Source organism: Sebastes fasciatus, chromosome 23, assembly GCF_043250625.1.
Source record: "Sebastes fasciatus isolate fSebFas1 chromosome 23, fSebFas1.pri, whole genome shotgun sequence".
NCBI lineage: Eukaryota > Metazoa > Chordata > Actinopteri > Perciformes > Sebastidae > Sebastes > Sebastes fasciatus.
Window position 1 is genome coordinate 2,506,259 of NC_133817.1, and position 288,358 is coordinate 2,794,616.

The window sequence follows — 288,358 nt, forward strand, 5'->3', positions numbered from 1 at the left end:
TGCTGAATCTGCATTAGGCCTTTCAAGCAGAAATAGATGGCAAACAAACAGACAGACAGACAGAAGGCCGAGCTGTTAGGGAGTGAAACACAGCAGAGCAGAGGGGAGTCAGATGTGTACAGATGTTGGAGTGTATTCTACATACTGATGAATTAATAGCAGTGAACAGCAGTCGTGATCAGTCAAGCAAATGTGTTGCCACATTATAACAGTAATCCACTATTTTACTAGCTCATCTGCAACGATAACAACTGTTGTTTTAACGCATAAGAAGAAAGATGAAGAAAATGAAAATGCCGTCGCAGGGCAGAATAAAACCCAATTTCTTTTTGTGGCAAACAAATGTTGAAAAGAGCTTTGAGATTAAACCGAACCAGACCAGGATAAAGTTGCTGACCAGAAAATCGAAACAATGAGCAGGTGAAGTGAATAACATGGATTATCTGGTTACCATGGCACCTGGCAGTGGGGGGGGATATATTAGACAGCAAGTGAACATTTTGAACTTTGTGTTGGAAGCAGAAGAAATGGGCCAGCGTAAGGATGAGAGCGACTTTGACGAGGGCCAGATAGTGACGGCTAGACGACCGGGTCAGAGCATCTCCAGAACTGCAGCTCTTGTGGGATGTTCTCGGTCTGCAGTGGTCAGGACCTACCAAAAGTAGTCCAAGGAAGGAAAACCGGTGAACCGGCGACAGGGTCAGACCCGAGGCTCATTGATGCACATGGGGAGTGAAGGCTGGCCCGTGTTGTCTGATCCAATAGAAGAGCTACTGGAGCTCAAACTGCTGAAAAAAAGTTAATGCTGGTTCTGATAAAAAGGTGTCAGAACACACAGTGAGGAGCAGTTTGTTGCGTAGACCGGTCAGGGTGCCCCGTTCTGACCCGTGTCCACCACCAAAAGCGCCTACAATTGGCATCAGAACTGGACCACGGAGCGATGGAAGAAGGTGGCCCGGTCTGATGAATCACGTTTTCTTTTACATCATGTGGATGGCGATGAGTTGGAGGTGTTGACTCAGCCTCCAGATTCTCCAGATCTCAATCCGATGGAGCATCTGTGGGATGTGCTGGACAAACAAGTCCGATCCACGGAGGCCCCACTTCGCAACTTATACAGGACTTAAAGGATCTGCTACTGACGGCTTGGTGAAAGATACCACGGCAGACCTTCAGAGGTCTAGTGGAGTCCATGCCTCGACGGGTCAGGGCTGTTTTGGCGGCAAAAAAGCAGGACCTACTGAATATTAGGCAGGTGGTCATAATGTTATGGCTGATCGGTGTAAAGGTACATTCTGCAGAAAACTGCAGTGCACAAAAAAATGCCTTTTACTATTTTAAAACTCGTCTGGTCTCCCATTTTTGTTGCAACCTTTGAGCCGGGTTGTAACAATTGGGGGCTCGTCCGGGATTTGAACCTCATTTGGATCTCTCGCAACAACAAAGCAGAGACAAGAAACTATAAAACACTTGAATCTTGAGTACTCTCGGGCATCTTATAACTGGTTTCATTCCCGTGTGATGAACTAGCTTTGACAGAAACATAAAGGTACATTCTGCAGAAAACTGCAGCGTACAAGGGTCATAGTTTATCACCGGCTAAATGTGGCGTCAGTAAAAAACTATCCAGTTTAAAAACAGACAAGGGACAGATGGCGAGCGGCCAGTCGTTGACATCATCAGCATTCATCAGGAGCCCACGTCGCTCGTCGCTGAAAGTTGCAGCTTAATCTTCATCCACATTATCCTGGAGGCGACGTCGCCGTCACGCCAAACGTGGAAGTGGAGCAGACAGGATGAAAGAGACAGAGATGGAGTGTAGGAGAGAGACAGAGAGGAGAGAGACCACCTACGAGGCCGCTTGATGATGCGCCGTATCTGTCTTTGTCACTGCTTCTGTGTGTGTGCGTCTTAATGTGTGTGTGTGTGTGTGTAATGCATTATGTTCAGCGAGGACATTGTGAAGTGTTAGGAGGTGCTGCTGTACTCCGATAAAATGTGTGTTTTGGATGCGTGGCTCAGTAGGTGGTGTTTGTGTACGCCGTCTCATAATTGCTGGCTGTCTTTGTTTTGCGTCTGCTCGTGTGATTGCGTGTGTGTGTGTGTGTGTGTGTGTGTGTGTGTGTGTGTGTGTGTCGAGACGCAGCAGTGTGTGTGGGTGGCGAGATAAATGAAACGAGTATTAAGTTTAAGCTGAGGTGAGAAGGCAGAAGCCTCGCTGCTTCTCTTCCTCCATCATCCATCTGTACCTTGTTGCACGTCTATCCCTTACTCACCCCTCTCTCTCTCCTCCTCCTCCCTCCTTCATGTGACATATTACTTTCTTCTTCTTCTCACATCCAGTCTTCCCCCTCTCCGTCGGTGACAAGTACACCCGCACACACGCACATACACATGCTGTAAAGGAATTACGACTGATCCGAGCTGAGTCTTTAGCTTGACTGTCTTTGAACATCAGTGCCGTCGCTTTTGAAGCCCCCCCCCCACACACCTCTTTGAATTATTGCATTTCTGTTTATGCACGCACAGATAAAGGCCGACTAATGCCGCACTGTTTGGCTGTAATCTCACTACGTTCTATACATGAAGACATACGTAAACTGTGGGGTGTAGACGCACAAATACGCGCTCGGCATTAATGTGCATGCAATAAAGTAAAAGCAGAGACAGAGTGCGGTGTTAAAGAGTTCTGGCCATCCTTCCATTACCACAACAAAGTCCCACAAACAGGAGAGCAGGCAGCTGATCAGACAGGTTGTAAAGAAGCCGACAGTTTATCCAGATTATCTAACCCACAAGAGCATCTTAAACACACGCTTTGAATGAGCATATTTGCCCACTCACATGTGCAACCCTGATGCAAGTGGGTTGGGTTTCTGTCCACCTGACGAATGTTAGTCCAATAAAAAGGTCTGCTTCTTTAGCTGCTAAATGCTAAATTTATGGATCAGAAGAAAAAGAAAACAATCAGCTGTACGATGCTAAAAAGTCCGTCTAATTCTCTGTGATTGGGTCACAATGAACGACGCTTTTCACATTACGCTTTTGTTAATATAAAAATATTAATAGTGCAGTTTTAAATTGGACTTAACTTGCATTAATCACACATATCAGGCTGTTCATATCCAGGCTCTTTGCTTGTACAAATCTTGTTTAATTGCGTCTCATATAGGCTACACATTCATCAGGACAACACGTATTTCCTCTGCAGCCTTAATGACGACTGTGATAGTTTCTGAAAAAAAAAAAAAAAAAGCAGCTCTCCAGGAAAGCAGCCAAGTAGCTGCATGGGAGCGCAGCGTCTACCTGGAGACGTGTTCAGCTTGTTGTCTCCGTCTTTGAAGACCGGAGCAGCTTGAGTGTGAAGTGATGGATGAAAACTGGACCGACCTGCAGACTGAAAGGCAAAGCATTTTATGTACTCCGGGTCGGGTCGGGGGATATCATCTCACGGGGTGGCTCATTTACATCCAACAGTACGACCTTCGTCTAATGATTCAAAGACAAGCTGAGGAAGAATGAAAAGATCATCAGCTAAATGCATACATCAAAAATAAGTGTGTGCATGTGTGTCCGTGCGTGCGTGTGACAGTGAGGCGACGCGGCGCTCATAAATTTTTTGACAAATAAACACTATCTGTGTCTCCTCAGAAATTCTGCAACGTGAGCAGTTTTTCACCCATGAAGTTTGACGGCCAACTGTAAACTGAGAGGAATAAATCACAGGGAGGAATATAAAACTCCACCAGCTGGACACAAATACCCCCCCCATCCTCCTCCACACACACACACACACACACACACACACACGCACACGCACACACACACGCTCTTACTTAGCAGAATTAAATTTCAATTTCATGGATGAATTTTTCGAAAGTTTCCTCCAGTAAAATGACAAGGTGTGAATACCAACTAGCTGAACTTTTACACGGCAGTGACTCCGACTAAAAGCATGTGTTTATTGTAGGAATTCAGCTGCTGTCAATATGAAAATAATAATAGAAAGAGATTCAACAATACGTCTCTTATTGTGCGCGTCCACAAAGAAAAAAAAAAATCAATCCCAGGAAGACAATTTCTGCATCAAATGAGGATGAATGTGTTGCTTCTGTGACAAAAGACAGAGAAGAAAAGGGAAGAGGATGTGGGTGGAAGTGTGCAGGGTGGTGGTGGTGGGGGGGGCATCTAAACATTTGGGTTCGACATTCCCCCACAACACGCCGGCCGCTCTTTGTCGCCCCGCCATCTTTTGTCTTTGAATTCAAAAGGCTGCTTTTAAGCAACAAATAGTTTTAATTTGTCTGTGAGTGAAGCGGCGGCGGCGGCGGGGAGGACGGCGTGTTGTGCAGCGTCAAGAAAATAACAAAAGAAGAAGAAGAAAAAAGTGAGCAAAGGAAAGGGGGGTGGGGGGGATGCAAAGATTCGAGGAAAACACACACAGGACAGCGAAAAGCGAGGCTGCGTCCAGGAGTGGAAACAGCTGGACTTCAGTCTCTCCTTCTGCCCCTTCATCCCTTTTTATTCCTCTCTGGTTCTGTTTCAATCCCTCCTCGCTCGGCGCCTTTTGCTCTTTTGTCAAGTAGTCCGCCCGCCTCCAGTCAATCCCAGATCGCCTCCAGTCAATCCCAGATCTGCAGTCTGTCTGTTTGTCCGCCGTCCTCCCACGAGCTCCGCTAGGCGGCCTGTATGTGTGTGAATGTGTCACATGCAGGTATATACATGACCCCTGAGGGTCTGTGCATATTGTTTGTGTATCTTGACATATGATTGTGTGTGTGTGTCTATACTTAACTGTGTGTGTTTGTGTGTGTGTGTGTGTGTGTGTGTGTGTGTGTGTGTGGACTCCCACCCGCGCCACAGGAAATCTTCCGGAGTTCGGCCACCATTGTTCCGAGGCTGCGATGGGTGGTCTGCTCTTTGAAGAGGAAAATCCCTGCTCTGCCCAAAAGCTCTGGCATGTAAAGGGGGATTACTGCCCATTGTGTGTGTGTGTGTGTGTGTGTGTGTGTGTGTGTGCTCTTATATTTGTGTACATGCAGAAAAAAAAGCCCGAAACGTCCTGCCTGCCAAGACAAAGTTAATTCCTAAGTGTGTGTGTGTCTGCATAGATACCAAATACTAGACGCCAAAACGTCCTGCCAAATAACTTAATACCAAAGTGTGTGTGTGTGTGTCTGTGTGTGTGTGTGTGTGTGTGTGTGTTCGACGTCAATGAGTGTGTGTGTGCAGTTGCAGGAAACAGGGGCCAAATACACCCTGCCAACCCAAAATGATTAAATTAATACCAGTGTGTGTGTGTGTGTGTGTGTGTGTGTGTGTGTGTGTGTGTGTGTGTTTGTGTGTGTGTGTGTGTCAGTATGAGTGAATGCATGCGTTTACAGGAAGCCGGAGCCAAAACCTTCAGCTAAAATTAAATGAAAGGAGACGTCCAGTTTATTACAGCTTGGATCTGATTTCTCCTATAAGAGCGTTTATTTAGTGTGGAGTTAAAGATAAAATACTAAGTGTTGTTTTCCTTTTTTTAAATGACCGTATCAGACCACATCTGGAGCTGAAGTTCATCAACACAGATGTGTGTGAGGAAACATTACTGAACATTTTTCAGCTGCTTTTAAAATGTTTTACGGGACAAATTTTGAAAACACATGTGAGAAATATACAATAAATGACGTGATAACATGTACAAGAGTATTGTAGGCTATTACGTAAATGTATTTAGTTACTTTCCATCACTGCCGAAGGTTAAATAATTACAGTATACAGATCAACTTCTTTGTTCAACTTTGACCTTCCAGCATTTAAGGCACTCATTTATAATGTTATCAGCCCATTAAAGCTGCAGTAGGCAGAATGTTTTTGGCATCATTGGTCAAAAATCCCATAATAACCTTTCAGCATATTGTAATTCAAGTGTTCTGAGAGAAGAGACTTTTGCACCTCCTCATGGCTCTGTTTTCAGGCTTTAAAACATCTAGCCCGTTACGGGAGACTTTGACCAATCACAGGTCATTTCAGAGAGAGAGAGCGTTCCTATTGGCTGTGCTCCGGCTGGTGGGCGGTGCTTGGTATTTCCTCAACTTGATCTCAACATGGCTGCGGGCGTCACAAACTTTCTCATTTTACAGCTAAACCGTGCACTACAAGATGATTCTGAGAACATCTGAGGAGAGAAATAGACATTACAGTAACAGAATATTGATTCATATTTGATCAGCGCTGTCTAGTTTGACCGTTTGATCGGAGTTTGTGAGTGATTGACAGCTGCTCTGAGACGGCAAGGCTCCAGCTCGGCTCTGATTGGTTGTTGTGCTTCCTGGTATTTTGTGCATTCCAAATTTATGCAGCCAATAAAAATGCACCGTGGGTCCAAAAGTGTTTGTATATCTATATGAATTTTATGCATTTTTGGTCAAGACGACAGCTCCGTTACCTTAAATAGTTTGCGTGAGATAGAAAAACAGGCGCTCAGTCGTCCTGCGAGCTTTAATGGGGATTTGATCGAAGATAATGATTGAATTTTTATATTTTGGAGTGAATTCCTTCAGCCTGGGTTTATCCAGGCACGACTGAGCGTTGAGCGTTACTTCAAAGTCTGACGAAAAGCATCGAAAACATCTTTTTGATTGTGTGCTGGTGTGTGTGTGTGTGTGTGTGTGTGTGTGCCTTTTGTGGAGGTGCGGCCCCTCATTTACGGGCCCTTTTCTGGTGTCTGCTTGACAACTAAACACAAACCCTTCTGCCAAACAAATGGGAGCTGTGTTGGGGGGAGAGGGGGCGGCCCCCCGGCCCAAACGGAGAGACGGGCACTCTCTGACAGCTGCTTTCATCTTGTTATTATTCCTCCTTCACACTCAAGGATTTTTGGGCTTCCTAAAGTATTTCTGTCGCTCTCTCCTCCCTCCACCCCCCCGCTCTGTCTCTCTTTCTGTCAGCAGGGCTGTGATTGGCTGTTATGACAGAGCCGTCGCCGGGCTGTCAGCCTTCTTCTAAAGCTCAGTTTAATTACTCCTTTTCACCAACATGACACGTTTCATGCACAGATGCACGCAAAAAACCCGCACGCATGCACGAGAGGGAAAGTCGCTCTCAAAAAAACACACAAACCCGATGTGCTCAGCTGCACGCCACGCCGCGCCGTCCTAGCAGTAATAATAATAAAAAAAATGGTGATTGAACTCGCCGTCAGACGCTCTCTACCTGACAAAGCAGACCCCCAGATGTTTGTCTCCTCTGTTTCCTCCGCGGAGCTTTGAAAACACGGTGTAGATGTTGTGAAGGGGCCGGCCGCCGCTGGGTTTGATGGGCGCCGATCGATCGCGCGCCCTGCTGTGCCAGGCTTTGAATAGCCAATTAAAGCCATTGAGACAGAGGAGAAAATGTGTGGGGGGGTGATGTGACGGAGTGGGTGTTTGATTACAGGAGGATGATGAGAGGGAAAGATGCAGCAGCGGTTGCTGGTAAATGTTTAATATTCTGCGCCGTAAACTTCACAGTGATCACTCTTCCTGCTCTCCCTCCTCATCGTTCCTCCAGATAAAGACTCCCTGACGGATGCGTTCAGCTCTGCTTCCATAAACAGAAGACAGCAGTGCACTGGGTTGAGACCTTGACTGATGGAGGGGAGCTAAGACAGATGTACAGATTTGCTAGAAATGGAAGGGGGAAACGATGAGGGAAGCCGTGTCGCGTGCGAATGCCAAACCGTCTGGGTTTCATATCGGCCTCAAGTTTCCCAGCCCTCCTTCCTCCTTCATTTCCTTTCTCTAACCCCCCTCTCCTACTCTCCTACATCTCCTGTCTCTCCATCCATGTCCTGATGTCTCCTTCCATATTCTATTTCCGCCTCCACCTGTCCTGCATCTTCTGTCCTTGTCTCCTTTCCACCTCTCAACTTCCTCCCCTCTTGTCTTTTCCTCTGTAGCCTCAAAGAGTTTAGAAGCAAAGAGGCGAATCTCTGGTGCCAAAATGGCTCGGCTTCCTCCTGGAAAAGTAGCCGGATCTTCTGGCATTCTTCCACATCCATTTGGGCCCATAGAGCAGGCGCAGTAGCGTCCGCTCGGTCACATAACTCGGTCCCAACGTCACACTGTCGTCACGGTCTGGGTCTCAATCACATGAACGGAGGAAGGGAAATAACACTGGATTCAGCTTCTAGTTCGTTTTAAATAAAGGCTATTAGAGTGTTCGTACTGGGGAGTTGACTCTTAGTACTCTCCATCTCTCGCTCTCCTTCTCTCACTCAGTGAAAGTCCTTTCAGACACAACGTGACAACGGCACCACTCCGCTCTGAAACCAATTTATTGCCAATGACTTGCGCCGCCGCCACGACAGCTTCGCTGCGATGCTGTGATGTGCGGCGAATGCAACTCAAACCGTGCCGCGGTGTTGCGAGCAGCTCTCCTCCGCCGAGAAAGACATTAGGTGTAGCTCTATTGCCTTTCAGGTGGAAACAGTAGGGAGTATACATGCTGGACAGCGCCAGAGAGAGGTTGAGATAACGAAAAGGAAAAAAAGGTGTGAAGAATTGCCATAAATCGGGAGGGTTGACACGTATAACTTCTCTCTCCTCCCCCCCGCCAGGTACCCTGCCCTACGACATCAAGATAGTGATCGCCGGCAACCACGAGCTGACCTTCGACCAGGAGTTTATGGCGGACCTGATCAAGCAGGACTTCTACTACTTCCCTTCCGCCTCCAAGTTGAAGCCGGAGAACTACGAGAACGTCCAGTCGCTGCTCACCAACTGCATCTACCTGCAGGACTCCGAGGTCACCGTGCGGGGCTTCAAGATCCACGGCTCGCCCTGGTGAGTAACGCCTGCCGCCGCTTCGCTGAGGTTTCACTTTCATGTGACACCAGCTCCTGTAAAATCAAATCTCATATGATGAATTCTGCGCAATAGTTTGGTCCCAGGTTTCAAGGTTGCACTTGAAGAGGATAATCACAGAAGTATCTTCTAATCACTGAATCGTCAGACCTTTATTTACTTCCGATAGTGGGACGAATGGTCAATGAAACATTTTGGTAGCTATTGTTGATGAATCTAAATGTCCATGTCTGGAGTGCTCTCTGATGCTGCTGCTGCTGCTGCTTAGATACGAGATAAGTGATTTTGCTTTTAGGATTTTCTTGCCTTGCGTGTGCAGGAAACATTTACCACAGGTGAAAACAACCAACTCCTGAAATCCCTCTAAAGGTCAGCACGTACTGATTGTGTCTTACAGCGCTGCATCGTTTGACGTGCATCATTTGATGCTCATGTAGCACACACCAGAAATGCCACACAGACAGATGAGCTTCCAACCTGAGAAAGAAGACGATGGTGTATCCCGATGCGTCGTTCTATACGTGGAAAACTATACCTACGATCTTTTGGTGCATGTTGTCCTTTTTGAGGCTACTAATATCGTCACTCTTCACTTCCTGCTGAACTGAGCTTAGCTGCTTCCTTCTGGGGCAACCGAGTCTCCTGAACATGATGTTCCCATACAACGAAACTGCATTCTCAAGTATGTCGCAAAGGAAATTGTATTTTCTCCCAGACGGTTAGGTTTAATAAAAGTTTGTCTATTACGTAACTTCAACTACGTACACGGTACACTAACACGAGCTCCGTCTAAACGTTCTTTTGTAGGAGACAAGGTTGCATTATTACGATATTGGGGTGGCCCAACAGCTCATTTTTGCCCCGGGCCCCCGTAGCAGGTTGATCCGGCCGTGACTCGGTGACTCTGTGCGTCTTTCTATCATTAAATTCAATCATTTATTTGCTTCTTTATTTAGCTTCGACTTACATTTATTCTACTGCAACTCCTGCTGGACAGGCTGCTTCCTCTTGGGTGTGCGAGTGAACACGTGTGTGTGTGTGTGTGTGTGTGTGTGTGTGTGTGTGTGTGCGTGCGTGCGCGTGTGTGTGTGTGCGTGTGTGTGAGGGTGAGTGTGTAAGTGGTTAGGTGGCGGTCCATGATCTTCTTTGTGTGTGTGTTTTAGTGACAGGCTCCTGAGGGTAGTGTTTGAATGTGTGTGTGTGTGTGTGTGTGTGTGTGTGTGTGTGTGTGTGCGTGCGTGCGCGTGTGTGTGTGTGTGTGTGTGTGTGTGAGGGTGAGTGTGTGTGTGTGTGTGTGTGTGTGAGGGTGAGTGTGTGTGTGTGTGTGTGTGTGTGTGTGTGAGGGTGAGTGTAAGTGGTTAGGTGGCGGTCCATGATCTTCTTTGTGTGTGTGTTTTAGTGACAGGCTCCCGAGGGTAGTGTTTGAATGTGTGTGTGTGTGTGTGTGTGTGTGTGTGTGTGTGTGTGTGTGTGTGTGTGTGTGTGTGTGCCCCCAGTGCTGGGTAAATTGGTTTGCTGTGATAGCAGCGTCCCCTGAGTTTATTGCTCGAGCCACTGCAGAGAGCTGCCTGAGGTGGACCGAGAGGAGGATGAAGATGGGAAGAGGAGGAGAGGAGAGGGAGAGGGAGAGGAGACAAAGGAGAGATGTAGGAAAGAAGGAAGAAGGTGGTGATGGATGGAGAGAAAGAGACAGACAGAGGGAGGGAGGGAGGGATGGAGATTTAGGAAGAGATGATTTTATTCAGATTCACCGGCTGGCCCTGGCTGGTGTAACAGGCACATGAGGTGACGAGTGTGTGTGTGTGTGTGTGTGTGTTCATGTCAGAATATCTCTGTCTGAATGTGTGAATGTGTGCTGTGGGTGTGTGTGTGTGTGTGTGTGCACCAGTGTGTGCTCTCACTTGCCTTGGACTGTGTGTGTGTGTGTGTGTGTGTGTGTGTGTGTGTGTGTGTGTGTGTGTGTGTGTGAGCCTCGGGGTGTGTTCCTGCAGCACGGAGGGGCTCCAGCTGGAGGCTCCGTGTGTCCCCCCCTCCTCTTCCCTCCTTCCTTACCTCCTCCATCTATCCTTCTTGCATCCTTCAAGTATCCCTTCTTCCACCCTTTACACCTCTTTCTTCTTCCATCCCTCCATCAACTCTTTCCTTCCTCCATCAGCTCCCTCTTTTTCTTCATCTGTGCACCTTCCTCCTCTCCTCCATCAGTCATGTGACCCAAACAGCAGCCACATCCTCCACACGCTCCGCTCTCTGGCTGGCAGGAGTGGCGGGACGGTGCCTGTTCCGGTTCCCCTCCGTCGCCATGGCGATGCCAGGCTGGCGCTGCTTTATGGCCTGTGGATTACCACACACCTCCCTCACCCACTACATCACCATCACCTCCACCACCCCGAGGTGCTAGACCCGACTGTCTGACTATCTGACCGCCTGAGTATCTGAGTGCTTATCAGTCTGTGAGTCTGGACCGAACAGGAAATATATCCAATATCCAATATTACTCATATATGAACCAAAAATTGTGAACTTTAAAAGATTCTCGGGAGTTTTGAGAGGCGGCGAGTTGCGTTAGGACGCCCGTGATCTACATAAAGTAGCCTAGACCTCAACTTTATGCAATTGAGGAACGGCCATCATGACGCTCCGTCTCTCGAATCGCGCCGCCACGCTACCAGAATGCATTGCACGGCTGCTTTACATAGACAATGAATGGGAAGCGTGGAAAGGAGAGATCCTGTGGACACGTACCAGGACTGCAGCCCTACACCTCATGCACTCTATAATGTTGTTTGTGAGTGCAGCAGGTTCTCTGCAGTGCCAGAGGCGGTGAGCTCTCTCTGTGAGCTCTGTACATATAGGATCACAGTAGTTAATACTCATGCTTCCTACAATCCTACTTCCTTCCCTCACAGACTGAAACATGCATGTGAGATCCCCCTCCCTGTCCCTTTAGCTCTCAGACAGAGGGTGACTGTACGATACGTCCGTGACAAATGACTTGTAAACTCACATTAGCGTCAGGAGGAAGGAGCGGAACACGCCATCCCTTCGCTCCGCCGATGCATGCCGCAGTGACAAATTTGGGGAGAATGGAGCAGGAGCGATCTAATTTAGGTCGGGATGGTCCGGGGTTAGGACGGGGATATCAGTGTGTGTGTGTGTGTGTGTGTGTGTGGGTGAGAGTGATCCAGGCGTGGGATGGACTGGAAGGACTACCTCTGGAGGAGGAGAGAGGATGAAGTAGGAGTGAGGGATGGCAGAGGGAACGAGTAAACGGCCCGTGGAGCCAGATGGATGGAGGGATGGAAGAAGGAGAGACAGGAAGTGATAAAGACAGTGGCAGACAACGGGATGGAGAACGAGAGGAGGCAACAGACAGAAATGAAGAAACACATGAACCAATCAGAACTCAGGAAATGGGAAAAGAGAGGATAGATAGATAGATAGATAGATAGATAGATAGATAGATAGATAGATAGATAGATAGATAGATAGATGTGCTTCAAACTATGATGCTCTTGGTACCCCTCTAACGTCAAACCAACGTAGGTTTACTTAGTTTTTAGGTTTACTTACGCAAAAAAACGTGTTGCTTTGGCTTCGTAACAGGTTGTGTTTTGGGTTGAAATAAGTACGTGTGTTATGTAACTGACGTTAATTAAGTACGGAAGTTACGTAGGATAACAAAACTACGGTAAAATAGTGTTTCACATGGGACACGAACTGGGTGAAAACCCTTGGACCACCTCCAACACTGTACAGGAAGATTACGTTCCCATTTTTAATCCGGCCTCAACCAGAAGATCTGATTGGTCAGTTATTCTTCAGAAACAGACGTCAAAGAGTACCAGACTAAACCTACTAGTCTAGTCTCTGCTAGACTAGACCTTGAACTGCTTTCCCTGATATAATAGTAACATCTGCATGGCATTATTACGTTGGTTTACTGATGGAAACATATCTATGAAATGAACATTAAGCTGAATTTGCCATAACAACCGTTACAGTAAAGGTGCTTTAATCCTTCCCCAACTTGTATTTATGTGAGCCCATCCATCTTTTTGAAGAACATTTGTTTTTATTTGAGGATTGTGAGTCTGTAACGTCGGCACACTGCAGCTGTCGTCATGGTTTTTGACTTTGTTATACATGCTAATTGTTTTTAGAACTACGGCACACCAGCGAGTCTGATGCAAAATTAGCGTTATTAGTGAAATAAATAAAAGCGCCGTTGGATGCATCATCATTTAGAAATGGGTGTGTGTCAGGGTGTGCAGAAGATTTGATTTATTTGCTAAACAAATACAATACAGCAAAGTCAGAATGTTTTCCAGAAATAACAATAAACAACAGGAGCTACATGAGAAATGTCCCGTAGCTATATTTAGCGTACCATTTTTATGGAATGTCAACTTAAAGAAAATGTCTTCCATTTACTCTCGCAGTGAGACTTTAAGACCTATTTTTCTTACGCTAAGTACGAATAATGATGCCAGTGGGGTGAGATATTTCCAGGATATTATTCATCATTTCAGTCGAGTGCAAAAACATCATCTGCTGCAGATTCTAGGACGTCACGGGATGACTGCATATGAAAAGTTTAGATGGAGATTTTTTGCACAAAATACAATCCAGATGAGATTGAATGCTGCGCTCCAGGACTTTAATACCATTTTATAATCAAGGAATTATAAGGTATTATCTGTCTTTCATGTATTAATTAAAATTGAGCTCCATCTTTCTATCACTGGACTGAATAGTGCTTTTAAAAAAGCAACTTTTGAAATTAAATATTCACACAGAAAGTACATAATAGTTTCACCAGCTGGTATCACAGATCTTGGATGCTCCAGGATCTCAGAATTACTCTCTACTCATAATTTAGCAACTAAGATTCTCGGCGGCAGAAACCAATCTGGCAACCTCGGCAGATTACATCTGAGTCATTATTAATAATGAGCTGCATGGCCGGGACGCGCGGATCCATGCACATTCATGGATCTGCTCCTCTACGAGCACAAACACAGCCATGAGGATGAGCGTCTCGCTCTCTGCAAATTTTTTCATCAGCGGCCAATTAAGAACAAACTCATGTCTGATAGGAAGAGTTAAACCATCTTCTTCTCTTTATTACACTGATTCATTCTTCTTTGAATTTACTTTATATATCACATTGGAGTTGAAGGCGTTGTCCCGTCCTGGATAGAATTATTAAGGTAGAAGATAATCTTCACACTTGCCAAGACGTTTTTTGGGCTCTCTGCACTGCTTTTTGCAACTGGCAATTCAATGTGCAAAGTGGCAATGCAATTTGAAAATGCATTTTGCAACTGGCAATTCAATGTTCAAAGTGGCGATGCAATTTGAATATGCATTTTGCAACTGGCAATTCAATGTTCAAAGTGGCAATGCAATTTGAAAATGCATTTTGCAACTGGCAATTCAATGTTCAAAGTGGCAATGCAATTTGAATATGCATTTTGCAACTGGCAATTCAATGTGCAAAGTGGCAATGCAATTTGAAAATGCATTTTGCAACAGGCAATTAAATATGCTAAGTGGCAATGCAATCCTCAATTACACTAATGGCCAATCTGTCTGGCAACAATGTGTTTCCTTACCCTACTGACCCCCGCTGTACTAAAATAGTAAATGGACTGCATTTGTAAACCTTACCGGATACAGCGCTTTACAGTTTGGCCTCTCATTCACACACTGATGGTGGCAGAGCTGCCATGCAAGGTGCTGGACGACCCGCTATACCTCCTGAGCCACAGCCACCCTGGCAGTTACATGGCAGGTTCATTATTTCACTAGACGCTCCATCACTGATTAGTCGATCAATAGAAATTTAACCAGCAACAACTTTGATGACAAAGTAAGTAAAGTGAGCAACTTGGGCTTTGGGATTTCTGACAATCAATCCATTTATCATAGAAAATAGTTGTCAGATGTGATGATAATGAAAAATAATGGTTGCAGTCTTTTGATAAAACACAAAAAAATGAACTAAAATAATTAACATGACAGATCTGGGCTGCAGGTTTCTCTGAGTCTTGCTCATCAGGAGTCATTGGAGTCACCTGCTGATAATCAGCCTGGCTGGGAGGCTCTATATCAGCAGGTTGGCTGCTCAGTTGGTTGTGTGTCTGCAGAGAGTCAACACCTTCAGTTGGCTCTCTGGGTTTGTGTGTTTTGTGGGGTTTTGATTTTGAGTGTGCACATCTTTAGCCAGTCTCTACTTCTCTTTCGTGTCCCCCCCCCCCTCAGTGACTCCCAACTTACATTTCATGTTGGTCCTCTTTGGTGGGGGTATATGGTCAGATTGGGTAACAACCCACGCGTAGCGACACAAACAGCCGTCTTCATTTCCATTTTTTATAAATCCACAGCGATCCACTGGAGAGGAGCTGAAGAGACGCAGGTTTCTGACCTCTGTCCTAAAGGTTTTCTTTTCTTTTTCTTACATATATAGTTTCATTCTTTGAAAGTGCTCAGCGATTTCCTGAAACAGCTGGTCACTGTAGTTTTTATCAAACAAACAGGAAAGAGGAAATGGTGCATTTGTTTGGGACTATTTTCAGCGGCGGATTAATCCACATTCGGTGCTCTGGTGAGCATTTGGGGCAGCAGGACGGTGGATGTGGGACTGAGTCTAAATAAACTACAGTGTGTGTGCTGTGGATCATTGATGTGTTTTTAATAGTTTTTGGACAACAAAGGAGATTTACTGTATATCATTCTTTGATACACACACGATACTTGTTAGTAGGATAAACTCACTGGTTTGGGTCTTTTCATGGGTGAAAATATAGAATACATCCTTTTAAAAACTGTAGCCTATTTTCCAGGCGACGGCAGACGTGTGAAACCTTGACAAGAGACTATTTAGCTTGAGGGGTCTTTGACAGATGCTTCGAATAATTGAATTTTAGGGGGCAGCCCTAATAGCTTTGAAACTAATAGGGTGAGAGACTTGATTCCAAATCCTCAGGGGGGGGATGTTCTGCAGGGTCAAGTCTTAACTCTGGAAGTACTGTTCATTGGTTGAGAGTTGTTGTTTTCAAGCACCGTCTCGTCTTTGAGTACTTTTTCACTGTTGAATTCGACATGAAGTGTGTTGAGAGAAGAGACAGCGAGTGAGTGAGGACGGGCAGGGGGCAGATGAGGAGAGACGTCTTCTATGCGTCGGTACTAATGGGTTAAATCTCTTTAAATGTTTATAAAGACGGTCTCTGAGGAATGTAAGACAGGCAGGGGGAGACGGACAGCTTGTTCACAGACACAAACAGAGACGGGGGGGATGAGAGAGACAAAGTCGTCTGTTTGTTGACGGGGGATTTGCACGGAGCGACGGGGGAGAGAGAAAGCGAGAGAGAGAGAGACCCTTTTTTCTTCTTCTTTAAATGAAAAACGGCAGAAATGTATCGCTCCCCACTGCTCCGCGTGGAATAATTAAGGACGGAGATGCAAAAGACTCCTTAATTAGATTTTTTAATTATTGAGGATTCACTTCTCCTTCTATAGTGGCCCAATTAAGAAAGCTCATCAAAAACTAAAGAGATGAAGAGAGGAGGCCTCCTCCTCCTCCTCCCCGACTCCATCTCGTCTTCCTCCTCCCTCTCTTAACTCCATTCTCTTCATTTGACAGAAATGGACTACCTGCGCTCCGTTTGATGGCTTGTCCTCGCTGATGAGCGAGAAATGGAAGGTTCTCTCGCCGACTTTAATTAACTTGCTTGTTTTCAGCGGCCTCGGTGAAAGTGAAAGAGGGAGAGAGGAGAGGTGGAAAAAGGAGAGGTAAAAATGCAGCGGTGGCTCCTTTTAATGATAATGAGTCTAATGATGGCGGAGATGGCATGAAGGCAATTTGACCGTCATTCTGTGAGCGCTTGGAGTCGCCTTTGTTCTCCCCCTCTGATGAAGAGACACTTCAAAGGAAGACAAAGTTTGAATGATGGAGAGAAAAAAGAATGAATGAGTGACAAATCCAGCTCCTCTCTAACACCGGTGGTGTCGCATGTTTTAGATCATTAACTACAAATTGTGTTTTAGTTTACATTACTGCCAACCGTTTACTGAAGCATTCTATCAGTTTCAGACTGATTCCTTCCTTCCAGGCAGCCGTTGGTTTCACTTCATTTCAGGGAAGCTATGAAAATCAACTTGCAGAAACTCGGGTAGCTAATCCATCAGAGGGAACATTTAGTGGCCTTTGTTTTACACCGGCGTCGTGCGGTAATGTGGCTGCAAACGGGGAACCATTTTGTAAGAACGGTCTCTGTCGGAGCGTGCGAGGACAGTCTCAGACTTCCATGGTCCGCTAAAAAGCTGGAAGTTAAATCCTGGAGACACGCAATAAGCAAATATAGATGCTGTGAAAATGAAGTGATTATGGACATTTCTCGCATTGAAGTTTCGCTACCAACTCTCAGATCTTGGGTGTTGGAGTTTCATTTAAATGCTCACCAGCAAAACAGGCTAAATGCTTCAAATAAGAAGTTCCTGAGGAGCAACCTCTCGTGGTTGTGGGAATAATGACTGTCCTCCCTCATAGGTAGTGTCATATTATACAGCCATAAAAGCCCGTACACCGTGTTCACACAGACTGACCTTTGATTGGACGTGTTTGTGTTGAGCGCGCGATTATCTCCGCCAGACGTAAACCTAGGGAGAGATCATGCGTTCAGTCGTGTGTGTGTGTGTGTGTGTGTCTGTCTGTCTGTCTGTCTGTCTGTCTGTCTGTCTGTCTGTCTGTCTGTCTGTCCACGACTAATCTTGCATACTGCTGGACCCACAAGCCTGATTTTTCTGCTTCAGTAGCAAAAAAGGCATTTTCGTCAACCGATTAGGCTAAAAACAAGCCTTACCTAGTCCGCTGCAGGCCACAATCTGGCCTTTGCCGTGGCTGAAAAATTTACATCCATAGAAAAGTTAGATCTCATTGTGAACCGGCAACCTGTTCTCACTCCCAACTCATCAAATACCGCCATTTGGTAAGTGCCTCGCGGCATCGGAAACCAACGAACGGATGCACCCTTGAGCAAAAGTATGTGACGAATGGGGCTTTCAACTAACACCAGTGTCAATCCACCCGAGTTGGAGCAAGTGATGTATTATTAACGTAATGTACTTATTTTATGAGTTGTTTCCTAAACTTAACGAAGTGGTTTAGGTGGCTAGACGTTGACGTTTTACGTTAACAATGTGGCATTAAATGACGTGTGAATAGCGCTTCACAACGTTAACCCTGTGGTGTGAAATGAAACACAAAAAGCTTTAAATATGTTATCATGACACATGGAATGTCCTTGAAAGTGAAGTACTATTTATACGCCTTCCCATGAGATCATGTTGACTGGAGCGTTAGTGGTATGTATGTTTGATTCAACAATGACTGGCATACTTTCATTCTCCAGTCTTCAAATCAGTATTTGGTTGTGGCATGAAGGAGGAGGTTGTGGTGGTTGGTTGGGCATACAAAGACTTGGCACCAGAGACTATAGTAAACACACGACATTCAAAGTTGGCCATTCCTCCTCGGCGCAATGAGCAAGCGAGGAAGAGAGAGCAGCGATGTTGAGGCGAGCGGTAGAGTGAGTGAAGAGAGGGAGCGGCGTTAGTGAGAACTAAGCAGTGAATCAGAGAAATAAAACGTTATTTCTGATTTTTTTTTTTCACAGCGGTTACGTTCTAAAGCCCAAATAAACACACAACAACATCTCCGCACAACCCCGCAGGAAGGTGCCGCATTGCCGGATTTTAATGAACGAAACCGACGGGCCGGCTTCATCTGTTCCACTCTGGCTCAACGCTGCTATTGGATAAACTCACACTGAGCAGAGGAGAGACAAAGGAGCAGGGGGAACTCACAGTGATGTAACAACCCATTCTCATTCGTCGAAAACGGACGCTTTGTATCAGACAGAACTAATGGGGGACTTGTGTCTTGGTATCAGACGTCGAGGGGCGTAACAAAGCGACGGTATTTGACGACCTGAACGAGCTGCACACCCTGTGCGCTGTTATTGGCTTGTACGTGGCGTCCAAAGGCTCTTTGCAGACCCCCAGAAACGTCTCGAACACAGCAAAATAAGAAGAAAAGTGACAATCCAGTAGAGTCTCTGTAGATACAGACTCTTCTAGGGGGTCAGAAGGCATGATTGAGATATTTTTATATCAGTCTGTACGATCGGGGAAATGTGGCGTACAGAAGACCGCTTGCCCGGTGTCGCTCGGGGACCTGATCGAGGCTCAGCCCGTGGACGGTGTGAGGCCGGTAACGGCCCCCGTCGCGCCGGGGTCCTGTCTTTCCGGAGTCGGGTTGTTAGGGAATGCCGGCACGAGACCGATAGTCTACAAGTACCTTCAGGGAAAGTTGAAGAGAGAGTTTGAGAGAGTGTGAAACTGTTTGTGATCCTGGTACTCTCTGACACTTTCCTGAGCTTCTCGTTTGCCTTTCAAAAACCAGGTTTCTGAAGACAGGTGGGGTCATGTTAAGGACGGCTCCACGGCCTTTAAGTTTTTCCAAGTTGATTTCCGTAGTCTCCTGAAATAAACTGAAACCAACAGCTGACTGGAAGTTAGGAAGGAAATGAATGTAATAATACCGTCGGAAGTGCTGTAATGTATGCACGGCTTGTAGTCAATGGGGTAGAACATGCAGCACCACCGGTGTGCTCCTCCTTTTTAAAGATGTAAAGAGACAGAGAGAGACGTACAGTTGGGAGTTCAGGCTTTTCTGGGCCTCCTCACCAGAGCCCACTAAATTAACATCCGATTCACTTTGAGACTCCCAAACCCCCCCGCCGCACCCCTGGGCCCTGTCCTCTCCTCTCCTCTTCTCGCCTCTTCCTCCTCCATCCCTTCATTCCTCCATCTCCCACCTCCATCCCCGTAGCACTGACATTCCCACAGGACCCAAATAAAGTAGCCTACGAACACTGAACATTAATAAACGGGTACTTAAGGGGGGGTTGGTGGAGGAAAGAAAAAAAAAAAAATTGGCCTACTTTAACACTTGTCACTTTCCCACCCTCTCACGCACCCACCCATTTTTATTTTTTTCCTTCTACTCTTCTCCAATTTCATCTTTTCCTCCCTCCTAAGTGTCTGCCAGTCTGCAGCCCCGTAGCTGAATAAACAGTTACGGAGGGAGGAAGAACAGACGAGAGGACATTTACTGTGTCGTTTCCCTGGAGGGATTTCTCTTTAAATTACCTGTTAAATGGCCTCCAGGGGCAGGACTTCACCGTGCACGGGTGGGTGTGTGCATGTGTGTGTGTGCGTATCAGCATTTTGTGTGTTATGGCACGCTACGGGGCATTCTCCTCCATTTCACACATGCCTTCCCTCCCCAAGGCATGTGGCATTGTCGAGGAGAAAAACTGAATTAAAGTGATTCTGTCCTTATGTTCCTCCTCGCCTCAGTGTCTCTCTTCTTGCCTCGACACACACACTCCCACCGCTTCTTCTTCTTCTTCTTCTTCTTCTTTCCGTCTCGCCAGTTCATCAGCGAGCGGTTATGTTCGGTGTTTGACCGCAGAGTCGGGGGAGTTGGGATGCCACGGACACTGCAAAAAGTGTCCGCGCTGCGAAGAGTCATATTGTCGTTTCTTTTCATCGTGCTTGAAACCGGTAAAATGAGATGATTCCGCCTCCCTCCTTTAAATACAGTTTCATTTATATCGCAGCAATTTCTCTTTTTTTTTGCCGCAAACAAAATGTGTTCGCTGTGAAACGAGGCAGATTAACTCAGATTGATCCACTCGCATTAAAATGAGCCTTTCAAGCAAAGATAAACATGTTGATGTGCTGAAATTAAGGGACATTGTCTCACTGCTTTTTCTTTTTAGAAAGTACTGACAAACACACATTTGCATACTCTGACAGTGTTAGGTTTATTTTGTCGTAATTCCCAGGTGCTATTTCGTGGTGAAGTGCTGCAATTTACTCTTTTGTGTTCGTGTATCCGCGCTGTTATATAAGTGTTGACTTCAGTCCTACATATACCTGAAGGCCTGTCGGACTAAACTCGTTGCTTTCTATTGTTGGTTATGCAGATCACAAAGCGTTAGCTGGAAACTCTAAACCTTCATAATGAGGTTCATTTGTTTGCTGGTTAGCTGTCTGTACTCGTTAACCGTTAACCGTGTGGTCTGAAATGTGAAACCTGTTTTATTATTAAGGTTGTCAAAGTTACTGTTTTAATGTCACTAATTTCTTTAACGCATTAACGCTTTTTAGATTTTTTGGAGGTTGTAGCGGCTCAGTTTTAAAGCTAGAGTGAAGATACTGGTATCATCTGAAACTACAACACCGGACGAATCCATCGGTACCAACCATGTCATACTAGCTTGTCACGAAGGAGGTTAAATAACGCTCTGAACTTGGAGAACCTGTCATGGTCATTTTCAAAGGGGTCCCTTGACCTCTGACCTCCAGATGTGTGAATGTAAATGGGTTCTATGGGTACCCACGAGTCTCCCCTTTACAGACATGCCCACTTTATGATAATCACATGCAGTTTGGGGCAAGTCATAGTCAATTTGGATCAAACATAACTTAGGTTACGTACTGTATGTAACTTAAGTAGCCCACATTACGTACGTGAGGCAAATGAACTGACTGGTTTCACACAGTGGGCAACTGAGTCTGAGAAGTGAAGCCAATGCTGAAGTGTCTTAAACCTGCTGAACCTGCTGTCGATCATGGCGACAGAAGCGTTGTGTGTGATGCTGGCGATCTGGTGTTGCGAAAAGAAAAAGAAAAGAAAGAGAAAAGTGTTGTGGATGCGCTCCTGGGTGGCACAGAGAGGACGGTACGGGCGGTTGTCCCACCTGACGGCAGCAAACTCGCCATCCCTCCTCCTCTTCGTCATGTTTGTTTATTACCAAGTGACCTGACTGCGACTGCGCGCTGGAGAGAGCACCTGATTGGTCGACGCAAAGGAACACGTCGTTGGAGATGTGTGATTAGGCGTGTCAAGACGAAAACTTCTGACAGGCTAGACTTTTCCTCGGGGTGTCGCGGGGCGTCCCAGACGTGGCGTCGGTTGTCGTGTACTATGACACACTACACGAGATAAGACGATCGATTTCTGCACACGACACTCATTTATCGTTCCCGATCCCCTACGACGGCCGTGTCGGGCTATAATCGGGCTGATATCGTGGAGTCTGAACCGGGCATTAAAGGCTCGGTGAAAGGAGCCATTTAAATATGGGGGTATCTGTGCACAGTCTTTCCTCACGGTGTTGCACCAGTTGTACACGTGAAACTCGTTCGAGCAGCCAGCTCCTCTCGATGTTTGCAGTCCAGGTTTTATTCTATGAGTAACCTGCCCAAATCAAACAAGTCACCCTGTTGGTGATATCCATCTTCTGTGCTGCCTAAACAGGAAACATTCCTTGGCCTGGAGAGAGATCCAACCTGTCTCGATGCTGCATCGTATACTCTGCTCTATCCAGTCTGCCGTCTGTGTGAGTCTGCACTGATGGATTTCTCCCCGTTGATTGCTGAATGTCAACGCTCCAGTATTTCTAGTGCGGTGGCTCTGCTGGAAGCGTCTCAGAAGAACGCCGCGTTGTTTCCATTTTGCCAGTTCATCACTCGTAGCCAGCCAGTTTCTTTTATTTTTTCATAAAGTGTTTTTGGGCGGATGTTTCCTTTTAAAATCTGATCAAATAGAAATGGGGATTTTTCCAAGAACTGATTTGCATTTCAAACGAATTTGAGTCGGTTGAATAAAATTATTTATTCTTTAATTCTGACTCTTGCACAAGATTAATTGCGTTGAAAACAAGGAAGGAAATAGTTAACAGGTTAAAGGTTCAGCTCTCTGTGTAAATGAGGTTTGTACTGTGAGGGGGATATTTTTTGCAGCGTGCAGGGACCACAGGACGGGCTCCATCCGTCCCTCGAGGGCAGCTCGGTGCTCCGCAGCGTGTCCCTTCTGCCACGTTGGCACCGGGCGAACAGTTCTTGCCACTTGCCCCCCCCCAACCCGGATGCAGGAGAGGGGAGCCACCCGCAACACCTCCTCCACTCCCCCCCCGAACAAGCCACCAGCTCTGGGTGATCTGGCTTAATCTCCACGATTCACACGCTGAAGCGCAGAAGAAGACCGGAGGAGGAGAGCAAAAGAAGACGACTCCCTCCCTCCCTTTTCTTTTTTTTTTCTCTATTGTCTTTCTGTTCCTTTCTTCTCCTCTCCTCTCCTCTCCTCTCCTCTCCTCTCCTCTCCCCCCCGCCCCTCGTTTCCTTCTCTCCACCGGAGAACTTTGAAATAATTTGCGTCTCGTGTTTTTTTTTTACACATTCTAATTTCCAACTAAATGGGACATCTGTTTGAGAAAAGGAAGATTTGCCACGGTTGCCAAGGCAACTATCACTCTGAAAGGAAGAGAGGAGGAGGAGGGGGGGGCAGGTTTGCGGGAGGAAAAAAAAAAAAAAAAGAAGTCCAACAGCTTTTATGGACCGAATTAGACTTTGGTGGAATATTATCCCTGCAAGACAAACAGCAGCGGGGCCGGTTTCTCTCTTCCTCTCCTCTTCATGACATCCTCCCCTCTCTCCGTCTCTTTATCATCTCTCATTCTCCCACTCTCTGTCTGTCTCTCTTTATCTCTTTTCTTGCTCATATCTCCCTCCCGTTTCCTCTTCCTTCCTCCTCTCTTTCTCTATCCCTCATGCTGCAGCATCATCAGAAATATCATTGTGAAATCTGCCTCCAATTAGAGGCCTAAACCCCCCCGTGTCCAACCCCCCCCACAATCCGCCCACCCATGACAGCTTTTCCGCCGTCTGAAAACCGTCTCATCCGCGGTGTGCTGAAGCCCACCTCACACTCTCTGGTAATTGGTCATTATTTAGAACAGGAGGGGGACAAATGTGCTTCCCCCAGCACTTCTAAATGCAAGTTAAACGGCCCTTCATTACGGCTGCGCTAACAGTGAGGATCGGTGGTGGAGGGGGGGGGGTAAAATGTCACATGCTGCAGTCCAGACACGACAAGGCAAGGTGGGGAAGGATTTCCTCCTCTTTCCCTCCCGTGACATTTCATGGAGGTTTTGTTTGAAGGCAGAAAGTTTGAAAACAGGTGAAGCGGCGCTGAGACTGTTTGTATTACGTTGAAATCCGCGGTGTGTCTACCCTGAGAGGCGAGACGAAGGGAAGGAATCAGGTTTAGAGAGAAAGGGTTGTTTTCTGTTAACAGCAGTAGAGCAGAACTTCGTCATTATCACTGTCGATATTGTTAAAAACAATCGATCAGCGGCTGCAGCGGTCCGATCCGTCGGTCGCCGTGCATCACTCAGAACACTCTGACAGGTTTCTGCAGTGAAATGAAGCTCCGTTCCTTTTCTCTGCTCCCACACAAACCCAGAACCGGTGGAAGAAAACAAGGTGGCAGGACTCAGAACTAGCTGCAGAGCAGAACCTGCAGAAACAATTCATGCACATTGAGGTGAAAAATAGTAATAGTTTAAATCTTTCCTAAAGCATTTTCTTCTTATTCTACCCAGATCCGGTCTTATTCTACCCAGATCTGGTCTTCTTCTACCCAGATCCGGTCTTATTCTACCCAGATCTGGTCTTCTTCTACCCAGATCTGGTCTACTTCTACCCAGATCTGGTCTTCTTCTACCCAGATCTGGTCTTATTCTACCCAGATCTGGTCTTCTTCTACCCAGATCTGGTCTTATTCTACCCAGATCTGGTCTTCTTCTACCCAGATCTGGTCTTATTTTACCCAGATCCGATTGTCTTCTACCCATATCCAGTCTTATTCTATGCAGATCCGGTCTTATTCTACTTAGATCCGGAGGTCTTCTACTTAGATCCGGTCTTATTCTATGCAGATCTAGTTGTCTTCTACTCAGATCTGATCAACATCTAACCAGCTCCGATTGTCTTCTCTCCAGATCCAGCTCTTTGAGTCAGCATCGGCCCGATATCTGATCCGGTGTTGGTATCTCTATTTTTAACCCAAACCATGATCTTTCCCTAAACCTAACCAAACCTCAACCATAGCGCTCTTTGTCATTTGGAGAACTTGTTGGTTTCACCCAAGAGAGTCGACACTGAGTTGAAGTTAGTAATAACCAGCTGGACGTCGTGTATCTGTGAGCCTTGTCACCTGTACCTTCAGTCATTAGAGAGTAGTAGTACTAAGCAGTAAGTATGCCGTGACGGTACTCAGCGGTGAGTACAGGCCCGACTCAAGCACCGCCCCAACCCACACAGCTCTTCCTACCAACCCCCCCAGCTCCCACACGCAGGCTTGAATTAGGCCTCATTTTGTCGCCTTGTGCAGCTCCTGCAGGCGTCTCCAAATGACACAGCAACTCACCCACCTGCTCTGCAAGCACACACACACACACTCTCATGCACACACACACACACACACACACTCTCATGCACACATACTCCTGCAGCCTCCACCTGCTGCACCGAGGGAGGCTTAACGCCGGGCTGAAACCATGTGCTCTGATCCAGCCCGTCCTCCTCATCACTCCCTGCGCATCCAGCACACATTCCGAGCCTCCGCGGAGACTTCCCCGCGCTCATCCCCTCTTCCTGGTTCTGTTTGTCCACCCATCTGCCTGTTTTACCATCCCTCCTCCTCCTCCTCCTCTTCCTCCTCCTCCTCGTTCCACCCCTCCCATCCTCACATTTTCACACTCTCCTCCCCTGATTTTTTTTTTGTTCCTTTTTAAAAGATTCTTTACACACTCCACTTGGGCCGATTAGCGCGTCGTTAACGTTGTTTCCACGTCGCCGTTCCCTCCCAGTGAGAGTCGTATCCGGCGGGAGCTCATTATCGCTGGGCATGAAGTTGAGTACCGGGGTCCCGGCTGATTTGTCACATCCCAGTTCCCTCCCGCCGTCGAGCACCGGCAGATTGGGGGTGTTGTTGGGGGGGAGGTGTGGAGAGGATTTGTCTAGAACTGCCTGCTCTGGGGAGCGTAACAAAGTGTTTTTCTACGGCCCCGCGCTTGTTACTGTCTTGTTTCTTGACAGTAACTCTTGTCGGCAGGGAGGGACGGCGGCGAGCGAGTCACGTGGCGCGTCGTTGAGAACATTTCCATGTGCCGTTTGTCATGTCGCTGGTATTGTTTACAGTGATTCATGCAGTTTTTGTTTATGGCTTTTGTATTGTACTGTGAAATGGAAATGGCGCCCCGGCATCCACTTACAAGATGCATGAGATGGGCTGGAAGCCGGCGTTCGGAGAGGCAACGATTTATGACTCAAACAGACATTTTTCTTTCAGCGTGTTAGCTTCATCAGAGGGTGTACATCAATTCATCCAGAAGCCTGACAATGGGTTTTAACTAAAGTATTCTGTGTCAGCACGGTGTTGTACGTAGAGAAAAGTTAACACGGCATTGAATGTAACCACATGTGATGGTTCTGGATGAGTTCTGTATTGTGCGGCTCCTTGCAGGTCTTCAGCATCCTTGAAAAAGTTGCTGGTTTTTTGACAAATTAAATGAAGTTGTAAAGTTTTTAAACGAATAGATGAATAAAAAGGTTTGGCCTTCGAAGTGCTTGATTAAAAGGCATTGAGGGGTAATTCATCATTTCACCTCACCGGTCCAAACATAAAGGCCTCACTTCTTCTACACCCTCTGATGGGAGGTTTGCTTTCATGCAGCTGAACCAAAACACGACAATTTAAAACCTTAGATTTCACCAAATATTGAAAAGTCTGGTGGAAAGTAGATTCTCAAGGCATGATTAAACCTAATCAAATATTAGTGGTCCTCAAAGTGGACCCAATGAAACGAGGGCTACATTAATTTAAATGACCAGTTGATCCCAATTAGAGGATTATTAGAATCACTCTGCCACTATCTCCTTTTGCTGACTGGTAGAATATAAATTAGAGACTCAGTCAGCGATAGATAAACCGTGGTGATAAAGGAGAAGGTGGGGAAGCAGCTGGATTACCAACCGCCTCAGAACTCAAGGGCCCCTGAGGGCCTCATTGGGTGTCAAATGGTTTGTGCTAATGTCATTGAAACTTTGTTTGGCAATAGGACCAAGGACCTTAGTTAGGCTGACTTGCCTCTAATGTCAAAATCTAGTTTTTAAGACGATGTTTATTTTAATAAATGAGGAGCCACTTCTTAGAGGTTTAACACATTTCAGTAGTTGTGAGTTTTTTTAAGATTATAGTCAACTAGTTTTGCATGATCTTCATTACAGTACAAGGTTGAGGTTTGCCTCAACTTTAAAATGCTTCATCCCATATCTAACCTCTTCAGTTGGGTGTCTCTTTGGTCACAACAGGCCAAAACTTAACTGCTTAACTATAAAAGCTCTGATGGAGGTTTTCCAGCACAAACGTTTGTTGTCTGGTCTACACTACTTCTTCAAGCTTTATCAGAGAGGTGATAACGATCCTAACAAGAAAAAATGTTTTAATCCAAACATTTCCAATAACTCCAAAGTCCAAAAGTCAAAATTTATTGGAAAAAGAGTTTTTAATTTAACGAAACATCAATATTTGTTGGCGTTTAGCTGACGAGTTATATTCATTAAAGAAAGCTGATTTAATCAAAAAAAGCTCATTTAAAGGTCCCATATTGTAAAAAGTTAGATTTTCATGTCTTTTATATGATAAAGCAGGTTTAAGTGCTTTAATAAATACTGTTAAACTATCAAAACACTCAATATACAGAGAAATACACACAGCCCGTATTCAGAAATTGTGCGTTTTAAACAACCCGTCAGGATTTCTGTTCATTTGTGATGTCACAAATATACAATATATAGATCATTACACGGTTTTAAACATTCTAAATGTGTCCCAGTTTATTTCCTGTTGCAGTGTATGTAAATAACATCAGCTGACAGGAAGTAAACATGGACCCAAACTGTTGCCTAGCAACGCAATTTTGTTTCAATTCTATTGAAATGCACTAAAAACGGAGCGTTTCCGACAGAGGGTGAATACAGGTCTATTCAGACAGACAGTATGAGGAAAATAATGTGTTTTTTTAACATTACAGAATGTAAACATGTTCTAGTAGAAACACAAAATACAAGTATGAACCTGAAAATGGGCACGATATGGGACCTTTAATACACTGAAGCACCTTATTCACATTGAGGGTTTTGTTCGAGGATTTCGGGCTTCGAGGAAAATAGGTTGGGAACCACTGGGCTGTCCCACAGGACCGGTAGAGGTGGAGTGTCCTGCCGGTCTCTCAATGGTCTCTAAATTTGGTTGACTAGTCGAGTAGTTTTGGAGAGCCCTACATGGTATTCCAGCACTGAGGCCCATCAGCTCATGTTTGACCCAGGACTCCCTAGCAGGTTAAACCGACCATGAATGACCTCCGTACGAGATCGTTTTGAGGCACTGAAACCATCAAAATGAACAAAAGTCAGCTAAGAAAATTATTCTTACTTTAAACAACCTTTGTAAACCCGACAGAGCTTTTGACAGATCCATCACTGCAAATGGAGCATCGTGCGATCCAGAAACCTGCAGAACTTTATTTTGAGTTCTAGTCGAGTTTCCAAAGATTATAGACGGAAATACACTCGTGAATTCAACGTGTCTGAAACGGTGCGTCTAGAATCTCCTGTCTGACGTGATGCTGAATATCGTTCCCTGAAGGACGGCTCTGTCACCGCGTACAGTTCAAATCAACAGGTAGTTTGATCACAGCGAACTGAGGGTGTGTGTGACATGAAACCCTCGTTCCCTGGAGGGCTGGAATCAGTTCAGACTCTCCTGACATCAGACTCCACTAGAGAGCGAAAGCGGCCGATGAAAGAGAAAGATGGAGAGGAAGATGGAGAGGGAGAGCGAGTGTCATAAAAGCAGAGGAGAGCAGGAACAGGGGACTCGACTATTCATCTGTCACTAATCCTGCGTATTATTCCTTCCCTCTGCTTGTCCGCCACTATCCCACTTTCCCCTCTCCTCTCCTCTGTGTCTGTCTTTGCTTTCACTCTTCGTGTCTCTCTTTGTTTGCCGACGTTGTATCTCCTTTCATGTCAGGTTTTTTTTTTTTTTTCCCATCTTTCCTTTTCCTCCACTGCGTCTTTCTCTTTGTCTGTCTCTCCATCGTTCCTCATCCCTCTCTACCCAACCCCTCCCACCCCTTTATATACGACGGCAGACTTTCTTTTATTAAAAGCAGGAAGCGTCATCCAGGCGACTGAGACCTGCCAGGTGTGTGTGTGTAATTGACGGAGGCCTTGAGGTGTGATATTTCAACGTTTTCAGCAAACAAGCAGATTTTTACAGCCTTGGGGATGGATGGATGGATGGATGGATGGATGGATGGATGGATGGATGGATGGATGGATGGATGTACAGTATATAGATGGATGGATGGATGTACAGTATATAGATGGATGGACAGACTGGGTAAATGAGAGGAAGTTGGTGTGATGGCGGTGCAGTTTTTTGGAGGGAGGCAGCTGCCAGTGACAGCAATCACTCGGGGGGATGGATGGGGAATAGGATCTACGCTGTTTGAGGAGAAGGCGGCCGATTATTCACAAATGTTTTCAGCTGGAGAGTTTTTAAAAGTGCCCGGCTCTGGTTGGACAAACTTTTCCTGCTGGCAGAATATTTCATGATTTTATAGTGAAAACCGCTTCTAGTGATCACGTCTGTCCGGGTCAAATTGATCACGGATGATGCCTTGCAAGGTGGCTGCGTGATTCGCGTGCGGATGTTCAGACCAGCTACATTTCTGCGTTTCTGCAGCTGCTGCTGTCAGCAATTTCTTTCCACAGTTTTCCTTTCATAATGGCCATTTCATTTCATTACAAATATCATTTATATTTATTTTAGACAGAGAAAGGTTAAGAAACGTGTGGTAATTTGTAAATAATATTCATAATCCACAATTAAAACCCTGTACTATATTCATTCAAGGAGCTCTGCAAGTCACTGCATGTTCTACATCACTGTCCTGCAAATATTTCAGAATAAAAGCCTTGTGTTAACAAATGAAGGAATTCTGTCAACAGAAAAAAACGCTTGGGGGCTTTTATTTTGAAATGAAAGCAGGAAGTGTTGATTTAAAAAATAAGTCTTTACTTTTTTTCATCTCTGTAACATTTTCTACAGATACAGACATCGAAACTGTAGTAACTTTGCTGATATGATGTTACTATACAGTCATTAGATCACCTTCACTGTCTGTTGCTGCTGTGGAACGCTCGCGACTCGCGTCAAAAATAGGCGAGACCTCGAATCTCTAGAAGAGACGAAGCCGAGCCGAGCGTCTCACTCGGGCAGTGTGGCTGCTCTAACCTGTTAACACGGACGCCAAAATAAAAAACACAACAGGTTTGGGACCAATGAAAGAATGCCAAATTAGCAGTTCTTGTTTGCAATGTACCCATGAATGTACAGCCTCCATGAGCTGTGTCACAACCTCTGCTGCTGACCGTGTTGGTAAGGCGGCCAAATCAGCTGAAGTGTATTTGTTTGATGAGATGTACTGTATCCTGCAGCATCTGCCTGTGTGATATACAGTACACCTACTCTACTACAGCACACACACATATGCACACATATACATATGCACGAGTGAGTGGTGAGCATGCAACACACTCAGGGAATGTCGACATCATCAGAAGTGTGTGTGTGTGTGTGTGTGTGTGAAAGCTGTACATGAGCTGTGAGCAGACAGGCTAGTGCAGAGCATTCACTCCAGACCTCACACACACACACACACACACACACACACACACTCACAGAGCAGTCAGACACGTTCCTCTGTGTCCTCTCACTGTTTCTATGATGAAGCTCGCTCACTCTGTGTGTGTGTGTGTGTGTGTGTGTGTGTGTGTGTGTGTGTGTGTGTGTGTGTGTGTGTGAGAGAGTGTGTCATATGGACAGATGTCCCCACTCTCTGTCCCACAGATGGGCTCTGTGATGCCACAGTGTCCTTGTCCAGGATTCACAGGATGCTTGGACACACACAAGCAAACTAAACCCAACTGGGCCCTCGACTGAGCTTCTGAGTGTGTGTGTGTGTGTGTGTGTGTGTGTGTGTTAGTGTGTGTGTGTGTGTGTGTGTGTGTGTGTGTGTGTGTTAGTGTGTGTGTGTTGCTAGTGTATCTGCGGAGAGAAGACTGTGTCTACTATAACACTGTGTGTAGATCAGAGCTCATGGCAATCTTCTAATCCCTCCGCTACTTTCTGCTGAGATCTCCGCTGCACTCACTGCTGACCTGCAATTACACCAATCACACACTCCTCTACTTCTATCTTTGTGAGGACACTCATTGACATAATGCATTCCCTAGTCCCTTAACCTTAACCTGAACCATCACAACTAAAGGCCTAACCCCAACCCAACCTTTACTAAACCCTAACCTGAACCTAATTCTAACCCAAATCTTAACCCCTTTAAAGTCCCACGGCCCGCCGACGAGCCCGGACGCTCTTACTTGAGGTAAAATAATAACATAATACCGACTATCTCTGAGGATCATTTTGCAAAACCAGTCCTGAGTGTGTGTGTACATCTGTGTGTGTGTGAGAGTGTGTGTGTGTGTGTGTGTGTGTGTGTGTGTGTGTGTGTGTGTGTGTGTGTGTGTGTGTGTGTGTGTGTGTGTGTGTGTGTGTGTGTGTGTGTGTGTGTGTGTGTGTGTGTGTCCTGGGACCTGCTGTGAGTTACATAAATCACGCTGAGGGCCAACATGTCTCCAATCTGCCTCTCTGCAGAGAGGTGTGGGGGGGTGAAGACAGTCACCGCCACACAGGTGGAACCAAGGTCACAGGAAGGGCAGATTAAAGGAGCAGTGCACCTCCAGATCCTGCTCTCTCTCTCTCTTTACTCTCCTCCTCTATTTCCACTTCATCTGCTGAGTCCTGACTTGTTAAGTCACCTTTATGTTGCAATGTAACATATTTTAAAGAAGCTTCGTTGGTGGTGCATTCAGGTGCTTTGGTTGGAATTTGTTTTCTGCATGATCGTTCCTATTGGTCATGATAACATTGTACAGTAGTCACATGTTAATTGCTGCAAAGTGATCTCATCCCCACTCGCCATATCTTGACGCTGAAGCCCAGATGGGTCGAGCGTGGTGAATGTCGTGAAACGGTCTCAGTTTAACGTTGTAACGTGTGGTTGTGAAACGAATGGTGTGAAACTGTGGCGGTTAGGTTTAGGCAACAAAACCACTCGGTATACGTAATAGGTTGGCTTAAAATAAGTATGCTTGTAACAAAACGTAACCTACGGACGTAATGTCATGACATGAACGTCAAGTGACATAACGTCATCAGTAGAATCACTCAACATTTGGTTTCACACGGGAAACGAACGTCCGTCCCCTGTGTTTGTTTGATCCACCACCATCCCTCACACGTCTGTTGCTCTGGCTGTCTAACAATAACGCGGATGGGTTTACATTGGAGTTAGTTGAAAGCCCGGTGCATCTCAAACAGACGCTAAAGGGTGCCTTGTGTTTTGGTATCAAGCGTCGGTATCTGACACGCGGCCGATTGCTGAGACATCACCGAAAATAGATCCAAGAAACACGAGCGGTCAGAAACTTATTTGGTGAAATGATTTACTATAAACTGTCTGTTGTCAACATCTACCACAGTTCAGAGACCCACTTCTTGTTTCAACAGTGATCTCCTGTACTTACAGGGCGTTGTCACTAACAACGCGTCAAATACAGGAGCGTGGTCAGTGGCCCTTCACGTTCTACGTAGCCCTCTAGTGTCTGTTTTGCACGTGCAGCGATTTCGGTGTAACATCGGCACCACGGAAACAATGCCAATAGAACGTCAATAAAGATCCTTGTCGTCTCGGTGGACACAAGAAGACACGGTGTTCATGTCCCGTGTGAAATGACAAGTCAACGTTGAGTTATTTTAAATTACAGAAGCTAGGCCTACGTAATTTAAAGTTTAAAGTTACGTAACAAACGTAGTTCTTTAACCCAAACAATGTTTTTAACGTCATTTGAATACATTCCCTGCCGCCACCACCACGTAACGCGCTGTTAAGACGGCGCGGTCATTTCACGCATTTCTGTGAGATCAGGCTGTTCTCAACACAACGTCCATTAAGTAGCTGTTGTAAAAGTTTTCAATCACACCCACATGATCTTCATCAACAGATGGAGTTTGCCTCGTTGTCACAAAACGCTAGATGTTAAAATTTCACTTCATCAGCTTGTTGAATATCGTCAAATAAATTGGAGAATTTGGCAGTAAATGTGGCGAGTACAATCCCTCTAAACAATAAAGAGAACATGTTGTGTGACCCAAGGTGTTTGGTAATGTCTGTGTGTAGAGGAGAGTAAAATAAGCGGTGATTTAGGGATGGATGGAGTGAAGTGATGTTAGGACAACACACACACACACACATACACACACATAGTGACAGTGAGCGTGGTGCTGCAGGCGAGTCCCTGTCACATCTCTAATCCTCCTTATTGTCAGAGTCAGATATCCTCTGCCTTCCAGCTCTGTCTGTCTTCCTCCCCTTCCTTCCTCCCTCCTCCCGTTCCTCTCCCTCTTTCTTCATCCCTCATCAGAACCATTCCACTTATTCTCTCCTTCCTGTCTTATTTGCTGTTTAAAATGTGTCTTTTGCATCCTCTCCCCTCCTTCTTACCGTCTGTCTCTCCCCGTCTCTGTATTCCTGCTGTGAGGATCAGCCCGCCGTGGCAGGCAGGCCGACTCGCATGTGTGTGTGTGTGTGTGTGTGAGTGTGTGTGTGTGTGTGTGTGTGTGTGTGTGTGTGCCGGCCCACGATTAAACATCAAAGTCTGTACGCGAACGGGGAATCAAATGGCATGTGTCTGCAGTGGTTTTGAGCCACGATAAATAATTAAATTGAAGAACTGTCTCTCTGCAACATATAAAACAACTTGTTCCCTCTCCGCGTCTCCCTAACTCGGCGCCCCGCTGTGCTGAGTGGGCCGACCGAGTAAAAACTCTCACACGCTTGCCATGTACCACCACGGAGCTATGTGAGCGCACATTTTGCCTCTTTATATACGCACACAACGCCTGTTTGTGACCACCACCACCGCCACGAGTGTCCATTGAGTTATAACTGTCGAATTTGCTGAGAAGGAGCGCCGCTAATCCCATGGCGTGGGAGGGAAGCGAGGCCATCACAGAGACTCTGCTTTATCAAACGTCTGTGGAAACCGCTGTTGTTGTTGTGAACCCCAGCTGGGAAGAGGAACTTTTTTAATTTCGTCTCTTGTTGTTTTGATTCCTTGACTTTGCTTTTGAATTGTCTTTTTCTTTCAGATCAGAGGAGTGTTTTTAGGGAACAATGGCTCCAGCGTTCTTCATACAGCTGTTGCACGTCTCGGCATTCAAGGCTAGACTTTTTAGACTTTTCTGTTGTTCGATTCCGTGTCGAGCAGCTCTGGTTAGGATTCACAATGTAACTCCTGAACACCTGCGGCTGTCAGGAAGTTTAAACAAAGACTGCTGGAGGGAACTTTTTGGAACTGTAAATACTTTTATAATTTTATGTAACTTGTTTTTGGATCTATCCAGCAGCCTCGTAGCTGTACTTACTCAGTTGGAGTTGTTAAGTCGTTGGATATACGTAGCAGTCAGAGAGGATAATGAAATGTTTGTGGAACCGACCCGAGCCTCATATTCCACCGACATGGCAGCAGAATCAGAGAGAAGCAGTGATGGTGAACCTGGCTCCTGACTGTAGAGGCTGAGTCATCCCAGTCGCAAAGCAAAGTGACGTAAATATATCTAGCGACCGTTATTGAAAGTTATGTGGTGTAATAAAGTCCAAAGGTCCAGGTGGACAGGTCCAACAAACACAGGGCTTTCCCCCAGGAGACCGCTGTCTGTGTCTCATGTGAAACCAAAACTAAACGTTGACTTAACGCTTATTACAAAATGTTGTAGTCCGCTAAGGATGGTTATTTATTTGCGCTAGTAATATTGTTACGGTTGTTGCATTACATTGTTACTGTACGTTGCTACGTTGCTACGATACGTTGTTACGTTACATTGCTACATTACATTGTTACATTGGTACGTTACATTGTTATGTAATGTTGTTATGTTGTTACATTATTGTTTTAACTCAAACCATGATATTTTTTTCTGCTTATTACATTATAACGTACAAAAGTCAGCTAAAGCCGGTTGTTATTTATTTTCGCTAGGAACGTTGTTATGGTTGTTACGTTACGTTGTTACGTTACATTATTCCGTTACGTTGTTCTGTTACGCTGTTGAGTTGTGTTGTTACATTATATTTTAACACAAACCATGATCTTTTTTCTGACCTTAACTAAGTAGTTTTGTGGCCTTTACCTAACTAATTGTTTCACGTTAACCACGTGGCATTGTGAGTTTCTGCATACGTGCTACAAGGCTAATATGAAACGTATTTTTGATTCAGAAATGTCGACATTCAACATATCCCAGTGGTTTGCAGCAACTTACAATGCAAACATGTTGTCTGGTAACTGGATTGGCTGAGGCGGCTTCTGAGGCGGACCGGCAGGCGGTCTCACCTGCTGGATGATCTTGCAGAGGCTTCAGAGTCGACCTCCGTCGGAGCGGGGTAGTCCCAGAGGAACAGCAGCCTCCCCTCCGCTTAGTTTTAATTGAAACAGTTCCCCATTGATGTCTCCTAATGAGGAAGGGCAAAGAGGTCCAAGGATGTAAAGACATAGATGTCAGGCAGAGGAAGTTTGCTGTGGGGAAAAAACACTCAGATAAATATGAACGTATTTGCAAAGAAGCATCTTCACGTACAGTATGTGCTGAAACAGAAGAAACATCACTTCACAAATGTGTGTGTGTGTGTAAGCAGACCGCCGCGCTCCGCTCCCCCAACCTGCCTCCCAGGCTGTTATTAGGGTCGTTAAGTCATCAGCAGTTAATTAAATCTAGCAGAGGTGATCACGGTTGGGTGTTTTCACTGCGTCGGTGCATGTAGTGATTAGCAGGCGGCCCGTGTTACACATTAAGACGGACCTCGTTACAGTAATCCTCTTTAATTTCTCACCCTACAACCGCCGCGCTCCTCCTCATCCATCTCTGTTTGTGTGTGTGTGTGTTTGCTGTATTTTTCTCTCCCTCCAACAGTATGCCTGGATCTCACTGAAGTGTTGGTATTGGTGCCAATATACCACACCTGAGGTTCAGTACTGATACCAGAATCATATTTATATTTTCCTGATGTTATTCTTTAAAAAGCTCATAAACAACTTGTTTTAAAGGCTCTATAATTTCCTAAAACAACAGTAAATCGTGCATTTGTTGGGGACTATTTTCAGCGGCGGATTAATCCACATTTGGTGCTCTAGTGAGTATTTGTGGCAGCAGGACGGTGGATGTGGGATTGAGTCTAAATAAACTACAGTGTGTGTGTGTGTTCATGGTGATGAAGGAGCCAACATGCAACAGTGAGGCTCAGTGATGTGTTTTTAATAGTTTTTGGACAACGATGGAGCTCTACGGCTCAGAGGAAGAACATATATCAGGCTTTGATACACACACAATGCTTATTAGTTAACATAATGTGTTTAAATACAGGAATATACCAAAATGTGACTGTGTGTAATGTGAAAGGTTTCACTCAGTAAGAAATCCACAGAGAATTATGACCCAACTACCGTTCCCCTCAGCTCTATATGTAATATGACCTGTAAATGTCTTTCAACAAAAAAAAAAAAAACTCACCATTGTACTCTACCTGTCCAGCAACAAACAGCAGACAGTTAGGCTGCTTTCACACCTAATCAGGTGGTAAGGCAGTAAGAATGAATGCTGGTTTAACCGAGGAAATATGTTATAAAAGAATAAACTGTGCCAGCTTTTAGTACTTGAAATAATAATAACGCATTTACGCAAATTAGTTTTAAAGCCACTAATTTCTTTAACGCATTAATGCAACTTGCTGGCTCAGTTTTTAAAGCTAGAGTGAAGATACTGGCATCATATGAAACTAGAAAACCTAATGAATCCATCAGTACCATCCATGTCATACTAGCTTGTTGCGAAGGAGTTTAAATAATGCTCCGAACTTATGCTACATTTTGGCGAGGAAAAACTAGTGTGGCCATTTTCAAAGGGGTCCCTTGACCTCTGACCTCCAGATGTGTGAATGTAAATGGGTTCTATGGGTACCCACGAGTCTCCCCTTTACAGACATGCCCACTTTATGATAATCACATGCAGTTTGGGGCAAGTCATAGTCAAGTCAGCACACTGACACACTGACAGCTGTTGTTGCCTGTTGGGCTGCAGTTTGCCATGTTATGATTGGAGCATATTGTTTTATGCTAAATGCAGTACCTGTGAGGGTTTCTGGATCAATATCTGTCATTGTTTTGTGTTTTTAATTGATTTACAATAATAAATATATACATACATTTGCATAAAGCAGCATATTAGTCCACTCCCATGTTGATAAGAGGATTAAATACTTGACATATCTACATGGTGCTATGAACACATTTTGGTAGTTATTTAAAAAGTACTATAGTTTGATACCCGGTCCTTCCTCTTCCCCGTCTCCAAACTCTGCCTCTCTCTCTCCTCCCTGCTGGACCTCAGAATAGCTTCACTGTGGATGTGGTGTTTTTAAAAATTCCCTCTCAAACGCAGACGGCAGCCTCTCAGAGAGCCGGCTGCTCTCCTGGCAGCAGGTCGTTTCTCCCACTAACGAGGAGAGCGAGGGGAGAAGTGAAGAGGCAGAGGAGAGAAGGGAGTAATATGTCAAGAGGAGACGGACAGGGAAGGAGGAGGAGGAGGAGAGGGGGAAATGGACAGAGAGATGTGATGAGGGGGAAGAAGAGAGAGAATGAGAAAGAGAGAGAGAGAGGCAGGCATGGGTGCTTGGCAGCCCTCGGCAGAGGCATTCAATGATTCATGGACTTACTCCAGTGATACGGGCCTCCGTTAGTAACACACACACACACACACACACACACACACACACACACACACACACACACACACACACACACAGTGATACATGCACACTCAAAAACTTAAGCCGAGCTGTGCATTGCCCTGTTTGTGTTAAATCTTTAAATGCATTTTAGATCAAGTGTTAAGTTTGACTTTTCCACTCGTCCTTAAGAGAGGTGAAGCCAGGAACTCCAGAGTGTGTGTGCGTGTGTGCGTGTGTGTGTGTGTGTGTAATGAAAACTGTGACTAAATATGTTTGTCAAAGACCTTTTATTCCGTGACTAAGCCGTTTCACAATAAGCACGGATTTTAGTCCGAAAAATTTGCACGGAATTTTATAAAAACTGATTTTGTGGGTTCTTATGAACGCTTCCACAGCCCTGTTCCCTGTGGAACATTCCTGCGGGGAAAAAATATTCAGACAGACCTCGATTTCAGTGGATTTCCGCCTGCGAAAATATATGTTTGGCCTGCCTGCCTTCACTCACACACCGCGCTCGTTCTCGCTCTTTCGCTCCACCTCTCACGTGCATGCTGCTCACTCCACACTGCAGAAGAGTTAGTTTAGCTCTGAGAATATCTAGTGAATGTTCAGTGGACGTTTGTGCAGAAATAACTGCTGCAGCTCCTCCAGACCAACAGAGGTTTCCCGTGTCTTGTGAAGTGACGGGGCTCCGCAGAGAGAAACGTTATCGTCTCCGAACAAAACTCCGGCGTCTCCCCCGTTCCCTCCGGCCGCGGTCGGGAGGCTGAGGCGGGAAAAGCCAACACTAGGATCAGCATTGATTCATGGAGAGACCGTGGTCTGGTCAGCTAACATTACTGCCAAGCAGCTGAAATATAGAGTGATATTGTGCTTTTAGCTGACGTGTGTCTCCTCACTGTGTTGATCGATGCTCCTTCATGTCTATGTAGAGCGAGCACAAGCGCCAGCAACAGGACGCTGACTTTAGTTGACTTAACGGACACAGGTGAAGCTGTTAACAAGACATTTCTGATTCTTACAAACAGTCCCTTTAAGACGACAGTAAAGTTACGATAAAGTCAAAACGATGAGACTAAAATGTCCAGACTTATAGTCACCTAAAACTTGGAGAAGATGAGGTTGACTAAATATGATAATAACTGACAAAATGAGCACTGGAGTGTGTGTGGGCGGGCGGGTGGGTGTGTGAAATGAAAGTAATGGTTTGAACGCCGTTGTTTTTCTTGTTGTGTGTTGCCTGAAGATGTGCCGGGGGGGATTGAGCGCTCTAACACAAACATCTGTTTTCTCCTTTTTTTTAAAACCCAGAACAAATATACCAGCCCGGCACATTGGCAGAATCTTTAATATGCTCCACGCTTCGCCCCGCTTCTCCTCCTCGACGTTAACACAAATCACTTGTACCATTGTAATCCCTTATACCTGATGAAAAAACACATCCTAATTCTGAAGCAGGGATATCATCCGTGGTATTACATTCAGTTAGTCTCGGGGGTTTGCTCGGCAAACACAGGAGTGGGTCTCCTCGCGGAGAGACGCTATACGGTCAATTCCTTTGCGAGAGATAATCTCTTTTGAGCAACTGTGATGGAGACGCCCACAGTCGGCACGGTAGACATTTTCCTGGCACGGCGGACGCCGTTGAAGAGGCTCGCTGCAAAATGAGATACAAACCGTTTGACAAAGAGTGACGCCTTCTCTTTACAGAATGATTGATGTTAGAAAATTAAAAGAAGCTGCGGTACTTTCTAAAGGATACCGTAATCCTCGGCTGACAGAGTGATAGACCGGATCGTCGCTGTGTTTTAGGTGTACCGGATGACAAACAGGTTTACAGAATTAGATCCACAGCCTCTTAAAAGATTAAAAAGAAAGTTTCTTTAATTTGAAAGTATATTTTCATGAAGTTCTGACAGGAACTCCAAATCACAGATTGCGTGCATTAAAGGACGGCGACTGTTATATCCCGTTAACTACAAACACGGTATCCTACGTTATTGCCAACCGTTTTCTAAAGCATACCATCAGCTGTTAGATGGAGTTCCAACCTGCCTGGCAGCCGCCGTTTCCATTCATTTAAGCACATTTTGAAAATCAACTTTCAGAGTCTGAAACGTGAAGCAGATAGTTAATTCATCAACATACAGTACAGTCGTTCTGTTTTCTGCTGTTCTGCTGTTATCATTGCCTGGTAATGCACTGAAGCACTGTGTGACGGTGTGTTCAAGAATACTCTGACACTCAAGTTCACATTATCACGTGACCCTTTTCACATTATCCTTTAGACAGCTTCAGTGTTTTCTTCTTCTAGGGTTAATTTTCTGACAAAGTTTTAGCTCAACAGGCTCAGTTTTAAAACTAGAGTGAAGATCATGTGAAACTATAAAACCTGATGAATCCATCGGTACCAACCATGTCAGACTAGCTGGTCATGAAGGAGGTTAAATAACACTCCAAACTTACACTAAATTTTGGAGAGGAAAAACGGTCATGTCCATGTTCAAAGGGGTCCCTTGACCTCTGACCTCCAGATCAGTGAATGTAAATGGGTTCTATGGGTACCCACAAGTCTCCCCTTTACAGACATGCCCACTTTATGATAATCACATGCAGTTTGGGGTCAAGTCATAGTCAAGTCAGCACACTGACACACTGACAGCTGTTGTTGCCTGTTGGGCTGCAGTTTGCCATGTTATGATTGGAGCATATTGTTTTATGCTAAATGCAGTACCTGTGAGGGTTTCTGGACAATATCTGTCATTGATTTGTGTTGTTAACTGATTTAAAAAATAATAAATATAAACATACATTTTTATAAAGCAGCATATTTTGTCCACTCCCTTTAAGGTTAATTTTGAACAGATAAAAAATGTGTGATTAATTTGTGATTAATAGCGATTCAATATTATAATATTATTAATATTATATTCTGCCTATAGATCCCTGTAAATCCTACACACTGGTCCTTTACTTGAACTGCTCTCTCCATCCTCATGAATCTTTCTCTTTGCTGGATACGACTCCGTTAAATGTTATATATGATATATGTATCATCACCGTCCGTCGGTCGTTATCAGAGGAAAACGCCTCTCCTCTCCGTCTTCTGCTCTCTCTCTTCATCCCTCCGTTCAACGCCGAGAGAATCAGAGAGCATCAAGCGCACCGCCGAGCTCATTTCAGTTTAATTGAGACGTCCGCGTGAAGACGGACATGAATATTACATTCCACGGGCCCTATTAATATGCTGAGGCCGGTCTAAATGTTTTAATATTCCCACTGTAAATTATTGAGATTGTGTTCATGGGCAGCGTCAGATCATTCGTCAGAAATGTTTAGTCTCTGATGTTCAGGAAGTGGTGGAATTTTAATCGCCAGCTGAAATAGGACGTGATTTCCCATGATGCACTGGCACATGTGCTTGACCGACCCCCTCCCTGCGCAAGTGACCTGGAGTCCCTGTTTTTAGCTTTCTTAATTAGAGAGAAGGGCGAGGAGACAGTGTGTGTGTGTGTGCGTGTGTGTGTGTGACAGGTATTTCTTTTCTATCTTCAGGCCTCGTCTTTCCGTCTCCCCATCTGTCTCCGGCGTCCCCGAGCATGTCAGACACACAGACGCACTCCGGAAATTATTCTAAAAAGTCCTCATCTGATGTTCCACTGAGCACAGATGCGTCGGGCAGCGGCCGCAGCGATAAAAGTTGGCGTTTCGAGTGACTGCACTCGGCAATTTAAAAAAAAAAAAAGCCGGTTGTGCGGCGGACGTCGTCGCCTACGGTTACACACTCACACACACTCACACACACACATGTGCAGCGTGTCGGAGAGGAAGATGGATCGGAGTACAGATTGTAAGTGACATGTTAATTTCTTCTCCGTCACTCACGACCGAGGCGTCCGTTATCAAAGTAAAGGGACGCGAGCCCCCGCCATCAAGCCTCTCCTGTTCTTCTTCTTCTTTTTCTCATTTCTCCCCTCCTCCTCGTCTTCTTCCTGTCGTGGAGCGTTCCGGGGCTCGACTGTGATCAAGGAGATGTTTAATGTAACTCTCACTGCTCAGCCCTGCCGGGGATCTGTTTGATTCCTCCACTAGATGACTGCTCTTCATAAGGCAGCTCCTCATCTTCAAGGTCAAACCACATGTTTTAGACACTAAAAGGAAGAAGACTGACAGGTGCAAAAAGAGGAGTGAGAGGTCGTGCTGGAGTTATGATCTTTGCTCTCCGTCTTGTGATCCACTTCAGGAGGTTCCAGTTAGAAAAGAACAATCAAGACCTGTTGAGAAAAAAGGAAAAGAGGGTGAGATCTGAGGAGTTTTTAAGGCAACAGAAGAGCTACAAGGAGGACACATATGTGCTGCCGGTGCCGAAACGTTGCATCTGCTAAACAGGAAAAGTCATGATATTCAACCTGATCTCATAAATAGCACGACATTTTAAAGCTTTTTCTGTCATTTCATGCCACAACGTTACCGGTGGTGGTTATGTTTAGCCAACAAAACTACGGTAATGGCCACACAACCACTTAGTTAGGTTTAGGAAAAACATCGTGGTCGGGCTTAAAATAAGTACATAATCTAACGCACACATGACCGTAGCCAGCTGTGAGGTCACGGTGATTTTGTCCTATATAACTCCATAATCAGGAGTTGAAAACATCTGGGGCCAGATGTATAAAACTCTGCGTAGATTCATGACTAAAAAGCCCTAATCTCTACTGGCTAAATTCTTGGCCCTCACTCAAACGTGTCATTGTTTTGTGTTGTTCATTGATTTACAATAATAAATATATACATACATTTGCATAAAGCAGCATATTTGTCCACTCCCATGTTGATAAGAGGATTAAATACTTGAAAAATCTCCCTTTAAGGTACATTTAGACCAGATAAATGTGTGATTAATTAACTATTTTAATTGATTGACACCTAGTTTTATTATAATGTAAAGGTTAACAGACAGGAGAGGAGAGAGAGTGGGATGATATCTGATTCAAATCCCACATCATGTTGTCTGTGCTTGTAAAAGTGAGCGTGCTAACCAAACTATCTGTTCTTCTTCCTGTGTGTGTGTGTGTGTGTGTGTGTGTGTGTGTGTGTGTGTGTGTGTGTGTGTGTGTGTGTGTGCAGGCAGCCCTGGTACTACGGCTGGGGCTTCAACCTGCCGCGGGGTCAGGCTCTGCTGGACAAGTGGAACCAGATCCCCGACAACACCGACATCCTGGTCACACACTGCCCCCCACTGGGTGAGACACACATTACAGCACACACACACACACACACACACACACACACACACACACACACACACACACACGTTACAGTTGACAGATATTGAGCGTCATGCAAGAAGTGATAAAAGAACAAATTTCCTCTTATTTGTGTTCATTATTTTGTTCGTATTGATTTCTGGGATTCAACATTTTTTTCCTATTTTTTCTCTTAACAGAAAAATAAGAGAAATTTGAGAGATTATTTCTGCATGAGGCTCGTTATATTTAATGCTCAACGCTTCTTTTCATCACGTCAACCTTCCTGTAACATCTGTGCTATAGTGAACGCCGGGTTTTGACCTCAGTAAATCTAGCAGAACACATCATCAACCTCTGCTAACATGTCTCCTACTATTATTATTTGTGCGATCCTCCCTTAAATATATATATATGCAAAAGACGCGCCCTGCGAACACCTGAACAAATGAAACACAAACTGCGACTCCATCTGTTTGATAAAGACTCTGTTTGGGGCAGAATGCGTCACATCTGTGCCTGAAGAACAGGCCCAAAGGCAGCAGTCAATCTGGCCCTCAGTGCTTTATTTATTTATTCATTCATTTATTTATTAATTTATTCTGACGTTGAATATCTTTAATAAATTAATGCAGTTTTTTTTTATTGTTTTTTTATTTAAAAACTCGCCAACTCCGACCAAACGGTCAAAATAGGCAGCGCTGATCAAATATTCTGTTACGTTAATGCCTATTTCTCTCCTCAAATGTTCTCAGAATCATCTTGTAGTGTACGGTTTAGCTGTAAAATGAGAAAGTTTGTGACTTGTGAAATCTTTTGAAGGAACGCATGACCGGAGCACAGCCAATGGGAACGCTCTCTCTCTCTGAAATGACCTGTGATTGGTCAAAGTCTCCCGTCACAGGCTAGATGATCTACAGCCGGAAAACAGAGCCATGAGGAGGAGCAGAAGTCTAGTTATCTCTCAGAACACTTGATTTACAATATGCTGAAAGGTTATTATGGATTTTTTGCACAATGATGCCAAAAATATTCTGCCTACTGCAGCTTTAACTAGTAAGTAGTCCGAGCAGTGCTGTTTGTTATTGTTTCTGGCGCATACTCATTACACAAAGCAACAAAGGGCACGCGCCAGATGAGGAGAGGACGTCATCGTTTCCCAAACCTGAGAGGCGTTTTCAAAAATATCCGTTTTTGTGACCCAAAACTCTGTTTGCATGTGGACGAGGAGCCAAAACTGAAAATATCTGTTTTTAAAAATGTCTGTATACGTGTAGACGGGGCCTGAATGGCTTGTTGGATCACAAAGCTCACAAACAGACTTGGTTGTCTGAGGTTTCGGGGGTCGGTCAGCTCAGCCTGAAAGAAACACACCCTTTACCTTTCGAGGAGCTTCTCTGTGATCACCTTTCAGCTTCTACACCCTCCTCTCTCACACAAACATCGCAAGACTCTGAGCAAACACAGATGCTGCCTCACAAGCTAACTGACATCCTGCACACACACACACACACACACTCCTCTCTCTCACTCTCACTCTCCCACGCACACACACACACACTTTCACACCTCATCTCCCGCTGCAGCTGTGGTGCTCAGACGAGTGTGTGTGATTGATTTCTGTGTCTGCGTCTCGGCTGCGAACACGGCCGTTTATTTTCCATTCAGCTTAGCGAAGTGTCTCCAGCTATCTGCCTCGTAAGCCACCGGCATATGGAGCAGCTACAGCAGGCTACTAATGCATGAGACACTCACACACACACATAGACTCAGAGCAACACTGGAGGCAACGGCATGAGAAAGAGAAAGAAGGATGATTGGGAAAAAAAGGGGAGATGGAGGACAAAAGTGTGGCTGATAAAGTGGATTCTTTTAAAGGGCTAAAGGGTCGAGTAAAGACATCCTCTTTTAAAATATTTTTTAAGAAGAGTGCGAAACGAACGATGGCCGAGGAGGTGACGGAAAAAGTGAAGACGTTGTTTCGCACTGCAGCAAAAAAAAAAAGCTTCCCGTCTTTTATGAGGCGCGATAAAACGGCAGATCGGCAGCTAGAGAGGAGAAAAATATGGCCTCTTTATCTGGCTGCGAGGAAGAACTTAACAGCAGAGAGAGAGAGAGAGAGAGAGAGGAAGAGAGAAAGTGAGACAAAAAGAGGGAAACAGGCTCGGTGCCCAAAGCAGCAGCTGCTTTGAAACAAGCAGCACATTAGAGCAAAATACCCTGAGACACAAAAAGCCCTCGTAACTTCTCACTTCACTTCCACCGACGCTCTCTCCCAACGCTTGTAAAGAATACACTTACTGTTTTAAGATGTTTCATACCTAAACTCTACCTAGATCCATTTAGAGGACAAAGAAGTCAGACTGTATTACTTCACCGGCATGACTGATTCACTGCCAGCTGAGAAGTCTTTATGTCGGGGTAGAGTAGGAGAGGGTCCATTACCTTTGCCTTGAGTGAGATCTTTAGCGCCGTGTTTGGTAGTAAAATATAAAAATGTATCTTAAAGCCATCCCTTGAGAGTCTTTTCCTCTTTCTTCTGCCCCAGTGAAGACTCGCTGAAAGCCACCAAATCCATGAGGCGTGCTACTGCTCACGGTCGGCGTGTCAACGCTCACAAGATATACAATTATATGGCCACAATCTCTAGTATAGTTTTGGTCTGAGGCTACTGTAGGTCTGTAGGTTAGGGGCTAATTGGACTTGAGTTGCAAAAATGAGTGCTCAACTTGGACCCGTCCGCTTTGAGACTTACTTGAAAATTAGCTTCCTGAAGACTTGACTTGAAACTAAAAGGCGAAGAGCTGAGAAGATCTGACCTGTGATGAAGTATCACTCACTTTCACTCAAATAGAGTTGCTTTGATTCAAGACCTGCAGCTCGGTGTTCAACGAACCGTCTCCATTCGAAAAACATGGTTTTGTCCATTTTAAATATCAAAGACTTGACTTGGACTTGTCCTTAAATACTTGAGACTTAACCTTAAAGACTTGACTTGGACGTGTCCTTAAAGACTTGAGACTTAGCTTTAACTTGTTGTTAAAGACCTGAGACTTGACCTTAAAGACTTGACTTGAACTTGTCCTAAAAGACATGAGACTTGACTTGAGCTTGCTCTTAAAGACCGGAGACTTGACCTTAAAGACTTGACTTGGACGTGTCCTTAAAGACTTGAGACTTGACCTTAAAGACTTGACTTGAACTTGTCCTTAAATACTTGAGACTTGACCTTAAAGACTTGACCTTAAAGACTTGACTTGAACTTGTCCTAAAAGACATGAGACTTGACTTGAACTTGCTCTTAAAGACCGGAGACATGACCTTAAAGAGTTGACTTGATCTTGTCCTTAAAGACTTGAGACTAGGCTTGAACTTTCCCTCTAATACTTGAGACTTGACCTTAAAGACTTGACTTGGACTTGTCTTTAAAGACCGGAACTTGTCTTTAAGGACCTGAGACTTGGCTTGAACCTGTCCTTAAATATTTGAGACTTGTCTTTGAAGACTTGAGACTTGACTTGGACTACAACCCCACTTCAAAACACCCGAACTGTCCCTTTAAGCTTCTTCTCTCATTTGATAATTCGTTCTTTTGTTCCCTTCTCTTTATTCCTCTTTGTTTACTCTCTTACTTCCTGTCTGGGCCGAGCGACAGACGGCGGAGAAGACGGATCCACGAGCTCCTCACTCATTTTATTCCTCCGACTTGATGCTTTTATTGACTCAGCATCAGCAGCATCCCTCCTCGCGGAGCAGCCACTAAATCATATCCACTCCATGCTTCATCCTTGTCACACACACTGTGAAGGCTGCATCTGTGTGTGGCTGTGATTGATCTTTATTTTCTGTGGCTCCTTTCTAAGAGTCTTTTTTTTCATTATTTGTGCTGCGATGTGCAGTTTGCCATTAGACAAGGACTCTGAAATGGAGATCTTCCTTCTAAAATGCGATGCGTCGCCTTTTGAAGGGACATTTATAACCTTCGTGGAGACACATTCAGCCATGTAAACACAGAGAATCAACCCAACGGGATCATCACACTGCTGCACATTAAATGGATTACTGAAGTACAGATTCATCTCACTTTTATCTTATGGTAACACTTTACTCTGAACTCTGCGTGTCCTACAGGAGATGACGTTTCCTGTGCTCAGCACGGCACACTTTAAGACTGCATGTCATGCCTTTGGTCATGAGAATGAAGCCAATAGTCACCTTTAATACAGCGATACGGGACGCACACTGTTTTTGTGGTATTCTTTTGCTTTATGTTTCCACATTTTAGGGCATTAATGTAAACAGTTTTGAGTTTGAGTGGTAAAATTAAAGTGAGGAATGAGTTTATGTTAAAGGGACTATTTGTAACTTTCAGAATTGCTTGTTAGCAGCGACACCAGTGGCCTTGAAATCAACGAAAGTCAGCGTCCTGTTGCTCGCGCTTGCTCGCTCTAAATAGACATGAACGAGCATCACTCAAAACAGTGAGGCGACACACGTCAGCTAAAAGCACAATATCACTCTATATTTCAGCTGCTTGGCAGTAATGTTAGCTGACCAGACGAAGGTGTCTCCATGAATCAATGCTGATCCTAGTGTTGGCTTTTCCTCAACGAGTTACGTTATCGCCTCCCGACCGCAGCCGGCAGCCGAAGACACTGGCACCCGGTCGGTAACGAGACGATAACGTAACTCGTTGAGGAGCTCCGTCACTTCCCAAGACACGGGAAACCTCTGTTGGTCTGGAGGAGCTGCAGCAGTTATTTCTGCACAAACGTCCACTGTACATTCACTAGATATTCTCAGAACTAAACTAACTCTTCTGCAGTGTGGAGTGAGCGCGCGTTCACGTCTAGAGGTGGAGCGAGTACGCGAGAACGCGCGCGCTGTCTGAGTGAAGGCAAGCAGGCAGCGGAGACGAGGCTGCGGCCACACGCGAGCGCGCATGTGTCCCGACCCGCTACATTTATACACTTAAAAAGATACAAACAGTCCCTTTAATTATACAGCATATTTTCCACAATGCAATGCAGTATTTAGAGGACCTGGTCACTACAACGTGACATTGTTCTATAGGGATGTCACGAGAACCGATACCTCGATGCCACAATTCGGAAAACGTGGTGGTACTCGTCAGGAATGTTGAGAGAATAAAGACAAAATGTTCAAAGAATAAAGTCGAAATTTTGAGAATAAATCAGAAATGTTGAGAATAAACATTGAACTTTTAAGAATAAATAAAACTACTAACGTTCGCTGTTAGCAGCCATTGGACAGCACAGTCCTGCTTGGCTAATTAACGGAGCTAACAGCTGTTGGGGACCATTTCAATATCAAACCCTTGAGGTCTCAACTGCTCGAGGGTTTGATATTGAAATGGTCTCAACATTTAAGTATTTAAGTATCATTATTGATCAGAAATTGTCTTTCAAATCACACATTGAAAACCTGGTTTCCAAACTGAAAATTAAATCGGGGTTCTTTTTTAGAAACAAATCCTGTTTCTCTTTCCAGAAGAGGAAACATTTGATTTCAGCAACTTTCTTTTTTTTACCTTTATTGGATTACAGTGCTCTGCTCTATATGAATGCATCTGACCAGAGCCTAAAGAAGCTGGATACTGGTCACCATTGCGCAATCAATATGGCCTAAAGGATGAAGAAAGTGTGAGTTATCTGCAGGCTCTGTGTTTAGTGTGTGAGGTGTGATTGATTTGGGTGCCACATGTGTGCAGGTTTCCTGGACTGGGTCCCGAAAAAGATGCAGCGTGTCGGGTGCATGGAGCTGCTGAACACAGTCCAGAGGAGAGTCCAGCCCAAGTTACACGTGTTCGGACACATTCATGAAGGTACGTGCATGGGCTTGGAAAAAACACCTTCTACAGAAGGCTACAAAAGACACGCGAAAAGGCTAAAATGCTACTCATGACACGCTGAATGTCCGTGTAATGTCGTGGTATTTATACACCTTCCTATGAAACCAACTGTGGTTGGCGAGAAAGAGAAAATACTGTCTGCCCCCTCCGACCCCAGTGGAGATTACGCCCTTTACTGATGTATTTGTATTCAGTTACATCCAGATATCCAGATATACTGTATGTACACACATATTTGCATTGTGATGTTTTATAATCAGGGATGTACTCAGTAATTTCCCTTATTTTTATTTACAGAATACAGTTTACACATTTTAAGGCTCGTATAAATCCGTATGATCAGGATAATATCATATTTAGCATCAAACAGTAGAAGCACCTCCACAGCAGTTAGTTTAAACACATCTCCACCTTCCGCTACGTCACCGTGTCACATATCTGAACACCTAAACGTTAACCTTATTATATAAACCAGCCAGTAGCTCAAATAGACGGAGAGCCGTGCATCTAGATCACAGTATTATCTTTTCCCTTAAACTGAATATTTCTAAGTTAATTAAATTGACTGAATTCAATTCCAGCTGTGTAACCTCAGAGAATATGGAGATACTGTACGATTGAAGAAAAATGATTAAAATGTATATTAGAGAAAAGCTGAGCTGACAAATCCGCCTATCAGCATTTCATCCAGGCCAGCGAGGGCAGAGAGGCCGTCTCCCCGGACTGACGATTGCTTTTTCGGGGTTATTAGGTCAGCGCTGAGCCCCCTGGAGCGCCGGTCCCTCCATCAGAGAGAACCAGATTAGAAACTAGATCAGATTTTACAACGGGGAGAAATAGGCTGAGAGCAGCGCTCTTCATTAATGCGAGGACTCCGAGAGACAGAAAGACAGAAATGATCCTCGGTGTGTTTTTGTATTCATGTATTCCAAATCTGAAAGGACCAACATGGACATCTGTTCGCTTCCAAGAGACGGTGAAAGTGACACCAAAAGAGCCCTGATAGAGCAAAGCGAAACTCTTTCTGAGAGATGCTAGTGAACTTATGCTTGACTAAATGGTAACACTTTTACATCTGCCATTTGGAAGCAACGTTGATCCAAAGTGCCTTTTGAATCTGATATGTTTTAACTGTAGTGGCGTTAGTGTCACACTCTCGTGCATACATTTGCTCAAACTGGATTCTCGCCATTTTGGAAACGATGAAGACGAGCTGTGATACTAAAGCGCTGAAAACTCTTTATTATGATCACCATCAGATGCATCCCAGCTGCTATTCGTCCCGGGGTCCGCTGTGATTGACAGGAAGTCCTCTGACTTAAATCTATAATTTAATCATGTATTGAATGGAGAATATTTACTGAAGATGTGTGGCCCTCTTTGGGAAGGCGAACTTTTAAACAGTAAGGGTAGCAACAATTCAATCTCAAGCTGCGTTGAAGTTTTGCACTAGTATAATAGTATAGTAGTAGAAGTAGTAGAAGTAGTAGTAGTAGTAGTGGTAGTAGTAATAGTAGTAGAAGTAGAAGAAGTAGAAGTAGTAGAAGTAGTAGTAGTAGTAGTAGTAGAAGTAGAAGTAGTAGTAGTAATATAGTAGTAGTAGTAGAATAAGTAGCAGTAGTAGTAGTAGTAGAAGTAGTAGTGGTAGTAGAAGAAGTAGCAGTAGTAGTAGTAGTAGTAGAAGTAGAAGTAGTAGTGGTAATAGTAGTAGTAGTAGTAGTAGTGGTAGTAGTAGTAGTAGAAGTAGAAGTAGTAGTGGTAGTAGTAGTAGTAGAAGTAGAAGTAGTAGTGGTAATAGTAGTAGTAGTAGTAGTAGTGGTAGTAGTAGTAGTAGAAGTAGAAGTAGTAGTGGTAGTAGTAGTAGTAGAAGTAGAAGTAGTAGTGGTAATAGTAGTAGTAGTAGTAGTAGTGGTAGTAGTAGAAGTAGTAGTAGTATAATAGAAAAACGGCACTGCTGAAAAATCGGTGTTTGAATTGTATTTCAAGGTATAAAGTGGAACTTTCAGCATTAGCGCCGGCATAAGAAGAAAAAAAAATCAGAAGAGGAAGATTTTTTTCTTTTTTTGCATTTTGAGAATAAAGTTGAAATGTTGAAAATAAGGTTGAAATGTTAAGAATGAGGTTGAAATACCATTTTGTAAATAAAGTCAAAATGTTGCAAATAAAGTTGAAATGTTGAGAGTGAAGTTCAAATGTTAAGAATTAAGATGAAATACCATTTCAAAAATAAAGTCAAAATGTTGAGAATAAAGTTTAATGTTAAGAAAAAAGTTATTATACAATTTCGAAAATAAAGTCAAAATGAAGACAATAAAGTTGAGATGTTGAGAATAAACATTGAACTTTTGAGAATAACTCAAACTACTATACTGAAATTTTGACTTTATTTTCGAAATGCAAAATAATTAAAAAAAATATTCTTCCCCTCATTTTTTTCCACCTTATGCCTGCACTATTAGTCCTCCTTACAAATCTGTGGTAAACACCGAGGAGGAGAGACGATGGTCGAAACAACGAGTGTTAAAACAACGTTGGTCTATTTTCAGTAATAGTTGAGACAATAAAGAACGTTGCAGTAAATTAAAACCTTGCCTATAATACCGAGCTAAATAGAAAAAGTGTGATGAGAATCAGAACTTGGTGTGTTCCCGTTAACCTTTGCACACCTGTAAGACAGGTCTAAAGATGATCACCTGTTCACCTGTTCTGCTGCTCCCCAGGTTACGGCATGATGACCGATGGCACCACGACGTTCGTCAACGCCTCGGCCTGCACCGTCAACTTCCTGCCCATGAACGCGCCCATCGTCTTCGACCTTCCCAACCCGAACCCGAGGGCCACAACATGACTAGAGGAGGCCCGCCCCAAAACACCCGCCGCCCCTCTGGAGAAAGGAGCCAGGAGAGGCAGGTGAGGTCGGAGGGCGGGCGGAGCGGAGCCGAGCCGAGCAGAGTCTGTAAATATGAGGCGACACACGCAGTCGGTAACACGCCGGGAGACGGAGCGGGACCGAGCGACGGGGAGGACGCCTCCTCGCGCTGTTAATGTTATTTTATGTGCCATCATTTCTTCATCTCAAGTCCAAACGGACGAGCGGAGAGACGCTGGACAAAATGGACATTTCTCTGTCCTCTTTTACTGCACTGACAATCTGATGATGTGGCTCTCAGAGAGACGAGAGAGACACCCCGACGTCCCCGACGTCCCCGTTCTCACTTCATCTAAATGAACTTAAAGTGAGACAACCCAGCACCTCGTCTATATTTTGTTTAAACCGCGACTCAACGGCAGCAACGGAACAATGAGCCCCGAGGAGGAGGGGATTTTAACAGAACTTTTCTCCCATTTTTAAAAGATATTTCCTCATTTCCTCCCCCTGTTATCTCCCTCCTCCTGTTTCTCTCTCCCCTCCTCGGGCCCGGAGCATGATGGGAGTGTTTTTTTGCCAGTGTGTGTGAGATCAGAGCGAGTGTGTGAGGGCAGCGAGAGGTCTCTGCCGGGGGCTGTGTGAGAGTCGGGGTGTCAGACATGTTGACACGGCTCCCCTGGGCCTCATTACAGCCCTCTTAACCGGGCGATGAGGACGGAGGACGCAGAGGAAACCACACGCAACACTTCCCTTCTTTTCCTCCCCTCTCCTCCTCTTCTTCATTTCTCCCTCCCTCTCTCTCCTTCATGCTGTGAATAACTAGCACAGCTCTTTAGCTACGACTCGGACGAGACAGCACATACGACGTAAAGGTGCTACTAACGCTACTTCTGGACAGTGGTTGATTCAAGGACCCTCCGTCGTGTCGGGAGAGACGGAACTTTTTATCCTTTTTTCCAAGAGGAGTAAAGCTGTAACTACATGTACTGTAACTGGTCTTTGTAAATGTTCTCTGTCGATGTAAAGAAGAAGAAGAAGAGGAAGAAAAAAAAAGGTTTTCTTGAAGATTTCCAAGATGCTTTTTAAAAAAACATGTTAATATTCGTGGTTGTTCCATTTCCTTTGGTCCTATTTCTTAGTAATGTAAATGCTTATTATTGTATTTTCTTCTCTTGTGAAGCTGCTCGGCCCATTTGGTGATTATTAACTCTTTCATGTCTCTCAGCAGTTTGTCTTTTTTTTTGTTTTGCTCTATTTTCTGAATTTCTCGGTAAGAGTCTGAATGTGCTTCGCATAACAAGACCACGTCACACTTTGATCTTCCTGCTCTCCGACGTTCTGTACGAACGCTCCCCCGGGGGCTGCAGTTTACTCCCGCTTCGCTCCTCTTCGCCTCCTCAGCACATCAGCATTCATCGTGCCGGCTGACGTCTTAATGTTTTCCAAAATAGGCAAAACGAGGAAGGGAGCAGAGGAGGAATCGCTCACCAAGAAACCAAAACGTGTGTGGATGATGGTGGGAGGTGTTGCACTTGTTAGAGCATGAACATCGACGCCCGAGTGTCTGGACGTGTTATGCTAATGTTGTGTGGAGCAGTTTGAGTTTTAGGCCCTGAAACTGAGGACATTTTGGCTGATCGTCACTTCTTCAAGTAACTTATCTACTTTACTAACTCCAGTTACTTAACAAACATACTTATTTTAACCTAAACCACCATCTTTTCCTAAACCTAACCAAGTAGTTTTGTTGCCTAAACCGAGTAACAACAAACTAAGTAAACCTACTTCGGAAGTTTATTTTGAAACGAGACTGTACGCATGTAATGATTGAAAGCTGTGAACACGGAAGTTTATTTTGAAAAGACACTACACATGCACAATGCATTTGTGTGTTTTCCTACGAATGTCTAGCGTCAATTTCCTGCTCCAGTCTTTTCAAAATAAACTTCCGTCTTCACTTAGAAAAAAAGATCGACTTGGTTGAGGCAAGAAAACTACTTAGTTAGGATAAGGAAAGATCGTAGTTAAGTTAGTGGCGTAACTTAAGTTAAAGTTACGTGACAAAAACAACTTAGTTAGTTTAAGGAAAAGATGTTTTGGGTTAAAATAAGACAGAAAGTGTAAGTGTAAACTTAAGTACGGAAGTTACGTGACAAATAAATCAATGTTGACTTGGCCTACTGGACGAAAGTTCAGTGTTTTTTGACCCACCCATCCACCCCGACTTCTTTCCTACGCAGCGCTTGTTGCTCTTTATACTTCCTGGTTCACAATTACATAGATTACATACAAATTGTTTGATATATACTCACCGGCCACTTTATTAGGTACACCTTGCTAGTACCGGGTGGTCTTCATCTGCTTCATGGTTGGACGTGTTGTGCGTTCAGAGATGGTATTCTGCATACCTTGGTTGTAACGAGTGGTTATTTGAGTTACTGTTGCCTTTCTATCATCTCCAACCACTCTGCCCATTCTCCTCTGACCTCTGACATCAACAAGGCATTTCCGTCCACACAACTGCCGCTCACTGGATCTGTTCTCTTGTTGGGACCATTCTCTGTAAACCCTAGAGATGGTTGTGCGTGAAAATCCCAGTAGATCAGCAGTTTAATACTCAGACCAGCCCGTCTGGCACCAACAACCATGCCACGTTCAAAGTCACTTAAATCCCCTTTCTTCCCCATTCTGATGCTCGGTTTGAACTTCAGCAAGTCGTCTTCACCACGTCTAGATGACGTAATGCATTGAGTTGCTGCCATGTGATTGGCTGATTAGCTATTTGTGTTAACAAGCAATTGAACAGGTGTGCCTAATAAAGTGGCCGGTGAGTGTATATGAATTACAGTGCATTTATTTTTCAGAGGAATAGCTACGAATGGTGTGTGAGAAGCTGACACGTCGTCCCTGACAAGTCCAAATTTGATGCTAGAGCGCCACAGTTTGAAGAGTAGTGCCACCGAGTGTCGGTATTTGACCAGTTGGGAGAGAGAATGTGTCGTATAAAACAGAATCATTAATCATTAATTCATTCTGATAGTTACTACTTTGCCTTTTTTTTTCTATCGCTATTAAGCTAATGTACTTCCTGCAGATGTTTCACATTAAAAGCCGACTAGGAAAGGTAAATATATTCTCTTGTCAAGCAGATAAAAAACATCTCTGCTAAACACCTTCATTGTTTATAAGAAACACCATTTCCTCAGTAGCGAGTCCCACTTCACTAATTAACTAAAGAACAGGCACAATCTGTCATTACGACCCAGGAGTTTAGAAGACTTTAGATCAGGGTTAGCGGTAATAGTTTGAATGTAGCCAGCGGATGGTGAACAAGCACAGCGTTTGGTATATGTGAGTGTCTGTGTGAGAGTAAAAGGAGGGGGGAGCGCTCAGCCTCATCATTTAAAACACAAACTTAATTAATGTCTACGAAAGGAAAACGTTCCAAGAAAGGAATAAAAGGGAAACTATTAAAAACCAAAAAGACGGGAAGAACTTTCATCTCTCAGCTTCATGAAAAGCTGTCTCGTTTGGTCCGACTCTCCAACATCCCGTCCTCATTTAGATGTCTCCGTTTGATGCTCTTCTGCTTCGGTAAAGCCGTGTTAAATGTGTTTCCTGGGTTTTTTTCCGAGGGAAAAAAAAAAAAAAAGTGACTGTACTTCTTTCTTGATTTCTTTCTTTCTTTCTTGAGGCATGCTTAAAGGAGTTAATGACTTCTGCTACTCAGACAATCTGCATATGAAGAGTTTTGTTCCAAAATGAGATATGTACCGTTTGAAAAAAAAAAAAAGGGGACGCCTAACGCGAATGATTGACGGCTGAAACTTGAAAGCAGATTTCCGGTGGTGACTTTTTAAAAGCATCGTTAGTAACTTGTGTCCTTGGTAACATTTTTACTGGCTTCTATACTTCAACAGAACTTTTTAAATGGATGTATAGCATTTTGGAATGAAAGGGTTCATATGGTTGTTGTTGTTGGGGACATTTTTTTAAACTGTAAAAAAAAATGAAGCCCCAACAGCTGCAAAATATTACTCTCAGAGACAACTCTAAAAATGTACCTCTCTTTCTTAAAACCTGAAGGATTCTGCTGGTTCTGAGAGATTATTGAATAAAAACCTTATCTGTGACCGCTGGATCATGCTTCCTTACTTCCATCCTTTGTCTCCCCCCCTTCCCTCCTCCTTTATTTATTCTTCTATCTAGAGAGAGAAATTAGAGGTGGTGAGGAAACTTTTCCCCCGTCCCGGTTCTTCCCTTTTGTTCCAATCAAAGGTATCTGTGTCTCGTATCAATTATAGAGCGCAGAGCAGCGAGTTAATTTTCCAGCAGCTAAACCCTCGCCGCTCCGTCTCTGTCTCCCGTTTTGTTCCGCAGGTCTTCCACACCTCTGCACATTCTAATGAGAACCCCTCGTTCAAATAATTACGTTAGTAATCCCAGGGGGGGAGCGGGTAATTTATTCGCGGATGGCTTTTTACTTTGCCATTAATACAACTAGCTTTCATATACTCTTGTCTTCCTCCCTCCCTCCCTTTCTCACTCTGCCTCTCCAACCACAATGCTGAGCTCTTTCTCTCAGTTCTGATCGTCCTTTTTTCCATTTCCATCTGCTCGTCCCTCTCTCTCTCTCTCTCTCCTCAGATAATGACTCCCAGCTCTTCTCCTCTCTCAGAGAACTACTGTACGTCTCACTGCGGTATAGCGTTTCCCTTTGAATGAGTGACAGACAGACGTCCCCTCTATCTCCTCGTCATCCATCTCACTTCACACTTCTCCCATCCGAACAAAAGATGCACACCCCGGTTCTCCCCGTCCTCCTCCCCGCCCGTCTGCATCATTAAAAAAGGCACTTTATGTGATTGGCTTTGGAACACAAATCAGTGTCAAACAGTCAGAGACGGAGACAGAAGGTGGAGAACGCTGTGAAAAAAACCGCTCAAATCGTTTATCAATCTCTCCTTGTTCGTCGTTTACATGTTTTTCAGACATTAAATCCCGTGATGGATCTGTTTGTCGTAGCGGTGGCAGATCGGATTTTAAATTCTAAAGTCGCTGTCAGGGCCAGAAAAACGCACCAAGTGGCAAAAATGAGCACACTTCCCGTATTAGTTTGTGATCATTTCGCACGCTTTTAGTGGAAGTTCTTCAGCGTGAGTGAAGGAGACGTGAAGCTCGCAATAACCGCAATTCAAGCCGTGGAGGAACCTTAAAATCATTTGTAAAAAATAATTCATTCCCATGATGCTGCTCGGGGTGATCACAGCGACGATTTACGGAGGTTCCATTCAGTTACATTACGATGCATTCAAGCTCTGCTCAGTAAAAATGAATCGATTGATTTTCGCAAATTAATCACACATTAAAATATTTAATACTCTTATCAATATTGGAGTGGGCAAATATGCTGCTTTATGCATATTATGTATGTATATATTTATTATTGGAAATCAATTAACAACACAAAACAATGACTCGTTTGAGTGAGTGCCAAGAATTTAGCCAGTAGAGATTAGGGCTTTATGCAAATATATGAATATCTTTATTATTGGAAATCAATTAACAACACAAATCAATGACAGATATTGATCCAGAAACCCTCACAGGTACTGCATTTAGCATAAAACAATATGCTCAAATCATAACATGGCAAACTGCAGCCCAACAGGCAACAACAGCTGTCAGTGTGTCAGTGTGCTGACTTGACTATGACTTGACCCAAACTGCATGTGATTATCATAAAGTGGGCATGTCTGTAAAGGGGAGACTCGTGGGTACCCAGAGAACCCATTTACATTCACTGATCTGGAGGTCAGAGGTCAAGGGACCCCTTTGGAAATGGCCATGACAGTTTTTCCCTCGCCAAGATTTAGCGTAAGTTTGGAGCGTTATTTAACCTCCTTCCTAACAAGCTAGTAAGACATGGTTGGTACCGATGGATTCATCATGTTTCTAGCTTCAAAACCCTGCGGGGACCTTAGAAAAAGAGCCCGCTAAGATTTCAAATTTGAAAGTTGCGTTTGCGTTATCACTTCATTATCACGTTAACGTTGACAGCCCTACATATAACACATTTTCTATGAATCAAATTACCACTAAGTTATTGCCAAACACTAAACTCAGGGCCCCTGAGTGTCTGGGGGCCTCGGGGCAGTTGGTAGACATCTGAATGAAGGTCAGTGAAGGAACGCCCAGAGGAAGTTGTTGTAGCAGATCCTCCCTGTGGTGTTGGCGTCAAAATAAGAGCTGAGGTGGAAGAACTCCTCCGACGACAGCGTGACGCTGAAGTGGCGCAGCACCTGCAGGGCGACAACGGCAGAAGTTGGAGTGCGTATGTGTGTGTGTGTGTGTGTCTCCGTCCTAGTGCATTAGGTTGGGGGTTTAGGAGATGTCATCCCCTAACCAGGCTGCTAATTGTTTCTATCGATTAGCTCAGGGAGCGTCGTCGTCAGTGAGTTGTACAGCAGGTAAATGGCAGGGACAATAAAACGGGAGTGTCAGCTGCTGCTCTCCTGGGCCGAAATGTCAGCGTGGTCGTGTTTCAACCTTCAGCTTAATTGAACAATTAAAATTACTGATTGGCTGTCAAGTGAACAGGTGTGTGTGTGTGTGTGTGTGTGTGTGTGTGTGTGTGTGTGTGTGTGTGTGTGTGTGTGTGTGTGTGTGTGTGTGTGTTTGTGCGTGTGTGTGTGTGTGTGTGTGTGTGTGTGTGTGTGTGTGTGTGTGTGTGTGTGTGTGTGTGTGAGTGAGGGCTTTGCAAGCTTGCAAGTTTGAGCTTCATGGATTTCCAGTCACTCTCCATCATCCCTCCTTCAGACATTTTGATAGAAGAGACACAAGCGGAGCTCAAACGATCGCATCAATAATTCATAAAGAGCCAGTTTGTGTCCGAGTGTTTGACACGGCTCGGACGCAGCAGAGCAAGGCGGAGCGAGCGCTGCAGGGCGGAGCGAGCGCTGCAGGGCGGAGCGCCGTAGCTGTAGCTGACCTCACCTTCCTGAAGTCCTGCACCGAGACACTCCCCGCGTGGCTGCGGTCGCACGTCAGGAAGCAGCGTCTGATGGAGGCCCAGGAGGAGCGAACCACGTCGTGGATCCTCAGCATGACCTCCACGCCGTCTTTGCTCAGAACACCCTGGCCCGTCTGAACCGCACCGGACCACGCAGGATCGCCATCAGAGTTACGGAACAGAAAGAACACGGAACAATGAGAAAGAAAACAACACATAAAGGTGAGAGCCCCTCCACATTATCGGTAATGTTTCACTTCTTCACGAGCTGAGAACAAAGTGTTTTTCTGTGATCAGATAAAAAAGGTTTTGTCTCGTAAACTCGCGTGCAGACACACCATCGAATCAGATGAGATGCAGGGGGTCTCTGCAGTTCTACACAGATGGTTGGTTTTCGGTCGAGACAATGCAGGTCTTTGTGATTCCAAAAGTTGGTTTGGAAGGTTGCAGCTCACGGGTTGCCAGATTAGGGCCCTCACCCACACGCTCCACTGAAGCTTGGGTCTCGGCTTAGTCGCTCAGCGGGAGTCCTTTTTAGAGCGTGCCCACCCGTGTGTCATTGTTCAAAGCTTCATATACACCTCGCCGTGCCAGGAAAAAAAAAAGCACGGAAACTCACCAAACTTTGCCCAGTTTGCTTGTCATCGGAGGCGAGAGTCGAGAGCCTGAGGGTGGGAGGTCCCCGCTGAGTTTACACAATCTGGCAACCCGCCGTCGCCCATCGACACCCCCTCACATTCCACAGCCACCCCCCCCACACACACACACACACTTTACTGTAACCCAATTTAAACTTGCAGCCAATAAAACTACAATAGATCAGACGTTAAACGGAGGAAAAGGAGAGGGACGACTGAGTTAATTTGAAATGTGCTAATGTGCCGCTCAGCATGGGGATGTGTAGCTGAGAGTACAAACTCTGTGTCCCAATTTCACATTAACTCCAACTGTGATGACTGGATACGTGAGGGGAAAGTAGACTTTAGAATGCTTACATGCGTACTGAAGTCTCAAGCTGGGACGATGCACCTATCTCCTGATCACGATACGATCACGATACGATCACGATACGATCACGATACTTAGGTGGCCGTTCGATATTACAACTTTTTTGTTGGGAGAAAGTTGAATCAAACACTTCTAGGGACTTTTACTAGCTCTGCCTTTCCTGTCAATGTGTAGTTACTTGGATGTATAGTGTTTAAAACGTTGGATTTATCATGTGAAGGTGCAGGTCGTATCCACGCGGAGCCTCCGCCGTTAACTGCTTTCTTGTTTCGGCTCGTTGCGGTTTGTTTTGGTTGATGGATACGGAAAGGATATGACGTCACGTTACTCAGACTACAACAATAAAAGCGGTAACTTCCTTCTACCTCCACATAGACTCACATGAAGCAGTATTGCACCTTGTAAACACAGAGGAGGAGAAACACATGAATAACAAATGTTCTTTTTACCGGTGTGATAGGAAGAGGGAGTTTACGCCGTGTCGTCTTGGCCTCCGCTGGTTTTAGGTTCAGGAGGAAGTGACGGAGGAAGTTGTGATATGAAACACAGCCATTACTGATGATGTCACACTTCACAGCCAGATGTTCAAACTGCTCCCGGGTCATACTGATGCCGAGAGATCGGAGGATCTCTGTAACACACAGTCAGTCGTTATAGCTTACAGCAGGTAGAAGAGATAACTCATATGATCGTCTGTGGCTCGCCGCTCACCCAGGAAGGAGGTAGCGCCGACGCGTCCCTCTCGGTGAGGATCTCCCTCGGCACACTTCCTCTGGATCTCCTTCCAGCGGCGCTGCACCGCCCCGCGCAGCCTCCTCTCGGCGCTGCCCGGCGGGCTTCCTGTTCCCGGCGCCCCCGCTGAGGCGGGACGCCTGGGGGTGCACCAGGGGGCTGACTGGGAGAGGAATGAGGGATGAGGGAGGTCAGGAGAAGGGCTGCACAACTACACCGAATGAAAGTGGCATCTTAAGTTATTTAGGAGTGGTTTGCCCACAAGCAGCTGATTCTAACGATTCTTACCTCCAATAAAGTTACTAATATATTGTAAATGGATTATTTATTATCTGGTTTGATTATACCTGCTCTTAGTATTTTAAACTATTGTCTTTCATTACTTTTTATTATTTTAAAGATCTACTGTTTCACACTCAACATGTGAATTTAAGCACGCTCATGCATGAGTGTATGTATGATCCATGTTTTATGCGTGTACGTACATTGTGACTTTGGTTTGTTGTGTGATGCAGCGGCCTGGAGCCCAAGACAAATTTCCCTGTGGGACAATAAAGTATATCTTATGTTGTCTTATCTTAATTCAGCTTTACGGTTTGAAAAAACAGTCATCACTTGGAAACAAGGCCAGTAAGTTAGATGTGTTCTGGTCAGACGGATCATGCCAGATCTGGTTCTGCAGGTTTCTCTGAGTCTCGCTCATCAGGAGTCATTGGAGTCACCTGTGATCCCCTTCAGCTGCTGATAATCAGCCTGGCTGGGAGGCTCTATATCAGCAGGTTGGCTGCTCAGTTGGTTGTGTGTCTGCAGAGGGTCAACACCTTCAGTTGGTTCTCTGGGTTTGTGTGTTTCGTGGGGTTTTGAGTGTGCACATCTTTAGCCAGCCTCTGTGCAGTTTATTTCTGTTAGTTTCTCAGTAGCAACTCCTGTCGTTCAGGGTTTTGTTTCATTTTGGTGGGGAATAATTGACTCCAGATGAGTTTTTAGAATCACCATCAAACATGAAAACTCTACATTCATTTACATATATTGGCCACAGACAGCCGTCTTTACAGGCGTATCAGGTTCTGAGTTTGGAAGCTGGGAACGTGCTGCGCCTTCAGCCTCCATCAGCCACGAATTTTAAATTTTTTGCTGCTTGAGAAGTCTGATGAGACTGAACAGGCGTCAGCTTCACATGATTTCAAGCAGGCCATGTACAGTGAAAGACGTTTAACTAAACACCAACTCTTTGTACACCTCACTGGATGAAAGGTGTCGACAGAGCACGTGTTTCTGTTTGCTCTTAGTGTGTATACCGTCTCACAGACGCCGGCTAACAACCCGCTCAACTGTAATCGGTCTTTGTTTTCAATTTTCAAGCTATTAAAACAAGGCGGCCATTATTTAAAGCTGCGAAAAGACAAAATTAAACACTGAATGGTTCATATCTGGAGGTCAGAGGTCAAGGGACCCATTTGAAAATGGCCATGACAGTTTTTCCTCGCCAAAATTTAGCATAACTTTGGAGCGTTATTTAACCTCCTTCAGGACAAGCTAGTATGACATGGTTGGTACCGATGGATTCATCAGGTTTTTTAGTTTCATATGATACCAGTATCTCCACTCTAGCTTTAAAACTGAGCCCGGTATAACCTCTGAAAGATCGATTGTGTTAATGCATTAAAGAAATGATTGTCATTAACACGAATTGGCGTTAATGCGTCAACTTTGACAGATATATATATTAGGGCTGTCAAAGTTAATGAGACACTGGTAACATATGAAACTAGAAAAACCTAAGGAATCAGTTGGTACCAACCATATATGACACGCCAATACTTTCTTTAATATATAAAGATTAAATATTTGAATCGATTGACAGCATTAAATAAATATATTAAATAAACAGGGCGACCCTTCTGGAAATGATTTGGAGTTAAAGTTAAAGTTCCTGAATGAGATGTGAGACGGCAATGCAGTGACTGGATCTCGTCTCTATTTGTATAAATATATAAAGCAAATTTCCACCTCATGTTATTTGCATGATTTGACAGCTGGAGAGTTTTTGTGCAGTCTGTGTTTATTCTCCCCAAACAGCAAAACGTAGTGACTGTACAACAGACGGCTAGCAACATACACACAGAGAGTGTGTCTGTGTGATTGGTGTGACACGGCCTCCATTCATTTATGCATTTTTTTTGCCACGGCATTATATTCACTTCTGAACATTTTGAGCATCGGAAAAAAAAACTTATTATATTTCGTAGGGAAATTTAGTTTGAGTGAGCAAAAATCTATTCTCTGCTCGATACGTGTATTTCTGTGTTTGCTATTATCCACATAAAGTGCACTATAATAACCTCTCATTCAGTTTTTACTCATTTTCCAACTCTTGCATTTTCGTGCTCTGTCGGCTCTTCTAGCTGAAATTGTGGCACAAGTATATGTGAAGAGTGCACGGAGCAGAAACGAGGAGGACAGACGCTGTGATTAAGTGTCCGAGGGTATGTAAGTGCTCAGAGCGGGACATTTGACGGGGTAAAACTGAGTGAGAGAGGTTATTATGGAGCAGTCTTCTGGATATCAACAAACGCAGAGAATAGTAGTTGCTTGCTCAAGCTAAATTGTTCTTTATCTGATAATAATGTCTCCGTATTTCTCTATTTATGCTTTTGCAACAAATATTTTTCTGCGCACTCAGAAATTAATTTTTCCAGACGTCTCGTAGTAACGTACAGAGTAGCTGGTGTCTTTATGCATCATGCATCATACAGCAGCATTCAGCAAAAATTGTAAAAAGAAAATTTAAATTGTTGTGCAGCTCAACTCAGTCTGACATTCATAACTGAGCTTTTAATTGTTATTTTTAAAGGTCCCATATTATTAAAAAATGAGATTTTCATGTGTTTTATATTATAAAGCAGGCTTAAGTCCAATATAAATACTGTGAAAGTATCGAAACGCTCAATCCACAGAGAAATACACACAGCCCGTATTCACAAACTCTGCATTTGAAACAAGCTGTCTGGATTTCTGTCCATTTGTGATGTCACAAATTTGCAATATTTAGACCCTTTACATAGATTTAAATGTAAACATTCTAAATGTGTTTATTCATGGTTGCAGTGTATGTAAATAACATCAGCTGACAGGAAGTACACACGGACCCAAGTTGTTGCCTAGCAACGCAATTCTGTTGCCATTCAGTCGAAATGCGCTAAAACGGAGCGTTTCAGACAGAGGGTAAATATGGGTATATTCAGGCCGACAGTACGAGGAAAATAAAGTTGTTTTTTTTAACATTACAGCATGTAAACATGTTCTAGTAGAAACCCAAAATACAAGTATGATCCTGATTAGATTAGCATAATATGGGACCTTTAAACAAAATTACACACTTTTTTTTTATCTGTTCAAAATGTACCTTTTTAAAGGGAGATTTGATTTGTATTTATTACTCTTATCAACAATCATGCTTGCTTTATGCATATGTATGTATGTATGTATGTATGTATGTATATACTGTATATTAATTGTTTGAAATCATGACAAAAGGTCATGTGTGTTTTACCTTAATGCGTTGCAGAATTGCACCTGCAGTCTCTGGGCGACAAGATTTTGTTGCTGAGGCTGTTTCTCTGAGCTCAGAGGAAGGCGATGGGACATCGTTGGAGGGACCACCTGCTTCTCTCCCGCCCAGCGCACCAGAACGCTTCAGAAACTCTCCGTACTGCAGCTTCTTCTGCTCATCCACAGGCATCTGACTCCACACACACTCAAACTGAGAAGGAAACACACACATACTGTAACTCAGTACAGATCTCCTCCAGGTGTTTCTCCCTCTCCCCTCCCAAACAAAGAGTTGAATCTCACTCAGTTGTCTCTCTGGGCTCCTTTACAGTCAAGATGGTGGACAAAAACAGGGATTTATTAATCTCATATCGTGCCTAACTTTAGTGGATAATAACATCTCAGGTATGGAATTAATCTGCAGATGCTCCGGTTCAATATGGGGCCAGAATGTGGCCTAGAACAGACGAGGTAAGGCTTGTTTTTTAGCTTAGTTGTTTGCCAAAAATGCCCTTTACTACTGAAGCAAGTTGATCACTTGCGGCATGTCTGTAAAGGGGAGACTGAGGCCGATGGGTCCGGTAGAATGCGATATTAGCCGTGGACGGACAGACACACGACCAAACGCATGATCTCCCCACAGGCTCACGCCTCCATGGCGGAGATGATAATCATCCACTCTGGGGGGAGCTCTGCAGTAAATTGGCTTTACAGATGACTAACTTTCTCACACAGTTAATAATTATCAGCAAAGATAAATTTGATTTTGATTAGAATAATTAAAGAAAACATATCTGACTAAAGAGAGAATGGAAACTGGCAAACGCACTGAAATACAGACGCACTCCTCATTTGTAACCATGGACTGATGCCAGTTGTTTCAGCTTGAAAGCTCTGGGAGAGTTGTTGGAAATGTGCTTGTTCTCTTCAACGTCTCCTCTTTTGAATTCTCTTGAATTATAATGCGCTGGAATATATTGAAAGCATTTTACCTGATCATTCGTGAGTCTGAGGCAGCGGTGATCACACAGCTGTCTGAACTGCTCTTTAGAGATCGCCGTGCTGTCGGAGGAGGGGTCCAGATCCGTCGGCTCTTTGGTGATTTCGTACAGGCGACCTGAGACGACATCCTGGATCCGCGTTGGGATTTCAGAGGTCTTGGTCTGGATGGGGGATCTGGTCTTACTCGGGCACCTCTCTGATATCTACAGCATTATGAACAGGAGCACACAAACATGCTCTATATCAGTGGTTCCCATCCTAATTTCCTTCTCCTTGCCCCTTCCACTTGTATCTAAAGAAAACACCATATTTTCTGATGTCATCACCCAAAAAAAATACAAATTCTCGAACAAAATCCTCAATTTGAATAAAGTGATTCAGTGTATTGAATTATTTTTTTTAATAAATCAACTTTCTTCAATGGATATATAACTTCGTCAGTGCGCAAATGGGAGACTTTAAAGATTGTTTTTGAAAGGCTAAACGCCAACAAATATGGATTGAAGCAGAATATTTGGTTAGATAAAAACGTGTTGTGAATTTCGTTAATGATTACATCTTTTTTTTTTTTACAAGAAATGTTGACTTTTGGACAAAGCACTCTGGAGTTATTGGAAATGTTCGGATCACACGAGTTGGAAACAATCCGACGCAGCCGCCACAGGAAGATAATTCTACAGTATAGTATAATATTAGGGATGCACCGATACCACTTTTTTTCAGACTGAGTACAAGTACTTACATTTGGGTACTCTCCGATACCAAGTACCGATACGAGTCCTTCTTTGTGCCAAAAGACCCTCGTTAACAGCCAGCTGGAGGGTGTGAGCTACACACGGCAGGCTGGGGAGTCCCACATACGAGGCGGTGCGCCGCGAACAGCTCTAGGTTGGCTTGGAAAGGCTCAGGGCGAAGGCGGCTCGCTGCCACAGCTTTACAGCGCTCCCCATCGCACCGTTACGGGGCGCCCTGCCCCCGGTGCGACTGTCGACCGGGTCGGACTGTCCTCAGTGCGCCCAAACCGCGTTGTGCTGCGGCCCACGTAAAAGGGGCCAGGGGTCTGCAGCGATATCGGCAAGGAGACCAAGGAGTCTAACGCACGCGCGAGTCAGAGGGTGCAAGCAAAACCCTGTGGTGCAATGAAAGTGAGGGCCGGCGCGCGCCGTCTTAGCTGGGATCCCAGCGCAGAAGGTCGGGCGCACCGTCAGGGGGGTTGGAGCGTGGGCGCATGCGATAGGACCCGAAAGGTTAACGTGACCATTCTCTAGTGCTTGCTGTCGTTTCCCAAATGTTTTTATTTGGTTGAGTTACTGAGTGATTGGAGAGTTATTCAGGTCACCTGTTGCATGGTGTGTTGGACTGGCTCTTAAATGCTGGTTGAGAGCAGCTTGGTGCATTCTCCTCTTAAGTATCTTTTGCTTCTCTTACCGGCGGGCTCTGTGATTGAAACTTGTTGAGGAAGTCCTTCCAGTTAACGGTGCATTTATCCCGGTCCAGCTGCAGTTTGGTCAGCATGTGTCCGTACTGTTTGTCTGACAGACGGGCACAAAAATTCTCCAGCACCTGACGAAACTCCAGAGCTTTGACCGTCCCCGTCCCGCTCTGATCAAAGGCCGAGAACGCCTGGAGGACAGAAAGAGACAGACAAGTGATCAGCTGAGGAAGTGATGACGAAGAAAAAGAAAATGAGGCGTGTTGTTAAGCTTCACCTTATACAGAAGAGGTGCTGATGCTGTGACTAGTTCTCGCAGCCTAACCAGAGCCACGCCCGGACCGAGGCTGCTCAAGGACTCTATCTGGTGCACAGCATCAGGAGACGCAGGAGAACGCTCACACTTCTTCTTCTCTGCTTTAGGGTCAAACGCAGACAGGAAATCCATGTATGCTAACCTCTTGCAGTTTTCATCCATGGAAACCTCCAGCCTGGAGAGAGAGGAGGGAGGAAGTGCAACATAAACATAATAAATATATATATATATGAATAAATACACAATCTATTTTTTTCATCGTGGTCTTTGGTAAGATTGTCTGCACGTCTCTACAGAGGAAGTAAAAGATGGAGTTCACCTGCGCAGGTGATTTACAAGCTGCTCTCTCTGGACGGAGCAGCTGTAGGTCTGCAACAGGCTCAGCAGCTCCTCCACCGTCACCGTGCCGTCTCTCCTCGTGTCCAGGTGAGTCAGCGAGTCGCTCAAACCCTCGTAGTTCTCTGTCAGAATCTGTCTACGGACGGCACAGCGAGAGCTCGTGATACATACAGAAACAGGAGACTTGTGAAGTATTTCTGTTCAGACGGACAGACTAATTAAAATATATTTTTGGCTTCTACTTTTCACAAATATGAGAAAATAAACATTTGAAAACTTTGAATGCAGATTGTGAAAGAGGCTTCTCCTCTCCACGAGTCAAGCCATTGATCACATCTGAAGAAAAAATGTTTTTCTGCTCTCAGAAATCAAAACACATTCACACAGCTAATAAATTGCCGTACCTATTATTGTACGGCTACACTTGGAAAACGAGTGGAATTTAATAAGCCCCGTTGCATTCACAATATTTATCAAGAAAAATATTTGATTATGATGGCTTAATAATAATCACAGCAGGTGCAAAATGTTTCTATACCAGGCTTAAATGTTTGTTTATCCGAAACCCCCCGGGGTGAGGAGCTCATTCAGGAGAGTAGCCACGCTAACATTACAGCATATATATATATATATATAATACTGACACGCCAGAGCTTTTTCAGTCAATATCAATCTATAAATATGTTGTTGTTCAATATTCAGGGCATATTTATATCCTGCCTGAGACATTGAGGAAAGTTTAAATTATCATATCAAGCTTTTGCACCTTCAACACCTCCAACATCACACGTCCACGCACTGTATATTCACTGCTGATCTACCCACTCCACTGTTTCTGTTGTTTGTAACCTCAGTTTAATAAACTGTTGGTTTCAAGTAACTCTCTTGTGTGGACTCCCTCCTTGTCAATGGCGCCTTAATGCACGGTCTTAACTGGGGCTGAAGCCCCGAGAAGAACATCTGGGCTACCTTACTAACCTCTGCTGACCAGGATAAATGGTGGAGAATGGATGGATGGATAATCTAGTACCCTTCTTCGCTTACTCTAAACACTCCAGTGATGCAGCATCAGAGGACGCTGGTCCGTCAGCGTTCTGCCGGGTAACAGCTCCGTTCAGCTTCTGGCTCCGAGCTCCGAGTTCCTCTTCGTGATGAAACCCCAGCTTTTCCAGGAAGTCACAAACTTCCACACGGCCCCGCCTCTCCGGGTCATACCTATCGAAATGAAGTAAAGAATTGACTAGAGCACTTCACTATATAATGTAGTGATCGTGATGCCTCAGCTGGGTATCTCTTACCTCGACCAAAGCTGGTCGAACTCGTCAGACCTCATGGGGAGAGCGTAGGTGAAGAGGAGTTCCCTCAAGCTCTTTTTATGGATCCAACCCCGGCCGTCTGCGTCAGGCTGGCACAGCACCTGATGGGAGAGAGAGGAGCAGGTATTCAGATCTTTGCATCGTGCAAAGAATCATTTTAAATGAAAGTTTTGCTGACCTTAGACATGTCTGCCCACTTGTGGCGGGCTTCAGAGGCCAGGAGGTCATGGAGCTGCTCTCGTCTGTGAAGGACAGACAGAAAAACTAACATAGAAGCACACCAGAGACAACTTTCCTCCGAATGTCCAAGCATCAGTAATGAGACTCACATGCACGCTGTTTGCGTCCCCTTTTTGCCGTTATTTTCAACGACGTCGACAAATTCTGCGTAGTTAAGGTTGCCCCCGGGATGCAGGCCGATGAGATCCAGCAGCCGCTCGTACTCTGCCTCCCTGCAGAAGATCCCCAGGCTGCCGTAGAGCTCTTTGAAATCGTGGCAGTCGACCACGCCTTTACGCTTCCTGTCCATCAGTCGGAACGCTGTCAGGTTGTCCTGATGGGAAGAGGTTGGGTTATCAGAACAGACGTTCATTGGTTGGATAGTTAGTGTGTACTGTTGGTGATTGTTTGCAATCACACTCTGGTACTGTAGATCCTGAAAATTAATTTCCGGCTGAGTGTTTTCACATTCCTAGAAACTAATCAGAAAGAGAGAGAGAGAGAGAGAGAGAGAGAGAGCATGTGTGACTGTGAGTATTTGTGATTAAATGCTACAACTCCTCAAGACCCAAGCCAAGTTCCCGTGTCTTGTTTGCCACCTGCTGATTAAAGTTACCGATAGTAACTGAAGCCGTTATATCGCGCTCTTCAAAGCCGCCAGACTCCATTCACAAATTAGTGATTTTACCTCTCAGAACACGAGTATACATACAACCCCACTTCAAAAAATCCAAATAGAAAGACAGCTCCATAGCCGACGTGATCTCGTGGGCAGGCGTATAAATAGCACGGCACTTTTAAGGACATTTTGCGGGTCATGTCTACGCATTTTAAGCTTTATGCATGTCATTTAACGCTGTTCTCATTCCCAACTCATCGCATACAGACGCATGGTCGCAGTTTTAAACACTTGGTTAACGTTGTCAATTCAAACAAACCTACTTGGTTAGGTTTAGGAAAAGATCATGGTTTGGGTTAAATAAAGGATGTTCGTTACGTAAATTAAGTTGCGTGCTTAAGTCAATGTAAAGAAGTCAACGGTTGACTTTTGATTTCACACAGGACATGAACGGCGGTCTCCTCCCCATCCTCCTCCCTACGTGGACTTTCTCACTCTTTATACGACCTCACCTGAGTTCCGGCGCTCTTGCTCTGAGCGTCTGTTGCCGTGGCGTGAAATGATGTGACATGTAAAAAATGCGTAGTGATAACACGCAAAATGACTTTAGAAATTGCTGCGTTATTCATTCGCCATTTGGTGAGACCTGGTTGCCAAGCGCTACTCCACAGGGAACCTTTATGATTTTAGTCCTGGTTGATTTGGTGACGTCTGTGGTTACCGGTGGTCCCGACAAATGGACTGTTACTAATACAGGTTCCAGGGTTTCATTTGAACAGAGCAGCTCATGAATCTGATTGCAGTGTAAATCTGCACGCCATCCCCTCTGCTGCCTTTACATCCCAGCGGCCTCATCTTTGAGGGAGTCTCTTTGTGATACAACGGTCGCTGCTGCTGTGGACACATCTACAGCAAAGCTTCGTATAGCGCTGTCCCTACTGTTCATCATTACTGTTGTTGTTCAGCTTCGTCTTGCTTCCTCCTTTCTTGTTGGCCGTATATGGGTTTTTTTAAGGAGGCAGAAAAAGATTGGCTTTACGAGTCCCAATTAATTTTTTAATTTGAGATTTTGTAAATATTCAAAACACTTTGTGAAAGAATTTCATGTTTGGACTTATTTCCTTTTCACACAGCTCCATGGTCAAATCTTGAGCACATTGGTACGTACATCAGCATCCTCCTTCATCTCCTGTCATGTCTCTTATAAAAGCATAAAATGCCTACGAAAATACCAGGCATAAGAAATGCCAAAATGTTGTTGGGTGTTATTAAAATCTTAAAAGAGGAGAATTCACATCATTCTTTTTTAAGATACCCTACTTTTTTTTAAATTAAAATAGCAGCATGGCTGATTAGCAGCCGGTCTGAAAGATTTAACATCTTGCTCACCCCGTGGACGATCTTGATCCTGGTCTTCAGGACTGCCAGGCACTGCTCAGCAGAAGTGAGCCGGGGCTCGACCTCGTCCTCATTCTGCCCGTCTCTGGATGTGACCTCTATGGACACCATGAGGGGAAAGACATGTTAACCCTCAGAGATGGATCGGTACCCATAGAACCCATTTACATTCACTGATCTGGAGGTCAGAGGTCAAGGGACCCCTTTTGAAAATGGACATGCCGTTTTTTCCTCGCTAACATTTAGCGTAACTTTGGAGCGTTATTTAGCCTCCTTCCCGACACGGTAGCATGACATGGTTGGTACCGATGGATTCATTAGGTTTCCTAATATGATATGTGATATCTGTATCTTCACTCTAGCTTTAAAACTGAACCTGCCAGAGCCTCTGAAAGACGGTAAAGTCAGTCGGGCTCATAATGAACTATATCCTCTGCCTTCGTGAGGGAATTTTACCCAACAAATTGGGATTTTTGTTCCATTTTGTGACTCATTTGTGTCGGAGAATGCCCTTCATGTCTCCGAGCACACCGGGCATTTAACAGCCTGACCTAATTTACATTTAATTAGAAGCACACTTGTATTCTAAATCTAGGAAACTTGATTTCTATTTATGACTAAACTTTACGTCCTGGCTTTTGTTTGATGATTCTTCTCTTCTTTTTTTTGTAATTCTTTCTACTGTGTTTCTTTTTATTATTTTTTTTTTAGAGGATACAAATTAGAGCGATGCCCTGCTGCTCTGTTTTCTGCTTCCAAAGCATATAATTAGCCCAAACAAGCAGAAATGAATCTGAATCTGTGCTTCTTCTCCGGCTCCGCTAATGAGAGACGAAGAAGGCTCACTCTTACTCTATTTATAATCCGGGATGATTTCTCCAACGGCTCGTGTGCTAAGAAAGACATCATTTTACAGGAAGCAGGGGGGCTTATGTCTGATCACCGTGGGTGGGGTAGGAGTTTGGATGCAAAGGCAAGATGGAGTGAGGGGGGGGGGGGGGAGCCTGCTGGGGAGAGTAGGAAGGGATTTTAAAAATCTCTTATTTAAGCGTAGAGAACCCCGCCATGCAGAACTGATGGGATTGCTGACGCCGCCGGTCAAGATGTTTGAGGCTGCCGTTCTTCTCGTCTCACCCTCGTGGTACTTCGCCAGGAACGCCGAGCGCTCGATGCGTCCGTCCCTGAAGCCCAGCAGTTCGGCGAACTCGCGGAAGTTGTTATCGTCCAAGATGACCCAGCTGTCCTCGAGTATCTGGAGGGTCAGAAGAAGAAGAAGAGACACGTTGGCAGTTTGCTGCACTGAGCTGAGCTGCAGGCCAGGTCGCATTGACTTTTCAGAGTCAGAGCTCATTACAACCAAGTACCGCAGGTACACGAACAACTTTAACCTGCATGTTTTACTGACCAGCTATGGAAGATTTATAACGCCTTAATAAAAACAAAAGTTGCACACTGTTACATGAATTTGTTTTTTATGTTTACTTACTGAATGAATTGTATTTTTAATTGTGCCACAATAAAAATAAATAAAACACATTTGAATGATTTCCAACATTAAAATGAAATCACAAAACATAAAAACAAACTCCGACCGGCTAGCTCAAAGGAAGCTGTTTATGTGAAAAATCGTCCATCAACAGCAACAATAAGCTCCGCCCACGGTTCCACCCCAACGCCGTGATTAGATTATTAGGCTCGTTGGAGATGAACTGCGCCTCGCCTGGAAGTCACAGGAAAATCTCGATCTCTCGTTGCCCACGTGTGCATGACGTCAGAGCGAGTTCGACACAAATCCAACCGGCATGCTTTGTGCGGCGATCGCCGGTGATCAATTCTGATCTCGAACAAGCCTAATATTTTTCATTTTGATATGGACAATGTGTCTCCAACTCAACAAATGAAAAGCTCCCCTCCATATCCTCATGAAAACAGTGCTTTGTGTTTAGTGTCGGCAGGTCGATGCTGCTCTCTGCTGGACAACACTGAAGTGTAATCCACCTTTTTGTTTTGTTTTTTATTTTAATGTGGCATGGAAAATTCATGTCACAATGAAACACTCAGTTATTAAAGTCACTAGAAGGAACTTTCATTCTGTGTTGATTCTGGCGGCCCCTGTGGACAACAGCGGTAGTGTTTCCATGAGCGCCGCCGATAAATGTCGTAAAGATCTGCAGCTGCCAGACTCCCTTCAGAGAAGCTCTGATTTGACTGCAGCAGGGTCTGGTACTCTGCCTCGCTCTTATTGTTTGGTTTATTTATTTGCCAATATTTCTGTATTCTTTGCCTGATTGGATTCTCTATCATCTAAACTTAATAAATAATTGTCCGACTTTTTCTTTTTTTTTGTAATTTGTCGCTGTGCCATCTATAATCAAGGAAAGGAATGATGGCCACAACTATAAAAAATAAAAACCAAGTTGTAATAAAAGCAGTGGGAGTTATCTTCTCATAAAAGCTAAACAAATGACTGAGCCTTCCTTTAAAAATAAAACTATATATTTGTATTGATTTTTAATAAGGCTGTCAATCGATTAAAATATTGAATCGCAAATTATTTGCAAATTTTTTTCTGTTCAAATGTACCTTAAAGGGAGAGATTAACATGGGAGTGGACAAATATGCTGCTTTATGAAAAATGTATGTATATATGTATTACTGGAAATCAATGAACAACACAGATCAATGACAGATATTGTCCAGAAACCCTCACAGGTACTGCATTTAGCATAAAACAATATGCTCCAATCATAACATGGCAAACTGCAGCCCAACAGGCAACAACAGCTGTCAGTGTGTCAGTGTGCTGACTTGACTATGACTTGCCCCCAAACTGCATGTGATTATCATAAAGTGGGCATGTCTGTAAAGGGGAGACTCGTGGGTACCCATAGAACCTATTTACATTCACACATCTGGAGGTCAGAGGTCAAGAGACCCCTTTGAACATGGCCATGATAGTTTTTCCTCACCAAAATTTAGCACATTTAGAATATTATAATTAGTACAAATACAAAACATAACTACTATGTACAGATCCATGTGGAGATTGTCTGCTTTGATGCCGAGACGGCCATGTAGCTGTTATTTGCGCCCGACTCACCTTCCGTACGTCCGTCTCTGACAGCGTCCCGTCTCGGCTGTGGCTGACGGCCCGGATGCGGTCGCTCAGGCTGCTGTGGCGTTGCTCTAATCTTGATCTCATCCTCTGGAAAACAATGTCCAGGATGTTGCAGGTGTCTGAACCGACCTGAGGGCCGGAGGGAGGCCGTCGTCCCCTGGACTGTGGTGACGTGCACGGCCTGTAGGGCAGAAGGGGGCTCATAATAAAAGATAGTGTAGCCAGGGCTGCAGTCAGAGTCTGCTTGTGACCAATAAAGTTGGAGTTAAAACCAGTTAAAAGTGGAGTGAAACCAGAGCAAATCAGGCTGTAATCCAACCTGAAACCAAAATAGTTTGATGGATTAGGGGGCTCAGGTTGTCTGAGTGGAAGACGAGATTTAAAATTCTTGGCACTAACGTGTCCTGATGCCGAGCAAATCGGGTCTTTTTTTCAGGTGGAAACAACACCTGATATCTCCCGATATCTAAAGACGGATAGACGGGGGGACGTGCACTGAATCAGATCTTTGTAAATGACCATTAATGTCAGGCGACGTATGTCAAACTGGAATAATTAAACACGATCTAAAGCACTACAGAGAACCAGAGAATATGAAGTGAAGGGTGCCAGTATTCATGTGGGAAGGTGAGGATGTATGTACAGTTACAGCATAGATCTGAGCTGTATGTCTCTCCATGCTCACCTCGGGTAACTCTTCTCTTGGGATGAGGATGTATCTGTTAGTGGTACTCCCAGGTTTCTGAGAAAGCCGGTGTAGTAAACCAGCTTAGAAGAACTGCTGGGTCTGGAGCTGGAGGTCTCACACAGCCTGGAAACATGAAGTGAAAGTGAAAGTGAGCTGATTTTTTATTATGTGTATGACTGCACTGGTTGTGTTTCTTACTTGTTGAAGAGTGTGTCTGAGACGGGCGCGCCGCAGCAGCTCAAGACCTTCTTCAGGTCGTCCTGTGTGACGTATCCAGTGAGCCGACGGTCACACAGCCTCAGAGCAGCCAGCACTGAACTGAGCTGCTCACACAGCCGGTCCAGCAGTAAACGCTCCGCCTTAATATATCAGTGTACACACACACACACACACACACACACACACACACACAAATCAAACTGTGTGTTAATAATTAACCCCTTTTTTTTCTTTTGATCTCATCTTCTGTTTTCCGTCTCTGTTTGATCTCATGGTGTATGCTACGCGTGATATCTGATCTCATGGTGTATGCTACGTGTGATATCTGATCTCAGGATGTTGTTAACACACTCACTCTCGTCCGTGAAGCAGATGCCAGAGACAGTTTATCAGCGCGCTGCGTGGTCTGCCTCTCAGACGCTGGTTTTTGCTCCTCCTCCTCCTGAGGAAAAAAAAATTAAAAACAATATTATACACGTGTTGGAATTAGTGCACACACACACACACACACCGTCAAATGGTTAAACAAACATACAGCAGTGTGTTCAGTGTCCTCAGGGCCATCCAGGGGCTCAGTGGCGTTAGCAGACGAGGCTGGTGGTGGTGGTGGTGGTGGGTTGAGTCTCTCCAGGCCGGCCGGCTGGATGACTCCGGTGTGTTCTGGGTCCAGTGCGTTGAGCAGCTCTGTGATCTGTGACCGTCCAGTTCGGGGCCGGGTCCCACCGGATCTCTCCAGTAAATGTCTCAGGTCTGCTCTAGTGATCCGACCGGCCTCCTCCGTCTGGAGAGAAAACGTGAAAATGTGAGCATCCTTCTTTAAATTGTATCCACCTTATTCTGTAGAAATGCGTAACTTCCAGCGAGGTAGCGGAAGAAGATTTGATATAGATAACTTATTTAGAGAAAGGTGTTTTAAACCCAATTCCTCCTCTCCCTCATCTTCAACCTCTTATATTGGGTCGCGGGGCCAACAGCTCCAGCAGGGGACCCCAAACTTCCCTTTCCCGGGCCACATTAACCAGCTCTGACTGGGGGATCCCGAGGCGTTCCCAGGCCAGCATGGAGATATAATCTCTCCAGCTAGTCCTGGGTCTTCCCCGTGGCCTCCTCCCAGCTGGTCGTACCTGGAACACCTCAGCTGGCTCCTTTCAACGCAAAGGAGCAGCGGCTCTACTCCGAGTCCCTGACTGAGCTTCTCATCCTATCTCTAACGGAGACGCCAGCCACCCTCCTGAGGAAACCCATTTCGGCCGCTTGTACCCGCGATCTCGTTCTTTGGGTCATGACCCAACCCTCATGACCAGAGGTGAGAGTAGGAACGAAGACTGACCGGTACATCGAGAGCTTTGCCTTCTGGCAAATTATTGTACATAAATATTTCTTCTTTCCTTTTTCCTCGACCTTAAGGTAACATCTTTGAACGTGATGGAGACATGTGATGATGAATAAAATAAAGTGTATATTTAGAAGTCAGGCTTTTGTATTACTGTTTTTATTTACTTCTGAATTGTTAGTGGATGAACTACACCTCCCTTCACAGAGCTTGTTGGCCTCTTGGTGTGCTTTATGTATAAATACGGGTGTGGTTTCCACTTTTTCAAACACTTTGACCTGATGAAGATCCAAACATAGTCAATAAAATCCCGTTGCATGGAGTCGTGTGCCGGCGTTTTTCTTTACTGAGGTTATGATACACAATATCTCAGCGCTTTATTTGACAATGCACTGAGATATTATGACGGTACTGGATGGCACAATAGCGCGTCTATCTGACGTGGATGTTACATTGTGAATTCCACACAAACAATGTGAGTCTTCGTCGCTGCTGAACGCTTCCCCCAGAGAGAGTCTAAAAACCATAGTTGGCTCAGAACCTGCCTGAGTGGAAAACCTCATTATTGGCTGGCGGTGTGAGGACACTCTTGTTTGATCTCCCACCCGCTGAATAGATTATTAAAACAGTTGATGGATGGATTTTTTTTTTTCCTCCCATGCCATTAAAAGGAGGAGATTTTGGCAGATAGATATGTGTGATTCATATCTGGGAGAGGCTTCACACACACGTGCACACACACACACTTCCTCAAACTTGGAAGCCGACTGTTGTTTTGTGAGTGGCGGCAGCAACATCAAACACAACCGTGAATTAATGGAAAATTCAACCCCCCCTCTTTCCCTTTCCCCCAAAGTTTAGTCAAACTTCCAAAGTTTCATCCAGCTGAAGGAGACTGATTTGAAATTAAAGAGGCAGAACTGGATGCGGAGGCGTGTTGAAGGGGACGGCTGTCAGGCGAACATATGGCTAGTGACTGAGTGGCTAACCAGTGGCCATATGCAATCATCTAATCATGTTTATGGCCATCAAAAAAGCTGCGGATGATGATTGGCTCATCTGTAAAGCTGTCTGGCATTTATATTTAAAGCACACACCTGAGCATGTGCCTTTGTCTCCTTTAGCAATCTGCTGAGATTACTCCCCTGTGTCCTGTCTGATCACAATCTAAACCACTTCGGTCTTGTCTGTTACTACAGTTTTTGTAAAGGCTGTGCTAATAAGGATGGGAGGGGGGTTTGAAAGCATTTCAGTGAGTCTCTTGAACAAGTAGGAGCTCCACTTTATTTACTTCCTGACTCCTACCGTGTCCAGCAGGTGGAAAATCTCTTTCAGTCGAGGGTAAAAGTCCCGGAGATGCAAGTTGTCTTCTTCTGGGACGGGCTGCTCCGAGGCCCTGAGAGAGGAGATGAAAAGGAAAGATGACAAATCAGAATATATATATTGTATGTATGGCCGTGAATTCCTCATAATTCTAAACACCTCTTCCTGACCAGTAACCAGCGCTTCACCTCGTCGTCACCTCAAGTTCAGTTTGTGTGTAAAATGATCTGTAATGATCTGCCAGCTCAAGACCTTGAAAGGTCGCTATACTGTCTTTAACTTCACTAATTTCTTTAACGTATTAACGCAACTTGTGATTTTAAGGTTGTAGCGGCTCAGTTTTAGAGCTAGAGTGAAGATACTGGCATCACATGAAACTAGAAAACCTGATGAATCCATCGGTACCAACCATGTCATACTAGCTGGTCACGAAGGAGGTTAAATAACGCTCCAAACTTGCTGCTAAATTTTGTCGAGGAAAAACTGTCATGTCCATTTTCAAAGGGGTCCCTTGACCTCTGACCTCCAGATGTGTGAATGTAAATGGGTTCTATGGGTACCCACGAGTCTCCCCTTTACAGACATGCCCACTTTATGATAATCACATGCAGTTTGGGGCAAGTCATAGTCAAGTCAGCACACTGACACACTGACAGCTGTTGCTGCCTGTTGGGCTGCAGTTTGCCATGTTATGATGTGAGCATATTGTTTTATGCTAAATGCAGTACCTGTGAGGGTTTCTGGATCAATATCTGTCATTGTTTTGTGTTGTTCATTGATTTACAATAATAAATATATACATACATTTGCAATAAAGCAGCATATTCGTCCACTCCCATGTTGATGAGAGGATTAAATACTTGACAAATCTCCCTTTAAGGTTCATTTTGAACAGATAAATGATTGATTTGCGATTAAATATTTGAATAGATTGACAGCCCTAACACAATATTATTAAAACTGCCTTTACAGTGGAGATAACATTACATTTTCATACATATACACGGTTGGTTTTGTTAATTCCAGTAAAGTTGATCCAGACAAGATGACTACATCCTCAACCATGTTGACAAAAAGAGAGAACGGCTGCTTTACTTTCTGCAATTCTATGAACAGAAAGTAAGAAGAGTAATATGGAGCCGCAGATGGCTGGAAAATGCAGACAATATGGTCGGTCTGTTCTGCAGCGAAGTTCAGTTTTATATCACAGCAGACTCATGAACAATGTGAAAATGGCTAAAAGACGTCGTCTCAAACCGACCCGCTGTCGGTGTGAAGGTTTGCGTCGCCCTCGTCTTTGACCTCACGGCTCAGGAAGTGGCCCAAGAAGTGTTTCCACCTCACCGGCCCCGTTGCTCTCACACCGTAACTGCAAACACACACAAAAATCCATACGCATGCATGAAAAATACATTACACAGAATAGATGATGGCGAGATTTCAAGAGTGAAAGGGGTGGAGAGGAGAGGAGAGGGGTGAGGCAGAGCAGGTTGGTCGAAAGAGGGAAGAAGAAAAGATAAATAAAATATATCTTCCCCTACCAGCTGGTCAGCTTCTGGAAGGAGTGAGGGTTCATGGGAAATATAAAGCTGCTGAGAACGGCCCTGAGGACTTCCTGTTTCACCAGGCCAGAGCGGGTGGTGTCAAAGGCCTGCAGCGCTTGCCACACCGGGGTCGAGTTCACGCACATCTGACGGATGGAAGATGTACAAACATTCATATTTTAGAGACTTATTTCTCTCCTCGATAAAGACAGGAAGTGAGTCATCTCCGGCTACGGTTGCCATGGAGAACATCCCAGAGGATGCTGAGAGAGAAGAGCCGTCCCCGACTCTCCGCCGCCTTTCCCGCAAATTAGTCGTGATTAACACAATAACTCGGGAGCTGATTTTTCCGGGCAAACATTTTAATTAGAAGTGTTCCTTTGCCGTTTGCATCCTGACGCGCCACTTAGAGCCAATTTAGCCCCTCCGTCTTCAAAAGAGGATAATGCAGGGAGAGAAGGCCAGATGGTGACATGCAAACAGGAGGGGGGGGGGGGATAAAACACACACAGAGTCATTCAGACAAGTCCGTACCTTGTCGTAGAAGAGAGTCTGCAGCTTCCTGTGAGGCAGGACGGACGGGGCGTCGTCAGATCTCTGCTTCCTCCGTCTGACTCCCTCGGGTGGAGTCGTCCCTCGGCTGGACACTTCTACACAACGACAACGATCTTTAGAATAACTCCTGATTCTAGTATCTACTTTACAAATATGGTCAAAAGAGTTTGAGACTAGATTTCATCAAAAAAGATTTTGTATCTGACAGGCTGAGACCCAGAGAAGAAAAAAATATCCAAAAAACTCTGAAAAATGTCTGAAAAATGTCCAAAGCCATCCATCCTCTGAATGCTCTAGGTCTCTAGTTTGATCCATCCATCCTCTGAGTGCTCTAGGTCTCTAGTTTGATCCATCCATCCTCTGAATGCTCTAGGTCTGTAGTCTGATCCGTCCATCCTCTGAATGCTCTAGGTCTCTAGTCTGATCCATCCATCCTCTGAATGCTCTAGGTCTCTAGTCTGATCCATCCATCCTCTGAATGCTCTAGGTCTCTAGTCTGATCCATCCATCCTCTGAATGCTCTAGGTCTCTAGTTTGATCCATCCATCCTCTGAATGCTCTAGGTCTCTAGTCTGATCCATCCATCCTCTGAATGCTCTAGGTCTCTAGTCTGATCCATCCATCCTCTGAATGCTCTAGGTCTCTAGTTTGATCCATCCATCCTCTGAATGCTCTAGGTCTCTAGTTTGTGACTGTAAAGTTTCATGAGGCTGTGATTATCCTAGAGGTCACCACAGGTCATTTCATACAGTGAGGTCACGTTCACGCTCACTACAATGAAATGGCTACTGGTGGTTATCCTCCTTGTGTTTCCTGCTGGTTCCTCTCCATCATTATCCTCTAAACATTTTGAATCCATACCTATCTTAGTGCAGACTGGAGCAATCTTGAAGTTATGGCTGTCACCAAAGCCCAGCTTGTCCAGGAACAGTTGGTAGGAGATGTTGGATGTGTTATTGGGACTGTAGTGATTCCACAGCCTAGAGGAACAAGCAAGCAGACGCTGGACGTTAAATAAATGGTTCAGTTTCACAGGTGAGCATCCATGTCGATAACGAGATGAGAAAAGAGGTCATGCTTTATCTGTTCTAACACACAGAGAGTGTGTGTGTGTGTGAGAGAGAGAGAGAAAGAGAGAGAGAGAGTCCTGAGCGCTAAAACCAATTAAAGCCATTGAAAATGAACCTGTCACACACAATCCTCTAGAGCCGCGTCAAAATAAAGTTGAGGAGCGTTTCTGGAGTGGATTTGACTGCAGGGCCTCGAAGTTTTAAAAGTCAATTAGCTGCGTCTGAGCATCCCGAGACAAAGGCTGACCACAAAGTTAGCGCCGTAGTGATCTCGTCCTACAGCCGACAAACGACTCCCCACCGCTGGGAATACCGGAAATAGTCGGGACTGTGTCGGCTGCATGTGCACACACGTTAAAAAAAGACAATTTGAATTTGATTATATTCATGCGTACTTTTTTAAGTGTTCAGATATTGGGCTCAGACGTATTGAAACGTGTGAGAGAGAGAGATAGTCTGTGTACATGATATAATACAAAAAAAAACAGTTTAGTTAAAGGTCCCATATCGTGCTCATTTTCAGGTTCATACTTGTATTTTGTGTTTCTACTAGAACATGTGTACATGCTGTGATGTAAAAAAGCCTTTTATTTTCCTCATACTGTCTTCCTGAATAAACCTGTATTCACCCTCCGTCTGAAACGCTCCGTTTTTAGTGCATTTCAACGTGTGTGTAATTCTCCGTATATTGAGCGTTGTCCGGTCTGGGTCTTCTCCGTGTTTTCATCTCAGAATTTTAACCCTTTCACAGTGAGTTTTCAGTTCATGAAAGTTAATTATAACCTTTTTGGTTGCCTTAAAAATGTCTTTATTCTACTCCAACCTCTCGTTTCACTTCTGGTTGCAAAAAAAAAACAAGATGGCGACGGCCAAAATGCCATACTTGGAGCTTCAAAACGTCAGTCCACGAACCAACGGGTGACGTCACGGTGACTACGTCCACTTCTTACACACCGTCTATGGCTTAGATCCTTAAATACACCTCAGCTCACTTTTAAAGGTCCCATGAAATCGATCTGAGGTAGATGTTGGGAAGAAATACTTGGTTATTAGTTAAACTAGGGATTAATACGGGCTGGAGGTGTTCATTAAAGGAATACATTTGTTTGTACGCTTACTTATTGCTAACTACCTGATTGTTGTTCACTAAGCAGTCAACCAGTCCATGTGGGATGTGTTTTTGGACCTTTTTGCATGGCGGCTGCACAGATCTGATGTGCGATCATTGTGTCAAACTGTGTCAGATGTTGTGTACCACAGACCCCCCCGAACCTCTGAAACTCCTTGTCTGTCAGCTGGTTGCAGTAGTTGTCCAGGATGCGGCGGAACTCGTGCCGTTGGATGTGTCCTTCTCGGTTGTAGTCAAACAGGCCGAACACTCTGATCACGGTCCTCAGGCTGCCTCCAATCTGCAGAGGGGGGTTCACACACAGTGATTGACAGCAGCAGCAACACTATACACCTCGGCGGCGCCGGTGAACTCCTGAACCCGAGCGACTTGTGAGGCTCGGCTCGCCGGGAGCTTTTCATCTCGTGGTGAACATGGTTATTGACACGCCTGCCTTGATCTGTGGAAGCCCCGGTCTGTTCCCAGAAGTGCCGACAACTGACGAGGGAGCAAAGAGGAGATGCAAAGACGGCTCGTAGACAGATGAAATAGAGAGAGGAGACGGAGGAGGGAGGGCGCTGAGAGGGGGATTATGGGTCAGCGAAGCACAGACGGAGAGGTTTATGGTTTAGAACGGCAGCGTGAAATGGATGTGCTCCTGTGTTTCAGGACTGAACTTTGGGAAATGTACTTACAGGATATCTTCTCATTACTACACTGAAGTAGCCAATAGATGTTTTCATTTACAAAGCTTAAATTAGCAGTTGTTCCAGCTGCAGTGAGGATATTTCTGGGACCATCACTTTGGTCCAGACTGAAATATCTCAAAAACTATTGGATGGATTGATGTTAAATTTGGTACAGATATCCACCTGTGACCAGAGGATGAATTCTAGTGAGTTTGGTGACTTTTCCTCTAGCACCAACGTGAGGTTGAAATTAAGTGATTTGGGGTAAAATGTCTCAACAACTACCGGATAAATTGCCACATTCAGACATGTATGTTCTCCTCAGGCTGAAATGTAATTGGTGATCCCCTGAGCTTTCATCTAGTGTCATCATCAAGTCAATATTTCTATTCGTCCAATACTTTGGTTTATTTCCCATCAGCCTCAGCTACTTTATTTTCTGGGGATATTTCTGGGATACACATATAACTTTAATGTTAAAGGTTTGAAGTACATCACCGTTTCTATAGACACCATTTTATCTACAGTATGCTGATGAAAATAGATTACAAAAGTATGTCACGATCAAATTCACATGACAACTTGACAGCTCGTTAATTGCTGGGCTAATGAGAATTTAGTCTAAAAACAAGGTCAAAAAGTGCTGAAAAACAACTTTCATAGATCATCATGTGACACTGAAACCCGGGTATATCAGCTCCTTAAGGTGGGGAGGCCTTACTTACAGCCACGGTATCAGCCGTGTCGTATTAAAGACTTTATATTTTACTCAGGATTCAGAGTGAGTTTTTTTCTTGTTTGCCTTTTAAAAGCAGAATCTGTTTACATTAATTAATCCCATGTGCAAAATACAAAACAATTATATTCCACCTCATGTTTCCAGCCCCGTCTCCTAAAAATGTTGGCTCTTCAAGGCCACCATACTCCATTGACGAAAACAGTAATTTTACCTCTCAGAACACACCAGCAACATTACTACAGTTTCGATGTCTATCTGTAGAAAATGTTACGGAGATGAAAAAAAAAAGTAAAGACTCATTTTTAAATCAACACTTCCTGCTTTCATTTCAAAATAAAAGCCCTCGAGCATTTTTTTCTGTGGATAGAAATCCTTCATTTGTTAACATACGGCTTTTATTCTGAAATATGTGCCGGACAGTGTTGTAGAACATGCAGTGACTTGGAGAGCTCCATGAATGAATATAGTACGGAGTTTTAATTATGGATTATTACTATTATTTACAAATTTCCACACGTTTCTTAACCTTTCTCTGTCTAAAATAAATATAAATGATATTTATAATTAAATGAAATGCCCATTAAAAGGCAAACTCTATGTAGAAAGAAAGGGCTGACAGCAGCAGCAGGAACGCAGCAGACACGCAGCTGGTGTGAAAACCCGACGCGTGAATCACGCAGCTGGTGTGAACACCCGACGCGTGAATCACGCAGCCACCACGCCACGCAGCCGCCACGCGCTCCTGACGTTCCTGGTGTGTTCCAGGCTTAAGAGTAGAGTGCTGTAGTCTTTGCTTTCTGTTCGAGTGCAACTTGTTGGCATAGACAAAAGTGACGTGAGGCGACGTAACAGTCGTCCTTCATCGCAGCTAGTTCTTTGATGTCGGCTCGGTGTGTCTGGGCCTTTAGAGGCAAACCAATATACGAGTCTAACTGTGACTGACACAGTGAGCAGTCCAGGATCAGAGCTACAGGCACAAAGAGATTACATACATGTGTAATTTGGAACACCCTCACTCTCTGGGAAGCTGCTTGATGAGGGTTTGGATCAGGTTAACATTGTTGGAGCTCAGTCGCAGTCAGTCGGAGTGAGCGAGCGAGCGCCCCAGCCAAGTCCAGCTCCGTCCCGCCTTCCAATGTCTCCACCAGCTTCGCTCCGTAGCTCCGGGGCGCCGCCGCGCTAACCACGGAGGAACAAGAGCAGAGAGATACTAAATATACCCCCGGTGACTCTTGGGTAATCAGAGTCTTCTGTCGCCCAGAGAAGTCTCCGTCTAATTGCACTCTGATTAGACGAGCTGCCAAGTCTCTCAGTGAGAGGCGTGGAGGGAGCCCTCCCTCTCATGTGCACGTTGCGCTGACATTGTCTCCACAAAGACACGAAATAGAGCAGATGGAGTAAAGTCGAGCAAATAATACACAAGATGCTGACCTCTGGAACGGTTACGCTTCACTCTCTCCTGCACCAGACTAGGTTGTGTTTCTGTAAATCCAGATTTGCACGTCTCTTTTGAATCACAAGGGGCTTTTTTTTTGTACACCGCAGTACAACTTTGAAGATCTCCACTTTTTGTAATCCTTAACAACTTCAGCTACCGTTCAAGCTTTCCTTACAAGCATAACAATTAGCCCCGCATTTACACCACCTTTCATTCTGCCAGAGTCAGGGGGGGAAAGAGAAGAGGCGCTCCACAGCAGCCCGTGCGTTTAAAAAAAGATCAAATGAAAGTGAATTTATTAAAGACAGATATAAATATGATTCTCTCGCTCCCTCCCTCCCTCCCTCCCTCGCGCTCCAACTTAGAGGATTCTGTGCTAATTAGAAATGTGTTAAAATCACAAAGGAGATAGAGAGGAGATCATACGGTATTAATGAACAGAGACAGAGGGATATCATCCAATCTCCATCTCTATCTCCATCTCATCTCTCCCTCTGCACACACTCCCCCCTCTCTCCTTTTATCTGCCTTTGTTTCCTCCTCTTCTCAATTCCCCTCGCAAACTTTGTTTCCCTTTTCTTTCTTCCCCTTTTGTCTTTGCCTCCCTCTGCCTTTTTTTCTCCTACAAATTCCTTGATAATCTATTTTTTTTATCTCCAATTTCCCCCCCTTTTCTTTCTTCTCTTTTTCCCCCCTCTCTCTCTCCGCTCCCCCCATCCTTCGGCGGTGCCAGCGCTCCATTAGGCAGCTGTGTTCTGGTTGGCGTGGTTGGAGGCCTGGCGCTGTGCCGCTCTCGGAGTGTCTCAGCAGCCCTCGCCCATCCGTCTGCCCACCCAGCCCCATGGTCCTTAATTAATGAAAGCTCTGTTGTTTTTGTTTACCGGCCTGTTATATGCTAATCCAGCGAGCCCTGCGTGTGCACGCCCGTCCTTCCTTCCATGTCTGCTTGTTACCCTCTCAGCTGATTAGCATGAACAGCCGTGACCCGATGTCGGGTCTGATAGCCATTTGATCACTGTGTGTATTCTGTTGCCTTTTAAAGGGTCAGTTCACACAAATGGCCAAAGAACATATTTTCTCCCTCATCTCTAGTAGGGCTGCACAATCAATCGTATATTAATCGCGATCACGATTTTGGCTTCCCACAATTAAATGAACATGATCATCTGCGATATTGACGCACATTTTCACACCTGCCGCCGCTACATGATAGTTTTACCTCGGCATACAGCAGCACAGAGAGCGACGTAACAGCCAGACTGAGGGTTTGGGGGTTTTTGTTCTGTTCTTTATATGCTGTGCGTCACAAATTAATTTCCATTCAGCTCCATTGTATAGAGTGGCAAAGTGGGAGGGTTATTTCAGGCATTCAGGGTTCTGAAAGTAAAAGTCTTGTTCATTTCCTGCGTGTTATAGGTGACATTTGGAGCAATCCAAGCCTAGCTGAGTCATCAAAGATAAACAACTGACTCTTTCAGTCAAGGTACAAGACTGTGTACAAACTAGAATTACTGCCTCCATGTCTGTCCCAAACGTCATCACTTCGTAATTTTATCCTGTTAGACATTTGTATGAAATTGTCATAATTAGCATACGAATTCTTGGGTTTTGGCCAAAAATGTGTTTTGTGAGGTCACAATGACCTTTGACCACCAAATTCCAAGTGGATGCCAGATATAATACAATTCCCTCCAGACATTCCTGCGATATTGCTTTCACAAAAATGGGATGGACGTGTGGTCAAGGACATGAAAACAAATTCAGATTTATTTTTAAATCAACACTTCCCGCTTTTATTTCAAAATAAAAGCCCCCAAGCGTTTTGTTTTTTCTGTGGACAGAATTCCTGCATTTGTTAACACGAGGCTTTGTAATATATGTAAGGACAGTGATGTAGAACATGCAGTGACTTGCAGGGCTCCATGAATGAATATAGTACAAATGAGCACACGTTTATTAACATTTTTCTGTCTAAAATAAATATAAATGACATTAATAATGAAATGAAATGGCCCTTATGAAATGCAAACTCTATGTAGAAAGAAAGAGGTGACCGCAGCAGAAACGCTGCTGGTGTGGACGACACACGCGTGAGACACGCAGCAGTTCAGCGAAGCAGCCGTCACGCACTGCTCACGCGGGCAATCTGGCCCAAGCTTTGGAAACTGGAAGTTAAGAGACAAACCGGAAACCGAACAACAAAAGAAATGGGCAGGGTTGACTGGACTGGACTGGGTTGATATTGAAATGTCCAGAAAATGTTGCCTTTGTATTTTTGCCTCTGAATTAAAGTACATAAATTAATAAAAAAGATTGTTTAGACACGGCTGAGTTCATGTGACACTATCAGATCTCTAAACTGGTTTGCTTAATTCAGCCGACCTGTTTAAATACAGGAAAACGTCTTCAATAATTCATTAAGCATGAAACCTTCTCAGCTGGGCGTCATTAGAGGGATGATTAATGACTAATGTGATGTGTTTGCACTTACAGCCTCCCGCCTCACCTGCATGTTTGTGTTAGCAAAAAGTGTTTGACTCGGCAGCAGGTACGGAAGGTTAAAGGGGTCAACTTTTTTTCATTCAGACAAAACGAAACCTAAACTTGTGGATGCTAAAGCCACCAAATAAAACTCTGATGAAAGAGGAAACCTGCATCGTAGAACATGACAGGATATCCGGGTTATAATAACTAACTAATCGTCTTGTGTCGGCACATAATTCTGACATTATTTAGTGTCACACACGAAGCTGGATTTCAGTATTTCCAGTCAAACCGTGCCGACTTGTAAACAGTGTGTAACGACACGGCTTTAAAAAGACACTCGACTCTCCTCTCTCTGTCAGCCGGAGCTGCTTGCTCTAACCTTTCCTGTCACTATGAATTATGGGAAGGAGACGAACAGAGGGATGGGACGGCTCTCTGAAGAGGAGGGATGAAAGAGGGAGAGAAAGAGACGGAGAGTTGGAGGGGAATGAAGGGAGACAGTCGGATCACAAACGGGAGCGGAAGAGGAGAAAACGCTAAGTGACAGAGGGAGCGTGAGGAGAGGAGAGGAGGAAAGAGAGAGAAAAGCGAGAGAGGAGATCAGACGGCGATCATAAGAGAGCGCCAGAGATGAACTTTCTTTTGTCTGTCAATTAGAGGGCTAATTTCTCTCTGGTTGGGCTCCAGAGTGCCAGAGACGGGCGGCATTAAAGTGGAGCTCAGAGGGATAATAAGCGGCTCTGGGACCGTTCTGCTGCTGTCGCTCACTATCCAAACATTAGTATTACAAAGGCGCCGCATAACCTCAACAACACGGAGGGTCTACGAGAGGGCTTCCCAGGAATACTGGGCTCCTGAAATAGATGCAGATAAAGACCACACCCCCCCCCCCATTAGATGAAGATGTACTCCTGGGAATCCCCACATGGGAGGCTTCCTGCTGTCGTGGTGGTGTGTTCAGGAACTGCTCATGAAAGGGACAACTAGTAAGAGACATTTTTATGGGCCAGACACATGCCGCGTCTTTTGCACGCTCAAATCCATTGTTGTCAACGTAGACGTGCGGCAGGCGCGCTCAAACGTGGGAGTGACGGCATGACGACTGCGCTCCGAGATAAAAATAGTTCAACGTTTGGAACGCTGCAGCGCGCACCGCATGTCATGTGACGAGGAACAACCAATCACAGCCGTCAGGTATCTTTTTCTTCCTTCTTCCTGCAAGTTAATCATTTTAGTGCAGGGCTACCCAGAGCTTTACGATCCGCCCCACCGACTACTTTACTTGTCTCTCCCTTTCTGTCCGAGGACGTCACGACATGCCGTTGAAAGGTCAGACACACGGACACAGAGAAATCAAGTGTAAAGTTACTGTGAGGGATTTACGGTGCTGGACATGCATTTAACTTTGTTTTGATTGTGTTTAGTTTAGTCGGTGAAGCTTTTACTGCTAAATTACCGCAACTCCATCATCATCGTCATTAGAGCACGCAGGTTTTGGTTGCTCAGTAACGGCAGGCGCAACCTGCCAAGCACATTTGAAAGAGAAAAAAAGAGGCACAGCTGGCGTTTTCTGCGTCTTTTTAGACGTGGCATGTGTACGGCCCCTAACACATTCCCTTAACTCATATATTCGTTGAAAATATAGATTGTTATTGTAGTTACACACACTTGGCGGGTGTATTTCTGGGGACCAGAGGGACGTGTGGCTTGGAAGTTGGTGCAACGTGGACATGTGACACGTTCAATATGAATAAACTTTGAATAAACAAGCTTTATTATTTTATGTGACTTTGGTTAGGTTTAGTGAAAGATCATGGTTTAGGATAAGATAAGATGTTAAAATAAGGCTCTTAGTTAAGGTTAGGGAAACACCGTTGTTCAGGTTACAGGTACTACTTTGTTGAGGTTCATCGTCAAAGTTCCAGTTGTTGTTTTAAAAACAATTGTTGACTCATCCATAAACAACCTTCTCCTTACGAGGACTACGCTCTATATTAACGTCACCTGACTTCCTCCTTTGTTCCCGTCATAATTACCACGCCCACTAGAGTTCTTAGAGGACTGACGCTGTAGTTTTTCTCGGACAGTCTCCTTGCATTACATGCTCAGGAGCTCAGGCACCCATGGATAATGTTGAGCATCCAGGGGGAAATGTGGATTGGCCATATCAGGAGAAAACGTAACGCTGTCCAATTAAGGTAAATAGAAGATTACACACAGTTTTATCTACGGGCTTAACCTGCATCCATCCCTATATTAAAATCTCTTGGTTGTAGTCATACAGAACAGTTTTTAATAGCATGTAATGCGGAGACGTTTAAGATCGACAGCTAGTCAAAGAGCTCATAAAGTATGTATTTCTCAAAGTGGCAGATTCAGACAGACAAAGATTAGTTACAACTTCCCAAAAGAAAATGGGATTAAAATGACAGAAGAAACATCAAGTCATCCGTCACAGAAGAGACAGAAATGTGATTGAATGTCGGTCCGGCCTTCGTTGTCTTTAACACCGTTCAGCTGCTGCTTGACTGTTTCAGCTGAACACAAAAAGATCCCACCTGTCTGAAAAGTTCTGGTCTGTTTCACAGTGTTCCAACTTTACAAAGCTTTTATTCCATCAGAATAGAGCGTTCATTTAGACGTTCATTTAGATGCATCGTGATAGAAGGACTCTCTATTGAATAAAGTGGAGTGATTAGAGTTTATTTTTGGGGGGATTTTTACAGAGAGAGAGATACAACAAGGCTGCCTGGCTGAACTCCAACAGGTGATGTTACGGTTCATGGTCAGCATCCTAACCTCTAAGTTAAAGGGGAGATTTTCTGACTTTGCCATTTTTTCATGCACACTTAAAGCTCATTTTTAAATTCAACATGCATCAGTTTCTTATTATCATGTAGCCCTTAAAGGACCAGTGTGGGAACAATTATCTATAATCTATTGGCAGAAATGGAATATAATATTAATACGTATGTTTTCTTTAGTGTATAATCACCTGATAATAAGAATCGTTGTTTTTCCGTTAGCTTAGAATGAGTCGTTTATATCTATATAGGGATCAGGTCCTCTTAGCGGAGTCTGCCGTGTTGCACTACTATGTTTCTACAGTAGCCCAGAACGGACAAACCAAACTCTGTCAGCTTTTCCTGCTTGGGCCGGAGTCGATAACGTTACTCGCTCTCGTCACCGCCGCTCTCTCTCTCTCTTGCTTCACCACTCACTTAGAACACTAACACTCCAGAGAGGGACGTTCGCGTTTTCGCGTCGGCCACCGTAGCTCTCCAACACGCTTGGCACGCGGGAGAGGCTTCAGTTGGTTGCAATCTCCTCACCTCACCTCACCGCTAGATACCGCAAGATGATGGTATCGGATTGGTACATAGACTAGAGCGTACTCGCCAATAACGGATCCAAAATTTTGGGCAGTATCGGACACATTTCCGATACTGGTATCGGTGTCAGAACAACTCTAGATTGTGATCTAGGTAGATAAACGATAGCTTCTTGCTAATGTCATTCATTCATTCATTAGCCCTGTTTGAGACCAGCGCTATCCATCGCACCCACATAATTCATTTCGTTTTGTTTCATATTGCGAATTTTTGCAATGAATAGAATAATAGAACGTGACAAGTGTGCAAGGTTTCTGTGCGTAACAATCCCAATCAATCAGGATGTTGTTTTAAGATATTGATGATGATCAGTGTGTGTGGATGCATTGTACAGCATCCTGTCAGATTTAACTCTGCACTAAGATAACACAAGTAATGAACAAAGCCCAGACGCCCAGAGGAGGAGATGAAGACGCAGATGGAGTTAATAAACAGTTGAGCAACATCCTTCATTCCACCCTTGGATGGCTACTTCAGTGTGTGTGTGTGTGTGTGTGTGTGTGTGTGTGTGTTTGTGTGTTGCAGTGATCTTAATTGAATATTGATAAGTGAGGCAAGCACACGGGGTAAACAGCTGTGACTGGTACTTCATCATATGTGTGTGCATCACTCATTATCAGGCCCAGCTGGTCCTCCGAGACGAGTCATCAGACAGTGACCGCACACACACACACACACACACTTTCCTACACTCTCACACTTATTACAGTAATTGACAAACAATTCTGACAGAGATCAAAGTCACCAAAAACTGTGTAGACTGCAGAGAGGGATTCCCCGGTGGCTTTGTTGTTTGTTCAGTAAACAGGCCTCCGAATCTCACATTTATTCATCACAACTTTCCCTCGTCTCGTCCCTCGGAGGGGTCCCTCCCTACCTGGGTGGGCCAGCATCTTCATCCTGTTGCCGTGACAACAGAAGCCATTGTCTTAGTAACGCAAGTCGGACGCAGAGCGTTTAATGGAGACGGATTTAGAAATGACTGGCATTTGTTTGAGTGGAAGGGAAGTGGCGTAGGTAGCGGCTTTACGGTTGCGTCACAGGTCTCCTAGCAACCACAGTTTGGTGCCATGCATGATGGAGGTCCATTGGAGAATTTGGTCTGTGTGTGTATGAATAACGGCTGAATATACTGATGGAAGAAAGACCGGGACGGTGTTATCACTTGTAACCGCCATATGAGAGCAGTGCAGTGCGGCAGCCATGAGCGAATACTTACATGCACTCACATGCACTAAAAGCATGCGCGGCCGGCCCGGCGATGTTAAAGGTCCCATATCGTGCTAATTTTCAGGTTCATACTTGTATTTTGTGTTTCTACTAGAACATATTTACATGCTGTAATGTTAAAAAAAAACTTTATTTTCCTCGTACTGTCTGCCTGAATATACCTGTATTTACCCTCTGTCTGAAATGCTCCGTTTTAGTGCATTTCAACTGAATTGCAATGAAATTGCGTTGCTAGGCAACAGTTGGGGGTCCATGTTTACTTCCTGTCTGCTGATGTTATTCACATACACTGCAACAGGAAATAAACTGGGACACATTTAGAATGTTTACGTTTAAAACCGCGTAATGGTCTAAATATTGTATATTTGTGACATCACAAATCGACAGAAATCCTAACGACTTGTTTCAAACTTGCAGTTTCTGAATACGGGGGCTGTGTGTATTCCTCCGTATGTTGAGCGTTTTGATAGTTTAACAGTATTTATAAAGCACTTAAACCTCCTTTTATAATATGAAAGACATGAAAATCTCACTTTTTATAATATGGGACCTTTAACAAATGAGGAGAAGCTCGGATTACAACACACGCAGTTGGAAAGAGACTTCATTCTCTGCTCAGGTAGACATTACTCTATATCTTTACATAGCGAATCATTGTTTGATGTTATATTAGTGCTCTGGATATCGTATAGAGAACCTTTTAAAGAAAAAACATATGAAACATTGAAGAAATAGAAACTACTTCCACTACTACTACCAAATACTTACAAATAACTATTCTGCACTCAGCAGCAGACGGACCTTCAGCTAGCGAGCGGTTAGCTAGAAAAACTGGACCATAAAAGACAGAATATCTAGGACATACTGTATAAATGTGGTTTGACTATAACTCCAATGATTTTTGTTTATTAAATGAAACGCCCCGACGAGGTTGACTTGTTTCAGTGTGGGTTACTGTGACACCGTCCTGTCTTGTTTCATCGCCCTGTCTCGGTTGTTATCATATTATTGCTTCTAACAGTCCGTCTCTTTGGACACATCTGGACACATCAGGCCGGCTGGTAAGACGAGTAGCAAAAAAAAAACATATGCACAGAAAGAATGTCATGATGAAGAGAGAGGAGGATACGGATGGACTACAGATAAACGTGTATTGTGTCGACAGAAGGATGTGGGCTGAGAGAGCTAGTAACATACAGTTAAACACACTCACACACATATGTATGTCTGCCGTTAGGATTAGGAATGCTCTGATAGCCCCTCGGGCCTCCGTTCATCCACAGATGGGATTTGGTAAATTTTCTGCGTTTCACAACAACATCCACATCCTGGTTTTAATATGTGGAACACAAGCAGCACAAATCCAGACTCAATTCTGTCATGCTTCCTACGTAGAGCCTGAATCCTGAATCCTGCCAGAGCCAGCCACACAAACACATGAATCACCCCCTCACACACGCACACACACACACGCACACACACACACACACACACTCTGAGGAGGCTGTGAGTCATGTTAGTGTTTTAGGTTTCATTCATTTGTCTGTGGCAGAGTGACTTTGCAGCATTGATGGATGTTAAATCAAGAATTCACCCTCACACACTCTCACGCCATCACTCAGGAAGTGATGCATGCGTGTCACGAGTAGGGATGTTACGAGAACCGATACGAGAAGTCGATGTCAAAATTCTAAAAACGTGACGGTACTCGTTTTCTACAGTACCGCCGGTACCGTACGATGCCTGCAGGGTCAGAAATTAACACCCGCCAAGCGCCAAATGCGACTGCTTCTGTCCTCTGCTCTCTGTCGGAGTTTGACACAAACACAACAGCGCCATGCAGCAGCGAGATCCAGAGATGCAAAGATGCTCTATGTTTGAGAAGAGGATTCACTCCAGTGAATGTTATTGGGACTTGCATTTGATTATCTTACACGTAACTCCCCAGATCCACTTTGTTTGAACCAATCCAACAGCATCCATTCAAGTTTCAGGAGAAAACCATGAAGAACTGACGTTATGTGGACAATAAGTACCTCATACAATCCCTATACTGCCAGCAGACTCACTGCTCTTGGGTTAAACAGAGACTCACTGCTCCTGAGTCAAACAGAGAGTACACACCTTCTCTTTGAGATGCTTCTGTATCTCAGACAGGGACCTGGGAGTGTTCTGTGGACCACGCCTGAGAGAAACAAACAGACAATTCAGTTAATTCACGTGCAGCTGCTGCCACCAAACGCCTAGAAACGCAGCGTGGTATTCCTTTGTTTAGAGAGCGTTGTGCTGTGTGGTGCTGGGAAGAAGAGGAGAGCGTGTACCTCACGCTGCTGCTGCTGCTGCAGGCTCTGCGGGCCGGGGGAGCTCGGGGGCTGAACCGCCTCAGAAACTGCATGTAGTCCACCGTTTCACCGCTGCCCTCACACACCTGTACGGCAGCGAGAAACAGAGAGACGTGTGAACAAGAAGCGGAGCCACATACAGGACACAAGATGATGGTGTGGAGCAAGGGTCAGCAACCTTTACTATCAAAACTATAACTAACCTTTACCATCAAAAGAACTGTTTTAGGCAAAAAAGAAATCTGTCTGGAGCCGCAAAACATTTGAGCATTGTGAAGAAGGTAACGCAGTTTATAATCTACAGTGTGTGTATATATATATATACATATATATAGTATATAAGTCTAATGCAGTGAGGGCCAAACAGAGTATTAGGGCCACATTGAGGGAAACAAATTAGAGATTTTCAGAATAAAGTCATAATATTAAGAGAATAAAGTCATAACTTTACGAGAAAAAAGGAAAATAACACGTAAAATTACTACTATATAATATTATTACTTTATTCTCAAAATCTCAGATGTATTTTTTTCCCTGAATGTGGCCCTAATACTCCGTTGTACCGTCGTACCATAGACCTACAACAATGATAAATAAAAATGTAAACAAAAAGCAGTTATTCATTTCCATGTTTAAACCTCCACAGGGAGCCTCTGGAGAGGAGCTGAAGAGACTCAGGTTGCTGACCCCTCATCTGGGGGGGAAACATTACTCCACAGCCAACCTGCACTCAAGCCCAAACTTTCCAAACATTCCAGCACCAGCTTCTGCGATAATGGCACATATTATGGTGTGGTCTCCGTGGAGACGGGAGGTAGCAGCGTGGCGATGTGGCTGGCTGGCGTCAGGTGGGTTGAGCAGTAATTTTCAGGACGAGGCTGTTTGGGGAATACACTAGGTGCCGTTCTCTGGAACGGGACACACCTGGGAAATGCAGCCGCATGCTTTTGTTCTGACCTTGTGCTGTTTTACTACACACACACACACACACACACACACAAACACACCGACACACACACACACACACACATGCACACGCACACACACACACATGGACACACACACACACTTAACAGAAAACTGGTGAAGAGTTGGCACATACCCAAACACACAAAATCAGGGAACTAGTTTCCACAAAAACACACACACACACACACACACACATTCAATCAAGCAGACAAATACTTGGCACACACACACACACACACACACACACACACGTACACCTATTTTGGTGGCTCATAATCAAAGTACAGTCCCTGCTGCCCTGCCCTACATCCTTCCATGGTGTAATCCAGTGCAGCGGTCCCCAGCGGAGCTCCTGGCATTGAGTCTTATTATAGACACCACACCGTCCAATTATCACTGCTATCAGCGGCCACGGAGCGTAACACACAGGTTGGAGGGGGGTGCTCTCCGTGCTCTATATACCTGGGACGGCGTTGTTACACCTGCAGTTCAGTTTGAGGCTGAAGGTGACATGGAGGGCGGAGGCCATAGGACATGTTTTGATGTCTGGACAAAGTCATCATCTATAGGTTAAAGACATAGCTGCTGGTCTTCAGGGCGCGCTCTGCTGCTACGTCACAGGTGGTGTGTGTATATCCAGCCGATCAGACTGTTATCAGGCCATTAAATGGGCGTTATCAGCCTCATAGATGTGGGCCTGCTACACCCACTAGTAGGTCCTTAAAGGGGACATATCGTGCTCATTTTCATGTTCATATTTGTATTTTGGGTTTCTACTAAAACATGTTTTCATGCTTTAATGATCAAAAAACACATTATGTTTCTCATCCTGTCCGTCTGAATATACCTGTATTCACCTTCTGTCTGAAACGCTCCGTTTTAGCTCCTGTCTCTTTAAGAGAAGTCTGCTCTGATTGGCTTGTGAAAAAAATAGGGTGCACCTTTGCCAAAGAACGTATATCGCCAAGAAGTGAAAGTGAAAGTCAATTGTTCGTTCCATTGCAGCAGAGCTACGCTTCCACCATTTTGGACTGAAAGCGACTAACGGACGCCAATAAAACGTCCGTCGTACAAAAGTGAAACAACATTATTTCTATTCTATTGTCGTATTCTACCCAAATGGCCTGTGTTGCACAATAAAATATTATAAATATAATAAGCGTGTTCAGTCCAAAGCAGCAGCTGAAACACCAGAGTTCCATCTCTTTGCTTCTAAACTCTTTGTCCTTTGCAAAGGTAGTTATCAAGCTGTGGTTGATATATTCTAATGAGTCTGCATGTGACATAGGAAGGGGAGCCACATCTGAATGGCTTGTTGAATCACATGTTTTCTGATCTAGACAGCCCACAAAAAAAACTGACTGGGTTGTTTTAATTCACAGTTTGTGGGTTGGGAGGAACTCCAGATACCCAAACGGAGCACAAGCACTGAGAAAGTGAGTTTTTCATGATATGTCCCCTTTAAGATACCGAGTACCGATCTGATACCAGTATTTAATTAATAAGCTGTATGCCTCACTGTGTGGAAGTGACTGGGATCATTCTTGACTTAAACAAAAGATCGGATCGGCCCCATTGTCACTGATATCCGAGCTATTTGAGTCAGTATCGGCACGATATCCGATCCGGTATCGGTGCATCCTTAAACATGTGGGTTTAAATTTAGGCTTTAAATTGCAGAGTGTGTTCCCAAATAGAAAAGGTAGGATGCTGCAACGTTAAAGTTCTAATCACTCTGAATAAACACAGAATAAAAAGATATTCATGGAGGGAGGAGACGGAGCTTGAGCTCTCGTGATGCGGTGGATTTTCTCTGTCTTGTTTCCCTGCATGAGTCTGTCTGTCTGTCTGTCTGTCACTCCGGCTTCTTCTCCTTCATCCGATTTGTCGGCTGTGATTGTCTTTTTGTCATCGACCCTCCTCCCTCCCTCCTTCCTCCTTCTCCCCCCCTCCCCGTTAAGCTCTAATTATTCAGTCGACTTTTACTTCCACAGGCCCAGATAATGCACCTTTAATAACTGATCAATATTTAACGCTAAAAGATCTTGATGCATGAGACCACATAGATACATAAAGAAGAAGAGTGTGGGGGGTTGTCGGGCTGCTCGTGGCATCTCGCTCCCCCGAGCACGAAGCAACTTCCACATCAGAATGTCACCAGAACAGCAGCTGCTCCTCCGCTGATAGTCCTTTAAAGTAAACTTTCCACAACTCTCCAGAAAGCACACTCACCCACACACACACAGTGTCTTTAATGAATAAGACGGTGAGTGGGAGGGGGGGGTTGGGTTGTGTATTGGGAGGGTGGTGGTGGAGGTGGTGGTGGTGGAGGTGGTGGAGGTGGGGGGGGGTGGAAGACACAAAGTGCTGATATTATGGGAGGAAATCTGTGTGGGAAAGACAGGCAGTCAAACTGTCAGGCGTGAGCGCCGAGACGGAACAAAGAGGAACAGTGGAGACGATTACGGTGGCGTAGCAGAGTGACACACAGATGAAGATGAAGGGAGAGAGGGGGGGGGGATTACGCCGACATGCACGGACCCCAAACACACACACACACACACGTGCACGCTCGATTGATCAATGCCAGAGAGGATGGTGATACGAGGCTCTCATTAGGCCTTCGTTGATGCAGAGTGACGACTTCCAGTGTCCTACATCATCACCTCAGCTTTCACAGCCCGGACGAAAAAAAATATGTATTCCTTCATTTTCTGGCATGCTGAGGAAATGTATGGAATAAAACATATAAAGAATAAGTCAGTGGGCTGGATCAGAGGGAGAAAGTGATGCCAGCGAACGCAACAGAGGTGCAAACAAATAGCGTCTGCTTCAACAGCTGCTGGATTCACTTCTCCTCTGACCAGTCTCCACAGCGTCTCCACGGCCGAGCAGCATCGTTTGTCAATGTCAGCCGCCTGGAAGAGATTTTAATGTATCTTCTACCGCCATCTTGTGGAGGATGCCTCTCATGACAACACATCATTTTGGAGGGAAATGTAAGACACATTTCATTCACATCTTATAACCAAGTGATGCCCAGATACCATCCGCTCAAACTGGAAGTGGTTTTACTTTGGGAGGTCAGAGTAGAAGAGTCAGACATCAGGGTCAGACCTTTTGAAAGGTCAGTCCTTTAACCCACTGAGACCCACGGGGAGCTGTGCTAGCTCGTCGGGAAGGAGGCTAAATGACGTCCCTTGACCTCTGACCTCAAGATATGTGAATGAAAACGTTTTGATAATCACATGCTGTATAAAAGTGTTATTTTCGCCTATTCTAAAATAATGTATTTTGAATATTTCTGCACACTGGGGTCCCTAAACAGTCTTTGAATTACATGAATTGGGTATCACTGTAAAGCTGAGACTCTTGTGGATCCAATGAGTCCAACTGTATTCATGTGTGATGATGTTAATCCCCATAGGAGACATTTCATTGTAGTGAGACCATTGTTTTTTTTTAAACGTAACCTCAGTCTATGTGACTCTAAATGGGACCATCATTTACTAAATGAACATCATGCTGTATTGAAGAAGACTTGAAACCAGCGATTGAGACCATAAACTCATGTTTACAATGTTTACTGAGGTAATGAATGAAATGAGAAGTAGGCTCATTTTCTCATAGACTTCTATACAATCAGAGTTCTTTTAGCAACCAGAGGAGTCGCCCCCTGCTGGCTGTTAGAGAGAATGCAGGTTTAAGGTCCCTTGGTGTGCACACACATTGCTTAGGGAGTGTGTTGTTGTAGTGCTGGTCAGTGTTTGAAGCAGCAGTCTTTACACTACAGAAAAGTCAACTATCTGCCAGAAGCTTGGTCAGATCCAGCTTTGGTTAGTTTCAGATTACTGCTGTTTAACGCTGTTTACAATAAGGACCTCACAGAAGGAGATGAGTGAACCTAACTGAAGCAGCCACCTTTTGCTGAAGACCTCTGACCTCAGTGTGGTGGACAGAGAGGAAAGTTAGTGTCCCCACTCTCTCACCTCGTCGAGGACGGCGTCCAGCTGGTTCTGGCCGACAGTCAGCAGGTTCTTCAGGACTTGTCTGAACTCCTCTCTGCTCACCAGCCCCGTACCGCCGGGGTCCAACGCCACGAGGGCCGACCTGATGCTCGCCAGTCTGCCGTGGATCAGAGGCTCCGCCTGCTCCAGGGTGAGCTGCCGGCCCGGCTGGACTGAGGATGAAACATTAAATGCCACTTTGAAGCTACTTTAGAGAAAGTTTCACAGGAGGTGGTCATATATATACACCTTCCTGCATCGCCACATCATCCTGCAGACCCAACTGAGTAAAGTTCTGCGTACAAAATAGGCAAATGCAGCAGAGGAAACTGGAAAAACTACTTACATCTGCCTGTGTGGATCCATCCTGAGTGTGTGGTGATCGTGGCCGGAGCAGTGTGGGGCCGCCGGCCGATGACCAGTCGTCCCAGTCTGGGCTGGAGAGGCAGCAGCTTGGCCATACAGGGAGAAACTGGTGTGTGTGTGTGGAGAGAGAGAGAGGCAGGAGGCTGATAAACGACACGGGGTAGTGACTGTGGTTGCTAGTTAACACATGAACATGATCTCTCTCTCTCTCTCTCACTCTCTCTCTCAGATTGTATTCAACCTCTCAGTCTGGTTTTGTTGCCTCAGCTCGCTATTATCAAACCAAGTAATCCGTCACCATGGACGCAAAGAAACAATGAATACTTTCCTCCTAAATGTTCAAGACAGATATTTAATGAAGGCAACTAAAAAAAAACACAGTGGTGGAAAGTACATTAACTGAAACACAATTACTTTAACTGAGTATTTAGTTACTTATTATTACGACTTTTGAGGGAAAAAAAATAATCTGAGATTTTTTGAATAAAGTCATATTATAATAAAATATAATAAAAATATTCTACGTGTCATTTTCTTTTTTTCTCGTAAGGTTATGACTTTATTCTTGTAATATTACGACTTTTTTTCTCTTAAAGTTGCGACTTTATTCTCGTAATATTCTGACTTTATTCTGTAAATCTCAGATGTGTTTTCCCTCAATGTGGCCCTAATACTCCGTCGTACATTGTCTCTTTGGCCCTCACTGCATTAGACTTATATACTATATACTTAGACTATAAACTGTGTTACCTTCATCACAATGATCACATGTTTTGCGGATCCAGACAGATTTATTTATTTTTATTTTTTGCATAAAATGGCTCTTTTGATAGTAAAGGTTGCTGACCCTTGATACCAGTCTACCAATAAGGATTACTTCTTTTCAGGGTAGCCTATTGTTTATACCAGACCAAATGTGTTGGGTGTGTTAAATCCTGTCCTTGTGGAATAAACAAAGTGGGGACGAAACTGCAGTGTGCGAGTCATTTTTTTTGTCTTAAAAATGATGTCTGTTCATGTGCCACCTGATGAGTGTCTACAGACAGATGTTAAGAACAAAGAACTTCAGACACTGAAGAGTTAAAAGAAAGAAAACAAGAGTCATCAAATATTGCCTGAAGACACGACTTTATTAATAAACCAGCAAGCAAAGCATGTAAAATACAACGCAAGACACGCCCAGGAAACAGAGACAGAGGCATGTACTGTATAAAAACAACCCAAACAAACCATAAACGTGGAGATGGGCAGCTGAAGCCTTGCCAACGGCTGTAAACAGAGTGACGGAGAGAAAGAAAGGACAATGAGAGGAGGAGGAGAGAACGGGCGGCCGTAAAAAAGAGGCGGCGTGACGAGTGTGTGCCGAGGTTTTACATCCACACAATAAAAGACATTCACGAGTGTCTGGTAGAGCGCAGGGACGGGAAACTACTGTGGCAACATGGGGGGGAGGTGCTGGACTGGTTAGAGGTGATGCCTCAGGTTAATAGTCGATGACTAGTAGGTGATGCCTCAGGTTAATAGTCGATGGCTAGTAGGTGATGCCTCAGGTTAATAGTCGATGACTAGTAGGTGATGCCTCAGGTTAATAGTCGATGACTAGTAGGTGATGCCTCAGGTTAATAGTCGATGACTAGTAGGTGATGCCTCAGGTTAATAGTCGATGACTAGTAGGTGATGCCTCAGGTTAATAGTCGATGACTAGTAGGTGATGCCTCAGGTTAATAGTCGATGGCTAGTAGGTGATGCCTCAGGTTAATAGTCGATGACTAGTAGGTGATGCCTCAGGTTAATAGTCGATGGCTAGTAGGTGATGCCTCAGGTTAATAGTCGATGACTAGTAGGTGATGCCTCAGGTTAATAGTCGATGGCTAGTAGGTGATGCCTCAGGTTAATAGTCGATGACTAGTAGGTGATGCCTCAGGTTAATAGTCGATGGCTAGTAGGTGATGCCTCAGGTTAATAGTCGATGACTAGTAGGTGATGCCTCAGGTTAATAGTCGATGACTAGTAGGTGATGCCTCAGGTTAATAGTCGATGGCTAGTAGGTGATGCCTCAGGTTAATAGTCGATGGCTAGTAGGTGATGCCTCAGGTTAATAGTCGATGGCTAGTAGGTGATGCCTCAGGTTAATAGTCGATGACTAGTAGGTGATGCCTCAGGTTAATAGTCGATGGCTAGTAGGTGATGCCTCAGGTTAATAGTCGATGACTAGTAGGTGATGCCTCAGGTTAATAGTCGATGGCTAGTAGGTGATGCCTCAGGTTAATAGTCGATGACTAGTAGGTGATGCCTCAGGTTAATAGTCGATGGCTAGTAGGTGATGCCTCAGGTTAATAGTCGATGACTAGTAGGTGATGCCTCAGGTTAATAGTCGATGGCTAGTAGGTGATGCCTCAGGTTAATAGTCGATGGCTAGTAGGTGATGCCTCAGGTTAATAGTCGATGGCTAGTAGGTGATGCCTCAGGTTAATAGTCGATGACTAGTAGGTGATGCCTCAGGTTAATAGTCGATGACTAGTAGGTGATGCCTCAGGTTAATAGTCGATGACTAGTAGGTGATGCCTCAGGTTAATAGTCGATGACTAGTAGGTGATGCCTCAGGTTAATAGTCGATGACTAGTAGGTGATGCCTCAGGTTAATAGTCGATGACTAGTAGGTGATGCCTCAGGTTAATAGTCGATGACTAGTAGGTGATGCCTCAGGTTAATAGTCGATGGCTAGTAGGTGATGCCTCAGGTTAATAGTCGATGACTAGTAGGTGATGCCTCAGGTTAATAGTCGATGACTAGTAGGTGAAGCCTCAGGTTAATAGTCGATGACTAGTAGGTGATGCCTCAGGTTAATAGTCGATGGCTAGTAGGTGATGCCTCAGGTTAATAGTCGATGACTAGAAGGTGATGCCTCAGGTTAATAGTCGATGACTAGTAGGTGATGCCTCAGGTTAATAGTCGATGGCTAGTAGGTGATGCCTCAGGTTAATAGTCGATGACTAGAAGGTGACGCCTCAGGTTAATAGTCGATGACTAGTAGGTGATGTCTCAGGTTAATAGTCGATGACTAGTAGGTGATGCCTCAGGTTAATAGTCGATGACTAGTCGTGACACTACAGTGAGTAGCAGAATACAGAACATAGTTAATGCTGGTTTAGGGGTTAATAATACTCTGCTCTCTCTCCTCTCCTGCAGCCAAAAACCTGACATGTCTGAGAAAACAGAGAGGAAGAGAGGAATGTCTCTGTTCGCCCATCAGTGGTAATATGAAGTCTGGTTGGTTTGAGATGTTTTAATAGCTGTGAATACATCCGTCTCTCCTAGACGAATGTGACGGGAAGAAAATGTCTCCTCTTCTGGTGTTTTTCAGCTGGTAAGAGTTCAGGTGCATCACCACCACCTCTCTGGACTGAGTAGAGCCGACCCTGATTTGCATGTAGCCGGGAAACTGGAGACGGATTGTAATCAGATCTGTGATCTGGCTAACGGAGATGCATGTATGTGGCAACAAAACTGTATTAAAGACGACCTATTATGCTTTTTTAAGGTGCATACTGGGGTTTCTACTAGAAGATGTTTTAGTGGAAATTGGTGGAGTTAAAATTAATTTCATTAGTCTCAAATGCTGAAAATGTAACCGTAATGTTTGTATACAAAAATAGCAGTTAAAATCTCAAGCAAGGTAGAATTTGTATGTGATTTAGAGCATCTTTCTAATTATCCTGGTGGCATAAACCTTTTGTTTTAGATTAAGGAGAAAACTCCAGTGACTATCGGTGTCTTCTGTCTTTGATATTACCACTGAGGGGCGCCAAAGTTACACATCCTTGAATTTAATGTCAAAGTCAGTCTGGAAACTGACGAGACAGATCTCTCTCTCTCTCTCTCAAACACACACTCGTGCATCCACACACACATAAAGCTCAGACGGTCAAAGTGATGGAGGCTGAAACCTCTGCAGCACTTTGAGCAAATAAAGGACAATGATCATCTCACACAACGATCTCCACAGCTGTGACGCCGAGCTGCTGGACCGATTTAGGCGTGATCGGCTTCTTCTTCTTCTTCTTCTCTGCAGGTTTGGCTTCACCTCCTACGGGTTCCTCTTCCATGCGTCTACCTGGCTTTGAGCCACCGCTGCATCGAGACAACTGCTAATGCACTCAGTTTCAGGGTTGGACCGATACGTCGGGGGTGACATTGATTAAAGGGCAGATATTAGAGTTGTAATATAATCACCATAACAGGAGACTGTATGAGTCTTTCCAACAGCTGAGTTAATTCCTCTCTTACAGGCAGTGATGTATTCCAGTCTCCTCACCAATAAACAGGTGTGTGTGTGGTCTGACCTATAGAGCTACTAGCCTCTAATAAAACTGCTTCATTAGCCTCTCTGTGGAGGTTTAGTGTCTCGTGATGGTGTCAATGTTTCAGAGGGCTTATCCTCCTGACGACCAGAAACATCAGAGAGAATCACTCAGGCTACGTAACAGATATTTGTGGCTGATCAACACCGCAAAAAACAAGTCAAAGTGAAGCTTTCGCACCGGAGCACCAACGTGATCACCAACGTGATCGACGCATATGCCATAGCCTGACTTGCAGCTCCCCAGAAATGTAACTACACATCACGGTGACGCAGACTGTGATTGGTCCATTTGGTGACATCACATTTCTTCCTACGCATTTGCCGGACAAGCACATTAAAATCCACCCTCCTTCTGCCTCAATCGGTTCAACGGTCGTACACACCGTCTCCTCCGATGTCTTTTCTGCATTGCAGTAATTTCAGTAACTGTTGTTCAACATAATATTGGCATAGAAACTCCACCGCCAACTAGCGTTTTGGCAGTGTAATTGCAGAGCGACACAGACACCAGCACACAAGTCTAAATGCTCAGAAGAGGCCGCCTGCGTCTTCTACAGCGTCGGCTCTGCGCTACGTACAACTATAAAATAAGTTTCACACCAAGCATGGATTTTCATCCCAAAAATTTGCACAGAAATTTATATAAACTGATTTTGTGGGTTCTTATGAATGCTTGCATAGTAATGCATATTAATTATCCATATACTTCTGTTTTTATTGCACGGAGAGTGTGTATTTTCTGGGGCCTTGGAACAATCGCTGTATGTTTTCAGTTGAACGGACAAACGGGCTTTTTTCGGTGCGATGGGACATTTTTCGGACTATCCCTTCTCAACACCCGACAATGTACGACAGACATCGCGACGACTACCTCGACAACCAAGTAAAAAAAAAATATATGAGATCGCCCAGCAGCTTTTTCACCACTCCTCAGTACACATCTCTCCGTGGCTACTTCCTCCAGCTTCTCCGAGGGGTTTCTCAATGTGTTCCCAGGCCAGATAGGAGTTATAACCCTCCAGCATGTCCTGGGTCTGATCCCAGGGTGGGGCGAATGAGCGCAACACAATGAATGCCGTTATCCCCATTTGAACAACGTTCGCGTCTCAACTCTATGACGGCAGGCTTTTTGATTTTTCGTGTATTTCAGCCACAAATATCTGCACGTGACTTGAATCCCTGTTTTGTGAGATTTGGAATATAAATATTGACCAGTACTTCAGCTCAGTGTTGTCATTATCGGCCTTTAAAAACCCATATCGGTCGAACCCTGGTTAGTATATATACACATATACACACACAGCAGTGGGAACACACTGTGGAGGTAGGGGGTTTCAGGGAGGTTTGGTTCACTATTGATTCCTAATAAATCTGGATTTGATCAGTCCACAAGGGGCGGGATGTTTTGTTGACTTGAGACTTGAGACAGAGTGCATTCTGGGAAAAGTCTTGCAGTGTAATCCGAGAATGAATGGAGACGTAGGAGTGTTTACTGGAGTAGATCAGTGGGGTGGGGGGAGTACAGAGGAGGGTCTGTGCTCCTCACAGGCAGAAGTCAAAGGTCAGGTCGGACTTGCCCATCTTCTGTCTGTACACCGCGTCGAACTTTTCATTCATGGACACCGTGAAGACGTCCTTCCACAGACCCGCACGACCTGCAGGCGGGATGCACAGGGACAGGGAGGAATGTCAGATATTAGTAACACGAAAGAGTATCTGATGTACCTGACACTGATTCAACAGCCAAAACGTGCTGACACATCAGGTTAATTCTTCATTTACAGGCGGAGTCCCGTCCGGATTTCCTGTTTCTAACTCAGTAAATAAATCAAAATAAGGGCGCAGGATCCCCTCAAACTGCTTCCGTAGCGCCGGTCTTTATGTAGCCCCGCTCAGGAGTTACGACGCCGTTACTCTTCGGCGTGAATGTAAAATAAAACCTGCGTGAGTTCTGATGATTTATCTGACAGTTTGAGCTGCCCTGCCGCGGCTCCGACTCCGACTCACCTGCTGAGGCGTGTGTGTGAGACAGATCACACTGAGAGCTGTGTGTTAAGCCTATAGCACAGCAGACAGCAGACTTCCATGCACTAAAAGAAAAAAGAATAAGATGGGAAACTGAAAAAACAAACAGAAAACAGATGACAGAAATCATAAACATCAAAATCAAAATAGGAATGGTGACATAAACATAACTTATAGATATAAAATTATGACAAATTAGGGAATAAACATGAAAGACGTCTCCATGAGGGTTAAGACAGACAGACTGGGCCTGCAGGTTGATATCAGACTATACAGCTGGAGTGTAATCTGTGGTGTAGATGCAACCTGCAGCCACATGGTGGTGCTATAATCATCTCAAACTGAGTGTGACGAAACCTTCATGGACAGAATTTGAAGATCCCATAACTGATGTAGATAATTATTGAAGCCTAAAGTGTAATATATTGAATAAATTATTTAGAGGATGTTTTGAAATAATGAATCATATAAATAAATAGTGTTTTTTTTTATTTTATTGGATATAATTTTTATTTCATTTTAATGCCCCTTTTAATTGGTTGAATCACTGAGTGATTGGAGGCTGATTCAGTTCACCTGTTGGATCTTAAATGCTAGTTGAGAGCAGCTTGGTGGATCCCCTCTCGGCCAATCAGGGTGTGACGACGCCCCCTTTCTGTTGGGCTTAAAGAGAGGAGGGAAACTGCACCCCCAGTGTCTGATTCTGATCCCTCCTTCACTAACTGCAACATCTATTATCAGATGAGCCAGAAACTCTGGTCTATTTTAGGCCCTTTGGAGGTTCCTGTGCTCTTTTTGTGTGTTTTGCTGATTGAGAGAGTGTCGACCAAAATAAACTCCCTTCAGTCAGGTTACCTGCATCGGGACGGTTAGGTGCAGGCCTTACTTTGTTATGTTGATTTTCCCTGAAACCCCTTTATACCCGTTTCTTTTGGTCTATTTCATTTGGGGAAACTTTAAAGGAAAAATAAAAAACAATATTTGTTCATAATAATTATTATTGAGGAGGCATTTTTTTGTATTTTTATGTGGATGATCAGCTGAGGTCTGGGGAATCAGTACCGCCACACTCTAGCTGGTTTCTCAAGATCACTGACCCCGCCACCTGCCTTTAATGACGTGAACTGAAGAGGCATTTTAGATAAAACGTCTTAAAAAATCTGAAGCTTTAACTCCAGTTGACTTTGCACTTTTAGATATAATGACAGACACATGTGAAAAAGACTAAAGTGTCGACACACAGAAAGAACATGAAAGAATTAAGTGTATATGCATCTTTCAGGACCTTCGCCTCACTAAGAGGCCATCTTTACCATAATAACTCTACTTTAATCGCAGAAGGGTTTTTTTCTCGTAAATTTAGGACTTTAATCTCAGAAATTCAGAGTTGAATTGGCTCTGTAAAAAAAGTGTTTTGACCTACAATGACCCTAACACGCCATCATATCAAGATAACTTCTCATCCACAGCATCTCATCGATCCCTACAGCTTTACAGCCGATTCCAAAGCAAAAGATGACTTGTATTATATGTGATTAATTCTTTCTCTAGCTCTCTATCTGGACTTTAAATAGCTTTGTAAGAGGAGCTCTGGTAGCTCAGTCGATACCATGACATCATCATCATCACGGCTCTGAGAGAGGAACTACATCGAGCTTTCTCTCCTCTCAGCGTCCTCCTCTCTCCTCTGAGTGTATAGTTCATTTACTTCTGTATGTCTTACTTGTTTGTGTTATCTATGCAGCTACTGTGGAACAGAATCTCCTCCTTGAGGACAGATATTAAACTCTATGCACTCTTTATATCCCGTCTTCCAGCAAATTGCATTTGTTGCACTTTTACAGTATTCATGGAAATCTGAACTCTGACTTAAGTTTCCCTTGTTCTGTTTCTTGTTCTGTTTCTTGTTTGCTGTATTTGTACACCGACTACAATATATTTCACTGTATGCAAGTCGAGAGTTGTCGACTTGTTTTTAAACTTATATTATAACCTACATTTTCTCCGCACCTTCACAATGCTGTTATACCACTTAATTGAAGATGACATTTTTATTACGGCCATTAAATGGGATAAAAAGGGAGTTTTTCATGATAAGTCTATCATCAAAACTCCCTTTTTATCTCGGTATCTGGAGTTCCTACCAACCCACAACTGTGCAATAAGACAACCCAGGCTATCGCTAAGAAGTGAAAGTAAATTATTCGTTCCATTGCAACGTCAGCGCCCAGCAGCAGAGCTACGCCTCCGCCATTTTGGACTGAAAGCGACTACCAGCGACGCCAGTAAAACGTCCGCCTACAAAGTGACGTACAAAAGTAAAACTAAATTATTTCTATTCTATTGTCATATTTAATGTCTCTACTGAAATGGCCTGTGTTGAACAATGAATATATTATAAATATGCATACTATTATAACTATTTACTTATTTATTTATTAAACTTTTAGCTGCATAATATCCATTATTACAACTAGCAGGAAGCTGGCAGAGCGTGCAGCGTCTGATGCACGTTCGTTATGACGAGGAAAATAACTCTGGATTCAGATATTAGCTAATTTTACTTTCAGGACATCATGGTTTAAATGAGGGATATTTAAGTGTTCCTAATGGGAAGTTGATTTACCTTAAAAAAAATATGATCCTCTGATTTACAGACGTCTCTTTATACATCCACACCCACAGACTCATTGGCGTTTTCAGTCCAAAATGGCGGCAGCGCTACTGCAGCGCCATCTAGCAAATGTTGTCAAAAAGGCATCAGAGTTTCACCTCTTTGCTTCTGTAGTCTTTGATTCAGATGTGTCTCCCCTTCCTACGTCACATACAGGCTCATTAGAATATACAGCTGACAGCTTGAGAACTACCTTTGTAAAGGTGCACCATATATTATTTTTTTGGTGTTTTTGCTACGATACTTCGGGAACTTGAAAAGAATTAAGAAACTGATTGACTTAGATGGTCAGTGGGTCAGTCTGCACGGCCTTACAGAATGCAGTTTTGATAATTAACCCATTGATATTAGGACAAACATCAAACAGCGTCAACAAGCTTTACAAAGATCATGGGACACCAACTGTGAAATCATAAACTGAAGGAACTGAAGTAGAAGAACATGAGATGCAGAGAAAGTGTTTTATAAAAGTGGTTTGATGTGAATCGAATGCTTTAGAGATGCTACTCGGTGTCAGCTACGACAAACGTTCACCCAGGGAGACAGAGACTGTGCCTGGTTAGCAGACGAGAGGATTTGTGTTTCTCCTCCTCCCCCCCACTCACCCCTGCAGATGGACAGCGCCTCTGAGTTGGAGCACTGCTCGATGAGCTGGTTGCAGCTCTCCACCATGCCCTCCAGCTGGGCCTTGTCACAGGAAACCCCCAGGAACCGGGCTAACTGTTCCACCAACATCGCCGGATCCTGGAGAGGAGGAGAGAGGAGGGCAAGGGAGGAGAGGAGAGGAGTGGAGGGCAAGGAGGGTAAGGGAGGAGAGGAGTGGAGTGGAGGGTAAGGGAGGAGAGGAGGAGAGAGGAGGGTAAGGGAGGAGAGGAGTGGAGTGGGGAGTTATAAAGAATGTCATTTATGAAATCAATAATTCCACACAAATACCGAGAAAACATCCCCCCCTCCCTCTTGAATTCTTAAGTAAGACCCAGGCAGTGATTGTCCACCCACAGCTGATGAGAACACACAGTTCAGTTCCCTCCGCTTACACAACCTACTGTATGTAGCATAAAGGTGAGACCCGCTGGCTGTGAACATACGACAGCTGTAAGGACAAAATGTACAGCTCTGTGTGAACAACACATCCTCTAGGGGACAGTTAAATATATATATATATATATGTAGGCTATCAGTTTACAACCCTGGGTTATATACACATGCCTGTTTGTGTGTTCAAGAAAGGTTCAGTTAGAGATTACTGACCTAAAACTCTCTTTCTCCCTTTAAAGGGACTGTTTGTAACTTTTTACAGGTATAAATCTACCGGGTCGGGATCACATGCACGCTCGCGTGTGGCCGGTGTCTCTCCTCCTCTGCCTGCTTGTCTTCACTCTCACAGCGCGCGCGTTCTCGCTGTCTCGCTCCACCTCTACTAGACGTGCATGCTGCTCACTCCACACTGCAGAAGAGTTAGTTTAGCTCTGAGAATATCTAGTGAATGTTCAGTGGACGTTTGTGAAGAAATAACTGCTGCAGCTCCTCCAGACCAACAGAGGTTTCCCGTGTCTTGTGAAGTGACGGGGCTCCGCAGAGAGAAACGTTATCATCTCCGACCGGGTGCCTGTGTCTCCCTGCGGGCGCAGTCGGGAGGCAATAACGTTTCTCTTCCTGCTTCAGCCTCCGAAAAGCCAACACTAGGATCAGCATTGATTCATGGAGAGACCTTCGTCTGGTCGGCTAACATTACTGCCAAGCAGCTGAAATATAGAGTGATATTGTGGTTTTATATGTTTATAATGACATACATTAAAGAGTGGATTGTTTCTTTATTCATCTATAAAATGAAGTTGTGTTTTTTAACAACAAAAGCAAAGTGAAATGTTTGTCTTCTTCCTTCAGTTCTAAGAAATCTATTCTAAGAAAAAGCTCTTATCTGTGAAAACAGAGGAGAGTTTTGAGTCTTGGCCTCGTAAATGTGATAACTCCAGATAATGTAAAAGGGGGACTTTTGACAAAGCAAAGGGCAAATATTGATTTCTGTTCTTTGACTGGAGAAACTGTTGTGTACAGAAGACAGATTAGGATGCATGTGTTTGCCACATTGTGTGAAAAAGAGGTTTTAGAGGATCGAAGTGAAGGTTAAAATAGGTCACGGCTGTAGGAAGAGGAGTTAGTTCGAGTGTGTTGACTTGTATGGGTGGTACATGTCTCTACCGATGTCAAGGCAGTGACCAAAGGTTGCATTCAGGGCCCCTCAGCTTGGGAACTCCTTGTCTGAGGATCTTTGCCAGCTTGCAGAATCAGCAACATCTTTAAACTAACTTCTTATTTTAAGGATTTTACTGAAGTTTTCCATTTCATTTTCCCCACTTCTAATATTAGTATTATACTTCACTGTATAAATACAGGTTAACCTCAGAGGAGACCCAATTTAAACTAGAAAAGCTGATGAATCCATCGGTAACAACTACGTCATACTAGGTTTTTAACCACAGTGAAAATGTTGTTTTTGAAAGGCTAAACGCCAACAAATATGGATTGAACACGAATATTTAGTTCGATTTTGCTACTAGGTATTAAAAATATAAATCTTTTTAAATAGCTTATGAATAGCATATGAAACTAGGAAAGCTGATGAATCCATCGGTACCAACCATGTCATACTAGCGTGTCCTGAAGGAGGTTAAATGACGCTCCAAAGGGCTAAATTTTGGCGAGGAAAAACTGTCATGGCCATTTCCAAAGGGGTCCCTTGACCATCATATACTTCTATCATAATGTTCTTCTAAGCCCTGATACACTTGATCCACAGTGCTGAGCTGTATCTCAAATTAATCTTCAGGTTCTCAGCTTTCAGATGATGTTCACCACTTCTATGTGACATCTACTGTTGACCTGCTATCTCCCCCTAAAGACCCCCTGGACCCCCCTAAATACCAGCACAAGAGGCAGTGATGATGTTACCTTGTACATGTCTTCATATTTCAAGAAGAGGACATTCGAGTCCATACGATGTTCCCAAAACTCCTGAACGTGTTCAAACCAGGAACCATATCCCACTTTGAGAGAGAGAGAGAGAGAGAGAGAGAGAGAGAGACAGCTGGATGAACTGACAGTAGTCTGGAGACAGAACAGTGCAGGAGGTCACTGACTTCAGACCAGATGGAAGTGTCCCAGTGTCCCAGTCCTCCAGTAACCTACTGTACATACTTACGCTTGTCATTCATGAAGCGCCGGCAGAACTCCTGGAAGGTTCCCCGGTAGCTCATGGTCCTGAGAGAGCGGTGGAACTGGTAGTAGGACACCACCAGGTCCTTAGGGTTACGAGCCATGTAGATCACCTGGAGGAGGAGGAGGAGGAGGAGGAGGAGGAGGAGGAGGAGGAGGAGGAGGAGGAGGAGGAGGAGGACCACAACAGTTCTCATTACAGTCAGAATTTCTGAATTAGCATGTTAATGCGATGATGGCTACTGTACATGTACTGTCCAGACTCGGCGGACTGACCTTGGCCTCTCCGTTGTGCATGGCTGTGGGGAGGAATCGATAGGGAAGATGGCTTTTGATCAGACGAGGGGAGGTCAGCTCCTGTGGAAACACAAAGGAAGTTATTACTTTATTTGTTTACAGCTTTTGATTCCTTCAAAACATCACATCCTGGACGATGGTTGATGGCGAGGTTAAGAGTTTAAGAACTTCCAGATAAACACTACATCCAGAAGACAAATCCAAAGATATAAATATCCAGCAGAGGCTCGGTATGTGATCAGCCTTCAAATCAACCTTGTTGTTTGGACAGACAGTCCTTGTGATTGCAAAGCAAGGCTAGTCTTGTTTTCATTGTGTCGGTGTCAGATTGAGGCCTCTCATGTTTCACATCTAGACAAGTGTGTTGTAATGTTGCTGCACCCAGCGAAAGGCAAACCCACGACAATGCAGAGTCATTCATTATTTTGCCAGATGCCCCACAGACCCAGAACTCCTGCAGTCCTACAACATTACCTGTATGATATCCAGGCCGGGTTGGGGGTACTCTAAGACCGGCAGCTGTTCATCGATGTTCATAAGGCCGATCTCGTCCGGGTCGGCTCCCTGACTCACCAGATACACGATCTCCTGAAGTAGACTGGTGCCTATAAGAGAGGAGACAGCCAGAGGACAGGAAGAGGACAAGGTTGGACACAGGGGATGAACTTAAAGATGCAGCAGACTGTCACTGTATCCTGACTGTAGTGCATCAGACAGATAATCTGTGGAAAAATCTGCCTCCTCCTAGTGCTCCTAATGGCATTTTAATTTCGTTAACTGAAACCATGACGAAATATGTTCGTCAACTCAACAACCTTTTTTTACACGACTAAGACGAGACCATGACGAGATGGCACCGCCGGCATTAAACACTTAACAGTTTCGATATCAAACATGCTGAATCGTTGACGACTAAAATGTAGTTTAAAAACATAAAAACTTTTCCAAAGTCTCTCTTTATTTATTTTATAAACGCACATCGACACAATCCGTCTCTTTCCTGACTCGTACTTCGATAATGCATAAAGTTGGCGGTTAATAGATCCACAGATTATCTGTCTCATGCACTACTGTCAGGATGTCGTGACAGTTTGAGCAAATATGATAAAAAAAAGTATTTTTTCTAAAAGTTACCAACTGCAGCTTTAATAAAAATATGTACAAGACAAACTAACTGTTGCAAAGTTTGCTGAAAGAATGTTTCAACATCTTGGCATCACACAAGGGCCAAACATACTTCTGGTGGTTCTTTGTATGTGAAAGTGGAAAGTCTGGCTGCATAGTTCACCACCCCTCATGTACTGTCCAATAAAAAGAGCTAAAAGGAGAGTGGACTTCTTCCAGGTCCCAAGAAATACATGCAAAAAACAAAAGACTCAAAATCAATGCAGCAGAGCCAGATTTATCATCTTTCTTATTTCAAAACTGGCTGCCTACATTACCCACAATGCAACTAAACCCACTGTTTCAGTCAGTATTGTGATTCAATCCTAAACCTGCTGCTCTTATGCAGAGTCTTTCTCACCATAACACTGTTTTACTCGTTGCCATGCCGATCTGTGGTGTCCCTGCAGTGATTCATTGTGGTGTGCAGATGTTCTCTAATGTCCGATCTGACATCCCACACGCTATTTATTTGGAAAAATGCTGCACAAAATGAAGGCTGGAGGCCGATCACGCACCGTGTGCAACCTGAAGAACGCTGCTACGTTAAGCAGAGAGAAAGGTACGATCCACTCATCGCTAGTGTCTTAATCAGCTATCAACCTGAGATCATGCCAGCATGTTCAGCAGAGAAGAGCTACGAGAACAGGACTGGATGTTATAAGAGGACGATGATGTGTCTCTGTGTGGCCTCAGGCCGGCCACATGCCGGCTGTGAAACACACCATGTCACCGAGATCGATGTCAGTTCCCTGATACAGCTCTCCGGCTCTAAAAGAAAACTCTTTATTTCTCATTTGTACCAGTTAATTGATGAACTTTTGCGTAGCATGAAAGGGTCCGGTTGTATTTTCTTTGAGATGAGAAGAAAAAAAAAGAGATTTACTGAAATTATTCGAAATTCTTGGTAATGTTCGGAACCGCATGTCCTCGATCTCAGACAGACAAAATCAGCTTCTCATGTCGAACCAGTTACACAATTTTGTCAACAACAACAACTGTTGCTTCCACATTTGATCGGCTATACCTGGCAGGGTAATTCCTTTGTCCCCAGATTTATATGGCACATAATGGGAACATGACAACGGGTCCTATGCATGGGTGTATAAAGAGAACTGGATACAGCGTTGGAGGCGGGCTTCCGTTCATTCCTATGAGGTTGCTCAATGGCGCATGAAGCCAAAATGGCTAGACTGCCAAGTGATAAAGTACCTGGATCATCTTCTGCATCCATTGGGCTAGGGATGCACCGATACCGATACCAGTGTCGGGTATCGGGTCCGATACTGCTAAGTACAGCTGAACGCTGAATTTCTGGTGTGACCAGGCCTTTAGTTTAAGTATATGTTGAGACAAAACCAGAAGCCTAAAAATAAAGAGATTTAAAAACTAGACCAAAAAGTGGAGGGGTCATCGGGTTTAATGAGTGACAGCATGCAGCGTAAACGAAGAGGGTTTAATTGCATGAATGCATCGTATATTTGTATTCAGATGTTAGAGGATGTTGTTGCATCGTACTGCTGTACTCGTTCTGTTACATGATACTGTGAGAGAAAGCAGCATAGAGCCAAACTCTCCCGTGAGTAACACACCGTGCTGCTTCCTGTTTAGGTTTTTGCCCTGCAAGCACAGATTTGTGCTGCAACCTCCCGTTCCACCCAGAGAGGCCTCGCTCGCACTAACTGCACACACACAGTCATGATTAATTTAGACTCTCACTACCTCTCATGTTGACCGTGGAAAATAAAAATGCAATTCTCTAAATATATATCAAATACTTCTAAAGAATCTATAAAGAAAAATCGAATATTACTGCCGTTCCTTCTACGTAATATCGAGGGATACCGGGCCGGGTTGAGATCACATTAACAAATGTTTATTTTCCTGAATCATTTTATGTTTCAATAAGGTTTTAATCATGGTTTTGCTCATTTAATATTATAAACAGTCCAGCTGATGCATGAATTATACTCGCAAAGACGCACATAAATGTCTTCGTGAATCCACACGAGCTGACATGCAGTATTAAAGGTCCCATATCGTGCTCATTTTCAGGTTCATACTTTTATTTTATGTTTCTACTAGAACATGTTTACATGCTGTAATGTTAAAAAAAACACCTTTATTTTCCTCATACTGTCTGCCTGAATATACCTGTATTCACCCTCTGTCTGAAACGCTCCGTTTTAGTGCATTTCAACGGAATTGCAACATAATTCTGTTGCTAGGCAACAGCTTTAGGTCCATGTTTACTTCCTGTCAGCTGATGTTATTCACATACACTGCAACAGGAAATAAACTGGGACACATTTAGAATGTTTATGTTTAAAACCGTGTAATGGACTAAATATTGTATATTTGTGACATCACAAATGGACAGAAATCCTAACGGCTTGTTTCAAACGCACAATTTCTGAATACGGGCTGTGTGTATTTCTCCGTATATTGAGCGTTTTGATAGTTTCACAGTATTTATATAAAGCACTTAAACCTGCTTTATAATATAAAAGACATGAAAATCAATTTTTTTACAATATGGGACCTTTAAGACTTCAGTTTGGGAAACATATTAGATGTGTGTTTTGAAATGGAAACGGATGGAGATGCATTCATTTTTGTAACACTGGTGCAAAGATGTAGGCTATATAAATGTATATATCATATATTAAGATGTATGTAAAATGACTTAATTAAATCAATTAATCATAACAATCATTGTCCTGCTGATGATCACTAACTGTGCATTGACTTTCTTCCATTATGTAGCCTACAGGTGCTACTGAGATGCTAAAAACAGAGCAAGATATATAATCAAACTCCCCTCTGCCCTTCTGCATGCACTGACTCCGGCCGTCACATGACCGGACCCACCCCAGCTGCACAGCTGCACAGCAAGGCAGCCTGCACAGCGAGCCGGCCTTGCAGCTGCAGCTGCAGCGCTGCGCAACGACACCTCCATCCATTCAAGCTGGATGTAAACACCAACTTCCATCTGGGCTCTGATAGCGCGCGTGTTTTTATGATGGCTGATGCAGGAAGGCCTGCAGCTCTGACGTGTGTGCATGCTTTAACCTGATGCACTGAATATATATATCAGGCACTCTGACTCCATTTGTTGGCACAGATCTGGGATAGTATAAAAGCTTGATAGAGGCCTATAATAATAACATGCAGATCTACTGCACTATAACCAGAGATGTTAGATAACTCCCAGTGCTAATTATTAACTTTAATGATGTGTGTTGTGTAAGATGAACCCTGTGACTGATAACAGGTTGTAAACGTGCCTTAATGTTACTGTAAAATTAACATTATTATACTGTCGCTGACATTTACAGCTTTGTACTGTTAATGAAAAATACAGTTTGAACTTCATTAATTTCACAGTATTTTACAGTTAATTTACTGTTTAAAGATACATTATAAAGCTGTTTTTCACCTTTCTTTTACATTATCTTACTGATTTGTTTTAAAGCACTATTTAGGTTGTATTTTTTACAACATTATTTGTTGCCTAGATGAATAGACTTAGCAGGTTACAGACATAGGAATAGTCACACTAAATACAATTAAAGGCACTTGTTAGGAAAAAGGCTATAATAGACTTGTTGACACTTTTCCCAAAATGTGTGTCTCTAGCTGGCTACAAGCACAGAATGCAAACCAGAACAACATGTGATGAAGAACAATAAAGCTAATTCACTGATTTTACAATCATGTACAATGTACAAGCCTCACATGAGCAGATCAGGTCCCAGAATTCAACAAATACTGCATGAAACTGTTACTGATGATACTTTAGACAGTTGATCTGCAGTAAACCTGTTTTTTAAGAATGCAATACGGCCTATGAGCGTCATTTAACAGGTTTTCTTTTGTATTAACAGTAAAGCACTGTTTTTAGCAATAACAGGTTAATACTGTTGAAATCCTGCTGTAAATTAACAGCAGTTGTTTACAGCGCGTGTGTTTTTATGGTGGCTGATGCAGGAAGGCCTGCAGCTCTGACGTGTGTGCATGCTATAACCTGATGCACTAAATATATATATCAGGCACTCTGACTCCATTTGTTGGCACAGATCTGGCCTATAATAATATGTAAATCTGCTGCACAAGCGCACTATAAACAGAGATGATGGATAACTCCCAGTGCTGATTATTAACTTTAATGATGCCTGTGATGGAAGATGAACCCTGTGACTGATAACAGGTTGCAAATATGCTATTATGCATGTATGAAACTTTGATAATCTCAAGAGGAAGCCTGCAGACAGACACTGCTGCAGCAGCACAGACAATAAATGTGTGGAGGCCTATAATAATAACATGTAGATCTGCTGCACATAAACAGAGATGATGCATAAATCCCAGTGCTGATTTTTAACTTTAATGATGCGTGTTGTATAAGATGAATCCTGTGACTGATAACAGGTTGTAAATATGCTATTATGCATATATGAAACTTTGATAATCACAAGAGGAAGCCTGCAGACAGTCACTGCAGCATGCAATGCCAATAAACGTGGAGACACACACAGGGAGAGCCCTGGTGACGCAGAGAGTCTTGTGTACCTGACTTTGGGTAGGTGACGATCCAGATGTCGCTGCTTCTGAGGGAGAAGTTGCTGATCTCCTCCATCTTCCCTCTGCAGAAGGGCGGCAGTCGGACTCCATCAAACTCGAAGTATTTGCTCTCGAACTCGATGGGCGTGCTCGGCGTGTCTGCCTCGCTCTCGGCCATCCTCCAAAACAAACACGAGCCGCCAGTGCAAAGAGACAAGACACACACACACCCACGAAGAGCTCAATCAAACGTGCAGGATGATGATGCTGATGATGATGATGGTGGTGAAGGTGGTGATGATGATTTGAAACGGATGCTGCACGACGAGTTGACCTACAACCAATCAAGCAGGAGAGAAGTGATGTAATGCGCGAGCACGAGTTCGCAGCATCAGGACCACTCTCTCGGCCGAGGATGCGCGCGACCGCAGAGGAACACAGTTACGCGCTCCATCACCAAGGCTGCTGTAGGGGAGACCGGGGACAACTGTAACATCACTCAAAAACCTCTCCACGTATTTAGATAAAAAAAAATGTATGGAGGTAATTTGTATTTGTGTTCTACATGTTAACAGTTATCAAATGTTTTCACAATAGTCACAATATTGATTGAAACACTATGCATAAGATCAGATCAGATATTCCTTTATTAGTCCCGCAGTGGGGACATGTGCAGTGTACAGCAGCAAAGGGGATAGTGCAAAAAACAAGATGCATCAGCTAACACAGTAAAAAAAGAGCTAAACAAAGTGTAACAAAATATGAACCATTTAAATAGAAGGAAGTATAAAAATATGAGCAGTATATACAGTATATAAATTAATAACATATAATACTTTAATATATAACCAATAATCAGCTAAAGGTTTTCTAAGCAGTGGAAATATTAAACAGGTGTTAAAAATCTGCAAATAACTGAAGAAAACAGAAGTAAAGGAGGGTTTCTGTGCTTTATTTCTTTTCTCTTTTATTTTTAAAGGGTGTTGTGACGTCAACACGTGTCGTCTACCCCTACTTGCTGTTGATTGGCTCTTGTGTAGAAAAGGGGCGTTGCCAGACGTGCATTCATCCAATCATACTCACAGAAACATATGTTGCATTTATGGTCCCTCGTAAATCTTAGAGTTCATAAATAAACCACACCTTTTGTCACCTGATAGCATTAACACTGGATAATTAAAAAAATGATGGTATATATGAAATTTATCTCCTGTGTGGAGATGGGAGAAACTTCCAGTAGGACAACCATCACTGTAACACTCCACCGATCTGGGCTTTATGGCAGAGTGGCCAGATGGACATGAAAGCCCGCTTGGAGTTTGCAAAAAAGCACCTAAAGGACACTCAGACTGTGAGAAACAAGATTCTCTGGTCTGATGAAACCAAGATTGAACTGTTTGTCCTCAATTCAAAGCTTTATGTCTGGAGGAAACCAGGCACCGCTCATCACCTGCCCAATACCATCCCAACGGTGAAGCACGGTGGTGGCAGCATCATGCTTTGGGGGGGTTTTCAGCAGCAGGTACTGGGTGACTGGTCAGGGTTGAGGGAAAGCTGAACGGAGCAAAGTACAGAGATATTCTTGATGAAAACCTGGTCCAGAGCGCTCAGGACCTCAGACTGGACCGAAGGTTAACCTTCCAACAGGACAATGACCCTAAGCACACAGCCAAAACAACGCAGGAGTGGCTTAGGGACAACTCTGTGAATGTCCTTGAGTGGCCCAGCCAGAGCCCTGACTTGAACCCAATCAAACATCTCTGGAGAGACCTGAAAATGTCTGTCCACCGACGGTCCCCATCCAACCTGACAGAGCTTGAGAGGATCTGCAGAGAAGAATGGCAGAAACTCCCCAAATCCAGGTGTGCAAAGCTTGTCGCTTCATACCCAAGAAGACTCGATGATGTAATCGCTACCAAAGGTGCTTCAACTAAGTACTGAGTAAAGGGTCTGAATACTTAAGAAAATGTGATATTTCAGTTTTTCCTTTTTAATAAATTTGCAAAACCACTTTGTCATTATGGTGTATTGAGTAGATTGATGAGGAAAAAAAGTAATTTTATCGATTTTAGCATAAGGCTGCAACAAAACAAAATGTGAAAAAGTGAAGGGGTCTGAATACTTTCTGAAGGAACTGTATATATATATATATATATATATATATATATATATTTCCAATATATGAACATAGACATTATAATTCGCACTGAAATTAGTCTAGTTCAAAATATATATATAAAAAAACAATAAAACAAATACATTTCTGAAATTTCTGCAGCTATGAGGCTATAATATTATTATTATTATTTATTATTATTATTAATAATAATAATAATAATAATAATAATAATAATAATAATAATAATAATAATAATAATTAATACAAAAATAATACAAATAATATTAACAAAAATAATTATATTATTATTATTATTATTATTATTACTAATAATAATAACAATAATATATATATATATATATATATATATATATATATATATATATATATAATTAAGGTTCCATGAGTGGTTTTCAAAATAAAATGATTTTTGCATCATAAAAAAATTAAAAAATGATGTTGGGTTGTGATAGTTCTGACAGCACCTGGAGGCAGCATTATAACTACGTCACCATGTAGTTCCCTGTAAAGCAGCCAGTTGTTGACCTGTTAGATCATCTGGTCTGTTTCTCTCCACAGAGCAGACGTTACCTCCTCCTCTCTCTCGCTCTCTCTCTCTCTCCTAGCCGGTCGGTACTCGGTGTTCTCTCCGCTCTCCTCTCTCTCTACCGGTAGTATCCCGGTCCTCTCTCCTCTCTCCGCTCTCCATGTCCCCGTCATGGTGGACCTGAGCGCCGGCTGGAACCTGTCCTTCGCCGGCTGCGGGTTTCTGGGTATCTACCACATCGGAGTGTCCAGCTGTCTGCTGGAGAAAGCGCCCTACCTGCTGCAGGGAGCCTCCCGGCTGTACGGAGCCTCCGCTGGAGCTCTGACCGCCTCGGTGCTGGCCAGCCAGGCGTCCATCAGTAAGACACACCGCCGGGGAGCTTTATATATTTATACACATGAAGCAGGACAGGAAGCACTGTAGTGTTATTATTATTATTATTATTATTATTATTATTATTATTATTATTAATATTATTATTATTATTATTATTATTATTATTATTATTATATATTTTAATTATTTATATATACACATTGAGGCAGGATATGGAGGACAGGAAGTACTGTATTATTATAATAATAATAATAATAATAATAATAATAATAATAATAATAATAATAATAATAATAATAATATTATTATTAATATTATTATATTGTTTAATTCTTCTTATTCTTATTCTTCTTATTCTTCTTATAATTATTATTATTAAACATTTTAATTAAATATATATATATAATTATTGTTAATAATGATAATACAATTTATTTTGTTAATATTATTAATTTCATTATTCATTATTATTATTATTATTATATTTTTTTAATATATGTGTGTATATATATATATATATATACATATATAATTATTTGTATTAATAATAATAATAATAATAATAATAATAATAATAATAATAATACAATTATTTTTTTGTTAATATTGTTATTTTTTTGTATATACATATATACAATTATGGATAATAATAATATATATTTTTGATTATCATTAACATTATTTTTTTATTATTATTAATTCATAATAATATTAATAATATTATTATAGCTTCATAGCTGCAGAAATTTCTAAAAATATATTTTAAATGTGGTTTGTTTTATTGTTTGTGTATATATATATATATTTTGAACTACATTGATTTCAGTGCGAATTATAATGTATATGTTCATATATTGGAAATATATATATTTGTATGGGTTTAACATCTTTCAGTTCCGAAAACTGGTTGAATTTTAATAGATTTTAGTTGAAACAAAAGTGTATTTCTTTTTCCATATAGAAATACCAACATATATCATAAATGTACTTTCAGATATTTTTCGTATACATATATATATATATATGAAACATAGGGAGACTCTGTTTCCCGACTCCAAAACATACTTGTACTTGCATGTACTGTGCAATACCTCTGGGTTATAAAGAGAACTTTGTCCTTGCTGTGGACAGCGTGAGTCAGAGGAACCCTTTCGCTTTCTCTCCCATAAAGAAGCGATCAGAACGGCTGATATCAGTCGACACGTGCAGTGACCAATAAGAGGCTGACCTCAGCAAGGACTCACTCGGAAGAGGGTTCGCCCAGGTCACGCTGGTCACTGACTCTGTTTAACCTTATTGATCCAGTCGCAGGGTGACTCTTGAAGAATTTTGTTTGCAGTCAATCACAGGGGAAGCTTCAAAGTCCCGTCTCCTGAGCCTCAACTCCTCTTTTCTTTACTCATTTCCAGCTCAATGTTGTGAAGATGTCATCGCAGTGGCGAAAGAAGCCAGGAAGAGGAACCTGGGCCCCCTTCACCCGACCTTCAACCTGGTCAAGGTGATAAAGTCCGGCCTGGATCGGGACCTGCCGTCTGACGCGCACCTCCTGGTCTCGGGGCGGCTGTGCGTTTCGCTGACCAGAGTGTCCGACGGGGAGAACGTGCTGGTGTCGGAGTTCAGCTCCAAAGAGGAACTCATCCAGGTGCGAGCTGGTGTTATCTGTTAAATCTGAAGAAGCCTCTAGAGCAGGGGTCAGGGGTCAGGGGTCAGCAACCTTTACTATCAAAAAAGACATTTTAGGCAAACAAAAACCAAAACTTCTGATCATTGTGATGAAGGTAACACAGTTTATAGTCTCAGTATATAGTATATAAGTCTAATGCAGTGAGGGCCAAAGAGACAATGTACTACGGAGTATTAGGGCCACATTGAGGGAAAAAACATCTGAGATTTACACAATAAAGTCATAACTTTATGAGAAACAAAGTCCTAATATTACGAGAATAAAGTCATAAATTTACGTGAAAAGTCGTAATATTACGAGAATAAAGTCAGAACTTTACGAGAAAAAAGTCGTAATATTACGAGAATGAAGTCATAACTTTACGATAAAAAAGTAAAATTACTACTTTATAAAGTTATAACTTCATTCCCGTAATATTACGACTTTTTTTCTTTTAGAGTTATGACTTTATTCTCGAAATCTCAGATTTTTTTTTTTTCCTCAATGTGGCCCTAATACTCTCCCTAATACAACAATGATAAATAAAAATGAAAATGTAAACAAAAAACAGTTATTCCTTCTATTTTTAAAAACACAGGGAGCCACTGGAGAGGCTCCGGAGCCGCAGGTTGCTGACTCCTGCATCAAGGCCTCGGTCACCATAACGGATTTGCTCTGGTTTAACCGTGCACTCTCTGTCCACAGGCGCTGATCTGCAGCTGTTTCATTCCCGTCTACTGCGGCCTGATTCCTCCGTCCTTCAGGGGAGTGGTAGGTGTCTGTGGTTGAATCGCTGCTCATTAAGTTTAGCTTTGGTTTCCCCCTTTTGGGATGCACAATTATTTGTACGAAATCACACTATTTTCATTCATTCTCCGAGAGCAGTCATGTTGTTTACTTCATTACATGTGATCAAAAGCATTCACTGGGAACCATGGGACTGAAAGTTTAGACAAAGGAGAAGGAAGTTGAAAAGGGAAGAGCCAAATGAGATCATGGTCTGTAATTAGAACATCATTAGGATTGCCTCTGGGTGCAGCTGTGATCCAAAAACTATTATATAGGAGTGTAACGATTCATAAAATAGATATTAAAGAGAAAATTATGACCCGTTTAACTTCCTAACACTAGCTCTAAGCATTATTTTTAAATCAAATATTTAAATAATCATTTAAAGACGACAACAAAAACGAAGCATGGCTGATGGCGAGGAAGAAGAGCCAGACGAGCGAGAGATTTTCAAGCCGTGTTTGAAACATTTCGGCTTTTGCAAACCGCTCGCTGTTTGCCGAATATACTACAAAGGCCACGTGAAATACAACGGCAACGCGAGCAATCTTTCCACTCACCTACTGAGACGCCATGGGATTGATAGAACCGAACTTTAACTTGATTAATTTATCCCTGATCCAGTATCCAGCTATGTATTTCACAGTCACACTGATTTAATTTTTGGCACAAAATAAAGTTACTGTATCGATTTCAAGTCATTGAATCGTATCGTATCTCTCTAGATGAGCCAAATATCGTCCTTGAATCGTATCGGAACCACGGAGAGCAATACGTATCGTATCGTTGTAAAAACATTTCGTTACACCCCTACTGTTATATGACCTCAAATCAGGACTGGGAGGATGCTGCGCTGGAGAGAAAGGTCAAAGTGCCAGCAGGCGGCTGTGAGATCATTCTGTTTTGTCATCTCAAATAATCAGGATGAGTCATTTGCATGTTTCGAAAAAGAGCCGTGATAATAATTTTAACTGCCAGTTCTTAGAGTCTGATATCTGACCACTGTTGCCTTCACTTTGACTTATCAGCTGCTTTTGGACTTTGACAGTGATGTGATTGGGACAGACAGACAGACAGACAGACAGACAGACAGACAGACAGACAGACAGACAGACAGGCTGCTGTGAACAGCCAGCAAGAATCACGTGTTGCCATGTCATGCCCACTTTATGATAATCACATGCAGTTTGGGGCAAGTCATAGTCAAGTCAGCACACTGACACACTGACAGCTGTTGTTGCCTGTTGGGCTGCAGTTTGCCATGTTATGATTGGAGCATATTGTTTTATGTTAAATGCAGTACCTGTGAGGGTTTCTGGACAATATCTGTCATTGTTTTGTGTTAAATGATTTCTAATCATAAATATATACATTTCCCTGCTCCCATGTTGATAAGAGTATTAAATGCTCGACTAATCCTAAACCCTGATGAAAACATGTCGTTAACACAACAGTCAGTAACAGTTTAAGTATTGAAAGTGTTTGAAATGTGAGTTTAGGTGTCAGTTGAAGTCTGATGAATGAAAACAGTTAACATGTGAGCTGGAAGCTAATCACCCGGCTAAGACCCGACGTCTCAGTCGAAGTGAAAGGGCTAAAAGTTGAACTGTTCGTTGAAGTGTATCCGCTTAAAGCAGTTTTCATTTAGTAAGGATGAAAGCAGTTGAAAGGTCAGTTGAACTTGAACGGTGGTCTGTATGCAGAGAGGTTACATCCAGTATGCTGGCTGCAAGCGTTATCTGTGGATTCTGTACATTGTGTACTTTCTGCTGCTCAGACTCTGTTCCCAGTTCAGGGTGACTCACCAGCTCCATGCACGAGAGAGTGAGTGAGTGAGTGAGTGAGTGAGTGAGTGAGTGAGTGAGTGAGTGAGTGAGTGTACATTAACCTGAGGCATGACAGAAAACAAAACTTTATTGTGTAGACATTTGTTAGAGCACACTTCAGAAAGTTTAATAACACTTGATGATAGTTTCTTTAGTCTTTAAATAGAGAAAGTGTTCAATTGGCATACTTTCAGTTCATTCATTCACACAACTGTAAAGTATTATTATACATAACATACAATTAAATAGATATCAAGTCTCCGAGGAGAAATTAATATTTGTTTGGGTTTAAATTCCATTAGATGTGATTAGGATTTTAGAAGTTTTTCAAAAGAAACTTGAACGCCGAGCATGTTGTGTGCACGACTTCCCGAGTTGTAAACACAGAGTTTCATTTGAAGGCACCATAACGTTGAGTAAACAATATGCTCAGCGTTCAAGTGGTTAAGTCGTGGAGAACGCCGCTGCTAAGCGACGGCAATATTAGCGTTACTGTCGGCGTCTAGAAGTGGGTAGTGGATAACAAAATGCAGGAAAATGCAAAGGAATAATGACAGAGGAAAAATGATGATAATCCCGTTTTTAAAACAATATACGATTAAAATATATTAACTTATTGAAAATGAACTTCCATGACCTTCGCCCATTTCTGACGTCAAAAAAACACGTCACAACTCGTGAAGCTTTCAGAAACTTTGGACTGAATACCACGAGAGCGGGGCGTTCATATGGACTCTGCTCGTGGACGCGGTGAACACGACCCCCGTTTGACGGCACCATTAAACATACTGTATGTGCCAACAGGATAAATCTGTGATGAGCTAATATCGGCTGATAATATTGGTAAGCCAGCTGCACCCTTCTGTTTGGAGTTTGCATGTTCGCCCTGTGGGTTTATCTCCGGGTGCTCAGGACTCCTCCCACAGTCCAAAGACATGCGGGTTAGGTTAATAGTTGACTCTAAATGTCCCGTAGGTTGTGAATGGTTGTCTGACAACCTGTCCAGGTTGTACCTCCCCTTCGCCCAACGTCAGCTGAGATCAGCTTCCCCGAATAGGATAAGCGGTTACAGATAATGAATGAATGAATATCGGTAAGCCAATACTAATGACGTAAAACCAATATTACACTAATGTAGGTGAAAGTGTCCAGATCCACGTTTCCACACTGTGTTTGCACACTGACGGATGTCCTGTCCTCCATTCCCTCGCTGACCTATATTCCGTCAGGCTGACAGCTCGTAACGCAGATGCTACATTTTGCACCCGGCAGCGTCTCTTGGAAATAAGGTTAATCCTTTCTGCGTGACATTTTAAGCGCTTTAAATGATAAAAACCCTCCTTTCATTTTCTAATGTTCCAGAGGTTGAATCTAAAACGGAACTGGAACGTTTTATTACATAATTAAAATCTGTAAAAAATGAAGTCTCTCATAAATACAAAGCTGTTTGTGTGTTAGAGGGATGTGACTCTTGTTTGAGTACAGAGTGGTCTGAAAGGCGGTCGTGTCCTCAGGATGTTTAGTCAGATACAGAGACACAGTGTAGTGAAAGCAACGCATCCTCTCCGTTAACCCATTCTCTGTGTCTCTTTAGCGTTACGTGGACGGCGGGATCAGCAACAACCTGCCGCAGTCGGAGCTGAAGAACACCATCACCATCTCTCCCTTCTCCGGCGAGTGTGACATCTGTCCCCGCGACAACTCCACCAGCTTCCACGAGCTGCGCTTCACCAACACCAGCATCCAGATGAACCTGGGCAACATGTACCGCCTCAGCAGGGCCCTGTTTCCTCCAGAACCCAAGGTACGGGACTAAAGAAATCCAGAATAACACAATATGAAAATATTATGAATATGATGAGCGTTTTCAGTCCAAAATGGCAGCTCTTGTCAAGAAAGCACACGTTAAATCCAGCGTGGTAAAAACTACACATCCAGTAAAGGATGGATAAAGAGAACGGAGCTGACGGGAGAGCTAGAGACCACCTTGGAGAAGTTAGAGGAAGTAGACACGGATTTTCAAAATAAGGTGTTAACAAAGGGAACTGTATATACTAAATACATCTATGGAAATCAGATTGATGGATTATATTCACCAGAAGTATAAAACATTACATGTCCCTTATAAATTAAAAAGAAAATACCACTAATCTGTGAGGGAAATGTTTTTATTCTTTGATTTTTGGGTTGCTGGATAATAAATAATTCCTGACAATAACTGGTATATTTGACTTCAGGACATCTCTGACTACATACATGCTGACAATCAAACATTTTTACTCTATTAATTTAGAGATTTTCTAAAGTAAAAGTCCCTAGAAGTGTATGATTCAACCTTTTCCGATGGTCTAGTGGTAAAAATGTTAACAAAATTGCACAAAATCGCAAAACTAGCTCTGTGATTATTATTATTAGGTAACCTTTAAGATGAGGTGAGCTTTAGGGTAGAGCTGTGTTGTAGTTATTATACAACAGCCTGGCTCCTCGCCGCTCCCCTCACGTGTGCACATTGTGCCGTCTGGATTCCACGATTATGTAATTGGGTGCACAAATCTGTGTGATCTGACCACATTCCTACGGGAAGGAATTACCTCTCTGTACCGCACCACATGAATAACAAGTCTATGTACACGCTTGAGGCAGGAACTCTATGTCCACTTGTCGTATTGACTAAATAGGAACACAGAATTTGAATGTCAAATAACAGAGTACTTTCCAAGTCTTTTTTTACATTTATTCGCTTTTTTTTGCAGAGAGTTAAATGAGAAGTTTGATACCACTCATTTGTGCGTTCTGTTATGGTATGGAAGATTTAAAATGCCTAAATAAAAATCAACTAAAGAAATAAAGTGAAATACATTACCCATTGTTGTATGTATTTCCTTCATAATTCAATGAAAACCATATAATAAAAGGACAACAATTTAGTTTTTTTGTCTTTAATTAATTAATTTTTTTATTTTCCATACCACATAGAAATCAAACCACAACACAGAAAACAAATTGAAGAGGTGTATTTCATTTTTACACATTTTAAATTTCCCATAGCCCTCTGCTGGACAACACTGAAATGCAATATATACACCTCTACCCTTTGTTTTCTAAATAACTGCCCTTTTAACATGTGCTTTTCTTTTAATTTTGACACAGTAAATGCTTACATAAATAAAAAAAGGAAACTGAATAAGCGTATTATTTAAAAATATAGAAGTATTCCTTTAAAATCTCTTTTTTTAAGTTGTATATTTTTATGCTTTGTTGTTTCCTTGTCTGTGTAACAGTTTTCTTTCTTTTTTTTCATTGAGAAAGTCAATAATAGGAAAATAAAACGATTGAATAAGATGTTCCAAACTGTTTTTTGTAGTTATTAACGAGTTATCTTTTTTTTTTGGGGGGGCATTTTTCCATTTTTATGACAGGACAGTGGATAGAGTCTTGAAAGGGGGGAGAGAGAGAGTGGATGCAGAAAGGGCCACAGGCCGGATTCGAACCCGGGCCGCCGCGGTCAGGACCAAGCCTTAATACATGGACGCCCGCTCTACCAACTGAGCTAACCCAGGCGCCCACGAGTTATCTTTTTAAAAAATAGCTCAACCAGACGGTAGTTTAAAGCAGATAGTGCGGGAGACTGGCAGCTCTAAAGGGCCAACAACAGTTTTAACATAAAGAAGAGTTTTATTGTGAAACAGACTCGTCACAGTCTCCATACGGCACTGTGTGAAAGACCGTTTTTATAAGATGTACTGTCTTCCTGTCCACAGGTCCTGGCTGAGATGTGTCAGAGCGGTTATAAAGATGCTCTACGCTTCCTTGAAGAAAACAGTGAGTGTCCTGCTGCTCTGTTACCATGGTGACTCTCTGAAACAAGCTTACGTTAGTTATGATGCATCTCTTATCAGCCTCTAGCTTTAACCTTCGGACTGTGTCCTTGATGTCGTGTTTAGACCTGCTGATGCTGGAGCATCCGACCTCGGGCCTCGCCCCGCCAGAGAGCCCGCCAGAGAGCCCGCCCGCCTGCTGCGGCAAGCACACGGAAACCAACAAAGAGTGGGTCCTCCGGAGGCTCCGCCTGCTGCGCAAACAGCACTGGTGGCTGGATGAGCAGATCGTTCTGCCCACGTCCATCAAGAAAGGTGTGGAAGGTCATCCCAGACTCTATTTGGTTTTATTTAGTAATGAAGAGATGATTTTGTAACGCGTCTGTTCTCTGTGGGTCCGTCAGTGTTCTGCGAGGCCTGCCAAGACAAACCCGGCCTGTATGCCAAGGTGTCCGGGATGCTGCCAGTGAGAGTGGCCTCCTACATGCTCATGCCGTACACGCTTCCTGTACAGTCGGCCTACTCAGTGGCCCAGAGGTGAGTTTAGATCTAAACACATTTAAAGCCGGGGGGGCTTTCACAAATACTGCTTGAACTTTCCGAGGCCATGGAAGTTCCCCATTTAAGTAACAGAGCTCTGCACAACTCATTTCCACTCATCTCGTAGCAAGAGAGAGTCAGGTTTCCGTGTTAAACATCAGTTCAGTGCCTGTTCATATAATAACATGGTTTTGTGCTCTGCTCCCAGGTTAGTGGAGTGGATCCCAGAGGTGCCGGCGGATATGCGCTGGCTGTTTGGGGTGGCAGGTGACATGTACCAACAGGCCTGGAGAGGAGCACCAGCCATCAGGTGACAGATGACTCTCTACACACTGCATACACATCGTGCACTCACTCAGCCAGACAGTTAGTTATCCACCTGCTAATTACAAACCTAAAAAGTTGTATATGAAAACTACAGAAAATGACATAACAATACATAAAACAAAAGATATAAGAAAGTAATAGAATAATCACATAAATAATTAAAATAAAAACAAATGATAATAGTTAGGAGAAGTTACTCAGGCTCCATTTACACTTGGCTACATTAAAATCAGGGCATCTGAAGCTGTGTAGTTAAATAGCAGAAATACTAGAAGAAGAAGAAGAAGAAGAAGAACTTCTCTAGTTTACCACAATAACAGTTTTTAACAGTCATTTTACAGCTCCGCAAATGTCATGGTAATTAGGTGATAATTAGCAAGTAACCTATTGGAAATTTCTTTGGAATGACCCCAATATTTACCTCAAACTCTACTTTATTATAAACATTTTAATATTTTATATATTTTATAAAAGCTGGTAATTTATTTAATGCATTTCCAGGAAAAGAATACAAAGTTAATTGATACGCTTTATTTTCAGCTACCAGGTTATATTTGTGTCGACAGTAAATCACACAATGGTGAGATTAGTGCCTGTGATGATGTGTCTTCTATTAGTTTTTTCCACCTCCGATGAAGAGCAGCCGCTTCTCAAGCCCAAATGGCTCTATTTGAACCATTATATGCTATTTTAGCATATAGTTATTAAATAATAAGAGTATTCAATACTTGACAAATCTCCCTTTAAGTTTCATTTTGACCAGATAAAAAAAAAAAAAAAAGATTGATTTGAGAATAATCGCAATTAAATATTTGAATCGATTGACAGCCCTATTATACTGTGTATTTATATATATATATATATATACAGTATATATATTTGCGCAATGGTGCAGAGTGCAAAGGGTGCTGGAATAAATATATAAATATAAATATTAAAGAAATGTTGCTTTATATTATAAAGGTAGAGAAATAAATAAAATATTCTATTATAAAGCAACCTGTTGCATTAATCATTCCATAAAGGTTTATATACATGAGGTAGGGATAGACGGTATATACTGTACAGCAGCTGTTTGTCGGCCTCAGAGTGACATCTAGTGGGCTGTGGAGGTACTGACATTGGTGCCAAAATACATTTTGGCAAGGAAAAACTGTCACAGTCATTTCAAAAGGGGTCCCTTGACCTCTGACCTCCAGATATGTGAATGCAAATGGGTTCTATGGGTACCCACGAGTCTCCCCTTTACAGACATGCCCACTTTATGATCATCACATGCAGTTTGGGTCAAGTCATAGTCAATTTGGATCAAACATAACTTAGGTTACGTACAGCACACTGACACACTGACAGCTGTTGTTGCCTGTTGGGCTGCAGTTTGCCATGTTCTGATTGGAGCATATTGTTTTATGCTAAATGCAGTACCTGTGAGGGTTTCTGGATCAATATCTGTCATTGATTTGTGTTGTTAATTGATTTACTATAATAAATATAAACATACATTTGAATAAAGCAGCATATTTGTCCACTCCCATGTTGATAAGAGGATTAAATACTTGACAAATCTCCCTTTAAGGTTCATTTTGAACAGATAAAAAAAGAATTTCTGATTAATCGCGATTAGCTATGGACAATCATGCGATTAATCGTGATTAAATATGAATCTATTGACAGCCCTAATCTCTACTGGCACTCACTCAAACTCTTACTGATGTCACAACATGACTTCACCAGTTTGTTGTTCCTGAGCCATCAGAGCGATGCAGTAGAAGATCGGGTCCAAACAAGCAGACATTACAACTCGCAGCTTGGAGTCTCTTTGCCTGCTGGACATTCACACATTACATCAAACTGTGTTGCCTATTTCTTTATATGCAATGAGACAATAAGTGAAACTAACGGTGTGTAATCGCCTCTACAGAGAGCCGTGCCTGAGGAAATGCTTGAGCGAGCCGCCTCTACCTACAGAGTGTGATAAACCCATGCAGGGAGACAACCCGCCTCCTCTTTCCTCCCTAGACCTCCACGGCAGCTACTGGGAGATCCCCAAATCTACCTCCTCCCACCATCATCCTCACATCGCCCCCTCCTCTCCGCAAAAAGTTAGCTTCTACGTCGGCTCGCAGGATGAACCTGAATGATTCAGGACCTGCACTTTGACAATCATGACCCCACTTCCTGTGAGGAGGAGCTGGTGGATCGACAGGGTGGTACAGATTTGAACCAGCAAACAAAATGTTTTCAAGGAAACGCACATTTAATCTCTGACTCTGAACACTCCAGGCGGCACCGACTGTATTATATTTTAACGAGTGCTCTGGAGAACTCACTCAGGATCGTGGATGTGTCTTTTATGACCTTTTTTTTTTTTTATGTACAGCACTAGAAAAGTGTCTAGTTTTACAATCTAACTACAACCCTACCTACCTGTTGGTTTAAAATATACTCAATGTAGCATTCATTCCTCAATCCCAGTACAGATAATTGAATCAAGAGTCTCCATCTATCTGTCCGTTTAATTTAATCTAATTTATTTTACCCTAGGGATGCACCGATACCGATACTCGTACTCGCAAAACGGCTCCGATACAACAGCACTGATACCGTTAGACTCCTTGGTCCGTGTTTCAAGACGGGTCGGGTGGGTTGCCGACATCGCCGCAGACCCCTGGCGCCTTTTACGTGGGCCGAGCCCCGCTCTGGCGGCACGACGCGGTTGGGGGCGCACTGAAAACAGTCCGCCCTGGTCGACAGTCGCACCGGGAGCAGGGGTCCCCGTCCCTCCCCTGCGGGGAGAGAGGGCGCAGCGAGCCCTTTGTCCACGGGGCGGCGAGGTCCGGGCGGGGAGCGCTGTAAAGCTGCGGCCGCGAGCCACCTTCCCCCCGAGCCTTTCCAAGCCGAGCCGGTTGCGGCGCACCGCCTCGTATGCGGGACTCCCCAGCCTGCCGTGTGTCACACCCTCCAGCTGGCTGTTAACGAGGGTCTTTTGGCACAGAGAAGTACTCGTATCGGTACTCGATATCGGCGAGTACCCAAATGTAAGTACTTGAACTCGGTCTGAAAAAAAGTGGTATCGGTGCATCCCTATTTTACCCCCCTTCACTCAAGAGGTTTCACCTTTTGCCAGGCCACCACTGTAAATAAGAATTTGTTCTTAAATGACTTGCCTGGTTAAATAAAGGTTAAATAAAATAAAATAAAAGCTTAGATTGGACAGGATTACCTCAGTGGCTATAGCTACAGCTGGAGCTGTAATAAACTTGCAATAAACTAAAGTGCCCTTTAAATGAGGTGATGTCAAAGACCAGAGCGTTTACTGCGTCACAGAACTCTAAATATTGAGACAAATCTGCCACATAAGTCACTTTACTCACTGATCACTAACATTACTGACCAATGGGGCTGGAGGCAATCTCAGCTGACATGGAGTGATGGCGGGGTACGCCCTGGACGGGTCGCCAGACTATCACAGGGCTGACGCATAAGAGTCAACGCCCTGCATGTCTTTGGACTTTTGGATTTAATTTGCCAAAATGAAACACTGATGCCGAGTGTGCTCATCAAGAGAGTCGCAACCAGTGATGTAATGTCAGCGTTATCAGTGTATTATGGTCTGACCTTCCAGTTGTAAATCTGTTTTTACATCGCCTGTCACTTGAATGTAAAGTTATGTTATTACACTGTGATATTCTCTTGTGATTAAACAATTTTAAATCGGTTGTTTTGTTTGTTTGAGTGTCCTGCACCAAATGGTGACACAATACATACACACACATACATTACTCTCTTATGGTGCCATTCGTGTTATGTCATGATTGGTAGGTCTGTTTATCTTTTCAATATCAATTTCAATATGTCTCTTTTAATATAATGTATTAAACGGTACACCAGCATTTAGTTTATTTATTTATTTATTTTATTTGTTATATTTTATGGTAAACACAAACCGATGGCACACATTTTTTCTGAGTGTCACTCTCAGACCTAAAGGAAATATACAGTCACCATTGACTTAACTTGCATGTCTTTGGACTGTGGGAAGAAACCGGAGCACCCGGAGGAAACCCATGCAGGCGTGGGGAGAACATGCAGACTCCACACAGAAAGGCCTCAGCTGGCTAAAGGAAATATACAGTTAGCAATTACCTGAGCTCACGCGCAGACCTAAAGGATACAGTCACCAATTAACTGAGCTCACGCGCAGACCTAAAGGAAATATCCATCCATCCATCCATCTTCAACCTCTTATCCGGGGTCGGGTTGCGGGGGCAACAGCTCCAGCAGGGGACCCCAAACACCTTTTCCTGGGCCACATTAACCAGCTCTGACTGGTGGATCCCGAGGCGTTCCCAGGCCAGTGTGGAGATATAATCTCTCCACCTAGCCCTGGGTCTTCCCCGTGGCCTCCTCCCAGCTGGTCGTGCCTGGAACACCTCCCAAGAGAGGCGTCCAGAGGGCATCCTCAGTAGATGCCCGAACCACCTCAACTGGCTCCTTTCGACGCAAAGAAGCAGCGGCTCTACTCCGAGTCCCTCACGGATGACTGAGCTTCTCATCCTATCTCTAAGGGAGACGCCAGCCACCCTCCTGAGGAAACCCATTTCGGCCGCTTGTACCCGCGACCTTGTTCTTTCGGTCATGACCCAGCCGTCATGACCATAGGTGAGAGTAGGAACGAAGATTGACCGGTAGATCGAGAGCTTTGCCTTCCGGCTCAGCTCCCTTTTCGTCACAACGGTGCGGTAAAGCGAATGCAATACCGCCCCCGCTGCTCTGATTCTCCGGCCAATCTCACGTTCTATAGTCCCCTCACTCGCGAACAAGACCCCGGGGTACTTGAGCTCCTTCACTTGGGGTAAGGACTCATTCCCTACCCGGAGTAGGCAATCCATCGGTTTACTGCTGAGAACCATGGCCTCAGATTTAGAGGTACCGATCCTCATCCCGGCCGCTTCACACTCGGCTGCCAACCGATCCAGTGAGTGCTGGAGGTCGCAGACCGATGATGCTAACAGGACCACATCATCTGCAAAAAGCAGCAATGAGATCCTCAGCACACCGAACTGCAAACCCACCTCCTCCCGACTACGCCTCGATATCCTGTACATGAATATCACGAACAGGATTGGTGACAAAGCGCAGCCCTGGCGGAGGCCATACTCCCGCAGCACCCCCCACAGTATCTCCCGGGGGACCCGGTCATAGGCCTTCTCCAAGTCCACAAAACACATGTAGACTGGATAGGCGTACTCCCAGGCCCCCTCCAGAATCCTTGCGAGAGTGAAGAGCTGGTCCGTTGTTCCACGGCCGGGACGGAATCCGCATTGTTCCTCTTCGATCCGAGGTTCGACTATCGGCCGAACCCTCCTTTCCAGCACCTTGGAGTAGACTTTACCAGGGAGGCTGAGTAGTGTGATACCCCTGTAATGGCACACACTCTCTGGTCCCCCTTTTTGACCAGGGGAACCACCACCCCGGTCTGCCACTCCTTAGGCACTGTCACCGACTTCCACACAGTGTTGAAGAGACGTGTCATCCAAGACAGCCCCTCCACACCCAGAGCCTTCAACATTTCTGGACGGATCTCATCAATCCCCGGGGCTTTGCCACTGTGGAGTTGTTTGACTACCTCAGTGACTTCCACCAGGGAAATTGATGATGGTCCCCCATCAGCTTCCAGCTCTGCCTCTACAATAGAGGCATTAGTCGGATTCAGGAGTTCCTCAAAGTGCTCCTTCCACCGCCCGATTACCTCCTCAGTTGAGGTCAACAGTGTCCAATCCTTACTGTACACAGCTTGGATGGTTCCCCGTTTCCCCCTCCTGAGGTGCCGGACGGTTTTCCAGAAGCACTTTGGTGCCGACCGAAAGTCCTTCTCCATGGCTGCTCCGAACTCCTCCCACACCCGCTGCTTTGCTTCCGTCACGGCAGTGGCTGCTGCTCTTCGGGCCCGTCGGTACCTTGCAACTGCCTCCGGAGTCCTCCGAGATAACATATCCCGGAAGGCCTCCTACTTCAGTCGGACGGCTTCACTGCCCACCGGTGTCCACCACGGTGTTCGAGGGTTGCCGCCCCTTGAGGCACCTAAGACCTTAAAACCACAGCTCACCGCCGCAGCTTCAGCAATGGAAGCTTTGAACATCGCCCACTCGGGTTCAATGCCCCCAACCTCCACAGGGATGCCGGAGGTGTGAGTTGAAGATCTCTCAGACAGGGGCCTCCTCCAGACGTAGGAAAGGAAATATACAGTCACCAATTAACTTAACTTGCTTGTCTTTGGACTTTGGGAAGAAACCGGAGCACCCGGAGGAAACCCATGGAGGCATGGGGAGAACATGCAGACTCCACACAGAAAGGCCTCAGCTGGCTAAAGGAAATATACAGTTAGCAATTAACTGAGCTCACGCTCAGACCTAAAGGATACAGTCAGCAATTCACTGAGCTCATGCTCAGACCTAAAGGATACAGTCACCAATTAATTTACCTTGCATGTCTTTGGACTATGGGAAGAAACCGGAGCATCCGAAGGAAACCCATGCAGGCATGGGGAAAACATGCAGACTCCACACAGAAAGGCCTCAGCTGGCAGGAAGACTCCATCATAGACCCTTCTCATCGCGAGGTGACTTGCTCACCGCGCTGCCTTACCGCGCCTTACCGCGCTGCCTTAAGGGGGGCCTATGTGATCCCCATCCCAGCGAGTCCATGACCCAAACCATCAGCCCATCATTTACATCTGCCTCGTTGACTTGACGTATGTCTTCATTTACGTCTTTCAGTATTTGTTTAAGCTCCTGAAGCTTTAGTTTGAGGGCTTCATTGGTTTGTGCCATAGCCTCCTTCTCCTCCTTCTCCTGGGAGAGAGCACTCTCCATCTCACAGGCTTTGAGACGCATCTCTTCTTTCTGGTGTTTTTCTATCCGGAGTATATCCTGAAGGTCCTGAATTTGGTGTCGGAGAGATTCATTGGTTTTTCTCATAGCCTCCTTCTCCTGGGAAAGTGTACTCTCCATCTCACAGGCTTTGAGACGCATCTCTTCCTTCTGGTGTTTTTCTATCCGGAGAATTCCCTGAAGCTGGATTTCATGGACAAAAGTCATCTCTTTCAATTCATCCAGCTCTTGGAGAAGGGCTTTCTCTTTTCCAACAGCTGTGAGACACATCTCTTCATTCTTGTTCTTTTCTATCTGGAGTATTTCCTGAAGGACCTGAATTTGGTTTTGGAGAGATTCATTGTTTTGTTGCATAGCCTCCCTCTCCTCCTTCTCCTGGGAAAGTATACTCTCAATCTCACAGGCTTTGAGACGCATCTCTTCCTTCTGGTGTTTTTCTATCCGGAGTATTTCCTGAAGCTGAATATCATGGACAAAAGTCATCTCTTTCAATTCCTCCAGCTCTTGGAGATGTGCTTTTGCTTTTCCAACACTTGTGAGACAAATCTCTTCATTCTTGTTCCTTTCTATCTGGAGCATTTCCTGAAGGTCCTGAATTTGGTGTTGCAGAGATTCATTGCTTTTTCTCATAGCCTTCTTCTCCTCCTTCTCCTGGGAAAGTGCACTCTTCATCTCACAGGCTTTGAGACGCATCTCTTCCTTCTGGTCCTTTTCTTTCTGGAGCATTTCCTGAAACTGGATATCATGGACAGAGGTCATCTCTTTCATTTCATCCAGCTCTTGGAGAAGTGCTTTCTCTTTTCCAACAGCTGTGAGATGCATCTTTTCGTTCTCGTTCCTTTCAATACGGAGCATTTCCTGAAGGTCCTGAATTTGGTGTTGCAGAGATTCATTGCTTTTTTTCATAGCCTCCTTCTCCTCCTTCTCCTGGGAAAGTGCACCCTCCATCTCACAGGCTTTGAGACACATCGCTTCCTTCTGGTCCTTTTCTTTCTGGATCATTTCCTGAAGCTGGATATCATGGACAGAGGTCATCTCTTTCATTTCATCCAGCTCTTGGAGAAGTGCTTTCTCTTTTCCAACAGCTGTAAGATGCATTTCTTCTTTCTGGTCCTTCTCTATCTGAAGCATTTCCTGAAGGTCCTGAATTTGATGTTGGAGAGATTCATTGTTTTGTTGCATGACGTCCATCTCCTGGGAAAGTGCACTCTCCATCTTACAGGCTTTGAGACGCATCTCTTCTTTCTCGTCCCTTTCTATCTGGAGCATTTCCTGAAGCTGGATATCATGGACAAAGGTCCTCTGTTTCATTTCATCCAGCTCTTGGATAAGTGCTTTCTCTTTTCCAACAGCTGTGAGATGCATCTTTTCGTTCTCGTTCCTTTCAATACGGAGCATTTCCTGAATGTCCTGAATTTGGTATTGGAGAGATTCATTGTTATTTCTCATAGCCTCCTTCTCCTCCTTCTCCTGGTAAAGTTCACGCTCCATCTCACAGGCTTTGAGACGCATATCTTCCTTCTGCTGTTTTTCTATCCGGAGCATTTCCTGAAGGTCCTGAATTTGGTGTTGGAGAGATTCATTGTTATTTCTCAAAGCCTCCGTCTCCTGGGAAAGTTTACCCTCCATCTCACAGGCTTTGAGACGCATCTCTTCCTTCTGGTCTTTTTCTTTCTGGAGCATTTCCTGAAGCTGGATATCATGGACAGAGGTTATCTCTTTCATTTCATCCAGCTCTTGGAGAAGTGCTTTCTCTTTTCCAACGGCTGTGACATGCATCTTTTCTTTCTGGTCCTTCTCTATCTGAAGCATTTCCTGAAGGTCCTGAATTTGGTGTTGGAGAGATTCATTGTTATTTCTCATAGCCTCCGTCTCCTGGGAAAGTGCACTCTCCATCTTACAGGCTTTGAGACGCATCTCTTCTTTCTCGTCCCTTTCTATCTGGAACATTTCCTGAAGCTGGATATCATGGACAGAGGTCATCTCTTTCATTTCATCCAGCTCTTGGAGAAGTGCTTTCTCTTTTCCAACAGCTGTAAGATGCATTTCTTCTTTCTGGTCCTTCTCTATCTGAAGCATTTCCTGAAGGTCCTGAATTTGATGTTGGAGAGATTCATTGTTTTGTTGCATGACGTCCATCTCCTGGGAAAGTGCACTCTCCATCTTACAGGCTTTGAGACGCATCTCTTCTTTCTCGTCCCTTTCTATCTGGAGCATTTCCTGAAGCTGGATATCATGGACAGATGTCATCTCTTTCATTTCATCCAGCTCTTGGAGAAGTGCTTTCTCTGTCCAAACAGCTGTGAGATGCATCTCTTCTTTCTGGTCCTTCTCTATCTGGAGTATTTCCTGAAGGTCCTGTATTTGGTGTTGGAGAGATTCATTGTTTTGTTGCATAGCGTCCTTCCCCTCCTTCCCCTGGGAAAGTTTACTCTCCATCTCACAGGCTTTGAGATGCATCTCTTCATTCTGGTCCTTCTCTATCTGGAGTATTTCCTGAAGGTCCTGAATTTGGTGTTGGAGAGATTCATTGTTATTTCTCAAAGCCTCCGTCTCCTGGGAAAGTTTACCCTCCATCTCACAGGCTTTGAGACGCATCTCTTCATTCTCGTCCCATTCTATCTGGAGCATTTTCTGAAGCTGGATATCATGGACAGAGGTCATCTCTTTCATTTCATCCAGCTCTTGGAGAAGTGCTTTCTCTTTTCCAACGGCTGTGACATGCATCTTTTCTTTCTGGTCCTTCTCTATCTGAAGCATTTCCTGAAGGTCCTGAATTTGATGTTGGAGAGATTCATTGTTTTTTCTTATAGCCTCCTTCTCCTCTGTCTCCTGGTAAAGTTTACTCTCCATCTCACAGGCTTTGAAACGCATATCTTCCTTCTGCTGTTTATCTATCCGGAGCATGTCCTGAAGGTCCTGAATTTGGTGTTGGAGAGATTCATTGTTATTTCTCATAGCCTCCGTCTCCTGGGAAAGTTTACCCTCCATCTCACAGGCTTTGAGACGCATCTCTTCCTTCTGGTCTTTTTCTTTCTGGAGCATTTCCTGAAGATGGATATCATGGACAGATGTCATCTCTTTCATTTCATCCAGCTCTTGGAGAAGTGCTTTCTCTGTCCAAACAGCTGTGAGATGCATCTTTTCATTCTCCTCCCTTTCTTTCTGGAGCATTTCCTGAAGCTGGATATCATGGACAGAGGTCATCTCTGTCATGATGGCAATCCCTGTAGGCTTAGTGTTTCCTTGTGTTTCCTTTGTTTCCCTGCCCTGTTGTCTCCTGTGTGTTTTTCCCTGTTTGTCTAGTATGTCAGTGTGTTGGGAGGTGTGGCCTTCCTCCTCCTCCTCCTCCTCTGGGCGAGCATTGGGAGCAGCTGAAATAAATCATTCACAATCAACAGCAGTATATCTACCCTGGTCTTCCTGCAACTCATCGCCAGATCGTCCGTCATTCACTGTGGTACATGACGTATTCAGGCTCCCTAGTATCTTGGTTTTTGACTTGCTCATGCTTGTGTTTTTGGATTTTGGATTCACCCTGTTTTTGTCCTCTGTTCAGGTCGGTTCAGCTGAGGCTGCTTCCTGCTTCAACCTGCCTGCTCACTCCTACACGCTGCTCCTAATCAACCTGGATTGTTACCTCCAGGAGATCCTGCCCTGTTCACAGTTACTTGTCTATGATTGTAATAAATTATAGATTTATTACACCTTCAAAGGATTTGTGTTTGTGTTCTGCTATTGAGTCCACGCTTTTGGTGAACAAGATCATAACAGAACGATCTGGCCTTCAAAATGGACTCAGCAGACACAAACACATTTCAGGAGGCTGTTTCCAGCCATGATACTTTATTATCACACCATCACCAGTTAATTCAGGGTTTATTGGAGACCCAACAAGCCTTAGGTAACCAAATGTCTCAGATGGGAAAATGTTTGGAGACAATTTCGGGCCAATTAGCTCCATCCCCCGCTCTGCCTCCTCCTTCTCCTTCTCCGCCACTCAGAGAATCACCTGTTCCTCCACCTGAACCATATGCCGGTGATTTGGGGAGATGCAAAGGATTCCAGCTCCAATGTTCTCTGGTTTTTTCCCGACAACCAGTCACCTTCACCACAGACCAAGCCAAGGTAGCGTATGTTACGGGACTGTTAAGAGGGAGAGCCCTGGACTGGGCTGAAGCAGTGTTGGGAGGAGGAGGGATAAATTCTTTGTCCTTTGATTGTTTCATGAGTGAAATGAAGAAAGTTTTTGATCACCCTGTATGTATTGGAGACGCTGCTAAACGTTTGCTTAACATACGACAGAGTCAAAGAAGTGTGGCGGAGTATTCTGTGGACTTCCGGATTCTGGCTGCGGAGGCTGGATGGAATGACGAGGCATTAAAAGGAGTTTTTTTACACGGTCTGTGTGAACAGTTAAAGGATGAACTTGCTGTCCGTGATGATACTAACTCCCTTGATGCTCTTATTGATCTGTCTATAAGACTGGACAACCGTATGCGGGAGAGACGCCGGGAGAAGAACTACAAATCCCACACTCCCATGAACTTTTTTGCCGCTACTCCTACTCTCGCGAGAGTTGCCTCCGGCTCGTCAGAGACTCACGGCTCCGGTCCCAGCTCCTCTGCTTATTCTGATGAACCCATGCAGGTGGGCCGGGCTAATCTCACTCCCGCTGAACGTCAGAGACGAATCCGAGCGGGTGAGTGTATCTACTGTGGTCAAGTCGGACATTTCCTTGCTGCATGTCCTCTCCGCCCAAAAGAGCGGGCTCACCAGTAGCTGTGGGGATACTGGTGAGTAAGTCTGATGTCCCCACCAACACTAGACCTCGTACTCAAATACCTGCTAAACTGTGTATGAGTAACATGTCCTTGCCCTTGTTAGCGTTGATTGATTCCGGTGCCGAGCAGAGTTTTTTAGATGCTGAGTTAGTCTCTCAGGCTGGCATCAGCATTGAACCCCTTGAGTCTCCTGTTAGAGTCTGTGCTTTAGACGGAAAGTCCTTAGCAGTAGTAACTCACCGCACTGAGCCTCTTTCTCTCATTCTGTCTGGAAACCACCGTGAGCTAATACAATTTTTTGTTTTTTCTGCCCCTATGACTCCTCTTGTTCTCGGACACCCGTGGTTAAAGCTACACAACCCCCAGATCGACTGGTCGAACAGTGGGATTATGGGATGGAGTATTTTTTGTCATTCCTCGTGCCTGCAGTCTGCATTACCACCTGTAGATATCAGTGTTGCCCCTCCGCCCTGTGTTCCTCCTGACTTGTCTGCTGTGCCCCCTGTATATCATGAGGTCGGTGAGGTGTTCAGTAAGGAGAGAGCATTATCCTTACCACCTCATCGTCCGTATGATTGTGCTATTGAGCTGCTACCTGGTACCACTCTGCCTTCGAGTCGCCTGTACAACTTGTCACGTCCTGAGAGAGGTGCTATGGAGACCTACATAAATGACTCTCTAGCTGCAGGCCTCATCAGACCTTCCTCTTCGCCTCTAGGGGCAGGATTCTTTTTTGTGAGCAAGAAAGACAAGACTCTCCGCCCGTGTATTGATTTTCGAGGGTTAAACAATATCACGGTGAAGAACAAATACCCGCTGCCATTAATCAGCTCTGCTTTTGTACCTCTACAGGGAGCTACTGTCTTCAGCAAGCTAGATTTGCAGAACGCGTACCACTTGGTACGGATTCGAGAGGGAGATGAATGGAAGACAGCATTCAACACACCACTGGGTCACTTTGAGTATTTAGTGATGCCTTTTGGACTGACTAATGCTCCTGCAGTGTTTCAAGCACTGGTTAATGATGTTTTGAGAGATTTTTTGGACCGGTTTGTGTTTGTCTACCTGGATGACATTTTGATTTTTTCCTCTGATCTCGCAGAACACCAGCTTCATGTACGCCAAGTGCTCCAGAGACTACTGGAGAACAAACTGTTTGTGAAAGCGGAGAAGTGCGAGTTTCACGTCAGCTCTGTTGGATTCCTCGGTTACATCATTGAGAGTGGGCAGGTGAGGCCGGATCCGGACAAGACCAAGGCGGTGGCAGAGTGGTCCGAACCTTCCTCCAGGAAGCTCTTGCAGCGCTTTCTTGGATTCGCCAACTTCTACCGTCGATTCATCCGAGATTACAGCAGAATTGCTGCTCCACTGACCAAGCTCACATCCCCTGCTGTTCCTTTTCGCTGGACTCCTGAGGCGGATCAGGCGTTTGCCTTATTAAAGGACCGCTTTACGTCCGCACCCATCCTGGTGCAACCTGAATCTTCTCTTCAGTATGTCGTGGAGGTTGACGCCTCGGACATTGGTGTGGGAGCTGTCCTCTCCCAACGCTCCAAGACCGATAAGAAGCTACATCCCTGTGCGTTCTTCTCTCGACGCCTGTCTCCAGCTGAGAGCAACTACGACGTGGGAAATCGTGAGTTGTTGGCAGTGAAGTTGGCTCTGGAGGAATGGAGACACTGGTTGGAGGGTTCGGAGATTCCGTTTATTGTATGGACTGATCACAAGAATCTTGCCTACATCCAGTCAGCCAAACGACTGAATTCCCGCCAGGCTCGGTGGGCATTATTTTTTGGTCGATTCGACTTCACCCTTACTTACCGCCCTGGTTCCAAGAACGTCAAGCCTGACGCGTTATCCCGGCAGTTTTCATCAGAGGAGTCACCAAGTGTTTCAGACACCATTCTGCCGGCAGCATTGGTGGTGGGGACGTTAACCTGGGAGGTTGAGTCAGCGGTTCGGGAGGCTCAACGTGAAGAACCGGATCCAGGTACTGGCCCCGCTAATCGAATGTTTGTTCCTGTGTCAGTCCGCTCCCAGGTCCTGCAGTGGGGACACGTCTCCCGGTTCGCTTGCCATCCGGGGATAAGTAGGACTTTGTCACTCCTCAGACGACATTTCTGGTGGGCCACAATGGAGAGGGACGTCAAGGAATACGTCCTCCCCTGCACAGTCTGTGCCCGGGGAAAGACATCTCATCGGCCGCCGGTGGGGTTGCTCCGCCCATTACCCATACCTGGTCGCCCTTGGTCCCACATCGCATTGGACTTTGTCACTGGTCTTCCCCCTTCTAATGGTAAAACAGTGATACTTACCATTGTTGATCGGTTCTCCAAGGCCGTTCATTTCATTGGTCTTCCCAAGCTGCCTTCAGCACATGAGACAGCTGATCTATTGACTAACCATGTGTTTCGCCTGCATGGTATCCCTGTGGACATCGTCTCGGACCGTGGTCCCCAGTTCATCTCTCAGGTTTGGAAGTCTTTTTGTCAAGCCCTTGGAGCCACTGTCAGCCTGTCTTCTGGTTTCCATCCTCAGACGAATGGACAGTCTGAGAGGGCTAATCAGGATTTGGAATCCGCCATACGTTGTGTTGCTGCCACTAATCCCTCTTCTTGGAGTACACAGTTAGTTTGGATTGAATATGCGCATAATTCTCTCTCTTCTGCTGCCACTGGGGTATCTCCGTTTGAGGCCTCATTAGGTTACCAGCCCCCACTGTTTCCAGCACAAGAAGAGGAGTTGGCTGTGCCATCTGTGCAACACCACCTTCAACGCTGCCGCAAGGTTTGGAGGGAGACTATGGCTGCTTTGGTTCGGACAGCCGAGAGAAACAAAGGGATCGCGGATCGTCACAGGACCCCGGCCCCCGTCTACATCCCAGGTCAGAGAGTTTGGCTATCTTCCAGAGATATACCGTTGAAGACTGACTCCAGAAAATTGTCTCCCCGGTTCATTGGACCTTTTGTGATTGAGAGGATTATTAATCCTACCACGGTCAGACTCATCCTGCCTAAGGCTCTTAGGATACATCCCTCGTTTCATGTGTCTAAACTGAAACCGGTCCTCACCAGTCCTCTGGTCCCTCCGACCGATCCCCCTCCTCCCGCCCAGATCATTGACAGTCAGCCAGCGTATTCAGTCAGACGACTGTTGGATGTTAGACGTAGAGGTCGGGGCCATCAGTATCTGGTAGATTGGGAGGGATACGGTCCAGAGGAGCGCTCCTGGGTTCCTCGTTCCCGCATCCTAGATTCCTGAAGCTGGATATCATGGACAGAGGTCATCTCTGTCATGATGGCAATGCCTGTAGGCTTAGTGTTTCCTTGTGTTTCCTTTGTTTCCCTGCCCTGTTGTCTCCTGTGTGTTTTTCCCTGTTTGTCTAGTATGTCAGTGTGTTGGGAGGTGTGGCCTTCCTCCTCCTCCTCCTCCTCTGGGCGAGCATTGGGAGCAGCTGAAATAAATCATTCACAATCAACAGCAGTATATCTACCCTGGTCTTCCTGCAACTCATCGCCAGATCGTCCGTCATTCACTGTGGTACATGACGTATTCAGGCTCCCTAGTATCTTGGTTTTTGACTTGCTCATGCTTGTGTTTTTGGATTTTGGATTCACCCTGTTTTTGTCCTCTGTTCAGGTCGGTTCAGCTGAGGCTGCTTCCTGCTTCAACCTGCCTGCTCACTCCTACACGCTGCTCCTAATCAACCTGGATTGTTACCTCCAGGAGATCCTGCCCTGTTCACAGTTACTTGTCTATGATTGTAATAAATTATAGATTTATTACACCTTCAAAGGATTTGTGTTTGTGTTCTGCTATTGAGTCCACGCTTTTGGTGAACAAGATCATAACAATCTCTTTCATTTCATCCAGCTCTTGGAGAAGTGCTTTCTCTTTTCCAACAGCTGTAAGATGCATTTCTTCTTTCTGGTCCTTCTCTATCTGAAGCATTTCCTGAAGGTCCTGAATTTGATGTTGGAGAGATTCATTGTTTTGTTGCATGACGTCCATCAAGTGCACTCTCCATCTTACAGGCTTTGAGACGCATCTCTTCTTTCTCGTCCCTTTCTATCTGGAGCATTTCCTGAAGCTGGATATCATGGACAAAGGTCCTCTGTTTCATTTCATCCAGCTCTTGGATAAGTGCTTTCTCTTTTCCAACAGCTGTGAGATGCATCTTTTCGTTCTCGTTCCTTTCAATACGGAGCATTTCCTGAATGTCCTGAATTTGGTATTGGAGAGATTCATTGTTATTTCTCATAGCCTCCTTCTCCTCCTTCTCCTGGTAAAGTTCACGCTCCATCTCACAGGCTTTGAGACGCATATCTTCCTTCTGCTGTTTTTCTATCCGGAGCATTTCCTGAAGGTCCTGAATTTGGTGTTGGAGAGATTCATTGTTATTTCTCAAAGCCTCCGTCTCCTGGGAAAGTTTACCCTCCATCTCACAGGCGTTGAGACGTATCTCTTCCTTCTGGTCTTTTTCTTTCTGGAGCATTTCCTGAAGCTGGATATCATGGACAGAGGTTATCTCTTTCATTTCATCCAGCTCTTGGAGAAGTGCTTTCTCTGTCCAAACAGCTGTGAGATGCATCTCTTCTTTCTGGTCCTTCTCTATCTGGAGTATTTCCTGAAGGTCCTGTATTTGGTGTTGGAGAGATTCATTGTTTTGTTGCATAGCGTCCTTCTCCTCCTTCCCCTGGGAAAGTTGACTCTCCATCTCACAGGCTTTGAGATGCATCTCTTCATTCTGGTCCTTCTCTATCTGGAGTATTTCCTGAAGGTCCTGAATTTGGTGTTGGAGAGATTCATTGCTATTTCTCATAGCCTCCGTCTCCTGGGAAAGTTTACTCTCCATCTCACAGGCGTTGAGACGCATCTCTTCTTTCTCGTCCTTTTCTCTCTGGAGCATTTCCTGAAGCTGGATATGATAGAAAAAGGACATCTCTTTCATTTCATCCAGCTCTTGGAGAAGTGCTTTCTCTTTTCCAACGGCTGTGACATGCATCTTTTCTTTCTGGTCCTTCTCTATCTGAAGCATTTCCTGAAGGTCCTGTATTTTTTGTTGGAGAGATTCATTGTTTTGTTGCATAGCGTCCTTTTCCTCCTTCCCATGGGAAAGTTTACTCTCCATCTCACAGGCTTTGAGACGTATCTCTTCCTTTTGGTCCTTTTCTTTCTGGAGCATTTCCTGAAGATGGATATCATGGACAGCGGTCATCTCTTTCATTTCATCCAGCTCTTGGAGAAGTGCTTTCTCTTTTCCAACAGCTGTGAGATGCATCTCTTCATTCTGGTCCTTCTCTATCTGGAGTATTTCCTGAAGGTCCTGAATTTGGTGTTGGAGAGATTGTTGCATAGCCTTCTTCTCCTCCTTCTCCTGGGAAAGTGCACTCTCCGTCTCACAGGCTTTGAGACGCATCTCTTCCTTCTGGTCCTTTTCTTTCTGGAGCATTTCCTGAAGCTGTATATCATGGACAGAGGTCATCTCTTTAATTTCATCCAGCTCTTGGAGAAGTGCTTTCTCTTTTCCAACAGCTGTGAGATGCATCTCTTCATTCTCGTTCCTTTCTAGCTGGAGCATTTCCTGAAGGTCCTGAATTTGGTGTTGGAGAGATTCACTGTTCTTTCTCATAGCCTCCTTCTCTCGGGAAAGTGCACTCTCCATCTCACAGGCTTTGAGACGCATCTCTTCCTTCTGGTCCTTTTCTTTCTGGAGCATTTCCTGAAGCTGTATATCATGGACAGAGGTCATCTCTTTAATTTCATCCAGCTCTTGGAGAAGTGCTTTCTCTTTTCCAACAGCTGTGAGATGCATCTCTTCATTCTCGTTCCTTTCTAGCTGGAGCATTTCCTGAAGGTCCTGAATTTGGTGTTGGAGAGATTCATTGTTTTTTCTCATAGCCTCCTTCTCCTCCTTCTACTCGGAAAGTTTACTCTCCATCTCACAGGCTTTGAGGCGCATATCTTCCTTCTGCTGTTTATCTATCCGGAGCATTTCCTGAAGGTCCTGAATTTGGTGTTGGAGAGATTGTTGCATAGCTTCCTTCTCCTCCTTCTCCTGGGAAAGTTTACTCTCCATCTCACAGGCTTTGAGACGCAGCTCTTCTTTCTCGTCTTTTTCTTTCTGGAGCATTTCCTGAAGCTGGATATCATGGACAGATGTCATCTCTTTCATTTCATCCAGCTCTTGGAGACGTGCTTTCTCTTTCCAAACAACTGTGAGATGCATCTCTTCTTTCTGGTCCTTCTCTATCTGGAGTATTTCCTGAAGGTCCTGAATTTGGTGTTGCAGAGATTCATTGTTTTTTCTCAAAGCCTCCGTCTCCTGGGAAAGTTTACCCTCCATCTCACAGGCGTTGAGACGTATCTCTTCCTTCTGGTCTTTCATTGCAAACAGGAAATAAAATACAAATTATAATGTTTTATGTGTTAAGTTTGAAAAGCTCTGAAGTTTGTTTGGTTCCGGAAATTGTAGGTTATTAATATTTAAAAAAATAAAAATAAAAGGATCGTGTCTAGAACTAGTTGGGGAAACTCTCGCGAGATGGTTGAGGTTAGGATAGGGCGTCGGGTAGTGAGTCTCGCGAGATTTACGGGTTATCTTCTAGACACGACCAAAAAAAAAATTATTATTGTGTGAGGGTGAAAGCGGGTAATAGTCTTAAAACTTTCGTTATTTATTTTAAAATGTATTTTCCTACATTTGTTTGTCAGCTTATCTAACATATGTAGGCTATTTTTTGAATATTTAAAACCGTTAACGTCCGTTGGGTGATGGGACGGTCTGCGCATGCGTCGAGGCTCACCACCAACATCCAAGGCCTATGGAAAGGAGGTTTGAACACGCGTCATAATTTCGGGGGTATTGCACATGCGCAGTAAAATCTGGCCGCAGCTTCAGTTACACTGCGCATGCGTCATACCCCACACACATCCGTGACCGAGCCTCCTTCTATAGGCCTTGAAAACATCAGGGAGGAAGAGCAGGATGATGGCGGAGGATGGAAGAGAAGAGTCGGTGGCCACTGATGACGACTCAGACCTCACAGCTGCAGACGGCAGCAACAGCCTAAACAACACGGTAAAAACAGTTTTTACTTTTTTAGTGGATAAATACCGTGTTAACGTGTGTTAACGGTGTACTGGCTAACGGTTTAAAGCTCAGCTGAGTGTAGGGATACACGGTGATTAGGCTGAGTGGAAGGATACACGGTGATTAGGCTGAGTGGAAGGATACACGGTGATTAGGCTGAGTGGAAGGATACACGGTGATTAGGCACTATTCAGGTACTAACTATGTTTCCTCTAACTTGTTTTAACTCCAGAGGTTATGTGTGATTCACTCAGTCTACTGTTGTTTTCATACTAACATTAACTTGCTTAATAAATAATGCTTCATATGGACATCTGTTAGCTTGTAGCCTAACTATAACAAGAAAAAGTAGGGCCATGAATGAGCCAAATGCAGGGAATTGAATAAACACCTGTCACCTGCCTGATGCAGTAAACAATCCCAGGTCACCTGCCACCATGGCAGAGAGGTTTTCCTTTATATTAAGAAATATAAAACAATTTTTTAAAGCATTCCTAAGTTAAGAAGTGTCAGGATTAAAGCTTCAGTAGGCAGAATGTTTTTGACACTATCATTAAAGGGACTGTCTGTAAGAATCAGAAATGCTTCTTAACAGCGACACCTGTGGCCGTTAAGTCAACGAAAGTCAGCGTCCTGTTGCTGCCGCTTGTGCTCGCTCTACATAGACATGAAGGAGCATCGCTCAACACAGTGAGGAGACACACGTCAGCTAAAAGCACAATATCACTCTATATTTCAGCTGCTTGGCAGTAATGTTAGCTGACCAGACCAAGGTCTCTCCATGAATCAATGCTGATACTAGTGTTGGCTTTTCCCGCCTCAGCCTCCCGACCGCGGCCGGAGGGAACGGGGGAGACGCCGGAGTTTTGTTCGGAGACGATAACGTTTCTCTCTGCGGAGCCCCGTCACTTCACAAGACACGGGAAACCTCTGTTGGTCTGGAGGAGCTGCAGCAGTTATTTCTGCACAAACGTCCACTGTATATTCACTAGATATTCTCACAGCTAAACTAACTCTCCTGCAGTGTGGAGTGAGCAGCATGCACTTGAGAGGTGGAGCGAGCTGAGTGAAGGCAGGCAGGCAGAGGAGCAGAGTACAGCAGAGACTCCGGTCCTGGAGACCAAAGCTACGGTCTCCCCCGCGTCCTCCGACCGCGGCCAACACTGTTTAACAGACGGGCTTCACTAGATAGAACTTTGAGGGGAAAAACTTAATTTCAGACCCCGCCCAAATGTCTTGTAAAGAGCTGTTTTCAGAGGTTGTTAATGACACTGTGTGATGTGATGTGATGGTTCAGATGGTGGAAGAAGGCTCCACTCTCCTGCGCAGAATGGAGATCTGCGTCGCTGAGGCTGAGAAAAGGAACGGCAAGAACACGGTGAACATGCAGGAGACGTTCACCGTGTACCTCATCGAAACACGGTGAGAACAGCGCGCCCTTTATCGGCCATTTAAAGAGGTTCGGCAAGCCGTTTTAACATTTAATAGCTAGACGGGATATTCATTAGAGATATCTGTAACTGTTATTTAGGATAGTCAGAACTGGATTACAGATATCTCTAACTGTCGTGTTAGTAATTGACTAGTCAGAATGATGTCACAATGTCATTCTGACTAGTCAAAATGCAATTCTAGATATATCTAATGTTAATTCCAGATAGTCAAGCTTAGCTATTAAATGTTAAAACAGCTTGCCATAAAAAAGGAAGTGCTGCGGGTTGAGCAGAGATGTTCTGATATCTGTACTTCTTCTTGTCTTATCTCTCGTGTGCATGAATTCACTTCTGTATTTTGTCACTGTGCAAAACTCAATCTCTTAAGGCCAATGGATGCAGTCGCTGACGGTCGTAACCCAGCCCCCGACTCTCTGTGGAGGAGATACAGTGAATTTGAACTCCTGCGGAACTACCTGTTGGTTACCTATCCGTACATCGTGGTCCCGCCGCTGCCTGAGAAGAGGGTGAGTTCAGTGCGGCTGCTTTCCAAACCCTGTTTAGTGTTACTCAGGAGGATTGCAGCCTTGCTTTATGTCCCTCAAGAAATGTTGAATATAATGTGACAGGATAAGAATAAGTAGGCTGAGGACTGGCTTCCGGCTAAATTAAGGCCCTAAATCAACCATTACGGAGCTGGATTTCTTGTTTGTTTGCTCCGTGTGTTTCAGAAAAAAAGCTGTTATTAGAGTTATTAAATGTCCACTACTGTCTAGGAAATGAAACGATCTCTGATAGACTGGTTCACTTCAAAAGATCATGACTAATGAAGACTGACAGGAAATATATTTGCAGAACTTATATTTCTTCTTTTCTTTGAGGCTCCTTTGTGTGTTTTTTCTCCTGGGGAAACAGTAACAGTGCAGTTTTTAGACAACACAACACAGGATTCCTACGCAGTGTGGAAAAGTATTAGTAATTAAATGCAACCATGTCAGGGTTGATAAAGAGATCAATAAGCAAAGCCCTCACCAGGCTTGGGGAGTGAATAATGGCTTATCTTCAAGGCTTTCCAGTTTTACAGAAGGCGTACACGTGCTTTATTCACCTCGATGGCTTATAGTGCAGATAAATGGTTAAACTGTACGTGTTGATGCACCAATACGATTGATGAAAGACGCTGCAACAATGTCATTGAATCACTGAATGTGTCTTTGTTCTCTTGCATGCAGGCAGAGTTTGTGTGGCACAAGCTGTCGGCAGACAACATGGACCCAGACTTCGTGGAGCGCCGCCGGGTCGGGCTGGAGAACTTTCTGCTTCGCGTGGCATCACATCTGGTCCTCTCCAATGACAAGATCCTCCACCACTTTCTCACTGAGGTACCTGCTGCAACTCTGGGTCAGTCAAGAGATAGTTAACAGATCAGAGGCTCGATGAATAACGCTTTTTCCACCGCTATGTGTGGCAGGAACACGGCTGGAAGGAAGTGGTGTATGAGACAGGATTTCAGGCAAAGGTACTTTGTGGAATTTTCTTTAATCTTACAGGCAATTCATACAAAGATTTTCAGTGTTCACAAAGCTTGATCACCTCCTTGTTACTTGTATTCCAGGCGGATTCCAGGCTGAGAGCTCTCAGTGCCACCTTCAGGGTGAGAAATCCAGATAAGTAAGTTAGTGTTAGTGTTTACCAAAGCTAACTTGATGTAATAACTAAAATATTACCTTAAAGCTAGAGTTGGTTATGAAACTAGCAAGAGTACGCTAGATTTAAAAAAATGATCCAACCCTGAACGCAGCACTATTCCAGCCAATCAGCAACAGGACAGGGGAAAGGCCATGGATGTATGAAGAGAAAGGCAGTGGGAGCGAGGGGGGGGGACAGTAAACCTGTAAATCAGGATTCATTTTTGGTGTTTTTAAACAACTAGGTAGCAGGGAGGTAAAGGAAATGTAATCACCGCCTTCTGTATTTTCTCTCAGACGCTTCATGGAGATGAAACACTACAGCGATGAGCTGCAGTCTCACACATCTCAGCTGCTCCGAGCACGAGCAGTAAGTCTCTCTCTCTCTCTCTGTTTCTCTCTCTCTCTCTGTTTCTCTCTCTCTCTCTGTTTCTCTCTCTCTCTCTGTTTCTCTCTCTCTCTCGCTGGTCAGGAAAAAACAATAATTTGTGTACTGAGATTGAAAGATCATTCTTGACCTTGGAAACAGTAGTTGATGAAAACAGTCGCCCCACAAGATGCATTCAGGAGCTAACTGACCAGAGTAGACTCAACATGTCATCACCTCAGTTCTTGTTCTTGAAGGAACTTGACACTGATTATTAATTTGTGTATACAAATAAATGAAAGTCCTCCTGACACCTGCTCGTTAGGCTGGAAATCTGAATCAAAACATATTCACTATGTTTTTTAATTAACATCTAAAGTTTCAGGTGTTTATTTCTGTGTCTTGTCTAGAGGGTGGCAGATCGTCTCTACGGTGTTTACAAGGTCCACGGGAACTACGGAAGAGTCTTCAGGTCCGATAAACAAGCACGTCATCATAAAGTATCTGCACATGACATCACAAATAAGGCTTTACAATCTGTTCAGCATCTCAATTTGGAAAACAGAAACAATCTAGTTTTACCCTCTGAGACCCTTTACTGTCTGTCAGAGGCTGAATCCATCGCCAAGTCATGCTAGCTTGTGTAACAAATGGTATCAACCCCAAAATTGCTGCAACAACTTATGAGACATAATAGAGCAAATAAATAACACTGCATATCATTCATACTGGAAAACAAAACCTATTCTTCTCAAATGTGTGACAGACTCTCATTGCTAATTTGCAAATGTGTGTGTGTACCCGTGTGTTCACTGCAGCGAGTGGAGCGCCATAGAGAGAGAGATGGGAGACGGGCTGCAAAGTGCCGGTCATCATATGGATGCGTGAGTATCTGAGCCGTCATCATCCATCTATCTCTGTTATTATGCTTTTATTACATTTAGGATTGTTGCTGCCACTACCAGCTGTGTGTTGCTTGTTTTCTTTGTCTGTAGATATGCTGCCTCAATAGATGATATCTTAGAAGAAGAGGAACATTATGCCGACCAACTGAAAGAGTATCTCTTCTATGCTGAAGCTCTGAGGTGAGACACAATGTTAGCAACATCTTTACAAAATATTGTAACGGCTCCGTGAACATCATAACGTCGAGGCTCGCCGTGGTAGTCGGTGTTACGCGCAGTGTTGATTTAATTCGTAAAACTATGATGAAATATGTTCGTCAATGACTTTCTTTCCACGACGATGACGAGACGCCGGTGTTAAACACTAACGGTGACAATATTAAACATGCAATATCGTTGACGATAAAAGACGAGACTAAAATGTAGTTTAAAAAATAAAAACTCAAACACACACACAAACCGTCTCTTCCCTTCTTGTCTCAGTCCTCAGTCCTGATTCGTGCTACAATAATGCACAAAGTTGGCAGTTTGTTTTGGTTTTTGACGCATACGGAGCGGATATGACGTCACGTTGCTCAGACTACAACAATAAAAGCGGTAACATACTTCTACCTCCGCATAGACTCAAATGAAGACTCAAGTCTTTTTGCGACCCTAATCAGATCTGTGTTCATTGGATATTTACTCTCTGTGTTCCACTACGATGTCAAAGGCTTGTACTGGAGCATAAGAGCTGCATGATGTCATGATATTATGTAGTAGGCTTTGCTTTGGCAGGGCAGTGTGCAGGAAACATGAGCTGACCCAATTTGAGCTTGAGATGGCCTCCCAGGACCTCATCTCCAAGAAGCAGCAGCATGAGGAGCTGGCTACGGGGGTACACTACACTATACTCATAACTTCCTTTGTCTGTTACTCTTAAGCAAACCAAGCTAAGACCAAGATGTTAACAGCTTCCAAACTAACATACTTTTCTGTGTTTGTTCATCTTCCTTAGATTGTGCGGACGTTCTCCTTCAAAGGCATGACCAACAAGCTCTTTGGCCAAGAGGCGCCTGAGCAGAGGGAGGCCAGACTGAAGCTGCTGGAGGAGCTGATAGCGGAGGGGGAAGAGGCCGTCAAGGACAAAACGCTCGAGTGCGAGTGAGTCGTGGTCACTGCTTAAAGGGTTAGGGTTCATCTGCGTTCTAAAAAAACAAAACGCTCTGTCTGATCGGGTGCGGTGCGCCTCGCATATTCCACCTGCAAAGCGTGCCCTGTGTGATCGGGGCCTGACAGAGAATCACGTGTCTGTCCATGATTCTATATATATATATATAACATATTTAATATAGTTGATCTGTTTTCACCACAGAGAGCATGTTGAGAGGGCGTGGGTGGACATGCAGCGCTTCAAGGAGCAGAAAGACAAAGATCTGCGAGAAGCGCTCATCAACTACGCCGTCATGCAGATCAGCATGTGTAAAAAGGTACAGAGCAGCACATCTGAAGGTCACAGGACGGCCGTAGAGGTCATGTTTATGATAAGTGTTCTCTCTCTCCCTGCAGGGAATACAGATGTGGGGCAATGCCAAAGACTGTTTCCTGAAGATGTAAAGGTGAAGCCATATTCAAAGGATATCCACCCTCAGTGGTGGATGCTGGGAAATGATGCCAGTAAAGTAACATTGCGTATAAAGATAATGTAATTTCAAGTATTTACAGATAAAGGCGTTCATACGCGACTAATTTTCAGTCGTGATTTACATTCACTGTTAGGCAAGGCTTAGGGAGGTGGTGGATCACACAAAGCACATGACTGGGACACTGGAGACTCAATATTCAGCCAAGACCATTTCCTCTCACCTTCATGAGGCACTTTAACCGTTTTACATGAGGCCCTGTTCAGACCTGGTATTAACACGCGTCCTGAGTGATCCCATCACAAGAGGACAGCTCTTAGTACGTCTGTTCACACCTGGCATTAGAATACGTCTCCACATGCGTCTCCAGTGACCACGTGTGATCCGATCTCACTTCCCCGCTCTATACGCAAATAAACATGTAGTAAACACACGGCTAATACAGCAGACATTGTGACGTAATACTACATGAATGTCCGTAGTAATATCCTACAGGGATGTCACGAGAACCCTTCGGTACCAAGTCGATGCCAAAATACTAAAAACGTGACGGTGCTTGTTTTCTACAGTACCGAAGTACGATACCTGCAGGGTCCGCAATGAACACCCGCCAAGCGCCAAATGCGGCTGCTTCTGTCCTCTGCTCTCTGTCGGAGTTTGACACACACACAACAGCGCCATGCAGCAGCGAGATCCAGAGATGCAGAGATCCCGATCCTGATCCATGTTCAAGAAGAGGATTCACTCGTGGGGGGAAAAACTGAACTGAACAAACTGAATTTCTATCTTTTGTTGCTTATTGCTAAATCTCTGAAAAGTGGTGTTTTGTTTTTTTATTATTGAACTCTGGACTCTGTATTTCCGGTGCATGTTATCGGGACTTGCATTTGATTATCTTACACTTAACTCCCCAGATCCACTTTGTTTGAACCAATTGTGCTTGTGACTTGCAAAACAATGACTTGGTCGCACCTTTGGTAGCCTTTACCCGGTGAAATGTCACCATGTCAGTGAATTTAAACTACTGCTTGCAAATCTGAGGATCTATATAGACACATGTACTGTATACATTACAGGGGATTTATTGTTGTTTTTTTTACTGCGGCATCGAATTTGGTATCGAGAACGTGGAAATTCACTGGTACTGGTATGGACTACTAGATTTCTGGTATCGTGACATCCCTAGTTGCAGTCTGGACTAATGATGCTCGTTAATCCATTATTTCTTGGTGAGCTCTTTGTGACACCGGAGAACATAAACACACACCAGAATTTGATTTGTGGGTCCATGTGGCAATGAACCTGTCAAATGAATGCAGGAGTGTGAACCAAATTGGACCAGAACCGAAAGGCAGTAGTGTCTCATATGTTTCCTCGGTCCGAACCAAACGAACTGAGCTACAGGTGTGAAAGCGACTTGAGCAACATAAAGACGTCTAAAGTATGACGTAGTGCTCAACAGCTTTATGATAAAACATCTTAGTGGCGTTACATTTCCTCCTCTTCCCTCCGCTGGGAGCTGATTCATGCATCAACATGTTGATGACATGTTGGTGACGTCCAGGTCGACGTATTGTACTCGATGTACAGTAAGCTGCACATAACATTCATGGTACTCAGTCTTAAGATTTGATTTAGTTTCATTGAATTCAACCTTCATATTTATTGACTGAATTGATTGTGTTTAAATAACATTTTATTTCCTGTTTGGAGGCTTGCCAGCAATAAGCTTTGTGTGTGTGTATATATGAAGTTTTCATAACTCCATTTGTCCGTTCGTTAATATTTCAAGCTCTTGTTTCTTCTATTTATTTGAATAAAAATGTGTCTGTATTTAGTTTTTCTTGTGTATTTTGATACGTTGACTAAGAAATACACATTTATTAGATTTATTCTAACTTTACATGTAGAACACGTCATTTGACACACACATCACATTGCATCAAAACAAAGCTCTGAATGTGTGGTAGAGGAATATGGTTTTATTTATTAAGTGGATACTGTATGTTTAAGAAAACAGGACAAGAATGCCTAACAGCTTTCTGCTGTTTCTCTCTTAATGTGATTCATTTTAAGCAGTTAACTGAGTAGAAACCTCCTAGAAATGTGTAGATGATGGCCACCGCAGCAGATCCGAATGCAAAGAACTGGAATTACAGATGTTCAGATCCTTTATTTACGCCCACTGTCAAAGTTAACACCATAACAACATGTGTTAACTTTGACAGCTCTAAAATTAAGTATTCTAGGGCTCAGTAATGAACAAAAATGACTTGTATATGACGTGTGCAGTATAATTGTGTTAATCTACAAAGTAACTCCAGCAGTAAATTAAATATAGTGAGTAAAAGTGGAGTAGTATGACAGAGTATCAGAGATTTCGAGAATAAAGTCATAACTTTACTAGAAACAAATTAATTTCCTCCTCTACAAAAGAGGCAGTTTCCCCCAGCAGATCAGTGTGGTTCCTTCTTCAGAAATTCTTCTAAAATAACACGTAAAATTATTTCTTTATAATATTATTACGACTTTATTCATATAATATTACGACTTTTTTTCTCGTAAACGTCTGACTTTATTCTCATAATATTACGACTTTTTTCTCATAATACTACGACTTTATTCTCATAATATTACATCTTTATTCTCATAATATTACGTCTTTATTCTCATATTACATCTTTATTCTCATATCACGACTTTATTCTCATAATATTACGTCTTTTCTCATAATATTACGACTTTTTTCTCATAATACTACGACTTTATTCTCATAATATTACATCTTTATTCTCATAATATTACATCTTTATTCTCATATCACGACTTTATTCTCATAATATTACATCTTTATTCTCATATCACGACTCTATTCTCATAATATTACGTCTTTATTCTCATAATATTACGTCTTTATTCTCATAATATCACGACTTTATTCTCATAATATTACATCTTTATTCTCATAATATCACGACTTTATTCTCATAATATTACGACTTTATTCTCGTAATATTACGTCTTTATTCTGATAATATTACGTCTTTATTTTCATAATATTACGACTTTTTTCTCATAATATTACATCTGTATTCTCATAATATGATGTCTTTATTCTCATAATATTATGACTTTATTCCCGAAATCTCAGATTTATTTTTTTCCCTCAATATGACCCTGATACTCCATCAAAGAGTAGAAATATAAACACGTACTGATACACTGCAGTAATTACACTATCCAGAGGAATCACCTTTTTCAGACACTAAGGAAGGCAAAACATCACGACTTTTCAGTGTCAGGTCTATTGGGGAATAAAGCAGATAATATATACAGTGAAATTATTCAGTTTTTGAGAAAAACTGATTTAGTTAAAAGAATCTAGAGTTTTCATTATAATTTTTTTATTTATTTTTTATTTATTTTTTATTTTTTTTTTAGTTCTATTTTGTTTCTGCACAATCTTCTGTTCCAAACTCCAGTCCAGATGGTGGCGGTAATGCACCTCTAAGATGGTTTGCCAACCGCCAATAAACACCAAAGAAGAAGAAGAAGAAGAACAAGTGCCCTTTAAAACCACAATGCACTGCTGGCTCAGCTGTCAGACTCCTTCCGGGTTTGGCTCCAGTTCTCCTCCACGTGTGAGTGTTTATCAGCCTCTGAATAATGTCAACAAACGGTAAAATGATGAATGAAGACGAGGAGTTCGAGGTGTTCGTGTCTCTCCACGCTGGAGCCCTGCAGTCCTCCAGAATCCCCCAAATCTACTGGAGGAGTCTGCACCATAAGATCACCAGTGAGGTCTGTCTGCTGCTCACTTTACCTGCATTAGGCATCCTACCACACCTTAATGTGTGTGTAACATGTATTTCTGTAATGCAATGTTTAAATCGCTGCAGTCTAGTCGTGGAATAATAAAAAAAACAGCACAGAAATTTCAATTTTGTAGCAGTTTTAAAGTCTTTTCAGCTGCAGCCAGGCAGCACTGCTGATCTCTGCCAGACTGCATGAATAAATATATGAAATAAGGCAGAGAGTTATGACAAAATGATAAACCCGTTATTTAAGATAAACATAACCATAGCTTATGTTATGACTCAATATTCGGCTAAGTTCGGCTGAGTTAACTCCACCAATTTATCACAAAGGAAGGAAGTAGTGCCAAACTCCCATTTAAAAAATTAGGTTTTTCCACTTTTCCTTCATAGTTTGCACACAAAAACATCCGATACAGCATAGATAAAAACATTTACCAAATATGTATGTTCCCGGGGTAAATTCGGCATATAATTTTCCTACCAGTCGGTATTTTGTTTCAATGCAAATTCGATCTTTATAGTTCAGTTTTATCGTCTTTTCAGCTGCAGCCAGGCAGCACTGCTGAACTCCACCAGACTGCATGAATAAATATATGAAATAAGGCAGAAAGTTATGATAAATGATAAGCCTGTTATTTAAGATAAGCACAACTTTAGCTTATGTTATGACTCGATATTCGGCTAAATTCGGCTGAGTTAACTTCACAAATTTATCACAAAGGAAGGAAGTAGTGCCAAACTCCCTTTTTAAAAAAATCAGATTTTTCCACTTTTCCTTCATAGTTTGCAAACAAAGACATCCGATACAGCATGGATAAAACCATTTACCAAATGTATATGTTCCTGGGGTGAATTCGGCATATAATTTATCCACCAATCTGTATTTTGTTTCAATGAAAATTCCATCTTTTTTAGTTCACACGCCCACTTCAGGGTACATTTGGTCTGCTAGCAGAACAGTGTTCTGCAAGAACTGGAAGAACTGGAAGTGCTGCTTTGGGGGTATTGGAGTTATGCCGATTTTAAGTTGAAGTGGAACTTATCATATTTTAAACGTGTTTAAACTCGTGTTGGCAGCGTGCTGAAGATGAGAAGCAACAGATTTTAAATTGACATGTTTTTTAATGGAGTCTGGTGGTGACATGATGATGTTCTTTTGTGTGTCATAGATTTATGATGCTGGGGAAGTTTTTGGGATCATGCAGTTCCAACAAGAAAAGGAGGAAGATGGAGAGACTGAGGAGAGGAAGAGGGTCTATACTGGAGCAGTGATCAGCTGTAAAGTGGTGGTGACCAGGGAGACTGGGCTGCAGGCCTCAGAGCCCACCAGGTGAGGGAGCCACAGGACAGAACATACCCATTGACAGGATGGTTTATGGAACCCTAGGTCAGGGGTCAGCAACCTTTACCAGCAAAAGAGCTGTTTTAGGCAACAAAAAAAAAAAAAATCTGTCTGGAGCCGCAAAACATTTGATCATTGTGATGAAGGTAACACAGTTTATAGTCTAAGTATATAGTATATAAGTCTAATGCAGTGAGGGACAAAGAGACAATGTACTACGGAGTATTAGGACCACATTGAGGGAAAAAACATCTGAGATTTACAGAATAAAGTCAGAATATTACGAGAATAAAGTCGTTTTTTTTTAGTTAGTTATTTAATTACGAACACTTTGGAGCTCCTTAATTTTGCAGTGAAGCTTAATTAAAAGAAAAAGACTGATATATTGATTTAAATAAAAAAAGCACTTTTAAATTGAGTTTTTAAAAGATGAGCTTTTAAGCTGAACTCCGTCTCCATCATCTTCTTCCTCCTGCAGTGTTTTCTTGGTGGATCACGCCTGGACGTACCGCACGGACGGCGCCCGTCAGCAGCTGGAGCAGATACCCGGCCTGCTGCCCAGAATGGCCTCCCTCATGGGGGTGGACTTCCACGGCGAGGCCCCCGACCCGGACGTGGTGGAGCTGGTGATGGAGCGCATGTGGAAGTACAACCAGACTTATAAACTCTCCGAGGGGGTACGTCAGAAAACACCATCGCTCTTACACTGCCGACGCTGCTTTGATACACCCAGAGATATTAAAGGGGATCGATACCTCGGTATTAATAATAAATAATAACGTCTCATCATATTTGCTCAAAGTTACCGACTGCAGCTTTATAAAATCTAAGATAGCAACACTCTTACATGCAGCCGAGCTCTCGTTCCTATTCAGTAATGTAAATGTAAACCCTCTGTGTCGTATATTATCCTGTCTTATGGGTTCACACGGGGATATCTGTCCTCGTTGTTTCTCGTGTGAAACCGTTGCTCCGTCAGTTCTCAGCAGATAAAGGCTGAGAAAGATCCTCCCTTATGAAACATCCAGTAGATAGGAGCTATGAAGGAGCAACTGTGTGTTCATTTAAAGGTCCCATATCAGGCTCATTTCCAGGTTCATACTTGTATTTTGTGTTTCTACCAGACCAGGGGTCAGCAACCTTTAACCTCCTCCTCTTCCTGTTGTGTTCTCTCGTGCAGTCTCCGGAGGATAAAGTTCCCGTGTGGTACATCATGGATGAGTTCGGCTCCCAGGTGCAGCACTCCGACCGGCCCAGCTGCAGCATGGCTCCCTTCTACTACGCTCAGGGAGAGCTCACCTACTCCGTGCTCTGGCCTCTGCAGGACCTGCAGGAAGGAGGTGACCGCACACACACACATACACACACACACACCGCACACGCACACACATACACACACACACACACACACACAGATAGAGGAGGGAGGAGGGAGGAGGAGGGAGGAGGAGGGAGGAGGAGGGAGGAGGAGGAGGAGGAGAAAGGAGGAGGAGAAAGGAGGAGGAGAAAGGAGGAGGAGGAGGAGGAGGAGGAGGAGGAGGAGGAGGAGGAGGAGGAGGAGGAGGAGGAGGAGGAGGAGGAGGAGGAGGAGGATGATGATGATGATGATGCAGTGAGTGAGCTGTGGCTCTGAGCGATAGCTGGTGACCGGCCTGTGACCTGCGGTATCTGGTAGCTCTGATTCTGCTGTAGCAACACATGGTGTTGGGGGGAGGGGAACATTATCAGAGGACGGTAAGATGAGCATTGCACCAAACTAACAGACGTAGATAATGTTATCTGAAGGTACCTGAAAATGGAAATGAATAACTGTTTTATGTTTACATTTTCATTTGTATTTATCATTGTTGTAGGTCTATGGCACGAAGGTACAACGGAGTATTAGGGCCACACTGAGGGGAAAAAAGTAATCTGAGATTTCTTATTTTCTTTTTTTCATATAAAGTTATGACTTTATTCTCGTAATATTGTGACTTTATTCTGTAAATCTCAGATGTTTTTTCCCTCAATGTGGCCCTAATACTCCGTAGTACATTGTCTCTTTGGCCCTCACTGCATTAGACTTATATACTATATACTTAGACTATAAACTGAGTTACCTTCATCACAATGATCACATGTTTTGTGGCTCCAGACAGATTTTTTTGTTGTTGCCTAAAACGGCTCTTTTGATAGTAAAGGCTGCTGACCCCTGACCTAGCAGCAGTAGCTTATTTAAACCATATATTTACATTTATAGGCTACTGTATTGACTACATAGTTGGTAAATGTGTGTGTTCTAATCGAGGGGTCTTTGAAATTACACACGTTTCACCAAAAAGCCCCAGATGTCCCAGTTTTCCACCAGTACTTTAACGCAGCATGTGGATCTGTGGAGCTTGAGGCGTGAAAATAGTCTCAAGACTCAAATGTAACCTGGTCGGTGTGCTTCTCCTAAAGTAAACATTCCCACAAGATAAGACCACTCCTCTCAGAGGCCCTTTTGCCTTTTTTTTTTTTTTGAGAGCTACAGATTGTACGAGGTCAGAGAGTACTGAGAGACAACATTTCCATTATTAATCAATAGTCCTTTTACCTCCACAGATGAAGTAACCCGTGACTATACGTACGGAGAGCCAGACCCCCTGGTGAGACGATGCCGTCTGTTACCATGGATACCTGACGATCTAGAAGGCGTCAGCAGCGTCACCGCCGAGCCGTCGGACTCTCACTACGAGGTGAGGACTCCCTATCGGTATTTGCGGGTTCGATTTGTATATATTATTATTTTATATATATATATATATATAAAATATAATTTATATTCTATATATATATATATATATTTATTTTATATATAATATAATATATATAATATAATATATATATATATAATATATATATATATATTTATTTTATATATATATATTATATATATATTATATACTTATATAGAATATATATGATATATATATATATATATATATATATATATATATATATATCATATAATATTGGCTGAATGCAAAAAGTAACCAAAGTATGTTGAAAGCAATTATTTAGCAGATTATTTTTCCTTTAAACAAGAGTTGGTCAGAAATGATGAATATTTGTGATTAATTTTGGTCAAATAAGGAAGATTTTGATTATTTACCATGAAGATCAGTGTAACTGACTCGTATTTTTGGTGGTAAAAGTCTGTGAATGAAACACTGCATGATAGTGTTGGGTCATCAGCGTCCTGTGTCTGTCCCTCCAGGCCATCGCAGTGGAGAACAAGGAGCAGCTTCCTGTGGAAGTCCAGCCCTACACTGTCCCCGAGGACAAGATCCTCAAGTAAGAGTCTCACCTCAGCAGCTTAACATTATATTAACTTATACACAGTACACCTATGTTGTATTAGGGCTGTCCCGAATACAGTTTTTTGGACTTCGAAGCTTCGGTGAGAAATATTCAAAGTCTCCCGTCTAGATGTTTTAAAGCCTGAAAACAAACAGAGCCATGAGGAGGAGCAGAAGTCTAGTTATCTCTCAGAACACTTGAATTACAATATGCTGAAAGGTTATTATGGGATTTTCGCCAAATGATGCTAAAAACATACTGCCTACTTAAGCTTTAAGTGCCATTGCAAACCAATTCACGGCGAGAGGAAGTGGTTTATAAAACCCTCCAACAGTGAATCTGCATCGATGCCGACTAAACCAGCCGCCCTCAGCGACGCCGTGCACGCCGTTTAGTGTTCGTCATGGAACACGATCCGATACAACCGGTACAAACATTTACTGTAAACTGCTCAAACTAAAATAGATATTTCATTTATTCTACTTTATCGTCAAGCAGACCTTATCAACTTAAAGTAAATCGATTGTATTTAGGATCAAATGTCTCGTCTAGAAAACGGTAGACATGTTCATTAGATTGTAAAGTGTTGTATATTTATACATATATATACAACATATATTTATTTATTTATTTTCCCCCTTTATCAGCAGCTATAACCCCATAATTTATTATAATAATATATTATAATTAGCCAAAGGAGCCAAAGGAGAGATAGGACATGTCTTTTAAATTCAATTATAACCAGTTACAGTTAATCTATCCTGTCAGGTTTCTAAGACACAGCCCCGTCCCGTAACAGAATTACAGAGTGTAAAAATAGGTCTTCCTCCTTCCACCTGGTGTGTCTCTGTGTCCGTGTCCCTTCTGTGTCTCTTTCTTCAGTATTTATACAGGTGTTTTTATACAGGTGTTTTTACGAGTTACATGCGTCAATGGTAGGTAAACATACGTCAATGTGGACCACAACATAGAGGGACATCATGAACATCAACACCTCCATAGGGGCTGCACTTAGCGAGGTTGGCACATTATATACCCGGAAAACTGGAAGGAAGCCCATATATGGTGTTGTTTATGAAGCACATTGTCTGGAGGAAGCTCATATATGGTTTTATATGTGGACTGTATGCCTCTGTGCTGAAGATGAGTTTTCTCACCTGCGGTCACAGATCAGAACGGCCTGTAACCACACATACATCCTGCTTCATCTCTGTGACTGCTACTTTGAGCATTAGTACAAAAATGCATGAGGCCTGATAAAACACAATCATACAAAGATAACTAACCCACTGATGATTCCTAAAAAGCACGTGATGCATTAAAACACACCGGTTATATGAGTGCTGCATAATGAGTATAAGAGCACATGAGCATTTAAAACTTATGAATGATTACATGATTTTGAGTCTGTCTAAATTAAATATTGATATTGTCACTCAGTAAAAGCTACGACCCAAACATCTGTATGGCTCTGATACAATAATTATAACACAGTTGTTTTTATGATTTTGTTAAAGAGGGAGAAGATTACGTTTCAGAACTCAACAAGAGATCCTATTTTACTGTTATACATATTTCTTCTTTATATTTTCGTATAATTTCTCTAAGTCTGTTTTATTTTTTTATTTATAGATTGGGAGAAATTTCCTCCCGGGGATCAATAAAGTGATGACTGATTATTTCCTTGCTGTAGAGAGGGAAGTTCGTCCCAAAGTGGCCGCTGTATTTACACCTTCCACCTTAAAATAAAAACATATTAACATCAGTATTTAAGTTTAAATAAAAGTCATCTTGAGGTAATCCCAAAGCAACGGCAAGTAATCGAGTTATGCTTCTTTCATATTGTGATACCTGGATTAGGTTACCGACTACCTTTATTTAATAGTAATTGTAGCGGAATACATTTAGATTTTTTATTCTTTATTTTTTTTCGAGGTTGTTTTCATACATGTAATTTACTGTTCATAATTAAATAGGTTATAAACCAATTTTTACGTAATGAGCTTAGAAACAAACAAAATAAGTATACAAGAGAAAAACATCAGCATTAGAAATTGAAATAAAAAAAATAAAATATTAATAATAATAATAATAATACAAAACAATTAAAATAAATAATAATAAAAATTAATTAAATTATATATTTTTTTAAATGAAGGAGGGAGATATAGCAATATTATTTACATGGATCGACACATGCGTCTGCCTATATATTTTAACATTTTTTAGCTATATTTTCCATCTAACATCCTCCATATTCCATATTTTGTGAGTTCCCTTTTCCATAACTTTTACTTGTAGAATCAAACTTTTTCCATTTTATAATAAAACCTTTTTTTTCCATATTTGTTATTTTCTTCAGTGCCGTGATTCTAAGTATTAACGTAACATAACGTTCCTCTTTGGGAGCTGGATTCCCTGGCTTCAGTGGTGGAGAGGAGGACCCTAAATTGACCTGCTAGTTATCCTGGACGATCTACCCACCAGCCTCACCCTCCTCACAACACATTCATTCATTCAGCAGAGGAGAAGATTCATCTGCAGTCATCTGTCTCCGTCTTGCTCAACGGACAGACGTTCCTTTTGTCCCGCGAGCCAAACGGTTATTAGTCTTCTCTCTCAGCGAGGGAGGGTTTAACTGACTATTACTCAGACACATGATGGCCAAATTCCAATCCGGCCCCTCCACCCTCCACCCTCCCACTCTGTGGTGGAGTGAACTCCGTTTGTATCTCACAGCTCAATGAAGCTCCTTCTTTAAGGAGGAGGATATAAATACAGCAGCCACTTTGGGACGAACTTCCCTCTCTCCTGCAAGGAAATAAATATCAGAATCAGAAATACTTTATTGATTCCCAGACGGGGGAATTGAGTTATATTTTGCTCCCATTATAGAATATAAAAATAGAGAAATCATAAGAAAATATAAATAAGAAATATATATAACGACAAATAATACTGCTGAAAAATAAGATATATGCAAATAATATAAATGCATGCATTTATAAAAATGCAAGAATAGTGTAAAATAAGAATATTAGTTTAAATGTTCTGTATAAATAAATGCAGTGTTAATGCCGGAGTAGACAAGCTTATTGCACAGCTGAATTATTGCACTGTTAAGTCGGTATTGCACAGTTGAAGATAGAATAAATTATGGGGCTATAGCTCCTGATAGGGGTAAAAAATTATATTTATACTATATACATTTATATTATATATGTCTTATTATATTATTCTCATTTATATATTATATCTTCTCATATCATTTCTTACATCTTCTTGTATTATCATATTAAACAGCTATGCTACTATTATACTATTACACTACTGTATCATACACTATAATATACACTACTATATTCAGTACTCTAGGTTTCTCCGAGTATGACATGCTCTGCTTTTAAATACAGAGGTTTTTATGTAAATGTCTTCTATAAACTTAAAAACTGTAACCCCCGCTGGGTTTGTGGCAGCCAACGTACCGAGAGAGCTTCTGCTTCTCCTCTTCATTAATGCTTCATTATTGCCTTTAACCCACCACATTATTGTTGTGTCCTCCTGTCCTGTTGTGCCTGTTGCTGTCATGGTTTCCACACCTTCTCATCGTTCTGTGCTTTTTGCTTTCAGGGTTTACGCCGATCTGTCACAAGTAACAAACAACCTGACACATCCGCGGTTCCAGCTGACGGAGGAGGAAGAGGAGGCCGATATCATCTGGAGCTATATTCACATCAAAGACTACAGGTCAGCAACACAGACAACCTACATTCACTCACACTCCTGGTGGCTCAGCGGAGCCGTTTCATCAGCCATCAGACGAGATACATCGGGGGGGATTTAGCTTCACGATTTAGTGACTGAAAGGTTGAGTACGTAAACACAGTGCAGCTGAACTTAAAATGATCCTGTAAGGTTTTCCTGGTAGTTATATCTCAACACGTGATGTTACAGTAGAATCAGAGCTACGGGAGACGCCAGGTCAAAGGCCGGCCACTAGTTCATAAACATCAGCAGGTGAGGATGAAGTTTCAGGGCTCAGAGCTACAACTCACTGCCTCCTCCTCCTCTTCCTCCTCCTCCTCCTCCTCTTCCTCCTCCTCCTCCTCCTCTTCTTCTTCTTCTTCTTCTTCTTCTTCTTCTTCTTCTTCTTCTTCTTCTTCTTCTTCTTCTTCTTCTTCTTCTTCTTCTTCTTCTTCTTCTTCTTCTTCTTCTTCTTCTTCTTCTTCTTCTTCTTCTTCTTCTTCTTCTTCTTCTTCTTCTTCTTCTTCTTCTTCTTCTTCTTTTCTTTCTTTTTCTTCTTTTTCTTCTTCTTCTTCTTCCTCCTCTTCTTCTTTTTCTTCTTCTTCTTCTTCTTCTTCCTCCACTGATGAAAGCAGCAGCAGCGAGAGTGCAGTTTGGAAGCAGGATATTTCCGGCCTCGGGCCTAAAGTGTTTGAGCCCCCTGATCAGCTTTCTTTAAAACTCAATTATCAAGGTATCAAAGAAGTCAACACAGGATACTCAAGTAACTCTGGAGACGGTCCAAGTATGATGCAAAAAGCAGAGTTTTTATTGTGTTCAATAATGGTAGAAAGAGACACAACCAAAACCCGAGCTGCTCCGGACTGAACTGACTTGGGGAGCTTAGTATATAAGATATATATATAGACATCGTTTACATCATCTGACTCCAATATGTTTGGTGCCTAACAGTGTCTATTTTTTAAAGGTTATTGCCACCTGTCGGCTGTACTTCTAGTCAAATAGGGAGCTCTGGGAATTAAGGACCTTTCCAGGTATATCACATTTACGCATTGTCTCTTAGGAGGCCCTTATAAGGATTCATCAACAGCTGCAGGATGAAGCCAGGGTCATACAGGGTCATTACTAGGAGCCAGACTGAAATGTTGATGAATCCCCATGAGGCCTCCTTAGAGGCCTCTCAGGTCATCTGGATCAGGTCTGCTTAGTGTCCCCAGAGTCAGATCTAAACATGCAGATATCTGGAACAAGCTCCCAGAAAACTGCAGGTCCGCTACAACTCTGAGTTCTTTTAAATCAAAGCTTCAAACGTTCCTGTTTGCTGCTGCTGCCTTTTATTAAACCAGATAATGATCTAATGATCTGCTTTGCCTTATTTGGGTCCCACCTCTGACAGATTTACGTCTCTGAACTTTTTACCCTGAGCCTCCTCCATTCATGCCACGGCTAGAGGTGTAAGATCACAGGAGCCTCCTCATCTTGCCTACAGTTTGTATCACCTCCCCCCTCAAATCTCAGAAGCGTCCTCCTTTTGCCTACAGTATAAGCCCCCTTTCGTGTGTCGCCACTCGGCTTGCAAACCGCCCCCGCCCGCCCCCCCTCGCACTTGTCTACAAACCTGGATGTAACGTTACAGCTGATGCTGCCGGCTCGCTGGAGTCCTTCTGCTAGAAACCCCCTGCCATGCTCCACTCCTCATATTCATTTTTATTTATCATTGTTGTAGGTCTATGGTACGACGGTACGACGGAGTATCAGGGCCACATTGAGGGAAAAAAATACATCTGAGATTTCAAGAATAAAGTCATAATATTATTAAGTAATCATTTTACGTGTTATTTTCTTTTTTCTCGTAAAGTTATGAAACGTCCACTTGGACTCAAGGATGAACTGATTAGATTTTGGTTGTCAAGGTCACTGTTACCTCACAAAACCCGTTCTTTGCACAGGATAAAAAGAGGAAGTGATGACATTTTGGACAGACATGGACGTAAACTGCATCTTGACTGGTTGGCAGAGGCGTACAACCACGACTCAATCATCATTACATGTTCTCTGACAGGAAGCTGAGCGAGGAACGACCTCATGTGATGCTAAACCAGTTTCCCTGTGAGAGCATCATCACCGTGAAGGACTGCATGGCCGCCGTGGCTCACAGAGTGAAAGGCGACTCGCAGCCCGATTGGCTACCGGAGACCTTCAACCTTCAGTCAGAGCTGCCGCAGTTCATCAAGCGTTATCAACAGAGACAACAGAGGTTGGGAATGTTACACCTTTTAATTAATACTTTAATAGAACCAGAAACATGTTGTTGAAGGTCTGATCAGCACTAAACAGGATGAAAAGACGTCTCGGTGTGTTTCAGGGGAGAGGATAACCACTGGATCTGTAAGCCCTGGAACCTGGCCCGTGGACTGGACACGCACATCACCAACAACCTGGACTACATAATCCGACAACGAGAGAGTACGCCAAAGGTACGCACGTACAAACTATGACACCATGAAACCAGCAGTACATATTAATCTGACTGGGACACCTAAACCACGACAGCTGAGGTTTTAAACGACGTGCTGCCGGTTCTTGGAGCTGTAGTTGTGGCTTCAGTCTTCAGTGTACGGACGGTACCTAACTGCAGAAGAGGCGGTGTTACTGGAGTTTAAGTTTCTCCTCAATTGTGATGGTTGACTATTTGTAAGCACACAGTTCACTGAAATAGTTTCTGGTAACTTACTTTATTGTACTTTTTCTATACCTTCTTTAGCGCGTTTCTCCTTGTCTAGGTCAGAGGTCTGCAACCTGCGTCTCTTCAGCTCCTCTCCAGGGGCTCCCTGTGGATTTATAAAAATGGAAATGAATAACTGTTTTGTGTTTACATTTTTATTAATCATTGTTGTAGGTCTATGGTACGACAGTACGACGGAGTATTAGGGCCATACTGAGGAAAAAAAATCAATCTGAGATTTCAAGAATAAAGTCATAATATTATAAAGTGATAATTTTACGTGTTATTTTCTTTTTTTCTCATAAAGTTATGACTTTATTCTCGTAATATTACGACTTTATTCTTGAAATCTCCGAATTTTTTTTTTTTCCTCAACGTGGCCCTAACACTCCGTCGTACCATAGACCTATGTCGTATCTTTTCTGCGACAGTGCTGTTGAAGTGATGATGAAGGATGCTCCGAGGACATGCAACATGCGAGCTGAGCATAAGAACAATGTGTGTCCTACATGTTTATCTTACAACCCCTTGACTTTTGTCCGACCCTCCGTCCCCGTTATGCTGTTTACCCATGTTTACATTTAGGGGCCCCGCTGTCTTTGTGTAACTCCTGAGCATAAGAACATGTGTGTTTACATTTAGGGGCCCCGCTGTCCTGTGCAACTCCTGAAAATATACCACACCTACAACAATGATAAATAAAAATGAAAATGTAAACAAAGAACAGTTATTCATTTCTAGTTTTAAAAATTCCCAGGGAGCCTCTGGAGAGGAGCTGAAGAGACACATGTGGCTCCACAGCTGCAGGTTGCCTCCCCCTGGTCTGAGTACATTTAGGTCATAATTTATAGCAACGAGGGGCTCCTCGGGTAATAAATACGAAGAGGGCCTCTTTGTGCATGAAGGCGTGAAAGGAATCGGCTGTAATACCCACAAAAATATCATGCATGTGCATTATGCTCACACACGCACAGTTTATCCATCAGGGGCATACAGTTCTCCTTGCCTCCCTTCTTATGTTGTACCTCTAACTGTGTGTCTTTGTTTTCCAGGTGGTGTGTAAGTACCTTGAAGATCCGGTGCTGTTCAACAGAGAGGAAGTGGGCATGGTGAAGTTTGACATTCGCTACATGCTGATGTTGCGCTCCGTGAAGCCTCTGCGTCTCTATGCCTACAACGTCTTCTGGTTGCGCTTTGCTAATAGGTACAACGTACATGCATACATACACACACTGTACATATATTAATACGGGTGGATTTGTTAAATCCAGAAAATCCCTGTGTTAATGTTTCATTGACGATCTCTCTTAGATCGTCTCTTTTGCCTCTTTCTGACTGAACGGAGCCAGATTCTCTAAATTGTCAGAAGAAAAACTACAATGAAGATATTTCCAAACTACATTTATCTTTTTATACATATATATATATATATGCTCAGTATTCTCCCATTCATTTAGATGAATGAATCATTTGTTGGTTTTGAATAGAGTTAATCACAGTGTGAAATCAAAGTTACGGTCCGTGTCCTGGATCTGTGGTTCCAGTAGGACGACAAAATTATTTTTATACGCCCGTGATTTGCATAAAGTAGACTAGCCTTCAACTTTAATGCAAATATTTATATTCATTATATCATTGTTTTGTGTTGTTAATTGATTTCCAGTAATATATATATATATATACATACATTTGCATAAAGCAGCATATTTGTCCACTCCCATGTTGATAAGAGTATTAAATACTTGAGAAATCTCCCTTTAAGGTGTATTCTGAACAGATAAAAAAATGTGCAATTAATTGTGATTAAATATTGAATTGATTGTTTTCTCTATACTGATAATAAAGTATTTGCCTTCTTATATAGAGAGTGAACTGTTTCTCGTGCCTGGAGACCTGACGTTTGTTTCTTCTATCTAGACCTTTCTCCTTGGACCATTTAGATGATTACCAAAAGCACTTCACCGTCATGAACTACGCGGATGATGTGGAGCTGAAGCAGGTACCTGTTTATGGTTGTTTTTTCTATTTGTGGACTCGGTCTGCGGTCCCGAGAACACGGTCTGGTCCCTGTGGTCTTTTATTTATTGGTTGATCATTGAAATTGAATGTCTCAGAAAGAATGACATATAACATATCTACATCATCAAAGGCTGCTTTGCCTCAGCTTTTCTAGTCAGAACTGTCAGTTATGTCTAAGACGAGGTTATTTCATGAGGATATAAATGATCCGGCCTCGTGGTGGCCTAGTGCTCTAACGCTTGAAGGAACTGGCCTTCTACCTCCGAGAGGTCAAGGCCCAGTTACGTGCTGGTTAATCTTGTGTGACAAAGAGATTTTCCAAACAGACGGGTTAAAGCATAATAATACAATTTATTCCGAACAATCAATGTTGCACAAGTAAAAATAAAGAGTTTACAGATATCTGGATCCAACCTACGTGTCCCTGACAACATACAGTGCATGGGTCAGTTCGCGAAGTCTGAACCCCGAGCTATCCCTGATCCAGCCTATTCATAGTTTACACAATATTAATATTCATGAGTTATGGCACGTGATGTTTCTGCTGCATGTCTTCTTCTTCGTTATCTCCTTCTGGCTCCGTCCTCTCCTTGACCTTGCAAAAGAAAACAGCACCTGCCACCTCCCTTTTCCTCACAATCACTCTATTCATAACAAATCCAACAGTCAGGTTATTGTAAGCATTCTTGTACATAATAAATCCAACAGACCCTCTTTTGAACTTAACTAAGTTCACCTACAGATAATGTTACATACAGATATATTTATTATAAGCATAGATAATGTTACGAACAGATGTATTAATTATAAGCATCATCACACAACCTCTTCAGGGTCAACATCTTCACTACCCCCCACCATTTCCAGGAGACCCTGTCTCTCAGCTTGGAACATGGCCATCTGATAAGAAGGAGGTGCATCCGGATGCTTTCGTTGCACAGCAGAAATAATCACACGCTCAGTGAGGTGGCGAATACATGGAATACAGCAACAACCGCATAATACTAAGCATGCACACACAGCAAGGATTGAGGAGAATAGAGATACCACCATGGACTTCCATTTCCCAAAGGTACGGTCTAACCAGTCGTTAATGGGGCTGTTGATACCTGAGTCATCGTGCATGGATTCAGACAGCGTCCGGAGCCCCTCTAGCGCCTTAGTTACAGTCCCGTCCGGCGCTGTATTGTTAGGGATGAAAATACAACATGAGTCTTGGAACATTGAGCATACACCGCCTTTCTCTGCCAGCAGCATATCTAATGCCATTCTATTTTGGATCACCATCAGTGACGTAGGAGCCATTTGTTCAGCTAGTCCGGCAATTGCATCACGGGTTAGATTAGTCAAACGGAGAACATTATAGTGGATGTAGTTAATGCGATCAACATTTTTGTTAGGAGTGATAGGGATCAGAGCACTTATTATAGGTATGTTTTCAAAGCCTGCAGCTATTTGGTCAGCTAGTTTATATTCATTAGGGGAGCTACCTCACTACATCATTCTTTATAATCTTGGTTTAGCCTTCCCCCCCTTGTAGCCCACACCTTCCACCCTGCTTCTGAGTGAAAGCATTGTCTATTGTTAAAGAGTTACTTGTGATTAGCTATTTTTAGCAGAGTGCAGAGGCGAGGATGATAAGTAATGTATCTAAACTAGTACAGTCTGTGCTTTCCCAGGTTATTCAGATTTATCTGAGTACACAAATTCTACACAAGGGTCATGGTATTTTCTCTCACATTCCCTCCTTTTATCATGAATAACTAAAATGGTAACTGAAAACACGAAAATACATGATGAATTGCATTAAGATAGTAATATGAAATGAAAACATTTAAAATACATGACAAATCACATTAAGAAAGTTTGTACAGAAGAACGAGGACAAGAGAGGTAAACACAAATGCTACAGCAAACGCCACTAGCAGTTTGCCGCACTGCATGATGCTTCTAGTTTGTTTTCCTGCGCGCAACTGAAAAACTTTTATCTGGGTGGTCCTATTTTATACTGGTTTGGGAAAGGAAGTGAAATTTCTCTCTGGTGGATTCTCCCCACCCCTGGTTCCTCTTTTTATCTATTTTAGCATTTATTCTAAGCAACAAGTTTTAATACAATGTGATATATAATGTTTTTCAAAAACCACCTAGATGAGTCCACCTAAACAACCATGTTAGCCTGATTTAACTGTAAATACAGGCAAGACCTTGTAACCTTCTTTCCCTTATGTGTATCTCATCACAGTCACAGTTTATACAGTATATGAAAAATAAAAAATTATACGTGACCCTCTTTTCACGTAGCCTGGGCTCCTTGTGGGGCTGCCTCCTCTGCTTCAGGTCCTGTCCTGCTGCTGGAGCACTGTGTTAGGTGCCACCAGTTGAGTCCTTTTCCTTCAAGCTGCACAGCTGTTGCAGTTCTGGCCAGAACCTTGTGTGGGCCTGTCCAACGTGGCTCCGACCACTTCCTCTTTAACACCTTCAACCAAAGGTGTTCCGGGGGTCCGGGGTCAGGTCCTGGAACGTCCTCTGTGACAGGGGTGACAGGTTTGTCACCTGTATAGGAGAGAGCTGACACAAGAGCATTAACCTTCAAATAGTATGGTCTGTAACCGAGGTCAGGAAGGGGAGAGGGGTTTTGGGACGGCCCTGGGAAAGGTCGGCCACACGTAAGCTCAAATGGTGTGAGTCCTGTTATTGTGGATGATACACAGTGCCAAATTTGTGTTGTAGTCCCAGAGCCTTTTCAACAGATTGCAGGTCTTTATTTTTGAAATGTGAACCATTATCTGACCTGATCAATTTAGGAAACCCATGTTTCGGAATGTACTCATTCACCAGACATTTAATGACTGATTTTGCGTCCTCTTTTCCCGTAGGGTAGGCCTCCACCCAACGTGAAAATGCGTCCACAATTACTAGGAGGAATCTTTTCCCCCCAGCCCTTACTTCCATATCTGTGAAATCCATAAAGATTTCCTGTCCCGGGGCAGTGGGAGAAGGATGTTTTCCTGCCCTAGGAGTGATAGGTCTGATGTTACATGTACTACATACGTCACACTTAGTCAAGAAGTCAGTTATAGTAGCATGTTTCCGGGGAATCCACCAGTGGCGGAGATCTCGTAACATCTGTTTGTGGCTTTTATGGTCAAGTCCATGAGTCTGAGTCAGTATTGAGGACATCCAACAGGGGGGCATAACTATTTGATCTCCGTTATACCATATACCATCAAACTGTTCTATAGCTCCTTTATCTTCCCAGATGGTTCGTTCTGCTGCTGTGGCAGATTCTTGAGCTTGTATAATGGAGAAATCAGTTATCTCAGAACTGAGATCTGCTGTGGTCATGACCATCATAGTAGGTAAATACCCTGCCGCCTTTTTAGCGGCTGCATCAGCTGCTTCGTTTCCTATACTTTCTAAATCAGTGCCCTGACTGTGTCCTTTCACTTTGATCACAGCTACCCTCTGTGGTAACTGGATTGCTTCCAACAACTCTTTCATCAACTCCTCATGAGCCATAGGTTTATTCTGACTAGTCTTAAAACCCGCTTGCACCCAGCCAGACATATCTCTGTGAATTGCATTGCACACATACGCAGAGTCTGTGAAAATATTCACTGCCTTCCCTTCCGCTAACCGCAGAGCACAAACTACAGCCGTAAGTTCTGCTGCCTGAGCAGATTGTTTCCCATCAAGAGGACCGTGATCGAGAGTACATGGTTCCTCTTTTGCTGTATTCATAGACACCACAGCATAACCTGCTTTTAACCCTTCGGTGGGATGACGGAAACAGCAACCATCTGTAAATAAGCTAAGGTCAGTTTCCGTTAAAGGGGAGTTTTCTAAGTCCAGCCTTAGTTTTACAAAGGGCAGTGATTTTTCTGCACAGAAGTGCTTCTCGCCATCAGTCATATTGTCAGCCATATTACAGCCCTCATGTACAAAGGAGATGTGTGGTTTCGAGAGTACTTGTAAGATCTTGGTCTGTCTGAGGGGGGTGAGAGTGAAACAGGAGGATGTGACATATGTTACAGTGCTGTGAGAGGTCAGAATCTGTAGAGGATGGTGCATGACTATATGACCTACTTTGTCTACAATTTTTGCCAGAGTAGCTGCATATCTGACACAGGGGCTGGCTCTCTGTTCTTGTGTGTCTAGCAAAATGCTACAATAGTACAATACGTTCCTAGCTCCTCTGTGTTTCTGATATAAGACACCATGGGCTGTACTAAGCTGCTCTGAGACATCCAGATGGAATGGTTGAGAGTAATCTGGGAGAGCGAGTGCTGCGGCCTCTGCCATTTCCTGCTTGAGGTGGATAAACACCTCCTACTCCTATCCCCCAGGTTGTATCTAACAGATTTTGTTGGAACTCATCTTGATACGTAAGATCATTATTTCTGTCATAATTCAGAGTGCAGTGGGGAGGATCGGGAACAGGGAGGTAAGGGTGTAGAGCCCTAATCCATGGTTGCCACATGTTGTAAAAGTCAATCAGAGAGTTTCTGTCGGCTAGCAGGGCCCAATATATATCCGCACAGGGTGGTGGGGCATCAGGTGAGGTATCAGGACTCAACATGCACATGCGATCAGCACTGGAGGGGGAGGAGCACACCATTTCTTCTCCTCTGGGGAAACTCACTATCACAGCTTCTGGTGAACAATGTACAGAAGCCCCCAGTGCTGCCAAAACATCTCTTCCCAGGAGATCACGTGGACAATCAGGTGCATACAAAAAGGGGTGCTCCATCACCTGTCTCCCAAGCCGGACAGGAAGGGGAACAGTAAAAGGCAGTCTTTGTTCAGTGCCGGAAAATCCCAAAACGGAAACATAGTGAGAGAAAAGGGAACACATAGGTTCAGCTAAGGTGGAGTAACGTGCTCCCGTATCCACCATGAACCATCTTCGTTTTCCATTCACTGTCAACTGGAGACACGGCTCTGCCAGCCCCTGCCCCTCCATCTCCGTCGGGCACCCCTATGGGAACATTCCTGGTGTATATGGACCAGGTGGAGGTCCCTGCGCAGAGTACCCGCTGTATGCCTGCATTGGAGCTAGCTGTTGGTTTGGTGGAGTCTGTATTGTTGGCTGATATGACTGCTGTGGAGGCCCTCTCATCTGCTGTTGTTGTTTCTGAGGACAGTCACGTGCCCAGTGATCCGGGCTTCCGCAGATGTAACAACTGCCTCCTCTTGGTTGGGCATACCCCCTCCCCCTGCCTCCTCCTCCTCTCCCTCTGCCTCTATTCCGGCCTTCATGATAAGGGGGCTGCTGATATGGGGCAGCTTGGTAAGGAACATGATACTGGGGTTGATACATAGCCTGTGGCGGGCCCTGCAGTGGATAAGGATTCTGTGGCGGGGCTGGAGCTGGTGTTACAATTTGAGCCATCTGGGTATCTTTCTCTTTCCCTCCCTTTTTCTTATCTGTTGCACGAGTCCGTGCATCTGCCAACTGTAATTTAGTCAACTGAGCTACCATCTCTTTTAATGACTCATTTTCCTCTTCCTCTTCCTCCTCCTTGGTTTCTGCATCCTGATGATGGCAGAAATGTGTTTCCCATCTTGATGATTTTGCCCCTGCCATATCTGGATTCTCTTGCATCTTTCTCTTAACTCCTTCCGGAGCATGTTTTAACAGAGCTATTCTGAACAGAGGCTGCTGTGATTCTTTATCTGGGTTCACCCCTGTAGCCCCCGCCCACTCTGTCTTTGCTCTTTCTATGAACGTGCGTCCGCTCTCCCCGTTCTTAATCTTAAACACCAAGCTGTGGAGCTTACCCGCTGGTATGGGATACTTTTGTCTAATAGCATTACCGTAGGAGGTAGCGTAGGGGTTAAAGTTCCAAAGTACCACCTAACACTTGAAACAATGGTGCCATAACTTCGTTTGTATAATCACTGTCCTGTGGGGTTGGTACCGGACTAGGGGTAGGAGGAGGATAAGGAGGGGGGTCGGGATGTGGGCCAGGTGGGTACTGCTGATGGAGGGACATGTAATGTGGCGGCTGGCTAGTATGTGGGTTTGGTGGTGGGGGTGCGCTAGGACTGGGTGAGGGTTTCACTAGTGGTTTTGCTTCAGCGGTTTTTGCGTGGGTGGCTTTCGTCTGGCTGCCTAAGGCTGATAGTGCAGCCATCTGTATCACATTATATTTTACCAATTTACTTGCCAACTCGTCTTCTTTCTTCCTCAATTTCCTCCTTACAAACATATGTCCCTTTTCTTTGTCTTGTCCTGCTTGCAGCAGCTTTCTATGAACCACCTGTATTAATGCTCTCATCACTGGCATGAATTTGGCTTCACTTCCCGTGGCTGGAAAATGCCCTTCCTTCACTGTCATGTTACACCACTCATCTAGGTCTTGAGTCTCTTTATTTCTAGTCTTGGGATCAAATGTACAGATTACATTGGTCCTGACTTTAGCCCATTGCTGTCCAAATGATAAACGGGGAGGCCCACAGCCACCCCGTTCCTCACAGTCTTTGTCAAATTCTCCGTCCATTCTGTCCAGTACTATTTCACACAGGTTTATTCAGTTTATGACAGTAACTAGATTCAGAGTAAATGGGTCGCTATGCCCCTCGCTGTGATCCTACCAACATAAGCTTCTACTGGACACTTTGATGTTCCAGCGATGTTGGCCCAGTATCAACAGTAAGTTTTAATTTTCCTCTGAATACTAGTTATTAATGTACACTCATACAGGCGCTCCAAGCGCTATTTTTACTAAACTCTAACGTCCTAGACGTTACTAAACTAGCGCTCCAAGCGCACTACTCATACAGGCGCTCCAAGCGCTATTTTTACTAAACTACTAAAAGGTAGCTTTCCTCCTTCTAGTTTTACACGCCACTAAAAGGGCAGCTTCCTCCTTCCAGTTTTTACTAAAAGGCAGCTTTCCTCCTTTTAGTTTTACACGCTACTAAAAGGGCAGCTTCCTCCTTCCAGTTTTTCACTAAAAGGGCAGCTTTCCTCCTTTTAGTCTTTACCAAAAGGGCAGCTTCCTCCCCTTAGTTTTCACTAAAAGGGCAGCTTTCCTCCTTTTAGTCTTTACCAAAAGGGCAGCTTCCTCCCCCTAGTTTTCAACAGAAAGTCTTTACTTTTGCAACATGTATCACTACAAAGGAGATTCAGCACAACAAGAGAGATAATTTAGAGTAAGCCAATATGCAGAGTTCGATACAACAGGTTCTGCTTACCTTAAGATTTCAGGGCCCTTTCTCTCTCTCGCCGGTCTGTCCGTCCTTTGGACACGCTTCTCAATGCCGAAGATCACGTCGGGGTCACCAATTGAAGGAACTGGCCTTCTACCTCCGAGAGGTCAAGGCCCAGTTACGTGCTGGTTAATCTTGTGTGACAAAGAGATTTTCCAAACAGACGGGTTAAAGCATAATAATACAATTTATTCCGAACAATCAATGTTGCACAAGTAAAAATAAAGAGTTTACAGATATCTGGATCCAACCTACGTGTCCCTGACAACATACAGTGCATGGGTCAGTTCGCGAAGTCTGAACCCCGAGCTATCCCTGATCCAGCGTTTTATGGTTTACACAATATTAATATTCATGAGTTATGGCACGTGATGTTTCTGCTGCATGTCTTCTTCTTCGTTATCTCCTTCTGGCTCCGTCCTCTCCTTGACCTTGCAAAAGAAAACAGCACCTGCCACCTCCCTTTTCCTCACAATCACTCTATTCATAACAAATCCAACAGTCAGGTTATTGTAAGCATTCTTGTACATAATAAATCCAACACGCTTCGTCCACACTGGGAACGTCAGCAGCGCGTGGCGGCTGCGTTACGTGTTGTTTCTTATTTCGGCGTCCGTGTTAACAGGTTAGAGCAGCCACACTGCCCCCATGAGTCGGCTGCGTCCCTTCTAGAGATTCGAGGTCTCGCCTATTTTTGAAGCATGCCATGCGGACACTTAAAGTGATCTATTGACATCATATCAGCAACATTACTACAGCTTCGATGTCTTTATCTGTAGAAAATGTTACAGAGAGGAAAAAAAGTAAACACTTATTTTTAAATCAACACTTCCTGCTTTTATTTCAAAATAAAAGCCCTCAAGCGTTTTTTCTATTGACAGAATTCCTTCATCTGTTAACACGAGGCTTTTATACTGAAATATGTGCAGGACAGTGATGTAGAACATGCAGTGACTTGCAGAGCTCCATGAATGAATAAAGTACGGAGTTTTAATTGTGGATTATTACCATTATTTACAAATTACTACCAGGTTCTTAACCTTTCTCTGTCTAAAATAAATATAAATGATATTTATAATGAAATGAAATGGCCATTATGAAAGGCAAACTCTATGTAGAAAGAAAGGGTTGACAGCAGCAGCAGCAGACACGCAGCTGAAACGCAGCTGGGGTGAACACCCGACGCGTGAATCGTGCAGCCTCCACGCGCTCCTGACTTACCTAGTGTGTTCCGGGCGTCAGATGTTCACACCAGCTGCGTATCTGCTGCCGTCAGCTGTCTGTTGTTGCTGTGAACCGCGCGGCTCGCGTCAAAAATAGGCAAGACCTCAAATCTCTAGAAGAGACGCACACAGCTGACACGCAGCTCTCCCTGAGTCACTGTTGCTAACTATCAAATCAAAGCAAACAAATAATCAGTAAAATAAATAAGAGTTAGGCCGTTACATTAATACCTAATGTAAACTAACAAAACTCGGATCAGTTTCATGAAGGTGCCGTTGTTAACATGAAACTCTGTCTCCAGGTGCACTACGACGACTTCATCCCCATGTTTGAGAACCAGTACCCGCTGTACCCGTGGAAGGAGGTGGAAGTGAGTGTAAACTTGTTGTACTTTTCAGCTGCGGGAACTAATACATGCCTAATTAAGTCTTCTGTTTCAGGGTGAGCAGCTCCCAGACTGTGAACCACAGGTTATGTTGTCTCTTGATATAAAAAACAAAGAACAAATAGGACCACATTGAGGAGAAAACATAAATCTGAGATTTAGAGAATACATTTTTACCATGTACAATTTCCGTAACACTTCCCTTCCCTCCTTTTCCTTCCTCTCCCAGGCGGAGGTGTTTAAAGCGTTCAAGGAGTTCTTCCAGGCAGCCTCGTCCCGACCGGCTCCGTACGGTATATGTCCCTACCCGCCGTCCCGGGCCATCTACGCCGTAGACTTCATGCTGAAGTGGAGTACGAAGCAAAATGGTGAGCATTCATTCTATACTGAATTCATCAGCATGGTAAAGAAGCAGAAGAAGAAGTCATACCTTGAGCTTCGGGGGATTGCTTTACACGCAGTGTTCTTTCAAAATAAACTTCCGTTTTCACAGGAAGGTTTAGGTAATGTAGTCTTTTTCCTGCGACAGTGCTGTTGAAGTGATGATGAAGGATGCTTCGCGGACACTGTTCTTTTTGGTATAATAGAGTTTATTACAAACAAGCAACAAATGTCATAACGAACGTCTAGAACGTCCGGAGGTCTCAAGTCAAATCTGAGAGTCCTCCCTTCGGAGCTCTCGCGCCTCCTTATATCGGGTCCATGTCATGTAACATCTGAGCTGAGCGTATAACCATGCATGGCTCCTTTGTCCTACATAACCATGCATGGCTCCTTTGTCCTACATAACCATGCATGGCTCCTTTGTCCTACATAACCATGCATGGCTCCTTTGTCCTACATATTTATCTTTCAGCCCCATGTCATATCTTGTGACCATATTCTCCACTTATGATTCTTACCCATGTGTTTACCCTTATGGCCTCTCGGTCATGTGCAAGACTTGAAAATATACCACAGTAACACAACCATTTAGGTAGGGTTAGGAAACGGTCCTCGTTGACGTTAACTTCAGTGATTTGACTCACTAACAACTCATGTGACTGACGATACCGACGACGCATGTGATTAACGACGCACGTGATAAAATAAGTCAGCGTTACTTTTTGTTTCAAACGAGACACGAACAGCGGTCTCCTGGTTGAAAGTCTTGTGTTTGTTTGTCACCACCCCTCCTGAACCGCCCTTAGTGGACTTTCACGCTATTATTACTACGTCACTTGCTTCAACCATCGAATAACGCCACGAGTGGGTTTACGTTGGAGTTAGTTGAAAGGCCGGTTCGTCACATACTGTTGCCCAAAGCCACTGTGTGTCAGTTTCTGATGCCGAGGGGCGCTGCCCAATTTGGCGATGTTTGACGAGCTGGGAGTGAGAACGGGTTGGTCCTTGGGTCCCTTTGTGATCCCGGGTCTCATTTATAACCGTAGCGTACTCACAAAAAACGGGTCGTGAAAGAGGCAAAGTATTCACATGAGGAGCGCAGCGAGACCCCACGGACATCAGTTGAGTAGGCGGTCCTTAATGTGGCTGAGGACGGTGTCAAGGCTCGCTAAAGTCAGGCGGATATACTGTAGCTCATATATGGTAAAACCTTGGTTACTATACATTCTATTGGTTAAAAAACACACATGAAATCAAGTCAAGTCAAGAGATCCATGCTTCCTCATTTGTTAGACAATTAAAGCGCACTGTGGGCAGAGAGGAAACATCTGCTGCTCTATATCAATGAGATTAACAGACCGCCTCAGGAAACATCTGCTGCTCTATATCAATGAGATTAACAGACCGCCTCAGGAAACATCTGCTGCTCTATATCAATGAGATTAACAGACTGCCTCAGGAAACATCTGCTGCTCTATATCAATAAGATATAAACTTTGTGCTAATAATATTTATTTATATGAATATTTATGTCGTAATATTATGGGAATAAAGTCATAACTTTATGAGAAAAAAAGTTGTAATATTACAAATATTATTGACCAAACAATCGTCAAATATTTTAATGTTAACTAAGTATACTGTAAAATGTGTATAAATATGTAGTACTTTTTCCTGTGGATGTCTTTGTTTAGGATAATTATACCTTTTGTGTACTCACCCTAACCATCATTTGCTTATCTAATGTGTGTTCTGATCCTGGGTCAGGTGAGCGAGTCATGCAGCCTCAGATCCTGGAGTTTAACTTCAGCCCCGACTGCGCCCGGGCCTGCCTCTACCACCCCTCCTTCTACAACCACATGTTCCAGACCCTGTTCCTGGACCAGCCCGAGGACTGTCCGGTCACACAAATCGTATGATCGACCCACCCAGCCCCCGGCCAGTGTGATTTTTTGCAGTTCTGTTTTTTATACTTTTTCTGTCTGAACTTTTCTCTCTTTCACACTCTTTCTCTGTAACTGCTTTACCATCTAATATCCGAGGGATTTTAAGAGCTCATGGAACACGTTTGCCTCCATCTCAGTTCCTCATGAAGCTTTAAATCGTGACCTGCTGCTGTTACGGACCCAGCGATTTAAAACCAAAACACTACTGTACAATGAGAAGCAATAAAAAAACAAAACATTTTTGGGATTGTGGTGGAAATTGACCGAATAAGGGAGACCAACAAAGAGAAATTCATCTTTGTATATTTATTTAGCTTTTGCGCAAAAGGACCGAAACCAACAAAGTGACAGTCAGCGACTGCCGAGGAATCGATGCAGAGTGCATCCTCACCAGGGTTTTTATATGCATAAGAACAAAGAGTCAATGGTTACATTCAATGAAGGGATAGACATCACTTGATTAGTAAAGGAATTTCCCAAATGAAGGCACACTCTTGTCTCAGACACAAAAGAAAAAAGTTAATGTGCAGGCTAGGCTATATTTCAACCTTACATCATTTAGCACGTTAATAATAATACATTTTATTTAGTGGCGCCTTTCTGGACAGAGAGAGAATAGGGGGACACTTCATGTCAAACTCATTTTGACAGGTGAGACTAATCAGGAATTTCCGGAACGAATTGGAATTTCCGGAACGAATTGGCTTCCTGTATCCCTCCTCATACCGGAAACCACGCCCACCCCCCTTTTTTCCCACGCTACGTCATGGTAGGCGTATTTCCCCCCTCCTCCGTGGGGATTTTTTAATCACATGAGCTGGGACCATGTGATGGGAGAAAAACATTCTACCTTTTTAACTTTTCTTGCCCCTTTAACATTAACTAAGGGGACAGATGTATAGGTTTCCAGTGTTGTTGTTTAGTTCTTAAAATGATCAAACTGCGGCTAATGTCTTTAATAGATGACTGGGTTGTGAACTCTTTTGAAGCAATGGGAGAAAAAAACATTCTACCATTTTTAACCTTTTGAACTTTTAGCATGGGACAGATGTATAAGTCTCCAGTGTTTAATTGACCAAAACTGCGGCTAATGTCTTTAACAGATGACTGGGGTATGAACTCTTTTTAACCTTTTGAACTTTTAGCACTAGCTAATGGGACAGATGTATAAGTCTCCAGTGTTTAAATGACCAAAACTGCGGCTAATGTCTTTAACAGATGACTGGGGTGTCCGATTAAAAAAAACTGTTAGTTGTTGGTCTAGAAATACTCTGCCACACCAGTTCCTCATGAAGCTTTAAATTGTGACCTGCTGCTGTTACGGACCCAGCGATTTAAAACCAAAACACTACTGTACAATGAGAAGCAATAAAAAAACAAAACATTTTTGGGATTGTGGTGGAAATTGACCGAATAAGGGAGACCAACAAAGAGAAATTCATCTTTGTATATTTATTTAGCTTTTGCGCAAAAGGACCGAAACCAACAAAGTGACAGTCAGCGACTGCCGAGGAATCGATGCAGAGTGCATCCTCACCAGGGTTTTTATATGCATAAGAACAAAGAGTCAATGGTTACATTCAATGAAGGGATAGACATCACTTGATTAGTAAAGGAATTTCCCAAATGAAGGCACACTCTTGTCTCAGACACAAAAGAAAAAAGTTAATGTGCAGGCTAGGCTATATTTCAACCTTACATCATTTAGAACGTTAATAATAATAATAATACATTTTATTTAGTGGCGCCTTTCTGGACACCCAAGGACACCTTACAAGAATCAATACATACATATAAAACAATATAAAAACAACAGGACATGACAGAGACATATTTGTACAGACACATAGGATGGGTGATGAGTACTAGAGAGAGTAGGCCAGTTTAAACAGGTGGGTTTTGAGGAGGGATTTGATTGATGTGATATTGTCAGACTGCCGGATGTGTGGGGGGAGTGAGTTCCATAGCCTGGGAGCAGAGCAGCTGAATGCCCTAGCTCCCATGGTGCTGAGGCGTGGGGTGGGGGTGGTCAGAAGTCCGGCTGATGATGAGCAGAGGGAACGGGAGGGGGTGTACTCCTGAAGGAGGTCTGTGAGGTAGGTGGGGGCGAGGTTGTGGAGGGCTTTGTAGGTGAGCAGGAGGTTTTTGTAGTCGATCCGGGATTTAACAGGGAGCCAGTGCAGTTGGATGAGGATGGGGGTGATGTGGTCGGAGGATTTGGTGCGGGTGATGATCCGGGCGGCAGAGTTCTGAATGATTTGGGGTCTGTTGAGTAGTTTGATGGGGATGAGAGGACAGCGTTGCAGTAGTCGATCCGGGATGTGACAAATGCGTGAACCAGGATTTCAGTGCTGGAGTGAGACAGATCAGGCATTGTATGAAAAAGGGCAGTTCATTATAGTATCAGGGGTTCGAGTATAGTTTAGCGGAAAGGGAGCCAGTCATGCTTTCTACAAAACAGTATAACACAGAGAATCACACTTAATACAAAGGTTATACACTAAATGATAATTTTTCCTCTACAGGGATAAACTGGAATTGTATCATAAATGATTGAGGGACGAATAATCTTTGGTGCTATGAAACTTAAAACTGAAGTAGGCGAGAAGGGAGGGGGGGAGATAGCAAGCTGAGTCAGCTGGCCTTACAGGAACACACACACACACACCACACACCACACACCACACACCACACACACACACACACACACACACACACACGCACACACACACGCACACACACACAAAGTGAATCAGGGACACTGATAGAGAACATGGGGAAAAATAGTTCCTGCTGTCTATAATAAATAAATACATAAATAAATAAAATTCAACAGAAACACAAATAATTCAAGGAATTAATATAAAGATAAATAAATGAACAAAATAAAACATATCAATTCATGTCACATCTTATCAATTAATTAATGGCTACATTTATTTTTTATATTATTTTTGTTACATTTAATGACATTTATTTACTGATTTATTGAGTAATTTATTAATGTGTTTCTTTAATTTTTGGTTTTGGCAGGCTCTGTCCTCCATACATACAGTTGTTTTGAAGTGGGTTATATATACTTCTCCATAGTCATTGTATCACCTATAGTAGATGGAGTTTAGTTTTAGGCTATTATACAATATATATATATATATATATATATATATATACAGTATATATATGTATATATATATACATATATATACTGTATATATAAAATTAAAAATAATAAAATAAAATAAAATCTATTTATATATACATCGCTTTAGGCTATTTTATAATATTTTCCGACGGGGAGCTGAACTGAAAGTAAAACTTAGTTATGCAGTTTTTGTCTAGATAAGTTTCATTTCCATGATAATGTTGAGTAGCTTCCTTTATGAAATGTGACTCAAACATTACGTCATTGTTGCTGAAGCTTTGTTGACAAATTTTAACCAATCAGAGGCTGCTCTCTTTACAACCGACCAATCAGAGGCTCTCTTACAACCGACCAATCAGAGGCTCTCTCTTTACAACCGACCAATCATAGCTCACGCTGAGCGTCATATAAAAGGATCCGGTCGGCTGTCTCTCCTCAGTGACTCTGAGACTCTACTAGGAACTACTTCTAGAGGAACTCAGCAGCAACAGCAAACACTCACAATTCAGAGGAAATAACCACCAGAAACCGGACCAACGGACTTCTCTGGATAACTATGATGTTTATTTCAGTTGAGGGTCTTCAGGAGTTGAGTTTTACTCGATTTTGAGGCGTTGGAAGCTGAGAAATGAGTTAAAATCAGTTGAAATGCGGTAAGTAACTGTTGATCATTAGAAACTTTTGTTTTAAATGTGAGCGATAACGGTTGGTCCAGATGTAGCTGCGCATTCAGACGGGGGGAGACGGTCTTTGGACGCAACACCAACTACGTCACTAGAACTTTACCTCATAGCGGTTTTTTAATTTTTTATTATTATTATTATTATTTTAAAACCTTTATTGAACCAGGTAGTACTCATTGAGATTAAGAATCTCTTTTTTATATATATTTTTTTATTATTATTTGGTTTTTAAAAAAAAAAAAACTTTATTTAACCAGGTAGTACTCATTGAGATTAAGAATCTTTTTTTATATTTTTATTATTATTATTTATTTTTTTATTTAACCAGGTAGTACTCATTGAGATTAAGAATCTCTTTATTTATATTTTTATTATTATTATTATTATTTTAAAACCTTTATTTAACCAGGTAGTACTCATTGAGTTAAAGAATCTCTTTTTTTTTTAAATATGTTTTTATTATTATTGGTTTTGTTTTTTTAAAAACTTTATTTAACCAGGTAGTACTCATTGAGATTAAGAATCTCTTTTTTTATCTTTTTTTATTATTATTGGGTTTTTAGAAAAAACAAAAAACTTTATTCAACCAGGTAGTACTCATTGAGATTAAGAATCTTTTTTTATATTTGTATTATTATTTATTTATTTATTTAACCAGGTAGTACTCATTGAGATTAAGAATCTCTTTATTTATATTTTTATTATTATTATTATTTTAAAACCTTTATTTAACCAGGTAGTACTCATTGAGATTAAGAATCTCTTTTTTTTAAAATATTTTTTTATTCTTATTTATTTATTTATTTTAAAACTTTATTTAACCAGGTAGTACTCATTGAAATTAAGAATCTCTTTTATTATTTTTTATTATTTTTTTAAACCTTTATTTAACCAGGTAGTACTCATTGAGATTAATAATCTCTTTTTTATATTTTTATTATTATTATATTTTTTAAACCTTTATCTAACCAGGTACTACTCATTGAGATTAAGAATCTTTCTTTTTATTTTTTTATTATTATTATTATTATTTTTAAACCTTTATTTAACCAGGAAGTACTCATTGAGATTAAGAATCTTTTTTTATTTTTGTTATTATTATTATTATTATATTTTTAAACCTTTTATTTAACCAAGTAGTACTCATTGAAATTAATAATCTCTTTTTTATATTTTTATTATTATTATATTTTTTAAACCTTTATCTAACCAGGTACTACTCATTGAGATTAAGAATCTTTCTTTTTATTTTTTTATTATTATTATTATTATTTTTAAACCTTTATTTAACCAGGAAGTACTCATTGAGATTAAGAATCTTTTTTTATTTTTGTTATTATTATTATTATTATATTTTTAAACCTTTTATTTAACCAAGTAGTACTCATTGAAATTAAGAATCTCTTTTTTTATATTTTTATTATTATTATTTTATTTTTTTAATCCTTTATTTAACCAGGTACTACTCATTGAGATTAAGAATCTTTTTTTATTTTTGTTATTATTATTATTATATTTTTAAACCTTTTATTTAACCAGGTAGTACTCATTGAAATTAAGAATCTCTTTTATTATTTTTTTATTATTTTTTAAACCTTTATTTAACCAGGTAGTACTCATTGAAATTAAGAATCTTTTTTTATTTTTGTTATTATTATTATTATTATATTTTTAAACCTTTTATTTAACCAAGTAGTACTCATTGAAATTAAGAATCTCTTTTTTTATATTTTTATTATTATTATTTTATTTTTTTAATCCTTTATTTAACCAGGTAGTACTCATTGAGATTAATGAGAATCTCTTTTGCAAGAGAGACCTGGCCAAGACAGCAGCATTTAAACATACAGTAAATAAATAAGTTTGGGGAAGTAAATAAGGGGTAAAATGCAAAGGGAAAATCGTGCATAAATAAATAAATTAATTAATAAATAAATACTTCTAAAAATAAATAAATAAAAGGGAAAATTGAACGGAAACATTAATAAATCAAGGAATTGATATAAATAAACACATAAATAAATACTTCTAAAAATAAACACAAAACAAATACAAAATAAATGCAAAAATAAATATATGAATGAAAAATAAATGCTAAAATAAATAAAAGGGAAAATTAAATGGAAACACATAAGTCAAGGAATTAATATAAAGATAAATGAATAAATACTTTGAAAAATAAATACAAAATAAATGCAAAAATAAATATAGAAATGAAAAATAAATGCTAAAATAATTAAATACATTCAGAAATTAATCAAAATAAATACATAAATAAATAAAAAGGAAAATTCAACAGAAACACTAATAAATCAAGGAATTAATGTAAAGATAAGTAAATAAACAAAATAAAACAGAATGGCTACATTTATTTTTAATATTATTTTTTGCTACATTAAGTGACATTTATTTACTTATTTAGTGAGTAATTTATTTATTTATTTCAAGACAGCAGCATTTAAACATACATTAAAGTTTCAGACGCCACAACATAAAACAAATGCAAAAGTACATCGCATAATATCATACAAAACACATTAAAATCAAGTGTTTCCCGATTGACTTCTAGGTCTTCATTAATGTTTTAAATTCACACTAAGGGTTGAAATGCAAAGGGGAAAATCGTGCATCAATAAATAAGTACTTCCAAAAATGAATACAAAATAAATGCAAAAAGAAATAAATAAATGCAAAAACAAATCGATACATTTAACAAATTATAAAAATAAATACACAAATAAATAAAAGGGAAAATTAATCAGAAACACAAATAGATAAAGGATTATATTATTCATTAATTATTGGTTACATTCATTTTTAATATTTTTGCTACTATTATATATTTATTTATTGAGTTATTTATTTACCGTGTTAAAAAAAAAATTAAGCGGTCTATTAGCTGATTATTTTTAACAAAGCAAAAAGAGAGGAGGAGGATGAGGCTGGTTGGGAGGGAGAGACAAAAGAGAGGTGATGATGAAAGTAAAGTGCAGGCAGGAGGGACTGAGACAGTGAAGAAGGAAAAAGTAAAAAAAAAAAAAAAAAAGATTAAAATACTTTACAAGTCATGAAGTTTAGAAAAGTTACCCTGGAGCCCTTCTGTAAAGAAATTAGTGAAATAATTTTCCTGACGGTGAACTAGAGACAATGAACGCAGCACCGTGGCTGCTACGGTAACTCTCCTGACGGTGAACTGGAGACAATGAACGCAGCACCGTGGCTGCTACGGTAACTCTCCTGACGGTGAACTGGAGATATTGAACGCAGCACCGTGGCTGCTGCAGTAGCTCTCCTGACGGTGAACTGGAGACAATGAACGCAGCACCGTGGCTGCTACGGTAACTCTCCTGACGGTGAACTGGAGACAATGAACGCAGCACCGTGGCTGCTACGGTAACTCTCCCTGACGGTGAACTGGAAACAATGAACGCAGCACCATGGCTGCTACGGTAACTCTCCCTGACGGTGAACTGGAGACAATGAACGCAGCACCGTGGCTGCTACAGTAACTCTCCCTGACGGTGAACTGGAGACAATGAACGCAGCACCGTGGCTGCTACGGTAACTCTCCCTGACGGTGAACTGGAGACAATGAACGCAGCACCGTGGCTGCTACGGTAACTCTCCCTGACGGTGAACTGGAAACAATGAACGCAGCACCATGGCTGCTACAGTAACTCTCCCTGACGGTGAACTGGAGACAATGAACGCAGCACCGTGGCTGCTACAGTAACTCTCCCTGACGGTGAACTGGAAACAATGAACGCAGCACCGTGGCTGCTACGGTAACTCTCCCTGACGGTGAACTGGAGACAATGAATGCAGCACCGTGGCTGCTACAGTAGCTCTCCTTACGGTGAACTGGAGACAGTGAACGCAGCACCGTGGCTGCTACAGTAACTCTCCCTGACGGTGAACTGGAAACAATGAACGCAGCACCGTGGCTGCTACGGTAACTCTCCCTGACGGTGAACTGGAGACAATGAATGCAGCACCGTGGCTGCTACAGTAGCTCTCCTTACGGTGAACTGGAGACAGTGAACGCAGCACCGTGGCTGCTACAGTAACTCTCCCTGACGGTGAACTGGAAACAATGAACGCAGCACCGTGGCTGCTACGGTAACTCTCCCTGACGGTGAACTGGAGACAATGAATGCAGCACCGTGGCTGCTACAGTAGCTCTCCTTACGGTGAACTGGAGACAGTGAACGCAGCACCGTGGCTGCTACAGTAACTCTCCCTGACGGTGAACTGGAAACAATGAACGCAGCACCGTGGCTGCTACGGTAACTCTCCCTGACGGTGAACTGGAGACAATGAATGCAGCACCGTGGCTGCTACAGTAGCTCTCCTTACGGTGAACTGGAGATAGTGAACGCAGCACCGTGGCTGCTACAGTAGCTCTCCTGACGGTGAATATAGGCCTCAGTTGTCTGTTCTGCTCTTACACTGCAGCTGGCGCACCGCTGCACGCAAAGCACAAGTCTTGTCGGTTGACGGTAATAATCTGTTAACGAGGGTCAGTTATAGGTTAAGAATTTTTTTCAAAATTAGCATCCCTAGTTTTTCTGCTCAGTAGCATGACGCACATAGCGAGGCGCAACTTGTTAATCAAAACTATTTTATTAAAATCAAAAATGAATACAGTAAAGTAGCCGACTGGACTTAAATGAGTAGTTGGCTGTTTGGCCGGCGCTTAAGGAAAGCTGTGAGCGGGCTACTCTTATACTATGTGAGTCATTCTATAGAGCAGTGTTTCCAACGTTTTTCTTTAAGGGACCTCTTTTCTATCATTGAGTAAACTGACGACCCCTAACTAATTGACATAATTTGAGCTCTTTGATTGTTTAACAGAGAGGGAAGGATCTGTGAATGTAACTTATGTTCAGCTCTTCACTGCTCAAATAAAATTGACTTGACTGTACCAGTGCGATGTGGTGAAGAGGGAACTGAGCCTGAAGGCGAAGCTCTCAATTTACCGGTCCATCTACGTCCATCTAAGGGGCCAGCTGAGGTGGTTCGTGGCATCTGATCAGAATGCCTCCTGGACGCCTCCCTTTAGAGGTTTTCCGGGCATGGCCAACGGGTAGACCCAGAACAAGCTGTAGAAATTATATATCTCGTCTGGCCTGGGAACGCGTCGGGGTCCCCCAGGAAGAACTAGAAAACGTTGCTGGGGAGAGGGACATCTGGAATTCCCTGCTAATCCTGCTGCCCCCACGACCAGGCCCCGGATAAGTGGAAGAAAATGGATGGATGGATGGATGGATGGCTGGAGGATTCATAGGATCCATAGCACCCCCTAATGCGTGGAATGATGTTGGAATATAATTGCTCTGATCATGATTCATGAGATTTGGTACCAGCATTGCTCTCATCATTGCAAACATTCCCATCATTCGCTCCACCCAACCGGAAGTTGGCCATTTTGAATGATGTTCATTTTTCATGCATTTTATGCAAACGTTTTCAAACTCTTCCTTGAGGGTTTAACTGATTGGTTTTAAGATTTGGTTGGTATAACCCTCTGGCTAATGTGACGCTAAATTGCGAAGGAATAGTTGATACCTCAAACGGGGTACAGGATAAAACTTCAATTCAGGAATACCTGTTAGAGTAGTAGATTAGTTTCAACATGGCGGACGGGTCACAAACTTTCTAATTTTACAGCTAAACAGTACACTATGATGATGGACAGGTTGACAGACGAGATCAGACAGGAGTCTCCACGGACTATGATGTTTGCGGATGACATTGTGATATGTGAGAGTAGGGAGCAGGTAGAGGAGAGGTGGAGGTATGCACAAGAGCAAAAACGGAATACATGTCCATGGATGATTTTAATTACTTGGGGTCAACTGTTCAAAGTAATGGGGAGTGCAGAAGAAAGGTGAAGATTAGAGTGCAGGCAGGGTGGGTGGAAAAGAGTGTCAGGAATGATTTGCGACAGAAGGGTACCAGCAAGAGTGAAAGGGAAGTATGGCAGTGAGACCAGCTATGTTGTATGGTTTGGAGGAAGTGGCACTGACAAAAAGACCGGAAGCAGAGCTGGAGGTGGCAGAGTTTAAGATGCAGAGATTTTTATTGGGAGTGATAAGGATAGACAAGGTTAGGAAGAGTATATTGCCCTGTTTCCAAAGCAGGAACTTTCCCCCGGAACTAAGATCCTGTTGAGGAACTCATTGCGTTTCGACCGCAGGGACCGGGGTCTATATTAAGTTCTGGGGTCATTTAGTGCGTCTTCACATTAGGTACGATTGATCCGTACCGTGCCCGAGTGCGACTGCCCCCCCTCGCCACTCAGCTTTCACATTAGTAAAGCAGTTCCGTACCTGAGTACACTTGTGTCATCATCCACGTGTATTTGTTTATGTTACGATCAGATGTACGTAGCTGAGCATCGTAAAACACTTCATTTAAACTGGACAGAAACAAAATAAAATTCACCAAAACCGCCACCGATGTGAAAGCACCCTTAGGTTCAGGAACTCACTCCAAATGAGGGAATTATTGGTCGTTGGAATCCCGCAGTGGAAAACGTCTGTGTTGTAGTAAATGTGACACCAACCAACCACTAATTTTGCTTTTATTTGTTTCCTAGACCTGAGAAGCGAACTGAAGTGATCGCTTGAAAGATAGCTCTACATGCGATGCAATCTGGATTTCCACGCAGCCAAGGAGGGGCCTATTCTGCATTCCAGCACTGGAGAAATGTTGCTCTCCCATCACCTGAGGACATCAACGTTCCACCTGTACCAGTAGTTCACCCTGAAAAAATGAAATACAAAACAACATGGTAGTCACTCAATATCCCGGGGAGCTTAGAGTGGCTTACGGTCCAGCTCAGTTGCACCAAGGCTATGGACAATCATAACAGAATCTCCAGGGACTCCACCGCCAGGAGTCACAGGCAAGCGTACTAAGCACTGGATTCCACCACCCAATACCTGAAGATAATGCATGCACTTCTCGGAACAGTCGCCACCAAATAAGCAGAGAAGGCAACACTGACTTTTATTCATCAGCACATGTCTCTGCACAGCACATCAGTTTTTCGGGAAATCAGCTAATGAGAACTCTGTAAGACAATCCGTTAACAACCGTGAACAACAAATGTCGAATTTGAAGAATAATACTGGACTGCAGCAAAGACGGCATTTGAATTGTGCCTCATTAGCCTGTACCAGTTCTGCAGCACTTCAGGGAGTCGCAGCAAAGATATTTCCTTTACAGGATCAGTGTTCTTCTGTGACTGTGTGCAAAAAGCAGGCATCTAACCCACTGTTGTTGGCCTTACTGAATGGAAATCCTTCAGATTCCAAATCCTTTACCACCCCGTCTTTTCTGTCAGAGGAGATTAATGGCAACACTGAACTCAATACTATTCCTCATTTTTCAGATGCAAGACACCGCAAAGGTCAGCAAGTCAAAGGTTCACAAGCTGCTCTAAACTGTAGAATGACTAGAACACAAAACCCAGATCATTCAAGAGGAACTCCTTCCAGCCCCCATCAGCAGCAGGTCTTCCCTCCGTCTCTCAGCAGTCAGTCATCCACAGACAAAGTCTCTCCAGTTGGAGAGACGGAACCACCTACAGATGCAGAAATAAAGGAATATATTGACCGAAAGTACACATATTTTCTGACTGTTGTAAAACAGAAAGAGAGAAATTATAGACATAATGCGTGGGACGGGGACTCCACACTGCAGTCTGACGACACCATGCCAAACAGTATTGCCCATCTCCCCATAACCTCTGCCTCTGACAAAGCTGTGGAGAGGCAAAGTCTCCACTCTGCTATGATTGAGGAGTGCACTGCAGCAGTTGAAAAGGACAGTTCAAAGGACAGCAAAGCCAACGCTGAGTTAACACCCAAGTTTAAAGAGACAGATCGTTGTGCTACATATGCATCAATGATACATTCAACAGGTACAGTAGTCTCTGCTCTAGGCAACTCAAAATGTGCTCCTAAAAGGGAATTTGTTAAGAAGACTGCATCGGTAGATTTAGATTTTTCACCAGTTGATAAAATTCAGATTACTAATATAGCATCAATTGCTGCAAACCAAAGTGAATGGCTGAGCGACCAAACAAGTGATGAAGGTGCGAGGGAGGATGCAGGCTCTGTGCATTCACAAACTGATTTATGCATAGCACTTTATGAAAACACAATCAAAGAGCATGCCACTCAATCTGAAAGAGAGGGCGAGGAAGCACGACCAAAATATGAGGACATTTCGGACGATGATGCGTCACAGATGGTCACAACCCTCCCAGACACAGAGCATGGAGGATTAAGCATTTCAGCATGGATTAAAGACTCACAGTATGAAGATGTAAGTGGCGCTGACAGTCCACAGTATGAAGATGTAAGTGACGCTGACAGTCCACAGAATGAGTATATGACTGTGGACACATCTCAAGTACCTGATCCCAAAGATGAGCAGTCACCATTTGAAAATGAACATGTGCACGGTCAGGCTCAGAGGAAGACAGAAATCACTCCAGATGAGGAAGCGATTCCAAAGCAGCAGGTTTCACTAAAGACAGAAACACTTGAAATAGCACAGCATTGTTCTTGTTCATGTTTTGTTGAAACTGATTACGGTTTTGAAGATCTATCATGTCCTAAATGTAACCGTGAAACACGAACAAACCACTCTGTTTCAAATAGTCCTTCCTCTGTTTTGCAAGCTGAAGATAACACTGATGATGAGACTGAAGATGAGACTGATGTTGAGGCTGAAGATGAGACTGATGATGAGACTGATGATGATATGGATTATGACTGTTTAACTATAAGCATGTTAGACCTTAAATTTGAACCAGAAGATGAAGACCAGGATAGCCTAGAAAAAAATGCGCTAGAAGTTGGGGAAACAGAAGACGAAGAAAGACAGTGTGACACAAGTCCAACACCTCCGAAACCAGTACTAGCTTTTGATTTTGCCCAGCTGCCGGTGTACGACACAAAAGAGAGCTTTATACAAGCTATGACATGTAGATTTGAGGTGGCATCAGGCGAGAGCACACCTGAACATGAAATGGTCTCTGAGGAAGCTCAGAACAGGAGACAGTCTGTAGACAGCTGTGAAACTGAAGACAGTTGTGATTACTCATCTGCATCGGAACACAACTATTTGACAGTATCCAGGAAGATGTTGAGGAAGAGGTCAGCACCTCAGCCATCAGAGACCGATGTATCCGCGTCTGAAAAAGAGGGTGAAGGCGATGAGTTTGCAAATATGCAAAAAGGTCAAACCAGGAGCTTGGACAAGTCTGGCTGTATGCAAAACCTCAGACGACTGATTGAAGCCAGAGCTGGCTGCTCTAAGGATGTTCAACCCGAGACCAATGGACAACAGATTTCAACAAAGGATGATGTAATAGTCATAGTTTCTGACACGGAGGATGAAGGTGATCACTACTGCAAAAAGGCAAAAAGGAAGAGAAAAGAAAAAAGAATCTTGTTCTCTTCAGCCTCAGAGGACAGTGGAGATGCCCCATGTAGTCAACAAAAGAGACATTCGCCTGGAACTGTGGGCCGTCAGTGTGGAACTGTTAAAGAAAAGCTTCCAGAAAACAGACTGCCATCTGCAGACTCATCAGCACCTCAGCACCGATCTAACCATGATACACCGACTGAAGAAATGCTGCAGGATGCAAGCTCTGACCTGTCACACAGTGCAGGACAGATTAAAACCAAAGCTGCCTCTGAGCATGTTGAAGGTGTAATAAATGTTGACTCTGACACCGAGGATGACAATGACCAAAAATACAAAAAGCCAAAAAGGATGAGATTTTTCTCTTCAGATTCGGACAGTGACGATGCCCCGTGTGTTGAACCTGAAACCAGACTGTCTTCTGCAGACTCATCACTGCCACAGCGCCAGTCTAAACTTCATGATACACAGTTAAAAGACGTGATGCCGGATGCATGCTATGACCTGTCGCACAATAGGAAAAAGAGTGGACTGCCAATTGAAGCTAAAGGTGGCTCTGCCCATGTTCGACACAAGGCCGACAGAGAAACGGCATCAAAAAAAAGAGTAGTTTTCCACGATTCTGTGGTTAAAAAAGGCCATTTCAGCAAAAAGAAGGAAGATAAAAAAGGAATCTCATCAGGATCAGGGGACAGTAGTGGTGATTTATTTGCTACAAAAAGCAGACGGTCAACTGAAACTGTGAACCGTTTTTGTGGAACTGCTAACGAAAAGCCTAAAAAAAACAGACTGTCATCTGAAGACTCGCCAGAGCAGCAGCCCCGGTCTGTGGACATGGAGGTAGACTCCACTTTGGGTCGCTATATTGTGAAGCCTTCTCGACCAACTGAATCCTTGATACTTTCAAAAGAACCTAGAGTCCACAGGCAGGGTAAAGATGGAACAAAGAATAACGTTCAGGCCAACGTACCAAAACCCAGAATATCAAGACAACTTTCCTCACATAGGCAGGAAGGCCCATCCACCTCCTTCAGTAACTTGTCTTCCACAAGTGGACAGCTTTCTGAAGCCAGACGAAGCTCAGCTTCCTCAAGAGGTTTGTCTCCGTCTGGAGAAACCTCCGCCTCCTCTAGTCTTCCTTCATCTAAGCAGAGCACATCTATTCCCAGACAATATTCGCCTTTGTCCAAACTACAGCGTTCTCACTCTTATCACAACCCCTCAACATCATCTTCTGCAACCATGCCATTATCGGCAAAGGAACAACTGAAAAAAGACTGGAAGGACAGCTTTTACCCAACCATGAGGGACAAAAAACACAGCATGAGGACGGAGGAGGAAGCTAGACCAGGACCTAGTCACCATTACAAGACACCCAGACAGAGGCACAAGTCTGAACCCCAACTGTCGAAGAGGGCTAGGAGTGTGGCCATACAGAGGACCAAGGACATAAATCCATATGCCCCAAAAGAAAGTGTGTTCTTTTGAAGTCTCTACAATGTATTTTTAATTGTCCTTAATTAATTCAGATAGTTCTTTTTGAATGTGTCTAATTAGAATACATGTTCCCAACCCCTATTCTTATTGTAGGATGCCCTGTGGGTGAAGGTTACAAGTGGTCAATGAAGCCAACAGTGGTAAAGCAAAAAAAAAGGTGATACTTAACATTTCCCTAACATGGTTTTAGGACCCCCTCGAAAACGAGATGCTACATCTCAAGGGGCTATCCTTCCAATAAATTCAAATGGTTTGCTCCATGAGTAATAATTATTATTTTACAGCTGAACAATGCAGTGTGCAATTTCATCAGGTTTTCCAGTTTCTGTAATGTTTTATTTCTGTTGTTCCCTGCTATTTGTCATTGTAGGTTCCAGCAGGAAGGGGAAGAAGTGTAGATCCCGTCCAAGACCCCATCGGTGAGGAAAGGGTGCCAGTGTCTACGAATCCGAGTCCAGTTTGTTTCACTCCCAAAGGGACAGGTGGTTGAGTGGCGAAAACAGCAGTTGCTGCCGATTCCATCTTTTGATTTTCCAAAACATTTTCTGTATTTTAATTGTTTGTGTTTGTATATACGCATACTGTGAATATTTTATATTATATACTGTATTACCAACTGTTTGTGGTAACGGCATTGAATGTTTTGAAAGTGTTCTTTTATCATGTGCTTCAATATGTATATAAATAAGGATGCACCGATACCACTTTTTTTTCAGACAAAGTACAAGTACATGTACTTATATTTGGGTACTCGCCGATACCGAGTACCGATACGAGTACCTCTCTGTGTCAAAAGACCCTCGTTAACAGCCAGCTGGAGGGTGTGAGCGACACACGGCAGGCTGGGGAGTCCCACATACGAGGCGGTGCGCCGCGACCAGCTCTAGGTCGGCTTGGAAAGGCTCGGGGCGAAGGTGGCTCAAGGCCACAACTTTACAGCGCTCCCCTCCCGGACCTCGCCGCACCGTGGACAAAGGGCTCGCTGCGCCCTCTCTCCTCGCCAGGGAAGGACCTCTGCTCCCGGTGCGACTGTCGATCGGGGCGGACTGTCCTCAGTGCGCCCCAACCGCGTCGTGCCGCCAGATCGGGACTCGGCCTACGTAAAAGGCGCCAGGGGTCTGCGGCGTTGTCGGCAACCCACCCAACCCGTCTTGAAAGACGGTATCGGAGCCGTTTTTTGCGAGTACGAGTACATGAGCACAGTATCGGACCCGATACCCAAAACTGGCATTGGTATCGGTTTATCCCTATATGTAAATTCAGTGTTAAAGTTATTTTTATAAAACGGTCGCTATATCGTGACAGTAGTACATGAAACAGGTAACCTGAAAAAAATCATGTGCCTTTGTGTCCTTCGGTGCTCCTAACGGCATCTGCAAGAGTTCACAGACTTAAGGAAAACAAGCAGTCAGAGCTGATCTGAGGTCTGATGTCCACCTGCCGTCTATGAGAGCCGGCTGTCAATCATTCGGTTAAGGTTATTATGCAATTTTTGGCCAATGATGCCATAAATATACTGCCTATTGCAGCTTTAAGTTAAATCGTTTTGCTCTGAGTACATGGTACTTCAAACTTTTCAACTATTTCAGATGTTATGATTTTTTTTATACAACACATGTTTTTTTGTACTTTGAAAAAAAAAAAAAGCTGATTGCACTATTCCTATGGATAATGTTCTATCACTTTTTAAAAAATCAATGTGAAAATGCATAAAAAGTCTTAAATGGATCCATTGCTGTTTGTCTCGTGTGCTCTTCTATTTCACCACTAGAGGGAGACATTGATATATATATATATATATATATATAAAACAAACAGTTGATCTCCATTTTAAATCAGTGGAGCCTTAACACCTCATCTGTCTTTTTTTTGGCTTTGGCTTTGGCTTCACAATCTGTAAGACGTCCTCTGTCCCTTTCACAACAGTGGAATCATTTATTTCCATGTGTCGGATGAAGAATCAGACTCAGGAGAGAAAGGCCGGTGAAGATGCAAAATACCCTTTATTTGCATGAAAGATCTGAGCTTTGCATCTCTGCAGTCAAAACAACTTATTTGTATGTCCGGGTACATCAGTATATCAAAACAACATAACACCCTACCTTAATGGAGGTAATGATTCCTGTAAGTCCCAGATCTGGCCTGCTCTGTTCTAATACAAATAGATAACAAGATATCTCAGGATCAAAGTCTAATGTCACGATGGCTGTTCCTGTGCTTTCTAGAGGTCAGGTCACTTAATGCAGAATGTTTTTTTTTTTTTTACATTAACCCTTCCTTGCCAGCATATTGTACTGTAGTTGTATATGATGTTCCTCTGGTGTCCTCCTAATGGTATCTGCAAGATCTCACAGACCGGAGGAAAAGAACCAGTCAGAGCCGAGCTGGAGACTTGCCGTCTCTGAGCAGCTGTCAATCACTACCCACTGAGCAAAGACACGTCCAAAAGACGTCAATTTAACGTCTCTGTCGACCGTCCAAAAGACGTCCACTGAGGAGCAAGAATGAAAGTTTTTGCGACGTCTTTTTTAAACGTCTTTTTAATGTCTAAGATAGTCCCTGGTCAGACGTCCAGATATCGAACCTGTTTTGCACGTCCATAGACGTCCAAGATGGTCCCTGGTCAGACGTCCAGATATCGAACCTGTTTTGCACGTCCATAGACGTCCAAGATGGTCCCTGGTCTGACGTCCAGATATTGAACCTGTTTTGCACGTCTACAGACGTCCAAGATGGTCCCTGGTCAGACGTCCAGATGATGGTCCCTGGTCAGACGTCCAGATATCGAACCTGTTTTGCACGTCCATAAACGTCCAAGAGGGGTCCTGGTCAGACGTTCAGATATTGTACCCACATTGCATGTCCATAGACGTCCAAGATGGTCCCTGAAAGCTGCCTCTGTTGTTGAAAGAACAGCCAATAGGAATGCTCTCTCTCTCTGAAATGACCTGCGATTGGCCTTCCTTCTTCCTCGTGTCCAGCCATCTTCTATATCATGTCTGTCCAGTGTTTGGCGCAGGCGAGCGCAGCGGCATTTGGTTTCGGCCCAGGTTATCTTTGGTCCATTGTGGAGCTTGGCTACATCTCAGGATGTGTTCCATGGTTTGGGATTCGCCACACACACACACACACACACGTGCATTGGAAGTTGTTGTTTTCCATTTCTTCATTGACACCTTGCAGCGTCCTTCGCCGGCCCGCAGGCGGTTCAGTGTTTTCCAGACAGCCCGAGGTTGATCGTGGCCAGTAGCGAGACATTCATCTGGGGCAGGGTTCTGCGACCTGCGTCTCTTCAGCTCCTCTCCAGTGGCTCCCTGTGGATTTATAAAAAGATTAGTGGAAATGAATAACTGTTATTTTGTTTACATTTACAATTTCATTTATCTTTGTTGTAGGTCTATGGTACGACGGAGTATTAGGGCCACATTGAGGAAGAAAATAAATCTGAGATTTCGAGAATAAATAATAATATTATAAAGTAGTAATTTTACATGTTATTTTCTTTTTTTCTCGTAAAGTTATGACTTTATTCATCACTTTTTAAAGTGTATGCATAAAAAAAAGTCTCAAATGGATCCATTGCTGTTGGTCTCGTGTGCTCTTCTATTTCACCACTAGAGGGAGACATTGATATATATATATATATATATATAATAAAACAGTTGATCTCAGTTTTAATACACACCAGAGGCCTGTGTTAAACCATATACTGTATTGTTCATGCATATATAACATATATAAACACAAATTAGGTTCTTATTTTTATTGCCATGACGACGCTTTATGGTCATTTCAGTATTTTATCAAACAAAGGGGGTTAACACTTCAGTATGTTTCTACATATTGTGTTTTTATTGAGGTCAGAAGAAGAGAGAAAATATATTTTTATGGAAAAGAGTGGTGGTGTTTATTATTATTATTATTATTATTATTATTGCTCTTACAGCACTGGAATCATTAGAATAATATATTTTCTTTTCTTTTTTTTATTTCTTTTTTAAATTTTCATCACAAACAGACAAAAAAAACAAAAAACAGAAAAGTAATATCTACAGACACTCACAAACATACCAACCTCACATACAGAACAATACATAAATGAAATAAATAAATACAATTAAAAAATACTAATAGAAAATAAAAAATTTGAATAATTTCTAGATCGAGTTTATTCTCCTCATTGATCCCCTAAAGCAGGGGTGTCAAACTCAAATACACAGTGGGCCAAATTAAAAAAATTGGTACAAGTCGAGGGCCGAACTGGTTCAATGTTTATTGCAAAACTTATTGAAATTAACTTATTGCACATATTGAACCTGGAACTAACAAAGCTTAAGTTATTGCCTATAAAAACAACATTAAACATTAAATAAATGAACAATCTGTTGCATTCATTTCTTATGGCTCTATCTGCAGCTTTTCCAGAGTAATTTCTAATGAAGACATTTTTCCACAGGCCAACAACAGCCAAAAAATAATTTCCTCCAAAGAAAAACCAAACATGCCATCTGGAAATACTGAACCCCTTTAATCTATTTTTTTTTTCTTAACATTTCTTGCCTAAAAAGATTCACATTTAAAAGATATTTAACCTAAAAATATTAGAATTCCCAGAAACAATACCCTACAATGTAAACCCACATTTTAAATATTTATTTTATGTGCAAGTTACTTTATGTTGAATATTTTTGTACAAGAAAAAAAGTGCAAAAAGGAAACATACATTAAAGCTCAGTTTGCTGCTCTGTGATGCACACTAGTCTAAGCCAGATACTTGGCATCTCATCTTGGATGCAAGTTCATCAATGTTTGGGGTCAGGCTCTGAGCTGAGGAAATCCTCAGGATTGAGTGAAGGTGTTCATCAGTAAGACGACTCCTGTGTGATGTTTTGTTTATCTTCATCAAGGAGAACAGTTGTTCACACAGGTATGTGCTGCCAAACATAGAGAGCATTTGAGCAGCTTGGGTACGCAGCTGGGGCATTGTGTCGGGGATGAAACGTGGAAACTGTGCAGCACCCACAGAGTCATACTTTGTCTTGAGTGTGTCACTACATTGAAGTTCAATCAGCTCCATTTGGAGGTTGGTTGGTGCGCTTTCCACGTCAGCTGCAAATGGATTGCTGAGCAATTCAAACCTGCTTTTTTGGGCTTCAAAGTCGTCAAATCGCCGTGTGAAGTCGGCACCGAGTATGCTGAGTTTTTCAGCAAACTGTGCATTTGGGAACCCGGCGGTAGAGACCTGCTCTTTCATAGTTTGGCAGCACGGAAAATGGCTCAAGTTTTCTTGCAGCATCTGCGTCTCCCACAGGCGCAGCTTGGTTTTAAAAGCTCTCACTGTAGCGTACATCTCTGTGATCACATGGCCGCGCCCCTGAAGCTGCAGGTTGAGCGCATTGAGATGGCTCGTGATGTCACACAGAAACGCCACTTCACACCGCAACTTTTTATCCCGGAGCTCTGTTGTGTCTCTCCCTTTGATTTCCATGAACTGACAGATCTCCTCATGCAACTCGAAACATCTTTTCAGCACTTTTCCTTGGCTTAGCCATCGCACCTCTGTGTGGTAGGGCAAGTCACCATATTCTGAACCCAACTCCTCCAGAAAAGACTTGAACTGGCGGTGATTTAAACCTCTGGCTCTTATGAAGTTAACTGCTCGTGTTATGGTGCTCATTACATGTTCCATTTTCAAGGCTTTGCCACACAACGATTCCTGGTGTATGATGCAGTGATAAGCTGTCAGCTCACCTGCGCCGTTTTCCTCCCGCATCTTCTCCCGGACCCTGCCCACCAATCCATTCTTTTGACCGCACATCGCGGGCGCTCCATCTGTCGTCAGTCCCACAAGTTTATCCCAAGGCAGCCCCATTTCATTTACACATCTGGATACCTCTTCAAAGAGATCTTTTCCCGTAGTTGTGCCATGCATTGATCTTAATCCCAGAAGTTCCTCTGTTACGCACAGACTTGAGTCCACTCCACGGATGAAAATTGACAGCTGGGCAGTATCAGAAGTGTCGCTGCTCTCATCCACAGCAAGGGAGTATGCGATGAAATCTTTTCCCTTTCCCACCAGCTGTTGTTGTAGATTGGTGGCAAGCTCACGTACACGATCAGCAACGGTGTTTCTGCTCAGGCTCACATTTGAAAATGCTTGCCTTTTATCTGGGCACACGACGTCGCAAACTTTCATCATGCAGTTTTTGACAAATTCTCCCTCAGTAAAGGGCCGGGCTGATTTAGCGACCTCTGTTGCCACAATAAAACTAGCCTTTACAGCAGCCTCACTTTGTGATTTGGCGTTTGTGAACATAGCCTGCTGTGACACCAGACTTCTTTTCAACTCTTCTACCTTCTGGAGCCTCTGTTTCATGTCCAGATGCTTGTACCTGTCGTGGTGTTTCGCTTCATAGTGTCTTCTTACGTTGTATTCTTTCATTACAGCCACACCGTCTCCGCACACAAGACAAACAGCTTTGCCCTTTATATCCGCGAACATATACTCTGCCTCCCACCTGCCTTGAAAACCTCTGTTTTCAAAGTCCACCTTTCGTTTAGCCATTTTTTTGGGGAGTGGGATAGCTGAAAGTTAGCCACAGTTGACTAGCTCCATAAAGCTGCTGATGAGCGAGTAGTGCAAGGGCTCGCGCTTGAAGGCTCGCGCTTGCAGGCCCTCACTAGGCAACGCACTGGCAGTGCATTGTGGGATTTGTAGTATTAGTGGTGCGTGCAATATACCGGCGGGCCAGCTCTAATAGTAATTAGATATTATCCTGCGGGCCAAAGATAATACCACTGCGGGCCGGGTTTGGCCCGCGGGCCTTGAGTTTGACATATGTGCCCTAAAGTGTACTAAATACTAATCTATTGGTTATGTTCCCTGTCATACAATCTAATCCTTGACTGTCTGACCTATATATATAAATATATTTAAAGGATTTGTGTGCCTCTTGCAGGATAATGATCAGTGACATCATGGTGAGCTTTCTTCTTATCTTATAGTGAGGTATTTATAGGTCTCCTGGTCTGTTTATCATCCTGCAGGCAGACCCAGGTAGCCGAGTGTCGAGCTCAGGCCCCGAACACCAGCAGGACATGCAGAGCTGAGCAAACAGGAGGAAGATGGCAGAGCTGCAAAAACATTATTAATGTGATCAGAGAGATCCAGTCGCTGCAGGAGGCGCTCAGAGGTCAGTGTGTGTTTGTCTGCCTTCATGTTTACATGTGTGTGATGAAGTATACAGCCTGTTAGTGACCGTCCTTGTGCACATGGTGTAATCCAGGGGTCAGAGGTCAGCAACCTACTCTTCAGCTCCTCTCCAGTGGCTCCCTGTGGATTATTAAAAATGGAAATGAATACATGTTTTTTTGTTTGCATTTTCATTTTTATTTATCATTGTTGTAGGTCTATGGTACGACGGTACGACGGAGTATTAGGGCCACATTGAGGAAAAAATTAATCTGAGATTTCGAGAATAAAGTCATAATATTATAAAGTAGTAATTTTACGTGTTATTTTCTTTTTTTCTCGTAAAGTTATGACTTTATTCTGTAAATCTCAGATGTTTTTTCCCTCAATGTGGCCCTAATACTCCGTAGTACATTGTCTCTTTGTCCCTCACTGCATTAGACTTATATACTATATACTTAGGCTATAAACTGTGTTACCTTCATCACAATGATCAAATGTTTTGCAGCTCCAGACAGATTTTTATTTAATTTTGTTTTGCTTAAAATGTCTCTTTTGATAGTAAAAGTTTCTGACCCCTGCTCTAATTTAATGAAATATATTTTGTGCGGTCCTTTTGTAAGAAGAAAAATCAGAACCTAAATAATTTTGCAACTCCATTGGATATGTTTTAATAATAAAAAGCTGTTTTTTTTAAGGGCACTAAACTCTAAGTATTTTCTTTTTCATTTTTGTTTCCTGTTTGTGTCGTTTCTAATCTTGACTTTTAATCAACAGTATTAGTATATACAGGTCTAGTATTATATGATATGATTTTATTGAGAACCAATATATTGTAAATTGATTATTTATTATCTGATATGATTATACCTGGTTTTAGTCTTTAAAACTATTATCTTTTACTACTTGTATTATTTTAAATAACTACTGTCTGACACTCAACATGTGAATTCCCCTTTTTGACCCCGATAAAGAAAAAAGTCTTGTATTTCAATTTCAATTTCAATTTTTGTATTTTAAAATGAAAATCAAATAACCACTCATTTTTTGTATTTTAATATCCGTTTGAGAAAGGAAAATTGAATGAACAAAAGATACACTGACCAATACGAGCTCTTACTTTGTAAATGGCAACTTCCGGTTGCAGAATATGAAAAAACAGGCGTTTTTTTAGTCTTCTAGTGATTTTATTTTTTGTTTTTAGAAATAGAAAATAAAAAATCAACCTGTTTTTTTAAGTTTAGTTCATCACCTTTTTGACCCTGATAAAGAAAAACGTATTGTTTTTCAATATTAATTTTTGTATTTTAAAACGAAAATCAAATAACCACAAATTTTTTGCTTTTTAATATCCGTTTGAGAAAGGAAAATCTAATGACCAAACTGACAACACTGACCGGAGGTGTGTTTTAATTGTCCGGTATTTAATCTGAACAGTGAAGACTTTCTCCGACAAATGAAAACAACAGAGCTGCATTTTTTATTATTATTGCATTTATTTTTTTCTAATTTGTTTTGGAGAAAAACCCAACTGAATGTGGTGCAGCAATTTCTCTTTAATAGAAAACACAAAGTCAAATAGCAAATGAATCATCGTCTTTTAGCCGGTACAGAACAGAAGACGCATCTTATTGTGCTCTGTCCTTGCACATCGAGTGAGACACGTGGTTATCTGCAGAGGAGTAAAACATTCTTCACATTTCTCTGCTTAATCTCCGTGACAAAGACAACAGTGAGAGGGGAGTTGAGACGTTTTTACGAGTTCATGTTATCTTCATCAGTTTGCACCTGGAGGCTGGAAATACAATGTCACAATGAATGAGCATTGAATTCTCATGATTACTCAGACACAATGGAAGAGAAAGCACCCGAACAAGAAAGAAAGTTTATTCAAGTGAGCTTTTAGTATACTTCTTTTAAACTTAGAATAAAAGAGTATTGAGGTGTCTGATGTTAGATGCAGCATATTTATATAGAGGGTTTGTATTAGGAGAGTATATTGGAAGGTTAGTTGTTGTAGGGGCCTTCCTGATTTAGAGCTAGTCAAGGTAAATATATACCAGATGCTAGGTCAGCAGGGTCTTGGGAGTCCCTCTCCTAAAACCATATATGTGGGTCAGAGTTGAAGAGACATATGATGGCTTCGTAAAAGAGGTGTTTCTATTAAAACCATATGTGGAAACTAAGTATTTGACCAAAACAAGCTCGGTATTTAAGGAGCTGTCTGTATACGTTCGAGAGAGTTCTCTCATTATTCGGCTGGAGGCTCTCCAAGTAACGTGTTACTTGTTTACGATACTGAACTTATTGTAATAAATTTGTTATACAACTAAGACAGTGTCGGCGGAGTTTCTCTTCAAACATCTTCAACTGCATCACCACAGAAGATACGACAATATCCTTTCAGATTAAGATAAATTTAACAAAGTTATACTTAAGTATACTTGGCATATACTGACAAGTATACAGAAACGTCTAAGAGACAGGTCGAGCCTTCTTCACACCCCGAGAGGTAAAGTTGCAGAAAAAATAACTTAAAAATATTTTTTTAAATAATTTAATTAGTTAATTCAAATTAAAAATAATACGTACTAAAGTAGTATAATTCATGGTAGTAAGATAGAAACATAAAATTAATTAATTAATTAATTAAATAAATGTGGGAAAAAAAGAAAACAGCATATAGAAAATAATAATTAATAATTAAGTAAATACACTAGAAAGGTTAGATTAAGAATATTCTATATAAGTGATCCTTGGATCCCATATCCTATCATAATACATTTATTTATATAGCACTTCTTAAAACAGATGTTACAAAGTGCTTCATAAGACAATACAAGCAGATAAATAAAGTAAAAGATATGGTAACTGCTAAAACAGAACATCACAGAACATATCAATAATAATAGTGGTAAAATGGTAGGACAAGTTCATAAAACAAATATACAGTATATATACATAAATGTGTATAAGTGTACACATGCGTCCAGAAACGGATGTGTATGTCTATGTGTTTTCAAAAGTTTTTAAAAGTGGATATACAGAGTTAGATGATCGTATCTCTATAGGAAGTGCATAATATCAGGGGGATCCTCATGATTCCACTTGGATGTGATATATCTATTGGCAGCCGTGATTGCCAGGTTAACAAAAACCCATTATCCTCACGGAGGGAAGATTAGTTATCACAGTGGAAAGAGATATTTTCCTTAATTTCCGGGAACATTCTTAGAAAAGTCCTATTAAAGGGACTATTTGTAACTTTCAGAAATGCTTCTTAACAGCGACACCTGTGGCCGTTAAGTCAACGAAAGTCAGCGTCCTGTTTCTCGCGCTTGTGCTCGCTCTACATAGACATGAAGGAGCATCGCTCAACACAGTGAGGAGACACACGTCAGCTAAAAGCACAATATCACTCTATATTTCAGCTACTTGGCAGTAATGTTAGCTGACCAGACCAAGGTCTCTCCATGAATCAATGCTGATCCTAGTGTTGGCTTCTCCTGCATCAGCGCAGGCTTCAGCAGCGGGGCTCCGCAGCGAGAAACTCGCCTCCTTCCGCCCGCACCCGGAGAGAGCAGGAAGACACCGGCACCCGGTCGGTAACAAGACGACAAGGTTTCTCTCTGCGGAGCCCCGTCACTTCACAAGACACGGGAAACCTCTGTTGGTCTGGAGGAGCTGCAGCAGTTATTTCTGCACAAACGTCCACTGAACATTCACTAGATATTCTCAGAGCTAAACTAACTCTTCTGCAGTGTGGAGTGAGCGCGCGTTCACGTCTAGAGGTGGAGCGAGTACGCGAGAACGTGCGCGCTGTTGTGAGTGAAGGCAAACAGGCAGAGGAGCGGGGACGCCGGCCACACGCGTGCGCGCATATGCGAGCACGCATGTGTCCCGACCCGGTACATTTATACGCTTAAAAAGTAACAAACAGTCCCTTTAAGGAAAAACAACGGTAACCTTTCTCACAGTTTCTCCGTCTCCTCTCAGTCTGAATTGTTTTGTTGAACATTTCCCTTCTTCTTGGCCTTGGCTGTCTGAGTGTCCTTCTAGCCTCTCTCCCACGTACTACGGTATGTGAGAAACTACCTCCCCCATCAGCCCTCCAGCTTTTTTATTATCAACATAGTTTTAACATCACAGAGAGTTATTCTCTTGGTGTGTTGTTACGTCCTGAATGAAAGGCCCTTTGCAGTGGAGGTGTGAAAAAGATGGCTTAGGTTTGATAAGCTCACATTCACACCCCTCACCCGCTCCAACCTCACAACCACTAGTTCACAGATGTGTGTGGATTACTTTGCCGTCTCCTCGTCTGTCTGGGCTGGATCCTCACCCACAACGCTCGAACAGTTCAATGAAAACAAGTTAAACTGAAAAACATCATACTAAACCTGTATTCTATTACTGTATTATATCAGTAATCATACTGTGGTATATTTTCAGGTCTGATGCCGGACTGAGAGGCCCCTAATTGTAAACATATGTGAAAGAAGTAGGGCAAAGGCCAGGGGCTGAAAGATAACATGTAGGGAATACCTAAGGCATGAGTTCATATCTTAGCTCAGGGATTGGACGATCTGAACCCAATATATGGGGGTGCGAGGGACCCGAAGTGCAGGACTTTCATATTCGACTGGAGGCCTCCGGACTGCTCGAGACGTCCGTATGACATGTGTGACTTGTTTGTAATAAACTCTATTTACCAGCAAGAACAGTGTCCTCGGAGCTTCCTTCATCATCACTTCAACAGCACGGTCGCAGAAAAGATACGACAATACTAAACATGTAATATAATCCTACTAAACATGTATTATATTACTGTATTATATAAGTAATCACACTAAGCATGTATTATAATTAGACTAAACATGTATTATATTACTGTATTATATAAGTAATCACACTAAGCATGTATTATAATTAGACTAAACATGTATTATATTACTGTATTATATAAGTAATCATACTAAACATGTATTCTATTACTGTATAATATAAGTAATCATACTAAACATGTATTCTATTACTGTATAATATAAGTAATCATACTAAACATGTATTATATTACTGTATAATATAAGTAATCATACTAAACATGTATTATATTAATAGTATTATATAAGTAATCATATTAAACATGTATTATATTACTGTATTATATCAGTAATCATACTAAACATGTAATATAATCCTACTAAACATGTATTATATTACTGTATTATATAAGTAATCACACTAAGCATGTATTATAATTAGACTAAACATGTATTCTATTATTGTATTATATAAGTAATCATACTAAACATGTATTATATTACTGTATTATATCAGTAATCATACTAAACATGTAATATAATCCTACTAAACATGTATTCTATTACTGTATAATATAAGTAATCATACTAAACATGTATTATATTACTGTATAATATAAATAATCATACTAAACATGTATTATATTAATAGTATTATATAAGTAATCATATTAAACATGTATTCTATTACTGTATTATATCAGTAATTATAGTAAACATGTATTCTATTACTGTTTTATATAAGTAATCACACTAAACATGTATTATATTACTGTATTATATAAGTAATTATACTAAACATGTATTATATCAGTAATTATAGTAAACATGTATTCTATTACTGTATTATATCAGTAATTATAGTAAACATGTATTCTATTACTGTATTATATCAGTAATTATAGTAAACATGTATTCTATTACTGTATTATATCAGTAATTATACTAAACATGTATTCTATTACTGTATTATATCAGTAATTATACTAAACATGTATTCTATTACTGTATTATGTAAGTTTTTTTAACTTCTTTTTATTTCCTGTCAACAGGCTCAGTCTGTACGGCACAATCACATGTTTTCATCCACAACAGGGTCATGAGTGTCCTTAGGAGACACTCAGTTACCTTGAGGACCACAAGTCTTAAGAAGTAATAATTCAAATGTCCACAGCTTGTGGTTTAATTATAAATCGTATTTTTATTGTAAGATTAGGCAGAGCAAAGGCATACAGCTCAAAAAGGTAATTCAATTATGATTAGTTCAATGTTAGATTGGTAAAAAATAGAGATTCATAACCCAGTTATAATGATCATGATAAAAAGACTAATAATATAACCTGTTCAATTCAACGTCTGTTTTGAGACGGAGGGAAAGACGGGGTTTGCTGCCGTCGCAGTGTTCCTCTTTTACTGCCAGTTCAGAAACTCCTAAGTCCAAAATCACAAATCAAAGCCCAGCTCGAAGCTGGCGTCCAACCCGTGTTGGCAGCTCAAGCTGAGGAATCATGACCAGTGAATCTGTAATCCTCAGTTGGAAGTGGAAAGGGCAAATTCTCTGTAAAAAATCACAATCTCCTATTTTCTTTCCATGTCACTGAGGACACTTGATCCTTTCTCCGTCAAAATCTAGCTCAGTCCAAAAGCTATTCATCCTAATTACCGAGGCTGATCCATCCTGATGAACAGCCCAGACCGGCTCAGAGACTGTGTGTGAGAGAAAAATGCCCCGATTCTACTTTGTCCTTAGTTTTTATATTTCCAGTTTGGATGTCATTACAACATCATTTCTCAATTCATCCACGGGACATGTGCCTGTAGTCACTTCTCCTTCTGGCTAACAGACATCCTCTGTGTGCCTCAGCTCAGCAAGCTTCACTTCCTCTGTGTCACAAGGCTACCGGTCTCGACTTCTGGTTTTCCCCATCTTCAACTTTATACAGGCTACCATGCACAATAAAGAATCACGTCGCCCAGGGCCCTCTGTTTGGGCCCGAGGCTGCCCGTTCCAGGGCCGAGGGTGTACATATAGGGGACGAGGGAAACACTAAACCAATGTCCAGCGCGCTGTATAACGTTGGATCATTTATATTTATTCACAGTTTCACATCTCACCAGAATCAAGGGTTTATCTGTGTATTGTTCTTCTCCTCTGTTTCCATTCAGAAGAATCCAATCCAATAGGTTACATACGGTTACATACGGTTACATACGGTTACATACGGCACGGCACGGTCAAAAAGTGTTTGTCTCACACACACCTGATCCTAATCATCTGAGAGCTTACGTATATGCGCTTTTCATGTCAAAGATACACTCTGTGACTGGAAAATAAGAGCATGCAGCACATTCCTGCGGACCCGACAGGTGTCTCTCATTGCCATTGAAGTCTATTTCTTTTCTTTTTTTAAGTTATTTTTTGGGGGGCATTTTCCATTTTTTTATTGAGAGGACAGTGGATAGAGTCTTGGAAAGGGGGGAGAGAGAGAGTGGATGCGGAAAGGGCCACAGGCCGGATTCGAACCCGGGCCGCCGCGGTCAGGACCAAGCCTTGATACATGGACACCCCCATTGAAGTCTATTTCAGTTTCTGTGTTGCATTCTTGGTCAACAAACATGCAGTGTGCCTATTTGAGGTCGGGACCTTAAAAGGACTGAAGTGTCAGACAGAGAAGACTATGAGATATAAAGGACTGTGAGAGCACGTACGCAAAGGTCTAAATACTGCTAAAAAAAGAGAGAGACTCGGAGCTCTCAGCCTTGAGGAAAAACTGTCATGGTCATTTTCAAAAGGGGTCCCTTGACCTCTGACCTCCAGATATGTGAATGTAAATGGGTTCTATGGGTACCCACAAGTCTCCCCTTTATAGACATGCCCACTTTATGATAATCACATGCAGTTTGGGGCAAGTCATAGTCAAGTCAGCACACTGACACACTGACAGCTGTTGTTGCCTGTTGGGCTGCAGTTTGCCATGTCATTATTTGACCATATTCTTTATGCTAAATGCAGTACCTGTGAGGGTTTCTGGACAATATCTGTCATTGTTTTGTGTTGTTAATTAATTTCCAATAATTAATATATACATACCATTTGCATAAAGCAGCATATTTATCCACTCACATGTTTATAAGAGTATTAAACACTCCCTTTAAGGTTCATTTTGAACAGGTAAAAAATGATTGAATGATTGAAATGAAACCGATTAATTTGCGATTAATTGTGATTAAATATTTTAATCGATTGTCAAGTCAGCACACTGACAGCTGTTGTTGCCTGTTTGGTTTGCCATGTTAAAGAAATAAAGAAATACATGTTTTTTTTTTTGTTTTTTTTATTAGTATTACTTAATTTTATTTATTTTTTTATTATTACTCTGTATATGGGGTTGGTATGTTTGTGAGTCTGTCTGTAGATGTTACTTTTTTGTTTTTGTTTTTTGTCTGTTTTTTGTGTGTTTGTGAAATTCTAAAAATAAATTAAAGGAAAAAAGGAAAAGAAATAAAGAAAATAAAAAAACTAATTAAAATTTAATTTAATTACATATTTATTTATTTTGAATTTTTTTTTTAATGAGTCATTTATTCATTTATTTTTTGGCAGGTTTGCTTTAGGTTATTTCATAATATTTTCCGACGGGGAGCGGAACTGAAAGTTAAACTTATTTATTCTGTTTTTGTCAAGAACATAGATAAGTTTAATTTCCATGATTATTGGGAGTAGCCTACATTTTATAAATGTGAGTCAAACATAAGGTCATTGTTATTATTACAGGCTATGTTGAAGCTTTGTTGACACATTTTATCCAATCAGAGGCTCTCTTTACAACCAACCAATCAGAGGCTCTCTTTACAACCAACCAATCAGAGGCTCTCTTTACAACCGACCAATCAGAGGCTGCTCTCTCTACAACCGACCAATCAGAGGCTCTCTCTTTACAACCGACCAATCAGAGCTCACGCTGAGCGTCATATAAAAGGATCCGGTCGGCTCCGTCTCTCCTCAGTCACTCTGAGACTCTACCAGGAACTACTTCTAGAGGAACTCAGCAGCAACAGCAAACACTCACAATTCAGAGGAAATAACCACCAGAAACCGGACCAACGGACTTCTATTGATGTTTATTTCAGTTGAGGGTCTTCAGGAGTTGAGTTTTACTCGGTTTTGAGGCGTTGGAGTGCTGAGAAATGAGTTAAAATCAAGTGAAATGCGGATTATAAGGTAAGAAATGTTGAAATATTTTACGCGGTTCCTCCGCCGGATGTTCTGTTAGCAGCTGCATGTTAACCTGTGCACCGCTTTAATCATTAACAAAGGAAGAACTCCAGACCAGGTGGTCAGCAACCTGCAGCTCTTCAGCTCCTCTCCAGTGGAAAGGAATAACTGTTTTTGTGTTTACATTTTCATTTTCATTTATTGTTGTAGGTCTATGGTGCGACGGTAGGACGGAGTATTAGGACCACATTGAGGGAAAAAAAAAAATCTGAAATTTAGAAAATAAAGTCATAATATTATAAAGTAGTCATTTTATGTGAGATTTTCTTTTTTTCTGGTAAACTTCTGACTTTATTCTCGTTATATTATGACTTTATTCTGGAAATCTCAGATGTTTTTTCCCTCATTGTGGCCCTAATAAAGTCATATTATGAGAATAAAGTCATAATATTATAAAATAGTATTTTACGCGTTTTCTTTTTTTCATGTAAAGTTATAACTTTATTTTTGTAATATTACAACTTTATTCTCGTAAATTATGACTTTATTCTCGTAATGTTAAATTTTTTTTCTCGTAAAGTTATGACTTTATTCTCGTAAAGTTATGACTTTTTAATATTTTTGCTACATTTTAATGACATTTTTTTTTTTTTTATTGAGTCATTTAGTTATTTATTCATTATTTTTTTTGGCAGGTTTGCTTTAAGCTATTTAGAATATTTTCCGACGGGAAGCTGAATGACTTTATTCTCGCAATATTCCGACTTTTTTTTCGTAAAGTTATGACTTCTCGTAATGTTTTTTCTTGTAAAGTTATGACTTTATTCTCGTAATATTACGACTTTTTTTTCTTAAAGTTATTACTTTATTCTTGTAATATTGCGACTTTTTTTCTCGTAATATTACGACTTTTTTCTCATAACTTTATTCTGTAAATCTCAGATGTTTTTCCCTCAATGTGGTCCTAATACTCCATAGTACATCTGCTCTTTGGCCCTCACTGCATTAGACTTATATACTATATACTTAGACTATAAACTGTTTTACCTTCATCACAATGATCACATGTTTTGCGGCTCCAGACAGATTTTTTTAGTTTTTGCTTAAAATGGCTCTTTTGATAGTGAAGGTTGCAGAGCCCTGCTCTAGAGTCTATTTGATAGTTATTTGTTTGATAACCTTGAAAGTAAAATTAAGCTTTGCTCTCGGCTTCCTGACTCATTAAAAAAAGAGAGAGAGCTCGCGAGGGCAAGCGGTAATGTTTCATCCACAGTTGGTACTGTGAATGAAAGAAAAGTTATTTTCTCATTGTTTCATGGCGGTTATGTTCTAAAGCACAAATAAATAATAGGGACAGTGCAGTATGTTGCATCTGTGTAATATTGGGCTATTGTCTGTGCAATGTGGGAAACACGGTAGACGGTACAATACCTGGGTGCAATACCTGCCATGGGGTGTGTGATGGTATGTGCCATTGTGTATGTGGACTGTGTATGTGTTGAAATATCTGTTTCTGTGAAACTGTTTCCCTGTCTTATGTGGAATCTTTTATCATTCTTGTTGTTGTTTTTATTTAGTGTTTGTAACTGCAGTTGGACGGAGTCCAGGAAAGATTTCAAGGGACAATAAAAGTATATCTTATCTTATCTTATAACACTCAACAGTTGCTTTACTGTGGAGACAGACATTCTCTCTCGTTTCATTTTCTTCCTCTGCATTTCATTCTTTACATCCAACATAAATATATGTAGCAGTAAAATATCGGGAGTAAAAGTCCCAAGAACCTTTGGTGGAAACCCGGCTTTAGAGGGACAGCTCAGGTTAGATGGCTAGGAGACAAAGCGAGAGAGGTGAGACAGAGATGGTTTGGACTAGGGGTGGAACGGTTCACAAAATTCACGGTTCGGTTCATATCACGGTTTCTAGGGTCACGGTTTTTGGTTCGGTTTGGTACATTTATGGTACAGCGAGGAGGTCAATTTATGATTTCAACATGCTTTTCATTTATTTGGCAAAAATAAGTTAACAAATGTTTGCCTAAACAAAAGTTTGGCTTATATAAATAACATAAAAACTTCTTCATTGGCAAATCTTAATGGAAAGAATAGGTCTTCTACAGTAATATTGTTTACGATCGAGCGTGGTCGTATATGCAGTGATAAACACTCTTATAGCATTAGATATTACGATGGCACGGTGTGAATCTGCAGTGGGTGTCTGCCAGAACACTGTGGGGGAATGGACTCTCCGTCCAGTCTGCTTTTGTTTCACTCCACTAATCGACACATTCGGGTGATGATGTCGTAAATTAAATGTTTAACGTGTCCACATATAAACCCGACTTCAGTTGAACAGTGTCAGCGTGCAGTTTAACACAAATTGTTGTCAGTTTAGCTCGACTATCATGAGCTACTGGGCGCTACAGCGCTGCTACCATTCTTGGTGCGCTGCCAATACTTTCCGGGTAAAGCTCACGCTCCAGAGTTTCTGTTCCGTTGTGCAAGTAGTAGACATAAACAGATGTTTGGGTAACGGCGTACCGAAAGGATGTCGCGGACCGAACCGAACGTCCTGTACCGAACAGTTCGGGTCAAATACACGTACCGTTCCCACCCCTAGTTTGGACATGTGCAAAGGAGAGATGCTGGGTATATCAGGAGAAGGATGCTGAAGATGGAATTGCTTGTTAACAGCGACACCTGTGGCCGTTAAGTCAATGACAGTCAGCGTCCTGTTGCTTGTGCTTGTACTTGTACAGTACCTTTTTAAAATGTGATTTTGAAAATACCAAAGCATTAAAACGTTACTGAGAAATTATTTAAAAAGTATTGTACTCCCCAACACTGTGCACACAATCTACAGTTTACAAGTACAAAGACATAACAAGGCAGCCAAACACACTTCCTTGCAATGCCTGTCTAAACACTTGAATTTACCTCCTGAGCGGTGTTCAAATTTAGGTTCAGGAACTCTGCCCAAAAGAGGGGGTTATGGGTCGTTGGGATCCTGCAGTGGAAAAGGTCTGTGTTGTAGTAAATGTGACACCAACAAACCACTAATTTTGCTTTTATTTGTTTCCTAGACCTGAGAAGCGAACTGAAGTGATCACTTGAAAGATAGCTCTACATGAGATGCAATCTGGATTTCCACGCAGCCAAGAAGGGGCCTATTCTGCATTCCAGCACTGGAGAAACGTTGCTCTCCCATCACCTGAGGACATCAACGTTACACTTGTACCAGTAGTTCACCCTGAAAATGAAATACAAAACAACATGGTAGTCACTCAATATCTCGGGGAGCTTAGAGTGGCTTACAGTCCAGCTCAGTTGCACCAAGGCTATGGACAATCACAACAGAATCTCCAGGGACTCCAACACCAAAAGGAGTCACAGGCAAGCGTAGTAAGCACTGGATTCCACCGCCCAATACCCAAAGATAGTGCATGCACTTCTCGGAACAGTCGCCACCAAGACGGTAATGCTGACTTTTATTCATCAACACAAGTCTCTGCAGAGCCCAGCAGTTATCTTGGGACATTGGCTTATGAGAACTCTGTAAGACAATCCGTTAACAACCGTGGACATCAAATGGAAGATTCCATGCAAAATTTTGGTAGACATTTCCTGAAAAGATCAAATTTAGAGAATAATACTGGACTGCAGCAAAGACGGCATTTGAATTGTGCCTCATTAGCCTGTACCAGTTCTGCAGCACTTCAGGGAGTCGCAGCAAAGACATTTCCTTTACAGGATCAGTGTTCTTCTGTGACTGTGAGCAAAAAGCAGGCATCTAACCCACTGTTGGTGGCCTTACTGAATGGAAATCCTTCAGATTCCAAATCCTTTACCACCCCGTCTTTTCTGTCAGAGGAAACTAATGGCAAAGGTCAGCAAGTCAAAGGTTCACAAGCTGCTCTAAACTGTAGACTGACTAGAACACAAAACCCAGATCATTCAAGAGGAACTCCTTCCAGCCCCCATCAGCAGCAGGTCTTCCCTCCGTCTCTCAGCAGTCAGTCATCCACACACAAAGTCTTGCCAGTTGGAGAGACGGAACCACCTACAGATGCAGAAATATATGACTTTATTGAACGAAAGATCGCATATTTTATGACTGTTTTAACTCAGAAAGAGAGAAATTATGAACATAATGCGTGGGACGGGGACTCCACACTGCAGTCTGACGACACCATGCAAAACAGTATTGCCCATCTCCCCACAACCTCTGCCTTTGACAAAGATGTGGAGAGGCAAAGTCTCAACTGTGCTGTGATTGAGGAGTGCACTGCAGCAGTTGGACAAGCACTTGAAGAGGACTGTTCAAAGGACACCAAAGCAAACGCTGAGTTAATGCCCAAGTTTAAAGAGACAGATGATTGTGTTACATATGCATCAATGAAACATTCAACAGGTACACTAGTCTCTGCTGTAGGCAACTCAAAACATGCTTGTGAAAGTGAATTTGTTAAGAAGAGTGCATCTGTAGATTTCGATTTGACCGTAAAAAAAAACTTGGACGCAACTATGCCTGCAAATGGCTATTGCAAACTTGTTTATTCCGATGACTGTGGCAAATCTTTTGAACTTGCATCACTCATTGAAAATCAAGACGCAAATACAAAAAAGAGGAAAAATGTTGACGAACATTGCGGTGTGACCTGTGAGGAAGCAATTCCTTATTCCGAGCTAGATTCACCAGTTGATAAAATTCAGATTCATAATATAGTATCAATTGCTGCAAACCAAAGTGAATGGCTGAGCGACCAAACAAGTGATGAAGGTGCGAGGGAGGATGCAGGCTCTGTGCATTCACAAACTGATTTATGCATAGCACTTTATGAAAACAAAGTCAAAGAGCATGCCACTCAATCTGAAAGAGAGGGCGAGGAAGCACGACCAAAATATGAGGACATTTCGGACGATGACCCGTCACAGCTGATCACAACCGTCGCAAACACAGAGCATGGAGGATTAAGCATTCCAGCATGGATTAAAGACTCACAGTATGAAGATGTAAGTGACGCTTACAATCCAAAGAATGAATATATGACTGTGGAGACGTCTCAAGTACCTGAACCCAGAGATGAGCAGTCACCACTTGAAAATGAAGGCTATGGACATGTGCAGGGTCAGGCTCAGATTAAAACAGAAATCCTTACAGATGAGGAAGCGATTCCAAAGCAGCAGGTTTCACTAAAGACAGAAACACTTGAAATAGCACAGCATTGTTCTTCATGTTTTGTTGAACCTGATTACGGTTTTGAAGATCTATCAAATCCTAAATGTAACCGTGAAACACAAACAAACCACTCTGTTTCAAATATTCCCTCCTTTGTTTTGAAAGCTGAAGATGAGACTGATGATGAGATGGATTATGACTGTTTAGATATAAGCGTGTTAGACCTTAAATTTGAACCAGAAGATGAAGACCAGGATAGCCTAGAAAAAAGTGTGCTAGAAGTTGGGGAAACAGAAGACGAAGAAAGACAGTGTGACACAAGTCCAACACCTCCGAAACCAGTACTAGCTTTTGATTTTCCCCAGCTGCCAGTGTACGACACAAAAGAGAGCTTTATACAAGCTGTGACATGTAGATTTGAGGTGGCATCAGGCGAGAGCACACCTGAACATGAAATGGTCTCTGAGGAAGCTCAGAACAGGAGACAGTCTGTAGACAGCTGTGTAACTGAAGACAGTTGTGATTACTCATCTGCATCGGAACACAACTATTTGACAGTGTCCAGGAAGATGTTGAAGAAGAGGTCAGCACCTCGGCCATCCGAGACTGATGTATCCGCGTCTGAAAAAGAGGGCGAAGGCGATGAGGTTGCAAATGCGCAAAAAGGTCAAACCAGGAGCTTCGACAAGTCTGGCTGTATGCAAAAACTCAGACGACTGATTGAAGCCAGAGCTGGCTGCTCTAAGCATGTTCAACCCGAGACCAATGGACAACAGATTTCAACAAAGGATGATGTAATAGTCATAGTTTCTGACACAGAGGATGAAGGTGATCACTACTGCAAAAAGGCAAAAAGGAAGAGAAAAGAAAAAAGAATCTTGTTCTCTTCAGCCTCAGAGGACAGTGGAGATGCCCCATGTAGTCAACAAAAGAGACATTCGCCTGGAACTGTGGGCCGTCAGTGTGGAACTGTTAAAGAAAAGCTTCCAGAAAACAGACTGCCATCTGCAGACTCATCAGCACCTCAGCACCGATCTAACCATGATACACCGACTGAAGAAATGCTGCAGGATGCAAGCTCTGACCTGTCACACAGTGCAGGACAGATTAAAACCAAAGCTGCCTCTGAGCATGTTGAAGGTGTAATAAATGTTGACTCTGACACCGAGGATGACATTGACCAAAAATACAAAAAGCCAAGAAGGATGAGATTTTTCTCTTCAGATTCGGACAGTGACGATGCCCCGTGTGTTGAACCTGAAACCAGACTGTCTTCTGCAGACTCATCACTGCCACAGCGCCAGTCTAAACTTCATGATACACAGTTAAAAGACGTGATGCCGGATGCATGCTCTGACCTGTCGCACAATAGAAAAAAGAGTGGACTGCCGATTGAAGCTAAAAGTGGCTCTGCCCATGTTCGACACAAGGCCGACAGACAAACGGCATCAAAAAAAAGAGTAGTTTTCCACGATTCTGTGGTTAAAGAAGGCCATTTCAGCAAAAAGGAGGAAGATAAAAAAGGAATCTCATCAGGATCAGGGGACAGTAGTGGTGATTTATTTGCCACAAAAAGCAGACGATCAACTGAAACTGTGAACCGTCTTTGTGGAACTGCTAACAAAAAGCCTAAAAGAAAAAGACTGTCATCTGAAGACTCGCCAGAGCAGCAGCCCCGGTCTTTGGACATGGAGGTACACTCCACTTTGGGTTCTAATCCTGTGATTCCTCGCTATATTGTGAAGCCTTCTCCATCCAATACATCCTTGATACTTTTAAAAGAACCTAGAGTCCACAGGCAGGGTAAAGATGGAACTCGGTCTTCACAGACCTCCACAGCATCCAGCAAAAAGACTGACTCCCGTGAAAAGAATAAAGCCCCATTGCACAGAAATAAACCTGTAAATGATCGACACCATGCAACAAAGCATAACGTTCAGGCAAACGTACCAAAACCCAGAATATCAAGACAACATTCCTCACATAGGCAGGAAGGCCCATCCACCTCCTTCAGTAGCTTGTCTTCCACAAGCTCAGCTTCCTCAAGAGGTTTGTCTCCGTCTGGAGAAACCTCTGCCTCCTCTAGTCTTCCTTTATCTAAGCAGAGCACATCTATTCCCGGACAATATTTGCCTTTGTCCAAACTACAGCGGTCTCACTCTTATGGCAGCCCCTCAACATCATCTTCTGCAACCATGCCATTATCGGCAAAGGAACAACTGAACAAAGACTGGAAGGACAGCTTTTTCCCAACCAAGAGGGACAAAAAACACAGCGTGAGGATAGAGGAGGACTTCAAAGCCACAAATGATACGTTGTGGGAAGTTAGACCAGGACCTAGTCCCCACGACAAGACACCCAGACAGAGGCACAAGTCTGAACCCCCCCTGTTGAAGAAGATCAAGATTGTTGCCTTACAGAGGACAAAGGACATAAATCGGGATGCCCCAAAACAAAGTGTGTTCTTTTTGAAGTTTCTACAATGTATTTTTAATTGTCCTTAATGTGTCTAATTAGAATGCATGTTCCTAATACTTATTCTTCGTATAGGATGCGCTGTCGGTGAAGGTTACAAGTGGTCAAAGAAGCCAACAGTGGCAATGCCAACAAAAGGTGATACTTCACATTTCCCTAACATGGTTTTCTCCATGCATAATAACAATTATTTTACAGCTGAACAAGGCACTATGCAATGTCATCAGGTTCTCCAGTTTCTGAGATACAGGTGTAATGCTTTTTTCTGTTGTTTCCTGCTATTTGTCATTGTAGGTTCCAGCAGGGAAGGGAAGAAGTGTAGATCCCCTCCAAGACCCCATCGGTGAGAAAAGGATGCCACTGTCTACGAATCAGTCCAGTTTGTTTCACTCCCAAAGGGACAGGTGGTTGCTGCTGATTCTATCTTTTGATTTTCCAAAAACATGTTCTGCATGTTAACTCTCTGTTAATATGCATACTGTGAATATTTTATATTATATGTTACCAGCTGTTTGTGGTAACGCCATTGAATGTTTTGGATGTGTTCTTTTACCAGCTACCTCAATATGTATGTAAATTCAGTGTTAAGTTGTTAAATCTTTTTGCTCTTTCTAAACTTGAAACTTTTCAGTTATTTCAGATCTTTTTTATACATATATACTTTTTTATTTTTTTGTTCTTTGAAAGCTCAGCTGATTGCACTATTCCTATGGATAATGTTGTGTCTCTTTTTATAACATCAATGTGAAAATGCATAAAAAATCTTAAATGGATCTAGTGCTGTTTGTCTTGTGTGCTTTTCTATTTTCACCACTCGAGGGAGACATTGTTATATATATATATATTACACAAACAGTTCTCCATTTAAAATGATAAACACCAGTTCCTGTGTTTAACCATATATATTGTAACCTGACACATTCTATTCTATTCTATTATCTGATTAGGAACAGCAGTGGCAGTAGCTATGTTTATTACCACTTTAGACATGGTTACATGTTAAATTGTCCGCTTTACAATTTTGCCTCCATAGTATTGAGATGGTGTACATTTCAACAGCTCTGAGAGCAGAAACTGGTGTCTATCAGTGGAGCCTTAAAGGTCCCATATTGTAAAAAGTGAGATTTTCACGTCTTTTATATTATAAAGCAGGTTTGAGTGATATATAAATACTGTGAAAGTATCGGAACGCTTAATCCAAAGAGAAATACACACAGCCCGTATTCAGAAACTGAGCTTTTGAAACAAGCCGTTAGCCATTTCTGTCCATTGGTGATGTCACAAATCTACAATATTTAGACCATTTCACAGTTTTAAACCTAAACATACTAAATGTGTCCCAGTTTATTTTCTGTTGCAGTGTATGTAAATGACATCAGCTGACAGGATGTAAACATGGACCCAAGCTGTTGCCTAGCAACGCAATTCTGTTGCAATTCCATTGAAATGCACTAAAAGGGAGCGTTTCAGACAGGGTAAATACTAGTGATGTTACGTGCTGTGCCGAGGCTTCGGAGCATGTGTCGAGTAATCCAGGAAGTTTTCCGCGATGCGTGTATCGAGGCTTGTATCGTTTTAGACCAATGACGTCATTGATGACATCCGAAGCCTCACTGCCCGGCCGTACCGCCCACTGGTTCATGAAGTGTTTCAGATCTTCACTGGTTCAACCAATGCCGCTTTCCAGAAGTGACACAGAACACTAATATTAACCCTCCTGCAATTATTATATTATATTACACTCCACTACAATACAATTATTAACTTAGGATTGGTTTGCACACATAAGATGAACTACTCACAAAACAATTACAGTTTATTATACATGTATCTTATATACTCATAATATACTTACTAAATAGACATTTTATTAAATATGATATATATATGTATATATATAAATTGATTACATGGTAATAGATTTTTTTTCATTGTTTATAGTCATTCCCAAAAGCCTTTACTGGCGCAAAATACAGTATATCACAGATCTGTGTTCCCAGTAGGCCACAACCAGCACTGATCCCAGTAGAGCACTTACACTTACACACCAAAAACTGACAAACTGACAATAACCTGATATTTTCAGGTGGATTTTCATTTAATTCTCACTGTGCAATATCATTTTCCACTTGTGCAATTTTGTTAATAGTCTGTTTATTGCCAATACTGTATAGACTCCTATTTTTATACTTCCAATCTTTATACTTGGTTCATATTTTGTTACACTTTGTTTAGCTCTTTTTTACTGTGTTAGCTGATGCATCTTGTTTCTTGCACTATCCCCTTTGCTGCTGTACACTGCAAAGGTCCCCACTGCGGGACTAATAAAGGAATATCTTATCTTATCACATGGTTAAGATCATATTTGTCTGTTTTACACTCTTTGACCACCAGGTGGTTTCGTGAGCACATGAAGCCTCGAGCAATGAACCCTTTTCCGAACCAATTTGCTGGAAAGCTTCAAAGCTTCATGAGGCTTCATCTCGCCATCACTAGTAAATACAGATACAGAAGAGTATTGTGTATTTCAGTCTGTGGTGTGGATTTGTGGAATGGGTTAGGTGATGGGTTGAAGCGAAGCACAAATATAAACCAATTTAAAAAGCTATACAAAAAAGATATTTTTGGGAGGTATATGGATGAGGAAGAGTTGTGATAAGGGTCTGTTTATATTTATTTTTTAACTCCAAATCGATATGAGGGTTAGAAATAAACTTGGGATGCTGTTCATATATTTAATTTGGGATGTAAATAAATCTGGGATAGTTTATATATTATATTATCATTCTATGATATAGGAATATATAATATATGAGAAGTGAGAAAGGGGTATAGGGAAATAAAAGTTTTACTTCTACCTACTCCTTTTCAGACACTATTACTCTTGTTTTGTTTGTTATTATTTTGTTTCTGTTTTTATTTATTTTTATGTTTGAAATAAAGTCATTCATTCATTCAGATATATTTATTTTATGTGATATATATATATATATATATATATATATATATAAGTAAATAAGTATATAAATGAATGAATGTGAATGAATAAATAAATAAATAAATAAATAAACTTCAGCTCGCAGCCGAAACAAAACAAAACAAAAAACAAACAAATCACTGCCCTTTCGCTACATGATGACGTAGGGCCGCGCATTGATATGCGGCCTCAGCTGCGTTTAATTGTCTAAATAATTCGGTCGTGACCGTTGGTCAGTTAGGAGAACAAACCGATGTAAATCATCACTTTTTATCTTATAATTACAACAAATAAACACGTTACATTTGTCCATCTGTGTGTGTTCAGTGATCCTCAGTGAACTAGGCTGTGAATGGACCGAGTGGAGGACTAAATGGACCGAGTGGACCGAGTGGAGGACTAGATTTGAATATCCCGCTCTGGCAGCCTACTCACTCACTGCTCCGACGGAGGAGGAGACTCAACAATACTCCGCCGTCATCTAGATCCAGCTCAGTGTGTCAGCGAGCTGCTGACTAGAGTCACTGAGAGCGAACTGATACCACTAAAACAACATTTAACAAGCAAATACCAAGCTTTCATTCACTGCTACTAACCCACACAGGAGAAGAAGCAGTGTCGAGCATTTTTATCCAGTTTTCTCCTCTTTTTTTCCTCCATGGAGTCGTGTTTCTTGGAGAACTAGAGAGCGGGCAGAGCTGCTCACTGACGCCGGGATGAGTGTGAGCACGGCGGGCAGCGGAGCGGGCAGCACCGCGGGATCCTGCCGGTTCGCTCACTACTTCGCTATCTGCGGGATAGACACAGAAACTGGACTGGAACCGGACGAACTAGCAGGTAAGACCTCTGTTCTGTGACTTATTGTTGTTGTTTTGAAGAAAATTAAGATATTATAGAAGAATTGTTGACTATAAATACCCTCCACCACTAACATAAACACATTATAGACACAACAACAACACACAGCTGTAAGTCATCACAAGTCACCATCACCCTATTAAACACCATCCTTTTATCCATCATTCTTTTACTTCTATCTATATACCTATTTTTAATTATTTTACTTTATTTTCTTATTCTCTTTTTTTTTCTTTGAATGTTGGCTTTTTCTTTATTTTCTTTATTTTCTTTATTTTATTTCTTTATTTCTTTATTTTTTATTTTTTTTCTCCATTTTGTTTTATCCATATTTAATTTAATTTAATTTAATTTTGTTATGAGGAAAGGAAAGAAAAGAAAGAAGAAAAAAAGTGTATATATATATATATATATATATATATATATATATATATATATATACAGTGTGTGTGTATATATATATATGTGTATATATATATATGTATATATATATATATATATATGTATATATATATGTGTATATATATATATATATATACTGTCATACTGTGGCAGGTAAGAATTACACATTATAGGCAAAAACACCCACAACAAGACAAAGCTGTAAGTCATCACCACAAGTCACCATCACCCTATTAAACACCATCCTTTATCCATCATTCTTTTACTTCTATCTATATACCTATTTATATTTATTTTACTTTATTTTATCTTATTCTTTTTTAATCTTGCGTTTAATTGGATTTGCACTCTGACTGACAGCCAGCCACCCCCACCACACTGTACACAGTCACAGGATATTGATCTTTACCCTGTTATGTTGGATTTATTTTATTTATTTATTTTTTCTCCATTTTGTTTTCTCCATATTTAATTTAATTTAATGTTGTTATGAGGAAGGGAAAGAAAAGAAAGAAGAAGAAGAAAAAAATAAAATAAAATAAAATATATTTATAAAAAAACAAAAAACTCCTCAACACCAACTTCCATCTCCTCTCTCATCCCTCCAATGATTCTATGGATAGAAAAGGCATAAGCCCTGAGCTATCAAACCAGGCTCACAAATTTACGATTTACGACGATCACCACAAGTGGCTCTATAAACCACCAAATACCTAATTAATGGTTTCCTTTACATATTATATAGTTGCACTCAGGGAATGAAATTAGCACCAGCCACCTGCCAAATAACAGGGTCAATGTTGGCTGTGACATGTAACAATGTCAGGTCACCTGCCACCATGGCAGATGGGTTTCCTTATAATAAGAAATATTATATTAAGAATATTTGAGCTAAATAAAATGATTGGACGGGCTTACAGTCCTGCGACAGCTACAGATGCTGGATTTTATTCTTTTTTTTGACAGAGCATTTGATTTATTGATTGCTGTCGGGGTGTAATGAGAATTTCAACAAATATAATAAAACATGTTTTTGAAGAGTATTATATATAGCTTTAGGTTATGTGATATATTCCATATTTCTACTGTCTTAACAAATCTAAAGCATTCTACATAGAGTTCAAAAGTGTCAGACAAAAGTATTGAGTGCCTGGTAGAAATTTTCCTCACCTGCCCTGGTTGCATACTGCATATTAACAACAGCATGCAGAGTTAAAACAGGTTTGTTTGTCTCTGCTGAGGAGCCATTGATGAGCTTCTTCTTCTTGTGTTGCAGCATGTTTTTTAAACGTTATATAATCTGATTTAAGCTTCCTGTGCTGCTCCAAAACCCGTCAAATTGAAACTACTCTTCATACCTGTACTGTAGTTTTTTTTACTCACTGGGTTTTTTCCTTATCTTTGGTTACATGTTGTGCAACAAACAGTCTCCTAGCACCGATTTTTGTGATGAAATAAGTGAAAGCAGAGATGCATTTAAGGCTGCCACAAGTGTGGTTTGAGGTGGTGATGCTGCCTCCACAGCAGGTGGAGAAGGATTTTATTAACAAAAGCTTTGATTAAAGCTGCAGTAGGCAGAATGTTTTTGGCATCAATGGGCAAAAAATTCCATAATAACCTTTCAGCATATTGTAAATCAAGTGTTCTGAGAGACTTCTGCACCTCCTCATGGCTCTTTTTTCAGTCTTTAAAGGTCCCATATTATAAAAAGTAAGATTTGTATGTCTTTTATATTATAAAGCAGGTTTAAGTGCTTTATAAATACTGTTAAACTATCAAAACGCTCAATATACGGAGAAATACACACAGCCCGTATTCAGAAATTTTGCGTTTGAAACAAGCTGTCAGGATTTCTGTCCATTTGTGATGTCACAAATACACAATCTTTACACAATTAAATAAACGTAAACATTCTTAAATGTGTCCCAGCTTATTTCCTGTTGCAGTGTATGTAAATATCATCAGCTGACAGGAAGTAAACATGGACCCAAACTGTTGCCTAGCAACGCAATTCCGTTGAAATGCATTAAAACGGAGCGTTTCAGACAGAGGATGAATACAGGTATATTCAGGCAGACAGTATGAGGAAAATAAAGTTTTTTTTTGTACATTGCAGCATGTAAACATGTTCTAGTAGAAATACAAACATGAACCTGAAAATGAGCACGATATGGGACCTTTAATACCTCTATATATGATAGTAGGACTCCTGTTGTGTATATTCATAGGGAACCCTCTTCCTCCTCTGGCCATACAGCTATGGTGTTGTTTACTCCGCCACCAGATACCTTCACTCATTGGCTCAGTTACTGTTATCTCACGCTTTACCCTCTGGATGTGGTTCTTTCTAACAGCGCGGAGGGCTGCATGCTTTGTTGCTGCAGGTGTTGCATCACAGTCAGATCGCTTAGTTTCTGTCTACAGGCCAAAGTTCAGAACAGTAAAGTCTATTGTGTCGAAAGTGAGCTGTGATTGCACATTTTCAGACTGATGTCAAGTGGACTTGTGTTAAAGAAATGTGCGTATGTATGTGTGTGCGTGTGCAGGCATGTGTCTGTTGCCCTCAGGCTGTTCTGTAGTGAGTCTCTGAGGAGACACTGATAAGCCTCCACCATACTGAGTCCATATGCCCTCGCTGTCTGCTCCGATAACACCAATCAGACCAACTTGTTGAGCATCTGGTGTGTAACTGATTATAGTCAAAGGTGAACTCTTTAAAATGTCTTGTTTTTGTCCAGCAAGCAGTCCAAAAATCCCCAAAAGTGTACAACTGTAAAAGACAAAAGAAAACCACCAAATCCTCACATTGAAGAAGAAGTGGAGGATTTAGGTATTTTGTTTTTCCTTGCATGCATCAAAATAGTTGCTGATTAATTTTTATGTTGATTGATTAATCAACTAATCGTTGCAGCTCCAGGTTATCACATTTTTTATGATGTATGCTACAGACAGAGCTGGTAGTGATTGAGATATCTATCTTTCTATCTATCTATCTATCCATTATCCACATAACGTGTTGATGATGTCATTATTGTTGTAATTGATGAGATCATGTGAAGTGACACATCTTTAAGGGGGGGGCTGTTCTCGCCTCAGCTGCTACACAGAATTATTACTATCTTTGCTGCTCTTGGTGTGAAAGTATCTATTCTATATCTATCTATATATATCTATATAAAAATACAGCTACATGGGTTAGCACGCATGCACATATACACATGCCTGGAGGTGACCTGACATGTGAAGACGGACGATGGTGCGTGCCCGTGTAAATGATATTGCTATATCTCTGCGCTGATTGGTTTGATCCAGCTCCTGTTGGGAGGCGGCAGAAATATCTGCACCGGTGAACAAACCTTGTGCACATTCGCCCCTTGTGTGCAACCCCGGGGGCTTTTTAATGCAAGCCCACAAACCGATGCTGTCAAGAGGCACATCACTGCAGTTTGATGGACGTTGACGCATCAGGGACACCGCTGTCCTGTTAGCGAGGCAGTAAGGTGGCCTGTATCACGTGTCTGGTGTGTGACATGTCGCACCAGGAAAGCAACAGTGTATGTTCCACCAGCTGATCCATGTACATGTTAACAGAATACTGAGGAACAACATGAACGTGAGTTTTACATAAATCAGGCATTAGTAGGGCATTATATCCCCCTCTCCTTCATTCACCCCCATTTCTTTATCCTCTGCCTCAGCTTGCCTCCACCCTCCTACACTTCATTAGAGATCATTTACAATTCTGATCAGGCCTGTTGCCGTCCTCCCCCCATGATGCACATCATCCGGACGACACTAACTCTGCTGTGATTGATATCAACATGTTGCCTTCGGCGCTCCATAAACCTCTTTTCTTCTGGCTACATCCCAGCACCCCGACATGTTCTTGTACCCGGAGTATGAGGCTGCCATAATTGTGGTGACCCACATTGAGTTCTACGCCATGGCTTATTTTAGGCTGTGATTCCCCTCCTCCCTGCTCTTTTGTGTGGCACTGTGGCCTTATTTCCCTCAGCCCATTGTTCCAGTCAGAGGACCAGACTTCCTGTAGACCTGCCTCGGGCTTCTCCGTGGTTTATGTTGCCTCCTCTCTCTGTCTGTGTGTGAGTCTATACAGTATTTAACCCTGTTATAGATCCTGAGCTCAGGCTGGAATGCTAATAAAGCTGGTTTAATTCTTCTCATAACTAGCCACTCCATCACCCACCCACCCCATTCCCTATGCCGTTGAGCCCGAGCGGTATAAATACACCCCGGCTGGCATCGAGAGCCTGAAATAGAGACTGCATTCTAACACCAGATGCATTTTAGGGTCGGCAGCAGCATTGTGCAGTGGAAAGGTGAGAGGAATAGCGGAGAGCTAATTTGGGGAGATGTTTGGCGTGCCGGCTGCTAGATGGAGATATGCTGCCACAGTGTGACACATGTGCACCACTTTTCCATGTTCTACCCGTTCCAGGGAGGCGGCGGTCATCCAGCCCCGTGCAGCTGCTGGAGTGCTGATTGCACACCACTTCTACCAGTCATAAAGTCAACCAGACTTACTAGTGAGCATGATGGTTGCAGTCCAACAACAAACCTTCGTATCTCTTCTAGTCGTAGGTTTCTGTGTTCCACTTTGTTTCTTTAAATGGAGGACTAAGTAAAGAGTTATTACTGTTGTCAGGATTCCTAACTAAAGACTTAAAACGCCGGCTCACAGCTCAAGTTGAACCTTCGACATTCTGCAGCAGCCGAGAAGATCTGAACACGAAACGACTCGTATACATTTAAATTTGACCTTTGACTCATGTAAACATCTTATTACTTTCTATAGGGAGAATCAATCTGTCCAGTTATCACACACACACCTGACCAGAGGCTGCATTTCTGTGCAGGTCAAAGGTCACCAGACGAGCAGTAACGTGGATGTTTGGTTTAAAACAAAAACATAAAAACGATTAAATGTTTTCCTCCCCTCTGGTCGATCACTTCAGTCTCAGTAATCAGTTTTTTTTTGTCTAAACAGATAAAAGTTGAGCAGCATTTGAAACATGTCCACGATTTGCCTGTATCGGTACTGATGTGCATGCATGAACAAACACACAGATGTATAATACATACTACACACACACACAGTGGAGGCTGGGATGATGGAAACGACAACAGATTCTCAGTTTCAGTTCTCAGATGATCCAGTCCGTCAGGTGTTCAACTTGCCACCACTTGTCATTTTTGGCTCCTCCTCCTGTCTGTCCTTCGTCGTCTTCCTCCTCCTCCTCCTCCATGTAATCCCTCTCTTCTCCTTTCATGTCCTCCTCTTGTGTCTCCATGCTTAACACCTCCCCCTCCTCACACCTGAATGTCACCCACTACACCAGTGATCCCCTACTTTGCTCCGACAGACGTGCCGTCCATAACTGTGATGTGAATGAGTTGATATCACCTCTGCAGGGGAGAACTGGTCGGGCTGGTTTAAAGCTCAGGGATTTACAACCACCTCCGGCTCCCTAGCCAGGTGTCGATAACTCCCTGTAGAGCCGTAGAGGTTTCCTCTCTTCCCTACAAGTTTCAGCATGTCTATTTCAAGGTGAAAGTCTTTTTATGAGAGCTAGTCTTCAGGCAAGCCTTTGTGTAAAGGCTTCGACTTTTTTTTACCCGGCCTGTTAATTATATAGTTAATGTCCATGTTCTACTTCAGTTACAATGTCAAGTACATTTTTTCTGACCGATAGCCGACCCTCGTTAACTGACAACCTTACATGTGGGGGTGCTGTGGTTGAAGTGTCCATCAACCCGATGCTCAATCAGGTTAAATCCATCATTTACCGCCAGCTGCAGTGCATGTGCAAAATAGGGATGTGACGGTGAGGACATTTTCCCACATGGAGTTTTATTTGTATTTGATTTATTTTACTGAACTCGCTTCTTTCATTGAAATTCTTTCTTTGAACTCCACATTTCTTCTTTTTCTTGAAATTGGTCATAAAATCATTACTTTGTCCAGCGAGGCCAAAACACTGAAAGCCATTAACTGATCTATAGTGAGTGGCTTTATAAAGAAAGACCGGAGGATGCCTCAGAGTGGAGTCATGGTTATGACCATGAATGTGTGTGTGTGTTTGCAGAGGAGGCGGTGGCGAGGCCTGGCCGTGTGTTACATTACAGCGATGCGTTCAGTGTAGCCCGGAGGAACTGTCTGAAAGGATTACTCTAACAGGCTTAACGGCAGCCCGGGCCGGGCTAACGGAGCACGAGGCAACGAGCTCTGGGACAAAATGCAGAGAGATGGATGAAATCACTACGGGGGGGACGAGAGGACGGAAGGAAGAGATGAGCCATGAAGGAAAGAAGGAGCAAAAGAGAAAGATGCTAGAATAAAGTGAATTAGAGAAACAAAAACAAAAAATTGTTGCAAAGAAAAGTCCTAATGTTTTGAATATGAGATGAACAGGTTTGTTTTATTGAGCTACTAGCATGCACTGCCCGTTACCCAGGCATACCTTTGTCAGCATAAGTCAACAGGGGCATGCGTCAGTGTTGTTAGCCCCTGTCATCATTAGCATACGTCAGCGGGCAGCCTTTGTGCTGACTGACTCCCAGGCCAGTCGGTGATGTGGACAGATGGTCCAGGCCAGAGAGGACAAAATCCTTTTGTGTCCTATACTGCAGCCTGAGGACACTCCCACCTCAGCTCCCGGCCTACACACCTCTGTGCTCCAGTCGGATTTAAAAAGCTGCACCGGCCAACTTCATAGAGCTCCCAATGGAGGAAAAGGGAGCTCACTGAACAAACTGAATACGAATAACCAAGAACAGGATTAGACCGGCCCACCGTCCCCAAACGTCCCGGACGGTTTACATTAAACTGCCTCAATACTAGGGGTGTAAGAAAATATTGAAAAATTGCAATATTATGTTTTGTGATACTGCAAAGATGAACTCTATTTCACTTGCAAAGAGATGCACCCTCTCAGTGTATGTTTCCTCTCAAGGTAGTGCTATAATATTGGATGTTACAGGGACTGTGATCAATGCAAAACGCAGATCTCACTGTTCTGACTGCATGAAAAAAACAACACGTATTACTCAGATTATATGCATATGGTGGTGCAATAATAATTGCAATATATATCGCCTTGCTTACAGTATTGAATCGCAACCTCTGTGTCATGATACGTATCGTATCGCCAGATTCATGCCAACACACAGCCCTACTCCATACGGGTGTGTTTTAGAGTTATACATTCATCACATTCATCTCATAAGACCAGGTCAAATGTAGTCTTGTTTATAAGCATAGTCCTTTTACCTCAACACGGCACCTCGTTCATCACATGACGGTTCATGTCGTTACATCTCGTGACAAATTAAGCGCCGGAGTAACTTTTAACATGAAAAAGTCACAGCCTGCGATCCCACTAGATCAGACCAGGTAATACTTCTGTAGCACCTCTATAATTTACCTCCGTTAAGGTGAGCTGTTAGCTCCGTTATAGGACTGGAGAGACCCTGTGCTGTCGGCAGGCGAGCAGCATCGTGGGAATGAATATAACGAGTGTCTGATTAAGTTAGTTGTTCCAAATGTTTTTAAAGTTGTTCCTCCTTGCAGTAGTGGAGCTTTATGTCTTCACTCACACTGAAGGACATCCACACCGACGACATGTTGAGTGTGTGACTTTACCATATCTACATGCAGATAGCGTTTATACTCGTTCCAAATGGACACATCCAAAGCTTGGGGCAAAAAGCCTGCCATGTCTTTGTAGTATTGTTGTATTGAATCCTACAGAGGAGAATAATGGTGCACACTCAGACAGTTTCTCCTACTAAAAGGCACTCTGGTGTGTTGCACTCTATTGCACACACAGAATGTGATTGAAATAGTTGTGAACTGTGAAGACTGACAAAAAGGGGAGCTGGGGGAGAGAAGCTCAAACCCTGCCTACTGTCACACAGCTCTGCACACCTGGCCAGCTGCTGGATGAAATGGGCATGATAGTGGCATTGTCTTGTTTTGGAGTGGGACTAACAACAGACATTTGTTGCCTCAAGTCAATGTCAATGTTTAAGTTGAAGAGCGCTGGAAGCTGCCTGACATGTTGAATGTCAGGGGTATGACACCCATACAGTGTAGGAGAGGCCGCCATGTGCTGCCAGTCAAAGTTCAAGGATCGGGGGGGGGGGTAATAATGATGGATCGTCTGCCAGCGGGACCTGACGACCTCCGAGGATGCTGCTAGCTGTTGCCGACCGGTCACATCTCTTTTGCAAATGCTTCTCCGTCTCCAACAGCAAAGTGAGCACTTGATCTCGGGGAGCCGTTTCACAACCCCCCACCCCTTTAGAGTGACCTCTGACCTCTGAGCTCCATATGTTCTGTCTCTATGGGAGAGGAAGGAGACAAAAGAACCAGGAGGGAGTTTGGGGGTTGTTGTTTTGCTGATTAGAGGGGCCCACAAAGTGTTGGTTGGTTGGAGCTGGACTTGACTTGACCATGGACGCTCAACTTCACTGTTCTGTGGTCTGTTTTTTGCATTAAGAAGAGGGTTTTGGCCTTCTTTATTGTGCTTATTCAAAACCACAATGTTTCCCCTGCTTTATTTCTCTCTGCCTGCTTGGCAGCGGCTGAGCAGCTCTCGTTCTTTGGAGGCGGTGTACTCCGCTAATCGCCAATAGCCGATATGTTCGTCCAATCATCCAACTCTAAACTATACGCACCTATACGTGTTACGACTCTAGAAAAGTAAAATGAATTCCTCGTGTGGAACATCTCCCAGTGTTCGTATTACCCAGTATAGTATAGAACCACATGCACATATGCTATTCTTGTGCGTTCTGACGTATATCAGGGTTCTATGTTGTAAAAGGTCATCAACCCAGTCCTGTTGTTTCCCCGCGGTACTATCTCTGAATGTCAAATCACGTCCCTCAGGAACTCGAGGGTTTATATGAAAATGCCACTGACATTTTCCTTGTAGCTTGTAATGAGCTCAGATATGCGTATCCCTTAACCATAGCTGTGTAGCCTGCGTCACCAGGGAAAGTCAAAAGTCTTTTAAATTGTGTCACATAATATTACAACAACCATGCTTTAATGGATCGGTTATTTTTGTAATGCTTTTAAATGCTTTTTAATAGATATACCTGAAAGTAGGGCTGCACAATTAATCGAGTATTAATCGCAATCACAATTTTGGCTTCCCACAATTAAATGAGCGTGATCAACTGCGATATTGACGTTTGAAATGCTCCGCTTGATCCAAAATAATCGTGATTATCATTTTGGCCATAATCGTGCAGCCCTACCTGAAAGAAAGTAAAGATGAGGGCTGCAAGTATATGACGTTGTTGGCTACGCGATGCATTCTCAACAGGATTTATTCAAATTGGACATTAACCAGCTGATTAAAGCTGTTTATTTTCAATAATCGGTCGTTTCATTCATATTTCATCTCTAAAATAGACTCATGCTGTCTTCTTATTCCCTGTTTTACCCTCTAGCCCCCCTGTAGCTGCCCTCCCCCCAATAGTGCAAAGACCGACTCGTGTTTCATTTGCTGTGTTTACTCTAAATAAATCAATAGTTCATCTTTATGTCGTTAGTGATAGTACACTCTGTGCTCTGTATGTTTACATGTGTGAGTCAAGCGGACACTGACCGGACAGAGATGCAACTTACAAGCATTGATGTGCACTCAGAAGCAGGTAAAGCAGAGATGCTTGGGAGGCTGTGACTGGGGGGGAAAACAAGCCGGCCAGATCGAAACAGCCGTGATTAATGAGCCTGAATTAATATTCATCGATTGCTGAATGTAATATAATACCTCCTAGTCCCCAGCGACACACACACACAGGCGACATCGACTCAAACGAGCTTCATCATTGTAACAGCGTGGAGTGCGATGTTATGTCAGGCAGGCTGTAAATCTCCTTACGTAACCGTGATAGGCTGCACGACGGTAACTAAAGGCCCCCTTATGACGGATTAGAGCCGCTGTGGTGCAGGCCGGGGCCCTGCTGCCGACAGACAGGCCGTCACCTCACACACACAGCGGACGCTGGATTATACGCAGCAGCATTACACAGCTCTACAGAGTGCTTTTATTTATTATATAATTGTTTTTCAGGCTAATAAGCAACAGTGTGTGTTTGACGAAGATAGTCGGGGCTTCACAAACCTCCTCTGATGTACATATTAGGGCTGGGACGATTCATCTATCTCCTGATTCGATACCATCATGATACTCGGGTGCCGATTCGATATGTATTGGGATTCGATATTGCGAATAACTTAACTTTTTTAACACTAGACCAAGGGGTCTGCAACCTGCGTCTCTTCAGCTCCTCTCCAGTGGCTCCCTGTAGATTTATACAAATGGAAATGAAGAACTGTTTTTTGTTTACATTTTCATTTTTATTTATCATTGTTGTAGGTCTATGGTATGACGGAGTATTAGGGCCAAATTGAGGAAAAAAATAAATATGAGATTTCGAAAATAGAGTCGTAATACCATGATAATAAAGTCATAATATTATAAAGTAGTAATTTTACGTGTTATTTTCTTTTTTTCTCGTTAAGTTGCGACTTTAAATCTGGAATTTTTCCCTCAATGTGTCCCTAATACTGTGCATACTGTAATACGGTGCTCTACAGTTGTAGCGTTGGCCCATTTGACCACGGAGATGAGAGCGCCGGCCGGCTTTGAAACGTTACCGCCATACGATAACGTTTCCTGTCCGTGACAGAGTTAGCATGCAGCTTTAGCTCTGCTCTGTCTAGCTCTGCTTTTCCTGCAATGTGTGAAATCCAAAGTGTTTCCATCCTTTACTGGATGTGTAGTGTTTACCACACTGGATTTAACATGTGAGGGTGCAGGTTGTATCCACGCTGACCCTCCGCCGTTTTCTCCTTGTTCGTTTTGGCTCGCTGCGGTTTGTTTTGGTTGACGGATATGGAACAGATATGACGTCACCTTACTCAGACTACAACAATAAAAGCGGTAACTTCCTTCTAACCCTGTATAGACTCAAATGAAGCAAATATATAGATTCTGGCATTAAAAAAATCTATTTCAAAATCGTAAAAAAAGATATGGTGCTCTCTCTCGATCAGATTCAGTCTCACTTGAAGGAATGAAAACTGTGTCTTTATTATGAGGCCATTAGGTTGGTTGGTCGTGTCTACTTGATCTAGAAGAAAGACAATATGTGAGTTTGTGCTTTTGCTGGCTGGTTAATTGGACTTTGTCACTGATTGAGTTCCAACTCATGCACTGACCTCTGGCCTCAGCGATAAGGCTCGGTAGGTAAACAAAGCATGACTGCTATGATAATATAGATAAGCTAGTCTTTGTCATATTCTCCCTCAGTGCCACTTTACAAACTTTTTTATTTGTTCTAAACCAGAGAACGGATTGAATTATCTCCTATCTTTTGTCTTTGCCGTGGTCTCTGGTGTCTGTCTCATCCTTTCTTTCCCTCCTCTGCTACTGTACTCCTTCACCTCGCCCCCCCCACCCAGCAGAACACACCATTAAGTCGAACACCCCTTGCGACCGCACAAGACGGTGAATATAGTGAATCAAACCAGTGATGCGTGTAATGAAGCCACCCAGTCATGACCTCCGTCTGCTGCAGCAGAAACATCCAAGCCAGAGGCAGCTCAGCAGAGGCTAACAGCTCCCGGGTGGCCAACGCACGCACATGCACGTGCATGCAAGTGATGAGAGGCACCGCTGGCGGCCACAACTGTCCAAAGTGTAATGCTTTGAGGGGACCTGATGTGAAGGACAGATAACGTTGATGTGTTTGTCTGTGAAGGAGTGGGCTGTGTCGACTGTTGTTTGTCTCAGTCAGAAATTAAGCATGACTGAGGGCGATGAATGTTCCCTGTAGATAAATGAAAATTAGGGAGCAAAGAAGTTTCTTTACATTATTTGCAAGAGTGAAATTGAAGGTTCATCCTGTTTACATGTTATGTCCAATTGAAGTCAGACAAAATCCACATAACAATGACTGTATCTACAATAGATAAAGTAGCAGCTACAACAGTAAGATGCTGCGTACACACCAGTGCACCAGTGTACATATGGAAAAAATCAAATATTGTGATATTATGTTTTGTGATTCTCAAAAACAGTATCGATTTTAAATTAATAGTTTACATGCAAAGATTCACTCAGTCAATACTTTATTTCATTTGCAAAGAGATGTGTCCTGGCAGAGTAGTGCTATGATGTTGGATGTTACAGGGACTGTGATAAATGCAGATGCAGGTCCCACTGTTCTGTTTGCATAAAAAAAATTAACTTTTGTTAACTCAGATTTTATACATATCACAGTGTGTCTTTATACTATGACAGTTTTCCTAAAATTAGATTAAAAAATCACAATATAACACCTTGCTTATTGCAATATATCGCAATATATTGAATTGTGATACGTATCGTATCGTCAGATTCTTGCCAATACACAGCCCTACTATACAATATAATAATATCAGATAGAATAATAAATCAGCAACAGGAGACGAGAATTAGTTCTTTTACTTTTAATAGTATTTTGCTGCTAATGCTTCTGTATTTTTACTTAAGCAGGTTTTTGAATACAGGACTTTTACTTGTAAAGGAGTATTTTAACATTGAGGTATTAAGGATTTGAGTACTTCTATCACCACTGAAAGGTGGTGGGGTTGATGGCGGAGAGTCCAGAAACATGATTTTTGATTAAATAATGAGTTACAGATCAATTAGTGTTATTAGTGGGAGCTCAATCAGGACATCGGTATGATTATGTCACAGCACACAGCTGCTCAGCGTCCCCCTAGAATGTGTTCAACAAACAGCCCGAACCTCCTCCGACACCACATCATCACCAATCAGTTGACTCGGGTTTTGTGTGTGTGTGTGTGTGTGATTCAACACTCTCTCCCGTCCAGACGACAACATCAGGTTATGTAATTGGGCCGTCGGTGGGCTTGTCGAGGCAGATTAGACAGACTGCAGCTATTTCTGAACCAGTGCCTTGGATTGTTTATCCCGGCGGAGTGACGGGTAAAAACGTGACGCTGAGAGGAGCAAAGACTGATGGGAAGAGAAGGACGGAGGAAGGAAGGAAGGTGCCCGTTAGCTCAAAGGAAGTTTGACAGTTTTACTTGATGAAAATGTGACAGGACTCGATCGTTGTAGAATCGGACTGAAAAACCCGGTGTGTTTGGTGGAGGCAACTACTGGTTGTCTGGTAAAAAAAAGAAGTTTCACTTTGCTAATTAAAAACGTCACATTTTTAAAGATTAAAACTGTGTTCCAGTGATTTAGTAGAAAGAATGTTTAAGCAGCAGAGGCTGAGATATTCTGACATTTAGTCTCCAGTTTCTAGAAGTTCCAAAACCGCTGAATCCTACATTTCCCATAATGCAACAAATGGCATCTCTTTGTCAAACGCTTCTATTACCTACATCTTTCAAACGCTACACACCCCCAATTTATAACGCAGGCTTTGTGTATACATTTGTAGTCTACAAGCCTAAACTGAGATGACCCAGATGACATCACTGTATGACATCATCAGGGTTACTTTGTAAGATTTGCAAGAGTTCCCCTTTAAGGTTAGGAGAAGAGTGTTTTTAACTGAAACTGTCACCTATTCTTGTATGTAAAATCTTGTCCCCAGATGCTGTGTGCTTTAACATCTGGTAGTCACTCTTCTAATTTTGGATCGATACTGCTACCTGTACACTGGTCCGGTGCTCCCAGCTGTTTTTATCTGAGCTTTAATCTGCTGTGTTTGAAGCAGGAGATCATTCAGAAGTCGTGTATGGACAGATTGGACAGATGTTTTTTAAACTGGTTTGACAGATGAGATTCAAGCAGATTGGATATTTGCATGAAATGCACCAGTAAGTTGTTGTTCCCTATGCTCCAGTGTAGCTCGTGACGTCCCTAGTCCCCATGGTTGTAGTGATTCCAACTTTTGGATCTAATCTCTCTAGAACCTACTGTCAGTTTTTACTGCGAGTTTCTGAACTAAACAGACATCCTCTGCTCCCGGTGTCTCTTCTGTTCACCTCTCCACTCTCATTATATCAGCCCTTTTGCTTCATGCCACAGTATGGGACGTACGGCTGAAGTAGCTTATGCAACTGTCTGTCACTCTCTACCTTTTACTCCTTCCTGTCTTTATCTCTAGCTCTAAGCCTTTATCATTTCCTTTCCAAGCGGCAGCCTCCTTAAACCTCCAGAGCCAGAAGGGTGCACCCATTATAAAACATCGCTAGCGTTGCCTGCTGCTTGTCCGTCATCCGCCATACTCGGGTAGGCCCGTCTGATGATGATGATGATGAGCTGAGGGGCCTGTTTCGAAGGCAATGCAATTAACGTGCGCCTGGGTTCAAACGGGACGGCGTAACCTCCATTAACGCCGGCCCTTTTAGCCTTTTTTTCCTGTGTGCTTACAGGATGCACGGGAGGTTACCATGGAGACAAGAGAGGCATTTAAGCAAGACAAATAATTTCGCTGAAGGGGGTTGATGAGCTAAACATCCCCCCTCCACTGACATACTCTCCTCCCTTCTCCTTCTCCTCATTACACGCAGTAATTTATGTCATTCAGCTTCATTGTGTTTCTGCGTCCTCTTCTCCTAACAAACACACACGATCTGCATCGGCTGTCATGCAGGGTGTGAAAACACTTTCTTATTGTTCAGTGGACAGTTTGACAGTGCAGCTCCTGGGACATTAAGGGATTTTGAAAAGTGTATTAAAGGGAAATTTGCAAAGTACACACAGTCCACAACTGTGGACAATCATGGGATTAATCTTGATTCAATATTTTAATCGATTAACAGCCCTAGAAAATACATTTACAGGATCTTCCCTTCACTTACTTTCTGTATAGCACGCCCTGAGAGAGTTGGAATGCATTTTGCGCTGCATGCTAAAAAAAGGAAAGTGTGGTTAGATGTTGGGATTTGGTTGGTTTGAGGTTGAGTAAATGTCTAGCTGCATATGGAACAGAGAGCCAGACCAGAGCCTGTATTTCTGCTCTTAGAGACAGTTTAAGAGTGAAACATGTCGTCGCTTAATGCAACGAATTAGAGACGTGTATCAAGTGACTGAATTCAGCATAATGTAGATTTCACGGCACTAATTCAACTCCATGTCCTACTCACCACTCTGAGCTTCTCTTTTTCAACACAAATAATGTTCATTCATTAATCTCAATCACTTCATCTTGTTTTCTATCATTGTTAAACTGACATTAATAAAAGTAAATCCTGCGATATTTCAAAATATAAACTTACCAGCCACAGTCGTGCACTTTGGTTCGCTGGAAAGCTTTTAATGTGAAACAGCTGGGCAGGAAGTGTTGAGTGTCATTCATGGTAGCTTAACTGTGATCACAAAAACATAGCATAGTAGAATGAGTAATGAGAAGACGAACTGAACAGCAGATGTTGTTGTTGTTGTTGTTGTACTGCGGTTTGATTACCGGCTTTTATTTGAGAATTCTTGTTGTTTGCATCCCCGACGAATGCAAAGAAAGCAACGTAACGTTCTATTAAAACTGGTTTGTCGGTAACAACCGCTAAGCATTGGTTTGGCATTGGACGTTTCTGCAAACCACGGGATACGACTAATGTTGACATTTCATATCAGCCTCGTATCACGCTTGCACTTTGTGAATCGATTGGTTGGGTTTGGGCAACTCTAAGCATCATGGTTGGTGTTGAAATAATAACATAACATTGATAAACATCCAGACTGTCGGGTAAGCTCCCTGCAGTCGTGTTGTGGGGATTCAGTTACTGAGTTATGTCATGTCAGCTTTAAAAGAGCAGCTTTGTTTCTATCCGTTGTAATGAAACGTCGGCTCTGTCGACTCCACAGCTGTCTGCTCTCCTTCACTTTCTCCTCCTCCTCCCAATGTCTCCTATCCAGTCTTGTTTGTGTTCCCACTGATTTTCTCTCTCTCTCTCTCTCTCTCTCTCTCTCTCTCTCTCTCTCTCTCTCTCTCGTGCCCTTTGCTTCGCGTTCGTCTCCCCACACCTCGCTGTCACACGTCTCGTTGTTTCTCCGCATCGCCGCGAGGCTCTCTGCGTCTCGGATCTGTCTTTCTGTCTCTGTTAGTCATCCCTTGCCGTGGATCTCTACATGTTTTCGTGTGATCTTCTGTAACACAGAGGCTGTGTTTGATGCTGCTTCTGTCACCTCTGCCAACAAAGATAATGTCTTATAGAGTCTCAGAAAGTTACAGATGAATTCAGTTTTTCTTCAGCCATAATGCGAGACTCGTATGTCACTAGGAAAGTCCAACATTTCAGAATTACCATAAATTCTCAATGTAGCAACAAAGTTATGTTCATTCATTTTGATCCCTTCTATGTGATTTTAATGTGCAGGAAGAGTTTCAGCAAAGCAGAATAAACTGAAATTAATTAGTGAGTGGGAACATCATGAAGTCAGGTGAGACCTGAGCCTGACACGCACACCTGACTGCCTTTAATAATAACTTATACTATATACACAACAGAGTGACTCGCTCCCATCGGGCACATCGCCATCATCACCACCTCGTCATCGCCCTGCAGCTGCTGTGAGAACAGCTGCACACAGACACACATACAGCAGCTCAGACAGCTACTTCCTGCCTGTTGATGTAGTTATTCTTCATAATAAAATTAATACGTAGAGGAGCTGTTTCTCATTAACAAGTTACTGATCTAGTTAACTCAGTATGTCCCTTTTTAACAGAGCGTCTACTATAGTAGCTGTCACTTTAAGAGGCTTAAACCTGTTGAATCAGTTTACATAAGAATATTCAAAAATGTAATATCATATTGTAATATTATTATATATCAAATACATCATCAAGTGCGTTATAATACACCTGCTTTCAAAGCACATTTCTAATATGATTGGCCGCGGTGCAAAAGTTTGATAAAAACAAAATGTGCTAGGGACTAAAATGTGTGATGTGTCGCAATATTTTGTTTGTGATACTGTATTGATTTTTAATTAATAGTTTACATGCAAAGATGAACTCAGTCAGTACTTTATTTCATCAGCAAAGAGATACACCATCTCAGTGTACGAGCCCTCTAAATGTGAATTGCACAAAAAAAGTTTTTTTTACTCAGACTTTATATATATGGTGTTGTGTTCTTTATACTATGACAATTTTCTTAAAATTAAATTAAAAAAATTGCAATATATCGCGATATATTGAAGCGTAACTAGGGATGCACCGATAACACTTTTTTTCAGACCGATTACAAGTACTTACATTCAGTTACTCGCCAATACCGAGTACCGATACGAGTACTTCTCTGTGCCAAAAGACCCTCGTTAACAGCCAGCTGGAGGGTGTGAGCGACACACGGCAGGCTGGGGAGTCCCGCATACGAGGCGGTGCGCCGCGACCGGCTCTAGGTCGGATTGGAAAGGCTCGGGGCGAAGGTTTTTCCCGGAGCCGTGGCCAAAGTGTCACTGGGGCGGACTGTCCTTAGTGCGTCCCAACCGCGTCGTGCCGCCAGATCGGGGCCTGGCCCACGTAAAAGGCGCCAGGGGGTCTGCGATGTCTGCAACCCACCCGGCCCGTCTTGTAAACACGGACCAAGGAGTCTAACGCATGCGCGAGTCAGAGGGTGCAAGCAAAACCCCGTGGCACAATGAAAGTGAGGGCCGGTGCGTGCCGGCTGAGGTGGGATCCCTGCCCCGCGGGGGTTGGGCGCTCCACCGGCCCGTCTTGCCCGCACTGTCAGGGAGGTGGAGTGTGAGCGCGTGCGATAGGACCCGAAAGATGGTGACGAGAGGTTAACGTCACGCTGCCGTAAAGTGGTATTGGTGCCGTTGTATCGGAGACGTTTTGTGAGTACGAGTACATGAGCACAGTATTGGATCCGATACCCGATACTGGTATCGGTGCATCCCTAATCGGAACCCTAGTATCGTGATACGTATCGCCAGATTCTCGCTGATCCACAGCCCTAGTAACCAGTGTGTATATTTGGTATCATGGGTTTGAATATTTCACTCAATATAAGCATCAGGATTTATTGAAATGTCAGACAAGCAAGACAACAGCATGTGTAAGTGATATGGTGTGTCTGTAAACATTTTTAAGTAATATATTTAAAGGGAAGTTAATGGGAGGAATCTGAGTGCAACAGGTTGAAGGAGTACTGCTGGTTATTGGTTTTCATCACTTTAGTTGGTGTGTGAAGCTGCAGCAGAGCTCTTCTCTGCTCTTACTTGCAGCCGGCCGGCCGACACGATGGTGTCATGAGTAAAGAATGCTGGACTGATGCCACCGTGGCGACCGCAGCTTAAAGGGGATAAATGGACTTGTTGAGGGGGGGACCATTTTCCCCTCCAAATCCCTCAGTGCATCCGTTTATCATGAACACCTCCTCCTTCACTGTGCCGATCACTGACTTCATCCGATGTAGTGAGGGTTATCGGTGCTGCTCTCATCAGTCAGCTGCTAATCTGCTAATACAGTCAGGTGACAGTGAGTCATGAAGCGAGGGCACAAAAGACTCGCCATGATGGAAGAACCCCAGGGGAGCAACCGGAGCATGTTGCCTGAATGAAAATGAATCGTCGGCCTCCCTTCACACACCTCCTTCCCCCTCTTCTTCTCCCTCTTCTTCTCCCTCCATCCTTCTCCTCCTCGCCACCTCTTAAAGTGAATAAAAGAACAAAGCAGTGTTTGACAGCATGACAGGGTGATGACATCACCACGGTAGCGTCCTGAATGGGGCTGGTTTAGCCCTGGCACTGGGACACTGGACCATTGTAACACACACACACACACACACACACACACACACACACACTTGCCCTGTGTTCTCATTGGGACTCCCTGCCGTCCTGATCCCCATCATGTAAGGATAATTCATAATGATTAAGAGATTAGAAGGTGATAACCGCCGCCTCCCCACCGCCGGCCACCCTAACAACAACGTCCCCCATCTTTAGTCCTGTTGCCAAGGAGACAGATGGGTTGCTGCTCCCACCCATCCGGTACCAGGCGTTGGCAGCCCAGCTTGGCGTAGCAGGCGCTAGCTCCATTAAGAGAGAACGAGAAGGTTGATTGTGTTGAGTGTGTGTATGTGTCAGGCGGGATGCCCAGTTGTAGCAGGTGCTGCTGGTGAAGCACTGGGTGGTGGAATGTGTCGGTGAAGCCAAATGGATGAGTGCTTTGGGAGCAGTAGATTAACTCCCGCTGATTTGTAGTGAGGCTTTGGCCGTGAATACGACTTTTTTCTTCTTTTCTTAACTGCTGCTGAATAGACAGAGCTGACAGTAATAGCAGTGTGGCATCTTTCACTGTCGGGAAAACCTCGCTTAAAATTCTGAACGCTGAAAAACTGAAATTATATTTAATAGGTATTTTTATGATTTTTTTTTGTTACACCACTAAAATTTTGGGAGCTTTAATTATGCATGCAGTTATTTCTTTGTCTTTCTCCTTCCATGAATCGGCTATTCTTCGTAAATCATGACTTAACAGGCCTGCTGGACACAGGCCCAGTGGTCCAAAAGGGTCAGGAGGGGGGCCTGGACAGCAACGACAAAACAAAAACGACCATATAGAGACTCAAAATGACCACGAAAAAATTAAAAATCACTCAAAGCGTCTACTAAGAAACACAAAACGACGTAGAACAAAAACAAAAAGAGATGCAAAGCGACAACAAAGAGTTACAGAACGACCACAAAGAGATAAACAAAAAACTACAAAGAGATGTAAAACAACTACGAGACGCAAAAAGACTACAAAGAGATGCAAAATGACCACAGAGACATGCAAAGCGACAACAATGAGATTCAAAACGACCACAAAGAGATGCTAAGCGTCTACGAAGAAATGCAGAATGACCACAAATAGATGCAGAACATCTACAAAGAGTAGCAAAACAACTACAACGAGATGCAAAGCAACTACTAAGAGATGCAAAGCAACAATGACGCAGAACAAACAAGAAGAGATGTAAAGTGACAACAGAGATGCAAAATAAATCAGCAGTGACACAAAAACAACCACAAAGACAAAAGTTCAGGACTCTGCTACTTAGATTTTCTTGTATCTGTTCCTTGCAAGTCCTCCAGTCTTATGGAATTGAAATACTGATGGAGGTACAACCTTTAAAAGTTGCATCACATTTGGAGTGAAGACCGGGTTGAGATAATCAAGAAGCTGGTTTTGGCACTCGAATGATAAATGGATCAGTTTGTATCTGCGGTTTTCCCTCCTTTCTACCGATGTGATTGTACCTGTTCAGATCCCAACCTCATCCAGTGCTGGTCTGAGCTTCATATTTCCACGTCAGTAGTGATTGTGTGCGCTCTACGGGGCTCTTTTTGTGCCCAGAATGCATCCCTTTGCTTTCAACGCATGACTGACCCGTCGTTGAGGGGGATGATTTAATGCATTCGGCAGATATTGAAGACGTGCACAGACGGATGCTTTTTGAAGTAGCACGAGACGTACGAGCCCCTGGAGTCTGTGAATAATGACGGCCACGGGCCTGCTGTCAGAGCCGTGAATACACGCCATGTCTGTACCTTTATGCTCCAGGTGAGACGATGTCGTCTCTCAGTCGGCTGGCAGTTTGGTTTTGTGTGTGTCTGCTCGGTCTGCCTCTAAAGGACTCACAGTGATGTGAAGCCAGTCAGTCAGCCGAGCTCCCCGAGTGTCTGATCACCCGGTCTAGCAGGGCAACAGGCTCCACATACATTATGCATCAGTGTCTGCAGCCAACATATGATTAGCTCCTCTGTTTCTTGTATTTGTCTGCATGTGTGAGCTGTAATTGGGTATTTTCCCCCCGTGTGTGCCTGGTAAGGGGCTGAGCTTTAACATGTTTTGTCTAATGAGATGCTGCCTCACTCTCCTCATTGTGTACTGTGTATACAGTGCATGTGTGTTTTGTGCATTTACATACTCGTGCATATATTCTCCAGGGGCCTATTGCGTGTAATTAGAGGTGCATTAAGTGATTTGTGGCTCTAATGATGCAGCTTGTGTCATATAATACCCCAACCCCTGATACCCAGCGGGGGGAGAAACCCCTCCTGCAAGGTGGCGCTGGCTGTATGAGCGTCTATTGATGGAAATGACCTCATTATTTTGATGATTGTCAGCAGAAATGGAGGGAGGAGGGTGAAGAAAGCCAATTTTTTGTCGGCAAATTGTTAAAGTTCAGCCTGAGAGAGGACGGCATCAACCGCTGCAGCAGAAAGAGGCACAGAAGCAAGTTTTAACTGTCCATTATTAATCATATCATCATTATTTCCCAGTTTAAACATTATGTTGTGATAGGGAAGTACTACAAGTAAATATACGTATGTAAGTATAATCAGGAAAATGTACTTTAAAGTATTGAGAATTATAGTATTCATGCAGAAAAGTGGCCACTGTGACTAGTATATTATTAGATTATTAGATTACTATTAATCATGCATTAATGCGTAAGCAGCACTTTACTGCTTGGTTGGTTGAGCTGGAGCTCATTTCAACTATTTAGGACTGCATGGATGGATTAATTCATAATAATAATCCATATGGATTAATCTGATTATTGTTTCTCCATTAATGGATTGATCGTTTGGTTTGTAAAAAAATTCTGAAAATAGTGAGAATTTGTTTTGTCCAGCAGTCCAAACCTCAAAATTATTATAAATAAATTAAGGTCTAATAATGTTTGGCATTTCTGTATGAAAACTAACTCGTATATAAATAGCAGTTATCAAAATAGTTTAAAATACACAGAAAAATCAATCTGAAAGAGCAGACTAAGTAATGTTATCACAGCGTCACAGCAGGAACTGGACCGTGATAATTCAGACGTCCTATTGTTCCTTTACTCTCCTGATGCAAAAGGTCATGTTGCTCTCAGGGCCTTTGAGGTATTTAATGCTAGATTGTAGGATATAAGTTGTGTAATGAAGGTTTCATCTGATAACAAACACATCTTGTTAATAATAATAATAATAATGAAGGTTATTTATATAGCACTTATCAAAACGAGTGCTCATTACAAAGTGCTTTACAAGGCAGACATACAAATAATAAAGGATAGAATCAAATGTCAGATAGACACACATTTATTTACAAACAAATATAAATAAATCCCAACGTGGTCTGAAAACTACAAGTGGCCTACAGATCGGATCTAACAGGAAGTCACCTTTCCTGTGACTTCCTGTAAATTCTTCGAAGGCTGCTGGAAACTGTCCGACTCGACCGCAGCTTTTTTTTCACCGCCCCGTCTCGTCTGCGTTCCAGGCGAGGAGCAGTTCATCTCAAAACGAGCCTATTGGTGATGATGATTACCCAGCTAACATTGGTCGGACAGTGATGTTGTGTTGTTGTGACGATGGGTGAAATTATGAATGGACATATGTCTCATGTTATTGATGTAAAGCCTGTCTGGTGGTTCAGTGCTGTGCGGTTTAATTTAGATTGTCATGACTATTATGTATGAAAAATCCAAAACGTAAACCACATAAACAACCTCACAAAACCTCAACAACAGAGCCTCATGAAAACATGACCTCAGGTTAAATTGAACGGGGAACTAAATCGCAGTGGGAGTTGAGGGTAGTGAGTGTATCATAATAAATATGTATCTGGCTGAAAACAGTCGATCCTCTGCATCAATACAGAGTCCCAGAGGGCCGTGGGGTTTGGGATCAACACTGACTCACCAATGTAATTGCTATTGTTTGCTGTACAGTGAACAGCTGAGTGAAGATCCATGCTCTCATACAGCTTCTCGTCCTTTTCACCATATTGACCTCAGTTCAGTGGTTTGTGAGTCTTAATATGTGGGCTTACCGGGGCTCAAGCCCCCCCCCCCCGGGCCGGACCATAAAGGGGCCCACGAGGATCTAGGGGGAAAACAATAAAAATATGATTCACAGGGAGAAGCGAAAGCGGGCGCTCAACGGGATGTTCCATGACACAAAGACGCAACGGCGGTGGTGTTTTTTTACTCCGACACAATCTAGATTGAATATCATACCGCGAAGTCCGGCAGCAGTCGCGCTGGGACGGTACGATGACATCATTCTGCATAATAAGTAGCCGTGTGCTTCTGTTTCTAGACTTTATGATCGGGACGTCTACTATGACACACTACACGAGATAAAACGATCGTTCCCGATCCAAGTCGACACCCTACGATGGCTGCGTAGGGCTATAATCGGGCTGATATCGTGTGGTCTGAACCGGGCATTAAAGGCTTCATGGAGGCAGGTGTCGCAAAAGACAGATGGCCAAGTCTTCATGCTTTAAGTCGACTGTCTGGACCAATGCTCATACTTATTAGGGGGAAACAGAGTCCTGCCAAGGTCATGCAGTAGGTCACCAAAACTCCACTTGTGTCAGTGTCAAATATATAGTTTTTATTTTTTAACAAGGCTCAAACAGGAGGAAATGGTGCATTTGTCGGGGACTATTTTCAGCGGCGGATGAATCCACATTTGGTGCCCTAGTGAGTATTTGTGGCTGCAGAACGGTGGATGTGGGATCCAGTCTAAACAAACTACAGTGTGTGTGTTCATGGTGATGAAGGAACACGTGACACAGTGAGGCTCAGTGATGTGTTTTTAATAGTTTTAGGACAACGGTGGAGCTCTACGGTTCAGAGAAAGAAGATATATCAGGCTTAGATACACTCGGCTCTGCACATGATGGATTTATTATACTTGATTATTGATTTAATTCCTGTGCACACAGTTAAAATGGATTACCAGGACTGAGCTGGTAGAATATCAGAGCAACATTAGATGCAATAGATGTTAGTGGCATTTAAGCAGCATCAGTAATCATCTGAAGCGTGGTGTGCTCTGAGCAGCAGAACATGCAGACCAATAACTATCAGCTTAATACTGTGACTCATTGATCTTGTGTGCAGTCTTTGCATGTGAGGATCCACAATATGTCCAAAAAATGTATCTTTGCATCTTTTCACAGTATGTGACTGTGAATGATTTTTATCTGCGAATGAATGAACAGTGAGAAATGAGAATAGAGCAGATAAGAGCGAACAGAGCCGGGCAGACAAAGAGAAGACGGAGGTATACGGTGATTGAAGGAGCAGATAATGCCAGCAGCAGCAAACTGTGTGTGTGGTTTTCCTGTTGCACAGCAGCTGAGCAGTCTTCTGCCGTCCCTCACTTCTTATGACTGATCCGCTGTTTTCAACCGAGTGGGCACCTCGTTTTCACAGAATGACTGGTGAGACTTTCACTTCAGTCCCAGCAGGCGCCACAGCAGGTCCTGCGGAGTCAGCACATGAAACAGAGAGAGAAACAAGCTCTCCTGAGGAAACTGAGAGTCTGAGAACAGGTCCGTCCTTTAGCTTTCTGCAGCTCAGGGGAGGACGATTAGATGAGACATTCTTTGGAGTTACTACAAGGAGTTTTTTACTGATTATGAAAGAGTCTCTATATGACCTACATAAGTAAACGAGACGGTCAGCGAGAAGATTGTCTTTATCTATATTCTTAAGGCTTGTCATTGGTGCCACCGGGTGCGATTCCGGCAGACAAAAACTCATCATGCAGGTTCACCAGAAACTTCTTCAGCTCAGGCTCCGTCAGCGTCCAGCCCACCGCGGACAGACCCAGATACTCTGGATAAAGATATCTAGCGAGCTGTTAGCGTAAAGCTCCCTGCTTTAGAGGTTTTGTGTGTGCAGGAGAGAGCTGATTAAGGCCTCTAATCTCCGGCCTGGTGGTTCTCTCACAGGGATTAGCCTACTGTCTGTACGCTCACAGAGTACCTCTGTCAACAGATGGACTAGCTTGTTTGTATTCTGGTGTAATCTAGACATTTACAGTACACAATGTGAGCCTGTTTTCACTAAATATATACAATAAATGTCTTAAAGGGGAACCTATAGGTGCTTGGGGTCCATCAAATGGAAATATTTTAGATGTCTTGTGCATCATTTTCCATGCTTTTTCCCAAATTGACATATTTAGTAACTTTAAAACTATTTTATCACCACATGCATACATATGGAGTTTGAGAGATCTAAATATGATGTCAGCAGTTTTTGCTGCTCCTGGAAATGTTTGTTGTTGTTGTGCAAATGCTGCTTGGTTTAACTCCATAGAGTTTGTTGCTTACTAACACTGAACCACTCACACAACTCCTCCATTATTCAAGGCAGACGCTGACATGCAGCTTCCATTGAGTCTTGCACCCCTGAAATGGCACTTTTTACTCCCCGAAAGACCAAATATATTCATGAAAAAGCCTCATGAGGAGACAGAAACGAATGTCACACTTTGCAGACGATGACTCACAATTTGTATCTAACATACTGATTTTCTGACCTCCATAATTGCGCCGGTTGTTGGTAGTTCAACACTGAAAAGTAAAAAAGTGCTGTTTCAGAACGCTAACACTCTGTCTCAGGTCCATGTGTGTGTTATATGTCTTAAATGCAATGCTCTGTTTTGATGGTGTATGTGCCATTGTTCATGCTATACTCATTCTCATGCATTTATTAATCTGCTTCTCTGTGTGTGCATTTCTTTTGACATTGCGCTCTCTTTTTCTTTGTTTTTTTTGCTCCATGTTTTTCCTGCATGTGGCTCGTCCGTCCGTAGCTTTGTACCGATGGCTAGAAGCAGACCGCCAAGGCAGGGATCCAGACGCTGCAGCCACAGGTAAAACACCATCAACTGTTCCACATCTTCATAACATAACGGAGCGCTACACCTCACGCTGTCTGCATGCCCGCCGTCAGCTGCCCCCTTACACCTCGTGAAGCTACACTATGAGACCTAATATGATGCCAGCGTCGCCCCAGTATAGATTTACACTTCCAAAGTGATTCCACTGGGGAAAATAATCACCATAATCACCTCAGACACAGTCTGTGTTCATCAGGTTTTTCAGAAATGTGGGCTCGAGTCATTGTGACTTTGGACTTTACTTGACATAACTACCTGAGACTACGACCAAATGACTTGAGTCACATGTCTGGTTTAACCTATTTGTGTCTCTGACGGCGCTGGGTCCATTCTTGTCTGTGACCATTCTCATGAAAGATGTTACAAGATATGGGGCAGAATAAAAATGTTTATTGTTTAAGTTAGATAGACATTATATCACAATCGTAGACGACCTCTCAGCCTTGGTACTGGTCCCACACAAACATACTCTTTGTCCCACATTTAGTTTGTTGGGATCTCGTCACTCTAGACCAGGGGTCGGCAACCTTTACTATCAAAATTAAAGAACGCTGTCTGGAGCCGCAAAATATATTTGGTATCACAGCCTATAACGTCTATTGCAGCGAGGACCCGAGTCCAACTGAGAGGCAGGACATTGAAGAAACATTTGGCTAGAAGCTCCTGCTGTCTAATCTGCAAATGCACTGTGCTTCTTCTGAAAATGTCTTTCAATATTACTTTTTTATTGTTGAATCTGTCCACGCATTATTAAATTACTCAAAGACTTTTCTTTTTTGGGGATTTGTAATCCATAGCTGGCCTATTGAGCTGTTAAGGTTCGGCTAAATTAGATGATAAGGCGCCGGGCCGAAGACTTACATTTTTTAAATTCGGTGTATAGGCTACATATTTTTACAACTGGAGAATGTAAGAAACACTAAAGGCCTACAAAAATGATAAAATAATAACTGTTATTCATTTTCATGTAACTTTTTGTCAAAGCCACCGGAAGCCGCTGGAGAGGGGCTAAAGAGCCGCATGTGGCTCTGGAGCTACAGGTTGCTGACCCCTGCTCTAGATGTTACCTGGATGATATCTACATTGCTCTATGCCAATAAAAAGACAGATTAGAAGCAAAGGCTTGGATTCAAAGTGGAGCCGGCAATCAGAAACCGATCCTAAACTGACTAACCGACACCTCACAGAGCAATCAGCTGATAATAGAAAACAACAATAAACAGCAAGCAGCTTGTGACACGGAGTCGAGGACAAGATCGAGATAATAATATGGAAACGCTGGTGTTAATTAAACATCTGGTGTGAGGATGATGGTGCCTAACATACAACCTTTTTACACATCATCCTTCTTTATTTACAGCGTTGAACTTCTAAAACTAGTTGCAGTGAACCTGCTATCCAGGATTTGATTTGGAGAGGAATTGAATTCATTTATTTCCCCCATAGAGTCTATTTGTGTTCGGCTGGCATCACTTCTATGGTCTCTAGATCCCTGTGTATCACTCTGCCTCCACCACTTCCACCTGGATTACATCCTTCAATACATGTCATCCTCTTTGCCCCTCTCTCTCTCTCTCTCTTTCTCTCTCTCCCTCTCTCATTTCCTTCTTCGTTGTACAGTATTTGGGTCAACTTTTCTCTGAGCTTGTTATCCAAATCAGTCCTCCTTTCGTCCTCCCTGGTCGTATTTTTATCTCCCTCTCCTCCTCATCTGAACCCTGATGAAAGAGATGCAGTCGTCCTGTTTCCTGCCTCCAGGTTATTGTTTGTTTTTTATGTCTGTCGCTGCTCGAAGACTGGAGTTTAGGGACTTAATAAAAGTAGACGATGGAAGGCAAAGCAAGCCTCTTTTCTTCCCCTCTTCATCCTCTCCCTGTCACCTTCTGTTTGTCATGGTTAAGGACCTCGGGGGGGCTTCAGTTGTCCTTCCTCGCACTTGCAGAGAAGACACAAAGCCAGGACCTCCTGGGGCTCACGGCCAACTAGTATTTTATCTGTGTGAGAGAGAGAGAAAGACAAATAGACACAGAGAGATAATAACAACAACATGAGGCCTGCTGTTTGTACAGGTTTAAACAAATCAGACGTTGCCTTATCAGGTGCTGTAAATGTCACCTCATCCCTCACGTACAGGAGGACGATTATTGTGCAGGTGCAGAGGAGAGAACTAGACAGACCACCTCTGACTGTGAAACATGGTTTTGCTTTGTTTTGTTCCCCAAAGCCTCCTTAAATGTCAGCTGGCCTTTTCATTATTCATCTCAACCTTTCACCCCCTCGCTCTCTCTCTCTTCCTCAAACATTGAGGCCTCAAGGATACACACAATGCAGTTTAGTGAGAAACATTGAATGCTTATATACGTAGACGCCGCATTGACTCCTGGATCGTACGTCAACGTGGGCGCCATATTGGACCGGGCAAGACTGGCCTGTAAACACGTACAAGTGAACGAGGGAGCTGCCGTTATTCTGGATAAACGGCTCTATTTAGTCTACATTTCTCAACTGATTTCAACGAGTCGTTATTATATTCAAACGTTAATGATCTACGATGAGTAACACTAAGTTAACTAAATAACAGACCTGTAAAATGAAGCGAAGAAATGATCTAATGTAAAAGGTTATATAAGATACTTAAAACCTTTTATTGTCCTCTTCTGTTCAGTGGTGCGTACACAGAAAGCATCAGAAGAAAGTGAGACTGTGATGGAGTCGGTTGTAGTGAGATGTAATATAACCAGTTGTTGTGGACAGCTGTTGTGTCTGGAGCAGTTGTTGGGGCTACCCTGCATTAGACACAGTTTGTCTCTATGCTATGGGCTGTGACAACTGTCTGTCTCACACACCCACACAGACAATGAAATCTCAGTATATGGAAGCAGACGGGGTCGTTTAGGCATAAGCGAGCTAGGCGTTCACCAGCTGGCTCCCAACGATGTATTTCATTGTTAAATAAAAAATGTCAGACTACACGATATCAGCCCGATTACAGCCCGACACGGCCGTCGTAGGGTGTCGACTCAGATCGGGAATGATAAATGAGTATCGTGTGCGACAATCGTTCCTTTCGATCTGGGACGCCTCACGACGTCCCGACACAAAGTCTAGCATGATTGATTTTTTTTTGCTTTCCACGACGTGTTTCATCACGGCCGTGGATTTGACCGGCTGAGCACAGACGCACACAGCTGTAAACAGAAGGCTACTTATTATGCAGAATGATGTCATCGGACCTTCATGGGAACCTTCCAAATCTCTACCATCCATACGATCTGAGGACACATTTTGCAAAGCTGGAATGATGAGGCTAAAAAACATGCATGATATGTTTAATTGTTGTCGGCATTTAAAGTTTATTTAAAAAGGACATGTTGAACTTCGAAGAAGCTGATCGTTATGTGTAGTTCCCCGCTGAACCTCAGGGTTAGACTAGTGTATGTGTGTGTGTCCAGTGAGGTGTGTGTTGTTATGGGGGGAAAGTAGAGCGGTCCAGCTGCTGACAGAGAGGAATGTCATGCATGCAGTCAGAGTAGCTGTCAGTGACACATTCTGTTCATGAGGTCATCCTCCCGGCGCCGTACCAACTACTGAGCCGGTGCTCCTGATTCTACACAGCTTCATACTTTCTAAGGGCGTTTTCACATTAGGTACGATTGATCCGTACCGTGCCCGAGTACGATTAAAACTCGTCGTCGTTACATAGATTTTCTGTCTCACATTCTCACACAAACATCCAACTATATAACACACACAAACATACATACACTTACACAATTTCCCACCATTTATAGAAACGTTTGTCAAATGGATATTTAAAGCTTCATGCATATATGATAAAGACACCAGCTGGTAGTCGTGGTGCCGATGTGTTACCACTGCATCATTGTCTCTGTGTCTTCTTGTCCGTCCAGGTGAAAACTTTGAGCAGAGCCCCCTGAAGAGGACGTTCAAGTCCAAAGTTCTGGCACGCTACCCCGAGAACGTGGAGTGGAACCCTTTCGACCAGGATGCCGTCAACATGGTAGGTGGAATGTACCATTATACGGGGGGGGGGGGCGTGTATTGTTCAGTAAGTGTGCTGAGGATTATGCAACCTAAAAGAAGAGACGTGTATATAAGGAGTTGAAATTGAATCAATGACCTTAATTCACACGTATATTATAGCAGCACCATTCATCAATCTGGACCTTTATCTTTCACCGTTATCACATCCGGAAGAGGAAACCATGATGAGGGATGATGCTCAGAGAGAAATAATAAACAGGAAATCTTGACAAGATAGGGACCTCTGTGAAACCTCTGTTTCAACCAGTTTTTTTATAATACCCTAAAGTATGCAAATGTCTCCATGTAGTCCTATTATCTCACCAAACCAGACCTTGAGAGTTATTGAAACGTCCTTGAAATTGTTTTTGAAAAGTGTGATTGTTTGATGAGGCGCTGCTGAAAGTGCTAAACTGTCAGTATGTTGGGCTCTTGGTGACTCTCTCTCTCTCTCGTGGTCACCACCTATTTTTCCACCTGCCCCGGCGTCAGCACTGCTGAATAATTCAGCCGCAGGTTCTCGCGTTACGTCGGCATGGAAACGGGCCATTATGCAGCAGCGCGGCGTCTGAAATCCGACGCCCAGATGATTGCGAGCTGTCGAGGATGACGGCTGAGACATTCTGCATCATCTCTCTCTCGCTCTCTCTGTTCCGATGTCTTGTGACCAACACAGCCCCTCATTTCCCCCTCCTCCTCCTCCTCCTCCTCCTCCTCCTCCTCCTCCTCTTCCTCCTCCTCCTCCTCCTCCTCCTCCTCCTCCTCCTCCTAAACCTTAACCGATGTTACAAAGGTTTATATACATTCAGTTTAGCCTTACTTGTTTCTTGTTTGCGTGCTGACAGAATATTGTCTGTGTGTGCACAATGCTAGTTCAGCCCTCTGTGCCTCTCTAATTGGGCCATGTCTCCATCTGAAGAATTATTAAAGGAGACTGATTGGTATCGCTGCTCCCTGCCTCATAAATATCTCTGCTGGAATATCTCCGGCGTGGGACGAATCATTTCTTTGAGTTTGTCTCGTTTCCTACCAACCACCATCCCCATAAACACACACACACTTCTCATCTCCCCCTGCTGAATCTGAGGCCCTGTTCAGACCAGTCCTGTTTATTCACGAGGAGCGCAGGGAGACCCCGCGGAACCCAGCGGCACGTCGGTAAAGTAGGCGGTCCTTTACGTTGCCCAGGACACATCTGCGTACACACTGCTAAAAGAATGTGGCCATATGTGGCTCAGACCACCTCTGAAAGTGGTCTGAAAGATCAGATCTCAATGCGTCCTTTTGAGTGCGTTCACACCTGTACTTAAAACTTTTGATCGGATCACTCAGGACGCATGTTAATACCAGGTCTGAACAGGGTCTGAAGGTTTACAGCACAGTGATGGCTCATTCACCACAAACAGGATCACTCCACAGTATGATCTTCTTAGTCGAGCCACATTTCCACCTGCAGAGCTCCAGTTTACCAACAGAGAGAGAGATCTGTGATAAAGGCCTCAGCAGCTTTCCTGCACCGTGACGCACCGCCTCCGCTCCTGTTGTCCTCATTCCTCTCTCACATGAGCAACATAAACAGGACAAACAGTTGAATGAGGTCATTTTGTACTGTTGACTCCTGGAGTCACAGACGTGTACGGACCGTCACGTCGTTGCTTCTCACTAACTCAGCTGAGCGATTCTGAACGCGGCGAGTCGATACTCATCTGACACAAAGCTCGCCAAATTTCAGCTCCACGTCGTGAGTGATTTTGAGCACGATTCTCACCGCTCCGTTTCATTTCATTACCTTCCTCAGCCCGGCGGGGGCCGAGAGGTGAAACCAGATAAATGTGGTTGTGATGGTGACTAATGTCAAACACGGGCTGGGCGTAGAGGAGATGTGATCAGTGAGACACGGAGGCACAGAGCGTCTCTCGTCTCCAGTCAGGTTCCTGTTCAGCTCTCAGCGGCCAAATAAACATAATGAGGCTAATAAGTCTGATTTATTGCAGGCTGCTGCTGCTGCTGCTGCTGACTGCGTGTTTATATCAACAGTTTATGTGGATCTGGCCTCAGAGTTTGGCTGTGAAGCACACACACTATCACTACCAGTCATTTAAAATCATGAATATTGGTTTAGAAAATTAAAAAATCTATTGTCAAGTTAAAAAAATCTGAATGTTCTTGAAGTGGATAATCCTCATACCAGTACAGTATTCTGCCTTGACTGGAGAAGACTTTTGGTTGATTGTAAGCCCCCCCTCCAACACTGATTTTGAGCTATGCCTGCAGAAGAGTGAACATACACAGCATCAACTTTCACTATGTCTGACGATAGTGTGTGACTGACTCCTATCCCCCCCCCTCCTCTCCCTGCAGCTGTGCATGCCTAAAGGCCTGTCGTTCAGGACGCAGGCGGACCAGCGTGATCCACAGTTCCACTCCTTCATCATCACCAAGGAGGACGGCTCTCGGACCTACGGCTTCGTCCACACCTTCTACGAGGAGGTGACCAGCCCGCAGATCTGCTCTGCCATGCAGACCCTCTACCAGATGCACAACGCAGAGAGCGCCACCGCCAACACCCCTTCCTCCTCCTCCTCCTCTTCATCCTCCTCCAGCATGGACTCTCTGGCCAGCAGTGTAGACGAGGCCGACTCCCCCGCTTCCTCCTCGTCCTCCTCGTCCCGCAGGGCGGGCGGCTACGACTCGTCGCGGGACACCCTCTACGTGTCCAAGGCCTTATGTCTGATTGCGCCCATGCCCTTCATGCACGCCTGCCGCCGCTTCCTGTCGCAGCTGCACAGGGCCGTCACCGCGGCCACCGCCCCCCCGCTGCCGCTGGAGAGTTACGTTCACAACATCCTGTACGAGGTGCCGCTGCCCGCCCCGGGACGCTCACTCAAGTTCCACGGCGTGTACGAGCCCATCGTGTGCCAGAGGCCCGGACTAGGGGAGCTGCAGCTGGCTGACTTCCCCCTCGCAGAGACCTTCAGTCAGCTGGGAGTGGAGAACCTGGTCCAGGTGTTCACTTGCACCATGCTGGAGATGCAGATCCTCCTCTACTCACACGGTAAGGACGCTTGAAGATAAAGTCTTTGTTTGTCGTTACAAACTCACTGTATCGGAGCCGTTTTGCGAGTACGAGTACATGAGCACAGTATCGGACCCGATACTGGTATCGGTGCATCCCTAATTCAAACAAGGCAAGATCCAAGGATGTCCGAAAATACCAGATGTATGTCAGAATTACCAGGAAATGTAATATACCTGAGATGTGATCAGATTTTCCTCCTTCTATGTTTCCCTTCATCCATTATTCACGACTGCAGTGAGGCCCCGTTGGAGGACCTCACATAGACAGCAGCTATATTGTGAACTACTCTGTGGCCTCAGATCACCGTTTGTCCTACATCCCTCTGTCCTACTCTTTCTCAGTTTCACTCCTCCAGTCTGCAGCAACACTCTGTAACACTTTCTCTGTTTGTTTAGCTTCTGTGCCGGATGAGTCATGGAAATAGCAAAAGGTCCGCACTCTGCACGCATGTGTACACCAAATCCACAACCCCAAAATAAAACCTTGTCTATACAGTATTCTGCAGCATGCACATACAGTAGGAGGACTCGTTCCTGTGGTGCAGAACCGATAGCGGGATGTGAGCAAGTGAAACCGCTCGGCTGCTCTTTGAAGAGGCTGAACTAAAATCAGAAGTGCAGCTGTAAAACCTTCTAATCTGTATGTATGTACAGTATGTCCGTGCAGAATGTCACCTAGATAACCTGTAACATCCTTTATCTTAGTATTATAAACCTCTGTGCAGACTTTTGGCACCCGAGAAGGGACTATCAAGGGACTGCTTTGACAAGCAAGGCGTCTCCCCTTGTATTTATTTGTTCTCTCAAGTTAGTAACTCGACGAGTGGTCAGTGACCTTCTACAAAGTGCAACGCCGAAAAGAGATGCTATAAAAATATTCAATAACTTCAGTATTATACAGTGTATAAAACTAAAATCACTTCAGCTTTTGTTACTTACTGATCTAGTAGAAAGAATGTCAGTTTGGAGAATGCCCGTCTGGTTTTACCTTGGTTTTTAATCACTCTCCCTCTTCGCCTTCTTTGCCTCCTCCGTCAACGTCGGGGAGACTTTCCACTTTTTGTTTTTTCCAGACTTCATTAACCACACAGTATTATTACAATACAGATTACTCCGGTTGTTCCACCGTCCGCCATTTCCACTACCTGGGGATCGCTACCGATAGCTACCCGGGGAAAACAAAAGCGCTATCCTCTTCCTGTTTTGGTTTGACGCACTTCCTTTGTGCCGTAAAAGGATCCTTCGTTTTCACCTGGAAGATCGTACCTGGTGGCAGACAGAATTGCGTAGTGGAAGCGAGGCTTATATAGGGAGCCAATCTAAATGCAGATAGTGTCATTGTTCTATAGCTGTTATATTGTGCAATCAACATTTACTTCGTAATGATAAGTTAAAGCAAAAAAACGCCACTTTAATGCGGAGACATCAGATTGATATCAGTCTCAGCACTACGATCACGTAGCACCAAAATGTCAAATATAAAAAAATTAAAAAACAGGTCAGACATCTCATGAATTAAGACGGTATATCTGCTAAATTTAGGGATATCTGAGGCAGAGCAGTGTTAAAAAATGTTAACTGAAGCGGTCTCAGTGGACCTGCTTCTCTCATCCCGTCATCCTTTGATGAAAAATGGGTCTCAGTTTTTTATTCATCACTGTCGGCGTCAAAGGCAATCGCTCCTGGAGGGGAATGATTTAAAACCCGACCTCACTCTTGAAAACATCCCCCGTGTCGTTCGTAATTTTTTTATCGGGGAATCACCGTCGCCGGCTCTGACTGTGTGACACGTCCGTCCAAATGAGCCCTCGTTTCTTTGTAATGAGGTGTGGAAAACACCCCCTGCATGGGGAGCATCGTTTGTCTGGAGGCAGCTGATGGAAGGGTTCAGTTCAGTTCAGGATAAAAAGATGGAGAACGTTCTCTGGATGTTAATGAGACGCTGCCCCCGCACCATATGTTCCCACGCTCCTCCTAATCAATCAGCAAGTAATTACACCGAGACAGATAGAGGCTTCATCAGCCCCCCTACCTGTTCCCCTCACACACAGGTGGAGATAGAGAGTGACAGGCGAGTGTCTCCTCCAATCATGGGGCACAGTGGGGGGTAGGGGGCGGGACATGCTGGGATATCATTATATGGTAATCAGCGTAGTTCATTTACATTCCTGGCAGGCAGTCAGAGACAACTGATGTGTGTGTAAATGCTAATAGAAGCTGCTCACCCACATTATATAAACCTGCCACTGGTACACTATTTTTATGGTTGGTTTTAACACCACGTATAAAAGTTTGAGAATCACTGATTTTAATCAATTTTGTTGTCTAGTTTTGCACCATTTGGGGTTTTCTGTGTGTTTTCCCCGGGTCAGCTGACCAGTGGTTGGCCAATGTTTTCACATAGCATTAGTGATTCTGTGATTTGTCATGGGACGAGATGCTTCTCTAATCCTCTTTCCTTTTCATTTTCTGTCTAATCTTCCCTCCATACAGTCATTTTCTGACTCTGTTATTATATCATGGTGCAGCTGAACACATAATGTCAGCTGTTCACCACAGACAGCTCACGTCTTCTTCCCTTGTGAGACTGAGCTGCCTGTGTTTATCAGTTGCTGATGCACAGTCCCAGTTTCACAATGACTCGGCGTGTCCTGTCCTGTTTCGCAGCACCCTTGAGCCCTGCCTGTACCGGGGCTTTCTGCAGCGCTACGCCTCGCCGTATCAGATTTGTTCCTCTTTCTAAATGATCACATGCCTTATCACAGGTGCTCGTCATATGTCAAAGGGAGTTTCTTTGTGCGACGCAGCAAACGTTGTCAGAGATGAATCGGGAACACCCGTAGCTATTTCTAAAGGGAACAAAAAATGATGAATTAGTTCAACTCAGTTCAGCGAGAGGAGAAAATGTAATCAGTCACTGTCGGAGTCTGTCTTCATCATCCTCTCGTTATTCCCCGAGAGGCCTCGCTGTGTGTGGGCTTTGATGTTTTTCACTGTGAGGAAAGGGAAAGAGGGTGAAATTTATGAGGTGTGAAGGAAGATCGCTCAGGAGAAGCACTTTTTGGAGACACGTCAGGTTGTAACAGCGACGTGTTAATGAAGCCAGCTGAGACGCTGAGGCTAAACTTATCCTGGTGTGATGATGAGAGCGTGAAGGGGAACGGGGGGAAAGAGTAAGGGGAACGGGGGGAAAGAGTTTGATGTTGCACCAAAAAAAAAGAAAGTGTTTCAGTCAGACTGTGTTTCCCACAGAGGGAGAAGCTTTGAACCTGTTCAGACTTGAGCACACACTCTCTGACTGGCATATCTTCTCTCTGAGTTGTATGGATGTTAACATGTTGTGGTTCAAATGAAATGGAAAGTTAACTGATGGGAATGTTATTAGTTTTGCAGCTATTTGGTCTTTGGTATTGGACAAAGTGACGCTAGATGAAAATGTGGGGTCACCAAAGTTAAAACAATTCATCCAGAGGGAAACTTTGAAGTTAAAGTGGGGTTCAGCCGTCTATTTTTGGCATCATTGGGCAAAAATTCCATAATAATCTTTCAGCATATTGTAAGAAAACTAGACTTTTGCACCTCCTCATGGCTCTGTTTTCAGGCTTTAGAAAATCTAGCTCGTGACGGGAGACTTTGACCAATCACAGGTCATTTCAGAGAGAGAGAGAGCGTTCCTATTGGCTGTGCTCCGCTGGTGGGCGGTGCTTGGTATTTCCTCAACTTGATCTCAACATGGCTGCGGGCGTCACAAACTTTCAAATTTTTACAGCTAAACAGTACACTACAAGATGTTTCTAAAACATCTGAGGAGAGAAATAGGCATTACAGTAACAGATTATTTATTCATATTTGATCAGCGCTGCCTAGTTTGACCGTTTGATCAGAGTTCTTGAGTGATTGACAGCTGCTCAGAGACGGCAAGGCTCCAGCTCGTCTCTGATTGGTTGTTTTTCTCCGGTCTGAGAAATCTTGCTGATGCCATTAGGAGCACCGGAGGACACAGATTACCTGTCTCATGCACTACTGTCAGGATATAGTGACCTGTTTTTTAATCATATTTGCTCCATCTCTACCCGCTGCAGCTTTAACGGTACACTTCATAGCTTTCTAGGCAGCGGAATAGAAGTCTAACTAAAGCAAACACATACTAATACACTATATTAATTGTCCTTGGACGACTCCAAACTACGTTTTAGTAGAGATTTAGAGAGTCCACAGTGGGATTAGAGTTGGTGTCAGCTTTTCTCTGTGGGTGACTGGCTCTTAGGGTGCTTTATGATGACAAATAGTGGAGGGATGTTTATGTTAAGTGTCTAAGGGGATCTTGAAGGGTCAAAGGTGTTGTGGGTAAGTGGTCTAGTTTAGGAGAAAAGGGATCTCGATTGTTGCTGTTTGCAGGATGTTGTAAATCCACGATGTCTTGTTGGCCAGCATTCCAGCTAAACAGTACACTACAAGATGATTCTGAAAACATTAGAGGAGAGAAATAGGCATTACAGTAACAGAATATTGATTAATATTTGATCAGCGCTGCCTAGTTTGACCGTTTGATCGGAGGTCGCGAGTGATTGACAGCTGCTCAGAGACAACAAGGCTCCAGCTCAGCTCGGTTGCGAAGCCGAGGTGGTCAACCCTTTCAGACACACAATCAACGCTGGCTGAACCCTCGGTGTAAAAAGGGTATAACAGTACTGTACATGTTGATCTTCATTTCAGTACACATTAGAGGAAGCATTGATGTAAACAGCCTTTATTTAGATAAAAGGCTTCTCTGCTGAATCAACACTGTTCGGTTTAGAGTTGTCAGGGTGACGGTCAAAAACAACAAAACACCCTGAAGTCAAACTACGTCTGTCGCTTTTGTAACCACTATTTAGTGCAATCAACCATTTGGCAAGATTTCAGCATAAGAACAACTGTCCCAGTTTCTTGAATCCAGCAGTAACTTCTCTACCTACAAGAAGTGACGAGAAGCTGAGGAAACACTCGGTCCAGAAATAGCTGAGCTTGCTGATGGTCCATTTAGTTCCTTTACTAATAAGAATCACAGACTTGCAAGGTTGGTAAACAAAAGGAACATGAAGGAAAAAGAAAGATTTAGTGTGTGTGTATCCTTATCGTACCACTCAGCTGCTGTTCATACAGAGTCAGAGTCATTGTACAGTGTGTGCGTGTTTATAAGACATGCACACACTCAGGAAGTGAACCAGCAGAGCAGCCGCCTCTCGTCAGGTTTCTCCTGTTGAATATAAATCGTTGTGGTCCGTGCTGAAGGTACCGGAGAGCTTAATGCATTTCCAATGAAAAGTGCACAGATTCCATATGTGCACATACAGACAGGACTGAACCTGACAGAGTGAAATGAAATGAGAGAGAGAGAGGGGGGGGGAGGGGATGTGTGACTCTATCATGTTTTATTCTACCTCTTTTCTTTCCTCGAGGTCGTGCAGGCTTTTCACTCCGACCGTCACAATAACATCTGATGAAACTGCTGCTGAACTCAATACTGAAGCCAGCCTGCAACCGCTGGCCTTAATCTGCTTTAGGGAACAGAGCAATACTCTCTCTCTCTCTCTCTCTCTCTCTCTCTCTCTCGCTCTCACACACACACACATACACACACACGCGCACACACGCACGTGAAAATGTGATTGAAAAGAATCCATCAGAATGTAATTCCTCTCGTTTTTAACCCCCAACTCACTCTAGGATTCAATTTGAATCACTTGATTAAAGCATCTGGTGCACACCAATACCAATAAAAATAGTATATATGTATTTCATAAACCTTTCACGTCTTATAGTACGTGTCCACAGGCTCCGTCCTTTCCAGGCTTCCCATTCATTGTCTATGTAAGCAGCCGTGCAATGCATTCTGGTAGCGCGATTGGAGAGACGGAGTGTCACGACGGCCGTTCCTCATTTGCATAAAGTTGGAGTCTAGTTTACTTTATGCAAATCAGGGGCGTGCGACGCGACTCGCCGCCTCTGGAAACTCCCGAGAATCTTTTAAAATAAACGTTGTCTATCCAAAATAAAGACAGATTCAGTAACTGCGCGGATTATTTCTCGCCTCAAATGTTTTCAGAAACACGTTCCGGTGAACTATTTTCGTGAAATAAGAGAAGAAAGTTTCCAAATGAGCTGCCGTGTTGTGTCCGGTTTGAAAGCCGGGAGCAGCAGCCCACGGAGGGAAAGCGTTCGTCCAGTCAGGTGGGGAGAGCCTTGCTTGAAACCCCAGAAACAACTATCAAAATGTCCCACTACTCACCTCTTCTGTCCCCAGGCTGGAGCGCAGGGATAAAGTGCTTCTTCCCGACTTGTTCTGTCACATCTTTGTTATTATTTCCTGCAAGATGAAACCATCGAGAGCTTGTATATCTATTCCCTTTATATTATTATTATTATGATTATGATTCTCTCTCCTTCTCTCAGACTACCAGCGGTTGATGACGGTGGCCGAGGGCATCACCACGCTGCTGTTTCCCTTCCAGTGGCAACACGTCTACGTTCCCATCCTGCCGGCCTCTCTGCTCCACTTCCTGGACGCTCCTGTCCCCTACCTGATGGGCCTGCAGTCCAAAGACGGCGCCGACCGCTCCAAACTGGAGCTTCCTCAGGAGGTACGCAGTCCAGACTATATGCTATAGGTTACCGCCGAGCCTCACTCAGGTTAAAGAAAAGTGTGAAATGAGAAATTTCTCTGGCGTTCAGGTTATCCCGGGGCTAAGAAAGATTTATTTTTAAATCAACACTTCCTGATTTCATTTCAAAATAAAAGCCCTCAAGTGTTTTTTTCTCTGGACAGAATTCCTTCATTTGTTAACACAAGGCTTTTATTCTGAAATATGTGCCGGACAGTGTTGTAGAACATGCAGTGACTTGCAGAGCTCCATGAATTAATATAATACGGGGTTTTAATTGTGGATTATTACTATTATTTACAAAATTACCACACGTTTCTTAATCTTTTTCTGTCTAAAATAAATATAAATTACATTTATAATGAAATGAAATGGCCGTTATGAAAGGCAAACTCTACGTAGAAAGAAAGGACCGACAGCAGCAGAAACGCACCTGGTCTGAACACCCGACGCGTGAATCATGAAGCCGTTCAGCGAGGCAGCCGCCACGCACTCTTGACGTTCCCTGTGTGGACAAAGAGTTACGTGTGTGACTAATTGAACAGCACCCAAATGGCTAGCAGCGGCCCTGCCCACAAGTATAGTAAAACAAGTACTGTAAGTGTGTGTGTGTGTGTGCACAAGCTGCAGCAGTTTGCAGTCGGTGCTCATTACTGCTGACAATACAATGTCCAAGGCCAACAGCATCACACACACACACACACACACACACACACACACACACACACACACACACACACACAGGCAGACTAGCAGGCTCCTGTTCAGACAGACAGGAAATTGCAAAAAAACACATCTCTGTTCTAAACAACACACACACACACACACACACACAATAGGACAGGGATTTACCTATTGTTTGTTTACAAATTCACCTCCAGGCAGCGGCAGTCTGAAGTGGATCGGTCTCTGAATTCTTCTTTCTATTTCAACACTTGTCAGCCAGAGAGGAGGTCTGGATCTGAACCAGTGTTCAGCCCAGAGCAGGGTTACAGTTAATGTGTGTGTTCATGTGTTAAAGCGAGATAAGGCCCCTAACAAAGCGGAACATCCCGGCTCGCCAGCTTCCGGCTTCGCTTACATCCCCCCCCTTCGCCCTCGACTCCCAGCGCTCGTTAATCCAGCCCATTCCGTATGGATGCTAATTATCCAGCCAGCCAGCGCAGGATGCTGCCGCGGAGTGCCCACGAGCCTGGCATGCCTCCCCCCGCCTCCCCCGATAAAGGGGTCCCCTTCACCCCCCCGCCTGCACAGACTGGTGAATCTCCCCGTGTTTTCTGAATGAGCCTTTGAAGTGTCTGTGACCTAGAAAATGGGCGGATGATGAAAGAAAGAATGGCTTAAAGCGAAGCAGAGAGGACACGATGAGAGAGAGAGAGAGAGGGAACGAGGGATGTAATTGGGGAATTAAACGCCAGACGAGGTTTGCCTTTCTGAACCCGCTACTTCAATCCAGCTCTTCTGCTTTTTTTTACTTGATGTCAAATGATAACTTTGTTTGCGTTGCAGACAAGATGATGTGGATTCTGTTATCATCCCCTCGCTACATGTTCTCCTCTTTTCTCTCCTTGTGCATATAGAAGTTTTACTACTGGGCTTTAAATCCAAACTAGGGCAAACTTCCTGAAGACAATAAGTGATAAGTTAGCTTGAATTCTGGTATTGTTCCTTTATTTGACAGAGTAGAGGCAAAGTAGAAACAGGGGAGAGAGAGAGAGGGGTATGACATGCAACATAGGTCCCAAGGTTGGACTCGAACCTGGGACGTAACCACTCAGCTACAAGGTGCTCCGTAGTCCACAAACCAATGGGTGACGTCACGGTGACTACGTCCACTTCTTATATACAGTCCATGGATAGAGTTCATATCTGTCCTAACCTGATGGTTAGCAATAAGTATTGTTTATTTTTTATTTATTTTGCACAATTTAAGACTACACAACATAACAACAAATAAATAAATAATATAAAAGTGCAGGAAGAGGCAGGAAAAAAAACACTGGGCTTATCTGAAGCCTCCACCTAGAGACAAGATTAATATAAAGAAATAATATAACTACATAATATTAGAACAAGATATATATATATATATAATAACAACAATAACAATAAATATATCAAAAAAAGACAAGTGTGTGTGCGTGTGGAAGTGTATTGTTAGTGTTTAAGAGGAGGATATTGATTTAAATATCTGCAAAGACTTCTGGGCAATCGTAACCAAACAACACTGTGAGTGGAAAACAAAAATAAAAATAAAACAGATACATGGACAACATGGGGAAAAGCAACTACAAAACAGCAATTAAATGACCCTTTAACTGTCTTTTGAAACATTTGACAGATGAACAGTTTATTGATAGATGTGAAAGGCTACTCCATAATTTGGTTCCTCTAAATCTTATTGAAAATGTACCTCTACTAGTGAGACATTTCTGAAGGATGAAGATCTAGAGATTGACGGGTTGAGTAAGAATGGACCTGAGAATTTGTTTTAAAATAGTTCTTGAACTGCTCAGGAATATCTTAGAAATAAAAACACATATTTGAGAAATATTGATATCATAAATAGTAAGAATCTGGAGTTTGTGAAATAGAGGAGCAGAGGAGATGTGTGACTCTGATCGAGTTGTAATCCTCACAAAATGTTTTTGGAGGACTAAAATTGTATGAAGGTTTGTAGGAAAAGTACTCGCCCATAATCGGCCATATAATGTACAGCTAGCGGGTCATTGTTGTAAAATAAACCCTGACGTCTCTTACTTACTGACGTCCACTTCTTATATACAGTCTCTGGCTCTAACCTTCAGATTCCAATCTGGATCAATCTTTTCTGTCACTCTTGTTTTAAATTTGAATTTATATATCTGTGCTTTCCGGCACTGGTGTATGTCCAGTAGTAAGTGCATTCCTATTTCTGTGGTTCTGAGTGGTTTAGGGTATTATCCGGTCTTACTATAATCCCATATGAGGGTGTGATGCTAACTCCATTATATCAGATTTAGGTTGATCTCCGACAGTGTGCTGTTATCAATCACACACTGACCTACATTCCCCCATCATACCTCCTAAAACCACCTGATAATACCCCCACACTATGCCTGTTTCTACTGTCAATGTCATCTTCTGTCTGTGATGGAGAGATTTGAATATCAGCTTATAGGGATCATTGTGTATTCCTGAGCTATATTGTAATATGAACATATTCCCCTGTCCCAGGCCAACCTGTGTTTCGTGGACATTGACAACCACTACATCGAGCTTCCAGAGGACTTTCCCCAGTTCCCCAATAAGACCGAGTTCATCCAGGAGCTCAGCGAGGTGCTGCTCAGCTTCGGCATTTCTGCAAACACAGGAGCCCCGCCACGGACCCGCAGCAGTCCCGGCAGCGCTCCAGGCAGCGCTCCCGGCAGCACCCCTTCCACACCCGGCAGGGAGCGTAAGACGGTAGCTCTCCGGCAGCTGGAGGACGACGGGCGTAACGGCAACCTCGCGAGGGAGGAGCTGGCCGTGCTGGAGCTGCTGCAGGGCAACGCCACGCTGGAGAGACTGCAGGCGCTGACCAAACGCACCGGGGTGACGGTGGCCCGCGTGGACGCCCTGAGGGCCGGAGTGAAAGCTCAGGTCACCGAGGGGCAAGGGGGCCGGTCGGCGGCCGAAGAGGAGGAGCTGAGGAACGCCAAGCTGAACGTCCAGCTGAGGGAGGTGTTCGCCGGCCGCTTCACCACCATGTTTGCAGACTACGAAGCCTTCGTCATCCAGAGCGCCCCGGACCTGGAGTCCTGGCTCACCAACAGGGAGCAGATGCACAACTTTGACAAGGTGACTAAATCAAGCACGAACACACACAGAGGGCAGAACAAATTACTTCTTTCTTTTTGGTATCCAAATTCCATAATAACCTTTCAGCATATTGTAATTCAAGTGTTCAGTGTTGTCTTCAGTTTAGCTGAACAGGCTTCAGCTCTGGCTAACATATAGTCCTTATATATCTCTGCAGGCCTCGTTCCTGTCCGACCAGCCGGAGCCCTACCTGCCCTTCCTCTCCCACTTCATCGAGACGCAGATGTTCGCCACCTTCATCGACAACAAGATCATGTCCCAGTGGGAGGAGAAGGAGCCGCTGCTCCGCGTCTTTGACGCTCGCATCGACAAGGCCCGCCTCTACAACGTCCGCGCTCCCAGCCTCCGATCCTCCTGCTACCAGAGGTGCTCCATCCTCAAGGAGTCCGGTAAGCTCAGAGTCGGGCTTCAACTCATGAATGCTATTATACGGCTCTTAGGATGCTTTATGATGACCAATAGTGGAGGCTTGTTTATGTTGAGTGTCTAAGGGGATCTTGAAGGGTCAAAGGTGGTTTGGTGTAAGTGGTCTGGTTTAGGAGAAAAGGATCTCGATTGTTGCCGTTTGCAGGATGTTGTAAATCCACGATGTCTTGTTGGCATTCCAGGCGGGTTGAAGGTAGAGCTGTATCTTGTATCTTGAAGGTTTGAAACATGGAGGGACGTTTAAATTGGAGGCAAGAAAGGAGCTCACTGGTCAGCATGCTGTACATGTTTGTCGGTCCTTCAAAGCATACCAGTGGTCCATTAGCTGAGGTCAGATAGGATTGCACTGTGCCATGCAATTTAAAAACACACATAACCACTCTGCCTCCTCCTCCTCCTCCTCCTCCTCCTCCTCCTCCTTTCCCTCCTGCCATCTGGAAGCAGCTCGGCCCTCCCCAGTGACCAGAAAAACCACACTTCTCATTTCTCTACATCCCAACACAGCAAACACTCCATCACTCTCTCTCTCTCTCTCTCTCTCTCGCTCTCTCTCTCATAAGCACAAGCACCGTCTTACTGCAAGAGTGTTTGGTCAGGTCTTTTTTTTCCTGATTTCCTCAATTAGTGCTGCCTGGGTTTCCCTTCGTTAGGCCTTTAATTGGTGCTGAATGTGCAGTGTGAGGCGTGAGGGTCAGACTCAGGACTGACTCAGACTGATAGAGGCCAACAGGGAATCTGTGAGGCTGCTCGTGGGTTACTGATGTTCTTAAAACTGGAAAAGAGCTGGATTACAGGTTTACTTGTGTATTTATAGAAAAAGGATCACCAGGGAAAGAGTGCATGACTCTAATTAGCGTTACAATCTCAGAGATCTTCGTTTCATTGTCTTGGCGGCGCCCATGATGATAAGCGGTGACTGCAGGTGTGTTTTGGGATCTCAGTTCCCAGAGATCCAAACACTGAGCGCCACTTGTGATTTTTCCCGGGAATTCGGCCAGAGACACCCAGTTCGTAAATATAAAGGGCTTTCATCAGTGGGTCACATGCTCAATCACCACTGTGTTATCTTATTCAGAGATAGATGGTGACTTAACAGATATTTATTTAAATGAAAATCTCAGAGCTGGAGCAGGTTGCACTAACTGTTGATCAATTTAAAGTTGACCTGGCTATGACATACTGTACGTGTTTACTAAGTGGAGATTTACAGATCACTAGATTAAAATAAGTTGCACCACACTAAATAGGGGTGTAAGAAAAAATAGAAAAAATTAAATATTAAATATCGTGATTGTACGTTTTGTATCGATTCTTAAAAACACTGCATCGATTTTTAATTAATAGTTTCCATGCAAAGATTAACTCGGTCAATACTTTAGTTAATTTGCAAAGAGATGTGTCCTCTCAAAGTAGTGCTATAATCTGTGGTGGCAGTTTCTGTTAAAACAAGACACAAGCCAAGGTCACAGGGAAATTTAATAAAAAGCATCTGCAGATGGAATCACGAGCACAGAACATAAGAATAGTCAGGCTTTTATACACACTAATACATAACACACAGATAAGTGCAGAGTCATGGAAAAATAGTGCTTCACAGACAACAGAGCATCACAAGACATAACGAGTTCTTCAGCCATCTGTTGTTTACAGAGGTCATCTGTCAGAAGACAAAACTGTCGGGTCACTGTTTTAATGCTGATGGTGACAAAGTCTGCTAGCTGTGAGGCCCTGAGATTCTCTAAAGGAACATGGTTAACTTTGTCCTACTCCTTGGGGGTCTTGGAGTGTCTACTGCAGATATGAAAATTTGCATTACAGATGTTGGATGTTATAGTGACTGTGATGAATGCAAATACAAATCCAACAGTTCTGACTGCATAAAAAAGTAAACTTTTTATACCCCCATGACAAATTTATGAAATTGGGATTAGTTCAACTTTAACCTCCTGACACTAGATTGATATTTATTTTTTTAATCTCGCTCTTGGAAAGAAAGCAAATAAGCATATTTGTCAAAATGTTAAACTAGTTATTTAACTATATATATATACATATAGTGTTACAAGGTGTATTTCCACAATTAATATATGTCCCCCTGAAACATTTCAGTGTTGACTGAACCACAGGAATATGAATTCATACTGAAATTGCTTTATAAGCTTTTATATGATAATATATCAGACAGATATTAGGATGATTCAAAACAGCCGTGTGATTGTATCGACTTTAAGTTTTGGCTCGATATCCGCTTTGCAGCGTTTTATACCTCAGATCGTTATCTTCCTCCTCCTCTATGAGAATGATCAGAGTACTTCCCTGCATTCTTCTGGTGTGTGTGTGTGTGTGTGTGTGTGTGTGTGTGTGTGTGTGCATGCATGTCGCCTGCTTTGACCCACACTGTTTCACACTAATGGGCCGAGCGATGTAAAGCTTTAACTGCAGATGGTGAGCTTATTTGTGGGCGATGGTGCATGCAGGTACCCAATTACCCAGACAATAGGCAGCCTCTCCCTCCGCCTGCCTTCCCTTCCTCCCCCCGAGGTGTCTCGCTCCGGTGCCCTCGCTCACTGCTCACTTCTGGAGCTCCTGTCTTTGGAGTTCAGTCACACACAAAACAAGTTCAGCGCCCGAGCAGGGCAGCATGACACGGACGGTTTAACAACAAGCAGTTGCAGAGTTGGATAAGATAAAAAGCAGGTGAAGGACACAGAGAGAAGAGTCTGAGTGTGTTTGTGGGTAAGAGAGGGAGTAATGAATGGGTCAGACAGACAGAGAGAGAGAGAGAGAGAGATGAGAGGACGGCATACTTCCTCTGTGATTTATTATATAAAACAACTTGTTTTGAAGCCAGGGTTTTTTTCTTCTCTGCAAATGAGCAGCTGTCAGAGCACATTATGTTTGCTTCATTAGGCTCCAGTAGGAGATGTGTGTGTGTATGTGTGTGTGTGTGTGTGTGTGTGTGCATCAGGGGGAGTAATTTGTCATAGTTCATGTTTGTCAGCTTTTGTTTACATAGCTGTCTCTTCAGCTGCATTCCCACAATGCATCTGAAAAGTGTGCTCTCATTGTCATTTTGGACGTCGTTCGTTGTACTTGCCGAGTTGCTGAGATCTGGGAACAACGTTTGGTTCATAGTTTTACCATGTGAAAGGTTTAGTGATGTTGCTTTGGTCTCATTGGTGAGTACAATGTTATCATAAACTGATAGAAAAGACGGACAAAACTAAGACCCAAGTCGTGGATAATGTAATTATCCTTTAGGTTTTTCAGTGCAATGACTTTCTGTGATTACATGGACTGCAGTAACATTACTACTAAACACTACAGAAGACATTATACAACTGTTAACGTGTGTATATACGATACAGTGTCAAATTCCCTTTAACACTATGACTGTAACTAGACTCCTCCACATGTCTACATTCAGTTGTGCCTCCTCTTGATCCATGATCTTATTCAAGTCGATCAAAACATAAATGTTTTGTATTGAATGTCTCCCCTACAGCTCAGGCCATCGAGCAGCGGCTGATGAAGATCGACCACACCGCCATCCACCCGCACCTGCTGGACATGAAGATCGGTCAGGGCAAATACGAGCAGGGATTCTTCCCCAAACTGCAGGCCGACGTGCTCAACACGGGGCCGACCAACAACAAGTGAGTCGGCTTCCACCTTGTCACTTGAAATCCGCATATGATGATGATGATGATTTGAATTTTACGTATCCAGGATTGCCCAAGACTGCGAGAGTGGAAGAGGTTAAAATATGTGTAGTCTAATTCCACGTTGTGTGAACTGCAGGTGGTCTCACAGGACGGCAACAACTCAGCGAAGGAAAGACCGTCATCGACAACAAACGGAGCATCTGGGCCTCGACAACGACCTGAAAGAGGTAGAGAAACCTCCCTAACAACCGACACACAACCTGCCCTCTCCTTCCTCTCTGTTCTCTCTAACGTTATCTAGTCTACGAGCATGTCTTTATTTTCTCTGTCCGTCTCATGGCGTCATACTTCTGTTTGTTTTTGTCCTGTAACTGTTTTTCTGTTTGAGCTTTCTTTCTTTGTCCTCCTTTCTTTGTCCTCCTTTTTTTGAAGACTTCATGTGCATGCTGCCTTCTGTTATCTTTTCCATTCTTCTCTTTTTGTTCCCGTCCTCTCCTGTCTGCTCGTGTGTCCTGTGGGGGTCGGCTCGTACCCCTCTTCTTCCTCCTCGTCCTCGTCCTCGTCCTCGTCCTCGTCCTCGTCCTCCTCCTCAGCAGGTGGAGGGCTGTCTGGTCCTGCAGAACTCCATGGCGTTTTGGGAGTGGGACAAAGCGTCCCCTCCGCCTATCAAACCGCCTAAAAAATCTGCCTCTGCGTCCTGCCTGGTATGTGGAGGAGCTGCCTGTGTTGTTGGACTTCCTCTTTCAGACCCCTCCACCTCTACCTCCACCTCCACCCGTACCTCCACCCGTACCTCCACCTTACAGTCTCACTGAAGCAGCAGCGGTGGGATGTATCAGTATAATCCAGCTCTCTGAACCATAAACAGTGAGGCTGATATTAAAGAGATGAAATGACACTGGATTACATGCATGCATTGTTTTCCTGTCATCCCCAGTGCTCAGGTAGGCGGACTCCACCTCTACCAATAAAAACTTAACTGCTACTGCAGAAAAAAAACCTCCGTTCAGTCTCCTCCTGCTCTCTGTGATCGCCTACGCTGTGATTTAATGCTGCCGAACTTATGATCACTGTTAACTGAAGTTTACAATCTTGTAATTGAACTCGGAAAACAAAGTTTGGTCGATTATTTCTCTGTTGTTACAACGCTAATTGGCATTGTATCTTACATCGTTGAAAGCCTGTTTCTTTACCTTACCAAAGCAGAGCAGGTGGAAAGTTCTTATTTCAAGGAAGAACTCTGAGAAATGGAAGATTGTGGAAAAGCGGTGGCTTCAGTTATGGCTTCAGTGGGAACCCAGCTCACCTCCCAACACTCCTCTCCTACGTCACACCCTTTCCTCCTAACTCACATAAACCCTCTGAAGTGTTGGATTTTCACATTGAAAGCAGATAAAGCTGTCTGTGTCAGACGGACCTGTCATCGTGTGTGCATTAAAAACAGATGAAGCAATTCTCTTAATTTACTGTACTGGGTTAGGTCAGTTCTCCAGAGCTCACTAACTGGTCCTGTCTGATCCTCAGAAATACATGCAGGAGGCCCGCAGCCTGGGGAAGAACCTCCGGCAGCCCAAACTGTCCGATCTGTCTCCGGCCGTCATCGCCCAGACCAACTGGAAGTTTGTGGAGGGGCTGCTCAAGGAGTGTCGCATGAAGGTGAAACATACAAACCATTCACTGACCTCCTGACACCCTACCTCAGTCACACACACACACACACACACTCATGAATGATGCAATGATGCAAGACAGAGATTATTCCTCATGTTGCATTAACATTAGACGTCTTTCCATCAAGTTTTGGGAACATCTGACTAAGAATTCCCATCTGGTGATGATGCAAAAAATATATATATAGCATAACTGCCCCTCTTGATATTCCCATTGATTGTTCTAACTGTGTGTGTGTGTTTGTGTGTGTTCAGACCAAGCGTATGCTGGTGGAGAAGATGGGCCGGGAGGCGGTGGAGCTGGGCCACGGTGAGGCCAACATCACCGGACTGGAGGAGAACACTCTGATCGCCAGTCTGTGTGACCTGCTGGAGAGGATCTGGAGTCACGGACTGCAGGTCAAACAGGTCAGAGCGCGCACACACACACCAACACGCACACACACACACAAACACACAAACAGTTTATTGCCTGGTTGCCTTGGATTTTGGTTCTCTGACATCACGCTTCTCTGGCCTCTCAGGGGAAGTCGGCCTTGTGGTCCCATCAGCTGCACTACCAGGCCCGAGAGGAGAAGCTGGAGCAGCAGCAGGCAGAGTCACCAGGTACACACACACACACACACACACACACACACACACACACACACACACACACACACACACACACACACACACACACACACTGTCTGTCCTGCATTGTCTAACACACATTTGTTTGATTGTAAAAAATCCTATCCTGTGTTTCTCTTCAACAGTGTCACATGTTCCTGAGAGGAGGAAGTCTGACTGTTCCATAGCGATGCCGTCTCTACGCGTGTCTCTCATACAGGATATGAGGTACATCCTGCTACGGTAGTTCATCTCTCAACTCCTGAGAGTCACTGAACATCAGAGTGATGAGGGTTTATGAGCTTTCATCCATCTGTCTTCTGTCCCTTCCACTCTGTCCGTCTCCTCAGGCACATCCAGAATATGTCCGAGATAAAGACAGACGTGGGACGAGCCAGAGCCTGGATCCGCCTGTCCCTGGAGAAGAAGCTGCTCTCTCAACACCTCAAACAGCTGCTGTCCCGACAAGCCTTAACCAAGTGAGCACACCCTGATACGCCCTCATATGATACGCCTTCGTGATAAGTGTGATGTTTTGGTATCTTTGAACCTGACCTGACCTGTGCTGTGCCATGCTGTCTACAGGAAGCTGTACAAACGTTACGCCTTCCTGCGCTGCGAGGAGGAGAAGGAGCAGTTCCTCTTCCACCTGCTCTCTCTCAACACCGTCGACTACTTCTGCTTCACCAGCGTTTTCACCACCATCAGTGAGTTCTCCCTCAGCCGCACACGACCTCTGACCTCTGTTCGATCCTAGTTAAGCTTCACTGTTATGTTCACTGCTAAGATTCAAACATCATCACAACACCGACGCCTGCTCGCTGGAACATTATGATTGGTTACCATGTGGAGCGTTCTGATTGGTCATGATCAGGTGTCAGTAACCTGCGTCTCTTCAGCTCCTCTCCAGTGGCTCCCTGTGGATTTTTAAAAATGGAAATAAATAATTGTTTTTTTGTTTACATTTTCATTTTTATTCATCATTGTTGTAGGTCTATGGTACGACGGTACGACGGAGTATTAGGGCCACATTGAGAAGAAAAAAAAATCTGAGATTTCGAGAATAACGTCATAATATTATGAGAATAAAGTTTTGTTTTTTTCTCGTAAAGTTACGACTTTTTTCTCGTAGTTATAACTTTATTCTCGTAATGTTACGACTTTTTTGCTCATAAAGTTATGACATTTTTCTCGTAAAGTTACGACTTTTTTCTCGTAAAGTTACGACTTTTTTCTCGTAAAAGTTACAACTTTTTTCTCGTAAAAGTTACGACTTTTTTCTCGTAAAGTTACGACTTTTTTCTCGTAATATTACGACTTTTTTTCTCGTAAAGTTATGACTTTATTCCTGTAAAGTTACGACTTTTTTCTCGTAATATTATGACTTTTTTCTTGTAAAGTTTTGATTTTATTCTCGTAATATAACAACTTTTTTTCTCGTAAAGTTATGACTTTTTTCTCGTCATATTCTGACTTTATTCTGTAAATCTCAGATGTTTTTTCCCTCAATGTGGCCCTAATACTCCGTAGTACATTGTCTCTTTGGCCCTCACTGCATTAGACTTATATACTATATACTTAGACTATAAACTGAGTTACCTTCATCACAATGATCAAAAGTTTTGCGGCACCAGACAGATTTTTTTTGTTGTTGCCTAAAGCGGCTCTTTGGACAGTAAAGGTCGCTGACCCCTGGTCATGATGAACCACCCTACAGAAAAAGAAGTCACATAGACCTTTTGCACTGTTCTGCAGACATGTGCTGATCTCTTATCTGTGCCTTCACAAACATTAAAACATTATCAAATGTGTTTTTTGTTCTATATTTTTCCAGCACAGTTGCTTTTTAATAGATGTAAAGTAGCCTCACTGACTCCAGCAGGCGTCTATAAACCACCGCCTCCCATCTGTGAAATATCGAAAGCCTGACTGTATACATTTCCTCTTCCTGCTCTGAGTTATTTGGTTAATGTCGGCTGCTAGATGGATGAATGTGGATCAATGGCTGGCTGAGCTGTTAGTATGAATAAACCATGAGGATGTACGTACAGTTTAATCAAAGATTCAGATAAATGAACACACACTGTTCAGGTGATGCTTTAAAGCCTCTGTCCTATCTGATCAGTTGTTCTGTTTCCTTCCTGCTGCAGTGTGTTTACCCTGAATATGTAATTTTATCATGAAATTGACCCAGTTAGAGTCTAATTAGCGCGTCACAGTGTTCGTATTTCTCGTCTCTGGCGCTAACGTGGTTATTTCGCCCCCCCCGCCTGCAGTGATCCCGTATCGAGTCGTCATCATCCCCATCAAGAAGCTGAGCAACGCCATGACCACCTCCAACCCCTGGGTGTGCGTGTCAGGAGAGCTGGGAGACTCGGGCGTCATGCAGATCCCCAAGAACGTCCTGGAGATGACCTTCGATGTGAGTAGTGTGACCTTTGACCTCTCACGAGCACACCGTCTGTCAGTCACTCTGAGTGCAGTTTGGGGTTGATGTTGTCCACTCTGTGTTTACCTCCTCACTCTGTCACTGTGACATCATCTCACTCTGCATGCTGGCAGCATGGACATTAAAGCAGATACAGTTTTACTTGTTTAAAGGGGAACTACGCTCATTTTCAAAATTCATACATGTTATTCCTCTGGTCTAAGACAGTCCAAAAAATATTAGTAAACATGAACAACTTTCTCCCAAATCCAAAAACTAGAGTGCTAAAACTCAAACTTGTGATGTCATAGGTCAGGGGTCAGCAACCTGCGTCTCTTCAGCTCCTCTCCAGTGGCTCCCTGTGGATTTTTAAAAATGTAAATGATTAACTGTTTTTTGTTTACATTTTCATTTTTATTTATCATTGTTGTAGTTCTATGGTACGACGGTACGACGGAGTATTAGGGCCACGTTGAGGAAAAAAATACATCTGAGATTTCGAGAATAAAGTTGTAATATTATAAAGTAGTAATTTTACGTGTTTTCTTTTTTTCTCGTAAAGTTATGACTTTATTGTGTAAATCTCAGATGTTTTTTCCCTCAATGTGGCCCTAATACTCCGTAGTACATTGTCTCTTTGGCCCTCACTGCATTAGACTTATATACTATATACTTAGACTATAAACTGTGTTACCTTCATCACAATGATCACATGTTTTGAGGCTCCAGATATATTTTTTTGCCTAAAACGTCTCTTTAGATAGTAAAGGTTGCTGACCCCTGCTCTAAATATACACTATATTTTATAGTATATACTAGTGCAGAGCCCGGTCGTTATTTTTTTCCTACTACGGCGAAGGCATGCCCCGCCCTTGTTGTTGATGAGGACTTAAATATATAATTAGAGTGCTGAAACGATTAAACGAGTCTATTTACAGAGACTTTACAGCCCTCCTCCCCTAGAGACATAAACCCAGTCCCAATGGGGACGACATACCGCCTGCTGTCCTCCTCACGCTGCACGTCTGTCCATCTGCATGTTGTTGACGGAGGTGTGATGTTGTTATTATTCTGTTTGCATGACGTTTGATGATGTTTGTGGTTCTGAGATCGCCACGCCACCACCATTTTTGATTTGTCCATCCATTGTGTGTTAACAAGTGTTTCCGTCTCCCTCAGTCTGCTTTCAGGGCTCATACGCACATCTCCGCCTTGTTCAAGGTTAGAGGAAAGCCCCTGCTCCCTTTCATCCATCTCCCATTACCTCCACCTGTCCTGTTGCCTGTTCCCCCTGTACTGTAGGCATCGTTGTCATGTGTAGTTTGGATTGGGTCATAGCTGGTTTTCACCACCTTTAATTCAGCTTCAGTCTCACCCTTGGATCTAAATGCTGCTCTGTATTATATTTCATGCCTGAACTGTAATTATTAACACTGCTTAAAACTACTAAGATCTATTCACTCTATTAAAGACAGTGAAATATAATCAGTGTGGCAGTAGGTAGTAGTTTATGATCACGGGAGGACGGCAGCAGTAGAAACAGTTCTTTGTACATCAGATGAGGTGCACTGATAAAGCTAATAAAGTATGATTTGATATTGCAGGATGATATTAATTGAAATGCTTTACATTAACTCTTCGCTGTGTGTGTCTGTGTTTAGTGTCAGAACCTGGGGAAGCTGACCACGGTGCAGCTGGGTCATGATAACGCCGGCCTCCTGGCGAAGTGGCTGGTGGACTGCGTCATGGTGCGCAATGAGATCACAGGACACACCTACAGGTGAGCGCAGGTTGTGTGTTTTTAGCAGGACGCTGACGGGAATGTCATTCTAGAAGTTCTTTTTTTCTGTCATCCAAAAATGCATTTCATCATCACGACAGTTGAATCAACTGACCATTTGTTGATGAAGTCTGTGAGATGTGGTTAAAAGCTCCAGAAAAAAAGGAGGTGTCGTGGCTTTAGTCTAGTAATTTTACATGTTATTTTCTTTTTTTTTCGTAAAGTTATGACTTTATTTTCGTAATATTCCGACTTTTTTTTTCGTAAAGTTATGACTTTATTTTCGTAATATTCCGACTTTTCTTCTCGTAAAGTTATGACTTTATTATCGTAATATCACGACTTTTTTTCTCGTAAAGTTATGACTTTATTATCGTAATATCACGACTTTTTTCTCGTAAAGGTTAGACTTATATACTATATACTTAAGACTATAAACTGTGTTACCTTCATCACAATGATCACATGTTTTGCGGCTCCTGACAGATTTTTTATTTTTTTTGATAGTAAAGGTTGCTGACCGCTGGTCTAAACCCCTCTGCTCTCTGTTGTCTGCAGGTTTCCGTGCGGTCGGTGGCTCGGTAAGGGCGTGGACGACGGCAGTCTGGAGAGGGTCCTGATCGGTGAGCTGGCGGTGCCCAGCGGAGAGGAGGATTCTGGGAGAGGCTGCCGTACACCCCCGCTGCAGCGCTCGCCATCCCAGACCAGACGCATCAGCATCACGTCGCTGTCCGGACGAGGCTACAGTCAGTATCTGTCAAGATGGAAGGGGATCAGATCTAAATACTCACATCTGTAGACCCACTTAAATAGTAGAGAGGAGAAATGAACACTGAACAGTCAGGGACATCATCATCCCGTTAATAGTATAATCTAGCAGTTAGGTGACGCTCATAACGTCAGAGACGTTCTCTGTGCTTATATATAATATATATATTAATCATATATTAATGTAGCTGTTTTCTTGATTCCAGAACCGACTTCAGCCCAAATCCAAGAGGCCACCGGGGAGGCTGTGAACAACATCTGCAAACACTTCCACAAGCCAGAGAAAGAGGTTAGTGACTGATCTCATCCTTTGTGGTGTCTGAATAAATAATGAATGAACTCGTTTTTTCTTTTGTGTTAGCTTTACTTTCTCTGAATCTTTCACAACACTAGACACTGTGTGGATTTGATTCTCTCTGAAACTGAGGGTTCATTATGTTTTAGTCAGTAAAGTGCTGGTCTAATGGCCAAGTCCTACAGTACGGCTCAGGCCACGCTTTAAGTGCCCTCCGTCAGAGGAGTGATGGAGAGAGAAAGAGTAAAGAGTGGAGAGCCCTGAAAGAGGCCTTGAACCCGACAACAACACTGTTTCTATTCTAAGAGCTGCAGGATGTTCTCTCCTCCGCACTGCAAGACCTTGAATCCTGCAGGATGTTCTCTCCTCCGCACTGCAAGACCTTGAATCCTGCAGGACGATGTAAAGATTTGTGGCATCAACAGTTTTTGTCAGATGTGTCGTCTCCTCTCAGATTTTCTTTGTTAGCGTTATTTTAAATACCATTATTGAAGTAGAGTTTATGTAAAGAGGAGACAATGTGTGATTTCCCTTCTCATGTATTGATTGTTGTCTGTGTGCAGAGAGGCAGCCTGACCGTCCTGCTGTGTGGAGAGAGCAGCTTGGTGGCAGCTCTGGAACAGTTCTTCCATCACGGCTTCAAGTCTGCCCGGCTCTTCCAGAAGACTGTGTTTGTGTGGGACTTTGTGGGTGAGTTTGGAGGGACAGCGCCATCTGCTGCTGATTTCATGAACTATTTAATTTGTACGTGCATTCATGTATTCATTTTGATCAGAAATTCCGAGATTTTAAAATCAAATGTATTTATTAAGACAGTTCAGCTGGTTGGTATACACAGTGTGGAAGGAAACATGTCCTCCTCTCCCTCTGCAGAGAAGGCTGTTGCCTACATGGAGTCAGCTGACCAGATGGGAGACCTTCAGGAGACCGCGGAGCCCCTGGGAATGACCTGTCAATCACTCTGTCGCTACGTCAACGCCATCAACTCCACCCCCAGGAACATCGGGAAGGATGGGAAGTTCCAGCTGCTGGTCTGCCTCGGAGCCAGGTCAGATTCAAAACAGAGAACACTGCTGTCAAAAAAAATTCATAGTATAGCATGTCGAAAAAATTAATATAAAAGTCATGGTATAGTATGATGAAAACATTTATAAAAAATGTCATATTATAGCATGTCGAATTTTTTTTTTGAAAAAAAATCATAGTATGGTATGTTGTATATTTTATGAAAAAAACATCATAGGAATTTAGAAAATTTTATGGAAAAAAAGTCACAGTATAGTATGTCGAAATTATTTTTGAATAAAAAGTCATAGTATGGTATGAAGAAAAAAGAAAAGATAAGAGATATAAGATCAGATATTCCTTTATTAGTCTCACAGTGGGGAAATGTACAGTGTACAGCAGCAAAGGGGATAGTGCACAAACAAGAAGAAGCAGTAAAGACAAATCGAGATACAAAACAAAAGTAGACAGACATATAAAATATGAACAATTCAAATGGAAGGAAATATAAAAATAGGAACAAAATAAATAAGGGGAATATTCAAAATTGTAACAGTATATACAGCATTGACAATAAACAGTTATTAACCCAATTGCACAGGTGGAAATATGATATTGCACAGTGAAAAGTCATAGTATAGCATGTCGAAAAAAAAGTCATAGTAGCATGATGAAAAAAATTATAAAAAGTCATAGTATAGTATGTCGTATATTTCATGAAAAAAAATCATACTATAGTATTTCAAAAATTTTATTAAAAAAAAAGTCATAGTAAAGCATGTTGAAAAAATGTATAAAAGTCATAGTACAGGTGTCACCAATGTAGAAACATCATCATACTGCTTGTTCTGCAGAGACCGGCTGCTGCCTCAGTGGCTCCCCCTGCTGGTGGAGTGTCCGGTGATCCTGCGGATGTATGAGGACACAGCCCTGCTCAGAGACCGCACCACCGTCAACGCCCTCATCGGAGTCCTGGAGACGCTCCACGACTTCCCCATCACACTGGAAGCCTCGCTGGTCAAAGGCATCGACCTCTAGCCCCACGAGAGGAAGGAGGACGAAGTGAGGGACAAGAAATGAAAACGGGAAGAGACTCTTGGTTACCAAAGCAAAAAAAAAGGTTCCACTGCTTCACGTTGAGAGGTCGGGGCTTTGGATGCAGTATTATTACCCCACTCTGAAAGACCCTTTTTAATTCCATTACAGCCAGTGCTTCATCATGTTCTACTTCATGAACTACAAATCCCAATTACTTGACATTACTGTGTACAATTTTCCAAAACATACCGTTCGTTTCAGGTTTCCAGGCAGCCACTCGTTACACTTTCTTTCAGCAAACTCAAAATCTACTTGAAGAAACGTAAAGCTTGTATTTTACTTTTTTCTTATTGATAACAAATTTCATGAGCCAACAATGCGTTAGTGTCTCAATACTTTTTTTTCTCTCAGATCTAAGCCCATTGGTTCCTACCGAGGAGGTAAATCTTTAATAACACCTCACAATTATATAGGTTTATTTATTTATTTTTAAAGCTCAGTAATTTCCTAAAAGTTTTTAATCAAACGGGAGGATACAGTGCATTTGTTGGGGACTATTTTTAGCGGTGGATTAATCCACATTTGGTGCTATGAGCTGTATTAGTGGCACCATGATGGCCACAAATATAAAATATCACCAGACTTATTCTTTAAAACACACCAATGTGTAATGCTAATGTAATTTAACAGCGAACTGAAGTTTCTGCAAGTTGATTTCCACAGTTTTACTGAGATGAATTGAGAAAGTTTCTGCCTGGAGGGAAGAAAATCAAACAAAAAACTGACTGACAGTAATATACACTGATATACACTGATATACGGGGCGAAAGCAAAACCACTGGTGTGTTTCTTTACATGTTCGTAGCCTAGCCCGCCTTCGGGAGGTACAACTAGATATAAACTGTGATAGATTCACTTCCTCGCCTGCAACCCTAGTTAGCGTTCGCATGCCTACGGGATGTAGAAAGAAGAGACGACCTCAGGAAGAGACTGAGCGATCACTGACACACTGGAACGAGGATTATGACACAGATGGTGATGAAGTTGTGTTCTGACGAGGTGGAGGACTACCTACCTGGTGTTGAGGAGTCACCAGCTCTCCATGCCTCTCTCTCTCTCTTTTAGTTCGCTGGACTTGTGTTGGGCATTTCCTTCTGCTTTTAGCCTGTGGATGAACACAAAACACTGATCTCAGAGATGTGGCTCAGAGTCAGGAGCTGAACCTGTGGCTGCATGGACATTCCTACCCAACTGAGTGTGTGTGTCATATTTCAAGGACGTATGTGCTGTGGTGCATGTGTGTTTATGTCTTCCAACTCAGTGTTTTCAAAGTGGTTTCTGCAGATGTGTGTGATTAATTTATCATTTTCTAACAGTTTTACCAGATCATCACTTCAATAACGGCTAAAATAATCTAAAGTCTTCTTACTTACAAGAAAGCAAAATGTTCCTTTATCTAAATGAATGTAGTAATCACTGGAATAGAAACACGTTGAGTGAATCCTTCCATAGATCTAATTTCAGTATTCTAATGCACAGGTTAAAAACATATAGCTGTAATGCTTACATTTTAAAAGGATAAGGCTCCTACATTTTTATTGTCAACAAATCTCAGGAAAAGACCAATATCGATGAAGTGTTGGCACATTTCTCAATACTTTGACTTCCCTGCCCTCTCTGTTGTAAAAGACATAAATCTTTAAGACACAAATATCATTTCCTGACTTCCCTACCGTCTGTGGCTTGCAGCTCCAAGCTCATTGGTTCCTACTGAATCTTTAAAAACACCTCAAATATTTAGTTTTATTTATTTGTATTATTTTAAATAAAGCTCAGTAATTTCCTAAAACATCTGGTCACTGTAGATTTTAAACAAACGTTACTCAAACAGGAGGATATAGAGCATTTGTTGGACTATTTTCACGGTGGATTAATACACGGGTGGTTCACAAGTGGGCATTTATTGTTGGTTTTGGACTTTTCATGGGATTTGTTGACAATATAAAAAAAAATACAATATCCTTAATCCTTAAATGGTGTTTTACCATAAAATGGAATAATTTGTTATCAGTGTGGGACGTTACAAACTAGCTGTTAAAACTTTTAATTCCCATATTACATGAATACAACATGTCAGATCCTGTTTATATCTAACGTTTAATTTATGATATTAAAGGATTTAATTCAACCCCCACCTCCTACAAACACAAACTACTTTCCTTTTTTTTTTTTTTTTACTTTAGATTTGGATTTGTTTGTTTCCCCGTAAAACTTGCTGCATGAGATATTTCTCTAGTGTTGCCACTTTAAATGAATTCCTTTCTGAGAAATGGTGTAAATATTCTCCTTTAGTGCATGTTGAGCTGTATTTACCGTGACCCTCTAATGAACTCTAGATGGAAGATGAGTTTTGAGGGGATAAGAGTTCCCTGTAGTGTTTCCGCTCTCTCTCCAGTGTTGACTCAGTGAAGGAGCCGCAGCCTGTCATGGTTTTGTTTTGAATGTCTTTGTCATGGTTTTGTTTTGGATGTCTTGCTTTCATGTATTTATTAATTTAATGTTAATCCATGGCAGGCTGACAGCAGCACTGCTATTTTAAAGGTTGATGAAGCCTGTGGAATAACATTCATGTCTTTAACCACTATTTCCACTTGATGTGTTTTGATCATGTTTTAACCCTCTGCTGCCCTGCTGATGCCGCCTCACCTACAGGACTACCTACAGGACTGCCTACAGGACGACCCACATCTCCAAAGCACAACACCAGATCCTCGCTCTCCTCCTGGATCTGTTTGCGTCTACATGGCAGATTTCTGGTGGAATAGATTGAGATTCCTCCTTTAGACTACTGCACACTTTGCTTACTACCCTGAACACGTCGTGTGACGAGTGGTATTAACACTGAGTGGATCCGCTCAAACAGGAAACAGGAAATGCTACCGACGGCCATGAGAGCAGAAACTGCAACCTGCTCATGGAGAGAAAACCAGCGGACAAATAGTTTCATGTCTGTGTTGGACTGATTTCTCTGTTCTGATATTTATTATGCCTATTTCAATAAAAAACACCGAGTGTACTATGACTTTTATTATGTTTTTCATCATACTAGCCCTAAAACTGAACAGTAAAGTCAGTCTGGGTCTGAGGGTTAATGTAAACATGTTTATTTTAAGGAGCAGTATGAGGACACCATTCACAGGTAAACGGGGTTTATTACATAATCCATTTTACATATATATATATAACATATAACAAGTGTTATTTCTACTTAGTTGTGGTTTACTTCAGTCAACTGAGGTGGCAGGTTAGTAGGTCCCCAAAATGTAGTGCAACACAATAATAAGTTAGTACGATGTTAAAGCAACTTACTAAGCAGTCCTGACTCCACAAATATTACCTGTTAAGTTAACAAAGAGGATGAAAGCGAAAATGTCTTAAGAAAAAAGTGCCGAGCGTTCAATCTGATGCGGGGGGGGGGGGGGTTGTTACTGTCCGGGCCAGGAGGCTCGGAGGTTCAGGAGAATCAACACGTCGCAGGGCGCCAAGCAGTAAACCCCCAACTCATTGAGTGCAGACTCCGGAGGAGGATCCCCCAGACCGGCCCAATCTCTCGCCTCCGACTCCTCCGACTCTTTGAGGAGGTTCCTCAGCAGAATAGCAGAACCCACGTTGAGACACAAGATGATGCAGGCCTCCTTCACGCTGTGGAGAGACAGAGAGAGACGATGGAGAACCAAACTCATTATAATGAAAGCAGAGCTCCGTCTCTAACAGACTGATTCATCCTGTTTTAGTCCTGGAATTATCACAAGTTGAATTTAAACACATCTACATCTATCTTTACTACCTCAATTATTTTTTATCTTGCATGCTTTGCTTTACACTTACTGCTTAAAGAAGTTCTCGGGTCTTTTGCAGTAGTGACCGAACAGAGGAAAAAGGTTCCTGGTCATGTCGAACTGAATCTGAGCGGCTCCACCTTCACTGAAATGATTAAACAGGATCACCTGACGGAGAGAGACACGTGGACATAATGAAGTGCATGGCGAGGAAACCACGTCGTCAGCATTTGTTCTCAATACGCTCCGCCACAGACGGTCCTATATATTCATCTCTTACATCCTGGTAGAGAACGTTGTCCAGCCTCTCTGCCAGGCCCTGCCAGGCCAGTTGGAACAGAGAAAGACTCAGGACCTGATGAAGGTTCAACAATCTGTCCCTCACACACAGCATCATGGGACACGCTGAACTGGACAGGGACATGGTGGACAGGTCCTGCTGGGCTGGGAGGGACAACCACCTGAAGAAATGACAAAGGTAGAGAATAAAATCAGTGAAATCAGGATCTTTCCTCTCTATTTTAGATCTCCTCTACCTCTTCCTGCTCAACTGTCCTAAAAACAGGACACTTTTGAAAGGCAAATAACAAAAATATGTTTTTGTTATTATTGTAAATTGTTTGTGTAATATCGTGATGAGTCCACCAGAGAGCAGCATCTGGTAACTAAACGGCAGAATGAGAGCACAGCCGAGTCCTCTATCATTTCTTCACTCAAACTTAATCATTTAAAAATATTAAATATCATCATCATTTTGTCGTACTACGAGACATACTGCACGTTACCATGACGCCTGGCATTGGGGGGGATATATTAGACAGCAAGTCCTAACCTGATGGTAAGAAGCGATAAAACAATAATAATAATAATAATAATAATATATGGTACAACATCGACAGTCTCACCTGTCTTGGCCGTACGGTTTAGCCTTCTCTGTGATTTCTCTCATGGTCCACTCCAGCAGTCGTCCCATCATGTCTCCTTTCAGTCGATCCAGCAACGCGAGCAGACCTTCAAACAGCGAGCCCTCCAGAGAAGCCAGGCGACCCACCTCCAGCACCCCGAGGCCTCCCAGTACCCCTTCCTCACCGAGTGAGACCGCTGCCTGCTGCAGCTGCAGGAAGAACTGTAGAGAGAATAAAAGGAGCTGGTGAACACAGACAGTATCTGTCTCCCTCTTCTGGCTGCTGTCTGGCAGCACGGGGCAGCTTCCTCTTCTGGCTGCAGTCTGGCAGCACGGGGCAGCTTCCTCTTCTGGCTGCAGTCTGGCAGCACGGGGCAGCTTCCTCTTCTGGCTGCAGTCTGGCAGCACGGGGCAGTTTCCTCTTCTGGCTGCAGTCTGACAGCACGGGGCAGCTTCCTCTTCTGGCTGCAGTCTGACAGCACGGGGCAGCTTCCTCTTCTGGCTGCAGTCTGGCAGCACAGGGCAGCTTCCTCTTCTGGCTGCAGTCTGGCAGCACGGGGCAGCTTCCTCTTCTGGCTGCAGTCTGGCAGCACGGGGCAGCTTCCTCTTCTGGCTGCAGTCTGGCAGCACAGGGCAGCTTCCTCTTCTGGCTGCAGTCTGGCAGCACGGGGCAGCTTCCTCTTCTGGCTGCAGTCTGGCAGCACGGGGCAGCTTCCTCTTCTGGCTGCAGTCTGGCAGCACGGGGCAGCTTCCTCTTCTGGCTGCAGTCTGGCAGCACGGGGCAGCTTCCTCTCACATGGAACTTTTCGGGATATATTTTTGTGACGGTACAGAGCACTTTCTTGCCCCGCTTTGTGCATTCAGAAATGAGGCCCGGAGGTCAGGACTGACTATTCCCAGTGAAATTAGAAACAAGGGGCTTATTCACTCGTGCATGAGACCCAAATTGAGAAGTGTCCAGCCATGGAAACATCCGACTGGTGCTGTGGCAAAACAAATATATACAATTAATGAAATACATTTAATAAAGTCCACTCACCACATTGTCTCCCCAGTCTCCCAGGATGGTGGAAACGTAGTTAACTGCATTAAGGATGGCACAATAACGGGCGCCGAGCGGGCAGCGAGACTCCTCCTTCATCACCTGGAGAGAAAAAAATGAAACCTTATCAACCACCTCCGCCTCCGTCAGTTCTCTCTCTCGCCCGCTCTCTTTAAAAATTCTACTTGATTTCAGTCTGTAAATATTGTTACCTGGGTGAGTCGTATGCGGAAGTCATCCACCAGC

The 288,358-nt window shown here is 43.1% G+C and overlaps 10 protein-coding genes and 3 long non-coding RNA genes across 22 annotated transcripts in view; 7 read left to right on the top strand and 6 right to left on the bottom strand.

Annotated features, from left to right (window-relative positions):
• Positions 1 to 52,752, top strand: part of mpped1 (metallophosphoesterase domain containing 1) — a 68,660-nt gene extending 15,908 nt beyond the window's left edge. For all 3 annotated transcript variants that reach the window (XM_074624891.1, XM_074624892.1, XM_074624893.1), the window contains exons 4-7: positions 8,585 to 8,810; positions 42,854 to 42,969; positions 48,704 to 48,817; positions 51,565 to 52,752. In XM_074624891.1, coding sequence (XP_074480992.1) covers positions 8,585 to 8,810; positions 42,854 to 42,969; positions 48,704 to 48,817; positions 51,565 to 51,692 — 584 coding nt within the window. In that variant the 3' untranslated portion in view covers positions 51,693 to 52,752. The remainder of the gene's footprint in view (positions 1 to 8,584; positions 8,811 to 42,853; positions 42,970 to 48,703; positions 48,818 to 51,564) is intronic.
• A 4,413-nt stretch (positions 52,753 to 57,165) lies between these two features.
• On the bottom strand, positions 57,166 to 99,380 carry efcab6 (EF-hand calcium binding domain 6). Its single transcript, XM_074626021.1, has 30 exons — positions 99,256 to 99,380; positions 98,892 to 99,082; positions 93,913 to 94,019; positions 93,716 to 93,776; positions 81,781 to 81,917; positions 80,300 to 80,418; positions 79,418 to 79,533; positions 78,881 to 79,029; positions 78,601 to 78,708; positions 77,316 to 77,412; positions 75,219 to 75,455; positions 75,039 to 75,119; positions 74,663 to 74,823; positions 74,462 to 74,587; positions 73,759 to 73,957; positions 71,793 to 71,910; positions 70,650 to 70,756; positions 68,752 to 68,975; positions 68,601 to 68,664; positions 68,405 to 68,523; positions 68,151 to 68,321; positions 67,087 to 67,242; positions 66,729 to 66,942; positions 66,448 to 66,642; positions 65,010 to 65,222; positions 64,019 to 64,228; positions 60,445 to 60,628; positions 60,183 to 60,364; positions 58,710 to 58,859; positions 57,166 to 58,015 (listed from the first exon to the last, which is right to left on the bottom strand). Exons 1-30 carry the CDS (start codon positions 99,368 to 99,370, stop codon positions 57,893 to 57,895), a joined length of 4,434 nt encoding a protein of 1,477 aa, XP_074482122.1. The 5' UTR covers positions 99,371 to 99,380; the 3' UTR covers positions 57,166 to 57,892.
• A 4,553-nt stretch (positions 99,381 to 103,933) lies between these two features.
• Positions 103,934 to 117,985, bottom strand: sult4a1 (sulfotransferase family 4A, member 1). The gene is made up of 7 exons (XM_074625792.1): positions 117,587 to 117,985; positions 112,325 to 112,455; positions 111,830 to 111,910; positions 111,540 to 111,666; positions 111,290 to 111,384; positions 108,943 to 109,081; positions 103,934 to 105,293 (listed from the first exon to the last, which is right to left on the bottom strand). The coding sequence occupies exons 1-7, from the start codon at positions 117,753 to 117,755 to the stop codon at positions 105,181 to 105,183; spliced, it is 855 nt and encodes a 284-aa protein (XP_074481893.1). The 5' UTR covers positions 117,756 to 117,985; the 3' UTR covers positions 103,934 to 105,180.
• A 2,253-nt stretch (positions 117,986 to 120,238) lies between these two features.
• On the top strand, positions 120,239 to 133,259 carry pnpla3 (patatin-like phospholipase domain containing 3). Its single transcript, XM_074625394.1, has 9 exons — positions 120,239 to 120,601; positions 121,989 to 122,221; positions 122,948 to 123,013; positions 126,452 to 126,661; positions 128,619 to 128,679; positions 128,802 to 128,990; positions 129,080 to 129,212; positions 129,424 to 129,525; positions 131,464 to 133,259. The coding sequence occupies exons 1-9, from the start codon at positions 120,415 to 120,417 to the stop codon at positions 131,681 to 131,683; spliced, it is 1,401 nt and encodes a 466-aa protein (XP_074481495.1). The 5' UTR covers positions 120,239 to 120,414; the 3' UTR covers positions 131,684 to 133,259.
• Positions 133,260 to 136,180: 2,921 nt separating this feature from the next.
• On the bottom strand, positions 136,181 to 147,139 carry LOC141762335 (uncharacterized). The gene is made up of 6 exons (XM_074626420.1): positions 145,220 to 147,139; positions 144,430 to 144,482; positions 143,623 to 143,770; positions 143,041 to 143,156; positions 142,432 to 142,630; positions 136,181 to 139,618 (listed from the first exon to the last, which is right to left on the bottom strand). The coding sequence occupies exons 1-6, from the start codon at positions 147,116 to 147,118 to the stop codon at positions 136,187 to 136,189; spliced, it is 5,847 nt and encodes a 1,948-aa protein (XP_074482521.1). The 5' UTR covers positions 147,119 to 147,139; the 3' UTR covers positions 136,181 to 136,186.
• A 1,009-nt stretch (positions 147,140 to 148,148) lies between these two features.
• On the top strand, positions 148,149 to 156,160 carry LOC141761599 (sorting nexin-4-like). 3 transcript variants are annotated; one of them, XR_012592607.1, is made up of 15 exons: positions 148,149 to 148,300; positions 149,610 to 149,734; positions 150,134 to 150,272; positions 150,978 to 151,127; positions 151,217 to 151,264; positions 151,361 to 151,416; positions 151,731 to 151,803; positions 152,211 to 152,272; positions 152,619 to 152,684; positions 152,796 to 152,885; positions 153,483 to 153,582; positions 153,703 to 153,848; positions 154,060 to 154,174; positions 154,254 to 154,361; positions 154,464 to 156,160. XR_012592607.1 is itself a non-coding variant. In XM_074625037.1 (14 exons), exons 1-14 carry the CDS (start codon positions 148,208 to 148,210, stop codon positions 154,299 to 154,301), a joined length of 1,311 nt encoding a protein of 436 aa, XP_074481138.1. In that variant the 5' UTR covers positions 148,149 to 148,207; the 3' UTR covers positions 154,302 to 156,160. The 3 variants fall into 3 exon arrangements, 1 of the variants encoding a protein (XP_074481138.1); XR_012592606.1 differs by having other exon boundaries at positions 154,897 to 156,160; XM_074625037.1 differs by having other exon boundaries at positions 154,254 to 156,160.
• A 1,831-nt stretch (positions 156,161 to 157,991) lies between these two features.
• ttll12 (tubulin tyrosine ligase-like family, member 12) lies at positions 157,992 to 182,686 on the top strand. Its single transcript, XM_074625035.1, has 14 exons — positions 157,992 to 158,128; positions 159,315 to 159,475; positions 159,966 to 160,164; positions 160,668 to 160,827; positions 162,071 to 162,204; positions 162,726 to 162,802; positions 166,439 to 166,555; positions 168,615 to 168,809; positions 168,918 to 169,029; positions 170,330 to 170,481; positions 171,195 to 171,276; positions 180,037 to 180,105; positions 180,350 to 180,488; positions 182,272 to 182,686. The coding sequence occupies exons 1-14, from the start codon at positions 157,994 to 157,996 to the stop codon at positions 182,421 to 182,423; spliced, it is 1,884 nt and encodes a 627-aa protein (XP_074481136.1). The 5' UTR covers positions 157,992 to 157,993; the 3' UTR covers positions 182,424 to 182,686.
• On the bottom strand, positions 177,752 to 178,207 carry LOC141761601 (uncharacterized). Its single transcript, XR_012592609.1, has 2 exons — positions 178,146 to 178,207; positions 177,752 to 178,059 (listed from the first exon to the last, which is right to left on the bottom strand). It is a non-coding gene; the product is annotated as an uncharacterized LOC141761601 (long non-coding RNA).
• Positions 182,687 to 186,015: 3,329 nt separating the features above from the next.
• Positions 186,016 to 204,851, top strand: LOC141761600 (uncharacterized). Its single transcript, XR_012592608.1, has 5 exons — positions 186,016 to 186,245; positions 192,877 to 197,193; positions 197,310 to 197,373; positions 197,587 to 200,552; positions 204,268 to 204,851. It is a non-coding gene; the product is annotated as an uncharacterized LOC141761600 (long non-coding RNA).
• On the bottom strand, positions 201,475 to 204,409 carry LOC141761598 (general transcription factor II-I repeat domain-containing protein 2-like). Its single transcript, XM_074625036.1, has one exon. It carries the CDS (start codon positions 203,779 to 203,781, stop codon positions 201,973 to 201,975), a length of 1,809 nt encoding a protein of 602 aa, XP_074481137.1. The 5' UTR covers positions 203,782 to 204,409; the 3' UTR covers positions 201,475 to 201,972.
• Positions 204,852 to 213,232: 8,381 nt separating the features above from the next.
• LOC141761604 (uncharacterized) lies at positions 213,233 to 224,211 on the top strand. Its single transcript, XR_012592610.1, has 5 exons — positions 213,233 to 213,450; positions 216,527 to 221,079; positions 221,173 to 221,235; positions 221,392 to 222,572; positions 223,594 to 224,211. It is a non-coding gene; the product is annotated as an uncharacterized LOC141761604 (long non-coding RNA).
• A 357-nt stretch (positions 224,212 to 224,568) lies between these two features.
• On the top strand, positions 224,569 to 282,543 carry dennd5b (DENN/MADD domain containing 5B). 6 transcript variants are annotated; one of them, XM_074625043.1, is made up of 24 exons: positions 224,637 to 224,911; positions 250,948 to 251,007; positions 254,946 to 255,055; positions 257,440 to 258,133; positions 264,592 to 264,779; positions 268,017 to 268,619; positions 268,798 to 269,029; positions 272,572 to 272,722; positions 272,868 to 272,958; positions 273,325 to 273,435; positions 274,256 to 274,387; positions 274,657 to 274,809; positions 274,926 to 275,007; positions 275,160 to 275,241; positions 275,364 to 275,492; positions 275,599 to 275,720; positions 277,290 to 277,435; positions 278,621 to 278,662; positions 279,103 to 279,221; positions 279,780 to 279,967; positions 280,196 to 280,278; positions 280,848 to 280,974; positions 281,158 to 281,332; positions 282,144 to 282,543. In XM_074625043.1, the coding sequence occupies exons 1-24, from the start codon at positions 224,791 to 224,793 to the stop codon at positions 282,325 to 282,327; spliced, it is 4,125 nt and encodes a 1,374-aa protein (XP_074481144.1). In that variant the 5' UTR covers positions 224,637 to 224,790; the 3' UTR covers positions 282,328 to 282,543. The 6 variants fall into 6 exon arrangements, with proteins under 6 accessions (XP_074481140.1, XP_074481143.1, XP_074481144.1 ...); XM_074625039.1 differs by lacking the exon at positions 250,948 to 251,007 and having other exon boundaries at positions 224,569 to 224,911; XM_074625038.1 differs by lacking the exon at positions 278,621 to 278,662 and having other exon boundaries at positions 224,648 to 224,911.
• Positions 282,544 to 284,516: 1,973 nt separating this feature from the next.
• The window catches only part of rint1 (RAD50 interactor 1), a 9,474-nt gene continuing 5,632 nt past the window's right edge, over positions 284,517 to 288,358 (bottom strand). Inside the window, exons 10-15 of the mRNA XM_074625044.1 lie at positions 288,325 to 288,358; positions 288,110 to 288,214; positions 287,072 to 287,292; positions 286,447 to 286,627; positions 286,216 to 286,334; positions 284,517 to 286,029 (exon numbers count right to left, since the gene is read on the bottom strand). The exon at positions 288,325 to 288,358 is cut by the window's right edge and continues 61 nt beyond it. Coding sequence (XP_074481145.1) covers positions 285,813 to 286,029; positions 286,216 to 286,334; positions 286,447 to 286,627; positions 287,072 to 287,292; positions 288,110 to 288,214; positions 288,325 to 288,358 — 877 coding nt within the window. The 3' untranslated portion in view covers positions 284,517 to 285,812. The remainder of the gene's footprint in view (positions 286,030 to 286,215; positions 286,335 to 286,446; positions 286,628 to 287,071; positions 287,293 to 288,109; positions 288,215 to 288,324) is intronic.

Bases quoted from the DNA above. Each gene is read 5' to 3' on its own strand.
- LOC141761598 (XM_074625036.1), bottom strand. From the start codon at position 203,781: ATGGCTAAACGAAAGGTGGACTTTGAAAACAGAGGTTTTCAAGGCAGG.
- efcab6 (XM_074626021.1), bottom strand. From the start codon at position 99,370: ATGGCCAAGCTGCTGCCTCTCCAGCCCAGACTGGGACGACTGGTCATC. The intron at 79,534-80,299 runs GTATGGATTCAA...GTCGTTGTGTAG, and splicing joins TCCAGTCTGCACTAAGATAG to AAGTGTCCAGCCGAGGGACG. The intron at 65,223-66,447 runs GTAAGAGAAGCA...ATAATGCTGTAG, and splicing joins TTCAATCACAGAGCCCGCCG to ATATCAGAGAGGTGCCCGAG.
- LOC141761599 (XM_074625037.1), top strand. From the start codon at position 148,208: ATGATGGCGGAGGATGGAAGAGAAGAGTCGGTGGCCACTGATGACGAC. The intron at 151,417-151,730 runs GTAAGTTAGTGT...ATTTTCTCTCAG, and splicing joins AGGGTGAGAAATCCAGATAA to ACGCTTCATGGAGATGAAAC. The intron at 152,685-152,795 runs GTGAGTATCTGA...CTTTGTCTGTAG, and splicing joins GCCGGTCATCATATGGATGC to ATATGCTGCCTCAATAGATG.
- sult4a1 (XM_074625792.1), bottom strand. From the start codon at position 117,755: ATGGCCGAGAGCGAGGCAGACACGCCGAGCACGCCCATCGAGTTCGAG. The intron at 111,667-111,829 runs GTCAGTCCGCCG...CTCCTCCTCCAG, and splicing joins TGCACAACGGAGAGGCCAAG to GTGATCTACATGGCTCGTAA. The intron at 105,294-108,942 runs GTGAGTGGGGGG...TCCCGCCTGCAG, and splicing joins GGCGCTGTCCATCTGCAGGG to GTCGTGCGGGTCTGTGGAAG.
- dennd5b (XM_074625043.1), top strand. From the start codon at position 224,791: ATGAGTGTGAGCACGGCGGGCAGCGGAGCGGGCAGCACCGCGGGATCC. The intron at 275,493-275,598 runs GTGAGCACACCC...TGCTGTCTACAG, and splicing joins TCCCGACAAGCCTTAACCAA to GAAGCTGTACAAACGTTACG. The intron at 277,436-278,620 runs GTGAGTAGTGTG...CGTCTCCCTCAG, and splicing joins TCCTGGAGATGACCTTCGAT to TCTGCTTTCAGGGCTCATAC.
- LOC141762335 (XM_074626420.1), bottom strand. From the start codon at position 147,118: ATGAGAAAAAACAATGAATCTCTCCAACACCAAATTCAGGACCTTCAG. The intron at 143,771-144,429 runs GTATCCCTCCCA...TAGCCCTCTCAG, and splicing joins CAGGAGCGCTCCTCTGGACC to ACTGTCCATTCGTCTGAGGA. The intron at 139,619-142,431 runs GTAACCGAGGAA...CATGATATCCAG, and splicing joins ACCTGCCCACTCTCAATGAT to CTTCAGGAAATGCTCCAGAA.
- pnpla3 (XM_074625394.1), top strand. From the start codon at position 120,415: ATGGTGGACCTGAGCGCCGGCTGGAACCTGTCCTTCGCCGGCTGCGGG. The intron at 120,602-121,988 runs GTAAGACACACC...ACTCATTTCCAG, and splicing joins GGCCAGCCAGGCGTCCATCA to CTCAATGTTGTGAAGATGTC. The intron at 128,680-128,801 runs GTGAGTGTCCTG...TGTCGTGTTTAG, and splicing joins ACGCTTCCTTGAAGAAAACA to ACCTGCTGATGCTGGAGCAT.
- ttll12 (XM_074625035.1), top strand. From the start codon at position 157,994: ATGTCAACAAACGGTAAAATGATGAATGAAGACGAGGAGTTCGAGGTG. The intron at 160,165-160,667 runs GTACGTCAGAAA...TCTCTCGTGCAG, and splicing joins CTTATAAACTCTCCGAGGGG to TCTCCGGAGGATAAAGTTCC. The intron at 160,828-162,070 runs GTGACCGCACAC...TTACCTCCACAG, and splicing joins GCAGGACCTGCAGGAAGGAG to ATGAAGTAACCCGTGACTAT.